General features: G+C 39.5%; 4 protein-coding genes across 6 annotated transcripts; 2 read left to right on the top strand and 2 right to left on the bottom strand.

The window, feature by feature from the left end:
• Positions 1–2252: 2252 nt before the first annotated feature.
• LOC127575229 (uncharacterized) lies at positions 2253–38400 on the bottom strand. 2 transcript variants are annotated; one of them, XM_052024941.1, is made up of 15 exons: positions 38272–38400; positions 37879–38132; positions 36392–36511; positions 33892–34011; positions 28215–28334; positions 25908–26030; positions 24500–24582; positions 22327–22452; positions 21161–21206; positions 15653–15786; positions 12994–13122; positions 9380–9494; positions 5331–5465; positions 4546–4671; positions 2253–2699 (listed from the first exon to the last, which is right to left on the bottom strand). In XM_052024941.1, the coding sequence occupies exons 2-15, from the start codon at positions 38102–38104 to the stop codon at positions 2560–2562; spliced, it is 1743 nt and encodes a 580-aa protein (XP_051880901.1). In that variant the 5' UTR covers positions 38105–38132; positions 38272–38400; the 3' UTR covers positions 2253–2559. The 2 variants fall into 2 exon arrangements, with proteins under 2 accessions (XP_051880901.1, XP_051880900.1); XM_052024940.1 differs by having other exon boundaries at positions 37879–38139; positions 38272–38395.
• A 7321-nt stretch (positions 38401–45721) lies between these two features.
• Positions 45722–81415, top strand: LOC127575275 (bcl-2-associated transcription factor 1-like). The gene is given in 14 exon segments (XM_052025019.1): positions 45722–45800; positions 54353–54496; positions 54933–55081; positions 56359–57279; positions 58163–58903; positions 62095–62267; positions 68415–68441; positions 68444–68519; positions 68814–68898; positions 73358–73539; positions 74003–74183; positions 76830–76985; positions 77854–78066; positions 80998–81415. Coding segments are annotated over 12 exon segments (2880 nt in total). The 5' UTR covers positions 45722–45800; positions 54353–54496; positions 54933–54971; the 3' UTR covers positions 81013–81415.
• A 6022-nt stretch (positions 81416–87437) lies between these two features.
• On the top strand, positions 87438–106228 carry mtfr2 (mitochondrial fission regulator 2). The gene is made up of 8 exons (XM_052024969.1): positions 87438–87567; positions 92736–92880; positions 93329–93433; positions 98180–98298; positions 98781–99010; positions 99408–99768; positions 99848–100028; positions 105696–106228. The coding sequence occupies exons 2-8, from the start codon at positions 92818–92820 to the stop codon at positions 105756–105758; spliced, it is 1122 nt and encodes a 373-aa protein (XP_051880929.1). The 5' UTR covers positions 87438–87567; positions 92736–92817; the 3' UTR covers positions 105759–106228.
• A 10861-nt stretch (positions 106229–117089) lies between these two features.
• On the bottom strand, positions 117090–258918 carry LOC127574994 (cAMP-specific 3',5'-cyclic phosphodiesterase 7B-like). 2 transcript variants are annotated; one of them, XM_052024571.1, is made up of 13 exons: positions 258530–258918; positions 233671–233728; positions 159539–159622; positions 152094–152245; positions 146745–146808; positions 142961–143056; positions 139333–139433; positions 136220–136351; positions 134570–134661; positions 131775–131919; positions 128774–128870; positions 127469–127549; positions 117090–122249 (listed from the first exon to the last, which is right to left on the bottom strand). In XM_052024571.1, the coding sequence occupies exons 1-13, from the start codon at positions 258548–258550 to the stop codon at positions 122041–122043; spliced, it is 1332 nt and encodes a 443-aa protein (XP_051880531.1). In that variant the 5' UTR covers positions 258551–258918; the 3' UTR covers positions 117090–122040. The 2 variants fall into 2 exon arrangements, with proteins under 2 accessions (XP_051880531.1, XP_051880532.1); XM_052024572.1 differs by lacking the exon at positions 117090–122249 and adding an exon at positions 122897–122982.
• Positions 258919–288358: the final 29440 nt, after the last annotated feature.

Below are 288358 nucleotides of genomic sequence, written 5' to 3'. Positions count from 1 at the left end.
TCTGTTTGGCAATCCTCCGAGTACAGTCTTGTTTTATTCCGCGGTAGCAACCGCTACAGGAAGTATGTTTTCAGATTATTGTGGTGAAACTAATATAACTGTATGAATTACTACCATTTGACAGATGATATCTCCGGCAAAGCTGTCCCAAAGACTTGCAATGTCAGCTTTTAGCCAATGTCATTCTCATTGGTAATATCAACTCACCAACAATGGTATAAGTCTCTGGAGCCCTCATTGATTCTAAGCACACTGAAATATTATTGCCACAGGTTCAGTAAGGCCACTGAGACTTCTCACTGATCACTTGCTACCCACCCCACCCTACCCTTTCCAACTGATAGATCAGTAATCTTCTATAGCATCTTGCTTCAGGAAATCCTGATGGGAAAAGCACTATCATAGAATGTACTTTGGGAATATTTTAATTTCTACATTGTAAGTAAATGAATTGCCCAAGTTATAAATTTGCTAGTGTAGGTCTAATATGGCAAGGAAACTACCATAAGGAAGTTGTACTTGATTTGGTAATGAGATATCGTTATTAGTCACATGTACATTGAAACACACAATGAAATGCATCTTTTGTGTAGTGTGTTCTGGGGGCAGCCCACAAGTATCGCCATGCTTCCGGCGCCAACATAGTATGCCCACAACTTCCTTACCCACACATCTTTGGAATGTGGGAGGAAAGCAGAGCACCCGGAGGAAATCCAGGCAGACAGGGAGAACATAAAAACTCCTTACAGATGGTGGCACTGTAAAGCATTATGCTAACTGCTACACTACTGTGCCTGCCATCAACCTGATATAGATACTTCTGTCCATAATATTTGTAGGACCAACTACAATGTAGTTGAGATGTGTACAGAAACGCTCCCTTTCTGTTACCTCACAAATTTTGTGTTGGATCGTGCCTCATTCTAGTTCCTGCAATTTATTACTTAACATTTCATCGTTGAACTGGAAGAACCGAAGAGATCTGAATTTTATTCCACCGTGTTCAACTTACAGTCAATGAAACATTGCACATTCAGAGCAAGCAACCAAAGGCTACTGTTTCTTTCTCAGTGTATAAAGCCCAAGAGCCTAGCTTTGTTAACTTGATTCGTTAAAAGATATGTGTATGCTTGAATGAATGAAACCTAATTATGACACCATGCTACCTGCATCCCAAGAAACAAATTCTGTATGCTATGAATAGATCAATGGAGTAAAAGATCAATGTAAAACTCTGTCTACCTAAGACATCAGTCAAGAATGCTGGTGGACAACTTGCCCACTAATTAGCAGTAGAGATTCATTTCTGTCAAGCATAGAGTCTAATGTACATACTATATGCAGGAAACTTGTGTTTCCAGCATTCAACTAAATGGGGTCATTGGATTGGCCTCTTGCTAAGGTCCCAACATCGCACATTTAGTTAACTCCAATTCCCATTATTAAGTAGCTCAGTGTTATTAGATACTTCTACATTGTGACAATCTCTGCATTGGTGTTAATACCTGTGTATCAGAGCTGGCTGCTTTCCTAAACAAGATTTTTCCAATATGCTAGTATCTGTGGTGGGATTCTGCTGATTCAATGATTTGCTTGGAACAGGCATGGAAAGTCTTATTCATGGTCTTAAAAAATGTCATTGCTGCATTAGCTGATCTCAGTCTGGAAATGTGGTAAGGGCATAACATTACACTCTACCCCTGAGCCAAAAAGCAGTAAAATAAACCAATGTTCTCATCCCTGTGCAGTCTACACAAGGCTGCACTGGAAGTGCAAATAGTGAGTACAGAATCTGGATTCAGCTTTAAGCTTAAGTTCACAACCCAACACAGTGGATGCATAAAAGAATTGTGCTGTCAATGCTTTGAGAAACTATACCATTGTCATTTTCTGAAAGGCAAAAATAATCTTTGCTTTTAAGAACTTCAAAATTTACAAGTAAAAGGCTAGAGGCCCAAGAATTTGTAGTTTTTAAAACATGGCAGTTTAAAAAAGAACTTTCCAAAAATAAAAATGAAAAGCTTAATTTTAGGAAATAGTTTTGGATCAACTTTATGTTTATAATATTAGCTTTATTGTACACTAATGCTGCCATGCAGTTCAGCAACTTTGTGCAAACTATTTAATACTAAACTCAGTAAATAGTAAAATCTAAGCCATGGATAATGGCGGTCAGTAATATGGTAAATAGTAGAAGTGAAATGTCGTGTCGATTCACACTACTATTATGAAACAATGATCAGTTCATGATCCAAGTGCTTGTTTTAATTTATTCCATTTGTACTATTTGCAAGTAAATAAATTATCTCTTGCAACTTACTATTAAATATTAAAGTCTGAGAGGGAAAAAAACAACTGTTTGTCAGCCCATACATTTTATTTAAAAATTGCTTAATTAATGGGACCAACTTTTAAAATTTACCAATAATTATGTTTAAAGCATGCAAACTTGTCAATACATATTGGACCTCGATAAAACTTGTGTTATAAAATGTTCCTTTGCTTTTTCCTGAGCTCTTCAGGTTCTAGCTGACCTTAAGATTGATAAACTCTTAAGTGTTATCGTTTGTGTTTTTGGTGCTCCTTGCTGTGGGATAAAACAGCTTGGAGCAGTTCCTGTGTTTCAGCCGTTTGCTGACAGACCCTTCTGAGTTGCACCGTCAGTTCAGTTTCATCAAACACTGCTATAAAATAGGAATCTGGGAAAAGAGCAAATATGAATTAACTGAAGGCCATTCCAAGGTAACATAAGTTTAATTGCTTGATTTACTATCTATTTTACATACTCTAGAATCTGTGAGTAAAGGTATAACATCACGTAAATGTATGCTCAGATTGTTCTAAGTAGATGGTAAACTACCTTAAACTATTGAAGCTGATTTGAAATAAGTTTGATATAGCTAATTAACTTATAAGCAACTCCATAGTTAACCATGTTGGTGCTGGCTGGAGATAAATAAACAAAATACAGTAAAACTCTGACAATTTGCTAGCTGATTTAAGAAATCCCAATAGTTTAGCTTCTGGGATTCAAGATTATGCTTACAGCACTCCCTTTCCACTTGTCAGGGCCCTGGTTCCAATACTCCCTTTCTATTCACCAGAGGCCTGATTCCCACATTCCCTTGCCACTCACCAGGATCCCAGTTCCTACACTCCCATTCTACACACCCAGCACCCTGGTTCCCATGCACCATTTTCACTTATCTGATTCATTGGAAAATGTAACATCTTACTCTGCAACATCTAAGAAATGTGAGTTTAAAAAAAAATAACATCCAATAGCCCAGAAAATCTGCCAATCCAGCACCACCAAAGTCCTGAGCATGCTAGACTATCAGAGTTTTACCATATATCAGATTAGATTATGGATGGCAGCATTAGCATTTTTACTGACTTTAAAATTGAATTAAAAGTTTCAACATTGTCAGAGTGGGATTTAAGCTTGCATTTTCTAGATTATTGATCCAATAGCAACCATTATACTGCCTTAACCTGCAAATGAGAAAAAGTAGTGCGATTCAGTTACACTCCATATACCTGTGATTCAGGGATGGAAACAAATCAAGCTTTATGCTCTTGACTGAGAGCTGGAAGTAACTGGAATATACCCATCTACACAGCAAATTAAGCAGTTTGGTTTCAGAAGCCAATTTACAAGAGGATGGATACAGATCATGGGCACAAATTGGCTGCCCTGATTTCCTGCTTTACCACAGAGACTACACTCACATTATTGGCTACAATATGCTTTGGGATTTCCTAAGATCATAAAAGATGCAAGGATTTTTTTCTCGGAAACGCACTACAGGAAAAAATATAAGGCCTTAGAAAGGGTACAGAGGATGGGGACATTTAATGTTCATCCCTAAACTCATGAGAATCAATCACTTTGTTGACTCTGGATTACATGTACTTCAAATGGTAGAAGGAAGGTATATATTTTCCTTGAAGGACTTTAGAGAATTAGATGGATCTTACAACAATTTGGTATTTTGATGGTATCTAGTGATGGTACTAGCTTTTTATTCTACATTCAATTGAAATAAGATTAACAGATTGCCTAATAGAAGTTTCCAAAATAAGTTTTGACAAATGCAGATATAAAAAACAATGCAGAATTTCCCTTTTTCAATTGAGTCTCAATTTAAAATCTTTGTCAAAGGTTCGAGAAGACAGATGAGAAAATTTTTATTGATTTGCTCAGTCTATCTGGATTTTCTACCTGAAAAGATGGGGAAAACTCATTTGATAAATGACTTTAAAAGCAAGGTAGAGTTCTCACTTGAGCACATGGACCAAAAGTGAGTGTAAAGCCTCAGCATACCTCTTCTTTCAAAGAGCCTGTGCAGACAGAGTGAGCTGAAGACTTATGTTACTTGCTGTGAATCTGAGAAATCTTACTTTCCATGTAATGATAAAAGTACCACATAATGAATAAGGTAACATAAATATCCTCAATATCCTGTAAGAATTCAATCAACTGACAAATCAAATAAAAATCTAGAAATCAACTTGAGGAAGATGAAAGTTGCTCATTTTCACCTTTACTTAGATTCCGTAAGGTTAAAAGGCCCAGATGCTGAAATCTAATTTCCTGATGTTTGAGGAAATGTAAGATGTAATCAACAACCTCCTTCGTATGTGGTCTCAACAACAAGGTAAACCTTTCTGTATTGGAGACAAATTACATTAATTATTATTCACAGCTGATGAATTCTCTTCCAAAATGCATTCATGACATTGAAATGATATACCTATTTCAAAGCATGACCTTTGAAGTCTGGGATATTATTGACTAATATCCCAGACTTCAAAGATGTATTATTTACATCTCCTTTCTAAATGAAAGATGTGAATTTTATAAACAGTATTCTCGAAAGGCTCATGTAGCTCTTCCTTGAATAAGTTTGGTGCTATGCATTTGAGGCACAGTTCTCAACGGAAACCTAGTAAAAGGTGTTTGCAATTCCAAACGTTAGAGGAAAAGGGTTCTTTACTGATGTATCAATCTAACAAAAGTTTTGGAATTTTCTGTAATAGAAGTGTTTGAATTATAATAGTATTCAAGGACTTCCTTGAACCTGTTCAGCATTCCATTTGCCTTAATTTTCTGGCAATGATTAAACATTATATGCCTCTAGATCCTAGACGAAAATAGTCTAGTTATTACTCACTCAACTCCTCAACTCAGAATACATTTTTGATGTTTCTGGGGGGGGGGGGGGGATGTTTCTGTCAGGTATTTTCCACAAAAAAAAGACTTGAGTGACAGTCTAAATTCATATTTGCCTTTAACTATTAAAAGTTCTTGTTATTTTGCACTTTACCATCTACTCCAAGGCGGTAGATTATACAAGCAGCTTGGAAGGAGAGATCATTATTTTCATACTGGTTTGTGAGCATTAGTAGATGGGCTATTTTGTTCACATCCAATTCTTGTATTATTTGTGTTCTTATTGTCTCTGCAAAAACAAGAAGAATCTATTTAACAAACCATTGTCTGTCACTTGGTTCCATAGAACCATAGAACCATACAGCACAAAACAGCCCACCATGTTGTGCCATCCATCAAACCACCCTCACACTACCTAACCCCTTCCTCCCACATATCCCCCCATCCCACACTCCTCCATATGCCTATCCAACAAGCTCTTGAACCTGTCCAATGTATCTGCCTCCACCACCACCCCAGGCAGTGCATTCCATGCACCAACCACTCTCTGGGTGAAAAACCTCCCCCTGACATCTCCCCTGAACCTCCCACCCATAACCTTAAAGCCATTCCCTCTCATCTTGCGCATTGGTGCCCTGGGAAGGAGGCGCTGACTGTCTACTCTATCTATTCCTCTCAGTATTTTATATACCTCTATCATGTCTCCTCTCATCCTCCTCCTTTCCAGTGAATAAAGACCTAGCACCTTAAGCCTCTCCTCATATTCAATACTCTCTAATCCAGGCAGCATCCTGGTAAATCTCCTCTGCACCCTCCCCAACGCCTCCACATCCTTCCTATAATGAGGCGACCAGAACTGAACACAGTATTCTAAGTGTGGCCTAACTAGAGTTTTGTAAAGCTGCATCATCACCTCACGGCTCTTAAACTCAATCCCGCGATTTATGAAAGCCAACATCCCATTGGCCTTCTTAACTGCTCTTTCCACTTTCAATGAACTGTGAATATGAACCCCCAGATCCCTCTGCTCCTCCACACTGCCAAGTACCTTGCCATTTACCCAGTACTCTGCCCTGGAGTTTGTCCTTCCAAAGTGTACCACCTCACACTTCTCCGGATTGAACTCCATCTGCCACTTGTCAGCCCAGCTCTGCGTCCTATCGATATCCCTCTGTAAGCTCCGACAGCCCTCTACACTATCCACAACACCGCCTATCTTAGTGTCGTCTGCAAACTTACTAACCCAGCCCTCCACCCCCTCATCTAAGTCATCTATAAATATCACAAAAAAGTAGAGGTCCCAGAACCGATCCCTGCGGGACACCACTAGTCACTGCCTTCCAATCCGAGGGCACTCCTTCCACCACAACCCTCTGCTTTCTACATGTAAGCCAATTCCTAATCCACACAGCCAAGCTTCCTTGGATCCCTTGGCCTCTGACCTTCTGAAGAAGCCTACCATGAGGAACCTTATCAAACGCCTTACTAAAATCCATGTAAACCACATCCACCACACTGCCCTCATCAATCTTCCTAGTCACCTCCTCAAAGAACTCTATCAGGCTTGTGAGGCAAGATCTTCCCTTCACAAAGCCATGCTGGCTGTCCCTAGTCAGTCCATGATTCTCTAGGTGTTCATAAATCCTATCCCTTAGAATCCTTTCTAACAGCTTACCCACCACTGACGTGAGACTCACCTGTCTATAATTCCCTGGCCTATCCCTATTACCTTTTTTGAACAAGGGGACAACATTCGCAACCCTCCAATCCTCTGGCACCATCCCCGTGGACAACGAGGACTCAAAGATCCTTACCAGCGGTTTAACAATCTCCTCCCTAGCCTCTCGAAGCAGCCTGGGGAAAATCCCGTCAGGCCCCGGAGATTTATCTGTCTTAATATTATTTAACGACTTCAACACATCCTCTCTCTTGATATCTACAACCTCGAGAACATTACCCCTACCAGCACTCCCTTCTGCGTCATCAAGACCCCTCTCCTTGGTGAATACCGAAGAGAAGTATTCATTGAGAAATTCTCCCACTTCCGCCGCCTCCAGGCAAATTCTCCCACCTTTGTCCTTAATCGGACCTACCTTTACCCTAGCCATCCTCCTACCCTTCACGTACTTGAAAAAGGCCTTGGGATTTTCCTTAACCCTACTAGCCAATGCCTTTTCATGTCCCCTTCTAGCTCTCCTCAGCCCTTTCTTAAGTTCCTTCCTCGCTACCCTATATTCCTCACGGACCCTGTCTGAACCTTGCTGCTTATACCTCACGTACGCTACCTTCTTCTCCCTAACAAGTCGTTCCACCTCTCTCGTCACCCACAGTTCCTTCACCCTGCCATTCCTTCTCTGCCTCACTGGGACATATTTATCCCTAACATCCTGCATAAGATCCCTGAACATCGACCACATCTCCATGGTACATTTTCCTTCAAAAAGGACATCCCACTTTACACTCCCAAGTTCTCTCCTTATAGTCTCATAGTTCGCCCTTCCCCAATTAAAAATCCTCTTGTCCTCTCTGCACCTGTCCCTGTCCATGACAATTTTAAAGGTTATGGAGCAATGGTCACTGTCCCCCAAATGCTCACCCACCAAATGATCCTTCACCTGTCCCAGTTCATTTCCTAAAACTTGATCTAACATGGCATTCCCTCTAGTCAGCCTGTCAACATACTGCGTCAGGAATCCCTCCTGGACACATTTAACAAATTCCGTGCCATCTAAACCTTTGGCACTAAGCAGGTTCCAGTCTATATTTGGGAAGTTGAAGTCTCCCATTATAACAACCCTGTTATTTTTGCTTCTCTCCAAACACTGCCTGCCAATCTGCTCCTCTATATCTCTACTGCTACCGGGGGGCCTATTAGAATACTCCTAGTGGAGTAACTGCTCCTTTCTTGTTCCTTACTTCCACCCATACGGACTCTAGAGATGATCCTTCTACAACATCCATCTTTTCCACAGCCGTAACAGTGTCCCTGACCAGTATCGCCACCCCTCCTCCTCTTCTCCCCCCCTCCCTATCCCTCTCAAAACACCGAAAACCAGGAATATTCAATATCCACTCCTCTCCTGATGTCAGCCACGTCTCAGTAATAGCCACGATATCATAGTCCCCCATACTTATCCAAGCCCTCAGTTCATCCCCCTTATTCCTGACACTTCTTGCATTTAAGTAAACACACTTCAGTCCATCTACCTTACTACTTTTATAGGCTGTATTCTGCTTCTCCTTCCCCAAAGCCTCTCTACCTGTTTGATCTAACTTTTCCCCATCCCCTTCTTCCTCTGACCTACTCCTCCGGTTCCCTTTGGTTCCCTTCCCACTCACAAACTAATTTAAACCCTCCCGAACCACCCTAGCAAATCTCTAGTTCAATATCTATTACATCCAGATTGTTTACAATCACATCTCACCTCATACTGTGCATTGAAAGAATGCAGTTTAGCTCAAAGCTTAAAGCAAGAGATGACAATTCAGCTGAGTTATATGGTTAGTTTGCTACCTTCACTGAGCCTAGCAGTGCTTTTTTAATGCTGGAGTTCTCCCATTAACAGAAGTCATTTGGGAACCAACCAGTTCCGTGAAATACACACTTATTGATCAGCTAATGTACCTTTTGCACTTTGTTGCAAATATAAATAAGAACAAAAGGATAACATTTAAAATAATTTTATCTTCATTCTAAACGCCCTTAGTTTAAGGATAAGATTCAATTTCATTGTTGTGTTTTCATATACATATTGGAATATAAATAGGTATTCAAATAGCTCAAGGTCCTCAGTATGAATCACAGTTGTATAGTGCAGAAAGAGGACACTATGTACAGATGCTGCCAACAATTTTGTTTTCATTTATTTGTCCCTTTAGTGTTGCTGCACATTGCACTGACTATTTCAGCTATGTAACCACTTGTATGCACTTCTCCTATGAGGTTAAATGTAGTTTATATCACTACTGTTCCTTATCCTTTTCCTAATTTCATAATAAAGGAAAAGACTTACAGCACTTCTACAGCACTTTACATGGTAAAGTTCACTTTATTCTAAAAGACGGCATTAACAATTTTGCTACAAATAGTAGCTAGGAAGTTTTATCCTTACAATATTAAATGCTTAGCTTTCCAAAAAGAAATATTACAACCACCTTTTGATTCAATTGCCGCACAATAACAAGATGAAATAATATCCTCACCATACTTTGTGAGCTCAGCCATGCAAGCTGTCACATGTAGCGAGGACCCAGACTCAACTGTGAAGCAACCGAGGGCCTGAAGCAGAGCTACAGCACATCGACTGTCAGTGATGGCCTGAAACAGATAAGAATGACTTCCTCTTATGAATCAAAATCCAAAGTCATGCTCAAGGACTGTCATGTCCCTTAGTGTAGTTTTCCATGAGCTGCTTGAACTGAAGGAATAAGTAGGTAGCAGAGGAAAGGAGGCTGAGTTTGTCTTTGTATTGGGTTGTGACTCTGAACCAACCGGCAAAACCCTAATCACTACAGTTTAGCATCACTATGACCACTTTGATTGCTTTGCACTAAAACTGACTTTGTTTTTTTTTTGTTCTAATTGTGTTCTTTCTTGTAAAAAATTGTGTTTAATTTGTTTTTCTTGTGAATGCTGCTTATCTGATGCTAGGTGCCTGTGATGCTGCTGCAAGTAAGTTTTTCATTGCACCTGTGCATTCAGGTACTTGTGCATATGACAATAAACTCAACTTTCACCTTTGACATTTAGTATAATCAAAGAGCCCACCCACCCCAGACATTCTCTCTTCTCCCCCCTCCCATAAGGCAGAAGATACAAAAGCCTGACAGCATGTACCACCAGGCTCAAGGACAGCTTCTATCCCACTGTTATAAGAGGTCAAGAGTCCATCTTATCGTAATAGGGGGATTGAATGGTCCCCCTAGTACGATAAGATAGACTCTTGACCTCACAATCTACCTCATTGTGGCCTTGCACCTTATTGTCTACCTGCACTGCACTTTCTCTGTAACTGTAACCTTTTATTCTGCATTCTGTTATTGTTTTCCCTTGTACTGCCTCAATACACTGTTGTAATGAAATGATCTGTATGGATGGCATGTATAACAAAGTTTTTCACTGTACCTCGGTACATGTGACAATAATAAACCAAATTATTTTATGTGGCTGCAGAATATAAGAACATAAAAAACAGAAGCAGGAGTAAGCCATTCAGCCTCTTGAGCCTGCTCTCCCATACTATAAGATTATGACTGATCTTCAATCTCAGTGTCACACACTGAGACAACATCTTACTGCTTAAAGATTATCAGGTCACTGGTAATCCTGCTGGTCTTCCAGTCCAAGTAACTGTCCAAGGTTGACTGCTTAGGACTGGCATATTTCCAAGTCTATGTGCTGGGCGATGCACTGGACTCAGGCGCAGCTATGACAAAAGACCACAGTTTAAGGCTCTTCCCCAATGCAAGCTGAGAGAGTGGAACCTATGTAAAGTCTCCTAAGACATCATTCCTGGAATGTACGTAAATGCAAAATTTGATAGCATGCTGATAAATGGAATATATCTGTGAATGGTGAGATATGAATTATTGTACCATATATCTGCAAATTTTATGGGTAAAGTATACATTTGAGAGAAAAAAAAAATCGGTGCAGGACATCAATATGATCATCCAAAGTGATAATGTAACTGGCTTGCTCTTTGTTCATGAGAGAAGAAACATTTTGGAAGGATGGACAAAAGAAATGATACAGTCTATTAAAAATGAACATGAATGTTCCAAATCTACTGAAATCAGGAAGATGGCTAGCATGATGGCCCTTCCAAATAATTATTGGGAATAGTTCGAGTATAAATGTGTATATAAAATGCATCAGTTAATGTGCTCCTCTACAAGTAAGCAAATGTAATCCCAGTGCACATCTCCAGCTAGAGCCTATCAAATCATTCTTAGGTTGTACTAAGATCCTCCCACTAAATAAAGCATTACCACTATGATATTTCAATGCACAGTATGTCTAGAGTCTATTACTACCACTGAGGAGAATTGGCTTTTAATTAAGATAATACTTATTAGCAGCTTATCTCAAAAACAATGTTCAAAATGTAATACATCACCAATTAGATGGGAACATATGAAATCTGAGTTTCTTGTTCTTGCTATTTGTAACTAAGTGAATCGACCGCTTCTGATGCCTCCAAGTATTAGCCATGGTAGAAAAGAAGTCCACAATTTCCCACCTGATTTTCCCCACTACTTTCCAACACCACCACCCCCAACAATCCCCATGCATGCGTCCCACAAACAAAACTATGAAGTTTCCAGAGTGAAGGACTGCTCAGAAAGTTAGAGTCATATATCACAGGAACAGACCACTGGGCACGCTACATCCATGTCACAATTAAAGTACTTATCTATATTAATCTCATTTACCAATACTTGGTCTGTAGCCTTCTATTTCTTAGCAATTCAATGCTCATCCAAATACTTCTTAAATGTTGTGAGACTGCCTGCCTCCACTCACTCAGACAGTGCATTCTGGATTCCAAATTCCCTCTGGGTGAAAAAGTTCTTCCTCAGATCCTCTCTCAACCTCTTACCCCTTACCCTAAACTTATGCCCTCTAGTTTTAGACATCTCTGCTGGGGGAAATGTTTCCTATCTACCATATCTATGCCTCTTATAATTTTGTATACCTCTATCGGGCTGCCCCCTTCCCCCACAGCCTCCTCCATTCCAAGGAAAACACCAGCCTTTTTAGTCCCTTCTCATAACTGAAATGGTTCATCAAAGGCAACATCTTGGTGTATCTCTTCTGCAGCTTCTCCAGTGCAATCACAACTTTCCCATCGTGCAGCAACCGGGATTGCATGCATTACTCCAGCTAAGACTTAACCAATATCATAACCTCCCTGCTCTTATATTCTATGCTTTGCTAATGAAGGCACTTTCACCTTCAGGAATGCTTGGACATACACCAAAGTTCCTCTCTTTCTTAATACTCCTTAGGGTCCTACCATTGATTGTGCATTCCATCCTTATTAGTCCTCCCAAAGTGCATCATGTAAATTTCATCTGCCTTGCTCTATCCATCTTACCAACTGACCAATATCATTCTGTAGGCTATGACCCTTCTCCTCAAGCTTCCACACCACCACCTATTTTCATGCTATCTGCAAACTTACAAATTATACCTCCTACAATCACATCCAAATAGTTAATATGTAAAGCAAACTGTAAGGGCTCCAGCACCAATCCATGTGGAACACCACTGGTCACATACTTCCAATCTCAAAAACAACCTCCCGCCATCACCCTCTGCTTCCTATTACCAGGCCAATCTTGGATCCAATTTGCCAACTTGCTTTGGATTCCATGGGCTCTAACCTGTCCAACCAATTTCACATCTGGGACTTTAAAGGGCTTTGTTGAAGTCACGTAGATTACATCAACCGCAAGGCCCTCATCAATACATTTTGTTATTTGTTACTGCTCTCTGACAACATTCATTGTCAGAGAATAGTAACAAGTAACAAAATGTATTGATGAGGGCATGAGGGTGCTCCAATACACTCTGTAATGGATGCTCAATTTATTTAAGGGAATTTATTTGTTTACATTGTGCAACATTTTCTAACCTGCGCAGTGTTGGGACCTTTCCTCCTTCAGGACAGTGCATAAGTTGGTGAATTTAACATCAAGGTTCAATATATGGACTGTTTCTTGATTTTCCACTATTACTCCTTCAATCACAATTCTGAAATTGTACTGTGCTCCCAGGAAAAGTGCTGTCCTTTTAAACTGCAGAAACTTACCTGTTGAGTCTCACTTGTAGCTAATTTGTGGATAATGGTTGAAGCAAGAAAACTGATTCCAGGGTTTGTTTTGTGAACAAACAGTAACTTTCCTAAGGTGTTCAAGATATTTTCTGACACAATGGCATCCTGTAAATAAAATAAAATTCTAAATCAATTGAACCAATGATAGCCTTCACAATTTTTTTGTTTTAAATTTATTGGTAAATCTTCCAAATGTTTCTGACAATTAATAAGACTGCATCAGCTGGACAACAAGCTCTTGCTATTCACAAGAGCAATTTGGCCCATCTTTGTTGTGCCCATGCTTTCAAGTTGCCATCCAATTAATCCCATTCCCTGTTGTAATTATTTTCTCCTAACAAACAATTATTCAACTCCTTTTTGAGCCCAAATCTTTTATGTTTATTGATATAAATAATATTTTATTAATTGATTTATAATGAAGCTCAAAATATAGTAAGAGACATCCATGAACACTGATTAAAATATCAATATCAACAAGTGTGCTTCAGAAATTAAACAGATGTTCTATTTGATCCTGAATGGGATCTTTCCTTGTCATATTCCAAGACTATAGAAGAAAAGCTTCCTGTATGATTTTAGCATTACTCAATCTTGACCAACCTACTTTTGTTTGTTATGGGGATAAAGTGAATTGAATTGATGCATTGGATAGTGATTGGAAGTTCTGCAAATGGGATTTGCCAAAGGTGACAGTTCTGCCTCAGTCATCCCTGTTATAAGATGGTTCATCCAAAATCTTGTAAAGTTGCAGAAATTCCGAAGTACTCATCGTCAAGACAGAAGGAGCAGGCACTGAGCAGAGGCAAGACAATTTTCCTGGGCTTTAGGGGAAATCCAATGTTTGAGTCACCCAGGATAGCTGCCACTGGCAGAAGAAACAAGGGGAAAAAAATATGATCTATCGGTTGATGGAAACAGAATTTATACCTACTTTCAAAGTGATTTCATTAGATATTTGATGGACGAAGGCAATGATGAACAAACGGGAATTAATTGGATGATTCCTTGATAGGAAGGGCTCAACTATGATAAGCCAAATAGTCTCTTGTGTTATCATTATTCTATGAATATGAAGGGCTTGTTATTCAGCTGACAGAGGCAATTTTCTTTTGAAATCAAGCCAATTATTTTTCAACAATTCATGTTAAAACTTCAGGTTTGTCTATAAAGACAGACAGGAACATAGGACCAGGAGTAGAACATTCAGCCCCTTGATATTGCTCATTCATTTTTACTGGTCTATGCTCTAACTCTAGTCATTTTGTGTCAGTATCCCTTAACACCCTTGATTAACAAAAATCTATTGAATAGTTAATGCCTTGTCATTGTGGGGCACTATTAGCCATTTTGTTCTATCTGAGTACATACAGTAAAACTCCAATAATTCGGTACAGTCTGGACCTTGGTGGTGCTGAATTAGCAATTTTTTTCCAGACTATTGGACATTACTCACATTGATGCCTCAACACAATTTTAATTCACACAGTGTTATAATAAATTACCTCGTGAACCAGGTAGGTTTAAACGCTGTGCAGGAAACAGGACCCTTGGCAATTGAAAAAGACAGTGGGAACTGGAGCCCTGGTGAGTTGAATAGAGTGTGAAAACTTGGGCCCCAGCAAGTTGGAAGGAGGTGTGAAAACTTGGGCCCCAGCAAGTTGGAAGGAGGTGTGTGCCCCCGGGTGTCAGAAGGGAGAGCGACATACATTATCTGATGAACCAGAAACCGAACCATTGAGATTTCCAACTGGTCCAATAGCGGATTATAGGAGTTTTATTTGCCATAATTCATAGGAGTTTTGTCACTACTCTCCCTTTTAGCACCTAACAAATTTCCTAAACAGATCAATTATTTTTTCTTCAGTTACAAAGCCTTTAATTTTATCTAACAGTATCCTGTGTAAAACTTTATGGAAGTGCTCATCAACTACATCCATAGACACCTCAATATTCACTACTTCATGTCTTCCTCAAAAGAAAATCATTTATGTTCATTAGATATTATCTACTCTTTACAAATCTACTTTGGTTTTATCTAATAGTACAGCTTTCTTTAAATGCTCAGTTATGGTTGAGGATAGTTGGAATACGTTTCATGCTCAACACCTTAAAGATAAGAATGGTTATTAGTCAGAACAGTCAATGTTATGTATTTCCAATCATGTTTTAACTTACAGAATCATCTTGCATTGCTATCAGCTTCACCAATATTCCTAAACCCCAAATCCAGAAAATCCGATATAGCTTCCATTCCCCTTGTCGTGCAATTATGAGCATTTTCCAGGAGAGATTTACATTCGCTCCTAATTATGGATGATTTTGGGCTCTGCCTATTCACAACTTGAAGCAATTGAATTTTTTTTGTGGATTTACATAGCAAAAGTTACACTTCAGCTTGGATGAAGAAGATCTACTAATCCACAATTGTACCAATTAATCTCTAAAATAAATTTTATTTTTTTATTGTCTCTGATAATTCCCTATGATTTCTAGCAGTCCAAATGAAATGCTTCCAAAAAGTTATAAAGGTAGTCAAAGTAGTTTCTTTTTGTTTACACTGAAATCATAGAACTATAACTGGTCATTATTTTCCCTGAACCTTTCAACATCTTCAAAAGGAAGCATCTCCTACCATGTTGGAATGATTCTCTGACAGAGTGCCGAGTAAGGTCAGTGCTGCTTCATTTACATTTTCACTGGAGAATTTCAGCAATTCATGCAGTTGAGCCAAACAGTTCATAGTCACAATGTCTGCTTGAATGTCTTCTGTGGTGAGGAAAAGCATAATCAGTTCATTTGGATGTGGAATCTGCTAATATGTTGCCTTCAGTCATTGGTTGGGGCCACATTCTCCATGAAAATACTAGGTTTGATTCTAGTAGCAACCTTATACTGGAAGAATATCTACTAGGATAAGATACCAAAGAGCTATGGTACTTGTACAACATACATTGATACAAGCCATACCCTTAGTACAGGGAAAAATGGAGAGGAAAAGTTAAAGTGCTTTTCTTTGATGAATGTTTCTTTTCCTTAATGGGTTAACCGATAAATTTAAAAAAAGATTAAAAATTGTTGGAAAAACTCACCAAGTCAGGCAGCATCTGTGGAAGGGGAAGCAGAGTTAACATTTCAGGCCAATGGCCCTTCAACTAAACACCTTTTATCAACCATGAAATTCTCTGTATATATAACAGATTTAGTTCAATTCAATTTAATCACCAGGAAACTTGCAGGTTATTAAGAATAACTTCAAATAATGTGTGTGGGATATAAGGGTGGGTGTGGGGGTATCTTCCTATAACTAAATGCCAGGATAACATGTTAACATTAGCTGGCTCTTAGCAATCCAATTTACAGAGTTGGTGATTAACTGTCCTTGCAAAATGATTGACATCAGAAAATGCAACACGTGCTACCCTCCCATACAATTTACCAAGTAGAGTGAATCTCACTAAAAATGAGTGCTTGTGATTTGCAAACAAAAAGTTGGAAGTAAATCAATATGTGTCTGGAGAAAAAAGTCTGGAGAATACATTACTTTACAGGTCAATGTCATGGCCTACATCTCCATATGCTTTTTTTTAAAGTCCATAAAGCTAGATGCAGCAATGATACACTCTTGTAACATATACCTTTTTATAACATCCATTCAATTTATTCAGCAACATAGCAAATTTATACATAATAATTAGGCTCTCTTTTTTTAGAATATGGCAAGACATTTAATTAAATAGGAAAGGCAGCTGGTACATTTCCTAGAAACTATTCCTCAATTTCTAGATCCTGTTTGACCTGAAAGTCAAGTTGTTCCTTTCAATAGTTCTCAATATGCTGCAGAGAGTTTGGGATTACTAACCAACATTTTAAATCAAACATTCCTGAAAATATGAAGTTACAATGCATAAGACTGTGGTTGATTTGATTGCAACTTCAACTCCATATTCCTGCTACCCACGGTAAACTTTCATCCCTTTGCTTATTAAGAATTTATTCACCATATTCAAAGGGCTGTTAAAAATATTCAAAGAGCTTTTGAGGAATAGAGTTCTAAAGATCCAAAACCCTCTGAGAGAATGAAAAAAAATTGCCTCATCTCTGTTTAGGACTTTGTCCCGTGACTACCTGTTTTCTGGACTTCAACAACATGCATGAGAAGTTCAAGAGCAGTTATACTTTGTTTGAGATGTATCAGTCCAAACAATCTGCTATGGACTTCATTCGACATTAAAAACTCAGTGAACATACGTGCATTACAATGACCTCTTATCTTTAAACAGTGATCCATTGTTGTAGATTCTCCCATGAGAGAATAACATATTCCCCACCCACACCCTGTCATTACCCTTTAAGATCTTGTACATTTCAATCAAGTCACTTCTCACACTTCCAATGCAGCAGATACAAGCCCGTTGCATCTTTCCTCACAAGACAACCCACCCAGTCCAGTAAACCTCTTCTGAACTGCTTCCAACATGTTTACATCCTTCCTTAAAGAGACCAATACAGATCACAATATTTCAGATGTTGTCTCATCAAATGCCATATATAACTGAAATGTAACCACCCTACTGTTGTATTCAGTCACCCTTACAATAAGTGTTCTCAGTATGTTGGCTTTCCTAACTACTTGCTGTAACCGCATGCTAGATTTTGGCGAATCACGCACTCGGACATCCAGCTCCTTCTGCATCTCAGAGTTCTGCAATCTCTCACTATTTAGATAATATGATTCTCTTTTTCCCCCTGCCAAAATGCCAAAAGGTCCCACATTTGACTTTTTTGTTTCCCCATTTGAAGCTGGATGGCAAGAAGAAGTGAAATGCTGCTCTATTTTACTGTTCTTTACAAATTGTTCAAACTGCAATGAGCTAAACTGTGGACCATTATCTGATATGATTTCATCTAGAAGCCACTACCTGCTGCACACTGCCTTCCCAAGTGTTTTGCATGGAGTTCTTCTATAATCTTGTTTTGTGATTCCTTTGGTATCAAGATTCTGAGTCCCCATTTTATGCAACCTTGATTACATAATTTAAAAAGTCTGCAATGAAATTACTTCATGTTTTCATTGGTCTAACTCAATCCATTCACATAAAGTCTGGTCATATGCTTGTCTCAAAATCAGTTTTTTTTGGCATAGCTTTACTTCCACAGCTGCACCAGGGAGGTTGTCCTCTACCATCTCCAGAGTATAATTTTTCTTTCCAATGTTCACTGTGGCTTCTTTATAAAGTAATCTTGTCAAGACATATGCCATAGAGTTCTGTTTGGATGCTCTGTACTCTTGCACAGATCATGTGCCTTCCTCCAGTTTCTGGTCCAGATGAAGGGTCTCGACCTGAAACGTTGACTGTCCATTTCCCGCCATAGATGCTGCCTGACCCGCTGAGATCCTCCAGCATTTTATGTATTGCTCCAGATTCCAGCATCTGCAGTTTCTTGTGTCTCTAGTTTCTGGTAACCTGCTCCCCCTCTGTCCCTGTTCCTGATCATCTCACACACACCCTTTTTTCCAGAACCACCCCCCCCCCCAGCCTCTTAACACCCTGTTTCTTTCCTCTGCGCCACCTACTCCATCTGCCCATCACCTGCACACTCCTCCCACTGGGTCCCCTCCCCCCATTCCTCTCCCCCCTCTGTTCCTATCTGCCCATCTTCACTTCCTCATTTGGTTCCACTCTTCACCTTCCTTTCTTTTTAGATTCCATAATCTGCAGTCCTTTGTTGCCTCCACTTATTATCACCTCCCAGCCTCTGTCGCTAGCTCCACCCTTCCCTCCCCAACCTGACTCCATCTGCCAATCAACCCCTCCTCATCTGGATCTCCCAATCACTTGCCAGTTCTTGCCCCACCCCTTCCCTTCACCTCTATCTCCACTTTACTCTTTCAGTCCAGATGAAGGGGTTGATCTGAAGCATCCACCATCCATTTTCCTCCAAGGATGCTGCCTAACCTGCTGAGTTCCTGCAGCAGCTCATTTTATTGCTCCAGATTCCAGTGTCTGCAGTCTCTTGTGTCTCAATGCACCTTTAGTTGATCGTTCTCCCGCCACCATAGTTTGTCTTTCTTTCATAGTTCGTCAGCACTGTGAGAGGATCGAATAGAATGTGCCATAATCTTGGACTTTACCTAGAAGTGATTTTTTTTGTAGCTCTGATGATAGACTAATAAGAAACCAAGAATCAGAAGGAGTAGGCCACATGGTCCCTTGTGCCTGCCCTGCTATTCACTGAGATCATGTCTGATCTTCTACCTCAGCACCACTTTTCTACACTGATCTCGTATTCCTCAATTCCCTTAATACCTAAAATTTTATCAAGCTCCGTCATTATTAAACTCAGTGGCCAAGCTCCACAGTCCTCTTGCATAGAAGATTCCAGATATTCATTACCCATTGGGTAAAGAAATTTCTTCTCACCTCTGTCCTGAATGGTTAACCCCTTATTTTTGAGACTGTGATCTCTGGAATTAGACAACCCAATTTTCTCCTTAACAGCCCATTTTCATCAACTCACAGAAATGTATCACTCCCTTCTGCACAAAGGTATGGCTGTTTATTTAAGCATGGCATTATGCTGATGAAATGTTCAGAATGCTTCCTCAAATATGCAAAGGTTTCTCCTCTGTGGTGATTCAGTTCAGTTGCCAAAGTGATTGCACAAACAATGCTGGACGTCTTGCAGCAACTTATCCATTGTCTCCTAAAATATCTTTGCTAATGATTTTATCCATTAGGTAACTTTTGTGGTAATATTTTTTAGAATTACTATTACATATACCATAATCATATTAGAACTGAACCACAGAAGAATCTGATAGAGGACCAATTAATCCCTGGCAATGGCCATCAATTGATAACAAACAAGTTTTGTCAGATTCACTGACTTTTACTTCAGCTTGGTTAATGAGATCAAAATAGACATATACTGATCAGTATTTATTTTTCAGCTAAACTTGAGGAATGTCTGTGCTTTTGACATTTTTAACCGATAAGCTGCTTCACAATTTGTTCTTTTGTATGTTTTGAACTAAAATGTTATCTGAGAATTATCCTGGTCAATTCAAACAGAAGCACAAGTCACTACTGATCCAATAAAACCACAGGAACTTTATTGATTTTCCAGAATGAATGCCTGGCAAAGAGATGAGGCTGATCAGCAGATTGGGTAAGGTAATTTTTTCCAGCAGGTACCTTACCTTCTCAAACTGAAAATGCTGTCTTGTTTTACTGAATTTCAATTCTGCTATTGCATTTTATATATCGGTGAACATTATGTTTTGCTGCTCAGTGCCTCTCATTTCATCCCATACCTTACACTTATACACTAAGTCAAACTTGCTGGTGATGATTTTATACTGATGGGGAAATATATTTTGTTAACAATTTTTTGAAAAATATAGCTTAAAATAATAGCCAGCAGAACCTTAAGAATGGCTGAGAAAAGATTTTTTTTTACTGATCTTCCTGGCATCCAGCCAGAGCAAATATGACAAATTTACTCTGGAGTTGCTGTCTAGTGCAGGAAGTTACTGTATTTGGAGCTAGCTGTTCTGGAAATCCACCAAGCACGTAGCTATCAGATTATTTAAAATATGTACACACTACTAACATACAAGCAGAAAATCTGTTGTAAAAGATCATCAACCTGAAACACTAACTGTTTTTCTCCACTGAGCTGCCTGGTTTGATGAGTACTTCCATCATTTTCTGTTTTCATGTCAGATTTCCAGCATCTGCAGTGCTTTGCTTTTGTTTACAGTACAGTCTTAGGAACTCAAACTATATGACAATATCATGCTAATGATATTGACAATCGAAGTTCAACCTCCTAAATGTTCCAACTAAGTTTTTCACAAAACTTTCCTTTGGTTGAGGCAGGAAATATGAGAATAGGTTCAAAACACCAATTTGATAACAGCTAGAGCACTTCATACAGGACACACTTGGAAGGAAAAATATTTTGCCCATATTATCAGAAATTAATGTTTGAACAATCATCTCTCCATGTACAATTGGGTCAAATGGGTAAGATCAAGTCATGCTCTAAAAAAGTTAAGTATAAAAATATTCCTACAACAGGATTTATAGATACTAAATTATAATTATTTATCTCTAATGTAAAATTGAATTCTTACCATTTAGAGACAAGTTCCTAAGACAGTAGCATGCTTGACAGCAAACCTATTGAAAATTACAAAGTTTGATTAAAAATACCCAATTACTGACTGATCAAGATAGTTCTGTAAAACTTGACAGCGCTTCTATATTTTAAGGAATCCTGTCCTTACAACCCACCCTTTTAACACATGTGTTGGCCTTCTTCACTAGTATCTCCTTACATGGCTTGGACTCAGAAAGAGGCCATGAAGGCATTTACTTTAGGATGGCTTGGAATAAACAATGGACTAACAGAAAAAAATATAAAGGCAAAGTCTATGAATAGACCAATGTGCATAGCTTTGGGAACTAGATGGACTAATAATAATGGAGGGATATACATTTGTAGAATAGTACAGCAGAAAAGGAGACTACTTGCCCTATCAAGTCAATTTTGGTTCCTTTTGAACAATGCACTCCACCACCAACCCATGATACCTTGGCTTTGACATTGACTTAGTCTGAGCTAAAGTAAGACGGAAAACTAAGTACCTTAGGCATCATTTTTTAAAAGGTGATTAAGAAGTAAATAGAGCATTAAATAGACTAAAGAAAAAAAATTCTATTGATGGTGATACTCAGTGGAATCTGACTAGATCGAATTAGGAAATATTAAGGGTTTGGTGAGCAATTTTGGAGAATGTTGCAAATAATGTAAAATAAATCAAAGCAATCTAAAGAGGTTTGCAGCATTAACTATGATGTAAAAATAGGGGATACTATTCCTAAAGTACCATGGGATAAGGCACGTTTGTGGTCAAATTAGAGGAGGGTTGATGTTGAGTGATGATAACATTAGAGTTTGCTATAGTGCAGTCTACAATATCTCATTGATAAAATTTACACATAAGTAATGCCCACTAGTTCAAAGTACCAAAGGCTGCTCTAAATTGGAGATAAACCTTTGCAAGAAGCCAGTAAAGTAGAAAAATTAAGGCGGCAAGGGAACTTAGTGTTTCATCAGAAGTTCATTTCTTTGCATGAATATTCAATAAAATTTTTGCACGGTATTATAAGCTGGGAAAACCCAACTAGAATATCAAATAAATCATTACTCTCTCTTTGATATTGTTTTGACATAATTATAAACATTTCATTTTGTTCTTAGCAACCATAACAATAATGGATTGTACTAATATCTTACCTTTTCCACAGAGGAAGACATAAGAGACAGTAGCATCTTGAGAAGAATGCCATCACCTATTTGAAGCATGGACTGATGGTGACGTGGGTCGGATGCTATGTTGCTCAATGCAGCACAACTGTAGTACTTTGAGTGAAAATAACATATGATAAGAATAGTGCAATAGTGATTTCACAGTTGGACTTATTGCACATGGTATCTAGTATATCAAATTAGCTACTTGCAGTGGCTTTGAAATGACATTTGTAAATACTGATCAGCTTTCTATCCCTTTCAGTTGATAATGATAGACTGGGGAGTAACATAAAGAGAAAACCAGAAAACCCAATTAAATGGGGTGAATATGCCTACTATATACATATGGGTGCTTGACAGTTGTAATTCCTTCAAACTATTGTTGTAATAAGTACAGTGGTCAATTTTTACTCAAACAAGCTGCTGGTTCCACACACTGCATTCACAATTCCTGCTGAGAGTGGAATTTAAATAGACGTATTATATACACTATCCCATATCATGTCTCAGATTAAAGCTTCAGTCATGGCATACCACAGTGGTAGCCCATTTCCTATGGGTCAGCACATGGATCCCGTTGCCAGGGCCTGCCAAACAAACAACAGTCTGTGTAAGGTTGAGGGTTTTCATGTCTCATAATGCACGAAAATCACACAACACTTTCTTAAAGCAAGGATGTCCCATTTTCACATTCCTGTCTTAGTCATGGAGCTATACAACACGGAATCAGGCCCTTTGGCCCAACTCATCCATGCTGATCAAGATGTTTGTCCAAGCTAGTCCCATTTGCCTGCATTTGGCCCATTATCCCTCCAACCATTTTCTATCCAGGTCTAAATATATTTTAAATGTTGTAATTGTACCTGCCTCAACAGCTTCCTCTGGCAGCTCGTTCCACATAATCACCACCATCTGTGTGAAAAAGTTTCCCTTCGGGTCCCTTTTAAATCTATCTCCTCTAGTTTTAGACTCCCCAGTAAAATGATAAGAAATGCCGACAATTTTGGCTTATTAGGCTATTGGCATATTAAATAGTAATCTTGAACTGAAAAAAGACGATAATGAAGGAAATGGGGATTTTCAAGTTATGAGTGACTTATTACTGGATCAAACTTGGAGAGACTGTTGACTTTGTGCAATTATAATTTTCAAAAAAACTTTTCAAAATTCAGTTCAATTTTCTGTTTCCTCTATTAATGACTCATATAGAATATAGTTTAATGGTAATATCATCATGACTTCCACAGCGAATCCCAATAATTGACTTAAATTTCACATTGTAGGTTTGTCAATGTTATACAACCAATAATGGAGCTCTGAATCTTAGAAATGTAAACAAACAAGCTCACCAGCTGTCAGAGATCATCTGGAAAATAGTAGTTGAAGGCAAGTGGGAACCTGTTCAGGTTGATTCCAGACAGTTTTTTTGAAGCAGATTACTCATTATGTTATTTCAGACAATTGAGAGTTGACTAAACTGCTGTGTATCTAGAATCACATAAAGCCAGTCTAGGTAAGGAAGGCAACTTCCATTTCCTTAGTGGACCTAATCTAACAATAATGGATTTTAATGACTATCACATCGATTTATGATCACTGTATGATTACTGGTTATTTGTACCAGATTTAGTTAATTTGCTGAATTAATTTATGTCACTGGATTATTAGTGCAGCAGCACTTCAACTACCCTTCCATACCCATGATTGCTGAGACTCAATCAGCTTCACCTGAAGTCTCAATCTAAACAAAATCTTAAAGATTCTAGGGCATATTTCTGTGACATTCCAAAGTCACCAGAAGATCTTATAATGGGCTCCAGCAGAATTGACATCAGGTTCTAACTCATTTCAGGAACAGCAAATGTAAAATGCTTTGTCATGTGTGATCACCATATTTTTTTGGCCAGCAACACAGCAGCAGTTTTAACATTACTCGTTTGTTTAAGGACATCCAGCGCCACTGTAAATGACTGACCTCTATTTAAATATTGGATGCTATTAGCAATAGCCTAGTTTGGAAAATTGCTTCAAAAATCTGGCCTTCCACAATGTGCAGGATTTAAAAGAAGCATTTATTCATTTTTTTGGAACACATTATCCTGCCTTTTCTCTTATTTCGATACTTGGGTACAGAATGAGATCATCGGTAATAATTTACCTGAACCTCTGAGTCAGGAGATTGTAAGTGAAGGATCAGGACAGGCAGTGCTCCCTCTTTGCATAGGAAAAGTTGAATCTTTTCTATAAAATAACAGATTAATTTATTTAAAACTAGTCAGAATGAACATTTGACAATTTGTCTAAAATTCAGTCCTAAATAATTTCCTTCCTCTAAACAAAGGGAAGATTGAAGCCATCATCTTCTTCCCTATCACAAACATTCCATCCTTCCATCAATCCCCACGATCATACCTCACTCTGATCCATTGACTGAAACTGACTATTCAAAACCTCAATGTTCTACTTGATTACGATCTGAACCTACGAACATATAACAGGACCACAAGACCCCTCAAGGGTGTTCTACTAGTCAATAAAATCAAAGTTAGTCCTCTACCTCATCCACTTCCCTGAACAAACCCCAAATACCTTGATTCTCTGTGTCCAATAATCCTCTGACTATTTTGACTGCTTTTCCCTCTCTATTATGAAGCCTGCCTACTCCTTTCTTCACCACTGTCTTAGCTTATCCTTTACAGACACCCTTAATCATGCCTTTGTCAAAGATTCCAATACCCTCCTGGCTGGTCTCCCCTTCTGTGTCACGTCATAAATGTGAGCTCATCTAAAATGTCCATGACCTAACTTGCACCATTTATCCATCACATCTTGTTTTTTGATTTAATATGGCATCCTGTCCCTCATTGCCTTGGAGTTAAAACTGTCATCCCTGCACTCAAGTATCTCCATACCACCATCTAACCCTGTTATCTGCTCCAGCTCAACAAACCTCCAAACGCTCTGTATTTTTGCAACTCCAGGTTCTTGAGCATAGCTCACTCCTTTTACCCTTCCATTTGTGGGTGTGCCTTCAGTCATCTAGGGTGTAAGTTTTGGCAGAAGGTTTAAGTAGGAATTCTAAACTTGTCAAATTTTGGAAAGCACAGTAACGCACACATTTTAGGCACACAGATACATATATACTGTTTGTATCCTTTACATGCCTATTGATGGCCTGTTCCCCTGAGGCCATGTTATTGTGCATACTCCTGAGCTCTTGTATAACATTCTTCACTTCACTCTCTCCCTTTAAAATCCTCCTTAAAAGCTACATTTAATATTTCAATCTTAGCTCAGTGTCAGTTTTTATTTTATTAGGTTCTGTGAATTACATTGGGAGGTTAAATATGTGAAAGGAGCTTTATTGTTGACAAAGAAATGATAAAAGGCAGAAGCAGGAAAGTAATCACTGCTGACCTACAAGCTGATGGATTGCTTATGTGTTATTTTTAAGAGCTAAGGTTCAGCAGACTGCTTAATCATTTGGATAAAATCTACATTTTCTATACCAAAAGGGTGAATGCAATGCCATTCAATGTTAAAGCAAGGCTTGTCATTCTGTTTACCTGATCTTGAAAGGTTGAGGATGGCACCCACTGCATTCTGTTGAACTCTAGGGTCATATGACTTTGAAAGAACCAGCAGAGGATTAATTCCTCCTTCAGAGGCAATAGCTTCCCTGTTTAATGCTGGCAGGTAGACAGCAAAAAGGAATGACAGTCAGTAAAATATACAAAACAAATGTCAAAAGTCAATAAAACATGAAATGTTAATATTTTAACATCATGGAGCATTGCATAGAATTTCTAAGTGGGGACTCTATTTAATTTACAAATTGAATGTCTGATATTTTATCATGTACAGGAATTAGCCTGGTAATAGGAATGTCATTGAACTGATACAGGATATTCAAAACAACTATCAACATTCCACATTGACATAACATTTTAGCCACTGAAAAAATTTGCTAATTAATCACTAAATGAAAATTATAATTAAAAATCCAAATTACAATATCTACAATCCTGATTACTCTAGGACGGTGATGGATGTCATTATGGTCCCATTTTGTCTTATGAATGTACTTTTGGTTGGATTAATATAAATTAGCTTACAAAAGGTCTTAGTTCACATATTAATACAAAAAAATTGGACCTACGAAGTTATATAGAAAGAATTACAATGACTTTTAGTATATTTAAGATATCTGAACAGTGGAGAAATTATAACAGGAGCGAAAGTAATGGTTTCAGTGGGCTCCAGTAGTTAAAATGTATGAGAGAGAAATTATAAAAACTCAATGTATTCAAGCAAGCTTGGTATACCCCAGAGCTATTAGAAAACAAGAACATACAAACATGCCCAAAAACAAATGAGTAGACAAATTAGGAACAGGAGAACACCCCTCAACCCTGGGGCTTGCTCCACCATTTTATAAAATCATGGTTGATCTTATTGTAACCTCTATTCCACATTCCTCTTCACCTTGAATAAACTTCCACCCCCTTGCTTATTGAGAATATATCTACGTCTGCCTTAAGATTATTCAAAGAATCTGTTGCCATTGCCCTTTGAGGAAGGACAACATGGTGGGTCAGCAATTTGTGCTGCTGCTTCACAACTCAAGTAACCCAGGTTCAATCCTGATCTTAGGTGATGTCTGTATGGAGTTCACATGTTCCGTGATTGCATGGATTTCTGCTGGGTTCTCCAGTTTCCTCTCGCATCTTAAAGATGTGCTGGCAGGTTAATTGGCTACTGTAAATTACCCCTCATATAGGTGCATGGCAGGAGAGTCCGGAGGAGTTGATGGGCATGTGAGGGAGAACAGGTTACAGGGAAATAAGTGGGAGTGGGACTGATAGGAATGCACTTCAAGCTGGCATAGATTTTATGGGCTGAGTAACCTCCTTCTTTGTCATAACAAAGTATGATAAATAAGGCATATGACTCATAACCCTCTGAAAGAAAATATTTTGCTTGAACTTTGCCCTATTTTTCAATGGTGACTCCTAGTTCTAGATTGTTATAGCACAAGAGCCATAGAGTCCCAGAGTTATGTAGCATAGAAACACGCCCTTTGGCCCATTGTGTCCATGCTGATCATTAAGCACCCATTTACACTAATCCTACCCTAATCCTATTTTATTCTCTCCACAGTCTCATCAGCTCTCACCTACACACTAGAGGCAATTTACAGTAACCAATTAACCTACCGGCATGCACATCTTTAGGTTGTGGAAGGAAAATGGAGCATCCAGGGAATCCATACGTGGTCACTCAGAGAATATGCAAATTCCACACTGAAGGTCACTGGAGCTATGAGGCAGTAGCTCTACTAGCTGCACCACTGTGCCACCCCAAAAAGAGATCACATCCACTCCACATCCACACTGTCAAGATTCCTCAGAACCTTTACTTTCAAATACTTGCTCTCACTCTTCTAAACTCTGGCGAAGACAAGCCTGTCCAACCTTTCTTCATTAGGTAACAGTCTAGTGAACACTCTCCAAATTCCTTCCCACTCATTACTCACTAACATCTTTGTTTAATTATGGAGATGAATAGTATACAATATACTTCAGATGTGATTGCACTGATGCCCCATATAACTGAAGCATAACCACCCTACTTTTGTATTCAATTCTCCTAGCAATAAGCAATCACATTCGTTTAGCTATCCTAATTACTTTTTATCCCTTCAGAGGCACATCCTCTCCTTTAGCAGTCCTGATACAAAACTTTGTGCAGATGTAGTACATGTTAGAAATTTGGGCACATGCTGTCTTTTTCCATTTAGCAATTCTGGCATGATTATTATTGAGGCAGTGCAAAGGTGTCCTTTATTTGGTTGAATGTTTCTATAAACATACCTGAGGTGGCTAAAGTTGCTATGCCTGCACACGAATTGCACTGCACAGTGGCATCTCCAGAGCCGAGCAGTTCCAGTATAGGTTCCAGCAGCCCAATCTGTACTACTTTCTCTTTGTTCACTTAAGAAATGAAGTGGGGAAAAAAAAACAGGTGTAGAGAGGTAAAAGAGATCACAAATAGAACTGGCTCTCAAAACTGTACTGGTGTTGAAGAATGATAGGAAAGCATTTTGTGTATTATTACTATAAACCAGTGCTTAAAATAAAAAAGACAGTTTGCATACATTCAATAATAAATTGCAGTTAACAGAACTGATATGAGAATTACTTAAACACTGAAACTAGAGATTAAATGAAAACGGTTGCCTCACCCAATTCTTTATGCATGAACAAAAGCAAGTAATGTTGGGAGGAAGCACAACCTATTTAGAAAGCCAGACAGCTGGGCCCTTGTCACCTGAGCTTTGATAAATGGAAAGTCACTGAGTGCAGATTATGTAGTTGATTTTGGTCTGGTAGCTGCCAGTAATAATCCATTTTTGGCAGCAACATAGGGAAAAATAAGAGATGGGAAGCCAGAATGCTGAGTCTAACCCTTGTGTGAACTGTTTGTACTGATGATTCCAGATCAGTATAGCTGCTCTGTTGCAACTTTTAAAAAAGGCATTAATATTTAATTCATTTTAAATGTAAGGTTCAGATGATATGATTTGTGCCTTATGACCAGGATTTCCTCTATTTTAATTGGTCCCAAGCCTGGTGCAAACTGCCTCCAACTTGGTGCTCAGTTTCACAACAACACCTTTTAAATGGCTGCAAGTTTTATACAGATGGCAGAAAGTAAGAGAGTACAGGCAGAGTAATTAGCAGAAGACAAGAAAGAACAGACAGGTAGCTCAGGAGATTCTTGAGGGCACTTCATTCTCTAGCCAAAATACCAGCAGACTCGGTGGAGGGGGGGGGGGGGGGGGGGGGGTCAGGGGGGAAGGGATTCTCCTGTGGAGCTTGCTCAGAGCCAAAACCATAGCATCGCAGCTCACTTTGAACAGGGAGGGAGGAGAAGGGCCAAAAGAGCAATAGCTATAAAGGATTCTGTCGTTAGGGTGCAGCTCCAGACATGATTCTAGCATAGTATGTTGCCTCTGTGGTGCCAGGATCAAGGATGTCACAGCAGCTGTAGAATATCAGAGTTACAGGAACAGGCCCTTTGGCTCATTGAGCCCATACTAACCACCAAGCACTCACTTAAACTAATTCCATTTTATTCTCCCCATATTTCCATCAATTCCCCCCAAATTCTACTCTCACCTAAACATAAAGGGCAATTTACAGTGGCCAAATAACCTACCAACCCTTAGGATGAAACCAGAGTACCTGGAGGAAACCCACGTGGTCACAGGGAAAATGTGCAAACTCCAGAAAGACAGCACCCGTGGTCAGAATTGAACTTGGGTCGCTGGAGCTGTGAGGCAGCAGTTCTACTAGCTGTGCCACTCTGAACAGGCAGATATTCTGGAAGGGGTGGATGAATAACCAGAGGTTGTGATCTAAATCAGTACCAATGAAATAGTCAACAAAAGGGATGAGATCCTGCAGGCAGATTTTAAAGAATCTGTAAAGATATTAAGAAGCATACCTCAAAGGTAGTAATCTCTGGATTATAGCTGGTTGCATGCCCCAGACTGTATAGGAGGCCATTTAAGTTTAATGCGTTGCTAAAAAGATGATTCGGGAGAAGGCTTTAGATGTTGGAGACATTAGGACCAGTTCTGGAAAAGGTGGGACCTGTTTGCAGGTCAAATGAGCTGCACATTTACCAGCCTGGGACTAATATCCTTGTGGCTTAGGGAGGGTGAGGTGGATTGGATAGGAGCTTCCTGGGACTTTTGGGAAGGTTTTAAATAGCTTGGCAAGGAATGGAAAGCAGCTGGGATTCAAGTAACAAAGAGTTTGCAAAGCAGAGAAAACCACATTTGAAAACAGAATAAAAAGGAATCAAACTGTGTTTAACATTATAAAGCCAAAGATAAGGATTTTGCAGTTAAGGCAGATAAGCTGAGGGCACAAATAGATATGTGGAAGTTTAATACTTTTTAGCAATAACTGAAACATAGCTTAAAGGGACCGAAATGGTAGCTTAATGTTCTGCTGTTGCAGGGTCTTGACCCGAAACGTTGACAACATTTCCACCCACAGATGCTACTTGACCCGCTGAGCTCCCACAGCAGTTTGTATTTTGCTCCAGATTCCATTCTCTGCAGTCTCCTGTGTCTCCAGCTTAATGCTGTTGGTTATATGTTTTAAGATATCTTTATTAGTCACATGTACATCGAAACACACAGTGAAAAGCATCTTTTGCGTAGAGTGTTCTGTGGGCAGCCCACAAGTGTCGCCACGCTTCCGGCGCCAACATAGCAAGCCCGCAGCTCCTAACCCGTACGTCTTCGGAATGTGGGAGGAAACCGGAGCACCCAGAGGAAACCCATGCAGACACGGGGAGAACGTACAAACTCCTAACAGACAGCAGCCAGAACTGAACCCGGGTCACTGGCGCTGTAATAGCATTACGCTAACCGCTATACTACCGTGCTGCCCCATTTGTCTTTATCAATCATGGTAGGTGCTGCAGATTAAACAGCAGAGATCTTTACTCAGGAATACTCTTAGAAAGCTTCATACTGGTTGCATTTCTCAAGCATACAGATGCCTTCGAACTCCTGTTTTCATACAAGATAAGAGGGGGTATTAAAAAGAATGGGAGGGTTGGAAATATTGCCTAAGGAAACAAGTGCTGCTGTGAGAAAGGACAAAATGTTAGAAAAATCATCAAGTGATCTTCATGCATTGAACTAAAAAACAAAAGTGCCGGGAGTATACTACAGGCAGCTCAACACTCCATATGAGAGAGCAAACTTGTAGGCAAAAAAATGAGGGGAGATATTAATTTTCCTATTATTAAAAGGAATACAATTAGTATGAAAGATATAAGGGGCACAGAATTCCTAAACTGCATTCAGGGAAAGTGTTATAGCCAGTATGTAGGAAGTCCAACAAGAAGGGTGTCTAATACTGGATTTGGTATTCAGGAATGAGGCTGAGCTGGTGGAAGGAGTACCAGTGTGAGAACACGCTGTGGTTGTGATCATAATTCTGTTAGATTTAACACAATTATGGAAAAGGACGAAGGCAAAATAGTAGTAGATGTTCTGTAATGAAGTAATGCTAATGCATTAAGAAGAGACTTAGTGAAAGCAGACTGGAAACAGTTACATAAAGGTAAGTCATTATCAGAGCAGTGGGAAGCAGTCAAGGAGATTCTTATTTTCACTAAAAACAATGGTAGGACTGTCAAGACTATAGCTGCCTGGGTGACAAGGTGCCCAGTGAGTAATATAAAGCAAAAATAGGAAGCTTATGTCAGACATCAAAAGCTCAATAATACATGAGAGTATAAAAAATGTAGGGGTGAAATTAAAAGGAAAATTAGGATGGCAATGAGAGGATATGAAAGAATATTAACAATTAAATCAAAGAAATATGTTTTATGAGTACATGAAGAGCAAGAAAATAACTAAGAATAGGGCTTCTGAAGGACCACTATAACATATATTTCATATATATATTTTATATATTATAAACATTATGTTCTTGTATAAACATATATAATAACAATATATAACAAAATAATAAAAATACTGTAATAAAGCGTATTCTGTACATGGAAGCAGAGGATGTGGGCAAGGTTCTAAATTAATACTTTGCAGCTGTCTTCACAAAAGAGGGGGATGATGTTGGTGTTTTGTTAAGGAAGAGAAGTATTAGGAGGTGTTGTTGATAGTGAAGAAGGTTATTGTAGACTACAGGGGGATCTTGATCAGTAAGGGAAGTGGACCAAGGAGTGGCAAATGGATTTCAATATAGAGAAGTGTGAGGTGATGTATATTGGAAAGTCCAACCAGCATAGGACTTATACTATGAATGGTAAGGCACTAAGGAGTTTAATGGAACAGAGGCACCTAGGAGTACAAGTGCATGTTTTGTTGAAAGCGGCATCACAGGTAGACAGGATGGTGAGAAAGATGTTTACCACGCTGGCCTTCATTAGTCAGGGCAGAGAGTATAGGAGTTGGAACATTATGTTCTTGTATAAGTCATTGGTGAGGCCGCACTTGGAGTACTGTGTACAGTTTTGGTCACCCTGTTATAGAAAAGACGTGGTTAAACTGGAAAGAGAACAGAGAGGATTTATGAGGATGTTGCCAGGACTAGAGGCCCTGAGTTATAGGGTGAGGTTGACCAGGCTAGGTCTTTATTCCTTGGAATGTAGGAGAATGAGGGGAAAGCTTATAGAGGTGTTTAAAATTATGAGAGGCATAGATAAGGTGGATGGTAACAGTCTTTTCCCCAGGGTAGGGAAGTCTAACTAGGGGGATAGATTTAGGGTGAGAGGGGAAAGATTTAAAAGGGACCTGAGGGGCAACTTTATCACGCAGAGGGTGGTGAGTATATGGAATGAGCTGCCAGAGGAAGTGGTTGGGGCAGGTACAATTGTAACATTTAAGCAGCACTTGGATAGGTACTTGGAGGGGAGGGGTTTAGAGGGACATGGGCTGAACACAGGAAATTGGGACTGGCTGGGTGGGCACCATGGTCAGCATGGACTGGTTGGACCAATGGGCCTGTATCCGTGCTCTATGGCTCTAAACTAAAAAAAAAATTAGGACATTTAGAACACTCATAAATAATTAAAACATTTAAAGTCATCATAAATAATTTAAGTAAAAACATAGTTCTCCTTTCTTCCCAGCATAAACACATGGAGAATTCAGCAAGTTCCTACTCTGCTGCTGAACTTCAGTGGAGTCCAGCACTGGAGTATAGTCAGGAATTCACTGGCAAAACTCAGCCGGCAAGATCGGGGCTTCAGGATTCACTCAGGAGACCCAAACATGCCAGCAGTTAGGAGGCTGGTGGGTGGCAGGGTGAGGAACACCACCTGGTAAAGGCAAAAACCCCCATCAAATTTAAGAAATACTTGGATATGGAGTTCAACCTGTGCCATGGACCTAGTGCCGGAAGGTGAGATAAGTGTGCTAATCTTTTTAAACCTGCACGGATGTGATGGGCTGAATGGCTTCATTCTTTTCTTAAATATCTTATTCTGTATGTCTAAAATTGGTAAGATATGTATTAAATCAATTTTGCCCATTGTGTTTGCCCACTGCTAAATGCTTATGAAGCAGGCATGTCCTATGGATTGAAAGATAGTCAGAATAAAATGAGGGTTAGGGAAAAGAGGTAAAGGAGATCAAAGATTAAATTCTTCAATGCTAGGTTAGCACTAATGACATCTACTATAGTGACAATAACTTATATTACTTCTCTTTGATAATTGGTTTATTATTGTCACATGCACTGAGATACAGTGAAACCTCCTCTGTATTGCCTTTCATGGGTCATATGTTCCATTGCCCCTGCAGTCAACCTCTGCAATTGATTTTTGTGGAAAAATTCTTTTCTGGCTTTCTTTTGCACCCTAGACTCCTTTCAAGAATAAATTGCAGAACTTGCTAATACTTCCATCCAATGCTTTTAAAACCGTCAAGATCAATTGAGAAGCATATATATTGCAGTTTGAACAGGCACAAACATATTTTCCCTCCATTGGCTTACTCACCATTACCCTCTACTAAGAGATTGACCAGTGATAGAGATGCCTTCCTTTGCACGTCCAAATCATTGGATTGTAACAAGTTATGATATGGTTCCAAGTATTCTTCAGGCAACTCACTCTTCACTAGTAAAAAGAAACAATTAATTAATAAAGATTATTTGTAAACATTACTCAACACATAAAATCTGGACAGATTTCACCTTCTTCCTAGCAATTTTATTATTAACTTATTATTCAGGATCTGGGCATCACTGGCAACACCAACATATATTGACTATCATTAATTGCCCTTGCTAGACCATCTGAAATTCAGCTGCACTAGTTGGTCTGGAGTTACATATAGGCCGGATCAGGTAAGGATGGCAGATTTTCTCCCCTGCAGGACATTAGTGATTTTTTTTACAACCCATTAGCTTTTATTCTGTAGTAGTCATGACTAATTCCACAATTCCGTACCCTTGACTTCAATAGAAACAAATTTTGTTCGCAAAGTACAATGTGCTGAAGGTATTATATAGCAGGTTTATCAAAAGCAGCTGAATATGAATTCCTCCACACTCCACTCACATAATTCCCTATCTCATCCTAACTCCTTTTTCACAGAGAGATTGCACTAATCTGAGTTGCAAAGCTTCCTTGAAAATGTGTAACATCTTCACCAGCTTGTAGGAATTCCTGGCCCATGACCACTCAAAATGAAGGATTATCAGGGATGGCACTGAGGACCTTGAGTCTCTTCATTGGGACCATGCAGTAGCCTGGCAAAAAGCAGTAGAAGGAAGACCTCACCTCCCAAACTACTCACTTGCCTGTCCTGCTCAGCATCTTTTGGCAGATTCTACAGATCCCACATTGACCTCCAGCCATTTCAGAACCCATTGAAATGGAATAGAGGCAAGCCATCATTGAAACTGGGGGACTGCTGAAGAAGAAAAAGAAGAGCCATAAATAGGCCACAATTTCTGTGCACAGTTCCTTCAGTACCCGTTTCAGATCTGACAGTTCGTCAGAAGTGCTTAATCTAAGGAATCAGCTGTTTGCAGCTTTTTTAACTTTCCGTTTGTATCTCTGTTATGGCTGGTTAATTGATTATATACTTTTTTTTAAAACTCTTTTATAATTCTATCCTCTGGATCCTTTAACCATTCTTTGGCTGGTAGAGGTATATACAGTGCTGCTAGTAAGAATGCAAGAGCACGGCAATAATTTGCTACCCAGTGCTCTTTCACTACTTGGCTCTGTATAAGGGGCATGGTTTCTTGGGGTTTGATAAATTCTGAAACATCTCCCATTCTCCCACAGTGACACCAGTAGGAGAAATGGAAAATGGCACAAGCAGACATTTTTAGCCTTAAATACTGTTTCCATAGCATTTCTATTTGCCTTGTACCAGATTATAGAATATTAGAACCATAATCTTCAGTTTTTATACTGAATTACATATATTTACAGCATGGAAACTTATCATTTGGACTGCTCACTGGATGCTTGAAGTTGTGAGAGCAATACAGAAATACTTCAAAGTGGGAAAATATGCCTTGAATAGTCATTGTGCAAGAAGCCCACAAGAGACCAAGTGGGACAAATATTTTAAACACATGACATGCAATGCTTCATTAGAATCACAAATCCCTGGCTTTGTTCAAGTAATCACACAAAACACATAGTAAGCACAAAGACAGTCATCATGGCGGGGCTTTTAAAACAGCAGTTCCAAAAACAGAACTGCTCTTTGAGCTATTGGGCCCATTTTGGCACAAATTATAGTTGGGAATTATGGGCATAAGCATCATGTGCCTCCGACAGCCAATGGAATATCAGCGATCAAAGGTAGGAAATCCCAGGATATTGCTGACCAGGGTCCCCAGGCAAAAAGAAGAGAGAAAGTGGAATTTGCCTTCATAAAAGACAATCTTGGCACTAAAAAGGTGTGAGCTTAACTGCCCCTCTGCTTGGCTATGCTCCAAGTAGGGAGAAGGCCTCCTCCTTCTGGATGTTTGCATTAGTTAAATTGAAAGAATGATATCAAATATGCCTCAAAGTTTATCTGCATAAGCACATCATACACATGAAGGACCATGATTGAATTTCTAGAACTTCTAGTCCCCTTCTCTGCAGGACATATAAGGGCCATCAAATCTCATCCAACAGCAATGACGTTTAGCCTCCACGAAAATCAGATGAGCTTTACAACGTGTGAACTGTGTAAAAAAGGTCTTTCTCTTGTGTGCTTTAATGAGGTGGCAATCATTTTGGTCTTTTTGATCACAAAACCAGCTCCAATGTTAATCCCACTAAGCCTATCCTTATTGATGCCGTGTCTTCCACTTTGTGTGTTCCATAGTCAAATCATAGCTCAGAAAATTGAATGCAAATGTTACACTTCAATTTGTGTTGATCTAAGACTATTGCTAACTATCTGGGCCTAAAATGCAATTATTGCAACATTTTGAGTAAACTCCTGTAGGATATCTCTATTTTTTTTTCTGAATACCATACTCACACTGTTCGCTGATATGTAAATAGTAGAGAGCAGCTGATTGCTGTAGACTTGGATTTTCAGAAGCAGCTAGTGTCTGCAAGGCCTTCAAGCTTTCCATGTCGATCACTTTATTTTCCGAAGCTGCAGGGACAAACAGATAACCAATCTGATTACTTTGCACATGAATCATGGAGATTGAAATGGTGCCTTGAGTTATAAATGTCCAAACGATTAATGTTTTTGTGAAAACACCATGATCGCTGTTTTATCAAAGTATTATTCTTCCTTTATGAGCATGATTCTACCCAATACAGTTTTCTTGAGGAGAATGTTCCCCAGTTTCTAAACTTGCCAAACATTTTCAGAGCAATATTAAATTAAAGGAGCAGTACTAAATTTAAAGTGCAAAATAAATGTGATAGGAGGGGGCATTAATTTTATTCTTACGTTCACTATAATTAACTAAAAAAGATTGTCAGGTCCACTAAATACAGAACACAGCCTCTAGTGACTTATCTCTTCTTTTCACCTTCAAAGGGATTTCATGATTCAGTACCAACCTTTTCAACAAAAGCAGTCAGAAGAGGCATATTGTTCTTCTTCACAATATTTTTCTAGTGACTCTTAAAGACTAATAAATGAACCTTGTGATTTCTAAACTAGGTCTAAATTCAATGTATTGGAATAATGTAGCATTTCTTCTAAATTTTTAGAACATAGAACATTTTATTAATAAATGTCCTACAATTAGGAAGGGATCCAGATTCAGGAGTTGTTGATCACCTTCAGGCTCTTGTGGTGTTTTGACATTGATCTTCTCTATGGACACACAAGAGAATGCAGAAGCTGGAATCTGGAACAAAACACTACAGAAGAACTCAGCGGGTCAAGCCGCATCTGTGGGGGTAAAGGAATTGTTGACATTTTGGGTCGAAACCCTGCATTAGGACTGCCAAATGTGGTTAAAGAGTAGGACTTCGATCCATGATCTCATAATTCACAAAAATACAAGAATCCTTCTCCTGGATGAATAACTTAACCTTGGCCAAAGACAATTAATGTACGACTTAGTTAATAAATATGACCTAAGAAATTATTTATATCTGAAGCCACACTAAAAGGCAATTTTCTATAGGTTAATATCAAGACTTTTCTTCCATTTAAAGTGACTTCAAGATAATAATTTCTTGTACAAAGATAACATTAATGCATATCATGTTGAAACTACATTGATAGTCAAAATTTATTAAATTGAACAAATTGAATATTTAAAATCCCTCATAATTATGCACAGTAATTACACTGGAAAAACAAAGCATGAAATAGTAAAACTATCTGGAGAATTCTACAATGTTTCCGCAAAGCATAAAAATATTTTAGAAATCCCTGTTGGGAATTAGGCCTCAATGCCTAGCTAGCACAAATTTAAAGTAGAAAATCAAACCTATTGTAAAGCAAATGTAATTAATTTAAAAGAAAGGTTGCCAGATAATTGGTTTCAAGTTTACCTTCCTCAATGTGCTGTAGAAACTCCTGAGCAGCCTCTTTTTCATGTTGTCGTAGAACCGGCTTATAAAGATGGTCTGACTCAGTTCTTTTCCGCTTCAGGCAGGAACAGCACTGTATTTTCTTGAAGAACTCCTTTATTTTGTCCAGGAGGTCTTCTGCAGCCCTCGCTATCATTTCCATAAAATCCTTCAGGTGCTGCCTACATGAGTCACAGATTGTTGCCATGGCTCAACTTTGTCTTCGTTCCACACGGCTGTAACCTCAATTTTCAAATTATTGTACTAAGCAAACATGCCACTTTGTTTGCCTTACCAAATGTGCAAAGTTTTCAAAATTAATACATTTACATTAATACATATATCACAGAGGTAGAGAATCATGAAGTTCCTAACCTGCTGGCAAAATACAGCTTCTAGTGGTTTGAATTTCATTTGCTTCTTTTGTTTCACTGCCACACACTCACCATGTTTCCATAATAGAGAGTACATCTGTACTGCAAATATAACAAAAGCCAACCTGAGCTCCCCTGTTAATAATATGGGCGTGGTCTGAACTAGTCTTATGTCACAGGGAGGTACAAACTGTCAAGCAAATCCAGCCCACCCACAGGAAGTAAAAATGTTTAACACATTCGGTTGAAAGGCTGGCAATCTGTGCTTGAATAAATCTTGCTCTCCTTTTTAGTCCCATTTTAGAACATTGAACAAAAGTTAAAAAGGAATGTAATATAAAATCATGAGCTCTATTGGTATGTTTTCTACCAAAACTTATCTTATATGTCAGTTAGTTGATTGACAGTAGGCTGAAAGTTGTCTTTTGGGAAAGGAGCCCCAAGTGGATATTGCCTCACTGACACAGTTTCTTCTTTGAAACGAAATTCCACCAACATTAGTTGAATGCTGTTCAAGGTCAGGGATGGGTAAACTATTTGCTCTGACACCTGTTTTGTTGTGTCTCACTCCAGAGATGTAAGAATAAATATCTAGATTCCAATGCTGTAGTGATGGAGTTTTGCACTGATGGTAACCCAGTGCCTTGACTAATAATTATCACTCAACCAACATTACTACTAACAATTATCTGATTACTATCACATTTCTGTTGTGAAAGCTAACTGGGTGATAAATTAGCTGCTGTTTCCCCACATTGCAACTCTTCAAAATTACTTTATTGGCCATAAAGTGCTTTAGGATAGGCAGATAATTGTGAAAGGTGCTAAATAACTAGAAACTCTTTTTAACTGAGAACTTAAGTAGTTTCTGGAGATTGTGGACTCATAATAGCAGGCTGGTTTTAAAGAACCTGCACTGCTAACTTGCTGAATTTTTGCTGCTGGAACTGCTAGTGCCCACAGGTAACTTTCTAACTTCTTACTGCCTGTGAGAGCCCAGGACGCGATGGGGTTAAACTGCTGCGCTCTTCCACAAAGTTTGGCACCCCTGCTGGTAACACAAAATAGCATGTCTGTGCTGAGCTCAGGTGATCAACAATTGCCCAGGAAAATAGAATTGCAGGGACAAAGAAGGCTACTGATATCAATCTAATTCCCCTTCTATCTGGTTTTACATACCATGATTTACATTCTCTCACTTAGATGTTGCTCCAAACTTCAATGAAGTAATATTAAAACTTCCTTTAATGGAAACCAAAATATGAACCCAATGACTTTAGTAATTTTTTTTGTTCATTGCTTCCATGTTCCAATTATAAGTGAGATTCCTGCACTTTTCTAACTATCTCTATTCTGGGAACTAATACTTTTAAACATTCTGCAAGAGCATTGCTAAAAGTAACTTCATTAATTGGAAACCTTCTCTCACCTTCTTTTGCCAAAGTTCCTCTGCCCACCTCCTCCCACCACCCCCCCAACTCCCCCACTCCCCCCAACCCCATACTCCTCCCCCTCCAAGACAAAAGATCTGAAGACAGCCATTATTTCTGACTTAACTTTGCCTCTTTAATTACAGCTATTTGAAATCGGTTGCTGTAGATAAATCAACATTTTCTCCTGTTGTTTTCTCCCCAGTGCATCATGTATTTGCTGAAAATGCCTTGATTGCATGTAAATGATTGGGTCTTTCATTAAAGTGTGAATTCAGCTATATGACTGGAAGAACTAAATATGCTCTGTAGCCACTAATGTCAGTTTTGGACAAATCATTCCTTATAAACCTCCTATTATTTCCTACATAATGTAATCCTTAATCCATCATTAGATTAATGTTTGCATATGATGGAATGGCTATTCAAATCTTATAAACATAAGGCTGGTGATGGTGTAACATAAAACCAGATTAATGAATGTCAATATAAGCATTGCTGATGTTACTGCCATGATTTCAAAGTAGCACTCATTTCTTCCACTTGGCCTGGACACAGGTTCATTTTTTGTGGTTTGGAAATTTGCCCATCATCCCTTCCTGCTTTTTTGGTCTAACCATAACCAAATTACAATCTAAAGGCCTATGGCAGGGTCACAGAACAAAAGATCTTTTTGTTCCAAAACAGGAAGAATGCTTATTGGAGAACGCCAGTGATATCAATGAGAGGAACATAGAACATTACAGCACAGTACAGGCCCTTCAGCCCACAATGTTGTGCCGACATTTTATCCTGCTCTAAGATCTATCTAACCCTTCCCTCCCACATAGCCTCCCATTTCTCTATCATTCATGTGTCTATCTCAGCGTCTCTTAAATGTCCCTAATGTATCTGCCCCCACAACCTCTGCTGGCAGTGTGTTCCATCACCCACCACTCTGTGTAAAAAATTTACTCCTGACATCCCCCTTATACCTTCCTCCAATCACCTTAAAATTATGTCCTCTCATGTCAGCCATTTTCACCCTGGGAAAAAGTCTCTGACTGTCCACTCGATCTACGCCTCATCATCTTGTACACCTCTACCAAATCACCTCTCATCCTCCTTCTCTCCAAAGAGAAAAGCCCTAGTTCACTCAACCTATCCTCATAAGATATGCTCTCCAATCCAGGCAACATCATGGTAAATCTCCTCTGCACCCTCTCTAAAGCTTCCACATCCTTTCTATAATGAGGCAACCAGAACTGAACACAATACTCCAAGTGTGGTCTAACCTGAGTTCTATAGAGCTGCCACATCACCTTGTGGCTCTTGAACTCAATACCCCAACTAATGAAGGCCAACACACATACGCCTTCTTAACAACCCCATCGACCTGTGCGGCAACCTTGAGGGATCTATGGACGTGGACCCTGAGATCCCTCTGTTCCTTCACACTGCTAAGAGTCCTGCCATTAACCTTGTATTCTGCCTTCAAATTCGATCTTCCGAAGTGTATCACTTCATACTTATCCGGGTTGAACTCCATCTGCCACTTCTCAGCTCAGGTCTGCATTCTGTCAATATCCTGTTGTAATCTACAGTAACAGGAATACAGAACATTCAGGTACATATCAGAAACAATCCAATTTTTTCTCCATTAATACCTAGCAAAGAATGATGATACTTTCCAGCACAGATGAACTAAGGCTTTGCAAGTAGGAGTTGGCCACAGGATTCAGCACAAACTATAAATGCTAAATATAATGTGGCACATATAGCACTTAGCAGAAATTAGGAATAGACCCCTTCTCAGGAAACTCTCAATTCACTTCCGTGATAAAAGCATGAGAACACTGTTTTTAAGCGAATTACTTGCATCTTTATTTCTCCACTGGATGTGTCTGAAGGAGGACAAATCAGTCATTAAATTGCGTCCAAGCAACAGCCTGGGTTTTTGTTCTGTGGAGAAGGAAGTTCAGTGATAAATAGATGAAGTGAGACACAGGAGAATTTGGAATGATGCATGAGCAGGAGCCATTAGACTTATTTCAGAGATTATGCTTCTTAAAAGAGGATGCTCACCAAGAATTGTGATTTAGAAAATCAGCCTTGAAAGGAAGATGATAGCAATGGTTGTTGGGAAGAGAGTCAGGACAGGACAGTAGCAATGATTGAAGCAATCAGAGGATGATTGAAACCAAGGTTATCAATGAGTGCCCAGGTGATAGAAGTGGGAGAACATGTGGGCCATTTCCATTTATTGTGGGGTAAGGACAAACATTTCTGCTCCTTCTGGTTCCAATTCAGTTGAGCGTATTATGATATCTCGCCTCAACAGTTCAAATCTTGAACAGTACACATACTGATCATAACCATATAAAACTGGTAATACTGAATCCATACTGCCAAACAAATCTTCATGGAAGCTTCAAATGGGAATTAAACTGCTTACTGTGTATGCAAAGGGTTCAAAGTCTACGTTTATTGGACTCTATAATGAGGGGCACAGATAGGCGTTTCTGTGGCCACGAGCAGGATTCCATTGTGGTGGTTTGCCTCCTTACCAGAGGTTGTGGTCCATCTTTGTATTAACAACACAGGCAAGAAGTGAGATGAGGTCCTGTATAGAGAATTTTGGGAGTTGGGTAGAAAGTTAAAAGGACCTCTAGCGTTGTAATCTCAGGATTACTCCCTGTGCCACATGCTAGTGAGGCCAGAAATAGGAAGATTGCACAGTTGAATGTGTGTCTGAAGAGTTGGTGTAGGAGGGAGGGTTTCAGATATCTGGATCATTGGGATCTCTTCCACGGCAGGGGGAACCTGTACAAGAAGGATGGGTTGCATCTAAACTGGAGGGGCTCCCTTACTGTTTAGGGATAATGTCACAGGTGCACTAAGAGGAGACATCCTGGAGAGCTCATCCAGTGAGGCCATATGGGTAAAATTCAGGAATAAAAAAGGGTACAATCACAATGATGAGGTTATACTGTATTCTTCCCATTATCAAATGGAAGCTAGAGGAACAGATATGCAGTTCCATCATGGAAGGATGTGAAAACAACAGGGTTATTGTAGTGATTGATTTTAACTTCCTCAGTATTAACTAGGTCTCCCTTAGTACCAGGGGCTTAGATGGGACAGAATATGTTAGGTGCATTCAGGAGGGTTTCTTGAAACAATGTATAGATTGTCCATCTAGGGATAGGGCTGTATTAGACCTTATATTGGGAAATGAGCCTGGCCAGGTGTTTAAGTGGTGGAGCATTTTGGGAACAGTGACCATAATTCCATACCTGTTAACATAGTTATAGATAAGGATAACACCGAACCTTGGGTGAAAGTGCTAAATTGGGAGAAGGCTAACTGCATCAGTAATAGGAAGAGAAGAATGTAGGAGTGGTTGTTTGAGGGCAAATCCACTCCTGACATGACTTTTATAGTCAGTTGATTAAAGTTCAGGACTGCAATGTTCCTGTGAGGAAGAAAGATAAGGATGGCAAGGTTTGGGAAACTTGGATGATAAGAGATATTGCTTTTAAGTTTAGTTCAAAGATAATAAGGAAGCACATGAATGCTTTAGGAAGCTGAAATCAGACAAGGCCCTTGAGGAATATACAGGAAGTAGAAAAGAATTTAAACAAGAAACTCAGAGGGCTAAAATGGACCATTAAATGTCCTTTGCAAGTAGGATTAAGGAAAATCTCAAGGCATTTTATTCATATATTAGGAGCAGAAGGGCAGTTAGGGAAATGGTAGGTCCACTCAAAGACAAAGGAGGGAATATATGTGTGGAGCCAGAGAAGTGGGTTAGGTCGTTAATGAATACTTTGCATTGTATTCATCAAGGAGAAGGACATGGATGGTGGTGAGATCAGGGAGGGGTATGTTGCTATTCTAGGTCATGTTGATATTAAGAAGGTGGAGGTGTTGGGTATTTTGGAAAATATTAGCAAGAGTAGGTCCCAGGTCTATCCCACGATATTGAGGGAAACAAGGGAGGAGATTGCTGGGGCCTTGACAGAGATCTTTGTATCCACTTTAGCCATGGGCGAGGTGTCAGAAGACTGGAGAATAAGCAATGATTTCCTTTGTTTAAGCAGGGCAACAGGGACAAACCAGGACATTATAAGCCAGTGAGCCTTATATCAGTGGTAGGGAAATTATTGGAGGAGATTCTTAGGAACAGGATTTATTTTCATTTGGAAAAGCGTGGACTTACTAGGGATAGTCAACATGGCTTTGTGCAGGGGAGCTCCTGTCTCAAAAATTTGATTCAGTTTATTGAGGAAGTGATGAAGCTGATTGATGAGGATAGGGCAGTGGGTGTTGTCTACATGGACTTTGGTACAGCATTTGACAAGGTCCCTCACGGTGGGGTGGTCCAGAAGATTAAGTCACATGGAATCCACAGTGAGTTGGTAAATTAGCTCCAAAACTGGCTTGGTCATGGAAGACAGAGTAGTAGGAGAGGTGTGTTTTTCTGACTGGAGGTCTGTGACCAATGGTGCCTACAACCTCTGTTGTTTGTAATATATATTAATGATTTGGATGAAAATGTAGATGGTCAGATTAGTAAATTTGCAGATGACATAAAAATTGGTGGAGCTGTTGACAAGGAAGGTTGTCAAAGGATATAGCAGGACATAGAAATGGCAGATGGAGTTTAATCCAGACACGTGTGAGGTGATTCCTTTTTGGAGGTCAAATGCAAGAGGAAAGTATACAGTAAATGGCAGAACACTTAGGGGCATTGATGTGCAGAGGAATCTTAGGGTGCAAGTCCATAACTTCCTGAAAGTGGCAACACCATTGGACAGGGCGGTAAAGAAGATATACAGCAGTTTGCCTTCATCAGTTAGGGTAGTAAGTATAAAAGTTGGGAAGTCATGTTGCAACTGTATAAGTTTGGTTAAGCCATAGTTGCAGTATTGTGTGCTGTTCTGGTTGCCTCACTATAGGAAAGATGTGGAGGCTTTGGAGAGGATGCAGAAGAGGTTTATCAGGATGTTGTCTGTTTTGCATTGTATTAGCTACAAAGAGAGGTTGGACGAATTTGAATTGTTTTCTCTGGAGCATTAAAGGCTGAGGAGCAATCTCATAGAAGTATATAAAATTATGAGAGGCATAAATTGGGTAGATAGTCAAGGGTCTTTTTCATAGAATGGAAATATCAAATGCTTGAGGACACAGGTTTAAGGTGAGAGGGACAAAGTTTAAGGGAGATTTTCAAGGCAAGTTTATTTACACAGAGTGACATATGCCTGGAAGGCACTGCTAGGGGAGGAGGTAGATATGACAGCAACGTTTAAGAGTCATTGAGGCAGGCACATGAACAAGCAGGTAATGGAGGGATATAGACCATGTGCAGACAGATGGGATTAGTTTAGATTAGCATCATGGCTGGCACAGACATAATGGGCTGAAGGGCCTGTTGTAGTGTTCCGTGTTTAACTTTTGTCTGATCCTGACATTTCTCAGGCCACAGACTCCAACCAGGTGATGTGAAACAGTTTGTGCATGCTTACCGATGCACAGCCATAAAGAGCAGCAGAAAGAATTGCCTATACCAGCAATCAAGTGGTTGCGCTTTTACTTTTACTACTGGTACATCCAATTGTAGCATTTGTGGGCTCTCCATTGGATGCACAGTCTGCACTGAGACTGCATCGCTGTGGGCCCATGGGTTTAGGATCAAAGCTTGCACGCCTTCATGAACATGGACTGCAGATGAATTTTTGCAGGTCAACAACAGCCTTACTGAGGACGAGCCAAGGCCCGAATAGTGGTTGGTGCTGCTCCCGGCATTTCTCTCGGAGTTTGTTGATCTTTCCACAAGACAACTGTGCAGAACTTAGTCGTGAGTAGGGGATGGGAGGGGGAACCGGGGAGTGGGAGGGGGAACCGGGGAGTGGAGGGACTGGTGTGAGGTGAGACTCCGCGCAGAGCGCCCCTCCCCTGGCAGGAGGGGGAAGTGCCCCGGCTTGGCGAGGAGAAACGCTGCCCTTTCACCCCTGTTGCTCGGGAATTAAGATGGCGTGCAGTTGCGTTTGATGGATGTCAGGAATCGGCAGGTTTGTGCCCAGACGTGAGCGGGGAAGTGGTTCTACAAGCCCCACAGGTCAGCGGTAGAGTGACCCGGCGGTTGGGTGAAATGAGTCGGTTTAAATGGTGGGTTGCAGGTAAAAGCCGCTCTGGTCCCTCCGAGGCGCGAAGTCGTGCGGAGCGGACCGTTCAAAATGGCTTTTCTGCGCCTGGAGCCGATTTTATGCCGAAATAAATGTCGGTCTCCGCCGGCTCCGGGCGTTGCCTGGGCATTGGAGGAGGAGAGGGGGAGGGGAGGGGAGGGGAGGGGAGGGGGGAGAGAACTGAAATGCTCTTTGTAAACAACATGCGGTTTTCCCCTGACAAACACAAGCTTGTGTCGTTGCCGGGCTCTGTTGCTGCAATTGGTTTGTATTTGCAGCTGCGAGGGCTCGACTCAAGGGCTTGCTGTCAGTTTTGCAACTGGTCATGAATCACCCGAGTTTACTGCAATCCAGCAGTGCAACTTTCTTTAGCAGGCGGTTAGTTTAAAAATAACGTTTCATCTGTTTTTAATATATATATATATATATTATAAATCTACTTTTATTAGTCCCCCATGAATCGACAGGGCAGAAAGCAATATCTATGTCGATTTGGTATGTTTGCCCACCAGTTAATTTTAAGTTTAAAAATGATTTTGATCAATGGCGGCATTAATAGTTTATGGTTTTCATGTGAAATGGTAGACGTGAATTCGTGATTGAGAAGTTACTAGGTCAGACAAGTGTGCAGGAAGCTATCCTATTCAAAATACGCTCTATTTTGAGTACCTTTTTTTCTTAAAAATTAAGTTGTGATTTGTATTACCTTCATCGAAAAACTTCATTGCATTGAAAATGTTTGAGCCAGGATGTTTATTGGTGAAATATTAAGGATAATAAGAAATACTTTATCCATTTCATATTCTATTTTTCCATCCTGGGGGCATATTCTCTATTCTGCACTGTTGTCCAGTACATCAGTCAGTAGTTCAAGGGTACTATAACTCTTTATTTGCTGGTGAAATGATAAAAGGCAGATTGAGTGTTTTCTTGAACATTTTGTGTGCTTTAGTGGTTTGGTTATTATATGTTGGTTGTCTGCTTGAATGTTGTATAATGTGAAATCATTGGACTTCAGCACCATGGAAACACAAGCAACATTCCATGGAGTGGGAAGCTGTCATCATTCTCAATTAGTCCAATAGGAATGATTGCTTAGGCCTGAAATAGTGAGTCAGTCCAAAAAGTAAAGAGCAGTTTCTGATGTGTCATGGTTTAGGGACAGTAGCGCCAAATTCTTATCTAAGGAAAGCAGGGGTGAATCTTAGTAAGAGCTTAATGAAATCTACTGTGGGATAAAACATAGTGCCTGGATTAATCTGTACATATTAATGTACGTGTGGATGGTCACAGTCTTTTTCCCTGGGTAGGGAAGTCTAAAACTAGAGGACATAGGTTTAAGGTGAGAGAGTTATGACGTAAAGGGGACCTGAGAGGCATTTTTTTTCACATAGCTGGTAGTGGATATATGGAATGAGCTGCCAGAGGAAGTGGTAGAGGTAGGTATAGTTACAGTTTTTAAAAGATATTTGGATAGGTTTATGGACAGGAAAGGTTTAGAAAGATATGTGTCAAATGCAGGCAAATAGGTCTAGCTCAAGAAGGCATCTTGGTTGGCATGGATGTTGGGCCAAAGGGCCTGTTTCTGTGCTGTATAACTGCTGATTCTATGCATTTCCCTTCATTTTACTTGTATATAATAGGACAATATACGTAAGACATTATCAGTGGGGATTACAGAAGTGTCATGTCTAATAACATTTTAGTAATTTAAACCTTAAAAAGAAAAAAATTCAAATGTTTTGCACTGTGGTGGTAGATATTTAAGAGAAAATGTATATGAAGTACATGTGTAACATGTTTTCTCCTAAAATTTGTGAATGTAGATAAAATTGTAATGCCAGAGCCACACCATGGCCAGTTAGTGATGACCAGGTTTGGATCTATACATGACAATCACCATATGGTGGTACTTTTCTCAGGTGGCTGTTATGTGTGATTGGGACAGACTGTTCTGTTCTGGATGCCTGCAAATCTTAATTCTGGCTTCACTCAATATCTAAATGTGGGCATTGTATGTGCATTAAAGGTTGGTCATGAATGAAAACCTGGTTGACTTTCCTTTAACTCTGCTCTCATCTCCAAGTGAAACAAACTATTTCAGCACAATCTAAGAACTAAACCTGTGATTCTCAGGGTTTGCATGATGCAGCTTCTCACAAAATAAACACTGAGCCACTAAGAGAAGGCTTGCACTTTCTTTGAGCTATTCTATTTAAAATGGAATGATTTTTTTATCTGAAGTTTCCAGTTTGTGAGAGTGGTGTTTGTTAACAGATGAAATGATGTGAAACATTCTTTGTAGTTATTACTTACGTACTTTTATTAATAATCCACATTGAACAGGAATTAAGGTTATATTCTCTGAAAAGAGGTGTGTGTCAATTAACTTTCAGGCTCCTGCATTGCACCATGTTGAGTTTAATTTCAAACATTGCATTCAGGACAGTTACACATTGCACTGTTTTAAGTTTTGACTTAAAAATTATATCCTCTTCCAGTTTGAAAGTTTATTGTCAAATTTTTTTTAAACTTAGACAATCCATTTATTGGATAAACTGTTGAGCTAGTAAATAGTTTTCTTGGTTATCCCCAAACATGCCATTTCACTGAACTGAAAGCCAACAAACTGCAGATTCTGGAAATTTGAAGTTAGAACAAAATGCATGAGCCATTTAGCAGGTCAGGCACCATCTGTGGAAAGAGAAATAGAGTTAACGTTTCAGGGAGAGGGAAAACTTGTTTAATAGAAGATTGGTTTGGACACTATTTAATTTTGTCCCTTTTGTTTGAAATCTACAAAGGACACAAATGATTTCAGGAAGTGTATTATCATACCATTTGTTCAATCTGACCTTGAAGATAAGGGGCGACAGATTCATTTCAATTCTGCGAGAACTGTAGAATAATACTGTTATGCCCTCAGTGTAGATTTATTTTTCAAATGTGAAGTGTGACGCTGTATAAATTTGTCTTGGATTGCAGGGGTGACGAAAGATTCTGAGCAGAGTTAAAATCCTGCTTAGAATCTTAAATCTAGCACCAGAACAACTAAAATATCAGGAATGGATGTAAAACAGAGCTGGTCTTCTCCGGTTCAAAATTCCACTGATAGCTCCCTTTTCAGGTCTTTGTTCTTCCCAGTTAATTGAGCTGCACAGCACCAAGTTTGCAGTGGTTGTGGTAGTTTAAATTTTTGAGTAGTTGAGAATGGACGCATTGATTTTTAATGATGGAAGGTCACATAGCAGATGGAATATGTTTAAGATGCAAATCACACTTCAGATTGTTAAGTCATGTAGAAAGCTTGTGATCAAGTTTCAAAGTCCAGCACAGTGGTCCAAATTTATTTCTGAGATAAGCTGTAAAGTTTAATTAAAATTGTACAATTCATTGGGGTAGGAAAAGTTCAGATATCAGGCATAAAAATTGGGTGGTAATAAGTATTATGGGAATCATCTATCGTATGCAGTGTTAGAAATTGAAGTGACATTTCTCAATTAAGTAGCATGTTATTTCCTCCTGAGTTTCTTTTATTTCAAAACTTATTTGTTCTCTGAACCATTAAGAATAACGAGTACATGAATGTCATTATTGTTGCTTTTTGTAAAGAGTTTAATGTGCTTTGAAATTAATAATGCTCATTAAAATAATTGGCTCTTTCAAAAATTAGAATTACTTGGACTAAAAATTGAAAACCACATGGAAAACATTTCCCAGATTGTTGCACATACTTCAACTTGACCACACAGTTCATTATAATTCATTTTGGTGAATTGAAACATTGTTTTGTTTTGCAAATAAAAAGAATACTGTTTAAACTGACTTTCACATTTTAAGTAAACTGGAATCTGTTGAATTTCCAATTCTCCATACACGCAACCATGCGTGCACATAAATGCAATTTATGATTTTGTTTGAAAGTTGCCTGAAGACATGCAAATATTAATATCATATATATTTAAAAAAAAGTCTTTATTACCTTAATTAGTCAGTTGAAGGTGGTGGAAAGGTTTTGTTGAGTAATACTTTATCTCGTGTGCATTTCTGGCTATTCTAAAAATGGTTCAGAACTGGGAGAAGGTACCTGTTGTAGATCATTGCATCTGTGTCATAGGTGTAATTTTGGATGTTCAGTTTAAAATTTATTTTTACATTCTTTTTACTTCTGTGATCAGACTACATTGAACAAAATGATAATTTAAAGGACAGGCCAATTTCAACGACTATAAGTTAGTTTTGGTCAGTTGGGTTTCTGTTTACAATATTAGTTTTGTTTTTAGCTACAGGTATTGATCAAGTAGGTGTAACACTTTGAAAAATCAATCATGTTATGAAAGTATATTGGTAATGGTAGTGAAATAATGTGTAAAACTAAAATAGACTTTTGATATATTGAACGGGTAAATTATCTAGAATGTTAGTGTTTAAGTCTTTAGTCTAGACTTTAGAATAACAGCAAAACATATCTTTCATCTGCAGAAGTAAAACCTTGGGTGACTATTAAAAAGAAAACCAACCTAAATTTTCTTAATTGGTAGGTAACTTTTAGTGCAGACCTCCAACAATAAACTGAAAACGAGGAGTGTTGGCAAAAGGTCTTTGTTAGTGATTAGGAATTAACCTGTTTAGTAAATGCATCCCTTAGTTGAGAACGTTCTAAGATTTCGTTCCAGGCATATAATCCGATAGTGTATTGAGTAGAGATGCCTTAGTACAATTGTATAGGACTCTGGTGAGACTGCATTTAGAGTATTGTGTATAGGTCTGATCTTCCTACTTAAGGAAGGAATAACTTAATAGGGAATGTGTAGTGAAGGTTCATTGGAGTCATTCCTCGTGGGTTGGTTGCAAGAGGAGAAATATTAAGCAGACTGGGCCAATTTTCTCTTTAGATGAATGAGATGATTTCATTGAAGCATACAATTTTTCTTTTATGGGGCTTGACATGTTTGTGGGGTTGATGGGTCCCCTGGTTGGGGTGTCTAGATCCAGGATTCATGGTATCAATGTAAGGGGATGCCATACAAGTCAGATAAGAAGAAATTGCTTCAACAAGAGGAGAGCTCAACCAATGTGTATAATCAAAACAGAGTTTGATGGACTTTTAGATACTAAGAGAATCAAGGGATATGTGGTTAGTGCAGCAAAGTGTGCTGAGGTGAATGATCAACCATGACTGATACTGCCTGATCTGAGTGTTTCTAACATTTTTCTGCTTTTAGATTTCCAGCATCTGTAGTTTTTTTTTACTTTGGAAAAGATCACTGTGATCTTACTGAAAAGTGGAGAAAACACAAAGGGCCAAATGGGCTGCTACTTTTTATGTTCTTGTATTTTCATTGCATTTTCAAAATTATTCTATTAAGGATTATTAAATGTGATGACTTCCAAGGTTTGAACAGAACTAACTTGCAAATTAGTATAATCAACATTTGGTATATCATTCATTATCACTGAAATAATTTACCTTTTTAGTATTGGAGCAATTCCACTCTTACAGGTGGGTTACATTCATTTTTATTCTTGTATTCTGAAACTCATGTTGAGACAGTGTGCCTTTTTTATTGAACAACTTGAAATCATGAGAGGAGTCAAATGGTGTAAAACCTTCCTGAATTGTGAAGCGTGATGAGAGACTATTTGGATTAGTGGACCTCATTTTCAGGCAAACATACTTTGGCAATAGTAGTGGAAAAGTAAAGTAATTATGTTTTACTAAAATTTGGGAAGCAAAAATACACTTTGTTAAATACAGGAAGTCCCTGACTTACGAACCGACCTTCGTGGTCAGTTCGTAAGTGGGCCTGGCCCCCGATCCTACTACGGTGGCAGTACCCCTTCTTTGGCCCAACCCCAGGCCAAGTGCAGATGTGCGGCTGGGGCCATGCGCGGCTGCGATCCCTGGCCCAAGTGCGCACACGCGGTCGCAATCCCTGGCCTGAGTGCTCAGGCGCGGTCACTGTTCCAAGTTACATACAAAATCGGGTTACGAACAGTCTCAAAAATGGAACTTGTTCGTAACCCAGGGACTTCCTGTACTATTCTTGTGCAGTAGTCTTATTTATTGGAGTAAATTCATCAATTCATGTGTTAGTTTGGCTGTTGAATTACTTTTAATTATCACTGCAGATGAATGTTAAGAGTTGTGTTGCCAAATTTTAAATTCTCATTTTAGCCTTTTCTTATGTCAATCTCAAATTCACTTGAATTTTCTGCATCTGACATCTACTTAGGATTTCAAACAATGCTTATTTCCCATACTATTTATTTTTACACTTATCAACCTTACAGACAAGCTAAACAACTGAGATTGAAAACATGTATATATTTGCAGTATAAAGCTCAACACAGTTTGAATGGGGCTGCAGTAATTGGGAGAAATGACAGGTGTATTTTTCTCTTCCCCTGTCAGTATAATTGTTTTAAAATTATTTTACTGCATTTGACATATTAAGTGGATTTCTATGTATTTTCACCCGTGGTTTTGCATTGTTGATGTAATTAAAACAGGAATTTCCTTTGTTTCACTTTCATTAAGACTATCATTAATTAACTTTTACTCAGTTTTATTAGTTATATATAACAATATAAGCAAAACTGCAGGTTAAACGGTAGATGCTGAAATAATGAGAAGGAGCACTGAATGCAACTAATCCACTATTTAGGTCCATCATTCTAACACTGATCATAAACCAGTTGAATAATTTTGTAAGTGTAAAGAACTAGATTTTCTTTTAATATGGACAAACACATTTGTACTAATTAGATCATTGCTGCATCTTTTTCCAGTTATACTTTCTATGCCTAAACTGTTGTGCTTCAGAGAATAAATTCAGTCTGAAGCAAGGATAAGAAAGGGTTGGGATTTCAAACATAAAGAGTTAAGTTGTTATTTGCACCACTTTGTGTCCTTTGGTTCAGCTGATGTATGCTATCTGATACAAACTTCTATTTTTAAAAAAAGAAACAAAAGTAGCCATTTGCAATCTGCAGGGAAAAATCATCTAAGAACAAAGTATCATCTCAATGCCTATTTATCTCAACACAAATAAACCCAAGGACTGATCTCAAGCTGAATAGCAAAACACTTTGAATGAACTCATCCATTTTCCACATTGCCACTATTTTGTCATTGTCACTGTCACCTGTCCATGTTTATATCACCTTTAGTTGCAACTTATCTGGCAACTTTTTTTTGCATGAAGTTACAAATTGTTCAGACTTCAACAACATGCACTCATACTCTGAATGCTTATTAACCCTGCTGATTTAAAATAGTTTTCTCTCCTCTTATGCATTCAGTTTAAAGCACTGATCTTTAAGAATTTTACCTTAACTAACTTGGGCAGCCTCATTCAGGCTTGCAATCCCTTTAATTGTTCAGTCCTCCAACTTTGGCATTTGCATCCATTCCTCGGCTCCAGTGTTCATAGCAACAATGACAACCTTTCTTAAAAAAAATCATTTGGCTCCTCCCCCAGCTTTGAAAACCTTAAAAAAAACCATGTCTTTCATCAATGCTTGAGTTCCCTCTGTATTCCAACATGAAGACTAAAAATAATTTCTTCCTCAGAAGTACCTCAGCTTATTTTTCCACTCAAAATGGTGTCTTATTACTTTGAAATCCTAAAGGGAGATGTAAGACTTTTGGCAGCTGTAACATATTGTATGTTCTACATTGTAACATTCCTAATCTTGTAAAACATAGTATTCATGTCCAGCTAGCTGAATTGATAAGCTTTGTTTCTTGACTAAATATTGCCAAGTCCCATTTTGAGAATTAAGTGCTGTGTGAAGAGAAGCTGAGATATAATTTGCCTATTCAAGGTCCCATGGATTATTTGAAGTACAGTAATGAATTTTTCCAGTGTCCCGGTCAGAATTCTTCCTCAACCAGTACCTACCCAAAATTACAATAATTAATCATTCTGTTCATTGCTGTTTATCGGTGTATGCAAATTAACTGTCATCTTGTCTATTTAATAATAGTATGTTCGCCTCACATTAAACCAGTTTGTAAAGAATGTCTCCACAAATCTGAAAATGATTCAAAGAAGTTGTAAAATCATTTTGTTGTTGAGTCTGAGCACCATACTCTGTGTTAAACTTGCTGATGCAAAATAAAAATTAATACACTGCATTTTTGATCTGCAAGTTAAAATTAATGGACCCTTTCCAGCCTAGAGTATTCTGCAACCAAGGAATGGTTAGATTCTGTGAGACTTTGTGGGTGCTTGTATCTGTCAGACTTTCTGGGCTTAAGGGAATGGATGTTTAAACATTCTTTACAGATTTCCCCTTTAATATATGTCACCAAAAAAACTGCATAATGATAGGGAGAAGAATGATATTTGCATGGTACTTTGAACTTGTACTCCCAGTGCTGTGAGCATATTGAAAATTGAAAAGAAGTGTGAGATGAAGTGGCTTTTCTATGCTGCTAATACCATTCTGTCAGCTATCTCCTCTGCAACTTTTCTAGAATATACTTCCTGGTTACTTGGAATGGTTCCCTTTATGGTGACCCATTTTGGATTTGATGTTCTTTATCTGATAACCTCGCTGAGAGCAATGCCTGTACTCTTTACAAAATCAAAAGGACAGAAGAAAGATTGGTGCAGAGAAGGTATTTCAGCTCATCAAAATTAATCCTCTAGCAATGTAAACCTGTCAATATCTATTTGTAACTGTACAGTCCATATTTCTGTTCATTCCTCCACAACGATTTAGTACAACTTGAAGATTTTCTGTGATATACTGATGCATAGAGGGATCAAGTACTAATGAGATTTTAGCCACATTGCACATGTATAATATCAGCAACAAATTATTTTCACCTGTAACGACCACTGCCTTGACCAAAAAAGTACAATGGCAAACTTGTGACAAGAAGAAGCATGGGTATGTATGGATGGGAAGTGCACGATATGCACAAGACAGTTAGCATCATCCTTAAATGAGTGTAGCTTTAAAATTTGAGCTGTATTTAATGCGATTATCATAGTAAGTGCAATGGATGTTTTAACATGTGATATATAATAACATTCTTTTTCCTTTTGTAGGTGAGCAGTTTCTTTTGAAAGTGAAACCAGAAGATCAGAATGGTTCGATCTAATTCTAGATCTCATTCATCGAGATCAAGGTCTCGCTCTTGCTCCAGTTCTAGATCAAGATCTCATTCTAGATCCCGTTCCAGGAAAAAGAGATACAGGTAATTGTTGTAGATGTTGTTTACTTCTAAATTGATGCTTATGGTAGTTGTTTAGTATGGTGAATTATGAGCTTCAAAATTCTGCTTTGTGGGACAATTGTATATTTGTACCCATTAATACTCTATCCTAAATTCTTAAGGTATAAGTATGAATGATTAGAACTATAGGTCCCAAAGATTTGTGGAACTTTATTTTTAATAAAAGTAGAATTTAGGAGAATGAAGCTAGGAATAGAATGGCTCTGTCCTTTCATTGCCCAGGGTCAGGATGTAGTATTCCAACATCAGATGCAGATTTCTGCCTACTATGTTGTATAAAGCACAGTGTCCCTAGAAGGGTACTTCCTACTGGATAATTTTGTTCTCAGTACGATGGTGGGATCATTATCAACAATTACGGTGAAAAGAAAAGTTGATAAATATTTGCCATTTATGAAAAGATATGGGGAAAATACAAGGTCATGGACTAAACAGATTACCATTGGCAAGATGGAACAATTTTTAAAAAAGTTTCAGCTTAACTGATGACAGCAGTAGAAAATACTGGAAATTTGCAGCAGGTCAGGCAGCATCTGTGTGGAGATGTATGCCTAACCTATGTTTATTTTTCAATAGATTAAACATAACCTTCCTGCTTCTGGTCTTTATACATGTACAGTATATTTGAAGCCCAGGATGCCATATGCTCCACTAACTGCTCTTTGAACATGTCCAGTCGCCTTAAGTTTTATACACAGTTCCCACTGCTTTTGCACACTTTTCAGGACTCTGCCATTTAATCTATATTATCCCTTCTTGTTTTCTGCCAAAATCCACCACTTGACACTTTTCTATATTAAACTTGATCTGCACATTCTGCCAGCTCTTGTACCCTTCTGTCTGTTACTATATGCCTCATTATTTCAGTTTTTTTCTCATTCAGCTCATCTGTGTTGACAAAAAATGAATGTAAACTTTGGGTATTTCTGCTGTGCTATATTTAATGCATTGGACAGTTGCTTACTAAACTTTTTATTGCAGTTTAGCTGCTGTTCTTCCTATGGCTCTAAAGCACAAGAAGTAAAACTATTCTTGTGCATCCCATGATGCTCTCCTATGATGTTAAGCCCTCCTGCTGCAAGTAAAAGTGGAAAAAATTCCAAAAATGTGCTTAAATTTGAGCCCAGAAAGATAGTGTAATGAAAAGCATTGTATTATAATTAAATATTTTGTATTCTGGACTGTTCCTTGGATTAAATAATGTTATTTGTTGCGACATCTTTTCTGTGAATTCTCAGCTCTAGATCTCGTTCTAGATCCTACTCCCGATCTCGCAGTAGGGATCGTAACTATTCCAGAGACTTTCGAGATTTTCGTGGTAACAGAGGAATGAGACGTCCCTATGGTCATCGTGGAAGAGGGAGAGGCTATTATCAAGGAGGACCTCGATATTATCGTGGTGGTTATAGGCTTAACTGGCAGTATAGAAGACAGTCTCGTAGTCCACGACGAGGCCGTTCAAGGTCAAGAACGCCAAAACGTAGATCAATATCGCAACGATCCAGAAGTCGATCTCGACAATCACGCAGATCCTCCTCTGCAAGGTCACCTGCTTCATCATCTTCCCGTTCTTCTTCACGTCACAGCAGATCTCCAGTGACCTCAAAACATCGCAGGTCAACAGACAAGCGTACAAAGAAAATTGATGGTACTGTTCCACAAGAGGAATCTGGAAAGAACAAGCAAATAGAAAAACTTGCAACAGATGTCAAATGTGATTCTGATTCTACTAAGGTGCACAGTGAGTTTCGTAAAACTCCTCCCATTCGAAGTGAAAGCTGGGCAGGGCTTTCAACCTACAATGACAATAGTCCAAGATCCCATCACAGTTTATCTTCGTTTCCTAGCCCATCTAGCCTTAGTCCTACACGTTCTGTTCCTTCCCATCAAAGTTTCTCACAGGTTGGGCCACCTAGGCTGAGTTCATCTAAGACCAGTCCACCGTCCTCAAGTTTGCAGCACAGCCCAGAACAGCGTAGCTCCTCAGGCCACAGTGCATCACAATACAGCCCTTCTCAGTGCAGTCCAATACGGAAAAGCCCTACTAAAGTTGTTTCAACTCAACACAGTGTTCCAAGAGAAGAAGCTCGACTGAAACAGTCTGCTTTTTCTGGTGATACTGTGGACCTGGAATTGACTAAATCCAAGTACCTGAAAAGGTAACTGATTATTTTTGTTTACATTGCTTTTTGGAGGCAATATTTGCTTTCAAGAGAAGCTAGTATAAATATTCAAAAATTGTTGTAGAAGTGAAATGGGTAAAAGCTGATGTTATCAAAACAATTATGGAATTTGGTGATTTCCATCTGGCTAAAAAATAATTTTACTTGTGAACTAGATTTTTAGTGCTTGCAATGCTTCCTCTAATCTATCTTGTCTGGAATCAAAAAATAGTAATTTGTACATGAACAATATCAGTAATAGAGACCATGAAACTACTGGATTGTCATACAAGCCAATTAGTTCATTAATGTCCTTTAGGGAAGGAATCTGCTACTCATCTGGGCTTTAAGTGACTCCAAACTCACCAATATGGCCAATTAAGAATTGGCCTCTGGGGCAGTTGGGGATGGACAATAAATCCTGGTTTTGCCAGTAGTGTCCACATCCCGTGCATGAATAAATAATAAAAAATAAACTTGTATTTGTGCAACTCTAACTACTTGTTGGGCCTGCTGGAATTCATTGGTTAACATTGATCAAGTTATTTTGCATAATAAGTATAAGAAGTATAATAATTGGTTTGTGTAAATTGGAGGAGCTAGGAAATCATCAAATTAGCTGTGCAGAAGTTGTTCCAAAGAGGCTTTAAAATTTTCCGGTGATAATTAAAAGGGAATCAGTTATATCAATTAAATAGTTCTATATGTGGGTAAAAAGATTTTATAGAAGTGATGGAAATTTTATAAGCTACTAGAACATGTCATTCTATTATGTACTTTAATTCCAATTTCAATCACATTCAAACTTTTTGAAATCTTGCATATACTATTGCAGAAGAATATGTTTTGCATTTCACGTTGTTTTTTTTCCTCTATATAGGTATGTCGAGAAAGAGGAGAGTAGAACCTTTGTGCTGGATAGAGGAGATGGAAGAGAGAAAGATGCTCAAAAGGAAAAAGGCTTGGAGAAAGACAGGGCAAAGGGAAGGGAATGGGGGGATAAAGGAGGAGTAGATTATGGTAGCTCTAAAGGTGAGTATATGAGGAAGGAAGCTGAAAAACTGTTGTATTTAACTGAGTCTCCAGAAAGGCGCAGACAGTTTATTTTGGTTGGGTTATCTGATGAAATGGCTGAATTAGATAGTTATAGACCTAAATTTCAGTATACTGTGACCAATCAGAAGGAAAAAGGCTATGAATCTCTTTGGGATATTGGCTATGAGGACGATAAATATAAAACAAAAATTGTAATCAAAGGAGCAAAAGACCACGAAAGGTTTGAAGATGAAAGATCTTTCAAATTTAATGTGGCTAGCTTTTCATCTAGTGCAATTAAAGAGAAGCTTAGGGAAGAAGACAAGTATGCAGAGAAAAAATATGAGGAAAGAACAGCACCAAAGAAAGAATCTATCTCACCTGAGCCAGTGAAAGGTGAAAAGTTTAAAGAGCTATATGATCCATGCTCTTCATTGCCACAATCAAAAAACATGGATGTCAGAGAAAGGGATAAAATGTCTTTCACAGAGGAAAGTCCACCCAGAATGAAAACCTTGCCTGCTCCATCCTGTCAACCTGAAGTGAAATGGAAAATGTCTGCCTCCCAGCTTGAAGATTCTGTTCTGTAAGTCGGTGCTCACTACATTTGTGTTGTTTTTTTTTTGCAAAAGATTGTTGTTGAATTGTTAAATGCATGCTTACAAAATGCATCTTATCTAAAAAAAATCTTTTGTAATTTTATTTACTAATTCATAGTAATGAAAACATGCTATTATCTCCATATTCCTTTTAGTTAAGATTAGAATTTAAATAGGTAATTGTTTATTAATAACACAGAAGTGATTAGCAGTATTTAATGGACAATTAGTCTATTTAAACAAAAAAGTTGGCCTTTCAGCTAACTGAGAAAATTATTAATTATATTGTTATTTACCATGTGATTTCAATAGAAAGGTAGGTTGGGCTATTGATTTCATGTGAAATGTCCTATATCTGCTGCTCTTGTCATTCAGTGTATAAACAGAAATGGATATATCTCCAACAATGTGTATAATTAATGGATATTTATGGCAGATATTTAAGTAATTCCACAACATTCAGCAGAAACTTATCCTAATTAGAAAGAGGGATTGCAGGAGAAAGGCAAACCATGAGGTCAAGGAAAATAGTAAATCAAAACCTATGGTGTACAAGGTGGCAAAAGTTGGTGGTGGACCAGAAAACTTGAAATTTTTCAGGAACCAGCAGCAAGATGTGAAAAAGCTAATATGGAGGGAGAAGATTGATTGTGAGAGAAAATTACAAGCAATATCAAAACAAACGGAAAGAGATTCTAAGGATGTATAAAAAGGAAGAGGGGTTGTTAAGACGATTGTGTAAACCCTAGAGGGTGAGACTAGAGAATCAATGAGAAAACAAGTGGCAGATAATTTAAGCCAATACTTTGCATCATTTTTCACAAAAGAGGACACTACAGATATCACAAAGATAAAAGATGGGCTAGATTTACATAGAGTGGAAGAACTTATAAGAATGCTTATCACGGGACAAGGTATTGGAAAACCTAATGAGACTATAGACAGACAAGTTGCCAGGACCTGATCGTTTTAAGGAAAATGGCTTTAGAAACAGGTGGAGTCATTAGTTGATATTTTTTCAATTTTTTTGAATTCCAAGAGGGTGCCAGTGGGTTAGAAAACCACAAATATGATCCCTTGCCCAAGTAGGGAGGGAGACAAAAAGCAGGAAACTAAAGGCAGTGTGCTTAACATCTGTTGATGGTAAGATGCTGGTGTCTATAATCAAGGAAGAAATGGATTGTCGTTTAGAGAAGCTTAATGCAAACAAACAAAGTCAATATGATTTTATGAAAGGCAAACCATGTTTGACAAACTTTCTAGAGTTCTTAGAGGATGTAACTAGCAGGTTCGATAGAGTGCAACCTGTAGGTAAAGTGTATTTACATTCCCAGAAGGCATTTGACTGGGTGTCACATAAAATGCTGGTGCACAAAATAAGAGCTCGTGTTTATTGGGGGGAGGGCATTAACATGGGTTGAAGACTGGTTATCATGTAAAAGGCAGAGAATTGGAATAAATGGTTGGAGGGATGTAAGTTGTAGTGTTCCCCAAGGATTGTTTCTTGCTGCTCAATTATTTACTATTTGTATTAATGACTTGGAGAGGGAATGTAGTGTAAGGTATCTGATTTTGCAATAACATGGAAATAGCTGGGAGTGAATGATGCGATAAAAATAATTGGACTTTGCAACAGGATATTAATAAGTTGAATGAGTAGGTATTAATAAGTTGAATGAATAGGTGAAAACTTGGCAAATGAAACTTAATGTGGGAAAATATGAGGTCAAGCACTTGCCTCAATATGGAGGCTAGCAACAATCTCAAGGATAGCAATAGATGAAGGAAGTGGTGGAGGTCAGAATCAACAGCTCTGAACTGCCAGTCCCTTCTTGGGTAGAGAGCAGTGACAAAGAGAGCCCCTTGGACTGGCTGTTGGCTGAGGATTTGTTCTCGGGCCCCAAGGATGGGGGAGGAGATAGGCAGTGGTGGGGATCCCCATGGCCTGGGACTCCTGCAGGACCTGCTGGTGATAGTCACCGTATCAGGCACTGTCAAACATTTCTGTGCTGTAAGATTGTGTTTCTACAAAATGAAAACACATATTGATTTTGATAACAAAGCAATGAAAAATTATAAGCGTGATTTTGGAGAATAGAAGTAAGGGATGGTTGAGCTGTCTGGCAACACAGGTTTCTTTATCCCATTCAAAACTGTGAATAAAGTGTTAGAAGAGCCTTTCCAGATATGGGCATAAAAGTTGAGGACAGCTTGGGCATTATAGAGTTGTTTACTTGGCTTAAACAACAAAATAAGATTTTGGAAGTAACTGTAGCAATGTATAAGAAGCATGACAGAAAATGTTTAATATACTCAGTAGATCAGATAGCATTTGTGAAGAGAGAAACCGAATCAACATTTCAGGTCAATATTTTTTTTAATGAACGATCAATGACTTCCAGAAGTTTTTGCTTCATTTATAAGAAGTAAGTTCAGGTCAGAGATGGTGGGGGCAAGAATATCAATAGGACTATGGATGCAGCAAAGAAAAGTTTCATAGTGAACATAGAAATACAAGTACAGCAGTTACTTTGTTGAATCTTACTAAGGTTTTTGTCTTCCACTATGAAAATAGTCTAGTTTACAAATTTAAGACCTAAGTTGTTACTTATTTCTCAATTAATTTCTATTTGATTTTCATTGTCATCTTCCCCCCACCCACCCACCCCACCCCCATCCAAAGATCTCCACAGTGAATGGCAGTATTCTCCAGTTACTTTTTTTTTGTGAGGAAGTACAGTGGATGATTTTAATCATTCCCATAATCATTGTGGGAAAGGAAAGTTTTTTTTGTTCCTGGAATGTGAGAATGATTTTACAGTCTTTGCCTCCAGTAAAAGTCATCTTTCATGGCATCACTGAAGTCTTGAATAGACCATGTTAGCTTAGAGGTAGTTGGCTTACTTACTGAAGGACATAAGTGAAAAGTTGTTTTTATAACAATTTAAGTGCTTTCTCCTAAATTACCATATTTATTGAATTGAATTTTGCAACTTTCCTTGCTGGAATTTGAACTTGTGACCTGTGATTACTAGACCAGTAGACCAGTGCTGAAAATGCAAACTTCTGTGCCTGCTAAGAAACTGTTTCAGTGAACAGGAGCATGTATTTGTATACTTGCACATCCAAATACAGCACACAACAACTTCATTAGAATATAGTTTTTCTTACTTTGCAGACCTGGAAGTTCTTTGACAACTGAAAGACTGCTATCCAGTGCTCTTGTCCATTCCAACACGAAAGAGCAAGGATTCCGTTCTATCTTTGATCACCTTAAGTTTCCTCAGTTTTACAGAAGTTCTTCAGAGTCATTTATTCACCATATTGTGACCCTGGTTCATCACGTTAAAGGTATGTTGGTACCTGGATAGAAGCATCTTTGTAAACAGCATGCTAAAAGCATTTTAATATTTTTAATATCTCTTGCATCAGCTTAAAAGTAATGTAACTAGATTTGGATTGCTAAACTTGTTTTTTTTTAAATCCCTGATACTGTTCAGTTTTTAAAAAGGCATATGTGCAAATTTATTTCCTGAAAGAGGCAATTTTAGCTCTTAATGTTGACATCATATGTAGAGTCATTTATCTTGTTCTGAAACATTATTTTCCTCGAAGGTAGGAGGAATGGAAACAAAATTGTAATCTATTGTTTGCAGTATTGAGTGCAATGACTTGGTCTTCAATAAAATACAAGCTTTCACTATTGTTCAGAATTTTAGAGTTACCTCTTTGCATTTCACATTTGCTCGGTCACAAATCCTTTCTTCATTTTTCAAAAGCAATATACTCGAGATACTAGAATCTGAAATAAACATAGAAAATGCTGGAAATACTTGTGTTAAACAGAATCTATGGTGTGTAAAACAAAAAATAATGTTTCAGGTCAGCAGCCTTTCATCAGAACTGGGACAAATCCTTTTTTGCACATTTAATGCTTTAAGAAATAATCCTTGAGTCTGGATATTGTCCTTAACTCTAGCTAAATACTCTTTCATGATATATAATGATGCACAGTAAATGCTGGTAGGCTACTCTGTATGTGGATTGTCATCATACCCAAGTGTAATACCACCTGATTGAATAATACTGCAGATAAGGAATCTTAGATCCATCTTCCTGTCAAGGAATGTTGAGATAGCTGTGGCAAAATACAGATCCTATAGCCATTAGCTACATATTGTTTTAAGCTGCTGGACCATCAGGCAATCTCGACCATTTGCACATTTTGAATAAAGTTTTCACATTTTAAATTTGGAAAAAGTAGTATAGCTGTCATTCACTGCATTGGCCTCACAAAAGGCAAGCAGGAATTCTTTTTTGTATTTTTAATCATTTGTCAAAGCTGATTTTCTTCAGTATAACTATTTTGAGGTGATAATGTTTTGCAAATTTCTCTGTGTAAAGAACTGGGGTAGTAGCATTTAATGATTTGTTCATAAATAACTTCTAATAGTAATCTTTGAATTGTAAAATGTTGGAATAACAATATTGGAATTTTAAAATTGTGATCTCTAATTTGAACATTAGACTTTCAAGTAGATAGACAATTTCTCATTTCTTTTAAATTAGGATAAAGATTGAATCAGATGAGAAGAACATCTGAACAGTTAGCCCACTGTTGAAGTAGAATGGGGCTCAAATACTTCCATGGTTATTTATGTGTAATAGCTGACATTTTGAGGAGCCGGTTGTTACTGCCTTGATATTTTAATCAAATGAATAGAGAATTTTATGTTCTGATTATTGATTAAAGGAGAAATGTGGTCAGAAGTCTGGTGGAACTCGTATTAATTTGAAAAATAGTTCTACCATTTTCCTCAGCAACCTTTATCCTTCAGTTTTGCAAAAGAAATTCTGTTCGTTTATTTGATTATTGTTTCTGAGATCCTGCTATGTACATTTGCTGCATTACACCATTTGCTGGGAAATGCTTTCAGGCATCCAGAGGCTACACTGAGTTCCATGTAAATCATAGGTTCTTCATTTCTCTTCACATTTTATCATTATTGATGCAAAACAAAGCAGTCATGTTGTCTGTAGTGATACTTGTAAACAAGGGTTGACAACTTATACCAAACAAATGTAACAATGGTGTCATTTTATACGTGCATCTGTACTATCACATATATCGTTTAGTAACGTTAACAAAAAGCCCAAAACTCTTTTTGCAGTGACATACTTTCAGAAATGAATTTTAACAATCTTATGGCAATACAGTTTTGAAATAGTTTGATTTTTTTTCTCTTAATTGGAATAAATGTTTTTTTAATTGATCTCTAATTAGCTATACTTATAGGCTGCACTTTTTCAGTTTCCTCTTTTTTTTCTAGGGAAGTGACTTATGTTGGAAATGTGTACTTTATGTGAAAGTGAAACTATTGATTTGAAGTTCCCTGATGTGCCAGACAAAATTTGGAAGAAAACATTTCAAATTATTTCAAATTATATAACTGCTAAATACAATATTTGGTGTATGTATGTTATTACAATAACTAATTTCATTGAGACTGTCTATTTATATCAGATAAACTGCTTTTAACAATTATTATGTTTTCTGTTTAATCCAAATAACTGAAGGATGATGATTAGTTGGGAAAAATCTCAAACTTTCAGAAGGTACATAGATTATGGAAGATGTTTGATTACTTGGATCATTCTAATATGACTTGGATGCTGTTGGAACTGCAGAAAGCACATTACTCTGCATCAAAGTTAGTTTGCTGCTGGCAGAAGTTGGTTAGAAATTTTATCATTCAGGCATAGATTACAAGGAAGTATAAGGAATTCTTAAAGAAAAAATGTTAAGTGTATTGTGCTTCATTGAAATTGAAATATAAGATTTCAGCCTTGGATCCTTGCCATTTAGCCTTTATAATGAACACTACTGTTTATGGGTTAGTGTCTTTTGGAGGGGAGAGTAGGGATGAGGTGTGTGCTGGTAGTTGAGGATGGTGGGTTGTGGAAATGATGCTGATCCTTTATTTGTCAGCAACCAGTGAGTCATTGTGATTGACATACTATGTCTGCCCTTGGTGATTAGTGTTCCGTTACAAAAGTACTGCAAGTTCTGGATGTTGCTTATTTCATTGCTTTGAACCATATCAACATGTCATGCAAATGTTATATCTTGAAGCAGACTACTAGTTAACTATTTGGAACCTGGCACTGGAGATTCAGAATTGTTAGTTATTGTTGTTGTTGTTCCTCCTCTTCTACCATGACACAACTGGGGCTATTTTCCAAGGTCTATCTAAATGAAGGAGATTAAATTTCCAGCTGATTGAGTAAAGGAGTATTCCCATTTGTAGGTGCACGTTATAATATATTTCTGATGTATAAAAGGCTGTTATTAGTGGTGAAATATTTTCAGTAGATTTTGTCTCTGGTTTTATTATAACTGACAATTTCTTAATTGCACTGCCTTTGATTCCCTACCACTGGTTAAAAAGATTGAGTATTCAAGTTCATAGATTTAGCTGCATACAGAGCCAATTGCTATTTTCACTTGCATTTTTCTTACAATTGTAGGACAAAATTCATATTTGTAAAATTCATTCACATTGTTTTTGAGAGTGTTGTATAATAGATCATAAGATCAGGATTTAACAGTACACCTCATGCTTTTTGCAGAATATGGTAAGTTCTACTTTGCATTGAACACAATATGGACTTTAAAATATTTATTATAACTGTAAACCATGTGATTCTTTTTGAAAAGTCAACTGTCATAATGCTGTTTGGTTTATTTGTCACTGAGTATGTATTGAATCAATTTTTAATTATCAGTCTGGAATGTATCTGTGAAACTTCAATATAATTTGATCTACTCTGTTGTACTTAACATTCTCCATGATCCAGAACTAAGCTGTGAAATGAAATGCCCAAACCATGCTTAAGCCCTTGAATTTCTTCATAGATTGAACATGGTACTTCATAAATTTCTGAGAATACTGAGCTTTTTTAAAATAAGAATGTATAAATGCTCACCTCACTTGCTGATGTCCAAACAATTGTCTATTATCATTGGTGACACCAATTTGAATCACTACCCAACATTTCATGATTCAGCATTGACATGGACAGTGTTAGGTGGAATGATGTAGGCATTCAGTGTTTAAACTCAAATCATTTTATTGACTCCTAATATAGAATAAGTAACAAACAATTTGTTTTTAAATGCAATAGCTTTCAATCAAGAATCTTGGGACAGTCCTCTAATTTATTTTTCCATTTTGCCAGTGTAAAAATGTCACAGTGAATTGACAGTGGCTTCATTATTTAAGTTTTATTTTAATCATTATTTGTGGTTTGTAGATTTTTAGTTGGTACTTCATGCAAATGTAATTGGAATGCTAAGGAATTGATGACATACATATCTCAACATCAAAGTAAACAAAAGCAATGATGGATTTCAATATAATTACATTTGATTCTTTTAAAAGTTAGCTTTAAGGTAAAGTACAACAAATAATTTGAGAATTCATTACTATTGAGTAGATTTTTGTATATGCTGAGACAGCAAAATATTACTCAAGAAACTGAAAATGTGAATAGAAAAACATCAAGATATTGATTTTTGTATATTGAAATTTTCTTTATCAAATGGAATGTTGTTCATGGAAGTCAAATAATTGCAATGGTATACCATAAAGCAGTTAATTAGCTTTAGCTAGTATTGCAGTTTTAATGAGAACTGCCAATCCTGAAGAGAGAGAGAAAGTTTCCTGCCCACAGTAAATGAAATGTATGCTTCCAGGTAGATTAAGCAAGAACGTGCATTGTCCTAGCCTGCATGGCTAAAATGTTATTATTTCTAAGCCTCCTTGATATGAGAGTCTAATTTTGCCATGGTTGAAACTGTTTTTAGATAGCCAGAATATAGCATTTTTCTTTTGGAATGTACTTTCTATGAGCATTTAGGAACATCCCTAATTTTGACACTCACACAAGTGCTCATAAAGATCTTGTAAAGGTTAGTTAAACAATAATACCAACTTTGGAAATGGAGGGGAAAAAGTATTGCTTCATCTTTCCCTCTCCAGCCACCATTTATTAAATCTGTTCATTAGACTCTGTAAATGTCTCTGACTGTTGGAATTTTTTTGTTTTTTTTTCCTGCTTTGTATGTAATTAACTGCAAGTTGTGATTCAGTTAGAAAAAAATTATATACAATTGCTATTATTTTGAGAAAGCATTAACATCACTGCTTTGAAACAAATGTAAGTTGATTTACCCCTCCCCCTGCATGTACAATGTAATAGTACATAATCTTATGCTTTTTATCATTTTGCTGTTTTTGAACATCATGCTTGACATAAACCTACAGAAATGCAGAGAAAACGCAAAGCCCCCTAACTTTACCAATATTATTGATCACAGATGTACATGAAATTGATCCTTTAGCACTTTATAAGTCCACCAGTCTTTAGTCACCTTGATCATTTTCTCGTGAAACAGTTATGAAAATCAAATACATAATAATGTTAGTACACCAGTACGCTGTTACAGGTACAATTTTTGTGCTGAGCTAAAAGCCCAGTGATGTTTTCTTTTTCATTGCAAATAGGTCATGGCAATCCTGGGATGTGTTCATATATTGAAATGCCAAGTCCCATGTTAAAAAATATAATAACGGTTGAAAGATACAGATGCAAAAAACACAGGCAAAGTTGAAGCTTCTGTCTTCCTGGAAAAAAGGCTTATAACTGAATTGCTAACAACAAAATTCCTCTGCACTCCTTGTTGGGTTTCATGGAATTATGATCGAGGCACTACTGTTGTAGTGACCCATTGAAGTGTTTATGGTTGGTTGTGAGGCAGTTTCTGGATTTCAGGCGGTAAGTTTTCCCATAGATATTGTACTTGTGATTTTATTAACCAGTTTATTCCATAGCCAAATTTGAAACAGTTGATTATTTTTTTTTGTCATGTTGAGAATGGGATATATTGTTCAAAATAAAAGGTCTTATTGGCATTGCTAAGTTGAAAAGTCATCCATGAGTGGGAAGTATTTTTTTTTGTTTTTGAAGAGTTAGTACACATGATAATTCGTCCAGATCCAGGATAAGTTTTCAGCACAGTGTTTGGTTATCAATCTCTACTCAGTTCTCAAACTAGCATACAATATGGGTCAGGCAATAAAAATCTTGCATTGTAACTAACTGGTCTGTTCACTGTAAAATCAAAATGCTGCATTGTTACTTTCATGTAATGCAGCAATTGAGATAAAGGCAGTTTGAACCATTTTTGCTGTTATGCATTATATTATGAAAATTGTATTGTCTGATGTGTATGTACATGGTTCAGATTATTACGATGAGTCTAACATATACAGCTAAGAAAGTTAACTTGCAGCCATTATATTTACTGCATGATTTCACTTATCTTTTACGTCTGCCAGGTTTCTTGTGTGTGTATAGATACTAACACATCTCAAAAAATATCGTGTCTAATATGAAATTGAAACTAATTGAAAAATATTTCTTTAAAATCAACAGAGCACTATTTCAAGTCAACAGGAATGACCTAAATGAACGCTTTACAATTTATCAGAAGACAGCAGAAGATCATGGAACCAGGCAGAAGAGTCCTGAAATCCATAGGTATAACATTTCAAACTTCATACAGTTCATGGTATCGGAAAGTCGTGGACAGTAGGCAGCTAGTTATTGTTATGTACTCTTTGAGTATAATTTCAAGAAGGATTTATATGTAAAAAGCAATTTACTGATAATATTAATAACCGCTGTTTATTCTGATTGGAAGCGTCGCCCTAACAAGCTATTGACTATATCGCATAAAGGGTTGGTGAGGGTGGATGTGGCATGAAGGAAAGGTCAGAGCTCAGTTTTTGCTCTGACACTGAGGATTCACCCAATGTTGTTGTTGACTTTCAGGAGAATTGATATTTCTCCCAACTCTCTACGAAAACATACTTGCATCACAGAGGAAGACATAAGCTCCAAGGAAGAGAACAGAAAGGTGAACATTTCATTTACAGGCTTTTGATTTTATTATCAGGTCTCTTTTTTTTGCACATTTTTCATGGTAATATATTCTGGTTAAGTATTGTTTAAAAAGGAAATGGTTATTAAACTCAAGAAGCTTGTCCCAACAGGTCAAACTGTTTACACATTATGGTTTAGTGGGGTTTCCATTTAGTTTATTTCGGTGTAACTCACAGTTTAATGAAAAGGATGGGTCTGACTTTCCTTAAAACTCCAGGTAAATGGGAATGGACAACACTGGCCATGTGAGATTTGTCCAAAATTCCCTAGTCCGTAACTCCGTATCCCTCAATTTCCTTAACATCTAAAAAATCTATTGATGCCTTTCCTGAATGTACTGAGTGACTGATCCTCCAGAGCTCTGTAACAAATTCCAACGATTCGCTATACTCTGGGTCAAGAAATTTCTCATTTTGTCCTAAATGGTTGACTCTTTAAATTGATACTCTGACCTCTGAATCAACACACCCAAGTCCAAGGAAAATAGATTGGTAAATTGGTTTATTATTGTCACATGTACTGAGGTACAGTGAAATACTTTGTTTTGCATGCCATCCATACAGATCATTTCACTATAACAGTGCATTGAGAGAGTACAAGGGAAAACAATACAGAATGCAGAATAAATGGTTACAGTTGCAGAGAAAGTGCAGTGCAAGCAGACAGTAAGGTGCAAAGCCATAATGGGGTAGATCATGAGGTCTTATTGTACTAGGGGACCTAGTCTTGTAATGGTGGGATAGAAACTGGAGGTATGTGCTTTCAGGCTTTTGTATCTTCTGCCTGATGGGAGGGGGAAGAATGGAGAATGTCTGGGGTGAGTGGGGTCTTTGATTATGTTGGCTGCTTTACTAGGGCAGTGAGTTCATGGTGGGGAGGCGGTTTCCATGCTGTACTGAGCTAGATCCACAACTCTCTGCGGTTTCGGGCAGATCAGTTGCCATATCAAGCTCTGATGCATCCAGACACAATGCTTCTTTCTGGTGCATCGATTAAAAGTTAGTGAGTGTCAAGGGGGACGTGCCAAATTTCTTTAGCCTCCTGAGGAAGTAGAGGCACTGGTGAGCTTTCTTGGCCGTGGTATCCACGTAGTTGGACCAGGACAGGCTATTGGTGATGTTCACGCCGAGGAACTTGAAGCTGTTGACCTCGGCACCAGTGTGTGGACCACCGCCCTTCCTGAAGTCAATGATCAGCTCTTGTTTTGCTGCCATTGAGGGAAAGGTTGTTGTCATGACACCGTGCCACTAGGCTCTCTACCTCCTTCCTGTACTCCGACTCATCGTTATTTGAGATACAGCCCACTATGCTGGTGTCATCTGCAAACTTGTAGATGGAGGTTACAGCAGAATTTGACCATACAGTCATGAATGTATAGGGAGTAGCATAGGGAGCTGAGGACGCAGCCTTGTGGGGCACCAGTGTTGAGGAGAATCGTGGCAGAGGTGTTGCTGCCTATCCTTATTGCAGTCTGTTGGTCAGGAAGTCAAGCATCTAGTTGCAAGGGTAAGTGTTGAATCCCAGGTCTAGGTGTTTGGAGATGAGTTTGCTTGGAGTTATAGTATTGAAGGCAGAAGTGTAGTTCAATAAACAGTAGTCTAACATATGTGTCTTTATTGTCCGGATGCTCCAGAGATGAGTGTAGGGCCAGGGAGATGGTGTCTGCCATGTCCCTGTTTCAATGGCAGGCAAATTGCAGTGGGTCGAGGTTGTCTTGGAGGGGCTGAATTGATGTGCCTGCTGACCAGCCTCTCGAAGCACTTAATTATGGTAGACGTCAGAGCCACTGGGCGGTAGTCATTAAGGCACATTATGTTATTTTTCTTGGGTACTGAGATGATAGTGGTCTTAAAGCAGGTGGAAACCTCAGATTGAAGTAGGGGGAGGTTTAAATTGTCTGCGAATACCCCCGCTAGCTGATCTGCGCAGGATCTGAGGACACGGCTGTGGACACCATCTGGGCCAGATGCTTTCCGCAGGTTCACTCTCTGGAAGACTGATCTGACGTCTGCAATGGTGACTGTGGGTTCAGGTGCATTGGAGGCTGTTGAGGAGGGTGGTGACATTCTAATCCCCTTCTGTTCAAAACGTGCATAGAATGCATTAAGTCTTTAGGAAGGGATGCGCTGTATTTGCATCATCCTGCATCTGTACATTTCGTTGACATCGCTCATTCATTACTCTGAACTCAAGAAGGTATGGACCCAATCTGCTTAATCCCTCTTCAGATGACAAACCTGCAATCCCAAGAATCAGTCTGATGAACTTCTACTGCATTTCCTCTGTTGCAAGTATACCTTAACTAAGGTAGGGAATAGAAATCTGTGCACAACACGCCATGTACAGCCTGTATGTGCGAGTGAAGATTTGGGAGACTGGCAGGATGGATTTGCAGGCTGCTGTGGGGCTGCAGGCATCTTCTGCCATGTGAGAACTTTGTTTGTGGCTGCATTTCAGACTTGTGAACAGTTTGGAACCTTGTTGTAATCTGGGGAGGACCTGTACAGAACCATCTTGCAATAAAGCCAACATACCACTTGACTTCCTAATTGCTGCTGCACCTGGATGTTAGGTTGAAGTGATTTGTACACTGGGACACCCAGGTCCTTCTGAACGCCAACACTTTTCAACTCCTCTTTATTAAAAATATATTCTGTTTTTCTATTTCTCCTACCAAAGTGGATGACCTGACATTGAACTATCCACATCTGGCATGTCTATGTCCCTATTCTCTGAAGCTTCTTTGTATCTTCTTCACAGGCCACACTACCTCTGATTTCATACCATTAGCAAACTTGGATATATTCTGTTTGCATCCCTCATCTAACTCAATTATATAGATTGACGCTGGGGCCCCAGCTGTGTTCAATCCCTGAGGTGACCCACCAGTCACAGACTGCCAGTCCAATAATGGCTTGTTTATTTCTCCTCTGTTTTCTATTCATTAACCAATCTTCAATCCACATTAATAGTTTAACTGTGCACCCTAATTTGCTTTAATGATCTATTTTGTAGTACCTTGTCAAAGACTTTCTGAAAGTTAAAATTTCTCCCATTATTAGAACTTAGAACTTTTTTAGAGTTTGGAAAATGGCTGTAGTAAAGCTGTTTAAAAACTAATTTCAAGTTTTATTTGAATAACTTGTATTTGAGTAACTGTTTTGGATCATTTACCTTTTGGGGTTTCAACACCCTCCTCGATGATGTCCACTTGAGATTACAGGAGCTAGGCTTGTTGGTGATTTACCTGGTTTCCAGAGACACTGTTATTCAAATATGTTAAGGAGATAGCATGCCTTAAATACTAATAGCCTTCCAGATTTAACAGTTGTGTGCCAAATTTCTTTGGTTTGGGAAACAGGACAGCTGAAGGGACGTGAGAAGGGTCGATAGATGAGTGTGTTGTGAGTACAGCCTTGTGGGTTAGGAAGAAAAGAAATTTTCTTACCTGCTTCCACTATTTCCCCACCCCTGCCCCTCATGCCTCCTTGTGCTGATCCATCAAGCAAGTCACTGTTCTGAACTACCCATCCATTGATTGCACTGTATGCTGCCACTTCTGGGCAGCAGTTTATGTCAACAGACCTTCCTGCCTCTCAGTCTGGTTGGATACTGGTTGGCAGACATTTGCTATGATCCCTTGTGCATTTGGTTAGGTATTAGGATTTCAGTCTTTTCTAAAGCATCTAGGCTTATAATTTTTTTTGTATAATCTAGCAATCATTTTGGAAATTTGTTAATAGTCTTAAGCAGTTTTTTCCTATAAGTGAGGTGAATGTGAAGTAATTAATGTAATTTCTCTGTCCTGATTTCTAGTTTCAGAATATAATTTTCTAGTGGTTATCATTTGCTTCCTTTCACCCTACATTTACTGTTTAAAATTCTTATATAAAATTTCCTTTTAGTATCCTGCACTTATGTTGCATTTTTCTTAGTTTCTCTATTTTAATGCACTTGCTTTTTGCATAAATCTGTATCAGGGACTGGTTCATGAATTCATATTTGCTTTTGAACTACAGGAATGTGCATCCTTGATGTGATAGGGCCAATATGTGCACACATTTGTGTGTCCTTTAACCTTTTTTTTGGAGTCCATCAAACCACCCGCCCCCCCCACCACCAGTCTTGGGGACATCTTTGATAACTCACTTGATTGTTGAATAAATTTGTGTGGTTTAATAGCACTTTGCATGTTCATATTTTGGTGCAGATAGCCATAGTAAGTTGGGTTGAGAAAACCGATAGAATTCTTTATTTACCTTATGGATACCATAATAAAATTAAGCTACATGTGGTGTTTGTAATATCCTTTATTTATAAAGTCTCAATTTTAAAGAATGTAACTGCTTAAGTGTCATTCTAATTCCAGGTATATGAAAGATTTCTATTTTGTATTGCTTATGGCATCAGTGTTTTCTTTCAAAAATAAATAGGCAGAAAAAAAATTGAAATGTGATGCAGCCGATTTGCGCCATGATATTGATCGACGTAGAAAAGAGAAAAGTAAAGAACGTGAAGGTTCGCGAGAATCCAGTATATCAAAGAAACTTACCATAGAAAAATCAGGGAAAGACCAAAAAGAGTACAAAGATGTCAAATTCTGCAAGGAGGGAAGGTGAGATTGTCTTTTTAAACTTTTTCTTTTAAGTTACACATGACTTGTTTAAGCCTGCAGTTTGACATTTGCCAGTGGTAGGGATATCTGACATAATAATAAGCATCTCTTTTTCAAATGCAGGCCTTTCAGTACAAACAGAGTCAGAGAATAGACCGTCAACTTTGACAATGGCAAATTAACTCAAATGTTCATAGAGGTTATTCACCCGAAAGCATGATTGTCCTGAATTTAATTGTCTGAATGGTTTATATGGTACTGTACTCAATGTCAGAATTCCTTGACCTCCCTTGCCAAGTTGCATTTATTCAGAGAAGAGGGTGGTAGGAAAATGGGATTATCAATTGTCTATCTTGAATAGTTGTTTTCGTTGGTTTATTGGTGGTAACAAAATGTAGATTGTCTGATAATGAGTTTGTGGTCTTTGTGCATTAGTGATTTTAATAAATATTCTTTCCTTCAGCAAGTATAGAAATAAAGATCGGGATCATTCCAGTTGCTCATCATCTTCACCTTCACCTGAACCCCATGAGGATAGAGAAGTCAGAAAAGAAAGGGATGATGGACCAAGTGGTTTTAAGTCGTTCCAAGGACATACAGATAGTACAGTTTTTCAAGGGCGAGGAAGATCCAGAGGAAATTTTGTAAGTGCAACATGATGTTGAATAGGTTCATTAATCAGCACTTAATACTTTAATATTTTTAACTTACTAAATGATTAAGCATTTCCACCTAGTTTAATTTGGCAACTGAACAACATGGTTTAAATTTTCTTTCAATTTCAAAACTCCTTTTGGGCTAATCACTGAATTTGGCCATTATTAGCCTTTGCAAATTTAAAATCAAGTTCAGACTGATTTTTTTTGGTTTCCTTTGAACCAGGAGATATTTATTGACTTAATTTGAACCAGAAAATGAAGGAAAACAGTACCAAATAAAATTAAAAATCATTTAACACAGCACTTTTAATGTAGATACATGCCAAAGTGGTTAACAAAACTATTATAAATACAAATGGTTGCTGAGTCAATTGATAATAGTAGGAATGTCTGATTGCATCATCAGGGAGGTAGGCTTTAAAGACTCTCTTGAGAAGAAATGAGAGTTCAGGATGGCAATTCTAGAATATAGGGCTTGGATAGGAACAGAAATTTATTTAATTGCTGTTCCATTTTGGTAAACTGACAAAGGGTGAGGAGCTATTTGCATTTGTCGTCTCGCTGAAGATGTTTGAGTTCCTGGAGATATGTTTTTTTAAAATCTAGAAATCCTTACTCCCCACCTTCCACTCTGCTAGACGCCTCACCCTTTGTCATTTCAACCAGCTGCAATGTGATCCCACCATTAGCCACATCTTCTATTCCCCACCCCTTTCCGCCTTCTGCAGGGACCACTCCGTCTATGATTCCCCAGCCCTTGGCACTTCCCCTGCAACCGCAGGAAGTGTAACACTTGTTCTTGCACCTCCTCCCTCACCACGATCCAAAGGCCTAAACAGCCCTTCCAGGGGAGGAAAAGATTCACGGGCACCTCCTCCAGCCTTGTCTACTACATTCAGTGCTCCCAATGTGGCCTACTCTATACTGGTGAGACCAAGCGCAGACCAGGAGACTGATTTGCAGAACACCTGTACTCTGTCTGCAATGGCCACCCAAGCTCCCATACCATTTCAACTCTCCTTCCCATTCCCACACTGACCTGTCTGTCCTCGACCTTTTCCACTGTCAGGGTGAGGTCCAACACAAACTAGAGGAATAATGCCTCATGTTCTGCCTGGTAGGAACATTGAATTTCAGGTAACCCTTCCTTCCTGTGCTCACCCCTCCCCTCCCCTCCCCCCCCCCCCCCCCCCCTCCTCCTCCTCCTGGTTCTATCCACTCACCTACACATTGTGCCCATTGGATCTTCCCCCTCCCCCATCTGGTTTCATCTATCCCTTCACCCCACCCCTAATGGTTCCCATTTATCACCTTCCTTACTTACCAGATTTCAGCAGTAGCAGCATTTATGGACCCACTTTTCACCACCTATCTGTTGCCACCTTTACCCTCCCCTCCCCCACGTGGCTCCATCTGGCTTTATTTTTTGGTCTGCCTCCACTTACCGTCTACCTGCCTCTGTCTCCCAACTCCACACCCTCCCCCTCCCCTACCTGGCTACATCTGCTTGTCATCCTTCACCCTATCTCACCAATGACCTACTGGCCCCTGTCTCACTACTCCCCTCTCCTTTTGTACTGGCTATCTTCCCTTTGCACTCTCAGTTCTGATGCAGGGTTTTGACCCAAAACATGAACAATCCCCTCCCCACCCACCCATCCCCCCCCCACTACAGGTGGTGCTCAACCTACTGAGTTCCTCCAGCAGATTGGTTGTTGCTCCAGATTCTGGCATCTGCAGTCTGGTGTGTCTTCGTGCAAGATAAGTGATTGCTAGATGGATGTAAAATTGCTTAAATGTGCAGTAATCTTATAATCTTTAAGTTTCTTTGTGGTAACTGCCAGGGACCTTATATATTCCTTGTAATGGGCAATTTACCACCTTCAATTAGAAGGGGACTTTGTGCAAACCATTTGTTTAAAACCATCTTTCCTCAAAAACACCTCCACTCAAATGAACTTTTTTCCACAATAACCAAAATTGAAGTGAGTAAGTTGTAAATTTCACTATTTCCTTGTGTTTGGTTTCAAGGTATCTGTGGTTCCTTTGGTTAGGAACTGAAACAACAATATTTAAGTTATTGACATGTATATAAATTCAGAATCTTTTTTTTCAGTTATGACAGTATGCAATATTGCAGGAAATGATAACTGAGAACATTTTGTTAATATATTTGGGCCATGTTGCACTCGCAGGCATTACCTCTAAAAGAAATTATTTATTTTCAGTGTTAGGATTAAGAAACCATCAAACTAACATATAAATTAAATAGTCATCGTAGTATATTTCTGTTGTATATTTTGAATCTGAAGATCTCGATGAATGATTCAAGAAGTACGCAAGGATGTTGAACTTAGAAGTAGAAGCTGGGTGCTAATTTAAATAAATGAATAAAAAAATTAGAACACTTAAAGTAGAGCAATGTAAATAGTCTCGTTTCAATAAAGTAACATAGGTAGCTGATCAGCATGGTTTATATTCTCTCATACTACCTTCAAGCTTCCTTGGCTTTGTTTTTCATCGTTATCCGTGCACCCCCACCACCCCTCACTTTATTTCTCACCTTCTGAAATATTTGCAGGAAATGCTATTCAGAAAATATCTAACAGATTCTCTGCTTTGAACATTTAGCAGTTTCGAATAAAAGGTGGCAGAGGGAGAGCCAGAGCAGCTTTCTCTGGTTTGAGTACTGTTTCCACGAGTACTATAAATCCAAATTTTCAGAAACGATCCAAGGAGGAGGAGTGGGATCCTGAATATACTCCAAAGAGCAAGAAATACTTCTTGGTGGGTATTGGCATTGCCTGCTCTTCAGAATTTGCTGTTTCTTCTTTTTTCCCCCTCCTACACACACACACTACACACGCACACGCACACACTCCTATTTGGTTGATAATGGTTTATTGGGTAAGTTGGGATTTTATTATTGTAATATTGTAAATCAGTTTTCAGCTTCTCTCGCCTATCTCTATTATAACTTTTATTCAGTCATTGAGAGACACTGCACATTACTATGATCAAAAAGACTTAATACCAGTTCAGAATTATTAGTATATTGAGGCAGATTTTGAAAAAATGCAAAAGTTCTAAAATATGCAATGCAAACATTTAAGAAAACTATTTTACCAGCATCAATGTTGCTGCTATAATGCATGGATCATCAAATAAGGCATGTTTCCAGGATGGCTAAAATTCTTCAGATCTTTCTGGTGAGACCATATTCTTGGCTTTAGTTACAGCAGTTCTGAAATATTCTAATCATGTAAAGTAGAAAGTAACTTCCATTCTAATACTTGAATTTACTGATGGTTGCTGAATTTTCAATGCTTCGTTCATTCATTTAGGTTCCAAGAAGTTTCTTCATATATTTATGGCTACCCTGATTTTATCCTGAACTTTCCTAAGATTGCTCATGTGCAACATTCTGCTTAGTGTATCCATATGACTATTCAGATGCATATTTACTAAAAGTAGCAGGAACTTGTTCATATTTTAAAAAGTAGTTTAGATTGTTTTTGGTACACTTTTTAATGGTGGCTTGCATGTGCCTGTTCTTACCTGTCTGAGTATATTATAATTTTGGGGAATTCCAGAAGAAAAGACATAACCTGATAAAATGGTGAAGTATTTCCTCTCTTTTCTCTCTTCATGGTAGCATGATGACAGAGATGATGGGGTGGATTACTGGGCCAAAAGGGGAAGGGGGCGAGGTACTTTTCCAAGAGGACGTGGGCGATTTATTTTCAAAAAATCGAGCAGCAGTCCAAAGTGGACACATGACAAATATCAGGGAAGCGATGAAAAGGAGGAAGAAAATGGAGGAATAGAAGATGAAGAGGAGAGAAAAGACAGACACAAAGAGGAAAAGGTATACCTTTTGATGAGAGCTGGATTAATGCTTGGATTTTCTAAGATTTGTGTTTAAGGATGTTTAGACAAGCATTGTTTTTGCACATTCTCTTTGCATATTCACCTACAGTTAGGAGGAAAGGTAGTCCAACCCACTGACCTATCCAGATAATAACCTTAGTTGCCATTTATGATCAGTGTCAAAGGTCTATCCATCAAAGGGAGAGCAAGCTGGTAGCTAGGCCAAGAATTGAATATTTCACTTTGATAAATAGTTTTGAGTGATTAATAGCTGTATTTATCAAAAATTATTACATATATAAAGGTAGCGGTGTACCATCTTTTGTTGGTTAGTTTCATTATGTATACTAGTGTAATTCAGCAGTTAGATCCTTAATTGATTTCAGGTATCTATGAGAGCAGTAGTTTTAAGGCTGTGAGTAACACTATGATCTGTTCATGCCTTGTCAGCAGAAACATGATTGTATTCACATCCTTTGGACAAATGTTTGCATGAACTCTGGAAAACTGGTAACGATTGGTTTCTAAAAACAATAGCACGATTTCAAAAAATCAATTCATAAGAATCCAATTGTCATCAATTTTTGACTTTTTGCCCAGAGCTTAAAATATTCCATGCTTATGTTGTTTCAAAGATGTCAGATGCTCACTTAACGTCAATTTGAGTTTGTGCAGAGTATCACAATGATCTGATAGTTATACCACATGGTTCACAGCTCTGTCAGATACTGGCTGATGTGGCATGTATCACATTCTGAAGCAGCAAAACACTAGCAGACCTTTAATTGAGTAACCTTGGGAAATATCATTTTTCAGGGATGTCATGTAAATGATCTAAAAGTAAATGGGAACCTTAAGTGTGGAAGTGAGGATTATCAACTTGTTGACCTATCTACCATATCTAATCATACAAGGAATGAAGTTAATATGATAGGTATCATTTGTATCAGTTTCTATTAATGTAAACAAAGTTATTATGAGTTTATTTTTGATGTTATCTAGGCTGGGGGTGTCAAATTCGCAGTTAGATAGCCTTTCCAATACAAAACCCTGACACATGCTATGGGTCAAAACCATCAATATTATTTATACATAATGGTAAAAATTGATATGCATTTTACCCTCTTATACCAATTATTGCTTGAGATTCTAGTGTCATATTGATCCTAATTATTTTTAGATGTGCTGGATGGATGCCTTAAATAATAGTGGATCAATTGAAATATGCAAAGAAGAACCCAGTATCAGCTCAGAATCTATTTGTAGAACATGTGGAAAAACTAGGTAGACCATGTGCTTTGTCAAAATTTAATGGTTTTCCCATTTACACAGCAGCCTCAATATACTTAAAGGGTCTGTTGAGGAAATAGGGATATTTTGGCAGCTCCATAGAAAGTAGAGTTACAAGGTGGCTCCTCCTACCTCCACAGTACAACTTGATCCTTCAGCATCTTGCTGTTCAATGTATTGAAGCATATGATGCATCCCAAACATAAATTATTTGTCTTTATCCTCGTTTGTCATTTGTCCATCAGTGAAAACAATCCATTGTTATTTATCTACAGTACTAGCCCCGATTCATTAACTCATTTACTGTTGCCCATATTTTTAGTCTCAGTCTCTCAGTTAACCTCTTTCACTTACCTCTTATCTTCACCTAGAGCCTAGTTTTGGAATCGCCTCAGTGGAGGGATAGGAAGCTACTGCTGTATCACAAAGTTTAAAAGCTTGTTAGTTTTCTTGGTCTTTTAGGAAAAAACTCTCACTTTGAGGGCATGTAGTACAGAACATGTGCAGCACTACATTTGACACCCTGGATTTAGACATTGTCATGCAGAGTTTTAATATGTGCTCCACTATTGAAAGTTTAGGAATCTGCTTCTTTAGAGTTTAGAAGATATTTCTAAAACAAAAATTAGATTTGCAAAATGGGGATTAAAAAGTGTTAAAGGCAGGTAGATTCGTAAGGTTACATTAAAGTGTCTCCTTTTGTTCAGAATAATAATGGCTAGTAGCAGAATTAAAATACACTATCATTGCAGCTGTATTTTAAGCACTGGTAATACTGTCCAAGTACGTAAAGTTACGGCTGTGTAACAACAAACAATAGTGTTGAATTGTTAACTCTATAAATAGTGGCAATTCAGTACTTTTTTTGCACTAGCTATCCAATATTTTCTCAAGAATTAAGTTTTTACTTAAATATCTTTCCTGCAGTGTTGCACGGTTTTATTTTACTAATTTTGTTTTTATATTAGTGTGCTATTGATGAGAGTGGCACATTTGCCATAATTTGTACTTGACTTTTATAACTGCTATTTGCCATTATTTTAATCAGTCATGTACCTAGTTATTAATCATTAGCCATAAAGTTTACTTTAAAACTATAAACAGGGCTGTTTCAATTCAAATTGTTGTTCTGATATTCATTTCAATAATTAACTACACAGTCATGACAATGACAAAGTGTTGAATAATATGCAATAACTCTTGAGTTCATAGCAATTGAATTAGCATGATAACTGAGAATCATGCTCAAATTTCTGTGGTAATGGTTTAAAACCACTGTTTGAAGAAAATGTCATGGTAAGCATTGCAGTACTAAACTGCAGTAATGATGAAAAAACATTTAAAATATGTTCATATTATTCCATGAAGTATATTGGAAGACAGAGCAGTAGACGGTTTGAGTGTGTGAGTTCCATTGATACGTAAATTATCGGGTTTGTACATTGTTGAACAATAAATTTCTATAGATTAACACTGGAAGGTTTAAGTGTTGAGAATAAAATCCAAGAAAATAATGAATCCAACTATTGCAATGGAAAACTTCCAATTCAACAGCAACTTAAGTGTCATAATTTTTTTTTTTGGTAGATGGTTTCAATACAATACTGTATGCATTCATTTTTCTTCTTTCATTTCACAGGAACACCACATTTAAATCTGTTTCGCCACAGGAAATGAAATGAGCCCCTTGCTTGAAATTATATGAGTGGATTTTCCATCTACAGTTCTTTACTCACCTTTTGATTTATTGTCAGATGTTAGCCTTTAATTAAATTCTAATGTTGATTGTAAAGTCTTGGTAAACCAGAATTCAAAATCTAGTTTTGAAGGGTACATATGTGTGAACTGTCTGCCTTAATTGTCGGCTATTATCTATCGAGTATATAGCAGTATTTTTTAGATACTGATAACTGCATGGCTAGTTGGTGTATGACATAAAAGCACACTTTAGAAAATGAACATCTTGTATTTGGAGAAAAACATGGATTTTTTTTTTAATGTGAGTGGCTGTATTTAGTCTTTTTGTTCTCTGCTTCTCAAATAATATTTGCTTAATGAAACAATTGTCTTGTCTTGTCTCTTATATACTGTTTTGGGTTCAGTCCAGCCAATGAATGTTTGGTGCTCTTGTATAACTTGTCACGAGTTAAAGACAGACTGATTTGCCTGTTTCTGTCCAGTGAGGCAATTATTTGTTTGCATACATGCAAAATAAGTAGGGTTCGAAAACAAGAGGTATGTAAGTCGATTGATAGCACTCAGGGATTCAAACATATTGTGTGGATTCTCATCTGGTATTGCAGATACTGTAATTTGACAGATATCAGACTGAAGTTTCATCTGTCCAAATGACCACATTTTATAAAGTATGCTTGGACACAGTGCAAGATTCTTTAAAATGCTAAGGGAAATGAGGGCTTGCATAATAAAATGAGGTCTGGAACCATTTTTTGTGGTTATAGATAAGTTACTCAGAAGAATTATTAGTTGTAGACTTTGGGGCACAGTGGCACATCAAATAGAACTACTGCCTCACAGCACCAGGGACCTGGGTTCAGTCCTGACTGGCTCCTGCCTGTGGAGTTTGCATGTTCTCTCTGTGACTGTATGGATTTCCTCATGGGAATCTGGGTGCTCTGGTTTCCTCTCACATCCTGGAGACATAGGTTGGTAGGTTAATTGGCTACTGTAAATTGTCCCTACTGTGCAGGTGAGTGCTAGGATCTGAGGAGAGTTGATAATGTATGGAGAATGAATGGGATTAATGTAGGATTAGTGTAAATGGGTGTTTGATGGTCAGCATGGATTTTTAAATCAAGTCCAAACATACAAGGAAGTTATTGCTTTAAGGATCCAGAGCAGAAGAGGAAGTGAGGAAGAGAAGTGCTATTTTAGGAAACCATGCAGTTAAACCATGGGGGGAAAAATACTTAAATGTATAGCTAACAGTGTTAGAAATGCAGTAACTATTGTAGCCACATCTGTAATGTTGCTATTGATAGCCATTCTGCTGCACATTTCCACCCCCCCCCCCAAAAAGAAAAATCATCAGTGGAAGCACAGATATTATGCACTTTATTAGGACAGGATTGGGGGGATAAAGATGGTAACTTTGCTGGTGTCAAACTTAAGGAGAATGTCATGGAGGTCTTGATATGCTCCTCAAAGCTGATGGGCTACTTAAGGGGAATATGTAAATAAATATTGTTTACATTAATTTTTTAAATGGAAGTGAACAAGTTTCTGCAAGTGGAAACCTTTAAGATATTGGTATATTTATGATTTCACTCTTCCATCGCTAACCTTCCCTGGCTTATGGGAGTCTAGAACCATGGTCATATTTACATTTTAGAAAAGAATCATTCATGTTGATATATTAAATGCAAATCCTGGAGGCTGTTGCTGGGAACACACAGAAGCTCCAGAAAACAGCAACAGGAGCTCATCACATCACAAACTGCATGGGGATGGGTACTTGCATGCCCACAACATCACCCCCATCTGTAGAAGCATCTGCAATCCTCATGTTGGCCTCAGTGGCCACCTCAGGACCCACAAAACTTAAGTTGAAGCAAGTCATTCTTGATCCTAATTCCTTTTCACCGGTTTGTGAAATAGCTCGTTCTATGGGCTTATCATTAGGAAGATCATCAGGCAGATTCAAGATTCCTGCTACTTCAGTACCACAATTAAGGGAAATCATGACCTATAAAATGAAGTACATGGTTTAACTTTTAAAACTGATTATTCCATCTTTACCCATAGTACTCTTATCTACTCATGTCTTGGGTAAGTGTTGCCATTTTCATTCTGTACCATGCATGTTAACTAATTTTGCATGGTTCTTAAGAGCCTAGTAGGACATGGTTTAGTGTTTTCATTTTGCATTCCAATCACCCCCATGATAAACAGGACTTTACTCATGCTCATACCAGGTGATGCCCAACCATGGATTACAATTATTTTAAAAAGATAACTAGAGTATTTATTTCTCCAGGGTTTTGTAATTCGTAGTGGCTTTTTGCTACAGTAGCTTAAATTTTTTTTACATATGAGATTTCAGTTTTCATCAACCTCAGCTGAAACAATTCACAAGGATATTTAATTCAAAATATTTTCATGGCAAACACATACAATTATCATAAGCACACTTTGCTCATTAGAATCTGTCTTTATTATGAAATTGCAAGCTAGTTATGCAGAAAACTAAAATGAATTCAAACATCACAAAACTATTGCTGCAGACTCATTCAGAATGTTGGCCAAAGTTCCCATACACCAACAATGCCTACTGCAATTTTATCACTGCAGTAGCCAAGGTCCCAATACTGATCCAGCCAGGATGTTTCTGTTAGGCTCCTTTACTCAAATAATTCAAAATAACCAGTCAAAACATTAGCTTTGGAATCATTTTTTATATACATTATCTGTATAGTTAAATATTTGAATTCACAAAGATGCAGGTTTTGCATACATTTAATTCTGTTTTCAAGGTTCAATTTCAAATATTTGCCTAAAAGACAGCTTTTAAAATCAAAACAAGATAACATTCATCCCTGGGTTCTGCAGAAAGCAGATATTTGGTTCAGATCATACTCCATCTGGAGTAGTTCCACTGTATTGGAAATTAACAAGTATAAACACTGCTAATTAAAGCAGGAAGTGGAAAAAAACTGGGAAGTGCAGTCATTCAGCCATAACATTTGTTGGGAAACTGCTGGAATCTGTAACTAAAGTGATAGGAAGACTTGGCAATGTGTAGTAGGTTTTATGAAAGGGAAATTGTTTGATAAATTTATTGGTTTTGAGGATGTAACTGATAATAGAAGCAAAAGCGAGCCTGTGGATGTATTGCATTTGAATTTTCAAAAGGCAATCAGGAAGTCATTTTAGTGGTGGATCAATTGGCTAACATACAGAAAATGAAGATTGGGAATAAAAAGGCCATTTTCAAAAATGGCAATGTGTAACTAGAGAGGTGTCTTGGGATAAGTGTTGGGATCTCAGCTATTTACAATATATATTAATGACCTTGAAAGCACTAAGCATAATGTTTTTAATTTGCTGATAAAGATCAGAAAATAAGAGGGCACATTCTGGAAGGGCAAGTGAATGGGTTAAAAGATGGCAGATATACACCTTTGGTAGGAAGAATAAACTTTAGCATCCAGTAATTAAGGTGGCAAACAATGTTGAATTTAATAGTAAGAGTAATAGAGTACAAGAGCGAGGATGCGGGCAGTGGATGTTGTCTATATGGACTTTAGCAAGGCCTTTAACAAGGTCCCTCATGGCAGGTATGTCTGGAAGATTAGATTGCATGGGATCTAGGGGGATATAGCGGTTTGGATTCCTTATTGGCTCAGTAGTAGAAAGAAGAGGGTGATTGTTGAGGGTTGTTTCTCAGACTGGAGGCCTGTGTTTAGTGGTGAGCCACAGGGGTTAGTGCCGGGACTTCTTGTTTGTAATTTATATAAATGATTTGGATGTAAATGTACAAGGCATGGTTAGTAAGTTTGTGGATGATACTAAAATAGCTAGTGTTATAGATAGTGTAGAAGGGTATGAAAAATTACAGGGGGATCTTGATTAGCTAGTTCTGTGGGCTGAGGATTGGCAAATGGCTTTCAATCCAGATAAATGTGAGGTATTGCATTTTGGGCGATCAAACCAGGGTAGGACTTGTAATGAATGTATGACAGTGAATGGTAAGGCCCTGGGGAGTGTTATGGAACAGGGGGACCTTGGAGTGCAAGTGCATAGTTTGCTGAAAACACTGTCATGGGTAGATAGGGTGGTGAAGAAGGCGTTTGGCATGGTAGCCCTAATCAGTCAGAGCATTAAGTATAGGAGTTGGGAAGTTATGTTGCAGTTATATAAGACGTTGGTGAGGCTGCACTTGGAGTATTGTGTACAGTTTTGGTCACCCTTTTATAGGAAAGATGTCATTAAACTAGAAAGATTGCAGAAAAGATTTACAAGGACATTGCCTGGACTTGGGGGCCTGAGTTGCGAGGAGAGGTTGTGTAGACTAGGACTTTATTTCCTGGAAATGTAGGAGATTGAGGGTTGACCTGATAGAGGTATACAAGATCATGAGGGGCATAGACAGGGTGAAAGCACATAATCTTTTTTCCTGGGGAGGGGGTGCTAAAAACAAGAGGGCATAGGTTTAAAATTAGAGGCAAGAACTTTAAAAGGGACATCAGGGGCAGCTTCTTTATGCAAAGGGTGGTGTGTATTTGGAATGAGCTGCCAGAAATAGTGGTTGATGTGGGCATATTAGCAACATTTAAAAGCCATCTAGATAAGTACATGGATAGAAGTTTAGAGGGCTATGGGGAAAACTTAGGCAGATGGGTCTAGCTCGCTGGGCAACACAGTTGGCAGAGACAAGTTGGGCCAAGGGGCTTGTTTCCGTGCTCTATGACGTAACAGCAGCACTTTGGTGAAACCTAGAGTGCCACAGTTTTGTCTCCTTATTTGAGAAATCATATACTTGCCTTAAGCACTATGTTGCCTTCTATACTAACCCTACATTAGGGTAATTTACAGTAGTTATTTAACCTGCCTGTATGTCTTTGGTTTGTTGGTGGAAACCAGAGCACCTGGAGGAATCTTGAGCTGTCACAGAGAGTCAAAATTGAATCTGGGTCTCTTGAATTGCCATGCAGCAGCAGCACTAACTTGTGTGCCTCATGCTGCCCTAGCAATGACAGAGCAGGTTCAAAGGGCCAGATGGGCTACTCCTAGTTCTTTTCATTATGTTCTTGACTCACCACGTTTGAACCAAGACTGTGCTGAGGTCTGGAGCTAAGTGGTCCTAGTTAAACCCAAATTATGCTCTCCTGTCAGATCCCATCTTCTTCAGCCCTTTGCCCCTTCCATCTCTCACCTCCCAGCTTCTCACATTATTCCCACTCCCCCCCCCCCACCCCACTGCCACATACCTATCTTCCCTCTCTCACCTGGATTCACTAATCACCTGCCAGCTGGTGCTTCTCCCCCACCCTTTTATTCTGGAAACAGATTCTGCAGATGCTATCACAATAACAACCTCGCATTCAACATCAGCATGACTAAGGAATTGATTGTGGACTTCAGGAAGGGGAAGTTGGGAGAACACACACCAGTCTTCATTTGATGGGTCAGCAGTGGAAAGGGTGAGCAGCTTTAGGTTCCTGGGCATCAACATTTCAGAGGATCTATCTTGGGCCCAACACATTGATGCAATCACAAAGAAGGCATGCCAGCGGCTCTACTTCATTGGGAGTTAGAGGAGATTTTGTACGTCACCGAAGACTCTTGCAAATTTCTATAGATGTACAGTGGAGAGGATTCTGACTGGTACGGAGGCTCCAATGTGCAGGATCAAAAGAGGCCGCAGAGAGATGTAGAATCAGCCAGCTCCATCACGGGCACAACCCTCTCTGCCATCAAGGACGTCTTCAAGAGGCTGTGCCTCAACAAGGTGGCATCCATCATTAAGGACTCTCACCACCCAGGACATGCCCTCTTCACGTTACTACCATCAGGGAGGCGGTATAGGAGCCTGAAGACCCACACAACATTTCAGGAACAGCTTCTTCCCCTCTGCCATCAGATTTCCAAACGGTCCATGAATCCATGAACACCACCTCATTATTCCTCTTTTACACTATTTATTTACTTTTGTAAGTTAGTAATTTTTATGTCTTGCACTGTACTGCTGCCACAAAACAACAAATTTCATGGCATATGTCAGTGATAATAAACCTGATTCTGAGATGCTGGAATCTGGAGCAACACACATAAAATGCTGGAGGGGGAGGAGAGGGGGAGGGGAGAAGAGGAGGGGGTGGAGGGGAGGGGGGAGGAGGAGGGGGGAGGGGAGAAGAGGAGGGGGAGGGGAGAGGAGAAGAGGAGGGGGAGGGGAGAGAAGAAGAGGAGGGGGGAGGGGAGGAGAAGGATGGGGAGGGGAGGGGGAGGGGAGGGGGAGGGGGAGGAAGAGGGGGTTGATATTCCCAGCCGACGGGCCGGTAACTACTCGGGGCCCCGTTCCCCATCCCTCTACAAAAACACCCGCAACAACCGACCCTCCCATTGGTCCGCTTCAGACCTCAGTTTTAGGTGACCAATCACGCGAGGTTTTACTGCAAGATCCGTCTTTTACGGTTACTGGCTCTAAATTTGAATTTCCGTTGGAGGAAGAGTTGAGGCGTCCCTGGAGGTGAGTGGAGTGGAAGTGAGGGTGAGGGAGAGGGACCCCCAAGTGTGCAAGAAAATTGGAGCAGGCTACGCGGCCCCTCTCCTCTGCCTGTTCCCCAAAGCCCTCCGTTCCAGGGTCTTTCCAAAACGTACCCACCTTCTCTCTAAATACCTGCAGCGTCCACTGGGGTAGAGAATTTCAGAGCTTCGCCAGCCTCTTTGAGAACTTCCAACGTACGCACTGGAGACACAAGAGACTGCAGGTGCTGGGAACCTGGAGCAACACAGGAAGGCACTGGAGGAGCTCAGCGGGTCAGGCAGCATCTATGGAGGGGGAAATGGACGAGTCCTGATGAAGGGCCTCGACCCAAAATGTCGACTGTCCATTTCCCTCCATAGATGCTGTCTGACTCGTTGAGTTCCTCCAGTTCCTTTGTGTGTAATTCCAATGTACTCCAGTTTTAAATGATTGCCTCCTTGTAACAAGTGAAAAATTCTGATAATCTGCTACCAGACTTTTGGGAAATCTGAAAATCAAAAAAAAATCCTTGCAGATGCTCAAAATTTAAAATAAAATAAAAAATGGAAACCAAATATTCAGCAGGTCAGGCCACATCTCTCGACAAAACATTAGCTCTGTTTTTTCCTCACAGACGTGGACTGACTGCTTAGTATTTCCAGCATTTCTGTCTTTTAATTGGGAAATCTGCATGTATTTTAGTAAGGCATTTGACAAAGTCCTGCATTGCTAGGCTGGTCCAGAAGATTAAGGCACATGGGATCCAAGGCAAGCTGGCTAATTGGATCCAAAATTGGTTTGGTGGGAGGATGCTTTTCTGATTAGAAGTCTGCGACTAGTGTTGTATTGCAGGGTTTGGTGCTGGATCTTTTGTTGTGTGTGACTTGGATGTGATTGTAAGAGGTATGATTAGCAAGTTTGGAGATGACAAGAAAATTGGTGTTGGTGGATAACGTGGAATGTGGTCTGAGCCTACAGCAAAATATAAATAAGATGGAAACCTAGATGGAGTGTTGGAAGGTGGAATTTAATCCTGAGAAGTGTGAGGTGATGCATTTTGGGAAGTCAAATAGGGGTAGGACATATACAGTAAATGGTTGGGTTTGAAGGAAGGTTGGTGAACAGAGGTACCTTGGGTTTCAAATCTTCACTTCCCTCAAAGTGGCAACACAGGTGGATAGAGTGGTGAAGAAAGCATCTGGCATTCTTGCTTTCATAGGTTAGGGCATAGAATATAAAAGTTAATATATTATATTGCAACTTCACAAAACACAGGTTATACAGCACTTGGAGTATTGTGTGCAGGAAGAATGTTATTGTGCTGTAGACAATGCAGAGGAGATTCACCAGGATGTTGCCTGAATTGGAGGACTTTCAACAGGCTGGGCCTGTTTTCCCTGGAGCAAAGGACACTGATGGGTGACCTGATAGAGTTGTATAAAATTATGAAGTGCATATAGTCATGATCTTTTTTCCTCGTGATAGGAGTATCAAAAACAAGAAGGCATGGGTTTAACATCCAAGGAAGAAGTTTTAGATAGGATCTGAGGGGAAGCTTTTTACAGAGAGTGGTTGATTCCTGGAACATGGGTTAATAATGTACATCTGTTATTGCTTCAACCATGGCGTGAGTATAGTTGTGACTGCAAGATGTGCAGGTGCTTGGGTGGAACAAAGAAGTGCTTAAGGCATGTCTTGCTTTGCTAAAAGTTTGCTGTAAGCAACTGCCCAAATACATGCAACTCCGCACGTAGGCATCTTTAGATTAAGCATAAAAGGAGGGACACAAACATGTAAATCTCTGTGTGGGGATCAGTACAGAGCTTGGGTTACACTGTTTACTCTTTCTCTGTATCCCTCACTCCCGCTAGCATTAAAGTAATAAAGTGCTTATTGTACGCTCCTTGGTTCTGTTGTCTGCTTTATTACAGACTTTCACACATGCTGCCAGAGGAGATGGCAATCAGATACAATCACTATGTTTAAGAGCATTGAGATAGGCATTTGAATAGGCAAAGTATGGAAGGACCTACTGCAGACAAATGGGATTAGTGTAGATAGGTAAAAAGGTTGCCGTGGATGTGTTGGGCAGAAGGGTCTGTTTCTATTCTGTACAACTCTGATTCAACTATGTTTGGCATCTGGCTCCTCAAATGCTGATTTCTCTGCTTGTTTCACTCATTGGTTCCTGCCCCTCTATCACATACCAGGGCCCTTGTTCATGTGTCCCCTTTCGCTTATTGGGGCACCTGTTCCTGTACCCCCTTTCACACACCGGGACCTCTGCTCCCATATCACTTTTCACATGCTGGCTTCAGTAAGATCACCCGTCATTCTTCTGAAGTCTCAAGAATACAGATCTAACTTTTTTCGCTGCTATTGTAGGATAACTCATTACAGGAATTAGCTGAGCTTATTCCTTTTGTACAGTCTCATTGCTGGTACATCTTTCCTTAAATATAGTAACCAAATCAAAACACAGTAGTCCAAGTGTGGCCTCACCAAACCCTGTACATATGTAATAATATTTCTAAACTCCACCCACATTGTGATAAAAGCAGATATGGCATTTGCCTTCCTAATGACTTGTTGCATGCTAACTTTTTGTGTGTTGTGCATAAAGACGGATAGATCCATCTATATTCCTTCATTTGCCATCTCTCTTCATTTGGATAATAGTTTGCCTTTGATCCCTTCTACCAAAGTGCAAGATATCATGTCTTCCTACATTAAATTCTATCTGCCAAATTTTTGCCACTCACTCAACCTATCTATCCTGTTGCAGAGTCCAAATATTCTCATCGCAGCATTTCCTCTCACTTATTTTTGTGTCATCAGGATACCTTGCACTTTCCCCCTCCAAGTCATTACTATAGATGGTAAGTAATTGAGGGCCAAGCTTCTCAAAGTGAACAAGTTATTTCTTCCTTGATTATAGACTCCAGCATCTTGCCAACAACTGCTTGTAGTTTCCCACATTTTGTCTCTTCCTTTTTAAACAAGACAGTGGGGATTATGGGGAGGGATTGGGATGCTGGGAAGGGGTTGTGCGGGGAGAGAAAGGGTGGAGAGGGAAAGGTGGAAGTGAGGGGAGTTGGGAATGTGGGGAGAGAAGGGTGGAAACTAAAACAACAAGAATTGGGAACAGGGGTAAGCTATTTAGTCCTTGAGCCTAATTTGCCATTCAATGTGACGATGGTTGATTTCAGCATTGCTCAAGTCCACCTTCCTGCCCTTTTCTCATATTGATTAGAAATCCATCAATCTCACCCTTAAGTATAACCCCACAGCTCTCTGTGGCAAAGAGTTGCAAAGAAGAATTTCTTGAGAGAAGAGTTTCTTTCCCTATCGCTCTTAAGTAACTATCCCTTTATTCTGAGACTGTGTCCTGTGGTTCTAGCCGCCTCTCAGCATTTACCCTGTTTAGCTCCATAGGTATCCAATGTGTTTCAATGAGATGTAAAGAGGGAAGGAAGAGGGCAGAAAATAGAGGTGGATAAGTGGGATAAAGTGGAGGTTGCCTGGGATGGAGCATTTCATTTATGAGGAGAGAATGGTATTGGTTTATTATTGTCACTTGTACCGAGATACAGTGAAAAGCTTGTCAATCCATTACACAGTGCAGATACATTGAGTTAGTACAGAGTGCATTGATGTAGTACAGGTAGAAACAATAACAGTACAGAGTAAAGTGTCACAGCTATAGAGAAAGTGCAGTGCAATAAGGTGCAAGGTCACAAGAAGATAGGTCGTGAGGTCATAGCCCATCTCATCGTATAAGGGAACCATTCAATAGTCTTATCACAGTCGGGTAGATGCTGTCCTTAAGTCTGGTGGTACATGCCTTCAGGTTCCTGTATCTTCTACCCGATGGAAGAGGAGAGAAGAGAGAATGTCCCGGGTGGGTGGGGTCTTTGATTATGCTGACTACTTCATCAAGACAACGAGAGGTAAAGACAGAGTCCAAGGAGGGGAGGCTGGTGTCTGTGAAGTGCTGGGCTGTGTCCACAACTCTCTGCAGTTTCTTGCGGTCCTGGGCAGAGCAGTTGCCGTACCAAGCCGTGATACATCCAGATAGGATGCGATAGGGTGGGTTTGTTTTCTTTGGAGCAGAGGAGGCTGAGGGGACCTGATTGTGGTATACAAAATCTGGTAAGGTAGCACGAAAGAGATTGGTTGGAGTCTGGAATGCATTGCCTGAGGAGGTGGTGGAAGCAGAGACTTGCACAATATTTTAGAAGTAGATAGATGAGCAGTTGAACTACAAAAGCGTGGAAGATTACTGGACAAGTGCTGGAGATTGAGATGACTTTAAATGGATGCTTGATGGTCAGCATGGACATGGTTGTGCTGTAGTGTCTGTGCTGAATGACTTGATGAGAGGGTTGTGTGTGAGGAAATTAGCAGAGTAGTGGGATGGTGAGGACTGGGAGGAGAAAAAATTTCTTCCCCAAAAGGGTAGTGAATCTGGAATTCTCTATCTAAGGAGACTGCAGAGGCATAGTCACTGAGTTTATTCAAGACCTAGGTCAATGATTTTTTTTGATATTAAGAGAATTGAGAGATACAGGATTAGTGCAAGAAAAATGGTCCTGAGGTAAAAACCATGATCTAATTGAACGGCAGAGCAGACTCAAGGAGCTGAATGGCATACCATTTATTTTGTTCTCATGTTCAATAGTTGCCACTGCTAGAATCAAACTTCAAGGAGAGACACTCACTGTATTTTCTTTGCTATAAAATGTGGATATGTAATAAAAAGAACTTTTGATTATCCTTGCTCTCTTGTTATGCATTTTATGCATTGTACTGAAGAGCACCTTCTCATTGTGTTTGACTATATAGAAACATTTTGATGCAGAGTGTTTTTAGTTGTATTTCAATAGCGTGCTTAGAAGTGGGTTGTTATAAAGTGGTGGATGCTGTTTGCTCATTCCTTGGACTTAGATCTGCAAGTCTCAATTAATTTTCATTGCTTTTTCAAGGTTTGTCCAAAGAAGTTTCATCATAACTTAAATCTCTTTTTAAAAAAAAACAAAATTGGAATTGAATTCTACCAGTTATTAATTTGAGATTTTTCATTAGCAGGGAAATAATGCCATGGATGACTTGTTGCAATTTGGTTGTGTCTTAAAATTTTGCTTACAAATTATTTTCTTCCTCTTTCATAGAGTTTTCTCCTGAATCAGTCCTACTGAGTCAATATGAACAGAGCTATGTTCTTCTCCTGTGCTGAATGCTTTTAATCATGTCATGTCTCGCCTAGTAAACTTTATTTGTGAAGTTCTTGAGTACTTTGGAATATCATCTGACATAGTAAGTTCACAAAGTTTAATTGTTGTTTCTTGATTAAATGTTATTTTCCACACATTTTAAAACATTTGCCTTTACTTTTATTGTTCATGTGTATTTTACCATAGGCGACTCTGTTTCCCATCAAAGAAGTACACCTAAAACTCAGTTCTCTGAAATGCTCTGCATGCTCTGAAATGTTGTTAAGTATGAGTGAAAAGAATTGATGTTGACACCATCAGTGTGAAAAGGCACTACAATGCAACCAATTTAAGTCTGAATGTACATTGTAGTCCCCAGTTAAAATCTATCCTTAAGATATAATAATTTTAGAATGGGGAGGTAAAAGAAAATAGTTTTTTGATAAAAGAGAAGGTCATTGCATTTAAAATTTGAAATATCATTTATATTGTGCTGTTAAGACAAAAATGTTTTACAACTACACATGCCAACACCTGTGATTTCTAAACAGCTCGTATCACTATGGCAAAGCAAACCGTATGGCCAGTCTCGGAGCATTGTACGAAGGATAGGTTCAGCTCTTCCGTTAAATCGTTGGCCCAGAATCTGCTTTCAGGTCAGAAAACATGTATTAATGTCTGGAAATAAAATTACTTGTATTAATGTTCTTTCCCTCATATTTTACTACTAAATTTACAGGTTTACTTACTTTACCCACTATTCTCTTGAATCAAAATTTTGACAGTCCTGCCAATTTCTTAGTCTTTCAAAGTCTTGAAATTACTTTGAGTCTTTCAGTTGTATCTGTTGTGGGTTGTGACACTATTGAATTATAGAACTGTCACTGCTCAGGATGAGCCATTCAGTTCTTAAGTCCAGAAAAATCCAATGAATACTGTTACCTTGCTCATTCTATGTAGACCTGCAAATTATTTTCCTTCATGTGCCTTTCCATTCCTTTAGAAGAGCCAGATTTACTCTGTTTCCACCATGCTTACCGGTAGTGAATTCCAGATCATAACCACCCATTGTGTCCATATTTAAAAGAAGTTTCTCTTTGCATTCTCCAGTATCTTTTGCCCATTAGTTTGAATCTGTGACCAATGATTTTTGAACTGGTAATGGGGAACAGATACTCCATGTTTACCGTATTTAAATCTGTCATGACATCGTACACCTCTGCGACATCTTCATTCAGCCTTCTTGACTCCAAGAAGGAAAGAGCCTTGTTTCTCCAGTCTAATATTGAAGCTGTAAACCCTCATCACTGGAACTATTCTAATAAATTTCTGGGGTCTTCATTTACATCTTTTTTGAAGTGTGTTGACCAGAAATGGATGTAATAATCCAGTTGTGCCTAACCTGTTTTCGTATTCTGTGTCTCTGTTTATGAAACCTAGGAATGCACTTGCTTTACTAACCACTCTCCCTACATGACCTGTCACTTTCAAAGATCCATGCACATACTACCCGGATCTTCTATTCCTGTGCATTCTTTAGAAGTGTGCCCTTTAACTCATATTGTCTCTCCTCATTCTTTCTGCCAAAGTATATCGCTTTGCAATCTCTGTATTAAATCTTGTCTGCCGTTTACTGCCACTTCCCATTCTGCCAGCTTCTGTCCTTTTGGAGTCAAGTAACATCTTCCAAGTTTGTTACACCTCCAACTTTGTTGGCATTTGCAAGTATTGAAATTTGAGCCTGCATGCCCATAAGCAATTCATTAATGTGTATCAGATCCCAGGACTGGCCCTGGGGAATATCACTGCTTCTCATTCACCAGAATAAAGAACAATTACTAACCTGGTCTTGCTGTTTTCTGTCCTTGAATCAATTCTTCATCCATGTTGCCACTGATTATTGTATTACGTGTGTCTCTACCTTGGTAAACAGGCTTTTATGCAGGCCTTCTGGAAATTGACATGGACAACATCCTCTGCAACTTTGTCATTAGCCTTCTCTGTTACCTCATCAAAGAAAGAGAGTATTCAAACAAGATTTGCCTTTAACAAATCTATCTGGCTCTTTATTAAAGAAGCTTCTACAAATGTCTCCCATTTTCCCCTTAACTATTATTTCTGAAAACTTCTCCAGCCTGGAGGTTAGATTTACAGGCCTATAGTTATCACCTATATCCTTGTCCCAATTTTATCTATTTTCTAGTCCTTGGGCATCTCGTCTTCCCTTTGGAAACTCTGATGCATCCTTCTGGGTCAGTGACTTTGTTTACTTTAAGTATAACCAGCCTTTCTAGTACTTATCAACTTTCACCCCATCCATTCTCCTACTACCTCTCCTTCTGATGAGATTTTAGTAGACCAAACAAGTGTTAGTGATGATTGTCTTTGTTCCTTTTCCTATCTTGATAATATCAATGAATGCATCTATGGTTCATGTTCATATAGTTCATTGTTGATTGCTCCCCTTCTGGATTTTGTTTTTAATTATGGGGTTCTCCATTTTCATCTAATACAGTTCCATTTACTTTCACAACTCCCGGTGTATGCTTCTTTCTGTCTACCTTCTTAAAAAAGCATTCCATTTTCTCTGTTCTTCCACTTCTGAATTTGGTCTGATGATTAAAGTTCCTAAAATACTTTCATTTTACTTTAGTTGAGGAATCCCATATGGAATTGAATTTGGGAGCCGAGAGGTAATGTTGCAGCTGTATAGGACCCTGGTCAGACCCCACTTAGAGTACTGTGCTCAGTTCTGGTTGCCTCACTACAGGAAAGATGTGGAAGCCATAGAGAGGGTGCAGAGGAGATTTACAAGGATGTTGCCTGGATTGGGGAGCATGCCTTATGAAAACCGGTTGAGTGAACTCGGCCTTTTCTCCTTGGAGTGACGGAGGATCAAGGGTGACCTGATAGAGGTGTATAAGATGATGGGAGGAATTGATTGTGTGGATAGTCAGAGGCTTTTTCCCAGGGCTGAAATTGTTGCCACAAGAGGACACACGTTTAAGGTGCTGGGGAGTAGATATAGAGGAGATGTCAGGGGTAAGTTTTTTACTCAGAGAGTGGTGAGTGTGTGGAATGGGCTGCCAGAAACGGTGGTGGAGGTGGATACGATAGGGTCTTTTAAGAGACTTTTGGATAGGTACATGGAGCTTAGAAAAATAGAGGGCTATGGGTAAGCCTAGTAATTTCTAAGGTAGGGACATGTTTGGCACAGCTTTGTGGGTTGAAGGGCCTGAATTGTGCTGTAGGTTTTCTATGTTCTATATACAATGATCTTTGATCAGGCCCATTTCATTCCCTGTGTTTCTACTGCAACCTCTTCTCTTTTTTAATTACAGCCATGACAGAGTACGCTGGTATTCACTTCCACCTCACCAGCATTAATGAGAGCATTTTCCACTATTTCCATCAGATTATCCAAGTACAAAAGTGTCTATCACACTGGAGATGGCATGAATGGAGAGGAAATCTGGGGGTTGGACGTCAAAGACAAGTGGAACCCTATTACATTTCTGGGAGGAAGGGAAAAGAGTGACAGCAAAATTACGAGAAATGGAAGGGAACCATTTGAGGGCCTTGTTAACTATGATGCTGGAGAATTCTCAGTCGAGGCTAGTGAAAGCACTGATAAAGAAGGTGATATTGACAGAATAGTTGTGACAGATGAGCAATCCAAGAAATTGGAATGGTGTGTGAGAGTCTCTGTATGTGGTAAATGATCTGTTGTGCTTTTCCAGAAAATGATCACTTGAAGGCATATCTAACATTACAACCACTGAGCGCCTGGTCTTCAATTAGTATTCCTGAAACTCTCTTTGTGGAGTCTCATTTTTATTCCTTCCTATGTGACGTGAGTCAGGCAAGATTTCTGCTTCTTCCCCTTCTTCACAATGTAATGTGTCAATTCTGATAGGAAGCAACTGGTTTCCTTAGCTGGGATCCCAAAAGTATCCGTCTGTTTATCTGACTATAGAATTCCTTACTCTCTTATCTCTACATTTTCATGTTTTGCTTTGCTACTTTCTTGGGAAACCCCCTAGCAATATTGAGGTGGCATTGGTTGCGGTTGATCCCTTGCTACATGCAATCATTTTAACAAGTCTTTGATGGAAAACAGAACAGTACAGAACAAGAACATGCCCTTCAGCCCATGATATCTGTGTTAACTATGATGCCAATTTAAATTGCACAGTTGCCTGCATGTGGTCTATATCTCTCAATTCCCAGCCTGTTCATGTGCTTGTCTAAATGCTTCTTAAATGTTCCTATCATATCTGCTTCCACCATCTCCCCTGGCAGTACGTTCCAGGCACCCCTACAACTCTGTGAAAAAAAATCTTGCCACGTAAATAACCTTTAAACTTTATCCCTTTCGCCTTAAAGCTATGCTTTCTAGTATTTGATATTTCCACCCTGGGAACCTACCATGTCTCTGCCTCTCATAATTTTATATACTTTGATCAGGTTGCCACTCAGCCTCCAAAGCTCCAGAGAAAACAATCCAAGTTTGTCCAACTTCTTGTAGCTCATACTCTCTAATCCAGGCAATATCCTGGTAAACCTCTGTTTAAAAGTTGCCCATTGCTTAATTTTTTTTCTAGCAACCTTTAGATGACAGATTATCTCCCACTGCACTAAACTCAGAAGCTTTGAACTCGATCACAAACAAGTTGTATTTTTTTTCCCTGCATTGTGAATAATCTTGGAGTTGCAAGGTGTTTTGCCCCACCGAGGCACACATTGGAGGAGTGGGCTGTTACCTTTTTTTTGTGGCATTGTATTTTCCACAAAATTAAAATAATACATCAACATTGATGTAATAACATAATCTTTTAAATATTAGGTCAATTGCATCGCAAGCTCATGTTCCTTCAGAAACCAAACTCTATGTTTCACTAGACATTTGCTGCTTAAAGGTAAAGCAGTAAGTGAGAGCTACCTTAGTTTTCTCAGTAAAGTTGCTCCTCCTAAAAGCTAGGGAGGGCATCTAAAGTTTAGAGGCTTTAATTTGTGGTGAAAAATTCTTTTGTATAAAAAGAAATATTAGTATAAACCTCTCAACTATTTCATGGTGTATAATTTTTTTTGAAATTGTTTTGAAATGATTTTTGTTCCTAAAGCTCCACCTAAATAGAACACCAAAAAATGCATCCTTTATAGTTGAATAAATTATATATTAAATTGTGAATACATCAACACAGATCAACAGGTAGTCAACATTTACAGATCAATTTCTCATTTTAATTCTTTTTGTCAAATCTACTGAATTTGGTTCCAGTTAGTGTGCTATGTTTGTTGTTTACTCACATTTAGAATTTTATCTTAAGTTCCCTTTGTATATTTTGTTTACAAATATTTATGTATAGATTTATAAATATAATTAAGTTTTTTTTTTGTAGCTTTTAGAAGGAATAAGTGTGCCTGACTTGTGTAAATACACCCCTGAACCTATGGTTCCATCTCTGGCTGATGTAGCATGGATCGCTGATGATGAAGGTGACATATTCACTCGATTTAGGTATGTATGTGTACTTGAGCTTAAGAAATGTAGGTATATTAGCACATTGCAGATATTTTTCCATTATTTTCATTTGATAAGTTAATAATAAATAAATCAATAATTGGAAATAGAAGCATGTTTGCAGTTTTTGTGGATTTTTGGGATTTATTTTACCTGTGGAAATCCATATAATAGACATTTTAAAAAATACTTTTTTGCCATTGCAAAACATGCTTTGAATTTAAACAATTATTCAGAAATAAGCTCAGTATTAAGAAATTTATGGTTCAATTACATAAAAATTGGAATGATTATACAATTCTGTTGTACATTTGATTTAGTGAATAGTTAAAGATTGTAAACAATATCATTAAACTAATTACTGAAGAAGATTATGAATGAAAGTATTGGAGTAAAATAATTTATAAAATGAAAATTTTGGAAATCTGATTTTCTTTAATGAAAAATTGAAATTGAATTATTTGCTTTGTCTCACCCAGGAATGAAGTGCGCCCAGCCAAAGTTCAATGTATGATTAGCTCAATGCAAGAACATTACAAGTTGACAACTTCTGTAAATCATTTAAAAAGAAAGAACAATACTTGGAACCATGGTGTATCAAATGAAAATGCCTTAAATAAAATCTCTCAACTTGAAGATGAATTATCTCGTTTGAGGTCACAAATTGCCATGATTATTTCAGGACAGGATCAAAGACCAGGTTCTGCTTGTAAGTTATGTAGATGATTATGTATTTGTTGACAAGCAATCAACATTTTTTTTATTGATAACTAAGTGTTCATTAGAAATGATAGGGCTATGCAAAGTACAGCAGCATAATTGATGAAAATTTTGTTCTTTAAGTATGTCGTGTTTGAAATTTGCAGGATCCTTACAAGAAAATGTTTTGATCACACTGAACCTTGAGTACTGTGATCAGTTCTGGTCACTGAAACGCAAGAAATACCCAACACATCTTTAATATACTAGAGAAGTCACCAGGCTGATCCTACCATTAGTCTTTGAGCCTCAAAATAAAATGATTAAATATACACATTCATTATGATTTGTATTACCATATTGAAACATTTACTGCCCTTTTGAAATAGTTTTTTTTTTGCTCCTAGGTTTAACTCAGCTGGAATCAAATGGTTCGGAATCAAATGGCTTTTCCATTCCTGGTACTCCTGCCTTCGTTCCTCTTCCAAAATTAGCATCAACGCCGCTTGGTGCTATGAGTCATCCATCTATGGCTGCTACTGAACAAGTGCCGCCACCACCACCACCACCACCACCACCACCACCGTCATCAACTACTGAGAGCAATGTTGTAGCAACTAAAGATTTCAACCAAGACTGCCAGGCTTTGAAGATAAATTCTAGTCATGTGACCATCAAACCAAAGCTAATTGAAAAATCCTCAAAGTCCTTTAGCATGATGGATGTATTGAAGGACATGCAGAATGTCAAATTAAGAGTAGTAGAAAGGTAATTTTTTTTTGTAATTTAAGGAACTAGAGCACTTCAGAGATTTGGCATGTTTAAAAAAAAATTCATATTTTCAAAGGTCACCAGGAGGAACACCTATAGGGAAGAAACCTGCAATGAAAGCACACATTTCTGACCCAGCAGCACTTATTGCTGAAGCTTTAAAACAGAAGTTTGCACACAGATACCTTAATGATTCTTCTGATAAGGAAAATGAGTCCTTTGAATTTTCTCCTCTATCAAGTCCAGAGACTTCAAGGGTAAGTTGATTCACGTAAATCACAAACCATGCAAAGTGAAAATGCTCAGCAGATCTGGCAGCATTTGTTTACGGTTTCCACAGATGGTGCCTGACTTGCTGAATATTTCCATTATTTTCTCTGCATATTTTAGATTTCCAGCAACTGCTGTGATTTTTTTTACCATATAAGTTCTTTAGCATGATCGTCAAAGTTTTGTGTCACTATTTGTAACAAAATACTTATTTAAAGAAAGGAAATTTGAACAGTTTGTCTGCCAACTAGTTGATCATTCCAAAACATTTTGTTAAACCCTGTTAGAAGTTCTCTGATAGCAATACAAGTTGTGAAATATGGTCATCTCACTTGGCATCTTTGTGTAATTATTTTTTGGTTTGGTTAGATAATGGTAAGAAAGAGTGGCTTCTGGACAAATCGATTATGGAGATGACCCCTCATGATGAGCCCTTTATTTGTATTTGCCAAAGGCCATACCCCTGCTTTAGTCATAGATACAGGTGCCCATTTCCTCTTTACCGTAGAGGAAGTGCCGGAATAGCATCTGAAAAGTAGGCCCAATGCAAGTATTTTCTAGACGGTTGTGTCATCTGGAAGATGTACTTGCTGAACTCTTTGAAAGAATTTATAGATGGGCTTGAAAGTGTTTTCTAAATTTTACAGTGTTTTTATCTTTTGTACTTTATGGAATCTCCAAACCTGGAGAAATCTGACGAGTAAAATGGGGATGATCATCCTATGTTTTGTTCATACTGCAGCTATGTTACAAAATGTAATAATACTTAGGAGGTTTATATTTCAATTTGATTTTTGTGTCTTTTTGGAAATTCTGCTGCAATAGTATCAACAATAAAGAAAAGCAATGTCAGTTTCCAGGACTCCCAAATATAAATGAAAATATTGTCAATTTCCACATGTACTCTGATGATATTCCAATGAACCTTGCTAACTGGAGGGGTTAATATTCCATAGAGCAGACAGAGTAGCTTCGCTATCTGGTAAGCTCAGGGGAGGCAGCCTGGCTGTTTATATCAATAAATTATGGTGCCAAGATGCCGAGGTGGTTCCTATGCTCTGTTCACCACATGTAGAGCTCTTGACTGTGAAATGCCGACCCTTCTACTTGCTGCGGGAGTTAACGGTGATTATTATAGTGGCAGTTTATGTATCACTGAGTGCTAACGTGAAGGAGGCTATGAATGAGCTCTACAACAATATCAGCGTGCAGCAGATGGCTCACCCTGATGCTTTCTTTATAGTAGCTGGAGATTTCAACCAGGCAAGCCTTAAGTCTGTTTTGCCAAAATTTTATCAGCATGTGAACTTTGCAACTAGGGGCAATAATACATTAGACCTGGTGTATATAAACATCAAAAACTCATATAGAGTAGCCCCTCTTCCCCATATTGGTAACTCTGACCACCTAGCTGTCATGCTCACACCTGCATATAGACCTAGGGTGAAACAAGACAAGCCAGTGGTCAGAGAAGTTAAAATATGGCCACAGGAAGCAATTCCGGCATTGCAAGACTGTTTTGAAAATACACAGTGGGATATCTTTAAAGAGGCAGCAACATACGACAATGTCATTGACTTGCAGGAATACACAGAGACCATCATTGGCTACATCAGTAAATGCATAGATGATGTGACTGTGGTCAAAACCATCAAGATGCGTGCCAATCAGAAACCTTGGTTGATTGGGGAAGTCTGTTCACTGCTGAGAGCCCGTAATGCTGCATTTGAATCTGGGGACATTGCTGCATATAGATTGGCAAGGAAAAACTTGTCCTGGGGGATCAGGGAAGCGAAGAGGCTGTATGGACAGAAACTTAACAGCCACTTCACGAACAATAAAGACACCCGTCGTTTGTGGCAGGGACTTCAAACAATCACTGACTACAAGCAAGCCCCCCCCCCCCCCCCCCCCCCCCGCGGATATGTCACAATGATCCCTTTTTACCAGATAAACTTAATGTCTTTTATGCATGTTTTGAGGCAAATAACACCGTTCAGGCACAGATGATTCCACCATCAGCAAGAGACCAGGTACTTAAGCTGCCTACAGCTGGAGTGAAAAAGGCCTTCACCAGCGTCAATCCACGTAAAGCTGTGGGGCCAGACAACATTCCTGGACGTGTTTTAAAGGATTGTGCAGAGCAGTTGAAGGATGTCTTTGCAGACATCTTTAATATCTCGCTCAGCCAGGCAGTAGTGCCCACCTGCCTCAAAAGTGCCATCATTATTCCTGTCCCTAAAAAGTCAAATCCAGCCTGCCTGAATGACTTCCGCCCTGTGGCCCTTACACCAATAATAATGAAATGCTTTGAGCGATTGGTCATGCAGCATGTTAAGACCTGTTTACCTGCAAACTTAGATCCCCTACAGTTTGCATATAGAGTCAATCGATCCACAAAGGATGCAATCTCCGCTTTGCTCCACCTCACACTGTCACATCTGGAGGGGAAGAATACATACGCCAGGATCCTTTTCATCGACTTCTGCTCAGCATTTAACACGATCATTCCACAACAGCTGGTAGAAAAGCTGAGGCTGTTAGAGGTGGACACTGGCATTTGCAATTGGGTCCTCAATTTCCTGACGCAGCGGCAGCAGATAGTTAGAGTTGGCAGTCATACATCAGGAACCATCTCAGTGAGCACAGGCTCACCTCAAGGCTGCGTCCTGAGCCCTTTACTGTTTAGCCTGCTCACACACGACTGCATTGCTAGATTCAGCACCAACTACATCATTAAGTTCGTTGATGACACAGCAGTGGTGGGTCTCGTCAGTGACGATGATGAGTCTGCATATAGGATGGAGGTGGAGCAGCTAACAGCGTGGTGCAGATTCCACAATCTCGCCCTCAATGTTGACAAAACAAAGGAGATGGTGATTGATTTCAGGAGGGCTGGCAAGCATGATCATACACAGCTGACTATTGATGGTGCTGCTGTGGAGAGGGTCAGCAAGATTAAGTTCCTGGGGGTTTACCTAGCGGATGATCTGACCTCCACTATTAACACTGCAGCCATCGTTAAAAAAGTCCAGCAGCAGCTTTACCCCCTCCGGAGACTCAGAAAGGCAGGCCTCCCTATTCCACACCTCATCACTTTTTACAGGGGCACCATTGAAAGCACCCTGACCTACTGCCTCACCTCCTGGTTTGGTAGCTGCAAGGCCTACGAACAACAGCAGCTCAATAGGATGTGAAGGCAGCTCGCAGGATCATTGGTGCCCCTCTCCCCTTTTTGATGGCAATCTATCAGCAACGCTGTGTTCACAGAGCTACGACCATCATTAAGGACTTTCATCACCCTTCTCATGACCTGTTTTCCCTCCTGCCGTTGGGGAAGACGTTTAGGAGCATCTGCTCTAGATCTAGTAGGATGCTGAACAGTTTTTTCCCCACAAGCAGTCAGGATCATAAATGGACTGTGTCCCCTTCCGCTTCCACCAACAAGCTCTCCCTCCACACACACATACGTACTCACATCAATACAGAAACAGTTTGATAGTTAGTTACCTGATACGTTGAACTTCATCTCGAACTAAATAAGCACTTATTAATACATAAATGCACTTTTACAGATATGAATATGTGGTGTTGATATGTTTTTAGTTTTGTTTTAGAGATGTTTTTATAGACTATTTTAGATATTTATCACCGTTCTTTTTGTTGCACTGATATGAGCTGGTGAGAAACAGTATTTCGTTTTTTTTGTGTATGTAAATACTCAGAGAAATGACAATAAAGTAAATCTTGAATCTAGCAACATCAGTTTTGACCACTCCATTGCATGGATACACAGTACTGGATGAGCAAAAAAATTCTTCCAACCAAGTATTTGGAAGATTGAAACCATTGTCAAGTACAATTCACAATGTGCATTCCCCAGTCATAGATTCATGCTCTTCCTAGTATCTTCCTGAATTTGAACCAGGCAGTTCACAACGGGTATGTCAATTGTGACCTCATGATGAGCTTTAGACTACTTATGCTTGCGATCAACAAGACTGCTTATTCCATTCTGAAACATCACTTGACTCTATCAGCTTCAGCCCATGTGCTGGTGAAGTCCTCATCTTTGCCTTAATTACCCCCTGGACTTGCTTATTCTAATGTACTTCAAACCAGTCTTGCATGTTATCGAGGCTATCGAAAATTTAGCTGCCATGTCTTAATTCGCAATAGTCACGTTTGGTAATGACCTCAGTGCTTGCTAACCTAAATTGGCTTGTATTTAAACAACAACTCAATTTTAAAATTATCCTTTAAGTACACAGGCATTCCCCTACATTTCCAGTTGGTTATCATTTTAATTTTTCTTTGTATTCCCATTCTAACCTCTTTGTTCTTGGCTTCCTACATTGTTCCATCAAAGCTTATAACCTTGTCTTTTGAACAAAACACTGAGTTCAACTTTCAGACAAATCATTTCCTACATTCAGTTTATTAATTCAGATAATTCTGCCTCACCCATATAGGGTTAATCTTTTGATATTCATATACCCCCTTACTGTCCTCTTTCAGTTTGCAGTGTAATTTCTTTAGTTATTTAATCATTCCAGTCTTCTATCCTGTAACAGACCTCCTTTTGTGTCCTTTCCTCCCCACCCTCTTCTCTACACCTTGAACTTTTATCTCTGACTTTTGCCACTTCTGATGAAATGCATTGATCTGAAACATTCAATGAAAACAAATAAAAAAACTGCAGGTGTTAAAAAATTTGAAACAAAAAGAGAAAATGTTGGAAACACTCAGCATGTTGGACAGCATCTATGGAAAGAGAAACAGAGTTAATGTTTCTAGCTGAAGACCTTTTGTCAGTTCTGATGAAGGTCCTTCAGCCTGAAATGGCTCTGTTTCTTTCTTTACAAAATGCTCACTGACCTGCTGAGCCACTTGTTTTATCTTTTTTAATTCTTATCCTTATTTATCAACCCCTCTGTGATCTTGCCTCTCTCTCCAGTGTATGAGTTTCCAAGATGCCTGTGCTTCTTCTTTCTATGTCATTCCCAAATGTAATTATTTTTCCATTAATGGCTATGTTTTCAACTGCCGAAGCTCTAAGCTCTGAATTTTTTTCCATAAGGCTTTCTTCCTCTCAACTTCTCTTTCTACCTTTAAAATGCACTTAAAAGCTACCTCTTTGACCAAGCGTCTGGTCATTGTCCTAATATCTCCACGTTTTAGAGTTGGTTTTTGAATGTTACACTTCTGTAAAGTGTCTTTTAATGCTAATATTAAAGCCATTGTCATTAAAATTAAAATGAATAGAAGTAGTGCTGTTTACGTTAGGTACTCGCACTTAAACATTTATAGCATATAATATATAGATAGTTGAACAAGAGGGAGGGGTCAGTTAGATAATGACTTACAGAATTATGTTTTAGTGTGTACCATTCCTTCAGTTTTACTTTCCTTGTTCATATTTCCAGCTTAGAGGTGAATCCTCAATTTTTCAATTGACTTTGGAAAGTATAGTAATATAATTTAACTAAATTGTATGCTGAAAGTTTGCAGCAGTCATACTGAACAGATTACTCACACATACAATCCACACTATTTTTTAACTGTAATCAGTAGAGAAACTGATCATGAGTATTTTGCATAATTAAGTGTATCAAAATCTTTGTGACTAATTTTTATTTTTTTCTCCCCTCCAGTTTGGGAAACACCTCCCAAGACATGGCAACCCAAATACTTTGAAGACTGGTAAAATATTGTAACCAGGAATGTAAATGTTGGTAAATATTAATCATTAATCAGGGGAAAGAACTGGGGCAATATTAAAGCTGGTTCTTTGTAAAATGGGTACAAGTAACAGGAGAGATGCTTTACCATAAATCCTATTTAAGTCATGCACTGAGGATAAGTTGCTGTTATTTAAGAAGGCTAGCACAAGACATTGTAAATGTTATAAGTTTTATAACTTATAAAAACATTTTATAAGTTAGGTAGAATTCGTTAAACTACTTTTTTAAGAATTTATTTTTCTTTCAAAGAGGCTTCATTAAACACAAAAAGTGCATGTCTGGTAGATTTGAACTAATGCTGTGCCAGTACCAAATAATCTTTTTAATTAATATCTCTTTTATCTTCGGATTGTGCTTGTAAATTTTGAAAAAATTGAGTCTTCAGCAGTGTTCAGAGTTAAACGGGATAAAGTCATGTAAATGTGTGATTCATCAATTAAACTGTGAGTAAGAAGTTCACTTACTGTTTGCTTTAGTTTTTGCAAAGTGATATTGAATGTGAAAGCTATCTCCCACATAAAGCAAATTGGGTATTTAATGTATTTTAAATATCTTGCTTCATATCAGATGCATTTTTTGGACGTGTAGAAATTGGTTCCTTTCAGTAATTCTGATTTCCTTGGGAAGCTATTGGATGATGGGCACATACTTATTTTCAATTTCATTATTTTGGAAGAGACAGAATACTTTGGTTTGATGGTGACAGAAAATAGAGTTTCTTAAAAAAAAAACTGAGCCAAGGTGAATTATACTTATTAAGGTGCATTTAGAGTGGCCTGCAATGCCTAGATGAGATATATTAAGTGCCAATATGATCTCCAACATTTATGATTTATCGTGTTATATCTAACTCCAAAGTACAAGTGCTGTGGTAATAAGCATGAATAAGACTGCCACCTATTTATTTTGCATCTGATTTTATTTAGCCCCCTCACTCTCCCAAAAATTAGCTTTCTGAAGCCATGTAGTAAACTGCAATATTCCTATATTGCAGAACTACCTGTTTTAAAACAAGTAGTGCGCAGAAGGATTTTTTTAATATAATATTGTACTCATTTTCCAGGCTGATCCTTTCTTAACAGCATCAGACGGCATTTTAAATGTATGGATTGGGTGATCTGGGTAGATCAACTACTTAGGAAAATAAAATCCCAACCATTCCATTGCTTCACAGTTTCAAGCCGATCCACGCACTGCTTATTTCCATGGATGTAAGTCGCACAAGTATTTCATTCACAGATTTATTGTGGAAAAGACTGAATTTTCAAATGTCCCCTGTGGTCCTTTTTCTCCCTATCTGAATGCAATTCAAAAATCCATTGGTTCTTTACGTATTTGCACAGGCCAATAACCTTGAGTAAATTTTACCTGAAGTTATTTTTGTCCTGAGTAATTTCAAGTGGAATCCCAAAAATAGGAATGGAATGATTCCTGGACAAGTAATACGACCTTTGTTTTAGAATCGGTAAAATTACAGGCTGTGAGTTGGTATTGCAATTAATTTTAAAACACAGTATGGAAATTATCTGCAGATCAGGCAGCATCTGTAGAGAGAACATTTGCATCAGAACTAGTTAAAAGGAAAATTATTAATATGGCATCTTTAAAGCATATGCAAAGTGCCGAATGAAGTGGAAGTTACATCCATGAGTCCATCAGGGCATTTTCCTGATCACATTCAAAATTATTGAGGTTTGTTTCCAATTTTCATCCTATCTCTGATTCTCTCTCCTTGATTTTACTTCTGAGGATGTATCTTTGGCAATAAGCCTGCTAACTTCCACAAATATCCTCACTGGACCTCCTCCCATCCTGCCTCCTAAAAGAATGCTATTCTACCAGTTGTTCATCTCATTGGTCTGGCCAATGCTATTTTCATACTAATGCTTCAGATCTTTCTTCTCTGTCAATAAAGGATTTCCCTCCATTGTGGTTGAAGGGAGCCCAATCTGTGTCCTCGCCATTTTCGCATTTCTACTCTCACCCTTTCCCTTCACAATGTCCCTACATTCAACAGCCAATTGTTTGTCAGCTAACTGATTCCACCATCAAACACATCTAACTACAATCACAAACTGTGCCTGCTTTCAGCATTCAGAAGGAACTCTTCCCTTTATTACTGCCTGGTCCAAACACCACCCAGATTCCCTCTCTTTATTTCAGCACCTTTCTGTGCAAGTGCAGAAAGTACTACACCTCTTCTTTGCCTCTTCTCACAACGTCTTGGCCTACAAACTGTTCTTCCAGATGGAATATTTGCATTTTTCTTTGCTGCTCATGTTGTGATCTCCTCTACACTGAGTAGACGAAATGTGTATTGAGTGGCTGCCTTTTGGATCATCATTATACATTCCACAAGCACTAACCAAAACTACTGCTTCACCTGCATCTTACTCCTATTCTGATCTCTGCACTCAGCCACCTATACAATTCCAGGGAAACTCGATGCAAGCTTGAGGACCTCATCTTGACATTGAGTTCAACAATATCAGGTAATAGTTTTGCCATTCCTGCTCTAGACTTATTTTTGGTGTGTATCATCTGTTTTGTCACAGTATTTTCCACTTCTCTCCATCATTTTTATCTGTTCTTTCTATCTATCCCTAAATACTTTTGCTAATATCCAGCATTCTGTGTTTTTATTTCAGATTTTTGACTTCTGCAGTTTTTTACTTTTGTAATACTTGAGAGGTCTTTTCTTAAGATAGTGAGTTTACCCTGCATCAACATTATATCATTCAGCCTTTCTCTGGATGTTTGAGTTTATTGTGTACTTGATCCCAATGTAAGGAGGAGAGGGGTCAGATCACCCTGTCTTTGAAGTGAGAAATCTGGAGAGCAGGATGGAAAGGAGAGAGAACTGGATTTTAACGCAATCCCAGGATATTATTTAAATGCAGATGGAAGGTTCCCTATCCACCCATTTGAATGCCCTTTATGCCCATATGAGCATTATTCTACAAGGGCTCCCCTGTCTATCAACGAGCTTACTTACGCAAATCCCACTTTATGCAAATTCTCCCATATATTTTAAAAGCATTTTTCAAATTAATAATAATAATAAAATGTTTCATGGTATTCATTGATGACAGGATACAGTATATATTCCATTAGTTTAATTGTTGATAGTGCTAGGGTGATAATTCAATGAAATGAAACAGTTACAGCAAGTGTATGTAGAGTGATGCGATGTTGCTAGCTTTAGAAAATGGATGTGTCTGACTCACTGAAAAACCGCCTTGCAGATAGTTCTCAGGAATGGAACCCTTGCATAACCCAGGGACTGTCCATATTCGGAAAATGAGGCTTCACCACTGGAAGTATACATCAAAAAATAAAGTGAGCAGCACACAATTCACTTGCCAGGACTGACTAGGATCAATGATACCAACAACCAAGCAGGAAGTTAATCTCTCTTTTCATAAAGGTTTTTTGAACTTGAGGCTTTTATTTAAAAAAAGCAATCTGTAATTTCATTTCCTACCACTAGAGTGTGATCATTGATTGAAAGAAAAGCTTGTGGAATTTTTGTCCCACATGACAAAGTATCACTCTCTTCAAAAGTGTGTGTAACGACTAATTTATGGATTTAAATGTACCAATGTAGGATCGTCATTTGAGATATGAATAGTAAAACTATGCTTTAAGAAATGAGATAGAGAAGTAGTAGGTCACACAGTCCCTCAAAACTCTGCCATAAAAAAAGATTACAGGTGATCTGATCTTTGTCCTCAGTTTCCTGCTCATCCCCCATAATCCTTGATTCCCTTGTAGTCCAAAAACTCAGCATCCCCTTGGACAAAGAATAGGATAAAGAATTGCAAAGATTGTCAGCCATTTGAGAGAAATTCCTTAACTTGATATTAAGTGGTCAATCCTTAACCTAGATCATGTCCTGCTAATTCCAGGCTCCCCTGCCAGAAGAAACATCCTCATAAAATCTGTTACAAATTTTTTTCTATTTAACATTCTTTTAGGGCCTGGATTTCATTGACAAGGCTAGCATTTCTTGCCTTTGAGAAGGTAGTGGGGAACTGCCTTCTGATGAAGGTGCTTTCGGGTAAGGAGTTCAGGATTTAGAGCCAGTGATGAAGAAAAATGGGCAATATATTTCCATGTCAGGATGGTGTGAGATTTGGAGTGGAACTTGCAGGTGGTGGTACTCTTGTGTATCTGCTACCATTGTCCTTGGCAATGGAGGCTGTAGGTTTGGAGATGCAGCAGGAGTAGCCTGGGTGAATAACTGCACTGCATTTTTGTAGGTGATGCATACTGAAACAACTGTGCACTAATTTTGGAGGAATGATTTTACTTGGGGCAATTGATGGAGTATGGATCAAGTGGACTGCTTTGTACTTAATGTTAGACAATAAGACATAGGAGCATAATTAGGCCATTCAGCCCATTGAGTCTGCTCCGCCATTCGATCATGGCTGATTTATTTTTCTCTCTCAACCCTATTTTCCTGCCTTCTCCCCATAGCCTTTGACACCCTTACTAATCAAGAACCTATCAACCTCTGCTTTAAATATACCCAATGACTTGGCCTCCACAGCCATCTGTGGCAATGAATTCCACACATTCACCACACTTGGGTTAAAGAAATTCCTCCTCATCTCTGTTCTAAAGGGATATCCTTCTATTCTGAGGCTGTGCCCTCTGGTCCTAGACTCTCCCACTACTGGAAACGTCCTCTCCACCTCCACTCTATCCTGGCCTTTCAATATTCGGTAGGTTTCAATGAGATCCCGCCTCATCCTTCTAACCTCCAGCGAGTACAGGCCCAGATCCATCAAATGCTCCTCATACTTTAACCCTTTCATTCCTGGGATAATTCTTGTAAACTTCCTCTGGACCCGCTCCAACGCCAGCACATCCTTCCTTGGATATGGGGTCCAAAACTGCTCACAATACTTCAAATGTGGTCCGAACAACGCCTTATAAAGCCTCAGCATTACATTCTTGCTTTTATATTCTAGTCCTCTCAAAATGAATGCTAACATTGCAAATCCTCTCGAAATGAATGCTAACATTGCATGTTACTGAGCTTCTTGAGAGTTGTTGGAGGTACACTCATCCAGCCAAGAGGTGAATATTCCTGTAGACTAAAAGCTTTGGGGGGCCAGGAGGTGAGTCACTTGCTGCAGATTACCCAGCCTGTATGCAGCTGTTGTAGCCAATGTTATTTGTGTTGCTGGTTCCTCAGAATCTTACATGTTTTGATGAAATCATCCCTCCTAAACTTCTGGGAATATTGGCACATTTTGCTCAATCTTTTCATGTATGACTGACCCTCATCCCAGGAGTCAATCTAGTGAACTTGCTGCACTGCCACCAAGTTTATCCTTCCCAGAAAAAAGGACACTAAAACTATATAGTGAACTCGAGCTGTGGTGTAACTAATCTTTTTACAGTTATAGCTAGACTTCCTACTCCCTCCTCTTTGCAATGTAGGAGAACATTCTATTTACCTTCCTAATTAGATGCTGTACCACATATTTCTCTTGGATGAGGACACCCAAGACCCCTGAACACAATACTCGCATACTGAAATAGGATTCTGCTTTTCCATTTTTCCTACCCAAGTGAATAACCTTATTTCCCCAGAATCTAGTGTACCTGCTATCTTTTTGCTAATTTGCTTAACCAGCCCGTATCTTTTTGCAGACACTTGTGATCTCTCAACTTATTTTCCCAGCCAACTTTGCACCATCAGGAAACTTAGACACATCACAGCATTTTGTGTCATGGGTACATTATGATTGGAAGATCTTTCCAGCCTGACTCGAGTGTTTACTTGTGCAGTGTTGGTGTAAGATGTTTGATTTTAGCCAGTTAAAGCTGTAGAACCTGTATACAGTGTTTGTTAGGCTGCAACTAAGTACTGCATTCAGTTCTGCTAATCTCACTAGGAAGGGTATGAAGGTATTAACCCCACCAGTATTATAACCAGGATTGGACAAACTTGTTCACATCATATGCAACTTAAATGTTGATGGTCTCTCATCAAGGTTAGTAGCTTAGATGTGATAACAATATTTTTATAAATTACATTAGAGATGGTGTCCTTTTACAGAAGTACTTACCACAGTGATTTTGATTGGATAGCACTGTGTTCCACTACTTTTTTTGGTCACTTTCAAAATAGTCCTGCTCTTCCAACTCATTTTGTTGTACGAAAGGGTGTTTTGGCAATGAGTTCCCTTTGCACCAGTGGATGCTTTCATTTTCCTATAACGTTACTGATTATTTTTCATTATTTTTCATTATTTCTGTATTTCACTTAATAGTACTTACCAATTTGTGGCTCGTTGAATGTGGATTCATTTGGCAAGTAATTGCACTGTGTCCAAAAAAGCACATTAAACAATGCTGCATTGAGGAGGGAGGGGGCAGGACTGCCCCTTTTTTTGCAAGACCGCCTAACAGCAATGTTTCATTGTTCATGAGGCCCAGTAATCCAGGCTGTGCACACATTGAGAACACAAGTAGGTTTTTTGTCACCCAGTTCCTTTTGTCGTGGACTTAGTGGAGAAGGTCATTTGGACTGTGGTTTGAGGAAGAGTGGTGGTGTTTTAGATAGAGGATTGGTTGGTTAAAGAAGATTGGGCCAGCTTGAGAGTGAAAATTGGGCAGAGTGGATTGGGATGTGCTTGATAGAGAGATAACTGAATAGCTGAAATGTGGGGTAAAGGGCACTGAGGACTCTGTTACCACCACCCTCTAGTTTTCTACCACTCACTAAAGCCACTTCAATGTGAAAGATGACAGATATCTTCGTCTCACCAGCAGGTAGCGTCAGGCCTCAACCTCATCTGTCAGCCAGATATGTGTGAATACTTCAAACCGTACATTATCTTCCCATTTGAAGTTGCTGTGATTGCTGTATGTTTGTGCACCATAAATTTTAACAAAAGCTCCATCATTAACTGCATATGGATGCTTAAGAATTCTTGTGCCATGTCCTCTGTACGTTTTCATTGCATAGTGCAAAAATATTGTGGCATTTATACAGCATTCTTAAGATACTTAAAAAGGAAAATAACTAACAAAGTGAGTGTTGTGAATCTGGAGGATTCATAATGGGAAATATGAAGAGGACAGATAAATTAAACAGGTATTTTGCATTAGGTCACTATAAAGGATACATCCCAGAAATGGTTGTTAATTGGAAGAGAGGGAAGAACTCGGGAAGGTTGCACATCAGAGAAGTGGTACTGAACAAATTGTTGGAGTTTCAGGTTGTTAAGTTTCCAGGTCCTCATGGACTTCATTCCTGGGCTCTTAAAAAAAAAGTGGCTAGTGAGATGATTGATACTTTGGTTTTAATTTTCCAAATTTGGTTAGGGTACCATTAGATCGGAAAACAGCAAAGGTAACTCCTTTATTCAAAAATGGAGAGAGATGGGGAAAAAGTCAACATCAGGCCTGTCAATGGGAAAACCTTGGGAGCTATTATTAAATAGAAGACTTAGAAAAATTCAAGGTAATCTGGCAAAGTCAGAATTGTTTTGTGACAGAAAAATCATTTGACCAATTTATTGGAGTTCTTTGAAAAAGTAACGTGGTGAGTGAAATGGATGTACCACACTAAATTCCCAGGAGGCATTTGGTAAAGCACTGCATCAAAGCTTATGTGAAAAATAAAAGCTCATGCTGTAGGTCATAACATATAAGCATAGACTACTCCTATCTGGAAAAGCATAAGCCTTACTAAGCATGGTCAGTATGTCTTTGTGTGGTGTAGGTCAAGTCATACAAACTTGATTGAGTTTTTTGAGAAGATGACAAAAATGATTCATGAGGGTAGGGCATTTGATGTTGTCTACATGGACTTCAGTAAAGCTTTCGACAAGGTCCCTTGTGGTAGCTTATCCAGAAGATCAAGGTACCATGGGATCCATGGAGACTTGGTAAATTGGATTAAAAATTGGCTTGGCCATAGAAGACAGGGTAGTAGTGGAGGGGTGTTACCAGAGGTGTTCTGCAAGGATTAGTGCTGGGATCTCTGTTGTTTGTGTTACACTTGGGAGGTCAAGTGTTGAGAGGAAAGTATACAGTATTTAGTAGGATGCTTAGGAGCACTGATGTACAAAGGGATCTTGGGGTGCATAACTCCATGAAAGTAGCAACATAAGTAGATAGGGTGGTAAAGAAGGCATACAGTATATTTGCCTTCATTGGTTGGAGTGTTGAGTATAAAAGTCGGGAAGTCATTTTGCAGCAGTGTAAAACTTTGGTTTTGCCACATTTGGAGTACTGTGAGCAGTTCTGGTTGCTGCTATACAGGAAAGATATGGAGGCTTTGGAGAGGGTGCCAAAGTGCTCACCAAGATGGATTTGAGAATATTAGCTATGGGAAGAGGTTGGATAAACCTGGATCGTTTTCTCTGGAGTGTCAGAGGTTGGGGATTGACGCCATTTTCCTAGGGTGGAAATGTCAAATACTCAAAGCATAGGATTAAGGTGAGAGGAGCAAAGTTTAAAGGAGATTTTGAGGTGTTTTGTTTTTACACAGAGTAGGTGCCTGGAATTTGCCACTAGAGGAAGTGGTGAAAATAGATATGATAACAATGTTTAAGAGGCATTTAGACAGGCATGTGAACAGGCAGGGAATGGACGGATATAGACAGATGGGATTAGTTTGAATTGACATCACAGTTGGCGCAGGCATCGTGGGCTGAAGGGCCTGTTCTTTACTGTACTGTTCTATGATCTTTAATACGAATGCATAGGAAGAAGCTCTGAAAATGTTTTCTGGACTTTAAAGTACAGTTGTCTTATGAGGAAGGGTTGGACAGGCTATGCATGTATCTGCTGGAATTTAGAAAAGCGAGATGGGACTTGATTAAAACCAATAAGGTACCTGTTTAAAAATTAGGGGTCGCCCACTTTAGATAGAAATGAGGTGAATATTTTCCTTTGAGGATCAAGTGTTGGAACTTGCTTCCTCAGTGTTTGAATATTTTGAAAGCAGAGATTAATAGATTCTTAATAAGCAGGGGACAGGCCATGGCAAGCATTTGAAGAAATAATACATGATCTGGACATGTATACATTACAAACACAGCAGGAAAAGTGATCCAATCATGGATTACAGTAAAAGTTAAAGATAGTAATCAAAGGAAAAAGCTTATAAGGTTGCCAGAAAAAAACAAAGTCTAAGAATTGAGACATTTTAAAAATTAACAAAGGAAGGCCAAGAAATTGATAAAGGGAAGATGGAATATGGGAGTAGTTTAGCAAGAAATATAAAAACAGACTGCAAGACCTTCTAGAGGTATATAGAAAGGAAAAGATAAGCAATGGTAAATGTGGGTCTCTTATAGGTAGACGGGAAAATTTATAATGGAGAATAAGGAAATAACACAGGAATTAAATACTTTGTCTCTCTAACAGAAAAAAGAATAAATTTTCCAGATATAGTGGAGAATTATATAGGTGAGACCACACCTGGAGTGTTATTTATGTATGATTCTGCTCTCCTTCCCCAAAAAAAGGCTATAATGGGAGAGCAACGAAGATTCACCAGATTGGTTCCTGGTAGAGCCGGCCTCTCCTCCAAGGAAAGATGGAGGAAGCTTGGCCACTCTTCTCTCAATTTAAGAATGAAAGGTGCCCTCGTTGAATTTTACAAAATTCTTAGATACCGCAACAGGATGGACATGGGATATTTCCCCAGCTCAGGATTTTAGAATTGGGCATCACAGTCTCAAAATGCAGGGTAGGCCATTTAGAACTGAGATCAGGAAGTGATCTTTGCAATTCTCTCTTCTAGAAGGCTGTGGAGGCTAAGTCATTGATTGCGTTCCAACTAGAGATTTGTACATTTCTGGATATTAAAGGAACTGAGGGACATGGAGACAGGGTGGGAAAAATGTTGTTTGAGATAGATAACCCAATATCTTGTTGATTGACAAAGCAAGTCAAAGGAGCTGAAAGGTCTACTTGTATTTCTTCTGGGTAGGCAATGCAGCTAAACTCTAACAGAAAGTCATAGAGCTAGCTATACAGCACAGAAACCAGCCCTTCGGCCCAGTTCCTCCATGCTGATCATGTCTAAATGAACTAGTCCCACTTGCCTGCGTTTGGCTCATAACTTTCCTAATGCCTTTTGAATGTATCCACCTCTGCCACTTCCTCTGATAGTTCATTACATATACTCACCACCCTTTGTGTCGAAAAAGCTGCCCTTCAGGACCCTTTTAAATCTTTCCCCGCTCGCTTTAATCCTAGTTTTGGACACCCCTCCCCTAGGGAAAAGACTTTGGCTATTCATCTTATCTATGCTTCTTATGATTTTATAAACTTCTATAAGATTGCACCTATGCTCCGGGGGGGAGGGGGGAGGAGAAAAAGCCCCAGTTTACGCAGACTCTTCTCATACCCAATCCCTCCAATCCCTGTAACATCTTCATAAATTTTTTTTTGCACCCTCTCCAGTTTAATGACATCTTTCCTATAGTAGAGCAACCAAAACTGTACACAGTACTCCAAATGTGGCTTTACCAATATCTTGTACAGCTGTAACGTGATGTCCCAACTCCCGTACTCAATATTCTGACCGATGACTGGATTGGAATCGTGCTTCAGAGTTGAAATTGCTAGATTACAATTAGAGGTCTCGGTTGGTTTGATTTCTCCTGGGTCTCATAATCTAATGAAAAGGGTGGGCAAAACCTTAGTTAAAGATGTAGGTTTAAAGGAGGACCTTAATGGAAGGGGTAAGCAATTTAAGGAGGCCAAGTTCAAAACAGCTGAGTGTCATTGGACAAATGGAGATTTCACAAGAGGCCGGACCTGAGGAATGGAGAGATCTGTTCAGGAATTTATAACACTGATTAAGGCTAATAACATTCACTGGAGGGAACTGTGCCTCATTCTGGATTAATGCTGGATAAGCAGTCTGACAGTAGAGACCATTGCCTTTTCTTCTATCAGCAAAAAAGACTAATGTCTATGCGCTTGTAATAATAGGTAGGCTGTAGCAGGAATAAATATCATTCATGAGTTGCTATCTCAATTAGCACCCCATGGATGAAAGTATTAATTGACAAACTGAAATTTTCACTTTTGCTGTCAAAAGTGGGATGCTAGTAGCCAACACTGATCACATTAAGTTTAAAGTAACTTCGTTTACCCTTAAGTTAGTTAGTTAATCAAGATATTTCCCAAAATTGAATAAAATGAATAAAGGTTAGTAACACTTAATTCTATACGATAACAGTTAGCACTCCTATTTGCAAAATTTATTTTCTAAGTACACACATCAGAAACCAGAAGATAGTTACACCTTTAATTTTTTTCAAAAGGTATTTCTAACCCTTGCACCTCACCCACAATAAGGCTGATTTTTTTTTTAACTATAGCAGGCCTGACGGACACTTAACTGTTGCTACTTCTGGCTTGGTTAAAAGAAAATTAATTGGAATGTTTCGATCAGTTTTAAATGTGGACAATAGAGGCAGCACAGTGGGACAGCTGGTTGTGTCGCTGCATCCCAGCTCCAGAGATCCTGAGCTCAGGTGCTGTCTGTGTGGAGTTTGCACGTTCTCCATGACCTCGTGCATTTCCTCCCACATCCCAAAGATGTGCAGGCTGGTGTGTTAATTGGCCACTGTAAACTGCCTGTGGTGTGTTGGTGATCATCCATATCAAGGGGTGTTGATATGGATGTGGGGAGGATAAAAAGTAGGATTGACAGACAGACTAGAAAGGTGTTTAGTTGGAGTAAAGGGAATTATGAGGCTCTTAGGCAGGAAATTGGAAGCTTAAATTGGGAACAGATGTTCTCAGGGAAAAGTATGGAAGAAATGTGGCAAATATTCAGGGGATATTTGTGTGGAGTTCTGCATAGGCATGTTCCAATGAGATGGGAATCACGAGAGGATACAGGAACCGTGGTGTACAAAGGCTATAATAAATCTAGTCAAAAGGAAAAGAAAAGCTTTGCAGAAGGTACAGAGAGCTAGGTAATGTTAGAGATCGGGAAGAGTATAAGACCAACAGGAAGGAGCTTAAGAAGGAAATTAGGAGAGCCAGAAGGGGACATGAGAAGGCCTTGGCGGGCAGGATTAAGTAAAACCCCAAGGCATTCTACAAGTATGTGAAGAGCAAGGGGATAAGATGCGAAAGAATAGGGCCTATCAAGTGCAGCAGTGGGAAAGTGTGTATGGATCCGGAAGAAATAGTGGAGGTACTTAATGAATACTTTACATCAGTATTCACTAGGGAAAAAAGATCTGGGTGATTGTAGTGAGGACTTGCAGCAGGCTGAAAAGCTTGAGCATGTAGATATTAAGAAAGAGGAGGTGCTGAAACCTTTGGAAAGTATCAAGTTTGTTAAGTCACTGGGACCAGATGAGATGGTACCCCAGGCTGCTGTGGGAGGCGAGGGAGGAGATTGCGGAGCCTCTGGCAATGATCTTTGCGTCATCGATGGAGACGGGAGAGGTTCCAGAAGATTGGAGGGTTGCGGGTGTTGCTCCCTTATTCAAGAAAGGGAGTAGAGATAGCCCAGAAAATTATAGACCAGTGAGTCTTACCTCGGTGGTTGGTAAGCTGATGGAGAAGATCCTGAGAGGCAGGATTTATGAACATTTGGAGAGGTATAATATGATTAAGAATAGTCAGCATAGCTTTGTCAAGGGCAGGTCCTGCCTTACGAGCCTGATTGAATTTTTTGAGGATGTGACTAAACACATCGATGAAGGGAGAGTAGTAGATGTAGTGTATATGGATTTCAGCAAGGCATTTGATAAGATACCCCATGCAAAGCTTATTGAGAAAGTAAGGAGGCATGGAATCCAAGGGGACATTGCAATGTAGATCCAGAACTGGCTGGCCCACAGAGGGCAAAGAGTAGTTGTTGAAGGGTTGTATTCTGCATGGAGGTCGGTGACCAGTGGTGTACCTCAGGGATCTGTTCTGGGGCCCTTACTCTTTGTGATTTTTATAAACGACCTGGATGAGGAAGTGGAGGGATGGGTTAGTAAGTTTGCAGATGACACAAAGGTTGGAGGTGTTGTGGATAGTATAGAGGGCTGCCAGAGGTTACAGCGGGACATAGATAGGATGCAAAGTTGGGCTGAGAAGTGGCAGGTGCAGTTCAACCCAGATAAGTGTGAAGTGGTTCATCTTGGTAGGACTCTTGGCAGTGTGGAGAATCAGAGGGATCTTGGGGTCTGTCTCCATAGGACGCTCAAAGCAGCTGCACAGGTTGACTCTGTGGTTAAGAAGGCATATGGTGTATTGTCCTTCATCAATCGTGGAATAGAATTTAGGAGCCGAGAGGTATTGTTGCAGCTATATAGGACCCTGGTCAGACCCCACTTGGAGAACTGTGCTCAGTTCTGGTCAGCTCACTACAGGAAGGATGTGGAAGCCATAGAAAGGGTGCAGAGGAGATTTACAAGGATGCTGCCTGGAATGCAGAGCATGCCTTATGAAAGCAGGTTGAGGAAACTCGGCCTTTTCTCCTTGGAGCGACGGAGGATGAGGGGGGACCTGATCGAGGTATACAAGTTGATGAGAGGCATTGATCGGGTAGATAGTCAGAGGCTTTTCCCCAGGGCTGAAATGGTGGCCACAAGAGGACATAGGTTTAAGGTGCTGGGGAGTAGACATAGAGGAGATGTCAGGGGTAAGTTTTTTTACTCAGAGAGTGGTGAGTGCGTGGAATGGGCTGCCGGCAACGGTGGTGGAAGCAGATACGATAGGGTCTTTTAAGAGACTTTTGGATAGGTACATGGAGCTGAGAAAAATAGAGGGCTGTGGGTAAGCCTATTAATTTCTAAGGTAGGGACAAGTTCGGCACAGCTTTGTGGGCTGAAGGGCCTGAATTGTGCTGTAGGTTTTCTATATTTCTATGATGTGAATGATTGTTTAGTGGTTGACAAAGACTTACTCATAAGGACCATGATGTACATCTACAGAGGCCTCAAATACAAAATTTTCATTGTCTGTTTGACAAATAGTTTGACCAATCAAATCACTCAATATCAATTAACATTTTTGACTAAATCTTGAATAAACCTGCATGACACAACCTAATTTTGGGAAACTGCATACTACGATAAAATTAGGCCACGACAGAGGAATATGTAGATTACTCTCTTGTGGATGTTACACTTCTGTAAACCGTATATTAAAGTCACCATCAGTCCAATTAGATTGATATACCATTTTGTTTTAGATGTTTATATTTTTCATAAGTGGAAACAGTAACATTTACAAAAATCTATTTATGATTAATTGTTGCAGTCCAAAATTTTGAACTGAAATTATACATTGCATTCTTGATTAAAATTTAGGTTTTTTTAAAGAAATAATGATTCTTGGCAACACTGCATAGCAGTCACAGCAAATTTCACAGGATATGCATCACAAATTTTCAACATTAGACGAAGTTTACATTAAAATGATACTATCATACAGCTGTAAGGCTTGTTTACATAGATTACAGGAATGTACTTTAAGAACCTAACCTTTAAATCAAAACAGTGCCCACTGGGTTTTGATTGAAGTTTAGGTGTACATATATCTGTAAGAGGAAAGTTATTTATACATAACATAGGGAGGTTTATCTTTATGTATAGCAAATCCAAGGTTACAGAGAAATAGGAACTGGCTGTTCATCCTTCGTAATAGATTATGGCACAACTGTACACTTCATTTCCTTACCTCTGAACAGAAATACATACAAACCTGAAAGTGTTTTATCGTTCATTTTAAAAAACACAGAAGACTTTATGACAAAGCATTTCTGCAAATGGTTTGTAAAAGATTTTCTTTCACAGTTATAACATAACAAATACTTCCAACACCTTTGATTTTCTGTTTCTGGGATATTGCCACATGCTATTCAAGCCTGATCTGTTCACTTATCACGTGTACATTTATTTTACAAAAGACATTTGCCTTCTCAAACCTTGTTGGTGACCTGGGAATTCAGGAAAATGGCAACTTGGTTCAAAACTGTCGAATGGTTTACAATTTGACAAAGATTCAAATAAATTTGCTTCCTTATCCTCGAGGCAAAGGGAAATAATCCTCAATCACTACAGTGAACAATTAAAAACAAATTTAAATAATAAGAAAAATGTGGAATGTTTTCATTATGTTATTGAATGTGTTACGTTTTTTAACCAGAAAATAGAAATGAAACAGCTTGCTGTAATTAGTAATTACAATTAGTTTAATACAAAGAATGTCTGTGCTTAATTATCAAAACAGTAAAAATATGGCAATGGGTGCAATGTTAAGGCTTTCTAGTTTTAAAATTTTTAGTGTAATATAACTATTTACATTTGTTCTACAGTTCTAATTTTTGGCTTTTGTTTTAATACCAATGGTATTTATTCTTCACAGTGAAACATTCTCAATGCAGAATTATAAATGTACCGATCTTTCTTTTGTTCTTTGTTGTCCCTACTATGCAATGTTTACTCCTAGAAAAGCAGGGACTGAGACAGACACACTGGAACAGAATAAAACCTGGAATTGTGTATGCCTTGTAACTTATCATATTTACATCTCTCCATCTTAAATTTTATTGTTATCATAACTATACAAGAATGAATTTAAACATGTACTCAGTAGGTATGCAATCCAGTTCTGAATGCCACATCTGCTTTCTGATGTAAAAGGTACAAAAATGAAAAAGTTTGGTTGTCATTCCCAAAAAAGGATTATTCTCAGTGCACACTCAAAATCCAAGGGATTGAGAGTTCATTCGAAGCTGGTGTTTAGCAATGGTGCAGCCCAGCTGCAGAACAGTTGAATACTGTGTTCTTCAACAGTCGCCACTTATAGTCAAAGCCACATTGCTGAACAAGTTTTGTTACTGCACCACAAAGAAGTTCTTTCAGAGGCTCTCCCATCTCTATTCAGACTCATTTTCAGCCCAGGCTGCCTCTAATGAATAGTATAAACCTAGGTAAAAGCTTTGAGCCTTAAGCTTGATAACTTGGGAGTGGAATTTTGCTTTTGCTGCAATTCAAATACCAAGTCTTCTTTATTATTCAATCGGAAGGCTGCTGAGGTAATAATATATGGAGCATGTTTACAAATTTAAAGATGGATCAAGAAACTTGGAAAAGACAAATTATCTCTTAGTGTCAATTTGTCACTTCCTATTTTTCCGCTGGAGGCATTTTTCCAGTCCTCATGATTTCTTCACCTCACTCAAAAGAAAATTTTGGGAAAGTGTTTGTGAAGAATCCATGGCATTTTTTGACTGGACCAGTTAACTGAATTATTGGTGTTCAACTTCCTGAGAAGTTCTGCTTTTGTCTTCATTCACTTGGGCTGAATTTTCCTCACTGTTATGTCGTTTGAGAACCAGTCCTCGCCACCTTGCCTTGTTCTTTCGCAGATGGCTCATCATTGTTATGGTCAAACGCGTGTCTTCAGTAAAACGGGACCATTCCACAAACAGAGGCTCAACAATGTAGCTCATAAAACCTAAAAAAAGAGTACAAAATTAATTAGCCTAATGAATCATGCTAATATGTCCTTTCCTAAATAAGACAATCAAATCTATATACACCACTACAGGTGTGGCTTTAGAACATGTTCTAAAATTATAACACTTCTGTTTTTAAACTCTAACCCTCTCCTGCAATAAGGGGCAATATGCTGTTTGCCTTCTGAATTAGTTGCTAATTAACTTTTTCTGTTTAATGCACTAGAGCACCTACATTGCTCTACACTCAATTGCTGTCTCCTTCCATTTAGATAATAGTTTGTCTTTTAATTCAGTGCTATGCTGCATGCATTGTAAAAGATGCTTACGAAATGTCTGATCTAGGAATTTCAGACAGAATCAAGAGGTTCCTCTTTCAGATAGTATTGAAAAGTTGGTCATGTTTAAGATTCAACTGTACCCTATTTATTACTTTTCATAATATATTTGACATTAAATAGCTGGGGTGGGAGGGAATCAATTGAAATGTGATTGTTTTTCATACACAGAAAATATACCCCTAAATTGGAGCTATTTGCAAACATTTTTATGCATAAAATGTAAATCAATTTTTAGATGCATGTTTTAATGAGATTGTGGCCATTTCTAATGGAAATCCTACTTACCAGGAATTGTAGGGGTGAAAAAAAAATCAAAAATAAATTGCAGATACATTGGAAATTCGAAACAGAAGACATAAAAGGTTGGAAACACTCAGGTCAGACAGTATCTCTGGAAATAGAAACACAGTTAAGGTTTCAGGTCAAAAACGCTTCTTCCATTTGAAACATTGATCTGCTGAGTATTTTCAATATTTTCTAATCTTACTTCCAGCAGTGATTTCCCCTATGGCGGTTGTCATTTCCATGGTGTAATTCACACCAGTGATATGATCAATATACACAAAGCTCCTTTCTCCTTTTTGGACAGAATGGGTAGCTAAATTGTGCAACCTCCAACTACCTTTTATGCTCTTGTAAGTATATTAGAAGCAAGAGGGTAGTTAAGGAAGGAAAAGGTCCCCAGGGATCAAAGGAGTAAACTACGCATAGAGCCAGGGGACATGAGTGATAGAAATATTGGAGCACATTAGGGTGAATAAATCCCCAGGGCCTGAAAGGATCTATACAAGGATGCAAAGGGAAACAAGGGAGGAGATTGCTGGGGCTCTGACGGAGATTTTTACATCTTTGTTAGCCATGGGTGAGGTACCAGAAGACTGGATGATAACTAATGTTGTCCCCACGTTCAAAAAGGGCGGTCGGGATAAGCTTGGAAACTAACGCTGGTGAGCCTTACGTCAGTGGAAGGGAAGTTGTTGGAGAAGATTTATGTTCATTTGCAAAGGCAGGGACTGATTAGGAGGACTCAGTTTGGTTTTGTGCAAGGGGGAGCATGTCTCACAAACCTGAATGAATTTATTTTTTATTTTTTTTTAAAAGAGTTAACTAAGAAAATTGATAAGTTATTAGCAGAGCAGTAGACTTGGTTTACATGGACTTTAGTAAGGCTTTTGTCAAAGTCCTCCAGGGTAGGCTAGTCCAGAAGGATAAGGCACAAGGGATCAGAGGCATGTTGGCCAACTGGATCCAAAACTGGCTTGGTAATAGGAGGCTGAGGGTGGTGTTGGATGGATATTTTTCTGACTGCAAGTTTGTAACAAGTGGTTACAGCAGGAATCGATGCTGAGATTTTGTTGTTAGTATTATACACAAATGACTTGGATGAGAACGTAGATGGTATGATTAGTAAATTTGCAGATGACACAAAAACTGGTGAAGTTATAGGGAGCGAAGAATGTTGTCTAACTATACAGAGGGGCATAGATCAGCTGGAAAGTTGGACAGAGTGATATCTGATGGAATTTAACCCAAACAAGTGTGAGTTAATGCAGTTTGGGAAGTTAAATTCTGGTAGGACATAGACAAATGGTAGGGACCTTAGGAGCATTGAGAAAGACCTTGGGGTGCAAGTCCATTGCTCTCTGAAAATGGCAACACTGGCAGATAACAGCAGTCAAAAAGATATTTGGTATGACTGCTTTCGTAGACCAAGGTATTGTGTATAAGAGTTGGGACATCATGTTACAGATAAACAAAACGTTGGTTAGACCACATTTGGAGTATTGTGTACAATTCTGGTCAACACACCTCAGGTAGAATGTGGTAATAACAGAGAGAGTACAGAAGGGATGCACCTCAATGTTGCCTGGAATGGAGAGCTGTAGTCTTAGGAGAGATTGGATAGGCTGGGTTTATTCTCACTGAAATGTAGGAGGCTGAAGGGTGACCTTAAAGGTTTATAAAGTTATAAAGGGTATGGATAGAGTCCTTTTTTTCAGGGTCAGGGAAGTCTAGAACTAGATAACACAGGTTTAAGGTAAGAGGGTAGAAATTTAAAGGAGATCTGAGAGGCAAAATTTTCCACCCAGAGGGTGGTGAACATCTGGAATGAGCTGCCAGAGGAGGTGGTGGGGGACGATCCAATTACAACATTTAAAATGCATTTGGACAGGAAATAGGGTGATATGAACCTAATGTGGGCAAATGAGATTAGCGTAGATAGGCATCAAAATTGGCTTGGATGAGTGGGCCGTAAGGGCCGATTTCTGTGCTGTATGATTCTGTGATTCTTTTTAAAATCCTAGTAAAACAAGAAGCTAACAAGACAAAAAGATGGCAAGTTATTAGGGACACCATGGATTGTATCTATACTTGTGCCTGAGAAGTTGAAACTTCACCATACACGGGAAATAAAAAGTCTTTGGTGAGTCTTATTGTGGTGAATGCCCATAATCTTAGTATGCAATGTTGGCAAGCATGAAGGCTGGGCACACTGTGGATACATGCGTTGCCCCCTCTGCTGCATTGTTTCAAATCTCCACTGGAGCCTTTTCTACAGCTACTGTAGCTGCAATGGAGATACATTTTTTAAGGTTCTGACCCACTTCTCATGAGTCCAACAACATAGCAGGTGTGACTTTTTGCAGGCAGCTGGTTCTGGGAATCACACTGGTTGGTGTTTCAGCCCACAAAAATGGGCTGAAACTTCCCTAATGATTTGTTAATGATAAATTTCCAAAATTTAGCTATTTTTAGCAGGTTCTCTGATTGCATGTCAAGGTTAAATGCAGCACACTTTTATCACACCAAAAATGGACGAAATTCAATTTCTAGGCAAGAGGTCACAGGAAGTACAGATTGGAAGGTACAAGAGGCATCAGTTCCAATTGGCAGTACTGTTTAATGTTAGTACCTGGGCATTCTTTCACATTACTACCATCAGGGAGGAGGTACAGGAGCCTGAAGACCCAGTCTCAACGTTTCAGGAACAGCTTCTTCCCCTCCGCCATTAGATTTCTGAATGGTCCATGAACCCAACCTCGTTATTCCTCTTTTGAACTATTATTTATTTTTGTAACTTAGTCATTTTTATTTCTTCATGCCTTGCACTGTACTGCTGCCACAAGACAGCAAATTTCACGACATATGTCAATGATAACAAATCTGATTCTGATCCTGTAAATTTCAATTATTGCCCTCAGGACAATGGCAAGAGGTTGCAAGGAACATCTTGGCCTCTCTTTATCTCTACTTAATAAAGGTAAATTCTGCTTAACCCTGTGGCATAGCAATATACTATTCCTCACTGGAAATCCAAAGCATCATTTGGTTCACTTGTCAGTTTCAGAATCAAGCTTTGAGGTGGACTTTGTCACTCCCACTTTTAGGTATTTTTGACATAAGTGCATTAACCTTCATGGAATTACTCTGATAACCTCCGTACCAAGACCTGGATTAGCATTTCCAATGGACTTTGATGATCAAACATTAATTATCAAGATAGATGACAAATTGTGCAAGGCAAGTTTTTACATACTGCTCAAGGGAAATATCCATTACAAGATGATGAACTTGGGAGAGTAGCTCAGAGTTTTTGTTCCTAATATTCTGTCCAAGCTCAGTTTCTGCACCAAGAGTATGGTCAACCTGTGGAATTCTCTACCACAAAAGACAGTGAAGGCCAGGTCATTAAATATATTCAAGAAGGAGTTAGAGATATTTCTTAATGCTGAAGGCACCAAGGGATCTGGGAAAGGCAGGAATAGGCTACTTGATGTTCAGCCAGGATCGTGTCAAATGGTACAGCAGACCTGAAGAGCTGAATTGCCTCTTCCTGATCCTGCTTACGATGTTTCTATTTGTTGTCCTGTTTTGTTCTGCAACAGAATAGTGTATTCCAGCTCTTATCACATTCTTGCTCTATTCTACCACTATCTTTGGTCTATATGTACAAGTATGTGGCCTTCCTTTGCTTCAGACTGCATATCCAATACAACATGCCCATTGCCTCTCTAAGCAATTTATCACTTAACCCAAAATGAAAATTTTTAAAAAACCTGCAGATGCCAGAAGTGTGAAATAAAAACAGAAAACATTGGAAACACTGAGCAGGTCGGGCAGCATTTGTAGAAAGAGAAACAGAGTTAATGTTTCAGGTCAATAAACCTTCACCAGAACTGGGGAGAAGATAGTTCTTAAATTGCAGAGAGGATGGGGAGGGATGAATTGGACAAAAGAAATATCTCTGATAGGGTGGAATCAAGGTTGTCATGGGGATAATCTGGTTAATAAATTAATGAGAAGAGTCAGAGAGAAAATACAAACAAAGGGAGATAAAAGCTGTGAAAATGTAGAGCTCTAGGGAATGTCCAAGCAGGTCAGGCCATGCTCATGGAGAGAGAAAAACTGAGTCAATATTACAGATGGATGACTTAAGACAGAACTGGTCAATTCCAATATAAACACCTGAAATTGTTGAATTCAATATCAAGCCTGGAAGGCTGCAATGTGCCAAGAGGGAAGATGAGGTGCTGACACTGAGCCTTCTGTTGCCTTCCACTTTAAATTCACTGTACCACTCCCACTCTGACTCCCTCTCTGTCTGTGGCTCCTGCACTGTTATAATGAGGTCTAACATAAGCTTGAGAAACAGCACCTCACCTTTTGTCTGGGAGGAGAAATATTATCCCCGTTTCTTTTTCCACAGATGCTGTCTGACTGCTGAGTGTTTCAGTAAGCCCATTTACTTCAGGGCCTTAATCATTGTTTACAGGCCAAAAACTCACCTGCAATCTTAACCACACAAACCATTTCTTTCTCTACAATTTTCAATGCAAATTAAAATGTCTGTAAAAATAGTGTCAGTTTTGTTTTACCTATTTGTATGCTGGGTATGGTATCTTTCTGCTGATTGCACAGTGGACTAACTTCAAGCTGCAAACGTTCCTCTAAGTCACCTGCAAACCAAGTAAATAAACAGAAATAAATGAATAAAAATTCTTCACATGATACAATCTTTTTATACTCTATACAATAATTGTGTAGCTTTAAATTAATCAGGGTACTACTGTGGATCAACAATGGACATTGGCTTGTCCACTAATACCGAGGTCCCCCGTATGTATGATGACTTACGCGCTCAGGCCTCTGAGCATGGAGCACGACGTCACCTTTTGAAATTGTTGTCAAATACAGGCTTCAGAAATTTCATCGAGCTTGAGAGGATAAGCAGGCCTACACTGGAGGCTAAAGTTTGTTCCAGTGTGAGGTTAAACGCTCGAGGTTTGGGGGTTGGGGTAAGGGTACTCAACAATTATTCCAGGAGCCTACCTCAATGTCCCTGCTCCCATCACCCATTTGCCCTGATATATCAAAGCGGCCTGCCAAGAGATACATTAATTTTTTTAATTCATACTTCATAACCAGTTGTATGCGTATGAGAGTAAGAGAGGTCATGAAGACCAGTTCTTGTGCACGAGCGTGACATGGAAGAATATCACTTCTCTGCAGCCCGTGAACAAAAATGGTATTGGTCTCCCATACAGCCCACATTTTCATGTGATTAAATTTTCTTAAGACAGTGAATTCTAACTAAATTTCTAAAGGTGAATACTTTTTTTTGAAGGAATCTGGAAATGACCATCCTGACATAATGCAATGCTAACAATCACTTATTTATTAATAAGGTCATTTTATTGGGATTGAGTTATCTTACCCAACTAGAAAAGATTTAACAATACCACTGATGAAATAAGTTGCCCAGCAGGAGGATTTCTTCAAATCAGAAATCAGTATCTTCAATTTTGTTTTACTCTCAAATAGAAATTTTAAAACACCATTCTCAGATACAGTATGTGTCAAAGACTGATCTGTTCCATTTGATAGTACAGAAAATGATCAGAGGAAAAAAATCTGACTTGCTGATAAATTATTTATTGACTTACCTAATTCCTAATAATGTTGATATCATTTTTGGAAAATTAGTAATTAGTGATTAAATGTTTCAAAGTATATAGAAATCCAGGATCTTGAAATAATCAAGCTGAAAGACTCATTCCTTTATACCATTGTGCAATTTTCCATGCAAGTATCTGGATTTTGAATTTTTGTCTCCTCCAGAAGAAAAAATAAATATATTCTGTAAATGATGTATCCATCATAGCTTGTGTAGTGCCACTAACCTTGTCTGTAAAATTCCTCACAGACTTTCTCACTCCATTGCTTGCTCATATCCCAGACCCGACAAGGATTACAGATATCTGCACACTTAAGTGCTATCTGAATAAAAATCCAAAAACAAAGAAAAATTACTTAATCAAATACCAACTGTAAGATTGAGTAATTTTGAAAACAACTTGTTAATGAATTATACAGATAATCTTGTAAACTGCCAATTATCTAGATTCATGAAACAGATTACTGTTTGTAAATGTCAGAAATCATATTTTCAATTAAAATCTGATCTAAATATCGCATAATATGCATCTGCACTATGAAACTTGCATGGAAGGTCATTCTAAAGAAATCATAATTCTTAATTGATCTTTGCAGTAGCTCAGCAAAACTGCATAGAACATCCATTTCAGGTAACAAGGTATGGAGAGGATGCGACAGGGTGATCCTCTTCATTTCAGTTCATCTGTTTCTACAGAAAAGAGATTCCTTTATTCCCTTCTCTCAGATCAGTCACAGATGTGATCTTCATTTTCAAAATCTCCAATGAGGAACTAATATTCTGGAGACTATAGAAAGGAACAAGGAAAACTAAATTGCAATTCATCGCAGAGCTGCTAAAGCAACAACCCTTTGATGTTGCTTGGTGGGTGATATCCTGTTCTGGCGAATACACCAGATGCCCAAAATAGATAACTGCATGGAATAGCCTTTAATTAGAAAATAAGAGCTAATGTATCTAAGAGACCATTAATAATGGAATTTATTCACAGGAAAATGGGGTTGGCAATAAAGAATTCAAGGAAGCCAAAATGATTAATCTTTTCACACTGAAGAATCTGAGGTACAGAGATTTCATACATTCTTACTTTTATCAAATGTTTCATAACTAAAACACCACAAACAAGGGTTTATTCAAAAGTCCAGATTCACCGACTAATTGATGTGCTGTGTCATTGCATAGATAATTAATAATTTAAGATCTTCAGCCGAGGTTGGTGGACCCATTGGAAAAGAACCACCATGTGGAAAGGGTGCATTAGGTTGAATGTCTCAGCACCTGTTTAGCAACTTAGCCATAATGAACATGAATGTAACACTGCATTTTCTGCTGTACTGAATTCTTGGTCATAAAATCTAATGATATGATAACTGCCATATTAGAGTCAAGTTTTCATTTCAAGACCTCCAGAAAAATAGGCATAGGCTGTTGTCTATCAGCATGTGCAGAATCTCAAGAATGATTGCAGTTGTCATTGTCATGGCTCCACTTTTAGGCAGGCATCTTCCAACAATTAATGTTTTGCACTACACAACCTACTGGGTTCAGGAGTTGTGGTCACCAATGGGCATACTCTGGCTCTTACGTTCCCCCATCTGTTCTGCAATTCCTTATTTTAAATCAACTTAATGGGCTGGAACTTACTGGGTAATGTGAGCTCCCACTCCTAAAGGAATCAGGAAGTTAGAGTGTTTGGTGTGATTGTGGAAGTCCCAAACTTGCTGTTGCACTCTCTACCAGTGCTTTCTAGGTATAGGTTCCAACACTGGAACATAAACTTGCTGAGTTCTCCAGCACTTGCGTTTCTGAATCTACCTGCTGAACAAATGCCAGATTAGACCTTGCAGAAAGTGTGAACCCACCCATTTTAATGGAGAGGAATGGCTGTAAAGGAGGTAGGTATAAAGTAATTTACATATTTGAATTGATTGTGTTTGCTTTAAACATTTTAAATTGTTTAATGTTATTAAGAAATTTAAATCTTTGTTTAATAGATTTTGAATGCTACTGAATGATTCCAACATTCAAGTCCTTAAACAGTATAAACGTTAGCCTAGCCTGAGAGCATGATTTTGTCAGCTGTAAGGTTTTTATTTTAATTAAGCTGTTTAATGGCAGGGCATTTTACAGCCCACTCACATAACAACTTAATGTTTTGCAAGAGGAGGCCTAACAACATTTTGCACTTGGACCCTATTTACCAGGGGATCTACAAATATTGAAATAGTTTGCTTTATGTCACTGACGTACAGGGGCAGCTCACTGCCTCATGGTCATCTGGTATCTCCATATACAGAGAATAACCCAGTTCCTCTCCAGAGCCAAGTAGCACTACCACAATATGTTGTAATTCTGATTCACTGGAGGAAATACATTTTTATTGAATGAGATCTGGGCCCTCAGTATGCTCAATTATTGAATTCTGGAAAAGTAAAATTAAAAAAAAGGAAAAATAAATAATTGAGGTAAAAAATATATTATGAATTTTTAAGTGGCTTTTGGGGCAGGTGGGCCAAAGTGCAAGTTTTCAATCCAAGAAAATGAGAGAGAGCAGGGTCAAGATGGCATGTAATAAAGGTTTAATACTGCAGAGACCATCACAATGTAACTGATTTGAGTGCAGTGCTAATAAAAGGCAGTCGTCCTTTACAGACATTCAGATGTGAACATGTGTTTAAGAGATAATGGTCTGGACCTTCCGCTGACTGGTGAGTCATCCAAGTTTATTGGTCATGTCCCTACTAAAATCACTAATGTGGAGCAAAGCGAGGGCTGTGAATTGCAGCTAAGTTAGCACTCAACTGACTGGCAAGGCCCAGCACAACACATGTCTCACTTAGTGATAACTGGCAAGCCTTGTCCACAGAATAGCTTTGATAGAATATCTTGGACATTCACAAACATTCCATGTAAATATTTAAATTTTTAAAAAATTTAAACATTCTGAACGATGTAAAAAGTAAAAATGAAGCACTTATAAACATTATGAAAGAATTAAATATTTTTTAATCAACTTGATGAAATAAATAAAGAAAATGAGCTTATACTTGCTCCCCACTTTTCAAAAAAACAGACCAGCTGGACTGTGTCTGGTCAAACCCGAGCTTATTTGACAGCCCACAAAAAAACAGAATTCCTGCACTCTTATGCAGGTAAGTCCACACAGTTATGATGTTCTAACAGAGATTTCAGGCTAGCTAATTTATTACGTCTTTGCCATGACCTACCTGCAATATGAAGTGTTTATGATCTGCATCCTCCAATGATAAATCTCTGTTATCTGAATGAGCTTTCATTCTTCTAAGAAACTCATTTTGTCGGCTAATATCTGTGGCCAGAATGAGAGATCCTAACTGTTGTTCAATGTCTTGTCTGTAACAAAAATAGATGTTATTGTCTCAAAATTGATGTTTCAATGATTGTATCAAAACAATGGTGTAGCATTTAATGCTGCTGCCTCACAGCTCCAGCGACCCAGATACAAAAGATTTTGCAGATGCTGGAATCTGGAGCAACACCCACAAAATGCTGGAGGAACTCAGCAGGTCAGTGTTGCTCCAGCAAACCAGATTTGATTCTGACCTTGGGTCTTGTGTATGTAAAGTTTGCAATGTTCTCTGCATACCCACATGGGTTTCTGCCAACTGCTCAGGTTTCCTTCTCAAAGATGTGCTGCTAGGTTAACTGGCTATGTAAATTACTCCTTGCTGTCAGAATAATGGCAAATGGATCAAAGCTTGATGGATACATGAGAGAGAATAAGTTGTAGGGCTACAAGGAAATAGGAGAGGGAATTAGACTGATGAGATGCCCTGCTGGAAGCAAGAATGGACCTGTTGGTCAGAACTGCCTCCTTCGATGTGGTTAGTAAGTAAAATTAAAAAATGGGAATCTCAGTTGCATGGCACCTTGAGGATTAGGATGGTTGGAGTGCTCACTCTGCAGCACAGTGTCACAGCTAGCAGAGCTCCTGTCTCACAGCTCTAGCTCAGTCGTGACTTCCAATGTTTTATGTGTGAAGTTTGCATGTTCTCTGGGTTTACTTTAGGTGCTCCAGTTTCATCCCACATCCCAAAGATACGGGGGTTGCTAGGTTAACTTATCACTGTAAATTACCCTGAGTGTGTAGGTGAGGGGGTGAAACTGAGAAAATGTGGGGAGAACAAAATGGGATAATATAGGATTAGCGTAAATGGTGCTTGGCAGACTCGGTGGGCCAAACAGCCTGTTTCCATGCCAAAAGTCTCCATGACCTACAAATCCCCACATACTGAGCTTCTGATTTTATTTGTGATGAGGAGGTGTCTTAGAAGTCAGTGCTTCCCCACAAAGAAGTGGAATCGAAGGGAAAGCTTCAGTGACTTCAAGTTGCTTATATTTATATGGACTGATTAGGGACAGCCAGCACAGCTTTGTGAAGGGAAGATCTTGCCTCACAAGCCTGATAGAGTTCTTTGAGGAGGTGACCAGGAAGATTGATGAGGGCAGTGCGGTGGATGTGGTTTACATGGATTTTAGTAAGGCGTTTGATAAGGTTCCTCATGGTAGGCTTCTTCAGAAGGTCAGAGGCCAAGGGATCCAAGGAAGCTTGGCTGTGTGGATTAGGAATTGGCTTGCATGTAGAAAGCAGAGGGTTGTGGTGGAAGGAGTGCCCTCGGATTGGAAGGCAGTGACTAGTGGTGTCCCGCAGGGATCGGTTCTGGGACCTCTACTTTTCGTGATATTTATAGATGACTTAGATGAGGGGGTGGAGGGCTGGGTTAGTAAGTTTGCAGACGACACTAAGATAGGCGGTGTTGTGGATAGTGTGGAGGGCTGTCGGAGCTTACAGAGGGATATTGATAGGATGCAGAGCTGGGCTGACAAGTGGCAGATGGAGTTCAATCCGGAGAAGTGTGAGGTGGTACACTTTGGAAGGACAAACTCCAGGGCAGAGTACTGGGTAAATGGCAAGGTACTTGGCAGTGTGGAGGAGCAGAGGGATCTGGGGGTTCATATTCACAGTTCATTGAAAGTGGAAAGAGCAGTTAAGAAGGCCAATGGGATGTTGGCTTTCATAAGTCGCGGGATTGAGTTTAAGAGCTGCAAGGTGATGATGCAGCTTTACAAAACTCTAGTTAGGCCACACTTGGAGTACTGTGTTCAGTCCTGGTCGCCTCATTATAGGAAGGATGTGGAGGCGTTGGAGAGGGTGCAGAGGAGATTTACCAGGATGCTGCCTGGATTAGAGAGTATTGAATATGAGGAGAGGCTTAAGGTGCTAGGGCTTTATTCACTGGAAAGGAGGAGGATGAGAGGAGACATGATAAGAGGTGTATAAAATATTGAGAGGAATAGATAGAGTAGACAGTCAGCGCCTCCTTCCCAGGGCACCAATGCGCAAGACGAGAGGGAATGGCTTTAAGGTTATGGGTGGGAGGTTCAGGGGAGATGTCAGGGGGAGGTTTTTCACCCAGAGAGTGGTTGGTGCATGGAATGCACTGCCTGGGGTGGTGGTGGAGGCAGATACATTGGACAGGTTCGAGAGCTTGTTGGATAGGCATATGGAGGAATGTGAGATGGAGGGATATGCGGGAGGAGAGGGTTAGGTAGTGTGAGGGTGGTTTGATGGACGGCACAACATGGTGGGCTGAAGGGCCTGCTTTGTGCTGTATGGTTCTGTGGTTTAACTGTCTTTGCAGTGGGTGCACCTTTTCCAATTCAGGTGAACTATACACTTGAATAATAAATTATTGAGACTTTATCTGCCTTTACTGATATTCTGTCCACATTCATATATTTTGCTATTGAATCAAAACATATGCAACTGTATCCCACTAAATTGCAAAAAGTAAAATCACTCACAATTTTCAATGTGGCTTCCATGTCACATTTTACGATCACAAATTTGAACAGCAATTGAATATTTGGTTCACTCTCTGCATCATGCTTAATATACAATTAAGTGTAACTTAATCAGTAGACTTTAGTAAACAATTTTTTAGTGGAGGCTATCAAATTATTACAGATAAGCATTACTCACATCATTTCCACAGGCAGATGAGCCACCAGCCCTGATTCTCGGAGCATTCCCACTGTAGATCTCCAGTGGTGATTCTCCAGTACAGAGATATTCTTTAAAGAGAGAAAATAAAAATAAATGAAACCCATTCTTTATTGCCTTGATGGCTTACTGAGCAAATTGTACTACAAAATCTCCAAGACTATTTTGCACTAAGTTAGTGGATCTTAAGAGGGAGAGTAGGAGAGGCCTCAGCCAAGAAGTGGGCAGGAGAAAGGAATAATGCCGGTCTTTGTTCTAATATACTCTATAGTTTGTAAAAGATATCCATCTTTCTTCAACAATTCTTCACATGGCCCAACTGATAATGGGAATTCATTATGTGACAAGCTATTTGAGGAGCATATACATCAAGATGATGTTAAAGGATAAGTTAGCATGATACTATTTGTTACATTTTAAGCACAAGCACTTGTTCTAATAATTTTTGTCCATATTAAAGTTGAAGGACCTTGAGTACGGAGGAATAGTTACTTCCAGTTTGACAACTAATGATGGGCTCTGACCATGTGTGATACATGATTCCTTTGTGTCACCTCTGATCCATTAAGGTGGCACTGCTACCATTCAGAAATGTAGAATTACATCAGGGCTTGGTATCACGTAAGAAACAGGAGCAGAAATAGTCCATATGGGGGCCTGAATCTGCCATGTCATGCAGGTGGGACAGGTTTGAAACTAAAGCACTACCCTTCTATTTAGTCCCGATATTTCTCGATTCCCTTACGGCCTCAAATCAGTCTATCTCAGCAAGGTTCCAGCAATGCCATCTGTGTACCAGAATGGGATTCCCAGGGATCTGGAATTTTTGATGTGGTTTGCCTCTTTGCTGCAAAAGGATGGATGTTGGACTGAAATATTCACTGGACTGAGTCATTCTCAGTGAAGTGCGCCATCCTAGTAATAACAAGTCACCAATCTGAAAATGACTAATTTATTCCTGGATACATTATTTTTTGTCCTTTAACCAATTCTCTCTATCAATGTATTATCCCAACCCCATGTCCTTAATTTTGTCGCAACCTTTCATGTGGGAACTTATGAATATTAGTCACAAAGCAAATAACATAAACACGACCTCTCAATGTGCCAGTTCAGATTTATTTTTCTCTTCAATTCAATTGTTTGTATATTTATAAATCACAAAGTCTTTAAATCATTAGAATCTAACCATAATCACAACAATATCAAACAATCACAACAGTAAAAAAAACTGCTCGTATAATAATTAAAGCAATGATAACAAAGAATTTGACACATTTGTGACATCATTGAAAATTAGGGCGGCACGGTAGCATAGCGGTTAGCATTATGCTATTACAGCGCCAGCAATCCGGGTTCAATTCCCACTGCTGTCTGTAAGGATTTTGTACGTTCTCCCCGTGTCTGCATGGGTTTCCTCTGGGTGCTTCGGTTTCCTCCCACATTCCAAAGACGTACAGGTTAGGAGCTGTGGGCATGCTATGTTGGTTGCGGAAGAGTGGCACACTTGTGAGCTGCCCCCAGAACATTCTTAGTAATGCAAAAAGACGCATTTTACTGGGTGTTTTGATGTACATGTGACTAATAAATATCTTAACTGGCAAAAACACAATTAGATATAATTTTCACCTGGTATAAGCTGGCTAAATGATGTTTGGTTTTAATTAAAAAAGGCTGGTTGACTCCTGGATGATCAACATCGTGGGCTGCAGCTGCCATCAAACCAAGCATGATATCAAGTGGCGTCAAAAACCGGGCAAGCTTTAATACATGTAAAATAAAATGGAAAATTATTATAAAATATTTAGAATTCTTTTAACACTGATAAATGTCATGATATAAAAGTTCTGAGAATATAATCACACTTACACATAAAGTCATTTTGAGAAGAAGTTGGGGTTTCTGCTGAGTTGGGAGGATGGCATTGTACATTTAGTAAAGTTTTTTTCAATGTTTATGTAGTGATTATATAACATCTCTCGATGCTATACATTTGGGCTCTAGCCTAATTTGACATACTCATGTATCTAGCTAGAGGTAGATAATTGGATAACAAGAGCCCTTCTGTACCATCACATTAAAAGCTGATAACATTCAGAACCCTAGCAGGTTTTGCTGATGCAGAAAAATGTTCTTAATTAATCATGTGCTCAACCATGGATTTGGTTGCAAGATAGTGCATAATAAGGAACATTTGGGAGTTAAGTTAGGAGTTGCTAGACCAGTTCATTTAAATTCAGTTTTTTGACCATGTACTAATACTTGGCGGCAGCCAGTAATAGAAAATTCTACTACCTTAATACTACTGGATATTTTTTAGTTCGCAAATTGAGATTGAAATTGAAATTTAAATGATGAACCGAGAGCAAATTACATTAATTGGTTACCGACTGTCTCGATTTGTAATGATAAAAAAATCTTGAAAACATCATTAGTTCCTCAGCCAAGCACATGGTTTATGCACCAGTATCTCAGATTTACCCACCTGAGATCTTTACCTGTCAAATTTACAAGTCAGAAGGAGGGCTTTTATTTAACACCACAAATGCAAAGTGCATGTGTTATATACATCTACACACATTAGTTCTTAGACAGAAAGTGATGAAAATATTTAGAGGTTTATAGTTTTATTAGGTGGAAAACATTAGTCAGAGCAAATGGCATAGTGGTGCAACTGGTAGAACTGCTGCTTAACAGCTCCATTGACTCGGGTTCAATTCTGACCTTCAGTGCTATTTGTGTGGAGTTTATACATTCTTCCTGTGACCCTGTGGGTTTCCTCTGGGTACTTCAGTTTCTCAAAGACAGGCAGGTTGGTTGGTTAATCAGCCATTATAAATGGTCCCTAATGTGTAAGGAAGTGGTAGAATCTGGGGTAGTTGATGGGAATGTGGGGAGAATAAAATGGGATCAGTGAAGGATTAGTAGAAATGGGTGCTTGATGGTTGGCACAGGCTTGGTGGGCCAAAGGGCCCATTTCTGTGCTGTATGACTCAACATCCAAAACTTGTCTATGCTCTTTTCAGGTTCTGCTGGATAGTGTATAGTAATTTGTTTTTATTTCTGAATTTTAGCTTTTGCAGTTTATTTTTTTTCCAAATGCAGTGTCTAGATGTGAATAATATCCATCACCTGATCCTGCCCTTTAACTTAACTGATATTAAAACAAAACTCTCCTGATGGAAAAGGGTAATTAAAGTGTGGGGAGTCCTTTTGAACTGCTTTATGAAAATAATGGTATTGACAGATTTAAAGGCAAGCTTTACTCCAGAACTTTAGGTCAATAAGTATGAGCCCTTGGGCTTTATTTTTCAGATACCATGAAATACAATGGTTTGAATGGATTAATTGTCAGCTTCTGGCTTCATTGTTTGGGTGTTTGGGTGCGTGTGCGTGTGTGTGTGTGCCCAACAAGTGATCTAATCCTGTGATTTAACACTTCAGTTAAATTAGACTGTAAACCAAAGTGTATAACTGCACGCAACCTTAACCAATATTTGTACCCACACAGCAACCACATCTAGGCATATTTAAATGAAGCCATACGATTATGGGAAATGCAGGGAACAAGTTCCAGCTATTAAGCTGATCATTATCTCATCTATATTTTCCAGTTGGAGTGACACTGGGCCTGATGCAGGATTTCGAACCAAAAAACATTGAAAATTCCTTTCCTCCCACAGATGTTACTCGACCTGCTTGAGTCCCTCTAGCAGATTGTTTGTTGCTCTTTCTACTTCTGCACTCCCCTTCCCTGGGAAAAAAAAGACTGACTATCCAATCTATGCCCCTCATAATTTTATAAGCCTTGATAAAGTTACCCCTCAGCCTCCTAGTCCAGTAAGAATAAACCCAGCCTAATCAATCCCTCTTTATAACTACAGCCCTCCATTCCAGGCAACATCTTAATGAATCTCTCCTACATTTTCTACTGCTACCACATCCTTCCTGTAGTGGCGGCCAGATCTGTACACAAGTAATTTTCATCATTTGATTTGATACAAATCCATTTTAATCAAGTAAACAAACTTAACTCGAAATAACATTTCATTGTATGTTAATATCATAATATCTGATTCTAATCATCAGTGAGGTAAAAAAAATCTTGCAGAAGTAAATTAATTTTTGGCAGTGTTTGTTCCTTATGAAAAAAGCAAATTGTTTTAAATTTATTATAATGGTTAAGAAAATTGTTTCATTTGCTTTATACTTCATGAGATAAAACTTTCATGCTGAAGTCAATAAAGTTGCAACAGTTTACTGTAAAGTATTTGAACAGTGTTTTAACTGGGGAAATCTGGTATTTTTATAATTCTTGTAAAATATTTTTCATTTCAAATTTCAGATTTCAGTTACCAACTGCCTTTTGACACAAAAAGGTCACAAAAAACATTGTTCTATTTTAGTTTGATAAACCCATCAGTTGATCAGTTGATACAAACCTCAATTTTAGAAATAAATGAAGCCAATTTAGTCATTCTTTAAGTGCAAGCTTGCATGGTGAATATCAGCAGGATACTTAGTGTCATCAATATTAGAGCTTAAGCTAATCCCACCTTCCACCAATGTCTGCAAATATAGTTCACTGCTCGCAGAGTAGAAACCCTGGCAGATTTTCCTCATGTTAATTTAACACCAAGTAAAGGACTTTGTTTCCAGGCTTGTGTTACATTGCAACAGATATTTTTTTGCAATAAATGTTAATTACAAACAAAAAAGTTTTAAAGAACATTTATTCATACCTTTGGTTCTTTCAGGTAGCAATGCATTGCCTGAGTCACATCAGCAGCATGAACTGCATTATGATATGGGTTCTGGCTGTGGTAATCCTCTTGAATCATAACTGATAGAGGAAAAATAAATATGTCCATGTTTGTCACCAAGTTCCCAACAATTATTTGAAGCAACTGCATGACTTTCACAAGTGTAATTTTTGTTTGGAACAGGTGACTGAATATAGATCATAGATACATTGCATATTATGTCATAAGAAAATGTAAACCAACTTAAAATGAGGGGCTAACCTTCTTCAGTCCCCAACCACACTGTTCATGCTGCAACCAATACCACCGTAAACCAGCTAAAAATACAGGAGAAGACTCCCCAACCTTTCTGTCCAAGTGAGGAAATGGCCCACTGTATGTGCTCATCTGTGTTAATGTGGTTGAGGATAACAATTCAATAGTTAAGGATATGAACTGACTTATTTTTTTATTACTTGTTGCCCTTTTGTTTCAAAAAAGTGTGACTATTCTGAATTTTGCAGTTGTAATGATGGCAAAACTCTCAATGCTTGCAATTATTACTCTGGCAAACAAAGTAATTTCTGGCATCTGGTGAGGTTTTAATTGCAGAAATTCAGATATTCTTATCAGCCATACCCTGATCCTCCACAAGTTTGTGCTTTTGCAGTCTTTGCAGCTGTAAACAATGCAGAAATAGCATTGTCATTTTATTTTACAAAACACTCTATTCTAACTGTAAAAATTGTTGGAAGAGTAAAGTCTTGTTAAATGAGCTTCCAACAGTTCATTAATCCACTATGACAGTGAACAATCTTCTAGATATGAAAAAAAAATGCATTAAGAGGCATTTAAACAGGCAGGGAATAGAGGGATATAGACCATATGCAGGCTGATGGGATTAGTTAGATTGGCATCATGGTTGGTGCAGAAATGGTGGACTGAAGGGCCCGTTCCTGTGCTGTACTTTTCTGTGCTATCAGCTGGAAACTCAATATATTAATGTGACAGGATGTTCAGAGTATTCATGCAACCAAACTTGCAGGCTGACCTCTATTGGCTATTTCCCAGCTGTGCACTGATGTTGGAGAGTCTGCCTGAGGAACCTAACACCAGTTTAGTCCCAAGACAAAGACAGTAAGCCCATTCATCGAAAAGGGGAATAGTACAAGTTAAAATTAATTTTAAAAATGTAAATTATTTTAATATTTCTTATTGTTCTTACACTTTTTCCTATTTTAATCATTTTTTATTGCTTTATTGATTTTTAAGTTACCTTCTTTAAAAAAAGATGCATTGAACTTGACAGCTGAAAAAGTTCTTTAGATAGGGCTTGTTCCAAATTATCCCTGACCACTGGCAGCAAGTTCTAGTTCATTAATCTCTCCATAATCTACCTCCAATGGTAACATCAGTATAACTTTGCCATAGTTTTTTTAATAATTGACAGCCCAAAATTGCAAACAATATATTGTATACGTTTGTCACCTCCATCCAGGATGATCCTGCAATATTGTTTAATGCAGGCCACATCTGAGCTCTGACAAGACCGACTTTTTGTGTAGCACCTCCCAAAACTCAAAAGCAACATCTACAAAGTGCTATTCGAACTCCACAGCTTATTCAGCCATTATGGATAACTAGTGAGGCTTGAAGAGCCATGGATGTCATATGTTAGAGCCATAGAATTAGAGTTATACAGCATGGAAACAGGCCCTTCAGCCCAACTTGTCCATGCCAACCAAGGTACCTGCCTATGCTAGTCCCACTTGCATACATTTGACCCATATCCCTCTAAACTTTTCTATTCCATGCACCTGTCCAAATATCTTTTAAACATTGCTTCTGTCACTACATCTGGCAGCTCATTCCATATACCCACCATGTTCTGTGTGCGAAAACTTGCTCCTCATCCCCTTTAAATTTCTCCCTTCTTACCTTAAGCCTGTGCGCTCTAGTTTTAGACTCCCCTACGCTTGGAAGAAGACTGCGACAATCTATCCCATTTGTGCCTCTCATGATTTTATATACCTCGACAAGGTCTCCCCTCAGCCTTCTTCGCTACAGGGAATAATAGTCCCAGCCTATCCAGTCTCTCCATATACCTCAAGCCCCCCAATCCAGACAACTTCCTTGTGAATCTTTTCTGCACCCTCTAGTTTAATTGCATCCTTCCTATAACTAGGCAACCAGAACTGCACACAAGTGCAGTCTGACCAGTGCTTTGTACAGCAGTAACATGACATTCCAACTCTTGTACTCAATGTCCTGGCCTGGTTTAACTTCACTAAATGCACTTGTCCAAGTTAAATTCCATCTTCCCATTTTCCTAGTTGATCAATATCCCATTATAACCTTAGACAATCTTCTTTACTGTCTACTGTGCCACCAATTTTGGTGTCATCTGCAAACTTACTAATTGTGCCACCTACATTCTCATCCAAATCATTGATATATACATAACAAACAACAGGGGACCCAACGATCCCTGAGACACACCACTGGTAACAGGCCTCCACTCTGAAAATCAACCGTGCACTACCCCCCTCTGCCTCCTACGACCAAGCTAATTCTGTATCTAGTTAACTAAGTCACCCTGGATCCCATGTATTCTAACCTGCTGGACTAGCCTACCCTGTGGGACCTTGTCAAAGGCCTTGTTAAAGTCTCGTCCCACTTTACTCATCCCTTTAAAAGTACACTTATCCCTGTATTCCCCAGTAGAGCAAGTCCCAGTGTTCCTGGTATCTTGTACCTTGGAATAAATTACCACTTTTGCTATGTTATTTCTTGTTAAAAAAAATACATTAACGCTTATTCAACAATAGTCTTCTTGGGCTGCCCCTCGAGATTGATAACGACTTGCTTTCACTCTGGTTTTGTGGATTCTGAGCTGGCTAACAGGGCCATTGTGGGAACTACAGACTCTTCCTCAGGTGAGGCAGAAGGTGCATTGGTGGTTTGTGAGGCGGTGTTCTCCTTCTGCCACTTATGCAGGACTTCTGTATACTCCTGATGCATGACCTCAAGATTCTCAATACTAACCCAAAATTTACTTCTCCACTTTGAGTTCCCATGGGCCAGAGATTCTCAGGAGTCAGTGAGAACACTGCATTTTTTAAAGAAGGTTTGACCACTTCCTTGATTCTTTTCCTGTCAGCCTGCTATTCACTACTCATGACTTTGGCTCCATCAATCACACCTTCCTCTAACTTGGCTGCAACTGAAATTACATTTGCTCCCTTACAGTATGCAAACCATGAAAGAGCTAATCTCAGTGATGACTTTCATCAAACAAGGCTGCATCATTACCACAACACTGTACTCAATCTTCCCCTGTGACACACCACACTGCTGTCCAACAATAATGCTTCCCAGAACTTGAGAGCCACCTCTTGGCAAAGACAGAGATCAATGATGAAGTTCATAAACACCTTCAATGTACCTGCACAGTCTTTGGTCAATTAAGGAAAGTAGTATTTTAAGATCAAGACCTCAGACCAAGTACAAAGCTTATTGCCTGCTGCGTAGCAGCAATCCCTACCCCCCTCCCCCCCCCCATATTCTTATTCATTCCAATACAAATGATATTCAAAAACATTAATACCATCGTTCCTTGCTGGCTTACCTAAAAATCTGTGCAATTTTACCATATCCAACTGAAAGTGCTGAATGAGACCATGGAGGTTAAACAGGTGACATAACAAGGTGACAAGACTATTCCCTGAAACAAAGAGGAGGTAGTTAGCAACTAGTTGATAATAACAGCATTCTAGCACTGAAATTTAATAAAGCAGTAAAAGCACCAATGAGCTTTGATCATGGATGTTTATATTATTCTGGAAAGGAATGTCTGGTGATGTTTCTGAACCGTACGGAGAACGCGGCAAATGCACACACGCGCACCTGTGCGGATGCCAGTCAGTCGCTTGCCCAGCGGATCGATGGGGCAACTGTGGCAGTACACATGCGCGCACTGGCCGGCCGGTTGCTCAGCGGATCGATGGGGCAACTGTGGCAGTACACGTGTGCACTGGCTGGCCGATTGCTCGGCGGATCGATGAGGTGACTGTGGTAGTATACATGCGCGCACTGGCCGGCCGATTGCTCGGCAGATCGATGGGGGCGACAGTGGCAATACACGTGCGCATTGGCCAACCGATTGCTTGGCGGAGCAATGATGCCCTCTGATGCACACAACTTCACTTTTGGTGTGGGACTTCAGGGACTCGTGTGCTTTTAGGTCTCCGCAGACCTTCTTGTGGATCTACAATGTAGGTTGCTCAGATTCATATTTTGATTAATATGAATCAGTAAAGACGTTTATTCTACAGCACAGTTGTCATTCTTGCTCTGTGCAAATGTAACAATTTGGCAATGAGGATCAAAACAAGAATGTCCTCTCTGCTTCAAGCACCCAACCCATTTTGGGCTGCAACAATGGCAAAACCAACACCAGAAACCTGGGGGGGAAACCTTCCAGGACTACGTCAAACTTCTACCAGTTTTTAACACCAGTGGTGGAGCTGGATGAAGCTACCAAACTCAAGCTGCCTCGCAGGCACTTGGGAGAACTCGGGCAGAAATACTTCGACGCTCTGCACTTACAGAGCAAAGCTGAATTGGCCAGCGCGTTTGAGGCTTTAGACAACATTTGGGGGACACAGGACAATGTCTTTACGGCACGCTTCAGGTTCTCGCAGCTGCGACAGACCCCCGATGAGAACATAGATGATTTCATCACAAGATTAACTCTGGCTGTGCAGGAATGCAAGCACAAAGACATCCTACCAAACAAATTCGAAGAAGCGATGCTCACCCAAGCGTTGATTATCAGAGTCTATGATGAGAAGAGACGTGAGAACCTCCTGTCCGAAAAGCACGACTTGTCCTGGGACAAAGCGTGCTCCACAGCTCGTCACAGGGAGGCAGTCAAGAGAGGCCTTACGCAGATTCAACCGACCTCAGCACCACTTATTCAAGCAGTACTAGCACGAGAGACCCCCTCCCGAAAAAGTTGATGTTTGCCAGCATTTGCAGACATGCAGCTTCCAGTCAAAGTTATATCAGCTTTCACAAAGATGCCATTGCTGTGGTGAAAGTCATGTCCAGTGGTCTAACTGCAGGTATCAAAAGACTGTCTGCCGGTTCTGTCAGAAGGTAGGGCACCTCGAGAACGTGTGCTTTCGCAAAGCAACACGCAGCGGAAAAGCGACAGAATTAAACCATCAACTCCACGCAAGGAGACAGCTGCTGCGAAGAAGTGGACACTATCTTCCAAACCCATGAACTGGGCAATCAGAACCAGTTTCATACTTGGTCATGCTTACAGTGGACAACCAGCCCTCTGACGCGCGCTACTCCACTTTTGGCGTGGGACTTCGGGGACTCGTGCGCTTTTAGGTCTCCGCAGACCTTTTCGTGGATCTACAATTGTAAGTTGCTCAGTTTCTGTATTTTGATTAACATGAATCAATAAAGACATTTATTCTACCGCACAGTTGTCATTTTTTCTCCCTGCATACGTAATAGTTTCGATTTTGTTGAAAGTGGAAAGAAAAGAATCTAAATTTGCCTGGAACAAAATTAAATTCTCTATGAAGAATTCAAAATATTGAAGTTTAATGACATCTTTTTCTCTGCTGTTCTGTGTAATCTCTCTAAATATCAACCCTTTTTCTCCCCAATTTTGCAGCAGGTAATTCTAAATGCTTATACTCATGTAATTCTAAATGTTTGTGCTAATATAGTATGCTGGATTAATGTGGGTTTAATGCTTTAAAAATGCCATAAAGGGACATACTTCCTGTCCCTGAAATATAAACAGAAAATGCTGGAAACACTCAGCAGCTCAGGCAGCATCAGAGCAAAGAGAAACAGAGTTAATGTTTTAGGTCAAAGACCTTTCAGCAGAACTGGCAAGGAAAAATGTGGCTGTGGCGCTGTCCCTGAAACTTATAAAAATAAAATATGTTCATTCAAAGTACGTCTATCCCAAACTGCATCCCTGAACTAAGCGGCTATCCAGATAATTTCAGACAGCAGTTGAGAATCAACCACACAGCTGGGGTCTAGAGTAACATGTAGGTCAGATTTCCTAAAGGAAGTTAGAGAGCCAGATGTGTTTTTATGATATTCCAGTTAGCATTACTAATGTTAGCTTTCTATCGCAGACTTCTACCACATTACATGAATTTAAATTTCTTAGCTATCATGGTGGAATTCACACCAATGTCCCTGGTTACATTTTCCAGGTTTCTGGATAATAACCATTATTCTACTGTACCTAGTATCATAATTTTTCAGTAAGACCTTTTTCAGTACTTATAATGGGAAACCTCAGAAGGGCACATTTGGTCTAGAAGTTCAAAAATGTCCAATATCTGGCTTCATTTTATTGCGAGCAATGAGACTTCAAGTACAGATTCAATAGCCTGCTGATATGAAGAAATACAATAGGGACTTTTCCCCCATTAAAACAAAAATTGGAGATGATGTAATAGAAATGTTTAGAATTATGATTAATTGGAGATAAAAAATAAGCTGTTTTCAGTAATAGAGGGATTAAGTTGGAGGGGTCATGGGTACAAGATTAAATACAAAATACTTAGATTGGTGGGTGGGACAATTTTTTTAAAATCAGAGTTAAAGGGAAGCAAAATTTACTCCGATTTGCTGGTTGCAGCAGCATTAGATTAGACAGATGGAAGAAAGGATATGGACAGAATGCATATGGTACAGGGCAAGTAAGTCTGATGAGAACCAATAGTCACGTGGAGCATAAACATACAACTTCAATAGACTTTGTTCATTCTATTGTCGGCTGGTCTGAATCCAAAATCTGTGAACACAGCATCAGTAAACCCAATTTCTGTGCAGACAGTACAAAAAAGATAAATTAATTTTTGTCTTTTATTTCCTTGATACTTCCTTGATGTTAAAAATAAAGACTTTGATGCTTCAGAACTTTTTATAGAAAATGGGGATATTGTGTAAAGATTAAATTTGCCAGTTTTTAGTTTTGCTTATGGCGATTTATGTTATTAGAAACAATCTGAGGGATTTTTTTTAAACTAAGTGTGACATCGAGTGAAACAGTCATTATTTTGGTAATCAATTAACATAATCAGATAAATCCCTAAAAATCTTGTTACAAGTCAAAATTTATTTCAAATTGCTATGCATAAGCATACAGTTCAGTGCTAATTTAGATCCCTGCATCTCTCAAAGCTTGTCCATTTGATACATGGCACCTTCACTTTACAAGGATCAAGATCTTGCAGCTAAGGTTGTTTCTTATAACATTAAGGTAGCGTGTATCAAACATGGGGAAAAGTGCACTTTGACAGACAAAGCAAACTCCTTTTTCAGCTGCACATATCAACTTACTGAAAGTTTACTGATCAACTTACCATTAGTCAGACGGTCAAACAAGAAGATGTCAAAGTTCCACATTCCAACTTTTGATAACATATGCTAGAAAGAAACCAAAAAAAGGGGAAAAGTGTCAATAAAACATGCAGATATATACCATCCTTAACACAGTAATAATGTTTCTGTGAATCTCCACAGACATTTTAAAAATATTTTGACACAACCATTACAAGATTTCAGGGGATTTGCTCGAAAGTTCAGTCAAAAAGGTGGGTTTCAAGTAGCATCCTAAAGGAGGAAAATGTTATAATTAAATGGAAACATTTCTCTTCACTGGTCTTTGAGTGATTGCTCCCATATCCATCCTCTCTCACTGATAATCTCTGCGCCCAGGCATTCTCTTTCACCAATCGATTCCCCTTACAAGTTTCTCCCTAATCTTACCACTTGCCTCCTCAACCGCTCTGCCCCCACTTCCCTTTCTACATCCAATTACACTCCGTCAGCTCCCATGGTCTGTTGTCCATTGCTAATGGTGAAATTTGTAAAGGAAAGGTCTTTGTACCCCTTTAAATGTGCAATGCCTTGTGCCTTTAGAATGTTAATTAGTATAAGAAAGTGAGTAAGATATCCAATAGGGAATTCAGAATTTTTTTAAACCTGAAGCATGGTGAAAATGTGTCACTCACTACTACAGGGAGTGCTCGAAGTGAATAGTATAGACAAATTTGGTGAGGCTCTGCAAAGACATGTTGGGATGGGAATATGCTGATATCCTTAGATACAGAAAGTCTGAAGGAGACTTGAGCAGAGAATAAAACCCGGCATAGACAGAGCTTGGGTCAAAAAGCCCATTTGCATGCCGTACGGCTGCCATTTGGCGGCACGGTAGCATAGTGATTAGCGCGACACTATTACAGCGCCAGCAATTGGGGTTCGATTCTCGTCGCTGTCTGTAAGGAGTTTGTACATTCTCCCCTGTCTGCGTGGGTTTCCTCCGGGTGCTCCAGTTTCCTCCCACATTCCAAAGACGTACGGGTAAGTTAATATGGGTTTAAAATGGGCGGCGTGGACTCGTTGGGCCAGAAGGGCCTGTTACCACGCTGTAAATAAAATTTAATTTAATTAAAAATATCCTAAGTAATTTTTCAGGAAAGTGCTGTTGTGAATACTTTTGAGATTCTCTGCTTTGAATCTCAAAAGTATTCGCAACAGCACTTTCCTGAAAAATTTACCTCCAAGTGAAGAGTATGCAAGGGTTTGCTGGTTTATTAACAAGCAACAATGGACTCTTTTTGTGATCCTAGCCATCATTAAACCAACCAATAAAACAGTTTGTTCAGCACTTGGGAAGCCGTTATGGGCTCTCACAACTCAAAATCTTGTGAGGTGGTAGGTGCTCGGAATGGGCTTCCAGGGGTAGTAGTGGAAGCAGATATGATAGTGGTGTTTAAGAAGCTTTTAGATAAGCACATGAATATGCAGGGAATGGAGGGATATGGACCACGTGCAGGCAGAAGAGATTTATTTTAATTTGGCATCGAGTTTGGCATAGTCGTCGTGGGCTGAAGGGCTTGTTCCTGTGCTGTACTGTTCTACGTTCTAATGTTCTGTGGGGGAATGTACTCTATGTATGTATCCTGTGAGCTCCTGTCTCATGTGACCGTGAAGGCTTTGAGCTGTCCCTCTCAACAAAGTGGTAAGAATGCTACCACAAAAAAAATTCATAAACTTGTTCCATCTGTAGAGCTAAATAAAATCAAAACACAATCATCACAGCTGGCTTAAAATTGAGATTAAAAGTTTATTAAAAGGGACTCTGGCTCAAAATTTGGATTCCCAAAATATTCAATGTTTATCTTAAATAATCTGTCTTAACTTTACTGTGGCTAAGTGGTTTAATTAAACTATAAACAACCATTCACTATTTGTTTATGATTTTCAGGAAGCTTTACAGAATTCACAAATGAGAGCAAGTTCCAAAGCATTTTCAGAAGAGTTGTAATATTCTAAATTTTTTTTTGCAACTAAATGCCAATTCCAATGTTCTCACACTGAAACTATGTCAACTGAACCAAACAGATTGAACGCAAAGACTAAAATAATTCACAAAATCATTTAGGGAAGGCAATGAAGACTCACCAGAATGGTTTGTAGAATGGCAGGTCTACCATAGGAACAGAGATTGAGTAGACCAGACAATGTTCACAGATTTTTGAAAAATAAGAGATCTCATTGAAACTTAAAATTTTTTTTACAGGGCTCAGCAGGCTGGATGCATGATGGGATGCTTCCCCTGGTTAAGAAGTCTAGAAGTGGGGTCACAGTCTCAGAATAAGGAGTAGGCCATCTAGTACCGAGATGAGAGTAAGTTGTTCATGCAGATGGCAGCGAATCTTTGGAATTCTCTATCTGGAGTGGCTGTGAAGGCTCACTCATTGAAGCTGAGGAAGATCAGCTGACATCTTGATGAATAGCGAATCAGACACAAAGGGCCAAATGGCCTATTCCTGCTCATTATTCTTTTGTTACTTCTGCTATTATGGTTTAGTAGCAGAAATATAGCTCAATTGGAAAAAAAAAGATGTGTCAAATGGCAACTCATTAGGCTTTACGCATTGGCATCAAATAGAAGTCTGCTTCATAACTCCATGCAACTTTAGTTTAATAGTACCGGGAGGACTGCCTTAGACTTTGAACATCAAAAAACAACAGAATAGATGTCCGTCTTTCCTACTCACACTCCATTATTTCTTGTTCCATCTTTCCTGTTCCACTTATGCTTCAATTTCCTCATCCATGGAATGCAACTGAAAGTTGTTGTGGGCTCTTTGGCCCTTGCAGATTTCACTTGCACCTTCCTGTGCTATCACTGACTGCCACGGTGGTGTTAGCCCCACAAAGTCAAGGCAACATTCAGGTCCCTCAATGGAAGCAGACTTAGCAGCAACTTTTTCTGCAGCATCACAGGGAACTGCAGCTGGGCACTGGCAAACTCCCTTGTGGTGCTGAGAATCCCACTGGACGAATGCAATAGAGTGATGCTGGAGTGAGAGCAGTGAGCCTTGATGGAATGCTGCCAGGAGGAGGAGAATGTGCCAAGGGAATTAACAACATTAGCATTTATTTAAGCAAATATCAAGAGCCCAGGGAGTTATTTGACTTTGAATGGCTTTCATATTAAGCAACATCTGCCAATAACCTAGTTGTTCCCCTCCAAACCCCCTTAGGCCTTTATTTCAGCAGTAGGATGGGAGCTGTTTTCTCAGTGTAGTTCTAGCACAAGTGCAGGGAATCACTTCATAGAAACCATTCTCCCAGAATTTGAACTACATCAGCAGTGTCCAAAATGTTTTAATTGTATGTTTTCAGAACAATTTGTGGGCACAGCCCAGCCCATTACGGACACCAGCCTCCCCTCCTTGGACTCTGTCTTTACCTCTCGCTGTCTTGGTGTAGCAGCCAATATAATCAAAGACCCCACCCACCCGGGACATTCTCTCTTCTCTCCTCTTCCATCGGGTAGAAGATACAGGAGCCTGAAGGCACGTACCACCAGACTTAAGGACAGCTTCTACCCCACTGTGATAAGACTATTGAACAGTTCCCTTATACAATGAGATGGACTATGACCTCACAATCTACCTTGTCGTGACCTTGCACCTTACTGCACTGCACTTTCTCTGTAGCTGTGACACTTTACTCTGTACTGTTATTGTTTTTACCTGTACTACATCAATGCACTCTGTACTGACTCAATGTAACTGCACTGTGTAATGAATTGACCTGTACGATCGGTTTGTAAGACAAGCTTTTCACTGTACCTCATACAAGTGATAATAATAAACCAATACCAGAGTACAGCTACTGTAGAGATTATGCCGATTTAAAAAGTGTAAAGGTAACAGTAGTTTGATAATATGTTGAATGATTGACAATCTGCACCATTTACAGTATACTGCAGGATAGATTCCACTGCTTTCAGTCGAAAAAAAAAGAATGCTGCTGGATTTTACTTCATGGTTTTTCTCCAGCCAATGAGCATTCACAATTGATTATCTGGCCATTTAATGCGACTGAGAGTTACTGCTATGTACAAATTAACCCAATAATACAAGACTAACTACATTTCAGAAGTTCTTCACCAGCTGTGAAATCTTTGGAAATGAAAATTAGCAAGAGTTTTATAATGAACAGCATATTGGTATTTATTATTCAATATTGATAAACAGGATGCAACCAGCCATTTGAAATATCGTTTTAACTGGGGAAGCATTGTTAAAATAAATCAGCATAATGTGGCTTTATCAGTCATAGTAAAGCTGTATTGGCGCTTCTTTGGGGTAGATTTGCCCTCAAGTGGCAAGTGGGCAACTTGACAGCAATACACATGTCCAACAGTCAATGTGTAATTATGTCATCAGAGGCAGGTACCCAGGACTGGGATCATTGTCATCAAGGCCCACCAAAATAGAAAAACTGACCCGGAGGCTGAAGATGTGGTGACCATCCCTGTAAACCAATGAACTCAAAGACCAGGGCAGGTCAGTACTGCACACCAGTTGAAACAATACAGCACATGTAGCATGTCTATTAATGTCTAAGTGCATCTTAAGCATGGAGGACACACTGCAATGAAGCCAGCCTTCAGTTTTCACATAAAAGCATTGTGCTGCCTGTCAGAATTTCTAGCCCACCAGAATATTATTTTTATAAACATTATTTTTGATTTAGTTGTGCAAAATCTCTATTATACCCAGAAGAGCACAAAAACTTGGAAAACTGGACCTATTTGTTGAAATGAAAGCATTTCAATATTCCCCTTGAGGCTGTATTGCAAAATTTGACAACTTAGAATTTTATAATACCGTGTTTATGTATAAATATTTCTAATAACATTATATAGCTGCTGTCACATACTGAGAATGTCTCTATGCATTTCACTGAGAAGCAATTACATTAAAGCATAAATACTTTGGGTTTTATAGGCAATTGCAGCAGGACAGCAAGGTCAATGAACAGAAAAGAGCAACAATAAGACAACTGACTGGGTTTCATGCTCTAAACTGAGGCATTCCTGGAGATCATTACCAAGGATCTCATACAACCATCTGAAAAGGCAGAAAGGGAGTTGTTTTAATATTCAATCTCAAAGTGTAAGCCTATATTATGTGCTCAATTCCTGCAGTGGACCTTAAGCTCACAATCTTCTGACTTGGAGAGAATGCCACCATTGAGCCAAACTATTTTGCCAGTTTAAAATAGCAATGTAAAGATCTTACAACTACTTTAAAATCAATTTGTTAGCGCGTCTTGGAACTTTTTAACCTTTATTTCCAGTTTCAATAAAAGCAGCTTAGAATCACATCAATTCAAATTTCACATACCCTGGCTTGCCCAAGGTAGTCTTCATCCAATAAGTGTAGACATGTCTGTGGGACAATGCCACGTAGCAGTCGAGAAGCATGAAAATACCTCTGAAAGCTCAATAGTCTTTTCACTCTTTTCTTTGAGCCAATTTCACCTGAATGTGCAGTTGCTAAAAACCAAAAGAGAAAGATTAATATAGAAATGTAAAAATTAAACGAACACACTAAAAGTTAAACTAATACATCCCACGGCAAAAAGTTTGATATATTATGTCTGAATTACTCTTTCTTAGTTCTAACCAAACAACAGACTACTCTCTGACTGGCAAACAGCCATAAAATGTCTTTGAATCGAAAAATAGCATTGCACTAGCTAAGTTATAACAGATATAACTGTTTACATTAACTACTTTTTCCATGGCACATCTTCCAATAATTTGCAGAGAATATTGTTCCACAATTAGAAAACATTGACCCATGTAATACACAAGAATAATATAACAAAGGAGGGTAAAAGCAACAAAATACTGTAAATAATTAATTAGCGATAGCCCTTGCTGTTGAATAAAGTTTGGGAATAAAATTGGTCTCAAATGGTCATGCGAAGTCGATGATTACCAAAAAGCAGCACATTTTACATCCAATTTTCTTTTACATTCTTTCTTCTCCAGCATAGCAATTGTTTGTAAATCTTCATACAGGAAAGGCTAAATTATAACAAGAAGAAACCAGCAAAGCAGCAAAGACTCACTTGCTATTTTAAAAAATTTATGTTACAAGCACTATTTGTGGTTCAGTAGCTATACTCGCGCCTCAGAATTAGGTTGTTGATTCAAACCTCACTTGAGTTTGAGCATATCGAGAATAAAACTCTGAAGCACAAAGGCCCTGTTAGAGATGCAATGCTTCATAAGAGATATTAAACTGAACTGCTATCTGCTCTCTCAGCAGATATAAAATATCCCATAATACTACTTAAAAATAGAGGTTAATAATCCTTTGTATTTGGCTCCTATTTATCCATCAATCAACCTCACTATAAAGGAGATTCTGTCTCTGCTGTCAGTGCTACCTTGCTGTGCACAAATTGACTTCTATATTCCATAAACTGTAGAACAAGTAAACTATGTGGCTCCTTGTGCCAGCACTACCATCCAATATGGCCATGCCTGATTTGACATTTGGCCACATGTCCTGCCTGATCCTTATACCCATTTATTCTATTGTCCAAAATCTCTCTCAGGCTTGATGACTCAGCATCCGCAGCTGTCTGGGGTACAGAATTCCAAACATTCACAATAATTAGAGAAGAAATTCCTCCTTTTCTCAGTCTTAGGTGGTTAACCCATAATTCTGGGACTATTCTCCACAGCTTGAGGCTCCCTAGGTCATGAAAACATCTTCACAGCATTAACCCTGCCAAACCCTCAGGATCTCATGATCACCTCTCATTCTTCAAAGTCCATTTTACTCAATCCTTCCTTATAGTACAACCCCCATATTCCAGAAATCAATCTAGAGAACCTTTGCTGCACCACCTCTCAGGCAAATGTGTTATTTCTTAAATATGGAGACCAAATCTATATGCAAACCTGCAAGTGTGGTCTGCTTCAAGATCATCTTACTCCTGTACTTTCTCCTTTGCAATGAAGGCCAACATTCCTTTTGTCTTCTTAATTACTTGCTGGACCTGCATGCTAAATTTGTAATTTCCTGTAGGGCCCAGATTCCTCTGAACCCTAATATTTAATAGTCTCACCAAAGCCAATAACCTCTGACTATTTTACACCATCTGCCATCAATCTGCCCTCACTTAACCTGTTTGCATCTCTCTGCAGACTCTGTGTGCTAGCAACTCACTTTCCAACCTATCTTTGTGACCTCAATAAACTGGGATACATTGCACTGTCACTACATCTGTCGACAAGGTACACAGCAAATAACTGAGGGTCCAGCAATGATACCCAAGGCATCTTACTGGTTATGGCTTACCAACTGTCTCCAACATCAGAACAGCAATCGACTTTCATTAACTACGGGATTACTTGGGGCTGTGATGGTACTACATACTTATTCACCAAGGTTTTCTGGAAAATTACAATCTGTAATGTCATTCCTGATCATTTTAACAATATGAATCAATCAAGTGCAACTGCGGGTGTAACTGAGATACAATGGGTATTAAATCTGTCATATGTATACATTTGATCTGAACGGACAACCACCACCATAGACATCTACGTGTAAAATGCTCACATTTCTTGGCCCCTTCCTCTTTCTAAAAATAGAGATTGCCTTTCCTTTCTCTTTCCTTGTCAGCTATACTAACTTGATGAATTTCTCATAGTTGTTTATCAAACCTTTGATACCACTTCCATCTTCCCAGCACTGTCAGGATCTAAAGTTCTGTCAGAAAGTTGGGGCTGCACACACCAAGTTTGACGTGTCAAAAGAAACCTTTTAATTTCAGGAAAAAACAGAATATGCATAAAAAACTTTTTAAACTGTACATTCTGTCTAATTCAATGGCAGCTAAATTCCTTTATAAATCCTTTAGCTTTTTTGAGGATATTTGTAGACCTTTAATAAGACTGGTCCTTCCCAATGTCACAATTTAACCTATTTTATGACTGTCACATACTTAATTTATATTTAAGATTAATTAGGAAAGTTATTGGTTAGTGACTGATGTGTTTCCATAGTGGTGATGCACAGGGAGTTCAGAGACTTAGATTCAGGAGTGGTAATATATTAACAAGTCAGGATGATAGATTATTTATAGAACTGCAGGTGATGGTGTCCTGTGCATCCACAACCTTTCTTCTTTTTCTTTGCAGGGACTGAGAGTTTGGAACATGCTGTTGGAATAGCCTAAGCAGGTATCTGCAATGCATTTTACATATGGTACACACTGCAGCCACGATGTGCTAGTAATGGAGGGAGTGAATGCTTAGGGTGATGAATGGGTTGATGATCAGTAGGCTGTTTTTTCCCTGGATTGTCCTAAGATTTGAACGCTTTTGGAGCTGCACTTGTCCAGGCAGGCTTTCCAACAGACCCCAACTTGTGCTTTGCAGGTGACTGAAAAGATCTCGAGGGAACGGCAGCTGAGTCACTTCCTGGAGGAACTCATGACAAGGTTCTATTCCCTATTACTTCATTGCTTTTCTTTTAACAGGATGAATGTTGTTCATGTCTTTTAATGGCCTTTCATTTTTTCCTTCAACATCAAGCAGCTTCTCTCTCAGAATTTCCCTCCCCTTAAATATTCTCTCTTTCCACCAATTTTGTAATTGCTGCTTTAACTCACTAATTACAATGGAGGGATGGGAGAAAAGGCATAAAGAAAGAAATGGAAGAGAAATGGAATAAGTAATGAAAGATGGAGGAATGGAAGCAGACAATTTTATAAAAAGTGAGAAGGAAAACAAATTTTTAAAAATGAGGAAAGGGGACATGGGAAAGCAGTGGGAGGCTTTTACAAGGGAGACAGGAAGAGTTCAGGGCCATCATGTTCCTGTTAGAGTGAAGGGCAAGGCTGTTAGGATTAGGGAATCCTGATTGCCAAGGGATATTGAGGTTCTAGTCAGGAAAAATGAGGCATGTGTCAGGTTTAAGCAACTGGGATCAAGCAAGTCCTTTGAGGAGTACAAGGGAAGTAGGAGTACAGTTAAGAAGGAAATCGTAAGAGCAAAAGGAGACACAAGATATCCCTGGCAGATAAAGTAAAAGATTCTATAAGTATATTAAGAGCAAAAGGGTAACTAGGGAGAGAGTATGTCCCCTTAAGGATCAGTGTGGTAATCTATGTGTGGGGGATCTATGGAAGATGGGCAAGGACTTAAATGAATACTTTTCATTGGTATTTACCATGGAGGAGGACATGGAAGCTAGTGAGTTCAGGGAAGAGTACAGCCCTGAAATATATTGACATTATGAAAGAGGTGCTGTCGGCAGTCTTTAAGTGCACAACAGTGGATAAATCCATGGGACCTGATCAGATGCATCCTAGGATGTTGTGGGAAGCAAGGAAAGGAATTGCTGGGACCCTAGCAAAGATTTTGGGTCTTTGTTAGCCACAGGTGAGGTACCGGGAGACTGGAAGATGGCTATTTTGGTGCCTTTATATAAGAAGAACTGCAAAGCCAAGCCACTGGCCACTGAGCCTTGCATCAGTGGTGGTAAAGCTACTGGAAGGGATTCTGAGGGGCAGGATTTATTCTCATTTGGAGAATAAATCCTGCCCCTTAGGCAAGGACTAATTATGGATAGTCAGCATGGCTTTGTTCATGGGAGATAAGGTCTCACAAATTTAATTGTGTTTTTGAAAGTGATCAAAGAATTGACAAGGGCAAGGCGTAGTAGTAGGCCACAGGGACTTTAAGCAAGGCCTTTGACAAGGTCTGCATGGTAGACTGGTCAGGAAGCTTAGAACACTTGCGATCCAGGGTGAACTAGCCAATTTGATACAAAAGACAGAAGTATTGGGGCTGGGTCCCCTATTGTTTGTCATATATATTAATGAATTGGATGAGAATGTAGGTAGCATAATTAAGTTTGTGGATGACACCAAAATTGGTGGTATAGTGGAGAGTGAAGAAGGAATCAGGCATGATCATATTGGGAGCCATATAGTTTACTTGTTCTACAGTTTATGGAATATAGAAGTCAATTTGTGCACAGCAAGGTAGCACTGACAGCAGAGACAGAATCTCCTTTATAGTGAGGTTGATTGATGGATAAATAGGAGCCAAATACAAAGGATTATTAACCTCTATTTTTAAGTAGTATTATGGGATATTTTATATCTGCTGAGAGAGCAGATAGCAGTTCAGTTTAATATCTCTTATGAAGCATTGCATCTCTAACAGGGCCTTTGTGCTTCAGAGTTTTATTCTCGATATGCTCAAACTCAAGTGAGGTTTGAATCAACAACCTAATTCTGAGGCGCGAGTATAGCTACTGAACCACAAATAGTGCTTGTAACATAAATTTTTTAAAATAGCAAGTGAGTCTTTGCTGCTTTGCTGGTTTCTTCTTGTTATAATTTAGCCTTTCCTGTATGAAGATTTACAAACAATTGCTATGCTGGAGAAGAAAGAATGTAAAAGAAAATTGGATGTAAAATGTGCTGCTATAGGAAGGATGTGATTAAGCGAGAAAGGGTGCAGAAAAGATTCACAAGGATGTTGCCTGGACTGGAGGATTTGAGTTACAAGGAGAGATTTAGATAGATACATGGACAGTAAAGGTTGAGAGGGATACGAGCCAAATGCAGGTAAATAGGATTAATTTAGATAGGCACTCATGACCTAGGGCCCAAGGGCTTTTTTCCATGCCACTCCATGAATCTAAATGAAAGCGGGAAAAAAAAAGGAAACAGTCAAAGATTGTAACAAAGCTGAAAGAATGGAACTGTTAATTGGGAAACAATTCCTGTATGTAAACCTAAAGGTAGACTGTGTTTCTGTGAAAAATACACTTTGCAAATGCTGAAGCTCCAGGCAGGTGATGGGTCTTGGTAATGGAAGCCTAGACTTCCTCATGGATTTGAACTTACTGACAAACTGAAGTGAAATTTTATTTTTATATATCAATTTACTCCAAATTAATCTTTCCTGATTAGTTCTTACTAACGTAAAAAAAGTCATTTTCATATTTTGAGATAAAATATGGGAAGATATCTTCCATTTGATATGTGCATCAACACTCTAAAATAAACACTTCAAGATTTCAGGATATACTAGCAAAGGAATTCCTGTGAAGAAAGAATTTTGATAATTAATATTTTATATAGAAATGAAGATTAAATACAATATCAACATCGGCAATGTCAGAAAAAATTGCTATTATTGCAAATAATTGCTTAAGTGTTCTTTTGTTATTATTTAATTTTAAAAAATCATTGAAAAAATTCTGCTATTTAAATTAGACATGGAAAATCTGAAGTTTAGCAATCTAAAACATCCCAAAAGCATTCCAGCAATTTAATTAAGTCAATGTGTATGCTCCATTCCCTTTGAAGGCTTCCTATTTGAAGCTTACTCTACATAAAGCAGGAAGCAGGTGCTACAATGCTGTGTGTATACGAATGCTATAAAGTCAGTGTAGGAAATGGACTTTAATCATTTGGATGCTTTAATTTTGTACTTATGCCAATAGCAGGGACTATTTGACATGAAAATTTTCCAAGATATTTGGAAAGATTCAGAATTACACTTCAAAGCATGTAAGCCAGGAATTGCATATAGCTGAAAATTAATTAGATACAGGAACCGTTACACCCAACTGACTGCTATCATTGAGCTCGTTAACACATGGCTTATATGAACATAAGCGATAAAGAAACTCAACAACATCACAGTGATTTTATTTTTAAAGAATGTACTTTTCATTCAATAGCATCCTATCAATGAAAATAATACAAGTAACCATTAGTAGTAATATAAAGTGGACTTCGCAGATCATGGAGTGTTCTTCAGGTATATCTGAAGTCATCATTGGTTCCCTATTAAATTTCCATCTAATATTCCTACAGTTAGGTATTAGCTGGCTTGCTTTCATTTCCTTCTCTCTCTCTCTAAACCAAAAACATTGACTGTATTCTATGTGAGGAGTATTTTCAGAAGTTGATAAACTTTGGAATGGCCAAACCAAATTTTAGTTAGTAAATGTATCCAATGTGATGAATTGCAGCCAACCCTTTTCCAAATGTGCTTCTTTTAAAGAGGCAATCCCCTGCTTTTGAGGTAATAGAAGCTAAACCTGTGAGTAATCTTACAGATATGTATTGACCCACAGCCCTGAGGTTTTTCTTCTGAACATTCATAATTATTACTTTATTTACAGGATACATCCTTAGAATCATAGGATCCTAACAGCATAGAAGCAGACTATTTGGTCTTTTGAACTTATGCCAATCTTTGTAAGTCAGTTCCAATTCCTGGCTCTTTCACTAAAGCCATACAATTTGTTTTTCTTCGAGTACTTATCAAATTCCTTTTTGAAAGCCACAATTGAACCTGCTTCTACCATCCTTTCAGCCAATGAATTCCAGAGCATAACTACTCATTACTTGAGAGAGCCTTTCCTTACATCACCTTTTTTTTTCTGCCAATCACCTTAACACTGTATATTCTGGTTCTGAACTCATGGCCAATGTTCATTTTTTTCTGTCAAGCAGCTTTCGATCTTCTAACAACCTCTCAATATTCCTACTTCTTTGAATTTATACTTTCAACTCCCTTGACATAAATGGTACATGTGGTCAAAGTGTGAAATATTTTGCTGAAGGGCAATTTTTATTTCAAAAGGAAAACTGAAGACAAATTCCCAGAGAGTAAACTTCTTTAAAGCAAACTCAAAATCGAAGCTACTTTCAAGAGTTCAACAAAGCAGCTTCCACTGCTATGAATAATGACTCTGGTTTCTGGGTTTTGGTCTCAAGTTTTGATAGTACTTACAATTGAGAAGACGAAAGTCAATGACTGGATATGATCCGCGGCGCTCAGAGAGAAGCCCTGCTTGCCCTCTCACTCGTGCATTTCCTGGAAGAAAAGGGATAAAACATTAGGAAACAGCAGCTTTATTGTTTAGCATTTATACACTCTGCTATTAAAGGTGGTCCTTCCTCTTTTGCACATTTTAAAAATCTTTACCTTTCGTAAGCACAATTGGATAAATATTTCATCTTTTGAAAATAGAAAAAATATTGAATGTGGCACCTACAAGATCACTGGTTTGGAGTTGTTGGATTGCATACACAATCAAGTGTCGAGTAAAAATATTCTCAAAGATCCAGGCCTAGGCTTCTGTGCTGGTGGAACTATAGCTACTGAGAAATTCCACCTAATCTCGTTGATTGCTCTTAAGCTAATGTGCGTTCAAAGAGGTAGGTAACCAGTTTCCACCCATGGAAAATGCTGGATGAGAGGCAACTATAAAAGTGCAGGATGATTTAATGCCCAATAAGAAAATACAGAAAACTGCTGGTGCGAAAACTAAAAATACAGAAAATCCTGGAAGTATCTTGGTAGGGCTGGCCACCATCTATATTTTAGTAGGCTGTGATTATCTGTGAAACTTTGTTTTGAAATCTTGGCATAACAGGAGGAGGAAGAGGAAAAGGTCTTTCTAGCTGTGATGCTGAGGAGGGTCTTGATTTTAGGAAAAGGTTTCCTTGTTGGAAAGCTCTTAATTTTTCCACCAAGGGCAATCCACGATGGGCCCTTTCCCTTATGTCCCATTGCTCGTGAACTTCATCAGACTGATATTGCGAGGATTGGAACACCGCTATACTACCATGCCATGGTAGATATTATCTTTTCATAGTAGGCATGGTAGTATAGTGGTTAGCGTAACGCTATTACAGTGCCAGCAACCTGGGTTCAATTCCGGCCGCTGTCTGTAAGGAGTTTGTACGTTCTTCCCACGTCTGTGTGGATTTCCTTCGGGTGCTCCAGTTTCCTCCCATATTCCAATGATGTACAGGTTAGGAAGTTGTGATCATGCTATGTTGGCGCTAGAAGCGTGGCGACACTTGCAGGCTGCCCCCAGAACACTCTATGCAAAAGATGCATTTCACCGTGTGTTTCGATGTACATGTGACTAATAAAGATATCTTATAATTATCTTATCTTTTCAAGGGCAATTAGAGATGAGTATGGCAAAGACAGGTAGGATGCCACTATCAATATATATGAGAATTTTGGATAAACCTGCATCTTTCCTATTGAAATATCTGGCTACTCCTTAAATACAGTACATTCTGGCCTCAACCATTTTATTTCACTAGGTAGTCAATGACTTTGTTCAACATTCTGTCTGCTATGCTTTATGGAACCAAAGGAAAACAAGGAAATAGATATGATAGAATCTTTAACTGAGTTATGAATAGTAAAACCATATCTATTTTAGAGAAAATATATTTAAAGTATATATAAAAATATATTAAAATAAATACAAAGACAGAGGTTACCTTAGAATATTGTACAGGATGACTAAATCATAAATAAAACAATTCAATTCATTCTGCATAATATCAAGAAATGGCTAAGTTCATTGGATCGGCAAAGGTCTTGCATCCTATCAACACCCCAGCTGTTGTGCTGAAAATACTGGCATCTACCAACAATATGGAAAACTGCCCAGATGAGTCCTATCCACAAGGAGATTAATTCCAATCCAGACAATTTCATGCTAATCATGCTAATTATCAAAGTGATAGAAGGTTTCACCAGCGGTTTTGTTTAGTGGCACTTACTTACCAATAACCTGTTTCCCAGTCTGGGTTCTGCCAAGACCACTCTGCTCCAAACCTCATGCAGCCTTAGTCTTAACATGGACAAAAGAGCTGAAATTTAGAGGTGGGAAGAGAGCAACTGTCCTTGACAGTGTGCTTTTTCAACAGCACCTCCAACCACTAAGAAGAGCAAGACACAGGGGACATGGAAACACTGTCATCTGCACGATCCCCTCTAAAACACATGATCCTGACTTCGAAATAGTCAATCCTTCTGTGTCTTTTAATCTTGGAATCCTTTTCATAGGATCAAGGGAGTAAATTCAGCACAAGGACAGGGATAAGTTAAGGTAGCAACTCACCTCCACACTCTCAAGATCAAGTAGAGTTGGGCAATAAATGCACAAATACTTTGCCAGCAATGGCACATGCTGACGTTAGTGCTGTACAATACTTAACACCCACCCAAGGGGACCCTAGTGTAATAATGTGAATAATGTCAACAATGAGAAAATAAAGACACAGATTCAACAACTTCAATAATATTGTAGTTTAACACAAAAAAGGTTCAGGGGTCTTCATAGGAGCTTAATTGAAGAAAAAAACACAATGCCATGTAAGGAGCTAGCAAGGCAAGCATTAGTTTAAAAAGCTAGTTTTAAAGAATGCCTTATAGGAAGAAAATGAGGCAAGGGCACAGAGAGCTTTGGGAGGAAATTCCAGTGGTTAGGAACCTAAGAGGTGAAGCACAGCTGTGAATGACAGAACTATCAGATTCAGAGATGAGCGAAAGGCCACAACATGAGGAATGCAGATATCTCAGAGTTATAGGGCTAGACAATGAATAGGAGGCCAGCCAGGAATACTTAAGAATAGTCAAAGGTAACAAAGGCTTAGGCAAGCATTTCAGCAGATGAGCCAAAGCAGAATGAAATCAGGTGATGTTACAGAGGCGAAAACAGGTGGTCTTAACTACTGCATAGACACGATGTTCAAAGCTGAATTCTGGTTCGATCTTGGACAACCGTCAGGGAGAAGGATGGAGTCAGTGGCAAGGAAATAGAGTACGTAAAGAGAACCAAGATAGCAGTTTTGTCCTTCAGAGTCAATTTCTGCTTGTCCAATTCCAGGTTTAAGAGGCAGTAACGTGAAATGTTGACCTTATTTCTCTTTCCTCAGATGCTGCCTGACATGCTGCATGTTTCTAGCATTTTCCATTTTTAGTGCTGGCTAATGTTTAACATTCACTTGAGAGGGCCTTGGAGTAATAATCTGGAATATGCATTTACATCAAGGGCAATCCTATAGGTAGGTAATCACCATCACTACTCTGGCTGAAGATGCTGTCAGTGATACTCTGCTTTTTTGCCTTTGCAGATTGAATCAGCACTGAATCAGAGAGAATGTGAATTTCAACCTTTTTTTCCAAATAACATGGATTCTCAGTGTAAACATTTTCACTGGTGTTAAGCCTTGTTTAATCAGGACTAAACATTTGGCAATGTCGAGTATATTATTAAACACTCTCTTTGGCCCTGATAAACTTATTTTGCATGTGAACAGTCCTATTTCCTCAGAAGACCATGTAAAGAGACTATGTAAAAATAATGAAAACTATATTCATTTTTTTATGATCCTTTTGCACCAGAAGGACAATTCAAGAAGGTGGCTCACCACTACCTTCTGATGTGCGGTAAATGTTGCTCTTGCCAATGATGATCTCATCTTGTAAAATGAATAACAAATTAAGCTTCTCCCTTAATTCCACATGCATATCTCGATCTTTATTTTAGCCTCCACACAACATATTAAATGTGATTATAGTCCTTGCTTCGCTATCTGAGGATTCTCAGCTGATTTCTGTTCAGCCTCCTTGCCTTGCAGCTGGTTGTCATGGATTACCTACAGATGGCACCAAATTCAAAGCTATGACAGCATAAGCAAATCCGTTTTAGGGAGTCTTTGAGAACAACTTATTTTAAGACTTGTAGCAAGGAGGAATATCTCGCCTGAAATCTCCTCAAACAGTGTAGCACTCCAATGAGATGTCAGCCAAAATTACACAAACAACTTATTTTGAAGGCTTGGAGCAAGCACTAATATCTCATCTGAAAGCTCTTCCAACAGTGCGGCACTCCCACAGCACTCCAATGAAATGTCAGTCAAAATTAGGTACACAAGTCTCCTGTGAGTGACTTGAATTTATAACCTTCTGACTCAGAGGGAAGAGCACTATCATTGAACCAAAGCTTAAGTTTTCTTCAATGTAGTCTCCCAGTCACCATGTCTATCCATCTTAGACAAAAAAAAGGAATAACTTAACCGTAAACAAGCATTACTGCTTCAACTATGGCCTAGGTCTACAGACATCATCTGAGCCTCCCAAAAGCGACATTTCCTGAACGGATGTTTGGCTACTTGGCATATCCCAGTGGTGTCTGTATATAAACATAGTTCCTGTTCGATGACAAAGTTCACCCTGAATCACGTCTAACTGTCATTAAGGGTGGAGTACATGCGGCAGACAGCTCAAAGATAGTGAAACATCACACACATCAGTGGCCCCAGTCAAATGGCAATTAATGTCAAGGTCAGTGTGTGTGCCTGTAACATCGGAATTTTGCCTTTAAACAGCAGCTGTGCTTGGGATGAAGAGAGCAGTCAAAACATTTTTTTGTAATCCATGCTGTTAATTTATTTTAGAATATGAAAGTTTACATTGTAAAAAGGTTTGTATCTGGTTGTCTGATAAGTGGTTAGAACCAGGAACAAAATGTTTGCACTGTATTTTAAGCTACAAAATTCTAAACACGTAGTCCTTGTGGCCATAGAAGTGGTACAGAAACAGACACACAAGCACAAAAGGTCCTTTAAACAAAGACCAGCACCCCCTCTCCTTTATCTTATTATCTTTTTCTTCCATTCAGGCAGTTCTTCAGGATCAAAGAGTTGGAAGTATGATTTTTTTTTAATATGTATTAGCTGTTGCACACCAGTTGGTCCAATGGCAATGTGGTCCAAGACAAAGCTCTGCTGGATAGATCATAGACATAGTGTGCTCATGCACACACACACTAATGTACTCTGACTGCCACTAACTCTGAACACAAACACAATCTTATGCACACTTTTTTCCAAGCTCCTCTCCTTTACTCACCTGCCACTGACCCTGAACTCTTCCTCTGTCTCCCCACTCCCTTAGATCCTGTCCCTCAGAGTTCCCTCCGCCTTCATTCATCTGCTTCCTGGTTAACTCATTCCCAAGCACCCAACCTGCCGCCACTGCTCCCCAATCTTCAGCTAACAGCTGCTTGCCCCCCTTTCTCTACAACGATATTAAACATCCACTTTATGCAATATTCACAGAGAATAACAGTTTCTGGCAACATTTCATTTTTGACACTTGGATGCAAAAGTTCTGCTAATGCACATGATAAAATTTTAAATCTCTGCCTCAAGCTATTGCTGTCAGTTGAAAACAAAGTAGGCATTTATGAGTCCCCTGTGGCAATTTTACATACAAAACAATGTGCAGTTTTTTTTGACCATTTTAATTCTCCATTTCAAATTACTTTCAACACTCTCATAAATGAGGTGAGTGAAGTTTAATGAAAGCTTTGAAGTTTTCAGATTTATGGAGTTAGAGTCATTGAACAGAAACAGGCCCTTCAGCCCACTATGTTATACTGACAATCAGGTACCAATCTATACTAATTCCATTTACCAGCACTAGGTCTGTAGCTACTATGCCTTGGCAATTCAAGTGCCTGTCTAGATGCTTCTTAAATGTTATGGGAGTACCTGCCTCCTTCTCAGGCGGTGTGTTCCAGATTGTAACCATCTGCCGGGTGAAAAAAAATTCTTCCTCAGATCCCACTTTACTCCTCACCTTAAACTGATCCTTCTGGTCTTAGACACCTCTGCCATGGGAAAAAGTTTCTTACTACCCACTACATCTATACCTCTCATTACTCATAATTCTGTCTAACTCTAATCATCATCCCTCTTCTAACCTCCCCCCCCCCACCCCCACACCCAGTCTCCTCTGCTCCAAGGAAAACAAACCCAGCCTATACAGTCTCTCCTCATAAATGAAATGCTCCATCCCAGACAACATCCTGGTGAATCTCCTTTGCATCCTCTCCAGTGGAATCACATCCTTCCTATAGTCCTGACCAGAACTGCACGCAATACTCTAGCTGTGGCCGAGCCAATATTTTATAAGATTGTACCAAGTCCTCCCTGCACTTGTATTCTATGCCCTGGCTAATGAAGGCAAATAACCTGAAGCCTACTTCTCCACCTTCATTACCTGTGCTGCCACCTTCAGGGATATTTGGACGTAAACCAAGGTCCCTTTGTTCCTCAATACTCTCCAAAGCCCTCCCTAATGGCATCTTCTACCCTTATTAAAACCTTCCCCACTCCACAAAACCCGAGAAATACATCATTTCACTCTTAATCAGGATTAAACTCCATCTGCCATTGCCCTGCCTGATTTACCTGCTCATTAATAACATTCTGCAGCCTAAGACTACCAACAGCACCACAAACTTATTAATTATACCTCTTGCATTCACATCTAATCTGTTAAAGTATATAACAATAAGGACCCCAGCACTGATCCCTATGATACAACACTGGTGATAAGCTTCAATAGGCCAGGGAAGCCAGCTTTTGAATTGTAATGTCCAATTCTCATAGGGAAGTGTGACTGCAGTAATTCCAGTTGAAGTGCCTGTACTGGATTATCTGTGATGAACTAAATTTTTTTTTCTTTTCAATCTTTTTATTAGTTTCCAAATTAATACAGATTAATATATAACATCAATGTTTGTACATGTAATACAAAGAGATCAGGAGAACAATCATGGCATAGATAATCATAAAGAACAATGACATATACACAAATCTGTAGATCCCTCGATCTCTTAGTAAATGAATATAATATAAAAGAAAGGAAAAAAGATTTTTGAGAGAGAGAGAGAGATATATGTGTGTGTGTGTGTTTAATATATTTATATATATATATATATATATATATATAAATATATTAAACACACACACACATATATATATATATATATATATATGAAAAAAAGAAAAGAAAAAAAAATCCCCAAATCAATAAGAAAAATTATAAACAATATATCAAACCAAACTAAACAGAAAAATTTCAAAAAGAACAGAAAAGAAGAAAAAAAAGACTGGACTGAAATTTCTCAGTAGAAACAGAGCAATATTATGTCGTCAACTCCATTCCTCTAAATTGGAGAATTATTGAAAGGGGATTTATATCATGTGAAAATATTGAATAAATGGACTCCAAGTATCTTCAAATTTAAGCGAAGGATCAACAGTACCACTCCTAATTTTTTCCAAGTTTAAACATGATATAGTTTGAGAGAACCATTGAAAAGTAGTAGGGGGTATTGGTTCCTTCCATTTAAGCAAAATGGATCGTTTGGCCATTAATGTAACAAAGGCAATCATACGGTAAGCGGAAGCAGATAAATGGCCAGAGTCTATCCTTGGTAATCCAAAAATTGCAGTGATAGGGCGAGGTTGTAAATCAATATTCAATACAGTTGAGATAATGTTAAAAATGTCTTTCCAATATTTTTCCAAAAGAGGACAGGACTAAAACATATGTGTCAAAGAAGCCACATTCAATTTACATCTGTCACATATAGGATTTATATGGTGATAAAAACGGGCTAGCTTATCTATGGGTCCTGTGGACTACCTTAAACTGTATCAAAGAGTATCTGGCACACATTGAAGATGTATTAACTAAATGAAGAATTTTCTTCCATGTCTCTGCAGGTACAGATGTCTGGAATTCACTTTCCCATTCATTCTTAATTTTGTCCAGTGATTCTGGATGTATTTCCATAATTAAATCATAGATTATTGCTATCAAGCCCTTCTGATAAGGATTAAAACCTAAAATTGTTTCCATAATTTCAGTTTTGTAAGGTGTCCGAAAAGAGGGTATAGTAGCTTTAAAAAAATTTCTTATCTGCAAATATCAAAAAAAGTGTGATCAAGACAAATTGTATTTGTTAGACAGTTGTTCAAAAGATGAGAAACAGTTATCAATGAATAAATCACGAAAACATATTATTCCCTTCCTTTTCCATATGGAAAAAGCTGAGTCAACTCTGGATGGATGAAAGAAAAAGTTAGATTGAATGGGACTTGACAAGTTAAATTTATTCAATCCAAAAAATTTATGAAATTGAAACCATATTCGTATTGTATGTTTAACAATTGGGTTAATCATATGTTTACTTAATTTGGTAGGTGCAAAGGGGAGTGAAGCTCCTAAAATAGAAACTAATGAAAATCCAAGTACTGATTGGTGCTCAAGGTGTACCCATTTGGGGCACTGAATTACATCTGAATCTTGTATCCAAAAAATTAAATATCTGATATTAATTGCCCAATAATATAATCTAAAGTTAGGCAAGGCCATACCACCATCCTTTTTTAGTTTTTGTAAATATTTCTTACTTAACCTTGGGCTTTTATTCTGCCAAATATATGAAAGAATTTTGGAATCAATAGTGTCAAAAAAAGATTTCGGGACGAAAGTTGGAATCGCTTGAAATAAATATAAAAATTTTGGTAAAATATTCATCTTAACCGCATTAATTTGGCCTATCAATGATAAAGACAGTGGGGACCATTTAGTAAATAATTGTTTAACATGGTCAATTAAAGACAATAGATTAACTTTAAATAAGTCCTTATGTTTCTTGGTAATTTTAACACCTAAGTACATAAAATAGTCAGTTACCAATCTAAAAGGTAATTGCCTGTAAATTGGGGTTTGCATATTTAATGGAAAAAATTCGCTCTTATTAAGATTTAATCTATAGCCAGAAAAAACACTAAACTGATCTAGTAGTGATAGTACTGCGGGGATAGATTCCTCTGGATTAGAGGAATGAACTAACAGGTCATCTGTGTAGAGAGATATCTTATGAATCTTCTGTCCGTGAGTAATGCCACATATATTTGAAGAATCCCGGAGTACAGTAACCAAGGGTTCCAAAACAATATCAAATAATAAAGGGCTTAAAGGGCAACCTCGTCTATTACCTCGAAAAAGCCTAAACAAAGGAGATCTTTGATTATTAGTAAGTATTGAAGCCATAGGTGTATAATAAATCAGTTTAATCACAGATATAAATTTAGGGCTTTGGGGATGTCCTACCCCAGGGCTACCCTTATATAAAGGACATAAATTTCTTACCTCTTGTCCTTTAATCTCTGTGGGTGAATATTTACTTTGCACACCATGCATGAGCAAATTGTCACCCCTTTTCTCATCAAGCCCAATTTTTCTTTCCCCCACTTTAGTTCAATCACTCTGCCCACTTTCCACTCAAAATTAAACTGAACAATCACTAGAAACTCAACTACGTACATCAGAAGTTTGATTGGATGTTTGCCAGCATGGGTCACACTTGTGCTTCTGACACACAACTAATTGCATTATTAATTCTCTTCTTGGAACATTGATGGAGAGTTCGTCCACGTTGTCTAAAGAGTTCTTGACATAGGGCTCTTCAAGGATCTTTTAACAGAACACTACAGCACAGTACAGGCCCTTCAGCCGACAATGTTGTGCCAACATGTTATCCTGCTCTAAGATCTATCTAACCCTTCCCTCCCACATAGCCCCCTATTTTTCTATCATTCATGTGTCTATCTAAGAGTCTCTTAAATGTCCCTAACATATCTGCCCCCACAACCTCTGCAGGCAGTGAGGTCCACACACCCACCACTCACTGTGTAAAAAAAACTTACCCCTGACATCCCCCTTATACCATCCTCTAATCACATTAAAATTATGTCCCTTCATGTTAGCCATTGTTGCACTGGGAAAAAGGCTCTGACTGTCCATTTGATCTATGCCTCTTATCATCTTGTACACCTCTATCAAGTCACCTCTCATCCTCCTCTCCAAAGTGAAAAGCACTAGCTTGCTCAAACTATCCTCATAAGACATACTCTCCAATCCAGGCAACATCCTGGTAAATCTCCTCTGCACCCTCTCTAAAGCTTCCACATCCTTCCTATAATGAGGCAACCAGAACTGAACACAATACTCCAAGTGTGGTCTAACCAGAGTTCTATAAAACTACAACATCACCTCATGGCTCTTGAACTCAATACCCCGACTAATGAAGGCCAACACTCCATATGCCTTCTTAACAACCCTATTGACCTGCGTGGCAACCTTGAGGGATCGATGGACGTGGACCCTGAGATCCTTCTGTTCCTCCACACTGCTAAGAGTCCTGCCATTAACCTTGTATTCTGCCTTCAATCTCCCAAAGTGTATCACTTCACACTTATCCGGGCTGAACTCCATCTGCCACTTCTCAGCCCAGCTCTGCATTCTATCAGTATCCTGTTGTAATCTACAGCAACCTTCTACACTATCCACAACACCACCAACCTTTGCATCATCAGCAAACTTACTACTTAGTACTACTAAAGGCCAAGACCTAAGGTATTCCCGCTACTTGCCTTCTATGCTGATCAGCCCAAGCCCAACCACATCATTTACAGACTCCTCAACAGTAACTTCAGTCTTCACTGCCCCTTATTTCTTGCAGGCCAAACCAAACCCCATTGTACCTCTAATGCTTACAAATGGTTTAATCTCTGCTCAAGTGCTGGCACATCTTCAAAGTCTGAATCCTACACAATCCTCCACCATGTGAACTGCTTCCCCCAAACCCCCTAGTCCCGATTACATCCCCAATGTCCAACTTCCACCGAAGAGTGAATATCACCAATAGCCTGTCCTGGTCCAACCACGTAGACGCCATGGCCAAGAAAGCTCACAGTGTCTCTACTTCCTCAAAAGGCTAAAGAAATTTGGCATGTCCCCTTTGACCCTCACTAATTTTTATCGATGCACCATAAAAAGCATCCTATCTGGATGCATCATGGCTTGGTATGGAAACTGCTCTGCCCATGACCGCAATAAACCACAGAGACTTGTGGACACAGCTCAGTCCATCACGAAAACCAGCCTCCCCTCCATGGATTCTGTCCACACTTCTCGCTGACTCGGTAAAGCAGCAAGCATAATCCCACCCTGGACATTCTCTCTTCTCCCCCCTCCTATCAGGCAGAAGATACAAAAGCCTGAAAGCACATACCACCAGGCTCAAGGACAGCTTCTATCCCACTGTTATAAGACTATTGTACGGTTCCCTAGCATGACAAGATGGACTCTTGACCTCACAATCTACCTCATTATGACCTTTTGTCTACCTGCACTGCACTTTCTCTGTAATTGTAACACTTTATTCTGCACTTGGTTATTGTTTTACCTTATACTACCTGAGTGCACTGCTGTAATGAATTCATCTGTATGAATGGTATGCAAGACAAGTTTTTCACTATACCTCAGTACATATGACAATAATGAACCAATTTACCAATTTAAAAAATGAGGCCTTCAACAGCCAACTGCCTCCTGACTACTAGGTGGTGTATTTTCCTTTGCATGCTCTAGTGCAAAAAAGAATGCAAGTAGTGCCCAAGGCCTCAGTGCTGCTGAAGTTTTCTGCAGCAGGCCAACTAATGAAACCATTCTCTGTGCAGCTTGCAATGACCAAACAGTACGCCTTTGACAGTGCAAGTTAAATTTGGCTGCAGCACTGCAAACTTTGTGGCTCCTAGCCAATATATTTGGCTTTGTTGCATTGAAACAGATAAAATAATTTACATCTGTAATCCAATAATACACTTCGCAAAATAAATCTCGCACACCTTCTGAGTGTTTACACAAGCGTTCAAATAACAGACTTTTTGCACGAGTTTTCTTTTGCACCACATTGTTGCCAATGTCAAGCTGGCACTGCATATATTAACCTGTTTCTTTTGTAGAATATTAAGAATTCAGTGAGATTAATTACAATATAGATTATAAATCAATACAGCCCTAGGCAATCTGGTTTTAGAACATAGCTAAACTTTTTCCCCTTGTACACTGAGTGAAACTTCCACTGCTCCAAATTCTTCCACGTTTTCCTTATGACATAGGAGGTCATCATTCTGGCCAGCAAGTCTATGCTGGCTCTTAGAACTATTCCATTCCCCTCGTATTTCCCTGCAACCCATTCTCTCTTGCATGCCTATTAGCTCTCCCCACTATCCTCCCTGCCCCTCCTCCCCCAATTCTCCTACCTTCCATCTGCACTCAGGGTAATTTATAGTAGCTAATTAACCCACTAGCACGTCTTTGGGATGTGAAATGAAGCTGCAGCACCAGCGAATACCCACCCAGGCACGTGCAGACAACTATAGAGGACAGGATTGAACCTGGAACACTGGGGCTACAAGGCAGCAGCTCTAAGTGCCATGTCACTATGCTGCCCTCCATATCAATAATAATAAATAGAAATTGCAAAGCTTGGCAGCAGAAGGCTTTCCAACCAGTGCTGCATGGATTAAATTTAAACTAATGAAGCAGCCAGAACTGGAGGAGCACAGATTTTTTGAGGATGTGACTAAACACATCGACGAAGGGAGAGCAGTAGATGTAGTGTATATGGATTTCAGCAAAGCGTTTGATAAGGTACTCCATGCAAGGCTTATTGAGAAAGTAAGGAGGCATGGGATCGAAGGGGACATTGCAATGTGGATTCAGAACTGGCTGGCCCATAGAAGGCAAAGAGTGGTTATTGAAGGGTCGTATTCTGCGTGGAGGTCGGTAACCAGTGGTGTACCTCAGGAATCTGTACTGGGACCCTTGGTCTTTGTGATTTTTATAAACGACCTGGAGGAGGAAGTGGAGGGGTGGGTTAGTAAGTTTGCGGATGACACAAAGGTTGGGGGTGTTGTGGATAGTATAGAGGGCTGTCAGAGGTTACAGTGGGACATAGATAGGATGCAAAGTTGAGCTGAGAAGTGGCAGATGCAGTTCAACCCAGATAAGTGTGAAGTGGTTCATTTTGGTAGGTCAAATATGATGGCAGAATATAGTCTTAATAGTAGGACTCTTGGCAGTGTGGAGGATCAGAGGGATCTTGGGGTCCGAGTACATAGGACACTCAAAGCGGCTGCGCAGGTTGACTCTGTGGTTAAGAAGGCATATGGTGTATTGTCCTTCATCAATCGGGGAACTGAATGGTATTGTTGCAGCTATATAGGTCCTGGTCAGATCCCACTTGGAGTACTGTGCTCAGTTCTGGTCGCCTCACTACAGGAAGGATGAGGAAGCCATAGAAAGGGTGCAGAGGAGATTTACAAGGATGCTGCCTGGAATGCGGAGCATGCCTTACAAAAGTAGGTTGAGGGAACTTGGCCTTTTGTCCTTGGAGCGACGGAGGATGAGGGGGGACCTGATAGAGGTATATAAGATGATGAGAGGTATTGATCAGGTAGATAGTTAGAGGCTTTTCCCCAGGGCTGAAATGGTGGCCACAAGAGGACATAGGTTTAAGATTCTGGGGAGTAGGTAAAGGGGAGATGTCAGGGGTAAGTTTTTTACTCAGAGAGTGGTGAGTGCGTGGAATGGGCTGCCGGCAATGGTGGTGGAGGCTGATACGATAGGGTCTTTTAAGAGACTGTTGGATAGGTACATGGAGCTGAGAAAAATAGAGGGCTATGGGTAAGCCTAGTAATTTCTAGGATAGGGACATGTTCGGCACAGCTTTGTGGGCTGAAGGGCCTGAATTGTGCTGTAGTTTTTTCTATGTTTCTAGATTTATTTGGGGAGCGAGGTGGTGGGAGCTGTAAGGAGAGAAGGGAGCATCCAGACCATGGAAAGATCTGAAAACAAAGTGAGAATTTCAATACAAATGCTTTGCTTAACTGAGAACTAATGCAAATGCAAAGATAAGCACAGGGTTGATGGGTTAAATGGATGGTGGTCACCTTATCTGAAAGAAAATAATTCTCAGCAAGTTTCAAGCCCAGTCATATCAATCATTCCAGTCATGGACCAGAAAGCAAACTCAGAATTTGCACATCACTTTAAATAACCCCATTATTCCCCATTTCACCCCAATCCATTTTGGAAGCCTGCTTCCCAGATAATCTGACAAAAAATGGCACAAATTATAAGCCTTTTTTTAAATGACTGATGAAGTTTTTAAATCTCGGAGGAGAAAAAAAGGAAAGGTTTGGGTCTTCAGTAGATCTTTAATTTCTCAGAAGCTACTGCAAGCCATTTTCCCCCTTTTGAACATAGATGGAATAAAGTGGATATGTCTCTGAATGTAACCAGACATCTTTTCAACAGAAAGTTAGATGACATTTCCTTGTGAAATAGATTCCCAGAGGCTCAATCGGAGCTGGTGGTAATAAGCTTCACATTAAGTTAGGATCTGAGCTACCTGCAATAGCTGTGGTTCACCAACACCATTAGGGCCTCCTCCAGACCACTGCTTTCCAGTTGCCAGTATGGGATCACTTTGAGGAGCCATGTTTGATACTGAGTTAGGGGTAGAGATGGCACAAGGAAAATGGATCAGATTGGTCAACTGTGGAGAATTGAAAAGAACACTGAAAAAAATGAGAGAACTGATCAACATTGCTCTGGTAGAGAACCAGCATGAACACAATGGACTGACAGGCCACCTTCTGTGCTGTAACATTCTATGATCCCCATGTAAATCATTGAGAACAAGAATACTTCCTGCCACATAGTCATAAAAAACATTCAGCAGGAAAGACGATTTCACATGACAACTATTTTGCATCATGCCTCCAAGTAACAGGACAGTTATGTACAATGGGGATTATATAAACATACCAAATGCAAATCTGAATGCTGCTTTCACAAGGTCAGAGTTTGTCAGTTATGTCTGCCATAATGCTCTAAAATAACACTTAAGATACTCCATAAAAGTATGGAATTGGATTTGTTCTGAAGAAGATTAATAGTTTGTGTAAAGCCACTTTTGTTGCATTTTCTCAGCATCCAGTTGTTTTATAATGGCTACAACCTTTTACCTACGGAAATGAGATTTTCAGTGGACTAAGTTCAGTCTGGGACTGAACTTCAGAGAAATCCGAGCTTTTGAGTAATTGAATTTTAAAATAAACTCTCCTAGATTTATACTCAGTTTATTGGTCGGAAGAACCAAAGCAACAAACTCTGCTTGGCAATTATCTGGAGTTTTCATAGAAAAGTTAAGTATTGAGAAAGGAGAAATCTTTTAGTTTATCTGCCCAAATCTCTGTCAATGAAACTAATCTGTACAAATAGATGACAGGTCATCCTCCCATCTTCCCAAAGTACATTGAATTACAAGGTTTTAGAAATGACCACTTAGTAAACTAATCTCTCTGTCACTTGAAAAACACTATGCTCCAGCATCATAGTGTTTTTCATCGAGATTCCAACATCTGCAGTCCTTTGTTTCTCTCTGTCACTTATTGCATGCACTTTCTGAATGGAGGATCTTGGTTCAATTGTTACTCTGCTTTGACTCAGGATGATATTCTGCAGCTTCACAACACCAATTTTGTTATCAAAGTCACCCTGGCAGTGAAGCTGATCAGGAACTGTCAAGGTATCAATACTGGCCTGATTTCTCATAAAATCTTAAGAATATCTCAAGTAGCCTTCTCAATTTTCTCTTCATGCTGCTGATAACTACTGCAGATTTTAAAATAATTTGTAGACCCCCCCACATGCACACACATATAGCTCTGCATAGCATGGCATGGCACCAATCCAGATGAAATAATGCAATTCCTGATTTTGGCCATTAATTCAGTCACCCGTCCCCTAGGGCCATAAGAGGAAACATATACAAACACAATAAAAAATGTGTCTATCTCTCCAAAGATGCTGCTTAACCTAGTGAATAATCTGAGTGACTCCAGCATTGCCAGACCCTTTGATTCTCAGGGGAAATTGGTATTTTGATCTGCCTAGCAAGCAATAGTAGACGTGCATTTAAAGTATCTTTTCAAAGACTTATTGCGATGTTCCCATTCAATTCCAGGCCATTACCATTTTAAATTGGGATTTTCAGACCAGTGATTTTCAAAGCAGGCTTTGTAACATGTTAAAAAATGGGTCGCCAAAATTGATTTTGCTCATGGCTTGACCCAAACAGAAGACAGAGTGTTACTGCCTGCTTTAACATCCTTTTTTGAAATTTCAAAAATAATCTTTATTCATAATGAAAATATATACAAAAGAATAAACATGGCACAAAACGTTTTACATTCTTAGTGTCATTTGGTCAATATATTCAGTGGTGTTAACTCTTTTTTTAAACCATAGCATCATCACAATTCAGGTGGCCCCCTGTGGTGATACACCCTTTCAGTGTTTGAGGGCCTTCCCCACACGACTCAGCCCCTCCATGTCCAGTAGCAGAAGCAGCTTAGACTGTGGTCCTTCCCCACAGAGCCTTTGTGTTGGCTGCACCACAGTGCATCCCTCAGCATGTACTCCTGCAGCCTAGACTGTGCCAGTCGGCAGCATTCCCTTACGGATATCTCACTGAGTTGGAAGACCAATAACTTCTGGGCAGACTAAAGAGCGTCCTTCACTGAGTTGATGATCTTCCAGCAGCACTTGACATCCGTCTGTGTGTGTGTCCCTGAGAACAGCCCATAGATGAGAGAGCCTCTGTTATGCAGCTGCTTGGGATGAACCAAGACAAGGACCCTTGCATCCTTCTCCACACCCTCTTAGCAAATCAACAGTCTGCAAAGAGGTGGCTGCCAGCTTTATCATCTCAGTTGCTCTTCCAATAGACAGCAGTCTGTTTATACAGCTGTACTTTGTGAGTTCAAAAGTAATCACTGCTTTTAAGTATCAATCAGTTCATTCAATAGAAGTATTTTGAAGGTTTGAAGAAATAGTTCTCACTTATGTCAATGGTTTGATTGCACCTACAATTAGATTTAATCTGACTTTTAAGTGGCTTCCAGGGCTTCCAGTTATGTAACAAGGAAATTTAAATTAGAATTTAATTAAGGTTACGATGCAGATTTCATAAAGTTGCTTGGAACAGAACTTAAAAATTAGTCATCATTTTTGGCCACGATTGTTTCTTAATTTGACCTTAACTCAGAACAGTTAGTAGCCTGAGCTTGGCTGCACAACCTGAACTGTGGTTGTGAAAATTTTCTGGAAACAACTCTTGCACACAGTTCTACTATAGATCACTATTTTAATTATATGTTGATATATCATGTGGTTTGGCACAGTACCATTTGACCAATACGGATAAAATACTTGACAAGTATGCTTTCCTTAATGCAGTTTTGAAGTTTCAAAATCCTTGGAGACTGAGCTTTGTAAACCCAGTTGATTTAATTTTTGCATAAACCCAAAACAAATAAAACTATTGGGGATTCTTCCTTACGTGCCTGTGATGCTGCTGCAAACAAGCTTTTCATAGTACCTGTACCTCACCGTACTTGTGCACATGACAATAACCTTGATTTGACTTGATAGTACAAACTGGGAGATTTCAATAACAACAAGGGAAATAAATGAGGTGCAAAAGGTCATGTTAGGATATCAAGCTTACCCCAAATCGATGAGATGACAGCCTAGTGAAACTACAAGTCAGGACTACATGCATGCCAAATAGGAAAAACAGCATGCAGACAGACAGACCTTGGCGTTCTCACAACCATCAGATCAGACTGATGCTCCTATCACATTTAGTTGTGCATTGTGATGAACAATTAAACTGCTAAAGGGAGGAGGTTCCAAGAATATCCACTTCCTCAGTGATGGCACAAACCCATCATGTGAATGCTAAGCAGAAGGCTGAAACATTCACAACCATGTTCAGCCATAAGTGCTGAATAAATGATCCACCCCAGCTTTGTGCCAAGATCCCCATCACCACAGAAACCAGTCTCCAGGCAATTCGATTCACTCCATATGATGTTAAGAAATGGCTGAGAGAACTGCATACAGAAACTGTTATGGGAGCAGACAATATACCAGCTGTTGCACTGAACACCCACACTCCAAAATCAGCAGTGCCTCTAGCTAAGCTGTTCTAGTCTAGATACAACATTGGCACCTACCCAACAAGGTGAAAAATTGGCCAAACGAGTCCTGTTCACAAGAGGAGAACAAATTAATCAGGCTAGTTACTGCCCATTCAATTTACTCTCAAGCAGCAGCAAAGTGGTGGAGGCTGCCATCGACAAACAGCTAAATTCCAGAGGTGATGCCCTCGACGCCAAGCAGTATTTGACCAAGTGTGGCATCAATGCAGCCTGCTAAAACTGAGTCAATGGGCAGCGAAGGGAAAATATTCTAATGTTAGAGTCATACAACTCACAAAGGAAGGTGGTTGTTGGAAGTCAATTATTCCAGCCACAGATGTCACTGCAGGAGCTCTTCAGTAAAATGCCCCAAGAGCAGCATAGTGACACAGCCAGTGGAGCTGCTGCCTCACAGTTCCAAAGGCCAATCTTGAACTCGGGTCTGTCTGTGTGGAGTTCAAATGTTCTCCTTGTCACTGTGTGGGTTTCCTCTGGGTTCTCCAGTTTCTTCCCACATTCCAAAGACGTGCAGGTGGTTAGGTTAATCGCCCACTGTAAATTGACCCACATGTAAGTGAGTGGTGGAATGTGTCTGCGTGCGTGCAGTGGGGGTGGGGTGGGGGCAAGAGTATTAATGGGAAGATGGGGAAAATTAAAAAAGGGATTAGTGTAAACAAAAGGTGATGGATGATTGGCCTGGACTTGGTGGTCTGGGGGGCCTGTTTCCGTGCCATACGACTCTATGACCTTCAGCTGTTTTATCCATGATCTCCTTCCACCACAAGGTTAGAAGTGGGGTGATAATCACACAATCCCATTTGCAACTCCTCAGCAAACGAAGCAGTCAGCGCCAGCATGCAGCGAAACCTAAACAGCATTCAGACAAGAGCTGATAAGTGGCAAGTGACATCTGTGCAAAAGTGCCAGGCACCAAGCCAAGACACCAGTGGTAGAGAAGTTGTTGGAGAAGATTCTGAGGGACAAGATTTATGCTCACTTGGAAAGGCAGGGACCAATTAGAAAGAGTCAGCATAGTTTTGTGCAGGAGAGATTCTGTCACAGAAATCTGAACGAGTTTTTTTTTTGAGGAGGTAACTGAGCAAATTGATGAAGGCAGAGCGGTAAGCGTGGTTGTCATGGACTTTAGTAAAGTTTTTGACAAGATCCTGCATGACAGGATGGTCCAGAGGGTTTTGGCACAAGGGATACGAGGTGTGTTTGCAAACTGGATCCAAAATTGTCCTAGTGATAGGAGACAGAGGGTAGTGGTGGATGGGTGTTTTTCTGGCTAGAAGTCAGTTACAAATGAAGTACCTTGGGTATCACTGCTGCAACCTTTATTGTTTGCAATATACACAAATGACTTGAATGAGAATTAGTAAGTTGGTGGAGTAGTAGGTGGAAAAGAAGGTTGTCTAAGGATACAGCAGGACATAGATCAGCTAGAAAGCTAGACAGAGCAGTAGCAGATGGAGTTTAATTCAGACAAGTGTGAGGTAATGTACCTTGGAAAGTTAAATTCTGGTACAATATATAGAGTAATGGCAAGGACCTTAGGAACACTGGATATACAGAGAGACATTGGGCTGCAAGTCCATAGCTCCCTGAAAGTGGCAACACAGGTGGAAATGGTAGAGAAAAATGCATTCGGTATGCTTGCCTTCATAGGCCGAGGCATTGAGTATAAAAGTTGAGACATCATGTTGTAGTTGTACGAAACATGAGTTAGACTGCACTGGAGCGTACAGTTCTGGTCATCATGCTACAGGAAGGATGTGGCATTAACAGAGTGCAGAAGAGATTTACCAGCTTATTGCCTGGAATGGAGAGTTGTAGTTATGAGGAGAGATTGGATAGGCTGGGTTTAAACTCACCGGAATGCAGAAAGCTGAGGGGTGACCATATAGAGGGGCACATATAGGATAGACAATCAGTGCCTTTTTCCAGGACAGGGCACAGGTTTAGGGTGAAAGGGGAGAAATTTATAGGAAATATGAGAGTTGGGTTTTTCCCACAAAGAGTGGCGAACATCCAGAACAAGCTGCCAGAAGAGGTGGGAATTGATACATTTACAATGTTTACAAGGAACTGGGACAGGTACTTGGATAAGAAAGGTGTAGAGGGATACAGGCCTAATGCAGGCAAATAGGATTAACAATAGATCGGCATCATGGACGAGGTGGGTGAAAAGGCCATTTCTGTGCTGTATGATTTGATGAAAGGTTGTACAGGTTGGGTCTACACATACTGGAGTTTAAAGAAATGAAAGCAGATCATTTTAAAACTTGTTAGATCTTTAGGGGGTACAACAGGGTAAATGTTGGGAGCATGTTTTCCCTCATAGGAGAATCTCAGAATAAGGGGACAACCCTTAAGATGAGGAAGAATTTATTCTCATAAAGGATTGTTTTTTTTAATAATTCCCTTGCCGCAGAAAGCTGTGCAGGCTAAATCTTTGAATATATTCAAAGACGAGATACATAGAATTTCAATCAGCAAGGGAATCAAGGGTTATGGGGATAGGGCAGGAAGGTGGACTCCAGGAAAGTTGGATCAGCCATTAACCTACTGAATGGTGGAGCGGGATCAAAAGGCTGAATGGCCTACTCCTGTTTCTATTTCTTGTGCTCTTATCATTGGTGTACATTGGCCGTGTGTATTACCTACAAAGTACACTGTAGTTATTTGTCCAGGTTATTCTGACAGCACATCCCAAACCAACAGCCTCTACTATTAAGGACAAGGGTAGCAGGTGCTTGGGAATACCACCACATGCAGGTTACCTTTCACACCATCCTGATTTGGAAATATATTGCTGGTCCTACACTGTAAATCCTAGAACTCTCTATCCAACACCATTATGAAATTACTTCACCAGATGGACTGCAGCAGTTGTAAGAAACACCTTCTCCAGGGCAATTGAGGATGGTCAATACATGCTGGCCTTGCCAGTGAGGCTCAGACCACAGAAAATGGATAAATAAAAAATTAACCTTGGCAAGTGAGCAAAAATTTGAAGCACACTGTTGAGTTGTAAACTGATCTTAATTGAGTTAACATGAAAATAGTGTCCTGCTGAACTTGGCTGAAGTTTTCTGGTAACCACACTCTGCAATAAAAATTGACCTTTATAAAATTAAGTATCCCAGCAATAGTTCCAGGAAAACTTCAGTAAAACACAAAACCTCACTAAAAGGATACTCATGCACTATTATAATTTGGCAGGCTTTAGTGCTACTCATCTGTGACACATTACATTCCGTTATAACATATTCAACAAAAAAAATACAAATGCAACGGTGTAATAAAACAACGTTCAATTATTAGAGCATTAACAGATCCACAACTTTCAAACAAAATTATAGCTTTTCAGTCAATACTTATTCTAGCAAACTGTTTCAGTCTGATAAGTGTCTGCTGTGCTATCTTACTACAAAGGTATCCTGTTGCCATGGTTCAGTAACCAATCATTCCTTTTCCTGCCCCTCCTCTTTCCTCCTGACATTAGCAGCACATTATCTTTGGTAAATAGGACCACTGCCTTCAACTCTTTGATAGTACCATTCAGCTTTGGGAAGATTTTGTAAAGGATAGTCGATCCATCCAAGAAACTTGTTTCTATTAATAAAACAAAGTTGTTTTAAACGATCACTTAGCTAAACATCTGCATAAGGAAGCATGATAGGTTTTGTCCTAATGGATATTCATGACAACTTAGTGTACTGAAAACCACTTTGAGAAAATGGAAGAAATAAATATTCTAAAATTATGAAACTTTCTACTGCATTAACATAACTTGTTAATGCTAGTGCACCACACACAAAAACTGCTGAAAGAACTCAGCAGGTCAGGCAGCATCTATGGAGAGAAATAAACAGTAGGCGTTTTGGACTGAGACCCTTCATCGGGACTGGAAAGGAAGAGGGCAGAAGCTGGAATAAGAGGTCGGGGGAGGGGGAGGAGCAGGAGCACACGCAGGCAGGTGATAGGTGAGTTCAGCTGAGAGCGGGAAGGTAGGTGGGTGGGGAAGGGGGGTAGATGCAAGAAGCTGAGAGGTGATAGATAGAAGAGGTAAAGGGCTGAAGAAGGAATCCAGCAGGAGAGGGCGGTGGACCATGGAATAATGGGAAGGAGGTGGGGAGTAGATGAGCAAGTCATGAGGTTGGGAGAAGGGGAAGAGTAGGGGGGAGGGGGTCACAGGAATGAGGGAAGACAAAGGAGGGGGAAAAAAGGGAGGGAGAAGAGGGGAGGGGTTACCAGGAGTTAGAGAGTTGATGTTGAGGCCGTCAGGTTGGAGACTACCAAGGCAGAATATTAGTGTGTGTTGCCCCAGATTCCAGCATCTGCAGAATCTCTTGTGCCTTGTTAATGCTATTATCTGATGTTAAGATTATAGGAGAACATTAATGGTGAAGAGACAAGCCAATAAACAACATTTTAAGTCACCCTAGACCACTGTACCTCACTGACCTAAAGAAATAATTTTATATTAAAGATATTCAAAGAAACATCACTTATTTTAGCAAGGAATTGAAAAAAATAAATTCATTCAGCAATTGTAAAGGGATTAGAATAAAAATCTATAGAACCATACAGCACAAAACAGGCCCTTCGGCCCACCATGTAAAGATATAACATTTCCAAAAGATATAACATTTTCATTACACTGAATGCTTCAACATCAAGGAAATACTTTTGCAGGCATCATTGTTGCAATGCTGGGAAATATACAGTCAGCTTGTTTACAGCGAAGTCTCATAAACATCAATGGGATAAATGAGCCGTGAATTGTTTTAGTCATGCTGTTTGAGATAGAAATATTGAGCAGGGCGCAGGCAAAACCCTCTTGGTGTTCTTCGATACAGTGCCATAAGTTTTCATAAGTTTGCCTCAGAGAGTGGATGAGGGCCCAGTTTAATGTCTCATCTAAAAGACAACACTTCTGGCAGTGCTGCACTCACTTGGAGAGTGCTGCACTCACTTGGAACTGCACCAAAGCCTCAGCCCAGATTACATGTTTAAGTTTCTGGTGTGAGACTTGAATGTACACATTCTAACTAAGAGGTAGGAATCTGGTATTTTGAATGACTGACTTTTCACTGGACCAGCAGAATGGGTGTTTTAGTAATTTAGCATATTATTTTTGGAGCAGTGAGATACAGGATTAGATACTGATTTTGGGCACCATGAGTAATGTTGTTGTTCCTAAATCGCTTTCAGGATGCATACATACACAAACAGATGTACGAGGTAAATTGTTTTGCACACCATATTGGCGAGGGTATGTTAGGAGTGTGATGAAACAACTCCAACAATAGCCAAGAAACACAACACCATCAGACAACATAGCCTACTTGATTGGTATCCTGCATTGAGTAATTTACCTCTTAATCCAGCTACAACACACAGGAATCATGTTGGAATACTTGCCTGAATGAGTGCAACTCTAAAAACACTCAAAGCTCATGACCATCTCAGAAAAACCGCGTACTTGATTGTTACTTCGATCCACAATCCTAAACATTTATTCCCTCCACTACTGGCACACTGTGGATGCAGTGCATATGATCTACATGCACTGCTTCTTCTTGCCTAGAATATCCCAGCAGCACCTCCCAAACCCGTGAACTCTACTACCAAGGAAGATAAGAGCAGCAGTTGTCTGGGACCCTCTGCACCTGCAGGCTTTCCCCAACTCACACAATATTAAGGCTTGGATTATCATTGCTTGTCCTACACTGTTGCTGGATTTAAACCCTAGAACTTCCTACCCAACAGAATTCAGGAACTACTTTCACTAGAAGGAATGCATCAATCTAAGGCAGCAGCTCTCCGCCACTTTCTCAAAGACAAGTGGGTATGTACAATAAATGCTTTCCTTTCCAGCAGCGCTCAGATCTCAAAAAATGAACAAAAACAAACACATGCACGGCAGCTTAAAGAACATGAAATCAATGCTCAATGTCAGTTCGATACCTAAAGCCACTTTGGAACCCAAAAAACTCTTGTTGATGTCCTCTCATAACACTTAGCAGAAAAAGTGCTCCACCATCCTCTCACCTGTTTCTACCAGTGCTGTTTAAAGGAATCATCTACCACTTACATGATGGTTAGCGGTAATTTTATAGGTTTTGGTGTGATACCCACAAAAAGCATCAAATACTTGTAGTATTTCAACCTGCAACAGTATGCAGTGAGTGGGTGGCAGGTGCTGAAGGTCTTTTATTACTGATTTCAAGTCTTTAGTATGAACCAGTTGTTCTGTGTCAAGAGCACACAATAGGCAATGCCCTTTCAATACACTAGGATTGGGAGAACGAACAGAGGGCACATGGAGCAGAATACACTGCTGGGATAGGAAGACGTGGCATGCAACAGGAAGCAATTCTTCAATCTATTTGAGAAGAAACCCAAGTTCCAGTAAGGGCATTTTTCTCTGAAATCTGTCACCTGCTGCGGACAAAACTGCAACCTTAGAGCAGGGCTTGGGTTGCCATGCCACTGGCTGCCAAGGTGACTGTGGTAACGTCCTTGTCTATCTTACATTGGAAGCAAAAGGGATTGCATTTCCTCAACCTCTGGATTACCCAGTTTCTTCATAATAGGTATGATTCCCTCATTCTGTGACTCTGCACTGGGTTATCAGCAGCTGAGTGATCATGACAAACCAAAGGCCGGCAACTAGGACCAATCACCGACAAACTTACCCTTGACTATAAAGCTAATCCAAACACGCAGTGTATGCAAAACAAAAATGAATTGCTTGCTACCACATGAAATAGAGCAGAATAATTGATTAGAGCAGAATACTGGTGTGGTGAAATAATACTCCCGTTACCTGGACTACTCTGGAAAAGCACTGCAGTATTTGCGAGAATAGCAGTCAAGATATGTGGTGGCATACCACATTATACACAATTTACCATTATGCAGGAGAAGCACATTCTAACTAACCATTCACTGTATAAATAATAGAATGATGAGGAAGAGGAAGGAGGGAAAGCAGGGCAAGTGTAGGAGGAAGGGAGCAGGTAACCTAGATTGCTTTCTTCTACTTGGAGTGCTTATGAAGAGCTCATCCAAAGATGATACAATACCCACAAAGGTAAATGGATCAAGTTCGCCATTCACCAAATCTCTCATCACCAATTATTTGGGACAGATACAGAAATAAAAGCAAATGTTACAGGTAAAATTTATGAATAAGATCATGCCATATTGCATGCAGATAACACATCATCCTATGCATGCCCTTGGTGCCAGTCATACATGTGCCTTATCTTTTCTAGTGCACTTACGCATGGCTCAGTGACTGCAGTTTGGTTGCCTCCTCTGACTTTCAGAGGAGATGGCAGATTGCTATTGAGGTTGACCTCAAACAGCTCACGACCTAGAAAGACTGGATATAAATTGAACAATCTCAGCATGTGCTGCAAAAATCTGACCTGACTGGTGTCAGGCAAACGTAAGATAATCCTGTCACTTGGCAGAGCCAAAGACTAATGTTCTCTTCCTAAAAGTAGACAACAGATCTTTGCTGGCCTGTCGGCCCTGTAAATCCCTTGGCAGATGATAATTCACACCCATGTTGGAAGCAGTCTGAGGGTGCAGAAAGCTGACTGTATATGAAAACACTCAGACACTGAATGATCATCATTTGAAAGTTGTGAAATCAGCTTTCAGGCACTGGATCATGATTGGGTCTGCAGCATGTGAAAGGAGTTGTACAATATTTCCTCACTAGAAAGCACTGGCTCCCAGCTGGACACAAATCTCTGAACCAAGCTGATGCTAGTTTCCTCTAAACTCAAATCCTGCGATCAGTGTTAATTTGTCAGGCTTCCCAATGTACTAAAAAAATTCATCATGCATACCTATCAGTCTTCATCTGCAAGCTGTCCATCCAAATTTTCATTTAACATTCCTGCAGTTAAACTTGTGTACAAACTTGCCTGCTAATGAACTGGCACCTGCATTTTGTTTCAGCTGCATGTCAGGGACAAATTCTGCCTCTGTGGTACCCTCTAAATTACACAGTCAGTAACTGTGGCTACTGTGGTCTTGTGAGTGTGAAATCAAATGTGGCTACATTTGCATCATCACTGTTTTCTTCCTGTTCTTCTGCCGCCTAGCCATTTTGGACTTGTTTGTACATCTGAGAAGAAAGATGGATTTACCAAGTTTGACCACTTTGACATTTATGATAACTTTGTGGTTTATATCATCACTTGCCCACTTTTAATTGGTGCCCTCTGCATTTTTCTTGAATTGTTTAGTGACTTGGCATAGTGGGTTGATGGGAACTAAACCTACCAACTGTGGAGTCAAGACTAATACTGTAGCTATGGTGTAACAATACATGTTAAAGTCAGAGAATTATAGAAATGTTCAGGAAACTATTCTTCCCTCAGAGTTTATGTCAGCTTCCAGTAGAACAATTCTGGCAGTCACATTCCCCAGAGCCCAGCAGATTTTTCTCTCAAATGCTTATCCAATTTCTTTTCAAAGGCTATGATTTATTCTGTTTCAACCACCCTTCAGACAGTGAATTCTAGATCATAATTACTCTCTCCATAAAACAAAGACTTTCCTCACATAACCTTGTATCTCTTGCCCAAATATCTAAATTTGTGTCCTTCAGTCCTTGAACCACCCACCAATGGAATCAGCTTTCTTCTATTTATCCTAACTGTATACCTCCATCAACTCTGCTCTCAAATTTCATTGTTCCAAGGAGAACAACCTCAGTTTCTCCAGTCTAATCTCATAGCCAAAATTCTTCATCGCCAAAATCATTCTGGTAATTCTTTTCTGTACTCTCTTTCTTCACATCCTTCCTAAAGTTAGGGGATCAGAATTGAATGCAATACTCTTGTGGACTCCTGTTTTGATTACCAATGTTTTATACAGGTTCAATTCAAGAACATTAGCAGGAGAAACAGGAATAGGGCATTCAGCCCCTCGGGTCTACTCAGCCAGTATGATCATGGCTGATCGTTTTCCTCAGCACTACTTTCCTGCATTATCATATTCCTTGATTCTTTAATAACCACAAACCTTCTCTACTTTTGAACTCTGTTTCTATTTAAGAATCTCAGGATTACACATGCTCTACCAGCCATGCTCAATATGACCCAACATTTTTGAGGATTTATACATGCACCAAAGTGTCTCGGAAACCTGCATACTCTTTAGAATTGTGTCATAGTTTTCACGTAATCTTTCTGCCAAAGTGTATTGTTTCATACTTCATTGTATTAAATTTCATCTGTAACTTGTCTGTCCATTTAGACAACCTATATCTTCCTGTGGCCTGTTATAATTCTCCTCACCAACCACACTTTTCACCAATACACAAATTTGGATATATGTTTCCCTGTACACCATGTCAAGTCATTAATATCTAGCAGAAAAAAAGCAGCTCCAACACTGATCTCTGTGAAAAATCAACCATTTACCACTAATCTCTGCTTTCCAACCTTGTCAATTTTCTGTTGTATGTTAGTTTTCTGGTGTTTTGACTGTTAAGTACCCCAGATCTCATAAACTGTCTTCATATATTTTAAGCAATCACTTTGTTTTATTTTACAAAACAAATCATTTTCCTCTCAAAAACACATGTAAACAGTCAAATCGGTTAAAGCCAGATTATTCCGATGAATCTGGAGTAATGTTTCTGAGGCAGTGCAGAGAAGCAAATAAATAGCTTAGTTCAGGTAAATGTGCACATGTAGCTTTTGTAAGGCTTCAAGCCATGAACAAAATAATTACTCAACTAAAAAAAAATCATACAAATAAAGAATAAAAATATTTCAGAAACAGTTAAACATTCACATTGAAAAAGGAAAACTACTTGTAAAAGAAAATAGCTCAAAATATCCAAATCTTGCTGAATTATCTCCATTCTTTATAAATGTAATAAAGATTACATTTTAAGTTGCTCAACACCATCCAAGACTGCTTTTTAAAGCCTGTTTCTTCTAACTTGCTGCATTGTCTGTAAGTTCAGCAACACAGCTGGAGTAACTGCAATTCTCTACTTTGTCTGCTGCTTTAATAATAACCAGTAACACCTTAAAAAGAAATAATTTTACTCATCTTTAATGGAACTCAACTTGTTGGCTTTCAAGACCATGTGAACAGGTTACTCTGTTCTTATTTTTGATTTAGATGCAAGATATTGACATCTTAACACATGGGGTGGTGCTAGCAGAAATCCTCCACAATGTCAACAGTATGACACCCAGAAAATTTAACACTTAGCCTTCATTTTAATGTTTGATGAGCTGCCGACCTAATTGCCTCAGGAACTAACAGACGTCCATTCCTTTGCACACTTATTTTGCGGGCCTCCCTCCAAAGTGGGAATGCATTGCTTACAGTCAAGTTGGGACTCCCTTCTGCAAATTTTTACCAGAAGACTGAGGCAATAATAACAGATACTGCAGTAAAGCACAACACATTCCGTCATTCATTTCCTAAAACAGAATAAACCAATCAAATCATCATTGAATCAATCAAAAAGTAGCATTCTGGAGATAAACAAAATCTGGAATAAAAATAGAAATGCTAGAAATGCTTGGCTAGTTGGGTAGCATCAATGGAGAAAGAAACAGGGTAAATATTTCAGGTCAATGACCTTTCAATCATTTCAAATGAATTGCTTTTCTTACAAGTGATGCAAGTTCAAGTTAACACCTTATTCTTGGACATTGGACTCTTCATAAAATTTCTTAAAGCAGAATTTGAAAAGAAGTAAAGAACATACAAAAGTCTTTGACTCAAATATATTAATCAGAGTGATGAGGCCACTGGAGCCTAAAAAGATGCAAGGGTTTATTGATCAAGAGCGGGAATCTTCGTTGATATCTCATCCCCCGGTCAAGGGATATGGAAGCAAATTCTAGTTACTCAACTATTTGGGTGAAATGAACAGACTCCACAGAGTGAAAAATGCAACAGAACTGAAAATGTTCTATAGTTTTACCATCTACTTGAACAGCTGATTCCAAATGGCACAGACCAATTTAGTTTTCATTAAATGCTCAACTGCTACAATAACACAGCAAAATGATTGACTTTATCCAAAGCACTTCCGTCTGAACTCTCATCCCAGCACTGCCTAGCCTGATCCAACTTTTTTGGGAGAGCTGACAAGAAAAAATATAGCAAGATACCAAACTAATGAGAGTTATTTTGAGTATTTCATTCTCAGGCACCTGGACTATAAAACATATTTCAAAAAAGTTCCTAAATACAGAAGGAAGCACTTATTATCACAGGCTACTATTTAGGGACATAGGAGAGAGGAGCCCAAATTATCCAGTCCAGACAGCAATTTCTGTTTGCAGAATTATTGCCATGTTAATTCTAAAGATGCATCTACATGATAGTCAATATGTACTTGGATTTAGATAATCAAATTTTGCTACACCCAGTTGATAATTTTGTCATTTCCATTTGCAAACTCTATTGTTCTGTGTTTGCCCTTTCTTCCTCCTTCACTGGCAATTTAATCTTAGAATGTTCTAATAGTACACTACTCATGGGTAAACTAAGTATCACACAAAATTCCTGGCAGCATTCCACTCTAATCTACAGACCGTGGACAAAACTGTGCGATTTATTACCAATGTAGGAACCTTGGCTGATATCTTTCCTCCCTGGCGCAACAAGAGAGATGAAAAACTGAGATCCGCAATTAATAGTCAGTTAACCAAAGAACATCCCAAAGTGTGTTAGCAGAAATGAATTTCTTAAGTTTTGTCACTGTTATAACATACAAAATATTACAACCAATATCTAATAGAAAGTTCCTACAAACAGCTTTTTCATATTATGACCAATGATGCATTACCAATGTTGAGGGATAAGTATTGGCCATGACACTGGGGAGACCTCAGATGCTCTTTTTTCATTCTGGTACATTCACCTGAGGGCATAAAGGGACTAGGTTTAATATTACATCTGAAAGATCCACTGCCAAAGTGCAGATCTTCAGAACTTCATTGCAATGTCAGCATAGCTTATAGGCTCAAAAATTTGGAATGGGACTTGAATCTGCAAGCTCCGTCTCAGAGCCAAGAGTGCTACCCACTGAGCTATGACCAGTGGTTGTGTGCTATATGTGTGCCAATAGTGTGCTATAGCACACTATTTCCAGTGTGAGTATGGCTGATGAACTTTTTAGATCTGCGAAAGCCAACAAGTCTGCAGGGTACTACTCTCCTCTCACATTATCCATGTAGGTCAAGTTGTGTTTCCAGCCTTCCAGTAGTCTTCTGGAATCAATTATTTTAGGCATAGCTGCTAAAAAAAAAAGCTGGGCTAAACTAAAGTAGGATTTATAGTTTTTACATGTAGGATTTCTTGCCATGACAGCTTCAAGTTCTGGCACCAAGCCTGTTTTGACCTTATTCATGAAGGAGCACTCACAAGAAGTTCATGGGCAGCACAAGGCGGACTGCCAAATTTGGATGAAATCCAAAAGCAGACAAAGGACAAGATAAATCCAAAAGAAAATCTTAAACTACCAATAGAGGGCTAGTTTAAGCAAACTTTAACAGCAGATGCAACAGAAAGTATATTTCTTTATAAATATGTATTGTGCAAATAGATTTATTTTAAAAAGACTTACATAACCACTGGGCTAAACTACTTTATTCTCCATTCAAAATATTTGCTAAAATTCACAATTAAGTATTTGTTTATCTTAAAGGAGTTAAGTTTGGAGAAAGCAATTTCAGATGAATTTAGGCATGTTACTTTTGCATCTGATTAAAATATCCACATGGATAATAGTGAGTCAAAGTTCAAGCAAAATAAAATAGAAGATTTCTGACTTTTCTGTTCATCCACCAGGGGCCCTAACACCCTTGACCATTGCTATAGAACCATCAAAAATGCCTTCTGAGCCACCCCTCTCCCTCACTTTGGTAAATCAGACCACCAGGCTGTACTCCTTCTCCCTGCATACAAATAGAAGCTGAAACGGGAGGATCCAGTACAGAAAGTCACGCAGAGCTGGTCTGAGGAAATAGATGAGCTTCTACGTGACTGCTTTGAGTCAGTGGACTGGTCCATGTTCAAAGACTCAGGTGCAAGCCTTGATGAGTATGTCACCACCATCACGGACTTTATCAGCAAGTGTGTTGAGGACTGTGTACCAAAGAGGACAATACGGGTGTTCCCAAACCGGAAACCATGGATGAACCGGGAGATCCACTCCCTACTGAAGTCGAGGACTGCTACATTCCAATCAGGTGACCCTGATCTTTACAAGAAATCGAGATATGACCTCCGTAAAGCTATCAGAGCTGCCAAGAGAGAATACCAGTTCAAAATAGAGTACCAGACCAGCTGTCAGTTGTGGCAGGGCCTACATGGGCTACAAAACAAAGTCGGGCAGCATGGTCAACAACAGCGCATCCCTTCCTGATGAGTATAACGCATTGTATGCACATTTTGAACAGAAGGGGATTGGTTTGTCACCACCCACCCTGACAGCCTCCAATGTAACTGAACCTGTGGTCATCATTGAGGACGTAAGATCAGTCTTCCGGAGAGTGAACCCAAGGAAAGCATCCGGCCCAGATGGTGTCCCTGGCTGTGTGCTCAGATATTGTGCTGATCAGCTGGCGAGGGTACTTGCAGACACATTTAACCTCTCCCTGCTTCAATCTGAGGTTCCCAGCTGTTTTAACAAGACCACTATCATCCCGGTACCTAAGACAAATAAAGTAACGTGCCTTAATTGCTACCGCCCAGTGACTCTAACATCCACCAGCATGAAGTGCTTTGAGAGGCTGGTTATGGCATGCATTAACTCCAGCCTTTCAGAAAACCTCAACCCATTGTAATTCGCCTACTGCCAAAACAGGTCTACAGTGGACGCTATCTCCCTGGCCCTACACTCATCTCTGGAGCATCTGGAAAGTAAAGACACTTACATTAGACTATTGTTTACTGACTACAACTCCGCCTTCAATAGTATAATTCCAAGCAAACTCATCACCAAACTCTAAGACCTGGGACTCAACAACTCCCTCTACAAATGGATCCTTGACTTCCTGACCAATCGACCGCAATCAGTGAGGATAGGCAGCAACACCTCCAGCACAATTATTCTCAACACTGGTGCCCCACGAGGCTGCATCCTCAGCCCTCTACTCTACTCCCTATACACCCATGACTGCATGGCCAGATTCTGCTCTAACTCCATCTACAAGTTTGCAGGTAGAGAGGTGTACCTTCACCTGTCTACATCAACGGTGCTGAGGTTGAGAGGGTTGAGAGCTTCAAGTTCCTAGGACTGAACATCATCAATAGCCTGTCCTGGTCCAACCACGTAGACGCCATGACCAAGAAAGCTCACCAACACCTCTACTTCCTCAGGACGCTAAAGAAATTTGGCATGTCCCATTTGACACCACCAACTTTTATTGATGTACCACAGAAAGCATCCTATCTGGATGTATCACAGCTTGGTATAGCAACTGCTCTGCCTGGGACCGCAAGAAACTGCAGAGAGTTGTGGACACAGCTCAGCACATCACGGGAACCACCCTCCCCTCCATGGACTCTGTCTATACCCCTCGCTGCCTTGCTGAAGCAGCCAGCATGATCAAAGCCCCCACCCACCCAGGTCATTCTCTCTTTTGCCCTCTCCCATCAGGCAGAAGATACAGGAACCTGAGGGCACATACCACCAGGTTCAAGGACAGCTTCTATACCGCTGTTATAAGACTATTAAGCGGTTCCCTTATACGATGAGATGGACTCTTGACCTCACAATCTACCTTGTTATGACCTTGCACGTTATTGCCTACCTCCACTGCACTTCCTCTGTAGCTGTGATACTTTACTCTGCATTCTGTTATGGTTTTAACCCTGTACTACCTCAATGCATTGTGTAATGAATTGATCTGTACGAACAGTATGCAAGACAAGTTTTTCCACTGTACTTCGGTACAAGTGACAATAATAAACCAATGCCAATGCTTTTCAATCTAGCATTTAACTCTTATTTCCTAAATTTAAAAGTAACGCCTGCCGATGGAAATTCATCCAGAAGTATAAACTTAAAAATGTTGGTGAAATAGATTAAATATTTACAAAAATACACCCAAGTCTGCTTTCATACAGGTATATTTAAATTAGCCTTGTATTTATTTTTAAATACTATTACGCAAAAGCAAGCACTCAACTACAGGCAGCTAAGTTAATTAAATATTTATAAAGAGTGGGGAAATATTACCAAATCAAATGCATCAAAAATCAAAATTTATAGATATTTCAATGGTCGACATGCTAGATTAAATCATCCCCAATGATACTTATAAAACGTCTTTCTGAATTCATGAATTACAGAATTGCAAAATTTACAGATAAAGACAAACTTAAAAACAAATAAAGACAAGGTCAGCAGCACACCACAAACAAGATAGGGGTATTGTGAAAATTTAGAACAGAAAGACCAAATTTGCAGTAGACACACAAAATAAAGATTAGTTAAATCAACAGCAATGCCTTAGTCATAGGACAATGATGAGTGTCTGAAGATGGGCTAAAACTGGACAAATTATAATTCAACTTAATAAAGATTACCACCATTGTGGTGGCCATTAATGTTTAGCATAGCCTCTAGAAGGAATAACAAAGTGGCAGAGTTTCACTATTAAGTACAAGCTGTACGTATTAAAATTATCTAGGTAATGGTATATAGAAGCCAACAATTTATAATCTTCAGATGTAAAAATTAACCATGGGACCTCAAATGTCCCCATTTCTCTTTCTTAAAACCACCCAGCAATGTACTTTACAAACAACAAATGACTGAATTCATGGTCACCATTTATCACTCGTTAGATGTTGCACCAAGAAGATTAGAGCTTTGCACCCAGTGGCCTAAACTGAATTCATTAGAAAGCTTTGCATCCTGTTTAAAAATAGTGTTAGAGCCTGAAGCCAAAATTAAATTCACACACAAGCAGTACTGTAAATTTTCAGCCTTAAGAATGCTATGTTCTTGAATTCTTGAAATTATTTATCTACAGTGAGATTAATTGACTTTCTTGTCCCAATTCCAAGAGCACAATTAAGCAATAACATTTGTATGAGCTGTAACCCTCTATTGCCAGCAGTTTTAGTGTCAGATTCAAATAGAGGTAATACTTCAACAGAGAAAAAAAACTAATGGCTCCATTTCTCACAAGACCTTTTGTTGCTGTAATGTGGAAGGTGTTGGTAATCCAGGATTTACTGGGCTCTGTGCTCACAGCATTTCAAGTCACCAGTACCACATTACTTGGTAATTACACGTACTGCATACTAGATAGACTGACATGATCCCTTCCCTGACGTACATTAAGGAACCAGTTAAATATGGTATTTTACATTGTAAGATAGTAAAGCACAAAGTCAAGTAGGATAGCCAAAATGTGGCAAACAGCTATGAACAATCTGTAATTTTCATACAATAATTAAATTGTAATCTTCCAAGGATTCCCCATGTTGAGTTAGGAGGATATACTGTTTTAGAACAATAATGCCATTCAAACCATAATGATTATTGAAGTTATTAATTTATAGTGACTGAGTCACTGTACGATCTACAGTACTAAATGAGTCAAACTACATTTTTATTACATGATATTGCATAATTTTTAACCAATGCTTTGAATAGTTACTTATTATTCTATAAAACAATAAATTCATAATTTATTCCAGTGTGCATCCTACAGAAGTAATTAATGTACGATATGAACAAATAGATTGTTAATATATTTTTATTTGATTTGATTCCTTTCACTGGCAAGTTTTAGTTCTATTTCAAATCTAAGGGTGCGCATGATATCAAGAGTGGTTTCATTCATCTGAATATCTATGCAAAGTTTTGAGACGGAACCTGAAAACCACATTTTTGGAATTTTTTTTACCACTTGGTTCCATCAACATTAGTCCAGTTCTATTTGATAATCTACAAACCATCAACACTTCTGACATCTTCTGAACCCCCAGTATAAGAAGTGGGCTGCACAAAACCCCTAAGTTTACTTAAAAAGAATTAGTCACATATAATAATGAGACAGATAATGGTACAGAAAGCAACCTGTTCAAAACTAAGGGGAAACATCACGACAGTGAGCACTCCATGAAATGGTAACTCATTCAAATGTCAACTTTCCATGTCTTACACTTTTTTAAAACACTAAGAAGAGCAGGATATTGGGGGGTGGGGGGTGGGGGAAGGAGGAAGTCAACACAAACAAATTGGGAACAGAACAAATGAAATAAACTCAAAAAAGCACTCCAAGAGCAGGGTATTTAATTTCAGTAAAATAATTCAGACATGGCTTTCTTGAATTATATATAGCGAAATTCAACTGTCAAATTGGGAAAAAAAAGCACAAGAGTAGAATGGGGAAATATGCAAAGGGAAATGACAGGGAAAATAATTGTGATAAAGCAATTCAAAATTGTAAAAAACCCAATAAGCATGCAGCAAAATGGATCAAAAGCAATTTGAAAAGGAAAGCAATAGAACCAAAAACAATTAATTACTGAAATTGAAAAGGCAATTTCCAAATAACAGACTTGCAAAATACATTTGAATAAATATTAAAATTTTGGTAAAAATATATGATAGAGCTTTGAAGGACATTGTGGATTGGATTAAAAAAGGTAACTTATGTCAGTTTTAGGGAATTAAAAACAGTTGAGCCCACACAGTATAGAATGTGTAACTTGATATTTAAAGGGAAAAGAGGGGTTATGAAATATCACTGATGGGTAAGATCAAGTCAAGTCTCAAGGCACCTTATAAGAACTTTAAGATCAAGGGGGTAACCAGGGAAAGAGTAGGACCATTAGGGACTAAAGAAGCAATGTGCATGGGGACTTAGGACAAAGATGAGATCTTAAATAAATACCTATCATTTGTATTCACTGTAAAAAGAATATTATAGTTGTGTAGCGGTTGCTACCGCAGAATAAAACAAGACTCACTCGGAGGATTGCCAAACAGAACTGGTTTATTTTCCCGCCTTGCGCGGGCCCTTTAAGGGAGAAAACTCCCGCCCAAAAAACCGGCAATGACGTAAGTCCTACGTCATCAGGACTTTCCCGCGCGCGGGTTCTCCCCGTCGCTCGGAAAGACGAGGCCCGCTGCCATCTTGGGCCTCGTCGCTCCGACACCGCGCGACCCGACTGCCGAGCCGGTTCGCCCGACTAGACGGTGAGTCGCCACAGTTGCAGAATTCCGGGGGGGGGGGGGGGGGGGGGGGGGGGGGGGGGGGGAGAAGGGTGGGGACAATGGAAATGCAAATGAGATTAGTGGACTGAGGAGGGGTGAAGGATGATGGGCAGATTGAGCCAGGTAGAGATGGAGGGGCTTGAAGTTGGGAGATAGCGGCAGGTGCATGATAGATAAAGGCAGACAAAAAAGGGAGGCAGATGGGGCCAGCTTTGGGGTGTGGGTGGGGAGAGGGGGTGGTGGGGGAATGTTCGTAAAGGTGGAGACAGCGAGGTGGTGATAAGCAGGAACACAAAGGCTACCAGAGCTGGTATCTGATAAGTAAGATGATAATGAGAACCACTGGGGGAAGTGGTGAAGGGCAGATGGAACCAAAACCAAATGGGAGGTGGGGGTGAGGAGTGAGTGAAATGTGTGGGTAGTAAGTAGATGGAACCAGGAGGGGAAGCGGGAGGGGTGAAAATGGGTGATGGGAGCTGGAGGGGGGTATGATAAAGGGGCCAAATATGGGAAGACCAGAGGAGGATTGGCAGGGGGGTGGGGAGGGGGAGTGGAGAAACACATCGAAGGTGAGGGTTACCCAAAATTAGAAAATTCAGATGTTCGTACCATTGGGTTGTAGACTACCCATGATGTGGAATAGAAGGTGTGGTTCATATTCTGCTTGTGTGGTCTACAACCTAAAATGGTAGGAATATTGTATTTTCCAATTTCAGGTAACCCTCACCTCCGGTGTGTTTTCCCCGCTACTCCCTCTCTCTATCCTTCCAATCCTCCTATTTTTGACCCCTTTTCCATAACCCCCTCCAGCACCCCCCACCACCCATTTTCATCCCCCTCCTGGTTCCATCTACTTACTACTCTCACATTTCACCCACTGGCTCCTCCCCCACCCTCCCCCATCTGCCTTCACCTCTTCCCACTTATCACCCTCCTAGCTTCTTCAACTTCACTCTCCCCATCCCTCACTTGGCTCCATCTGCCTCTCTCTTTTTTGCCACCTCTATCCATCATCTGCCTGCCTCTGTCTCCCAACTCCACCCCTCTCACTCCCCTACCTGGCTTGATCTGCCCATTATCCTTCACCCCTCCTCAGTCCACCAATCATCTTGGGCCTCAGTCTCACCATTATACTGGCTATCTTCCCCCTCACGCCTGACATAGCATTTCGACCTGAAACGTCAGCAATTCCTTCTCCTTCCCCCCCCACCCCCTCCCCCCAACAGATGCTTCTTGACCTGCTGAGTTGCTCCAGCAGATTATTTGTTGCATAGAGAGAAAGAGCACAGAAATAGGCCCCTCAGCCTAGCGAGTCTGTGCCAACCACCAACTACCCATTTACACTAATCCTACATTAATTCCATTTTGTATTCTCACCACAATCACATCAACTCCCCACAGATTCTACCACTCATCTGCATACCAGGCGCAACTTACAATGGCCAATTTAGCTACCAAACTACACACTTTTGGGATGTGGGAGGAAACCAGAGCAACCGGAAGAAACCAATGCTATCACAAGAAGAACATGCAAACTCCACGTAGACAGCACCCAAGGTCAGGATTGAACCCGGTCTCTGGCACTGCAAAGCAGCAACTCTACTAGCTGTGCCTCTGTGCCACCCAAATGTTGTGAGAGTATCTACCTCCACCATTTCCTCAGCAGCAAGTTTCAGATAGCAAGCACCCTTGGGGCAAAAAAAAATCTTCCTCAAATTCCCTCAAAATCTCCTACTCCTTATCTTAACCTCTGCCCTCTGGCTACAGACACATCTACTAAGGAGAAATATTTTTCATTATCAACTCCCCTCATAATTTTGCAATCCCAATTGGTTCGCCCCCTTTAGCCCGCAAAGAAAGCAAACCCAGTCGATCCAGTTTCTCCTCATAGTTGAAACACCCATCCCAACAACATCCTGGTGAATATCCCCTGACCCCTCCCAATGCAATGACATCCTTCTTATGGTGTGATACACAGTACACCAGTGGTGGCCTAATTAATGTTTTATAAAGTTGTACTATAACCTCCCTTTTATTATATTCTACACCCCAGCTAATGAAGCCAAGTATCCCACATGCCTTTTTAGGCACCTTAACTACTTCTGTTGCTCTATTCAGGGATCTTTAAGCTTGTACACTACAGTCCTATTCCTCAGTACTTCCCTGGGCCCTACTATTCATTACGTATACCCATTTGTTCTCCCAAAACGTAACACCTCATGTTTTCCAAGATTAAATTTTATCTACCATTTCTCTATCTGTCTTACTAACAGATCAATATTGTTCTATAGCTGAAGACGAACCTCTTCACCGTCAACAATACTACCTACCTTCTCATCATCTGCAAACTTCCCAATCATATCTCCAACACTCCCAAGGAGCTTGTTACCATGCGGTATGACTATGACATAATGCTGCACAAAATTATAACAAGCATGACCTCCGGTGAATGTCCATTTGGAATTTTCATATGCTGCCATGGCTGTGTGGGTTTCCCAGTCTCCTCCCACATCCCAAAAATGTGGTTTTTGATAGGTTAATTGACTGCTGTATATCACCCCTAATATATAGATGAGTGGTAGAAGCTGGCAGGTCCTAATGGGAATGCAGGGAGAATAAAATGGGTTAGTATAAGATTAATGTAAAACTGGGTGCTCGATGGTTAGCATAGACTCAGTGGGCCATTTGGGGGCTGCAAATGATTGCCAACCAACCAACCTACTTTGTTTTCTAAACATGGAGCATTATTTCCATTTGGCTTCAGATGATCCTGTAAACCAATGTCCAGCAATGCCCCCTATGCACAACACGAGGTGTTCAAAACCACTTGAACTTGAGCAAAAAATAATGGAAACACTCAGCAGGTCAGACAGCACCTGTGGAAAGAGAAACAAAGTTAATGTTTTAGGTCAATGATCTTTTATCAGAACTGTTCTGAAGAAAGAAGGATCTTTGACTTGAAACATTAATGCTATTTCTCTTTCCACAGATACTGCCTGACCTGCTGAGTGTTTCTAGCATTTTCTGTTTCTGTTTCAATATCTCCAGTTTTGTTTATAAATTTCAAACTCAAGTTCTCTGGATTCAGGATAAGTGGGCTTGCCTTCAGGAAGACAGCATGCAATCTTTGTCAGGAAACACAGAATTACAGATGATTGCAAATTTTTCATGGCACTGATGTGGAGAAACCCAGCTGACTACTAAAAGGGAGTTCAATATTTTCAATACTGTGCTGTTGGGTAATGAGAATTACAAATCTAAAGCAAGATAGGTGGCTTTAGCTAAGGGAATTAAGTCTGAAAACGATCTATACTACAAATGGAATCCAACACTGAAAGAATAATTACAAATCAGTCACACATGACCGAAACCCTGAATATGGAATTCACATATAGGAAGAATATCAGAGGTTGAAACTGATCTTCCCATTCCATTAACAATAGCAGACCCCCATTTGGGATTTCCAGCTTATAATACCTTGAATTTAGACTTAAGTCAGCCTGCAAGCAGCAAAATTAAATAGGCTGAAATTGCTGTCCAAAGATGGTGCAAAAAGCAGGAAGAAGTGGAAAGTTGCTTGTAACTTTCAGAAAAATAGTTTCCTTCACAATGAACTTATCAATTGTTGGCCTACTTAACTGATGAAACTGCTTCAATAAAATCATTTTTGCTCTAACTTCAACAAATTATAAGTCACTTCATGAAGTATGCAGTAACATTGAACAGTACAGCACAGCACAGGAACAGGCCCTTCGGCCTATGATGTCTGTGCCGACCATGATGCCAAATGAAATTGCCTGCACATGATCCATATCCCTCCATTTCCTGCATGTCCATTTGTCTGTCTAAATGCCTCTTAAATACCACTATCGTGTCTGCTTCCACTACCACCCCTGGCAGCATGTTCCAGAAACCTACCACTCTGTGTAAAAACTTGCCTTGCACATCTTCCTTAAACTTTCCCCCTCTCACTTTAAAGCTATACCCTCTAGTATTTGACATTTCTACCCTAAGAGACTCTACCTACCCTATCTATGCCTTACAAAATTTTATAAACTTCTATCCGATCTCCCTTCAGCCTCCGACACTCCAGAGAAAATAATCCAAGTCTGTCCAGCCTCTCCTTATAGTTAATATTCTCTAATCCTGGTGAACCTCCTCTTCACCCTCTCTAAAGCTTCCACATCCTTCTTGTAATGGGGAGATCAGAACGGAACACAATACTCCAAAATGAGGCCCAACCAAAGTTTTATACAGCTGCAACATGATTTCCTGACTTTTATACTTAATGCCCCAACCAATGAAGGCCATGTGCCTTCTCTACTACCTTATCTACAGTACTTGTGTTGCCACTTTCAGGGAGCAATGAACTTGGACCCCAAGACATATTGTACATCAATATTCTTAAGGGTCCAGCCATTTACCGTGTACGTTCTCCTTACATTTGACCTCCCAAAGTGCAACACCTCACATTTGCCCAGATTAAAGTTCATATGCCATTTATCCACCCAAATCTCTAACTGATCTATATCCTGCTGTATCCTTTGACAACCTTCTCCACCAATTTTTGTGCCATCTGCAAACTTACTAATATTATATATATCTATAATAATAAACACACACACACCCCTCCACCATTACGCTCTGTCTTCTACAGCCAGGCCAATTTTGAATCCAAACTACCACGTCACCATGGATCTCATGCATCTTAATCTCTGGATCAGCCTACCATGTGGGACCTTATCAAATGTCATATTAAAATCCACGTAGACAACATCCACTGGCCTACCTTCATCAATCATCTTTGTCATCTCCTCAAATAAAAATTCATTCAAGTTTGTATGACACAACCTTCCCTGCACAAAGTCATGCTGACTATCCCTAATAAGGACATGCTTTTCCAAATGTGAGTAAATCCTATCCTGAATAATCCTCTCCAATAGCTTCCCTGCAACTGATGTGAGGCTCATTGGCCTATATATTCCTGGATTATTCCTTTTGCCCTTCTTAAACAAAGGAACAACACAGACTGCTCTCCAGTCCTCTGGGACCTTGCCTGTAGCTAGACAGGATACAAGGATCTTTGTCCCCAGCTATCTCCCCTCTTGGCTCTCTTCAATAATGACCCAGACATTTTGCAGCTTAAATTTTCACACTGAAAATCTGTCAGAAAATTCTTATTTTGAAACAGGTTTTGTTTTTCTGCTTGCATGCTGTTTCTGTTCTTTAACTTTTTGAGTGTCTGTTCATTTCTGAAGGGTCCAAAGACTGCACCCTGGAAATAAGCAACCACATTCCAGTAACTTAGCAACAGCACTTTGCTTTCTTTTGATCCTTTACCCAGCTCTGAATTTTAAAACCTATTCAAGATTGGCATTTTGCAAGTCACTTTTGTAATAGGTTAAGTACTGCAATAGAAATTTTCAATTTAGAGGTATCTTTGTTCCAACTTGATGATAATGGCTGCATCCAGATCTCAAGGTCTTTGATGCCTTGGTGCTGAAGAAGACAGCAGTAAGTGCCTTTGCTACTTTAAAGACAAACCATCAAGGTTAAGACATAAACAATCAATCAGTAGATAAAGCACTTCTTTGGTGTCAATAAAACATAACTTGCTAAGAACAAAACTATGAACTTTTAAAAAAATTGTGATCCCATTATCTTCTAAAATGATTGCTTATATTAAACTACAACAAATCCAGCCCCTATCCCCACTATCCAAAATAAAAATCAACAAATCATGTGTTATATCAAATGTGCAGCACAAAGAAAGTCACCAGCCCACCTAATTCAAGACAGTATTTATGCTCCACATAAGCCTCCTCGCATTCACTGAATAAATGAGCCCTCTACAGCAATCTACCAGATTCAACTCACAGCTGCCTTTCACTCAGAAGATTGGCATCATGCCATGTCTTGTTCTAACGACTACATCATGATGCAGATTTTAAGATTCCTGTTGAATTTATCCACTGTTACACAATTAAATAAGCTTTTAGCTTTCCTTTCTGTTCTTAGCAAATGTGAAAGGTTTGGCCCAGTTAGTCAAATCCTTTTGTAACCTCAAATGCCCTTATGTGGTTGAGCAGCCATGTCACATTCCAAAATGAACTGCAAATAATGCAAGAGAGGCACAATATAGAATGAATTTGAGGAAATCAAATGATTCCATGTCAGAAAGCAAAGTTATAATTAATTCATTTCCTATCAATCACTGTTCTACTGAAGGGGAACAGGTGGGTTAAACTGCACTAGTAAAAGTTAACGGTGGAAAAATAAATGTACAGGTAGTCCCCAGATTTTGACAGGGTTCTGTTCCTGGGAACTGTTCATAATCTGAACTGATCGCAAATTGGAAATGAACAAAAATAGTGTGTGGAAGAGGATCACAGAAACAGCTGAGACAGGCGTGGGAAGAGTGGTCTCACTGACTCAGTGGAGTGAGCAAGCAAGTCTGATCAGTGGTCCCAGCTATGCCCAGCTCAATCAATTGTTGTGGCTTGGGGTGGGGGAGGAGATGTTGGGGAGAGAAGGTATACGGTTACACCGTTCTGTTCCCAACTGGCAGAAGATGCTTGCAGCCCCACAGCAGCCATCAAATCCATCCCCTCCATCCCACCAGTCTTGCAAACCTTCATTCATATGCACAGCGTGTCCATACGTCAGGCATTCACAACCTGGGTAGGGTCTGTATTAAGCACACTGTATTAGGCCCCATCCTTTGGCTTTTAATCTTTCATCAAATTCTAAGCACTGAATTAAAGAACCTAAAAGACTTTGAATAATTGCTTTAACCATAACACAGGTCACAACATTAAAACATTAAACTTAATATAGATCTTAATTACCTGTAGGAACCTCTCTGGATCTATTATAAGTGGACGTATCTTTGACTGGAACAGCTGTAACTGACCATTAATATTTAAAACTTGCATCAAATGAAAAAAAACAAAGCCCATAAAATGCATTGCCTACACAAAGTATGTTAAAGGCTTTACTCATTTTTTTTCTTTCAGAAACTTTCCTTAGATACTTAAAAAAGGTAAATTATTAACATTCAAACATGTTGGTTGAACTCTTATTCAATCCTCACCCTTCTGGACTGCTGATCCAGTTTCTGACTGAGGCAGACATCATCTCTAACAATGATTCAGGGAACTCAGAATCAGAGTGGTTTCCTGAACATCGTTCAATCGCCAAGATGGATAAGAAAGAAGATTCACTAACTTGTTTTAAAAAAATTGGACCAGGTTTTGAACTTCTTTTCCTCCAAAGATCACATGGTTGTGGTATGGTGCACATTTTATAGTACACGATTTCACATGTGAGATACTGATCGAATAGGCCTTAGAGTCTTTATTTGCCTACCAAAGTTTGCTTGCATGTCTCTTAATACTTCAGTTCCAGGCGGCACAGAAGCCATCATGCCAATGGAATGCTTTTAGTTTATACTCAACATCACTAGGCAATCTCTAACATCATTTCTAATTGGATAGTCATCCAATTCATTTTTGAAATATTTGATCAATACATCACCAATTAAATTCAATGAAAATCTATGTTCCATCTAGAATCCTCAAGGGAATAAAACAACCTATTCATCCAATAGGGAATAAAACAACCTATTCATCCAATCTCACCACAAGCTCAGCAATTCCATGCTTGTATCTACGAATTTTGGACTCAGTATTTCCTCAACTCTACAAGTAGTCTAAAGTCATGGAAATGGTGCAGGTTCAGGAAAAGAAACTGGAGAAACTCCGGCTATGATTAGATAAATAGGAGTGTAACAAAACAAGGGCAGTCCTATTCACGTAGATAAGTGAGTATAGCCATTAGAGGCAAAGAGTATAGTTGTCTGTCTAAGGCTGCAGAAAGGTCAAGGACAATGAGCAAGAATAATATGCCGACACAGAAAATTAGTTCTCACCTCGATTCTGGTCATTTCAGCATTGTAGCAAGAACAGAAATCTAATAGGTGAGATTGACTCTAATTGGAGAGATTCAAAGTTAGAATTGTTGGAAGAGAGCCAGTTCTAGGAGAAGACAACAAGAGTGTTGGATGGGAACAAGAGAATGAAACCAATTTGATAGTGTGTGAGAAGGTGAAGACTGGGTACTTTCAGAGCGGCAAAGGTTTTAGAAGGGAAAAGGCAAGTTAGTAAACCACTCAACTAACAAAATAATTAAACATTTGCCACATGTTTGTAAATTTAAATACATGCTGAATTTAAAGGAGTTGCTAACCAAAGGCTTGAACAAATTATGCAAAATATTTGTACTTTGACTGAATTACAAAGTCCCTCCTTCACAGATAATGTAAAGTAATATTCAAATTTTCCCCAAATCACAACACAGCTAAGGAAAACATACTAAGCCATCTTAGCATGCCAATCTCACCACTGATAATTTACTCCACATTTTCCTGCCTTTTTAATTACATCATAGCAAAAAGTGGAGCAGCCATTGATCCTTCTGTTTTCTGTCACTCCAAAGACAAGTCCCATTTTGGACCATGTCAGATAACTGCAGCTACTGATAAAAGCTTATGTGCACTTTTGCTGACATTTATATTGTTGCTAGGTGTTATTGACACTGATTAATTTACTTATTGTGGCTGCAATATTCAGTCTATCACTTTCTTACAGGCTGTCACCATTGAAGGAGTAACACAAGTGGCCAAAATTAAAAGAAGATCTCTACAGGATGCTGCAAGCTGCTGCCCATTAATTGGAAGATTATTTTACATGGGTCTGTGGTGCCTTTCCATGCTCTTAATTTTTTCACCCACAACATCTTACACAGTTAGAATTCCCCCAAAGATTGTTTTTCTCGGGCTGCATGGTGCTCAAATTTGTCAAATCTTGTTCACTTTTAAGAAAATTGGCATTGCAATTTATAAATTACTATTTTTTGTGTATTGTGGTGATGAAATATGCATTCAATATTTCTAACATAATCTATACCATGGAATATATTGAGTGAAAATGTTTTAGTGTGTCATTTGAATGCTCAGAAGTTACATACCTTATTAATGGTCTGGGTTGCATAGGCTAATACTGGAGGGATTTCAGTCATTGTATCCATGCCAGCCAGCAGGTCCCTCTCTATAATAATCCCATTTCCTAGCACTTGACCCATTATCTTCAATGCCTTGGCATTTCAGGTGCTTCTTAAATGTATTTGCAAGAAAAATAAGGTTGTGATTGTAGGTGATTTTAACTTTCAACATATTGACTGGAACTCCCATACTGTAAAAGGATTGGATGGGATAGAGTTTGTCAAATGTGTTCAGGAAAGTTTCCTTAATCAATATGTAGAGGTCCCAACCAGACAGAGTGTGATACTGGATCTCCTCTTTGGGAACAAGACAGGGTAGGTGACAAAAGTGTGTGTAGGGAAACACTTTGGATCTAGTGATCATAATTCTATTAACTTCAAGATAATTACGGAGAAGAATAGGACTGGCCCTCGGGTTGAGGCAAGGCTAACAGGTTTAGGGAACCTTGGTTATTGAGGGATATTAATGCCCTGGTAAAGAAAAAGGAGGCGTATATCAGGCATAGGCAGTTAGGATCAAATGAGGCGCTTGAGTATAAGAAATGCAAGAGAAGACTTAAGAGAGAAATCAGGAGGGCAAAAAGAGGACATGAGGTTGCTCTGGCAGACAAGGTGAAAGAGAACCCCAAGGGTTTCTAGAGCTATAGTAGGAGCAAAAGAGTAGCAAGGGACAAAATTGGTGCTTCTGAAGATCAGCGTGGTCATCTACGCATGGAGCCAAAAGAGCTGGGGGAGATCATAAATGAAATCTTTTGCATCCGTATTTACTCTGGAGACAGACACGGAGACTATAGAACTGAGGCAAAAGAGTAGTGAGGTCGAGGACCATATCTGGATTACAGAAGAGGAGGTGCTGGCTGTCTTGAGGTGAATGAAGGTGGATAAATCCCCAAGGCCTGAAGAGATGTCCCCTTGGACCTTGTGGAAGGCTAATGCAGAAATTGCAGGGGCCCTGACAGAGATAAGTCCTTGGCCACGGGTGAGGTGCTTGAGGACTAGAGGATAGCTAATGTTATTCTGTTGTTCGAGAAAGGCTCTAAGAACAAGTTGGGAAATTATAAGCCGGTGAGCATGACATCAGTCATGAGTAAATTATTGGAAGGTATTCTAAGGGACAGGATATACTGTATAAGTATTTGGATAGACAGGGCCTGATTAGGGATAGTCAACATGGCTTTCTGCATGGTAGGTCACGTCTAATCAATCTTAAAGAGTTTTTCGAGGAGGTTATCAAGAAGGTCGATGAGGGAAAGGTGGTGGACGTTGTCTATGTGGACTTTAGCAAGGCCTTTGACAAAGTCCCGCATCGGAGGCTGGTCCAGAAGATTAATTCACTTAGCATTCAGGATGAAGCAGCCAATTAGATTCAACATTGGCTTAGCAAGTGAAGCCAGAGAGTAGTAGTAGATGGTCATCTCTCTGACTGGAGGCTTGTGACTAGTGGTGTGCCACAGGAATTGGTGCTGGATCTGTTGTTGTTTATCATCTATATTGATGATTTGGATGATAATATGGTAAACTGGATCAGCAAATTTGCAGATGACACCAGGATTGGGGGTATAGTGGACAGCGAGGAAGGCTATCAAAGCTTGCAGCATGATCTTGACCAGCTGGGAAAATGGCCTGAAAAATGGCTGATGAAATTTAATGCAGACAAGAGTGAGGTGTTGCACTTTAGGAGGACAAACCAGGATAAGACTTGCACAGTGAATGGTAAGGTTCTGAGATGTGCGGTAGAACAAAGGGACCTGGGAATACAGATCCACAGTTCCTTGAAAGTGGCATCACAAGTAGATAGAGTCGTAAAGAGAGCTTTTGGCACTTTGGCCTTCATAAACCAGGGCATTGAGTACATGAGTTGGGAAGTTATGTTGAAGTTGTACAAGATGTTGGTGAGGCCAAATTTAGAGTATTGTGTACAGTTCTGATTACCTACCTACAGGAAAGATATCAATAAACTTGAAAGCATGCAAAGAAACTTTTCAAGGATGTTACGGGATTTGCGGACCTGAGCTATAGGAAAAAGTTAAACAGGCTAGGACTTTATTCACTGGAGTGCAGGAGAATGAGGGGAGATCTTATGGAGGTATACAAAATTATGAATGCATGCAGGCTTTTTCCCCCAAGGTTGAGTGAGACTAGAACTAGAGGACATAGGTTTAGGATGAAAGTTGAAATATACAAGGGGAATCTGAGGGGAAATTTCTTCACTCAGAGCGTGGTGCGAGTGTAGAATGAGCTGCCAGCGGAAGTGGTAGGTGTGGGTTTAATTGTAACATTTAAGAGAAGTTTGGATAGGTACGTGGATGGGAGGGGTTTGGAGGGATATGGTCTGGGTGCAGGTAGATGGGACAAGGCAGAAGATCAGGTCAGCATGGACTAGATGGGCTGAAGGGCCTGTTTCTGTGCCGTAGTACTCTATGACTCTAGAGAGAGTACCTGTCGCCTTCAGCCCTCAGACTATGTATTCCAGATTCCAATCACCCTCTGGGTTAAAAAATCTTCCTCAAATCCCTTCTAAATCTCCTAACTTTTAACTTAAAATCATACCATCTGGTGATAGACACCTCTGCTAAAGTGAAAAGTTTCTATCTATGCCACTCATCATTTTGTATACCTTTTGGTCCCTCTTCAAACTCATCTGCTCCAAGGAATACAAATCCAACCTATCCAGTCTCTCATTAGTTGAAATGCTCTATCCCTGGCAACATCCTGATAAGGCTCCCCTCCAGCCTCTCCAGTTCATTCTTACAGTGTTGGGACCAGAAGTACAACACAATACTCCAGCTGTGGCCTAACATTTTATCCAGTTACACCATAACCTCCTTGCTTTTGTATTCTATGAACTGGCTAATGAAGACAAGCATACCATATGCCTTCTTAAACACCTCATTACCTTATGCTGTGGCCTTCACGGATCCTTCGACATGTACCCTCTATTCCTTAAGTCCAACCATTCATTGGGCATACCATTCACTGACCCTAATATAATACCTTATATTTTTTCAGGATTAAATTTTATCTGTCATTTTTCTGCTCATCTTATCAACTCATCAATATCATTCAATAGTCGAAGCACAACATGGATCAGATGGAAAGTTGGGTGGAGCACTGGCAGATAGAATTTAGTCCTAACAAGTGAGAGGGAAGTCAAATAGGGCTGGACATATGCAGTAAATGGTAGGGCACTAAGGAATATTGATGAACAGAGGGCCTGAGGAGTCCAAGTCAATTGTTCCCTGAAAGTGGCAACACAGGTCGATAGGGAGGTAATGAAGGCATATAGCATGCTTGTCTTCACAGGTTGGTGCACAGAATATAAGAGTTGCAACGCTGTGTTCTAAATTTACAAAACACTGGTTAGACCATATTTGGAACACTATATGCAGTTCTGGCCAGCACACTACAGGAAAGTGCATAGAGGAGATTCAGCAGGATGTTGCCTGTATTGGAGGACTTCAGTTATACGAGGGGAGATTGGAAAGGCTGGGCTTGTTTTCGTTGGAGTGCGGGAGGCTGAGGGCTAACCTGATAGAAGTATATAAGATACAAGAGGCATAGATAGGACATATAGAATCTTTTCCTCATGATAGGGGTATCAAAAACAAGAGGGCACAGGTTTAAGGTAAGGGGAAAGATTTAAAGGGGATCTGAAGGGCAGGTTTTTCTACACAGAGGGTGGTGGGCCAAGATGGCCTACTCCTGCTCCTATTATATTCTTGTTATGATAGTTGACCCTGAGAAACTGCTTCAATGACGTCCTGAAGCTGGGATGACTGACCTACAACAACCACAACCATCTTCTATTGTGCAAGATACGATTCCAACCATGGCATGTTTTGCATTTGATGTCCATTAACTTCAGGTGTTATCAGGGCTCCTTGATGCCACACTTGATCAAATGCTGCCCCAATGTTAAGGGCAGTTACCCTTGCTTCCTATTGAGATCAGTTTTTGGTCTATGTTTGGATAGCACTGTCAATGGCACTTTCCCTCACTTTTCTGGTGACTGAGAGGAGACTGATAGGGTGGAAGTTAGTCCTTTGGATTTGTCCTGTTTTTGGTGAACAAGAGATGCCTAAAGCTAAGTGATTACAAATACAAACTACAAATCTATTCATCCAAATAAATACTTCAAAGGAATTCTGAACATTAGTGCACAACATTCCATGCTGATAAAAGTTGGTTGCTTATGCACCACTCAGATCTATCCCTGAAAAAGACCTAGTCCACAACCTGCAAGATAAATTTCTGACATCAATTCACTGAGTATTGGTGGGTAGGGAAATAAGATTTTTTCAGGATGATCTTCCTGGATTTAAGCTGTATTTTGCCAATGTGGTGCCCCCATTCAAACGAGAAGAGGACAAACTACAGACTGTGTGTGAAAACAGGGACTTTGTGCTTTCTACTTCTCATGTAGGAAGCCCTTCCAAAAAGAACCTAGTCCTGGACAATACAATGAAAAATGAAGCAAACAGCAAAATGCCTGGATGTCAAATGCTATCAGCCACCAACTTTTGACTTAATTGTTGCCATGGATAATCATCTATCCTGCAAACAAATAATACAGCTGGTCACAAATGTGCATCCTGCAGAGCGCAAGAATGGGGTACAATGATCCAGCTGCCGACTTCCTGGACTCAGTGTCTCTCCACCCCTTCTCTGGCAGTATTCAATTTGCTGTTACAGAAATATTAGTTTGCAGCACTTCCTTACTTGATTGCTGGATGGCAAGATACTTTTTAAGGCTTGCTTGATGATGAATGGAAAGGCATGGCGTTGCACCAACAGGAAGAGTGCCCACTGCACATGGTTCTTGCATCACTTCTCCAGTGTTACCACAGTTAACCTTAAAATGATAAGGGCATCCCACCCAGTCATGCCAGAACCTGGCGCTGTTTTGGCCTTCTTACTTTCCTCCTCATCATCTTCCTTGCCAATCTGCAGAGCATCTACACCCTACAATTTGTTTCTCCTACAGGTCCAAATCTTGCTGCCAAGCAAAGTTATGCAGACTGTAACATGCCACAACATTCTGGAGACCCTGACTTATATATTAAAGAGGAGTTGTTCATCTGTCTAGGCATCCAAAGCACACCTTCAAGCATGCCAATGGCTTGTATGATCATATATTTGGTGGTCACATGGCATTCAATGTAGTACAACTGGGCTTCATCAGTATGATTTCTGACTGTACTATTGGTCATGTTTGAAATGGGTATTGTTTATCCCCCTAAGAGCCAATCCTATGCCTGTTGACACATGCAAAGAACTCAGGGTGCTTAGACAAATGTAGACAAGAGCATTACGACAGTTCCCTGGTAATACTGCGATCACATGAAGAAACGCTTTTCTGCATTTACAAACAGTTGAACATTGATTAAATGTGAAGCACTTGCAATGCACATTTAAGCTAGGACACATGGGATCCAAGGTGTTTTGGCAAACTGGATCCAAAATTGGCTTGGTGATAGTAGGCAGAGGGTGGTGTTGGAAGGTTATTTTTCTGACTGGAAGTCTATAATCAGTGGTGTACTTTAGGGATTGGTGCTGGGACCTTTGTTGTATGTCCTATATATAAATGATATGGATGAAAATGTCTGATTTGATAAGCAAGTTTGCTGATGATATAAAAATTGGTGGAGTTGTAGATAGCGAGGCTGGTTGCTTAAGAAGATCGAGGGACATAGATCAGCTGGAAGGTTTGGCAGAGCAGTGACAGATGGAATTTAATACAAGTGTGAAGTAATGTATTTTGGGTTATCTAATGCTGGAAGGACATATACAGTAAAACAGCAGGAACCTTAGAAGCACTGATGTACAGAAGGACCTTGGGTGCAAGTTCGTAGCTCCCTGAAAAGGACAACACAGGTGGATAGGATAGTGAAGGAGGTGTTTAGCTTACTTGCCTTTATAGGAAAGGGTACTGAGTATAAGAGTTGGGACATCATGTTGCAGCTGTAAAGCTCATTGGTTAGGCCATACTTGGAATATTGTGTGCAGTTTTGTTCACCACACTTTAGAAAGGATGTGGTAGTGCTGGAAAGAATAATGCAGAAGACATTCACCAGAGTTACCTGAAATGGAGGGATTTAGTTACAAGGAGAGATTGGATAGGCTGGGATTGTTCTCACTGGAGCACAGGAGGTTAAGGGGGCGGGGGCCTTAGAGATTTTTATTAAAATTATGAGGGGCTAGATTGGGTAAATAGTAACTGTATAGACACAAGAAACTGCAGATGCTGGAATCTGGAGCAACAAACAATCTGCTGGAGGAACTCAGAGGGTCAAGCAGCATCTGTGGGGGGGCGGTGTGTGTGGAGGAACTGTCGACATTTTGGGTCGAGACATTCTTCCACACAGAGGGTGGTGAGTATTTGGAACAAGCTATCAAAGGAGATGGTAAAAACAGGGACAATCATAGAGTTTAAAAAGCATTTGCCCAGGCACATGGACAAAAAAGGAATAGAAGAATATAGGCCAGATGCAGGAAAATGGGATTAACACAGTTCGGCACCTCAGTCTGCCTGGATGAGTTAGGCCCATTTCTACATTGTGCAGCTCTAAGCTTGGCTGATCTAGGGCAGAGTGGACTGCATCATGAGTGCAGTTATCCAGTACCTTCATGAAACTAGACAGAGTCAGGAACATGAGTACTTGCGCATTCCAACTGTTGACAAAACAGGCATGTTCATACATTTGCAAACCCTGGCTAACAAGCCATTAGTCACCTAACATTCGTTTGTGGGCTGCCTGGAAGATCCTCAATAAATGTCCATAAGAGCCCCAGAAGGATACAGAAGAAAAGTAATGGGGTAGGGAGAGGTATGTCTGTGTGTTATCACTTTTAAACTAAAATGAATACATAGCCACAAGTCCCACAGCAAGCAGTTGTGCTTCTCAAAGGCTGCAAATAACTACCATCATCTGCCATGTCAACCTGAGCCACCCGAAGCCAAAATGTTCCAACGCGTCAAGGGAACTTGCAGATACACCTACATCACATATGGTCAGAACTAGGTGACACCATGAGGCAACTCCCTTCTCTGCAGGTCTCTCTGGTAGGTGTTGATGTGGGTGGCCCCCAGTCTGCTGTTTAGCTCCCATCTCTCAGAGCAGGCTGCTGCTGTAGTGTTGCTCATCCACGTTCCAAGTCAAGGCAACCTTGGCACTGTACATCCTAGTGTGATTCAGAAAGCCTCCAAAAGTTGTAAAAGATAAACTGTCAGCAAAAATCTTGTGAATAAACTCTTTCCCCACAGATTGTGAAGCTGATGTGAATGTTGAGTTTTTTTTTTGAAAAGTATTTCCATAGGTTTTAACCACTGCTCTTAATTTTGCTACGTCTCCAGCTTGCTTTTAACGGTGATTTACAGGGGGCTCAAGAAATCCCTGGAACTTAAAAATGTGTTTATATCTCCCTCCACAGACTGATTACCACATGTAAACAAGAATCCGACTTTCCCAAGAGCTCTGCAAACAACTAACACGATCTGCCCAAGTTAAAAGCAGAAGTAGGCAAGTTGGAAACAGCTTCCCATAACTCCTTCACTCACACCAAAACCTATGTGCCCTATCAGATTAAAATTCCCTCCATGGTCTCAAAACCAGTCATAATTCATTACTCAGCCCTTTGATGTTTCTAAAATTATTTTAAGCTAACAGCATATCCTGCTTTCTTAAGACTTGGCTTGAAGAATATTAACAAATCTAATATAAACCATATGCTAGCTCCTATAACTGAATGTACTAATGTATTAGAGACTTCTGTATTGTCAAGCTATTTTCCATTGATTTGCATCAGATGTTTTAGCTTCCTTTCAAACCAGGTCCAATATATGTATGATACCAGAGCCCTCCATGCCAACTATTGCAATGGTACCCTTTATCCATGCCAGGCTGTTGACTTGTAACACTATCTACTTCCCATAGATGGAAAAGAGGATTCAAGTAATCTAGTACTAGAGGCTTTCAAGCAGGGGCATTTGGTAGAAGCAGATTTCCTAAGTAGCAGAGAGATCATTTTGGGGCAAGCATGCTTGTTGCAGTACTTAGGACGAATTACAATTTAAAGGAAGGCTGCAATCAATCTCAACTGGACAAAAAGAAGAATACTGGATTACTATTTCATTGACAAAAGAATAGAAATAGGGGCTAAGGCACGTGATATTTCAGAGTTAAAAGGAGGCAGCGCATATTATTATGAGCTAAAATATCCCTGCTCCCTCCAGTACCTAACGGAGACTTAAGGCTTCAAATTATCAGAATAAATATTCATCTTATCCGCAGAGTGGTTAGTAACTAGCTGTTTGATAGAGCACAAGGATGTGTCTAAAAAAAAATACGGGTGCAGAAACCTAATTTGGGATTAAGCACTACGCATCACAACTTGGATCAAGGCATTTTGCTTGAGCAACTGATGGGATGCAGACCAGAGATGGACAGAAATTTGCAGAATCTGGCATGTGAGTTGAGTTCCTATCCAAATCTCATTGTTGGAATGTATTTAAAGTCCTGGGACTTGTAAACAAAGCGGGAATCCAAAGCCAAATATCAGAATCGAAAGGGGACACAGCCTCATCTTTTTGTCACTGAGCACAGCATAAAAGTGATAAAGGGGAGGAATAGAGCATTAGGAAACACCAGTGATGCCTGAATGGGTACTAGCAGGATAACTGTTGGAGATAATGTATTATCTACAATGCATCAGATCAGAGTGGAGCTATGAGAAAGCTGTAACATGGAGTTGGACATGAAGTGAGAAGGATGGATAGTCAATGGTATCCAAGGCCAAGAGGCCAAAAATGGATATCAGGCAGTGACTTCAATCTGACGTTGGCAAGAATGGTATTGACATTGCGGGTATACCTCCAACAAGAAAGCACAAGTGCAAACAACAAATGCTCCAGGACTTTAAAAAGCCACAAGGTTAAAGAGGGGAACTGTTTGAAGGAAAGGTAAAGTGAGGAATAGGTTTCTCAAGGAAAGCTTGATCAGAGTAAGCTGAAGCACAAGCCCTCAGTCATTAAGCAAATTGCATGCATGCAAAGGTGTGCATCATTAAAGTATGTAATGTGTTCCTTCAAAACAGTGAAATTTAAAATCCTTCTGATGCCCCTGGATTAGATGATTATGGCTTGTAAAGGTACTGAGAAAATGGTGGTGAATGAGAGGAAATTGTGAGGGAAGGGGTTATGACAGCATGCTTTGAAAAAGTTTTAAGAGTTTATCAGTGACAAGGGAGAAGGGGCAAATGCAGTAGAGTTGGCACAGATGGAACACAAATGAAGCATGCAGTGAAACAAAACAGACAAGGACATAGGAATGGAAAAGAGGTAATTTAAGATATTTGGCTGCAAAGGTGCGCAGTTTGCAATTATTCCTACTGTTCAGGGTAATCTCACAGCATCAGTATCACTTTTCTCAATGTAGAGACATCTTCAAACATTTCACATCTTTACTTCCAAAATACATCAACCACCCAAAATAAAAAGGAAGCTATTCCAAAACTGCAGAATACAATTTCTTGGAAGACAAATACTAACAGATGTCCACCTGAATCATTAAATTAAGTATAGAAAACAAGGGTAAAAATCAGGAATGTGATTATATGTACTGTACTATGATTCGTTCTGGAATACCTTGGAACTCACATTTGAAAAACCAGAGATGGGAACATTCTCAGAGATGCTAATGCTCCACCAGTCCACTCTCAGAGGATAGCGGTTCTTGTTGATAGTGAAGCAGGTTACAATGAATTTCAAAGAGATCTTGATCAGTTAGGGAGATGGGGCTGGGGAATGGCAAATGGTTTTCAACTTAGATAAGTGAGGTGATGCATTTCAGACATTCAAACCAAGGTAGGACCTATAATAGTGAATGGCAGGGCACTGATGAGTGTTGTGGAACAGAGGTACCTGGGAGTACAAGTGCACAGTTTGGTGAAAGTGGCCACGCAAAGTAGATGGGTGGTAGAGAAGGCGTTTAGCATGCTGGCCTTCATCAGTCAGGGCATCAAATTTAGGAGTAGGGACATTATATTTCAGTCATACAAGTCATTGGTGAGGCTGCACTTGTGTACAGTTTTGGTCCCCTGTTATAGGAAAGACATTTTCAAGCTGGGGGGGGGGTGCAGAAGAGATTTACAAGGATGCTGGGTTGGAAGGTCTGAGTTATAGGGAGAGGTTGGCCATGCTGAATCGTTATTCCTTGGAGCTTAGAAGAATGAGGGGTCCTTATAGAAGTTTATAAAATCAGTGGTCCTTTCCCCCAGGGCTGGGGAGTCCAAAACTAGAGGGCACAGACACAAGATAAGAGGGGAGAGATTTAAAAGAAACCCAAGAGGCAACTGCTTTACACAGAGGGTAGTGAGTACCTGAAATGAGCTGCCAGAGGAAGTGGTCAAGGTGGGTGCAATTGCAACATTTAAGAGGCATTCGGATGGATAAATGGAGGGGATGGGCTTGGAGGGTTATGGGCCGAACATGGGCAACTGGGACTAGAAGGGAGGATGCTGTGGTTGGCGTGGACCAGTTGGGCTGAAGGGCCTGTTTCTGTGCTGTACTATTCTATGAAATGTGACAAATTCACCATTTGCACATGTAACTCGCATTTCAGCACACTTCCAGTGCCGCTAGGGTGGTTGAGCAACACAACTCTGAAGAAATGCCTGGCACAATGTTTTAAGAAATGCAGTTGGAGAGAAGATGCAGCCTGAAGCAATCCGATAGTGATGAACACCATTTACACTCACTCACTAACAGTAGCAAGTTCTTGAATCCAGATTTAAAGCCGCAGAAGTACTGGGAGACCGAAGCAAACAAGATAAAGATTGTCAAAAAAAGAAGTCATTATGGAGATAGTGACAAAAACATATTTAGTTGGATGGTGAGAATTAGGGATTAAAATGTCAGAAGCCCCATGGGACGGGGTTGAGGAATGGGTTGTTGTGTGCGAATAATTATATATGGAGGAAGAATTGATCTGATTAATTCATTATTAAACATTATTTTATTTGATCATTTTTATCCTTTTTTTTGGAAATTTCACTCTTGGCTTCACTGTTTAATTTTTAGTCTTTCTTCCCCTAATTATCTGCTTTTACTTGCTTTAGCAATGGTTATTTTGGAACAGCACCATCTACAGTCCTGGAAGATGCCAGACTCTAATATATAGTCTGCAAGATAAAATAAGAAAAAATATAAATAATTGAATTAAAAGCAGAAAATGCTGCAAATGAGAATATTTGAGATTCCTTTGAATTCTGCAGTGCAGCTTTGCAAATTTTTTCTACCTTCAGATGCTGTTTCAACCAAGGAACTGTCGCAAACTTTACAATCTTTCTTCCGGGATGCCACATCCCTTTGACTATTGATTTCAGCATCAGTGACATCTTTCTCATTCTCCTTTTATTCACTGTGTAATTTTTTTGTGTGTTACCTTTAGAACAATGTAATATTTTCAGATGCTGAAACACTCAGTGTGCATAAACAGCTTAAACATGTAAGTAGTTTAAGAGTGCAAAATAAACCATTAACTCTTCGGAGATTGTAACAAATATTGCTGCATCTCAATACATTCAAAAAGATGTTATAAACTTGCAATGATAGTTTTTCTTTGGGATTGTTGGGGCCAAGTTTGGAAAGTTTCACTGAGTTCAGAGAATCAAGATCAATTTTTTTTATGGGGAATTTCATTTGCCCTAGGCCTCAGGTGTGTACTGACAAAAGAGGTTAGCATAGTAGCAAGGAACAGCAGTGTTGACTTGTTACTGGACTATCACTTGAGCAAGTTCAGCCATGTCACTGTTGAATAGTAGTGAAACAACCTGTGGGATCTATAATCAAAAGCCTTGGTATGTGGAACCAAGCTTCTGAACCATCAAGCATAGAGTCATACAGCATGGAAACAGACACTTCAGCCCAACTGGTCGACCAAGATGCCCATTTGCCAGCAATTGGCCCATAACCTTCTAAACCTTTCCAATCCATGTACCTGTCCAATTGTCTTTCAAAAGTTGTTATTGTACCTGCCTCAACCACTTCCTTTAGCAGCTGATTCCACATAGATAACACCCTTTGTGTAAAAAAAGTTGCCCAAATTCCTCTTAAATCTTTCCCCTCTCACCTTAAACCTATGCCCTCTAGTTCTTGAAACCCCAACTCTGGGAAAAAGACTGAGTGCATTCACCCTATTCTACACCCCTCATGATTTTATACACCTCTACAAGATCACCTCTGTCTCATACACTCTAAGGAATAAAGTCCCAGACTGTCCAACCTCTCCCTATAACTTAGTACCACAAGTCCTGGCAGCATCCTTGTAAATCTTTTCTGCATTCTTTCCAGTTTAATAATTTCTTTACTCCATCAGGGCGACCAAAACTGAACACAATATTCCAGGTGCGGCCTCACCAGCGTCCTGCACAACCACACCATGACCTCCCAACTTTTATACTCAATACCCTGACTTATGAAGGCCTGTGTGCCAAAAGCCTTCTTCACCACCCTGTCTACTTTTGACTCCACTTTCAGTGAACCATGTACTTGTACTCCAAGGTCCCTCTGTTCTACAATACTCCAGGCCATTGAGAACAAAGTTGATGAACTAAGGACAAGGACAACTACCAAAGAGAACTGAGGGACTGCTGTGTGTTGTGTCTCACCGAAACATGGCTTACATCTGCTTCACCTGACTGTGCCATACAACCTGACGGCCTCTCAATTCACCAAATGGACCGTACAGCATCCTCGGGAAAAATGAGAGACGGAGGGGTTTGTTTCTTAATCAACAACTCATGGTGCTTTGATGTGACGGTCCTGGCGAGTTCCTGCTCACCCAGCCAGGAATATCTAATGGTGAAGTGCCGCCCATACTACCTGCCATGGGAGTTCACTTCAGCTATCCTGACAGCAATCTACATCCCACCCCAGACAGATGTGAAGCCTGCACTCAATGAATTATACTCTGTGGTCAACAGCCTTGAAACAGGATACCCTAGGGCCCTCTTCATCATTGCAGGTGACTTCAACCAGGCCAATTCAAGAATGTGCTACCAAAATACTACCAGCACGCCTCGTGTCCCACCAGGGGCCAAAATACCCTTGACTATTGCTATACAACCATCAAAGATGCCTACTAAGCCACTCCCCCACCCTCACTTTGGTAAATCAGGCCACCAGGCTGTGCTCCTTCTCCCTGCATACAAACAGAAGCTGAAACGGGAGGATCCAGTACAGAAAGTCATGCAGTGCTGGCCTGAGGAAATAGATGAGCTTCTACGTAACTGCTTTGAGACAGTGGACTGGTCCATGTTCAAAGACTCAGCTGCCAGCCTTGAATAGTATGTCACCACTATCACAGACTTTATCAGCAAGTGTGTTGATAATTGTGTACCAAAGAGGACAACAAGAGTATTCCCAAAGCAGAAACTATGGATGAACCAGGAGATCCACTCCCTACTGAAGTCGAGGACTGCAGCATTTAAATCAGGTGACCCTGACCTTTACAAGAAATCGCGATACGATCTCTGTAAAGCTATCAGAGATGCCAAGAGACAATATCAGTTCAAAATCAAGTCCCAAATCAGCTGTCAGTTGTGGCAGGGTTTATATGAGTGGGGCAGCATCGTTGACAACAGTGCATCCCTTCCTGATGAACTTAATGCATTCTATACATGTTTTGAACAGAAGGGGATTGGTTTGTCACCAGCCACTCTGGCAGCCTCCAATGAACCTGAACCCATGGTTAATGTTGAGGATGCAAGATCAGTCTTCCAGCGAGTGAACCCACGAAAGCATTTGGCCCAGATGGTGTCCCTGGCCGTGTACTCAGATCCTGTGCAGATCTGGTGGGGGTAAGTGCAGACATTTTTAACTTCAATCTGATGTTCCCACCTGCTTGAAAAAAAACACTATCATCCTGGTACCTAAGAAAAACAAGGTAACATGCCTTAATGACTACCACCCAGTGGCTCTGACATCCACCATCATGAAGTGCTTTGAGAGGTTGGTCATGGCACGCATTAACTCTAGCCTGTCAGAAAACCTCGATCCATTGCAATTCACCTACCACCAAAACAGGTCTACAGTGGATGCCATTTCCCCGGCCCTACACTCATCTGTGGAGCATCTAGACAGTAAAGACACCTACATTAGACTATTGTTTATGACTACAGCTCCTCTTTCAATACTATAATTCCAAGCAAACTCATCACCAAACTCTGAGACCTGGGACTCAACACCTCCCTCTGCAACTAGATCCTTGACTTCCTGACCAACAGACCACAAGAAAATGCAGAGAGTTGTGGACGCAGGTCAGCATATCACAGAAACCAGCCTCCCCCCCATGGACTCTGTCTATACTTCTCACTATCCTGGTAAAGCAGCCAGCATAATCAAAGACCCCACCCACCCAGGACATGCTCTCTTCTCCCCTCTCCCATCAGGCAGAAAATACAAAGCCTGAAAGCACGTACCACCAGGCTCAAGGACAGCTTCTATCTCACTGTTATAAGACTATTGAACGGTTCCCTAATACAATAAAATGGACTCCTGACCTCACAATCTACCCTATTATGACCTTGCACCTTATTGTCAACTTGCACTGCACTTTCTCTGTAGGTGTGACACTTTACTCTGCATTCTGTATTGTTTTACCTTGTACCATCTCAATGCACTGTATAATGAATTGATTTGTATGAACGGTGGGCAAGACAAGTTTTTCACTGTACCTCGGAACTACTGACTGTCCAGGGCCCTGCCTTTCACTGTGAAAGTCCTCCCTGGATTTGACTTTCCAAAATGTTGTACCTTACACTTATCTGAATTAAACTCCATTTACCACTCCTTAGTCCACTTACTCAGGTGGTCAAGATCCCCTTGTAATTTTTGACAACCTTCTTCATTGTCCAGTATACCACCTATTTTAGTGTCATTTGCAAACTTACTAACCATGTCTTGCACATTCTTATCCAAATCATTGATATAGATAACAAACAATAATGAGCCCAGCACTGACCCGAGGCACACCACTAGTTACGGTCCTCCAGTCTGAGAAACAACCTTCTACCATCACCCTCTGCTTTCTACCATCAAGCTAATTGTGCATCCAATTAGCCAGCTCCCTGGATTCCATGCAATCTAACCTTCCAGAGCAGCCTACCATGTGAAACCTTAAAGGCCTTAATGAAGTCCACATAAACTACGTCTACTGCCCTGCCCTAATCAACTTTCTTGGTCACCTCATCAAAAAACTCAATCAAGTTTGTAAGACGTAATCTCCCATGCACAAAGCTATGTTGACTACCCCTAATCAATCCCTGCCTTTCCAGATGATGTACATCTTATCCCTCAGAATCCTCTCCAGCAACTTATCTACCACAGATGTTAGACTTACTAGCCTACAGTTCCCAGGTTTTTCTTTGCAGCCCTTTTTAAATAAAGGCACAACGTTCACTACACTCCAGCCTACCGGCACTTCACCCGTGGCTAACAATGATGCAAATATCTCAGCCAGGGCTCCTGCAATTTCATCACTAGCACCCCACGTGCCCTTGCATAAACCTGGTCAGGCCCTGGAGATTTGTCTACCTTCATACCTTTTAAGACATTCAGCACCTCCACTACTGTAATGCAGACTATCCCCAAGGCCTCCCCATTTACTTTTCCTGGTTCCAAAGTCTTCATGTCTTTGTCCACAGTAAAAACAGAGGAGAAATATTCATTAAGGACCTTGCCCATCCTCTGCAGCTCCACACAAAGGTGTGCCCTTTGGTCTTTGAGGGACCCTATTCGCTCTCTAGTTAGTCTTTTTCCCTGAATATACTTATAAAATCTCTTTGGATTTTCTTTAATCTCATGTCCCTTTTCTGCCCTCCTGATTTCCTTCTTCAGTACACTCCTGCATCTTCGATATTCCTCCAGGGATTCGCTTGATCCCAGCTGCCCATACATGACCCAGGTCTCCTCCTTTTTCCTGGACAGGACCTCAAAATCCCTCATCATCCAGAGCTCCCTATTCCTACCAGCCTTACCTTTCACTCTAACACGAACATGGAGACCTTGAGCTCCCACAATCTCACCTTTAAAAGCTTCTCACTTGCCTGTGGTCCCTTTGCCCGCAAACAACCTACTCCACTCAACCTTTACAAGCTCCTGTCTCATACCATCAAAATTTGCCTTGCCCCAATTTAGAACTTGAACCTGTGGACCAGTTCCGTCCCTTTCCATACCTTTTTTAAACTAATAGAACTATGGTCATTGTCACCTCAGTCACTTGCCCTGTCCTATTACCCGAGAGTAGGTCGAGCATTGCCCTCTCCCTAGTAGAGCCCTTTATCTATTGCCCAAGGAAACTTTCCTGAATGCACTTAACAAATTCCACCCCATCCAAGCCATTAACAGTTGTGCAGTCCCCATCTATGTTAGGAAAGTTAAAATCCCCTACTATGACAACTCTATTCTTCTTACAACTCTGCACAATCTTCCTGCATATTTGTTCTTCTAATTCCCATTGACTATTTGGGGGCCTACGGTACAATCCCAACAATGCCATCATCCCCTTCTTATTTCTCATCTCCACCGATAAAGCTTCGCTGGATGATCCTTTAGCAATTTCATCTCTGACTACTGCTGTGACATTGCCTTAATCAAGAATGCAACTCCCCCTCTTTTTTTCTCTGCCTCTATCCTGCCTAAAGCACCTGTACCCCGTAACATTAAGCTGCCAGTCCTGTCCCTCCCTTAGCCATGTTTCAGTAATGGCTATAATATCCCTGTCCCATGTAGCTATCCAAGCCCTAAATTCATCCACCTTACCTGTCAGACCTCTTGTATTAAAATAAATGCAATTTAATCCAACAGGCTTTCCTTGCTCCTGGCTATTTTCCTGCCTGTCATGCCTATTCAATTTGCTGTCACTGACTTCTGCATCACTTTCTAGCCTCTCATTTGCCTTGCTGAAGCTTGGGATCCAACCCCCCTGCCGATCTAGTTTAAACCCACTCTAGCAGCACTAGCAAAGCTGCTCGCCAGGATATTGGTTCCCCCTCTAGTTCAGGTGTAACTGGTCCCTCTCGTACATGGCACCTCTGCCCCAGAAAACATCCTAATGGTCCAAAAACCTGAATCCCCACCCCCTACAACAATTTTGCAGCCACACATTCATTTGCCACATCCTCCTATTCTTACCCTTGTGTAGATGGAATGTAGATGACATGTGGATGGAATAAAACGACATTAAAGAATAAATGCAATTTAAAGCAAACAGTGGTATGGCAGTTGAAAGAGAAAGTGATATCACAAAAGCCCAACACAATGTGATATTCAAGTGTAAAAAATCTCCTGAAACAGACGGTACCCTGACAAAACTTCTCACAAGATGAAAAAATGTTGGTTAAGGATGTGGTGCAGAAAATTCAAAGCCATCAGGAATAGCTGAAAGCTAAAAGTTTGGGACAAGAAGCCTGAACCATGGTGAAGCAAGTAGTGAGAACATTCTTTCATTAAACAGCTTATCCTTGCATTATAATGTTGGTGCCTTTACATGATAGGTCTGTGTCTCAACTGACAGAAACAGTCAAAGCTGTTCAGCACACAAAACCTGACCTACAAACTTGCTCCAGTAATTGCTGCATCAACAGAAATGGCAAAAATGCTCATGTACTTCATCCACAACAATTGACTATAATAACCTCAGTCTACAATCAGAAAACCATAGCAAAGAAATAGAGCCCAAAGCATACTGGTGAGTCCAGTTCAGTCAGCTACTTTCATTTCAACGGCCTTCACTTACATTATTGTCAGTTTCGAACAGTTCTTCAGTTGCCAACAAAAAGTGACCTTTCTGACAGCCTGCAGATCCAAGGCTAAGATCAGCAACAAAAACAATTTCAGTGGCAATTCGACATGAGAACAAAAAGGAGATCATAATAATTTGGCAGTACATTCAGTCAATGAGGAACAGGGATTGTGCAGTATCCATGTCATAACCAGTAACAATAACAAACAGACTTTCAAATCAGGCATTGATTAACAATCAGTGTATTGACATGTTATCAGACAGTCTGCAGCAGCATAATTTACATACCAAAACACACACACAAGTAATCTCAGTTGGATGCTATTGACAGAAAGCAACGTCATACTGAATACAGAAATACTCTGGCAAAGTTCTCCAAACATTAGGGTAAATGCAGTGCAAAGTGCAACACAATTGACAAGAAGTTACCCATCATTGTGATGAACTGGGAAAACACTAGAAGGTATGAGCAGGAGTAGTCCACTCGGCCCTCAAGCTTAGCCCATCATTCAATATAATTATGGCTAATCTATGCTGGCCTCAACTCCTCTTCTGTGCCAGTTCCCCATTACCCTTAATTCTTCGAACTTTCAAATATTTAACTATCTCCACCTTAAATATTTCTAATGATCTGGCCTTCATCACCCACAAGGGCAGAAAATTGCAGAGATTCGCTACCATCAGAAGAATTATTTATTTCGCACACCTCAGTTTTAAATGACTGCCCTTTTATATTGTAGCTCTGTCCCCTTGTTCGTGACTCCCCCACTAGTGGAAACATCTCAATATCTTCCCTACCAAGCCCCCTTCAGATCTTGTAATATTTGAATAAGGTCACCCCATCATTCTTCTAATCTCCAAGGAATACAAATCCAAACTGTTCAGCCTCTCTTGATAGAAATTTCTCATCCCAAGAATTAGTCTGGTGAATCTCCTTTGGACCACCTCCAATGCTACATTAGCCTTTTTTTAAAAAGAAAGTAGACCAAAACTGTGCACCATATTCCAGGTATGACCATACCAGCACCATGTACAACTGTAATAAAACTTCCCGATCCTTAAACTCCAACCCCTTTGCAATAAAGGCAAACATGTTGTTTCCCTTCTTAACTAATTGTTGGACCTGCCTGCCTATTTCAATTCATGCACTAGAACACCCAATTCCCTTTGAGCTTTACTCATTTGCAGTCTCTCTCCATTTAGATAATAATCTGCCTTTTGATTCCTTTTAATGAAGTGCATGACCTCACACTTCCCCTCATTAAACTCCATTTACAAGGTTTTCACCCAATCACTCAATCTTTCTATACACCGTTGCAGAATCACAATGTTCTCATTATGACATGCCCTTCCACCTATTTCATATCATTGGCAAACTTGAAAACCTTTTTATTCATTCCCCCCTCCAGATCATTAGTAAATAGTAAACTGAGGGCCAAGAGCTGATTCCTGAGATACTCCACTAGTTACACCCTTCCAGCTGATAAGGACCCATTTATTATAACTCTGTTTTCTATGTGACAGCCTATTTTCAGTCCATACTAACACACTTCCTCAATATCCTGGACTCTTAATGTATGCACCAGCCTCTTATGTGGCATTGTTTGAAGTGTCCTTTGGAATATTAAATACACTACATCTATCAACTATCCACTACATCCTCAAAAGATTCATGCAAATTTGTCAAACATGATTTACCTTTCAGAAAACTGTATAGACTAGGTTTGATTATATTCACCTTTCCTAAATGATTACTTACTTCCACTTTGTTTTTTGACTCCAGCATCTTGCGAAAAATAGATGTTAAACTAAGTGGTCGAAAGTTCTCTGCCTTCAGTTTTCCTCCACTTTTGAACAAGGGAGTCACACTGACTGTTTTCCAAATCTTCTGATATTTTCCATCTTCTGAAAAATATCAACCAATGGATCCAGTATCTTTGCAGTCTCTTCCTTTATAAACCTTGGATGCAAGTCATTGGGTTCCAGCAATTTGCTAACCTTTAGCCCCACAAATTTCTCTAATACTTTATCCTTAGTAATTGGGATTTTTACAAGTTCCTCCCTGTTTTTTGAATTTACCCCATTTGTTGTCATTGGAACATTTGCAGTGTCCTCCATGGTGAAGGCTGAAGCAAAATTGATTTAACATATCTGCCACTTCTTTGTTTCTCTTTATTAATTCACCAGTATCATTCTCTAGAGGTCCCACACCTGCCTTAGCACTTTCTTCCTGTTTACATAGCCTGTTTCTCCCTTCTTATGAGCATTTTAGTCTTTAGCTACTGGATCCAAAAAAATTCCTCCCATTCTACGTACTTCGCCAGCCCAGAAGAGATGTCCATAACCCTAGCACCAGGTAAGCAACACAGTCTTCAGGACCCTGACTTTGCAGCAGATAACAGTGTCTGTTCCCCGAAATATGTTATCCCTATGACTACTATATTTCTCTTTTCTCCTCTTGCAACCCCTCCCTACTTGAATGGCTCGCTGTGCTATGGTGCTACAGACAGTTTGCACATCCTCCCTGCAGTCCCCACCTTCCTCCACACAAGGAGCAAGAACCTTGTACTTATTAGACAAGGGAAAGGGCTGAGGTTCCTCTGGAACAATCCTTTCGATACTTTTATCTGCCTCTTTTGGAGTCACACTGTCCTGTCTCTGACCATTTGCTAGTTTAGAAATAGTTAATCCAAGAGATGTGACTGCCTCCTGGAATACCGTGTCCAGGTAATTCTTCCCCTCCCCAATGTGTCAGTGTTTGGAGCTCAGTCTCCAGCTCATCAAACCTGAGCCAAAGTTCCTCGAGCAGCCAACACTTGCTGCAGATATGATCACTGTTTACCACGATAGAGTCCACCAGTTCCCACATGTTGCAACTACAACACATCACCTGCCCAGCCATCTGGTCAAGGTAGGCAACTTTGGTGACAGGCTAAAACAATTCAAGCTGGATTGGGAAAAATACTTTTAACATTTGACTGTTCAAAGCCATACTTTGACACAATGGAAAGGTACATTCTGAGATTACTTAGGCTACAAATGCACATATTCACGTTAAATAAGAACCATAAAACATTGGAGCAGAATCAGGCCATTCGGTCATGGCTGATTTATTTTTCCCTCTCAATCCCATTCTCCTGCCTTCTCCCCGTAACCTTTGATGCCCTTACTAATCAAAAACTCATCAATCTCCGCTTTAAATATACCCAATGACTTCGGCTCCACAGCCATCTGTGGCAATGAATTCCACACATTCACCACCCTCTGGTGAAAGAAATTCCACCTCATCTCTGTTCTAAAGGGACGTCCTTCTATTCTGAGGCTGTGCCCTCTGGTCCTAGACCCTCCCACTACTGGAAACATCCTCTCCACATCCACTCTATCCTGGCCTTTCAATATTTGGTAGGTTTCAATGAGATCCTCCCCATCCTTCCAAACTCCAGTGAATACAGGCCCAGAGCCATCAAATGCTCCACATATGTTAACCTTTTCATTCCTAGGATCATTATTGTAAACCTCCTCTGGACCCTCTCCAATACCAGCACATCCTTCCTTAGATATGGGGCCCAAAACTGCTCACAATACTCCAAATGTGGTCTGACCAACACCTTATAAAGCCTCAACATTACACCCTTGCTTTTATATTCTAGTCCTCTCGCTATGAATGCTAACATTGGAGCAGATGAAAAGCTGATCCATTATATGGCCTGCAGAATTGTATGCGCTCCGAAGAGTCACGTTGAGAAGGAACTGGATAGGCTAGAATAAAAAGCATGCTTGTGAAAACTAACTAGAGTGAATGCGCAATACCAATAGTGAATGGAGACACAGGCAAGTGCAGATGCTGGAATATGGAGCAGGTTCAGGTGCCAAGCATGTGTGTTACACCAGTAGTGAATGGGCCCAAGACAGAAAAAATAGTGCTGCTGTGCAGCAACAATAAAATCACACTAAACCAAACCATAAACAACAAACAATATCCATATCCACACTGCAAAAGTCATGTTGAGTTAGAAGGGTTGAGGCAGAAGTCAACAGTACCCGACCATTCACACATACAAAATATCTGCTCTATGTGACATTATTGATGGAGTTAAGTCTCTCCCCAGCATTTCCCAGGTCACCGTGGATAAGAGGAGCAGACTGGAGCTTGTGTAGTCAAAATGATCTGTTAATTGCCATGACTGATAACACAGCTAGTAGAGCTGCTGCCACAGTAATGCAGTCCAAATCAATGGGTGGGAAACAGACACCTTCCCCATTAAGTCTGGAGTCAGGCAGGGCTGCCCTCTCTCTCCTGTCTTGTTCATGTGCTGCATAGAACCTTTTGCCGAAGTCATCAGGAAGGACGAGAGCATCAGAGGGGTGGCACTGTGGATTCTCTGTCACAGCTACTACACGAGAAAGGGCAATCTACGTATGAAATGCAGCTGATGACGACGTTCTACAAACTGCATCCAAACTTGCAATGAACAGACATTGACTAGCCAGTGTAGAGAAGAACTGAAACTGTTCCACAGTTGTCAGAATAAATTATCACGTGAGCAGGGTGGTATCAAGCGAGGTCACAGAATGGAGACACAAGAGACTGCACATGCTGGAATTTGGAGCAACACACAAAGCGCTGGGTCAGGCAGCATCTATGGAGGGAAATGGACAGTCAATGTTTTGGATCGATACCCTTCATCTGGACTTTCTCAGTGCAGAGGGTGACGAGTATATGGAATGAGCTGCCAGAGGAAGTGGTTGAGGCAGGTACAATAGTATCATTTAGGAAACACTTGGATAGGTACATTCAGTGGTGGGGTTGGAAGGATATAGGCCAAACACAGGAAATTGGGACTAACTGGATGGGCACTGTAGTCGGCATGGACTCGCTGGACGGAAGGGCCTGTATCCACACTGTATTGTTATATGCTCTATGAAAGATTGAGCAGAGATAGGCAGTCTGAAAAGGTGGAGGGAAGGGATGAGGCAAGAGTAGACTGGGCAACTGCTCTGCTGAGCATCTTCGCTCTGTCCACCGTGGCTGCCTGGATCTCCCGGTGGCCAGCTATTTTAATTCTCCTTCCCACTCCCACACTGACATGTCTGTCCTTGGCCTCCCCTACTGCAAAGTCAAGGCTAAATGCTAAAAAGAACAACACCCCCATGTTCTGCTTGAGCAGTTTCCAACCTGGTGGCATGAATGTTGAATTCTCAGACTTCCGGTAAACCACTCCCCCTCTGTCCCTTTTCACTCTTTTCCTAATCCACCTGACTTCCATCGCCCTCTGTTTTCCATCCCCATCACCCACACACTTTTCCCACTGATTCCCCTCCCCACCACCCCCCCCTTTAATTCCATGCTCCACCTTCCTCTGCTGTCAGATTCCATCTTCAGCCTTTTGTCACTTCCACCTAAAACCTCACAGCTTCTGACACCATTCCCACTCTCTCCCCTCCTGCATCTGCCTATCAGCCCCCTCACCTTGATCCAGCTGTCACCTGCCAGCTCTTGCTCCACCCCTTCCCTCCACCTTTTTATACTGGCCATCTCCCTTTTAAGTCCAAATGAAGGGTCTTGACCCAAAACATCGACTGTCCATTTTACTCCAAAGATGCTGCCTGACCTGCTGAGTTCCTCCAGCATTTTGCGTGTTGCTGAGGTCACAGAATGGCAAGACCCACTGCTTTTAGAGAAAAAGGACACAGGAATTATCAGTGTGGGAGCAATTGCAACAAGTTTTGTTTATTGGTCCTGCTTGCATAATATTTGTCAAAGCCACCAAAATCTTCTTAGTCTTGGTCATGGACTTGACCTTCTAGACTTTCTTTCAAAAAGAGCATGTTGAGTTTTATGAAAGAGGGGATGACAATTTCCTGATACTAATCAATTTTCAGTTAAGGTGGACTGAAGTGAAACTCATGGGTTCATGTGAACACAATGTAGATGAGGCCCCCCCCCCCCCACATAATGGCCATTTGGGTAAAGGAAATTTGCCCTTATAGAGTTCACAAATCACTACCCAAAAATGAGAGATGGAATAAAATTACATGAAAGAAATTCTGTGTTTATTAATATATTTTTTTTTAAACTTGCAATACAGACCATTTTCTAGGACCGCAACCCCACCCCTCCATAACATGGGGGCCGCCTCTAATGACAAGCACCTCATGGCTTACCTGTTCTGACGATGCCTGTTTTAATAAGTTACACCTCATACTGCTTCAACCAAAGATGAACATGTACTTTATCTTTAGGTAGAAGTATTCCACTCTCTGTGCTACTGTTTTTGTGTTCATACAGTGCTCCTTTTTGGATAAGAGAGTTATATGGCGTGCCTGCTTTGCAATCATGTAACATTGTCACAAACAATCTGGAACATTAAATTTTCCTTAAACATTCTGCCTGTGAACAGCTACGGGCACTACCTCAGTTCTGAGCCAGTTGGAATCCACTCCGTTCACAAGAGTAAATTGGAATGATATCAAACGTGTTCTCGTTCCTTCATCTGACTTCAAAGAGTGGCCAAGAAATCAGTCAGAATACTTAACAAAGCTCTCAAGAAGCAGATGTTGCAAGGATAGTCGAAACCCTGCATGAAGTACTGATTCACCACTTTCTTGATTGAATACAGAACTGTGTGCTCTACCACGAGCTATGCACTTGACAAGGTAAGGTGATAAGAACTCATGTGAGCTTTGTTCATTATATTTGGCTTTAAAGTTGAACAAGAACATCACTGTGACACTAAGAACGTTTCAAGCAAAACGAGCATGACAGTGTTGTTCGGCCACCCAGTAAATCGAACTCGCATAAGTGATTTGTAGAACCAAAAGGAAAGTTGGTTGAAATTTACAACAATATCTTAAGTGTTCACGTACATCTGGGATGCCTGGTAGAGATGAACCAAGTCTGGATGGTGAAAGCATGTTGGATCCATTGTAGACTTCAGTATCTAATCCAAACAAGTCTGACAAAGAAACAAAATCTTCTGAGTTCAGATGAAGAATCAAACAAGGCAACAAGGGATTCACACTAACCTCTGTTAGGAGATCAGGAGTACTCTGAAAACCAGATGCTGGACTAAATCTGTAGCTGCTTATTAAATGTCCACATTATTAAGTTACTTGTATCTCACTGTTTGTTAAAAAAGGGAAAGCTAACATTCTAAGCAAGGATATTCTGTTCTCTGTCTATTTTAGTGTGTGATCCTGTTTGATAGAAGAGTACATGCTTTACAATCATGTAGCATTGCCACAGACAGTTTAGAACATTTGGTTTGCACCAACAGCTTAAAGATTTGGCATGCAAATTATTTTTAAGGGTGTAGCTTTGCAAACTAACCCAATCCCATGTTGGATATGAGCTGCATCTCAATGCATCCATGAAGATATTACACTATTCTTCAATTTTGATTCCCTTTGCCTAGCATTAACCAGCTGGAAGCATCCTCAAAATGGGATCAGTAGTCTTTGATTCTCCATCCACGAGTGATGCGACTGGAACCACCTTGAAGGACCTAGCACTAGTTGTCCCAAGTGTTAGTGAGTCTTAAGTGAGGCCTCCTTTACTTTGAAAGTCAGGGTGCTACAATGTAAATAGACTCCAGTTTATCATTTTGCACGAAAATGGTTATAGATTCAGAGTCATTTCTGACAAAGGTTTTTTTTAAAAATGTACAGAGAGGACAGAATAATAACCAGGGAAAGAGTCGGGCCTATTAGGGAAAACAGGGACAATCTGTACATGGAGTCAGAAGGTATAGGCAAGGTCTTAAATAAACACTTTTCTCATCAGTATTTAAAAAGGAAATAAACTGTGTTTGGGAAACTCAGTGGGGGGTGGGGTGGGGTGGGGTGGGGTGGGGTGGGGTGGGGTGGGAAGGGAAGGGGTGGGAAGGGAAGGGGTGGGAAGGGAAGGGGTGGGAAGGGAAGGGAAGGGTCAAATTGTAGTGCAAGTCTCCATAAATAAAGAGAAGGTACTCGATGTCTTGGTGGGTTTGAAGGTGGATAAATCCCCAGGGCCAGATGAGATTTATCCTAGGCAGTTATGGGAGACAAGAGAAGAGATTGCTATGGCTCTGGCTGAGATTTTGGCTAACATCTTCACTGGCCACAAGTGAGGTATTAAATGACAAGAAGATGGCAAATTTGGTCCCCCTTTTCAAGAAGGTCAGCAGGGCAGAACCTGGTAATTACAGACCCATGAACCTAACATTAGTTGTAGGGAAGTTAGTGGAAAGAAAATTGTGAGGCATGGGATTGATGATTATTTGAAAAGGCGGTGTCTACTCAGAGAAAGCCAGCATGGCTTGGTCAAGGACAGATCTTGTCTGACCAATCTGATTGAACTTGTTTTTGAGACGGTAACAAAACATATTTTCAAAGGAAATGCAGTAGATGTGATTTACATGGTCTTCAGTAAGGCCTTTGGCAAGGTCATACATTGTTTAAAAGGTTAGAGCCCATGGGATCAAGGGCAACTGGCAAACTAGATCCAAAACTGGTTTTGGAATAGGAGATGGAGGGCAATGGTTAAGGGTTGGTTTTGTGACTGGATGACTGTGATTAGTGGTATTCCACAGGGATCAGTGCTGACACCATTGCTGTTTGCAATATTTGTGAATGATTTGGATGTGAATGCAGGTGGCATGATCAGTAAGTTTGCAGATGACACAAAAAGATTTGTGGAGTTGTTGACAGAGTGGAGGGTAGTCTAAAGCCACAGGGTGGTATTGACATAATGGTGAAATAGACTGAGAAATGGAAAATGGAGTTTTTTCCCAATAAAAGTGATGTGCTTGCATTTTGGGAGTGCTAAGGAAGCTAGGACATATATTGAAATTGGTTTATTATTGTCACACATACCGAGGTACAGTGAAAAACTTGATCTGCATGAATGGCATGCAAGACAATTCATCTCACAGTGCAGTGAGGAAGTAAAAACAATAACAGAATGCAGAATAAGGTGTTACAGTTACAGGTGGACAATATGGTGCAAGGTCATTGAATGGCAAGTCCTAGGGAGTATTGAGGAACAGAGGGACCTTGGCGTGCCAATCCCAAGATCATTGAAGGTGGCAACCCAGGTAAATAACATGGTTAAGGAGGCATATGGGATGCTGGCCTTCTTTAGTTGAAGCATTGAATACAAGAGCTGGGAAGTTATGGTCCAACTTTAAAAAACATTAGTCAGATCTCAGCTGGAGTAATGCATGTAGTTCCGGTCACTACACAATAGGAAAGACATCATATTGCTAGATAGCGTGCAAAGGGGATTCACCAGGATGTTGCTGGGGATGGAGCATTTTACATATGAGGAGAGAACAGAGAAGCTAGGTCTGTTTTCCCTGAAGGAGAGGAGATTAAGAGGGGATGTGATTGAGGTATATAAAATTGAGGGGTATAGATAGGTAGACTGCAAGAATCTTTTCCTCTTATTAGAGGTGAACAAAACAAGAGGACACAGATTTAAGGTAAGGGGTAATAGATATAGAGGGGATCTGAGGGGGACTTAGGGAGTGGCGAGCTCCTGGGATGCACTGCTGTAAGGAATGGTGGAAGCAGAGTCACTGACCGCAATTAAGTGTTTAGAAAAGCACTTAAGTCACCTAGGGATTGAAAGCTATGGGCTAAGTGCTGGAAGATGGGATTAACAAGGATTTGTGCCCACTGGTTAGCATGGATGTGGTGGACCAAATGGCCTGTTTCCATGCCGTATGACTCTATGAAAATATGAACTCAATCACTATGGCAACATAAAAATTTACATCCAAATTTGTAAAATGTCAACAATTGCATTTTCTTATACACACTCTACCCAAATGATTGATGGATTCAAATTATAACTTTCATGTTGAAGAATTAAACAAGGGTCATAACACAATTAGGTACTGTCTTTGAATTCTGTTGCATTGAGAAATTTGTGTGTAGATTTACAGCCTGTGCAGAATTTGAACAAATTTGGGAAATTTACTTGAGCTTTGCATTGTGGTGGAAATTCGTTAATAAATGGTATAGAATTAGGCAAAAGATTCAAAGAACTGGAGTAAACAAAAATTTTGGCACAATGTGAAAACAGACTATTCCGTATTTCCTTATGACAAAGGAGGCCATTTCAGCCCATCATGTCTCTGCTGGCAATACAGCAATCCCATTCCCCACAAATTTCCTTGTAAGCTAATTCTCTTCACCTTCATATAGACACTGATTCAGGCATTGCATGTCAATTGCTCATTGACAGGGGAAAGCCTTTATAATGGGATTGATTCCCTCTAGGTTCTGCCTAACATTGAAGAAACAAGGAATGACATGAAATAACTGTATCCGCTCTTCTTTTGATTGTGCCTTTCACAATTTTCTGCCTAAGTGTTTCAGAAGAGTGCATCATTCATCTTTTCAAAACAGATAAAGATGGTAACTTATCTAAAACCAGAGAAGTCCTCTGTGGCAAGACTAACCAAGTTGTAATGTTTCAAGCATTTAACAATAACCTTTCTTGTGTGAACGTCTAGATGACAGATGGTTTCAAATAAATGTGGACCACCTTTTACATATTAGAACTTCCATCTTTTTCTGCTGAAATAAGCAGCTACTGTAGGACTATCCTATCTTCTGTGGTGAATAATACATACCTGTGGTGCTGTGATGAATGCAAAATAACAAGCTTGTATTTCAAATTTCCTTTATTTCTAGAAATCTAGTTGGATTTCATGAATGTCAACAAATCTCTGGTATCTAAACAAATTAATATTCTTCAATGATGAGCAATGACAAAGAAACCATTGGATTCTCTACCTTGACTCATTTTTTAATCTAAAACTCAAATCATGGATTATATACAACAATGGCAAGGCAGCACTTACTGCTCATCTGCAGGAGCTTTGCAGACTTTAAAGACCAACAATTCTGTGGAAACTGCCAAATGCAAAGCATCCAAGTAAGGGTGGCAGATTCCCTTCCCTGTAGGATTAGAAGTTCATGGGATTTTTCAACCACAGAAATTCCTGATAGATTTTCACGTAGCATCTACAAAGTTCTTTGAAATGCAGCTTCAGAACATATCATGATGCAACTTGAAGTTCTAACATCACAGACAAGTTCAAATCTATCCTTAATGCATACTCACTCTTCCTCCAAAAATGACACTAGATGGCAATTAACTGCAGAAACAATGACTAGTTTTTGGGAAAGGAATATTGCGACCAATATTAGAAATGTTCTTTCAAAATGTATAGGTCTTACCTAGCATGCGAAATAGGGCATTCTGATCAGGACCATCAAATGAGATACCTCCACACCTCTGAAAGAAAAAGAAAGTCTGTTAAGTGCAATAATTTTACTCAATAACATTGATCTTTAACTTAGTTTGTAGGTAGATAGGTGAGAGAAAACTCTGGTTGTTAGAAACAGGAGTGCTGGGACAGGAGCAGACACTTCAGTGTTTACTTGTTACACTCCTATATTTAGAACACAAAATACTTAACTTTTTGTGGTCATGTCTGCTTTTCGGAAAATGTGCCACTTTTGCCTGTAGATATATTCATTGGGCACAAAACTGATCTTCACAAACTAACCAATGAAGCAATGCTCATGATAAAAACAATTTGACAAGATTTAAAAAATTAATCTTTTTGAAATTATATTTTACTTAATAAGACTGAACATTTGAATTGTTATCAACAGCCATTGTGGAAATACAACAAACCTATAACCCCTCTTCGAAAACAATCCTCTCATAACACTTTTTCTTATTAGAAACATTTGAAAAAATATACACACACAAAAATCAGGCCAAGTTCAGAAATAAAAAGAATGGATTGGTAAAAAAAACTTGAAGCAGACATTGTGATAGGACAAGAGTATAAGCATGCAGCTTATAAGCTTTTGGTGATACCACAATAAGCTTGAATAAATTTCAGGTCACATTGCAATAAACTGAACCCAATATGATCATTTTATATAAGGGATTAAGAGACCATTTGATCACACTGCCCGGGCTACTGACCATTTTATCATAGTGTGAGGGCCATTGATCAAGAACTGAGGGGCAAGATTATGATCTTAAATCAATTCTGAAAGCAAGTCTGAATGTTAAAAAGGTTTCATATGCAAAGTGACCAATGCAATAAAGTTCAATGACAGGGTGGTGAAAAAGGCATTAAGCATGCTTGCCTTCATCAATCAGTCAGTGCATTTAGTACAGGAGTCGGGATGCCATGTTACAACTGTACAAGTCATTGCTGAGACCACACTTGGAATATTGTATGCAGTTCTGGTTGCCCAGCTATAGGAACAATCATTAAGCTGGAAAGGGTGCATAAAAAATTCATAAGGATGCTACCGGGACTGGAGGATAGAGCTACAAGGAGAGGCTGGACAGGCTGGGACCTTTCTCCCCTGAAGTATTGGAGACTGAGGAGTGACCTTATAAAATTATGTAAAATCATGAGGGGCATAGATAAGGTGAATGGCCACAGTCTTTTTCCCAGGGTAGGGAAGTCTAAAACCAAAGGGCACAAGTTTAATGTGAAAGGGGTAAAATTTAAAAGGGACCCGAGGTGCAACTTTTTCACCATAGGGGTAGTGGGTATATGGAATGAGCTGCCAGAGGAAGCTGTCAAGGTGAGTACAATTACAAATGTTTAAAAGACATTTGGATAGGTTCATGGATAAAAAGGGTTTAAAAGGATATGGGCCAAACACAAGCAAATGGGACGAACTCAAATCCCATTTGCCTGCTTGGTTGGTGTGGACAAGTTGGGCTGAAGGGCCTACCTCCATGCTCTGTGACAAAGCCACCAACATGGCAGAAATGGAGGCAGGTTATAAACAGAGAAACAACATAACTTGAGATCGGAAGCAAGAATACCAGAGTTAGCAGATATGACTCAAACACACTTAAACACAGAGAAACATTTTGCTTATTCTTAGGTACTGTTGCTGGAGTATCTGCTTTACTGATTTCATAACAATGAAGTTGTCACACAGTATGGAGCTTTCCAAGAATTCTGACAATGCCACATGTCCCACAAATGTACTCAAGCAGGTTAAAAATGCATTGCAGCCCATGTTCCTGTGCAAGCACATTCAATATTGGCATTCTTGTCATTTCCAGTTGGGAAGGAATTATTTTGAGCCTAAACAAATCTACATGATTGGCTTTAGTTGGACATAATCTTTTAAAATTCAGGCAGCAAGACATCAGAAATCTAGGAAGTTACAGCTGCTCTTTTTAATCAGGTAAGGTTGTCTTTTTTTAAGAAAATATAAAAGAGAGATTAAACCTAATCTGGAACTCCTTAAAAAGAAAGCAAGCAAAAACCATTTGAAACTTTCAAGCCACTGCTTAACAACAATGTGTGATATCGGGCATTTCTCTAAAGTACTGCTTAAGTTACAATGATAAACTGTAGCATCCAGGCTGAAATTCAAGCCTTTTTAAACACTTCAAAGCTATCCTTCAAGAGTTTTTTTTCTAAAAATGCATCCAAAATGACAAATCAGAAAATTGTGTCAAGAACTTATTGTCTTCAATTGGTAGGTATGTAATGTGTAAGACTTGGTTGTTTGTGGTACTCATTAGAGTGCACTTGATTCCATTAACCTCAACCAGAATTCAAGAGAAACCAATATTCTCCCATGTGTTTAGCACTGGCAACCAAAGGTGCATTTTTTCCCTATGTGACATCATTGATTACTTCTAGCTACTGGACAACATGTGCCTTCTGGTTTCCTCCCACATTCCAAAGACATACAGGTTAGGAAGTTGTAGGCATGCTATGTTGGCGCCAGAAACGTGGCGACACTTGCTGGCTGCCCCCAGAATACTCTACGCAAAAGACACATTTCACTGTGTGTTTTGATGTACGTGACCTTATTATTTTATCTTACAATATCCCAGGGCACTTCATATAAGTTTTATTTGGCCTGAATGCAAATTATGAAGAAAATATATATACATAATGTAGATGAGATAAGGGGTTGGAGAAAGTGAAATCACAAAGCAATAATGGGGATCAGAAGATCGATGCAGATCTACATACAGGATGGAGTGAGAACAGAGTTGTGGTCTCAAGGCAATGGAGAAATAGTACCAATATTGACTCTGCAAAATCCTCTATATTCACTGGAAGGATAAGCAAACCAATGTTAGTATCTTCTTTGAGGCCAACATCCCTCATACTGAAGTCCTAGTTACATTCAGTTTTATACATTGGGCAGGCCACGTTGCTCACATGCTCAACACCGGAATCTCAAAATGGATATCCATTCCAAACTGGTGGACAAACAAAGAGGTTCAAAGCCTCCTTCAAGTGCAACATCCCAATTAATTGATGGGAAGTTCTTGCCCATAATCACTCAAAATGAATGAGCAGCATTCAGATGTCATTGAGAATTTTGAGGCCACACATCAGAAACTTAGAAGCTTTGCATAAATAGTGGAAAGAGTGCACCACTTCACAAACTACGCACCCCATCGGCCATCATCTGCCCCATCTGTGGTTCTCAGATTAGTCTCATTAGCTACCTCAGAACCCACAAAATCAGACGGTAAGGCAACCATCCTCAATCTCAAGGGGCTGCTGAAGACAAAAGGATAGAGGAAACAAACCACCCAAAAATCAGTGTAGCTTGGTTTCAAAGTCATAGTCAAGTTTATTGTCATATGCACAAGTACATGTATGCACAGGTGCAATCAAAATCTTACTTGCAGCAAGTAGGCACATAGAATCATATAAGCACCATTCACAAGAAAGACAAAATTAAACATAAATTATACACAATTTTTTAACAAGGAAGAACACAATTAGAGCCAAAAAAACGGTCCATAATGGAGGCAGAAAATAGGCCATGTAAAGACAACACTTAATCTGCCATCTGACTTTTATTTGAAAAAACACACAAAGCTTTAAGTTAACTTAAAAATAAACAACATTGCTTTGTTTAGCCCATGGCTGTAGCTTTGTTGGTGCACAAAGAAACCAGAGGACACTGTCTTTTAGTGTAAAGATGAATATCCTTTCACCCATTTGACTGTGTATAGCATTTTGATTCCACCAACTCTTGGGAAGTAATTGCTGAAAATGAGTGCGAAAAATCACAGATCAGTCAACCAGACCTGTGCTCAACTTGATTTGAATTCTTGTATCAGGCCTTCAAAGTACACACAAATTTTAATTAAATCAAAATTCTAACAGAAATTGCAGCTGCTTTCTGCATTGTGAATTATATTCACACTATTTGTTTCAGTTAAAAGTTGATGCAAAACTCTTTTTAGACGATACCATTGAAATTATTCATGACTCCAAGTTTGTTCAATTACATCGTAATAAACAATAGAAATTTGCAAGCAGTTTAAAATATGCATTAATAATTCATGCTCTTCACTATTGTTCTAATATAGGCACTTTTCCATAAGTGAGTTTGCTCTCCTCAAAAAGATTCAACATTATAATTGTTTTTGTTAAGTGACAAAAATATTTGAAGACCTATTCAAACTTTCGCATTTCTAGAGAAGGTTAATTGTTCATTAATTTTAAAGCACACAGCAAAGGTTGTTGCTTGGTGGGTGAGGGAGAAGATTTAAGGTGCAAATTACTCTTAAATTGTTAAGAACTTTAGAATTGGAACTCCTGAAATGCAATTCCATGAATTTCAATCAATCATCACTGATATTTTTTAAAATCAGCAAGCATGAAGTTAAGATTTTGTTCTTAAATCACTCCCATTTAAGTGACATATAGTGTGCAGCATGAAACATACAGAGCAGACTTTTTTTTAAGAAAGCCTAGAAAACATCATCTTCACCCAGTCTGCCAGTCTTGCTTCAATGTGGTTGACACTTATCTGAATTTAGTCTGTGGATCACTCATTTTCACAAAACCACTACAAAAGTGTTTCAGAGTTTCAAGAAAAAGACCAATCACCTTCTCAAAATGTTTTTGGTTAGAAGCTGGTAGGTGATAGGTGGAACCAGATGGGGAGGCAATGATGGGCAGATGGAACTAGGTGGGGGGGGGAGGGAGAGAGAATGGGACCTAGTAGGTAATAGGTGGAACTAGATGGAGGATGATGGGAAAAGCAAACAAATGGAGAAGAAAACTATATGGACAGGTGAGTCTGTGTGGGAGGAGAACACCAGGGATGTGGATTACCTGAAAATGGGAAATTCAATGTGCATACCAGTAAGCTACTCAAGCTGAACATGAGATATTCTTCTCCCAAATTTGTATTTGGCCTCTCCATGGCAATAGAGAAGGCAGGGAGTAGATGAGTCAGCACGGGAGTGGGAAGGAGAGTTAAAACGATATATAACTCAAAGTTCGAGGAAGCCATTGTGGACGGAATGCAGGTGCTTTGCAAAATGGTCGTCTTTTTTCACTAAAGTGGAGGAGGCCATATTGCGAGCACCTCATGTAGTAGACCAAGTTGGAAGAGGTGCAGGTGAACAAATGCCTCACTTGGAAGGGCCGCTTAGATCACTGGTGGTGGTGAGGGGAAAATGCCAGGAGACATGGAGAGGTGGGTGGTGAGGGATGAGCAGACCAGGGAGTCACAAAGAAAGTGGTCCCTGTGAAAAGCAGGGGGGGGGGGGGAAGAATATGACATGGTGGGATCACATTGGAACTGGTGGAAATGGCAGAGGCTGATGTGCTGGATGTAGAGCTGGTGGGGTGAAAGGCAAGGACCAGGTGAACTCTATTGAACTCTACTGCTGTTCTGTCCAGGGGGGGGGGGGGTGGAGGAAATGTTGGAAAAGTTATGCAAGTTAGGGTTACATTTATCAGTAGCATCGAACTTCCCAAGGCCTCTCTTTTTAAAAAAAAAGCACATATCAAGTGTCAACAATGCTAGAGGAGAAGACTCAATGGGCCAAATGACTTACTTCTGCTCCTTTGTCTTGTGATCTTGTGAAAAAATCTGGCCTAATGTTCCGTCTCTAGACAGGTAGACATTTAATTATCTATAGAAATCAGTTCTCTTATACCAGTTTAGGATTCCTTTAGCAATTTTCAAAATTAATGGACAAAGCATGCTTAATCCAATGCTCCAGCTTGAGGGATCCAAGCAGTGGTTCTTAAGAGGGACTGTTAATGGCCATTAAAAAGGCAGGAATATTTTAAGTGTAAAGTTGCATCAATGCTTCCACTGCCTGTTCAGATGTTGTTTCCTCCCCACTGTCTGATCCTCTGCAATATCCACCCATCACTGTTCCACTTCAAATCAACTTCCAAATTATCTTTATTATTCTTACTAGTCTGCATGATATAACCACTAAAATTTCAACACTCAAAATGTACGAGTAGCTCGCAGATGGTATGAAAATTAGCCTTGGCTCTAAAACTGGATGGACTTCACAATGCAGATATAGACAGCTGGTTGTAGCTGGACTTTACAGAACAAGTCAGTACTTTGCCTTTCATATATCAAATTAGACCTCAGGAAGACTGTAAGGTACAGTGCCCAGGCCATTCCTACTGAAAATACATGCCCTGGCATTTACATTATAATTAATTTAATCCCAAACTTCCCCTATAACAACAAAGCTACAAGGGAGACATTGATAACTTTGAGCTCTGTACCATTTTTACAGGTAGTCTATGAACGCTACCAAAATCCTCTTATAAATATGCACATTATGATGGTCCAATACACATTGAATGAATGTAGAATATAGTAAACAAGTAGCTTCAGGTAGCAGAGTGAATTGAAGAATGGACACATGGTACACTTGGAATAAGCTTCATGGTTAAACTTTGATGATCTGGCATGTACTGGACTTTGGTGACAACAGAGCAGCATTTCCCCCCATGGATCATTCCCTCCTCCCCCAGACTCACCTAACACACTTTAAGATGTTACACAGTATGATAATTAATTTTCCAGTGAAGCCGGTGAGTTTCAGGGAAAGTGTGGGAAACATCATCTGTGAGCCAGATACCAAACTATTGAGATTTCCTAATAGTTGGACAGCAGATTATTGGACTTCTACTGAACAAGCTATATTGTTTACAGAGAAAAAACTCAGAGGCAGAGCAACTGCACCTACACAATTCTAGCACATTTAACAACCTTTGCTCATTCAAAGAAATATGAAGATATGGTCCTCAAATTATGGTATTAGTTTCCATTGAGGGAAAAGCAGGAAGACCATTGAAGTTAGGCAGGTTGCAAGAATTTATCATCAATGCAGAATTTTTCATTCAAACGTTTGATGTTATGCACATCATCACAGCAGAAGGTTGGCAACTTCAATCTAACCCACTGGCCGGGCTCACCCTGCCTCCCCACATGATCACAGGGAAAATTAGTTTTCAACTCCCACATAATTAAACTCCAGTGTGTCAGAAAACAAAATCGAGTACTTTTTAAAAGCAAGAACTCCACCCCATTGTGTCAGTTTGTTGTTGTGCAAAGACTCAGCATAGTAATTATATCAAATATCTATTAATACTGCAACCACAGTATCACATTTCTCATCTTCTACATCTTAGAAGCTTCTCTCTACAAGTTCCAAATGAGGCTATTGAGTCTGCAGGCTCAAATCCATAGGATTGTCTCAGGAAAAAGAAAATTCAATTTCCTATGGAATTTCCCCCCCTTTATATCATTGAGTGCAGGCCTCACATTTTTCAGTAGTGACACCTATTCCCAAGCACAGCAAAGTACAACAGAGACAGATGTCTTTCAGGATGATACCATATCTGAACAAACCAGTCTGTCCTCCTGGGGCCTGTGAATTGACAAACTGGAGAAACAGAAGCAGGCAGTCACCATACTATGTTCCTGAGCCATTTAATAATCCAGCACTGGAAGGTATGTGATCTCATGCCGCTTGATAATCAGAAATATGCCTCCACACTTAGAAGATGCCATCATTTAAGAGACACCTTGGATGAGATACCATAAGAGACTATGCAATACCACAAACACATTAGCTACATTTACATAATTCACAGGGAAATTGAAAAAAATGCAATATGTAGAGAGTTTAATTGAGAACGGCAGACAGGCAACTTTGTTGAAACAGACTGAAATGTTGGTCAAAGCATTAATCCACTGATTTTTCCACAGACTTATTTATGCAAGAAGTAATCTCATCAGTAGAGTAACAAACGCACATGTCTTCAGGCTCCAAGTTTCCTTCTTTCTCTATTGCCGAAGGTTATGCCTGGACGGCCAGCTGCATAACATCTGCCCAATTTACCCTACAGATCCTGGCAAGGTTAATAATAGGGGACTAGTGTACTTACCCACACTCATCAACGGCCAATTTAAACATTTTGATGATGTATTCTACAGAACACTAATGGACACAGAAACTTCAAAGTATTGATGTTCAACAGCTACTTGTGGTCATAAAAGGATATTCTTCATCTGCATACTGCTTTCTTTGCAAGTCACTATGGGTTACAGTATCAGGCACTTGAATGCCCAATCTATTTCCTGCAGTAAGTGAGCAATGAAGAAATGGAATATTTTAAGTTTGTCTGCCACTTTGTCTTGGAATAAGGGAATGATGGGTATGTACAGCAATTATGATGCCCTGCAATTTTGAAAACCGTGGAACAAGGTTGGAGTGTTGTGCTCTCCAATTCTGCTGGCTTCTCTATACGGGAAAAGTGCTGAAAGTATTTGAATAAGGACACTGCTTCAGTCTGTTGGATGCATTGGTACAAAGCCAGTTACTTTCCTAATATATGCAAGTCTCATTTGGTAGGTGCACCTAAACTCACAGACATAGCTCCTATAGCAAGGTCGTCTGCTCCAAACACATCCAGTCTGACTGCAAGCTCCTCTTTCCCTAATCAAATAGTACCACTGGAGTTCAAATGCACGGCCACAACAAGTGAAGGACTGGCTTGCTACAACTAAATATCAGAAGACATCAAGACAATTCCAAGGGCACTCAAGTTGCAATGCAAGTAAACAGGAACTATACAGCAACTGGAACTATGAAACAAACCACAAACAAATTGTGAGACTTATATACATAATCTATGAAGCAAGAAAGAAACAAGATGAGATTATCTAAAAACCAAGAATTCAAACACAAATTTAAGCAGCCATTTCAGAGGCTAGGTCATTAAAACAGCCACTTGCCAGTGATATGGTGGAGCCGTGCTTCAGAGGAAACAATGAATTTCACAAAATTTAACACAAAATAAAACAAAGCATAAAAGATTTAACACATCAAAACTCTTTAAAACCTCTGAAAACAATTATTTTTTTGACTACAGACAAGGCAAGCTATTCACCAGTTTGTATTACAGTTTTTAGGCTTAAGATTTTAATGAAAACTGATTAAAATATATAAAGAACATTCAGTCATAGGAAAATAACTCCACTGCTATTAGAAACTTCACATACATCTGTAAACACATCACTTTAAAGGCATCCATTCATAAGTATGGAAACTACTGCTAAAAGGTAAGCCCTACTTTGAGGGTTATGGTGTGGAAAATTGAGTGGAGCACTTGGTTACACTAGTTCCATAATTTAAATTGTGAAACCACCAATGTCATCTACTTCCAAGATGTGTTTTAGTAATACAATGTTTTATGATATGATGGCACTAAAATCCCTGAAAACTTGTGCTGAAAGACAAAAGTTTGGCTTAGCTGTGTTGCCTTGACCATACCAAAGTTGCAACAATACTCCCTTAATGGAATTTGTAGCACTCATTCTTTAAGTATTTAAAAGGATCACAAATTTAAGTACATACACATCCCTGAGTGTACACTACCAAAGCCTTCAGTGCAAGTAAAAAGGAAAATGACAGCAGCAGTATCATTTTTTTCTGGCCTATGAGGCATCGTATTATATCCAGAATCAAATTCCTGGTTACACTTACAGCCTTGTATCAAACACAAAAAAATTAATCAAAGAACAGCATTAATTCCATTACAATTGAGTTAGGTATACAAATTTGGGTATTTAAATGAAAATTTAAGGCCACAGTTAATGCCATGAGAAAGAAAGGTTTGTTTTCTATTTGTCCAGTTATATGAAAAAGTACCCAAAAAGTGGATTTACTCATTCACAAATTCACATCTGTGCAATTCCACCACCCTCCTTTTGATCTCAAGATCTGATAAATTGCCCATATTAAATTGCCATCAAGAAAGGCAGAAGTGTCATGGAACAGGGGCATCTTGATATACAAGTCTTAGGATCCTTTAAGGTGGCAGCACAGGTAGACAAATTGGTTAAGGAATTACATGGGATACTTTCCTTCATTAGCCAGGGCACAGAATATAAAAACAGGGAGGTTATGGTGCAACCATATAAAACATTGAGGCCTAAGCTAATGGATGGATGGGCATGATTGCACTGGAGAGAATGCAGAGGAGATTCACGATGATGTTGTCTGGAATGGAGTGTTTCAGTCATCTGGAGAGACTGGACAGCTGGGTTTATTTTCCTTTGAGCAGAGGAAGCCAAAGAGGGGACCTCATCTGATTATGAAAGGCAGAAATTGGGTAGATAATGGGAAATGTTTTCCCATAGCAGGCGTGTCTCCTAAACCAGAAGACATTGGTATAAATGAAAGCAGTAGGAGGTTTAAGAGTTGATCAGAGGAAAAATTTTTTGTTCACCCAGATGATGGTTGGAATCTGGAACATGCTGTCTGTGGCGGAGGCACAGATTCTCATAGGACCTATGTATCTAGATAAGCACATCAATCTCCAACACCCTGAAAGAATTGCAAGAGCGAATGTTACACAAGTATCAGTCCAAAAATTTCTTTATAACACTAACATTATAAGGCAGCTTAGCATAAGAGCATACTTATTTAAAGGAACATTTCATTAAAAAATCCTTTTTATTTAAGAAATATCAATGCAAGGTTGAGCGATGTGTGTTTTAAAGAATTTCTTTTGCCAAAATGCAATAACCCCAATTAATTATTCTATAAAGTATGCATTTTGATTAGTAATCTACATATTAATTCAGAACTTAAATGAAACTCATCTGTCCTATGTAGCTGCAAAGGCTCACAATTAAAATCAGTTTTAGTACAATTAACAATTTCCAACAGTTTTGACTTTCCTAATTGAGAATCAATTGCGAGTCCTACTGGGGGTTGGAGTTGGAGTGGGGGGAGGGGGGCGGTTGGCAGGGAGATGGTGTCCACATTGATAGTTGCGGTAGGAATCAAGATAACATATTGGTGTGAATATTGCAAGTTTTTGTTTTAAAACTTAATTTTCCATATCCTAATTCACTCCTCATCCTGTTCCCATTTTCTCATCATGCATGCCGACTTACATTAGTTCCACTTTAACTTTCTCATCCTCATTTTCAAATCCCATTACAGCTTCATTTTTCTTCGCCTCTGCACCTTCCTACAGCACCACACTATTACATCCTCCAATTCTGTACTTTGCATTTTTCACCTGTGGCTGAGCCTTTACCTGTTAAAGGCCCCAGGAACTAAATATCCTTTCCTAAACCTCATTGATTCTCTGCCGGTCTCTCTTTTAATGTGCTCCCAAAATCCTGCTTTACAGACCATCCATTCTAAAAATTCCATATATACACTGATGTTCAATTTTTTTGCCTACAAAATGCTTTTGGATTTTCTACTATATATAGAAGGGGTCATGAAAAGCCCTTGATGAGTAGGATTAAAGAGAATTCCAAGGCATTCTACATATACATCAAGAGCAAGAGGAAAACTAAGGAGAGGGTAGGACTGCTCAAGGATAAAAGAGGTAACTTGTGCTTAGAGGCGGAGGACAGAAGCGAGATCCTAAATGAGTCCTTTGTGTCAGTACTTATCAAGGAGAAGGATGTAGAGGATAGTGAGATCAGAGTGGAACATGCTAAGATGCTGGGGCATTTTGAGATGAGGAAAGAGGTAGATTTCGGTCTCTTGAAAAACATTAAGGTGGATAAGTCCCTAGGGCCCAATGGGATATACCCCAGGTTATTGAGAGAGGTGAGAGATGAGATTGCTGGGGCTTTGACTAAGTTCTTTGTATCTTTGTGTGGTGCTGGAGGACTGGCAGGTTGCTAATGCTGTTCTTATGTTCAAGAAGGGAAATAGGGATAATCCTGGAATTAGACCGGTGAGTCTCATGTCAATGGTAGGGAAATCAATGGAGAGGATCCTTAGGGATAGGATTTATGAACATTTGGAGAAGCACGGTCTAGTTAGGGACAGTCAGCATGGTTTTGTACAGGGCAGGTCATGTCAGACTAATCTGATTGAATTTTGAGGAGGTGACGAAGATGATTGATGAAGTTAGGGCAGTGGAAGTTGTTTACATGCTGTAAAGCATTCAACAAGGTCTCACGTGGTAGGCTCAGCCAGAAAAATTGGTATGTATGGGACCTACGGTCACTTGGCTGATTGGATCCAAAACTGGCATGCTCAAAGAAGAGTAGTGGTGGATGGCTCTTATTCTGGATGGAGGTCTGTGACTAGTAGTGTTTTGTGGGGATCTGTACTGGGACCTCATTTGTCATTATATACACAGTGGCATGCAAAAGTTTGGGCACCCCTGGTCAAAATTTCTGTTACTGTGAATAGCTAAGCGAGTAAAAGACGGCCTGATTTCCAAAAGGCATCAAGTTAAAGATGACACATTTCTTTAACATTTTAAGCAAGATTACTTTTTTATTTCTATCTTTTACAGTTTCAAAATAACAAAAAAGGAAAAGGGCCTGAAGCAAAAGTTTGGGCACCCTGCATGGTCAGTACTTAGTGACACCCTGTTTGGCAAGTATCACAGCTTGTAAACGCTTTCTGTAGCCAGCTGATAGTCTTTCAATTTCTTGTTTGGGGGATTTTCGCCCATTCTTCTTTGCAAAAGGCTTCTAGTTCTGTGAGATTCTTGGGTCTTCTTGCATGCACTGCTCTTTTGAGGTCTATCCACAGATTTTTGATGTTTTTTAGGTCGTGGGACTGTGAGGGCCATGGCAAAACCTTCAGCTTGTGCCTCTTGAGGTAGTCCATTGTGGATTTTGAGGTGTGTTTAGGATCATTAATCCTGTTGTAGAAGCCATCCTCTTTTCATCTTCAGCTTTTTTTTTAAAAACAGATGGTGTGATGTTTGCTTCCAGAATTTGCTGGTATTTAATTGAATTCATTCTTCCCTTGACCAGTGAAATGTTCCCCGTGCCACTGGCTGCCACACAAGCCCAAAGCATGATTGATCCACCCCCGTGCTTAACAGTTGGAGAGGTGTTCTTTTCATGAAATTCTGCACACTTTTTCCTCCAAACATACCTTTGCTCACTGTGGCCAAAAAGTTCTATTTTAACTTCATCAGTCCACAGGACTTGTTTCCAAAATGCATCAGGCTTGTTTAGATGTTCCTTTGCAAACTTCTGACGCTGAATTTTGTGGTGAGGACGCAGGAAAGTTTGAAGAAAAAAGGGTGCAGAATTTTTCTATATATATATATATACACACACACACATATATATATATAAAATATATAGACACATACACACACACGTGGGCAAGTTTGCAGGTGACAAAGATTGGTAGTGTGGATATAGAAGATTGAATTTTAGAAGTTATAGAAGATCACCAAAGGATACAGTGGGATATAGCTCAGTTGCAGATATGGGCAGAAAGTGGCAGATGGAGTTTAATCCAGGCAAGTGTGAGGAACTGTACTTTGGGAGATCCAACACAAAAGGGAAAGTACATAGGTAATGGCAGGATCCTTAACAACGTTGATGAACATGGATCCCTAATAGTGGCCGCACAGGTTGATAGGGTGGTAAAGAAGGCATATGGCATGCTTGCCTTCATTAGTCAAGAGCCATGAAGTTATGTCACAGCTTTAGAAAACTCTGGTTAGACCACATTTTGAATATTGCATTTAATTCTGGTCACTTCATTATAGGAAGGATGTGGAGTCTTTAAGAAAGGGTGCAGATGAGGTTTACCAAGATGCTGCCTTGTTTGGAGGATGTGCTATGAGGAGAGGTCGGACAAGCTGGGGCTGTCTTCTTTAGAGTGGCGGAGGCCAAGGGGAGGTTTGATAAAAGTTTATAAAATTATGCAAGGCATAGATAGACAGCCAGAATTTTTTTCCCAGGATTGAAATGTCTAGTACTAGAGGGCATGTATTTTAGGAGAGATGGGGAAAAGTACAAAGATATGTGAGGCAAGTTTTGAATGCACTACCAGGGTGGTGATCGAGGCAGATAGCATAGGAGCATTTAAGAGACCCTTAGATAGGCACATGAATATGCAGAGAAGGGAGGGATATGGTCAGTGTGGGGAAGAGGGATTAGATTAATTAGGAGTCATTGGTTTAATTAGTTAGGCACAATGTCATGGGCCAAAGGGCCTGTCCTGTGCTGTACTGTTCTATATTAAAGGCACTAAATGCACAAAACATTTTTGTTGTCTGCAGGAGTTCTTAAACAACACTGAATTCAAAAAGTAATAACAGCTGGAGCACATGCATTTTTCACCTTGATGAATACAAAACCTTCAATAAACCAAAAGCTTTTATGTTCTTTTATGTTTTTCCAAAACCAAGACTCCAAAGTGTTTTTTCCCCCCATTTATCACATTTGCCTCTTGCAAATTTAGAATTAGGTCAAAGCAGTGGACTGGAAGGAAAAAATATCTAATAACATTCCAAGCCTTTTTGTTTTGCAGATTAAAGAGAAAGCAGAATGCTCTGGAGTCCAAAGGTGTAGCAACATCATTGGATTTGTTTCACTCGAGCAAAGTTCCAAAGTATTATAGGATAACTGAAGTTAATTTTTTTTTCCAATCCCTGGAGCTTTTACTCCAACAATCCCTCACTGAAATCATGCAAAACTGTTTTATTTATGTCTCTGCTTGCCCATAAATAAACAGTGATGGCATAAACAGTGATGGAATAAGTAAATTATGTAAATTCACAATTACAAAATGTGATTAATTCTTTCTTGCTACTTTTAATACTTGTTCAAACATTAAAATAAACTACTTCTCATCACATTTGGTATGTATTACATGCATCGAACAAGGTACCAAGGTGCCTGCATATACCACCAATGAAAGTATAGACAGTGGAAGAAATACACTTCGCAATGTCAGGGCTGGAACAGTTGCACTGCTGCAAGTACCAGAAGCCAGATGCCCAAGGCTTCTTTGAAGTTATGCATCAGATTTCACCTGACTATAATTGGTGTGCTGCAGCACCTGTAGGGTTGCCTGAGGCAGCTAGCTGGCTTCCTTTGAAACAACTTGTGCTGACAGTGTGTTGCTGACAGCAGCTGCTACAGGTCCCGAGAGGTGAAAGGGATGTACAAGGACAGAGAGAGATCTTCCATAGTACTCAATCCATCAATAAGAAATAGGAAAACCTGGAACTCTCTCTCATTTTTAAACACCAAATAGCTCGACAAAATTAGCTTCATTTCTCTCCTCCTCTAATCTTTTAATTAACGTGTTTGAGATTACATACATATTTCTTCCCCCCCACCCCCCCCTCAAAGTAAATGGTTAAAGAACTGCAAATCTGAATGCCCCAAAATCTGAAAACAATTATTAAGAGTGTACATAACTCAAAAAGTTCACCAGGATGCACAGATTTGAAAGTTGGAATACCTTAATAGATCATTCTAATATTCAGCTGCTTTAATGCTTCTGAGGTTCCTGGGTTTGCCATTATTCTCGTTGCAATGTATTCAAATTATTATTTTAAAAAATTAGCAAATTCACTTGAGAAAGATCAGGCCACAAAAAATGATTTATTGCACTTGTCACTAATCAATGCACTTCCAGAAAATTGTGATCGACTTTTAAATGCAAAATGTATACTGTGAATATTAAATGTATATTCATATCAGTAAAGTTTGCACATTTTGGGTGGTGGAATGAAAAAGATAATTATTTTCGGCACTTGAGCCAGCTAGATCACACTCACGTATAATAAAGGAGGAACAGAACTAGGTCACTTGGCCCCTCAAGCCTGCCCTGCTGTTCAATATAATCGTGGCTGATCTACCCTAGGCCTCATCTCCAACCCTGTGCCAGTTCCCCATAGCTCACAATTCTCTGATCTTTCAAAACTTTATCTACTTCCTCTTTAAATACTCCCAATGATCTATCTTTCACAGCCCCTGGGATAAAATAAGTTATAGGGATTCAACACACTCTACAGGAAGTTCCTATGCACCTCAGTTTTAAATAACTATCCCCTAATCTTGTAACAACATCCACTCTTTCCAGATTCTCCCACTAGTGAAAATATCTCAACATCTAACTCTGTCCTGCTCCCTAAACATCTTGGCTCTTTCTATAAGATAAACTCTCATTCATCTAAACTGATAATAGTCAATAAGCCATTTACTGCACCTGCTAACTTTTTGTGATTCATGCACAAGAACACCTACATCCATCTGTAGTTCATTCATCTGCAATCTTCATTTGGATAACATTCTGCCTCTAGATTCCTCTTACCAAAATGTATAACCTCATACCTTCTCACATTAAAAACCACTTGCCAAGTTTTCACCCACTCACCCAAACCATCTAGAAATAGTTGCATAGTCCAAATGTGCTCAATGCAACATGCCCTCCCACCTATTTTCAGATCGCCATACCTTATATTAATGACCTTGCGGCAAGGGCAGAGCATAAGTTATTAAAGGGCCATGCACTGGTCCTTAAGGCCCTCTACTACTTACATTGTTGAAGCCAGAAAAATGACGCATTTATTCCAACTCTGTCTTCTATGCATTAACCAGTCCACAATCTACGCTGGTACACATCTCCTAATACCACATGTTCTTGTCTTGTGCACCAGCCTTTAATGTGGTAGCTTGTCAAATGCCTTCTAAAAATCCAAATATGTACCATGTACAGGCTCCCCTTTATCAACTCTGCTTGAAACATCCTCAAAAGAACTCGAGCAAATTAATGGAACAGGATTTAGCCATAATAAAACCATGTTGATTACATTAAGCTTCTTTAAATGGTGAGCTGATGAGATATTTTAATGATTATAGACTCCAGCATCCTGCCAACAGGCTTTAAGCTAACAGGTCAATGCTGCTTTTTTCCCCTTTCTCCCTTCTTGAACAATGGATTCACATTTGCAGTTTAACAATCCACTGATACCTTCCCAGAATTCAGTGAAAAAACCTCAGCCAATGGGTCCACAATCTCTGCAGCCACTTTCTTTGAGATCCTCGGGTGCAGGTCATTGGGATCTGGCAATTTGTCTGTCTTTAGTCCCATTAATTTTTCTAATGACTTGTCCCTCAAACCTATAAATCTGTTCTCTCAATACTTAGGGGGAAAAAATGCCATTTAACTAAAAATAGCTTTAACCTGGAGCAGAGGTAAATCTGGGCCTCCAAGCACCTGTTGTGAAATTTGACCTCTGACAGTCCATTGGAATTTTCATTAGCTGTAGAAACAGTTCTGTGTATGAAATTCACCCCAATGACATCAGCAAGAGTGCAATACTGGACTTTTTTTCCCCTTCCAAACTGATATTCAGCTTCAAAGGACTAGAAAAAGGCAGTCGTTGCTTACTCAAAGACGAACTAGGTTTTACGTGTTTTTCCCTGAAACCACGCAATTGACAGAGGCCAATCACCCTGACTACTTTCTTTGCCAAGTTGCCCCAAAGACCACATTACCTGCTATTCACAATGATCATATTCCTTACACCTTCAATTACTTTTTTACAATCAAGATTGACTTCCAATGGTACTCGTCTACACCTACCAGTTCACTTGCTGGATGGCATGGAAATAAAACATGGAAGTGGCACCCTGGAAACCATGCAAGAGGAAGTACCTAAGGGTTCATCATCCAGGACCTCATCCGCTTTGGGATTAAAATGATGCACGCTCATCCACACTTCTGAGGAGCACTGTTTACACTGTTAATGCTTCACCAGGGCCATTCTTACTATGAAGCCTCACACACACAACTGGACTGTTGCTGCAGTCAATGTCAAGGTCACCAGCACTTTCAACTTCCAAGCTTCAGGGTCATTCCAGGCCATGGATCTATGTTAGAACTCACAGTTTGTTACTCACTGCTGCATTAGGGAGATCAGGGAGGGAATATATCATTGACTATTGCTTCAGCCCAAAGCACATTAAGCACAAGGATTTACTGGCATTGCAGACTTCCCCACAGTAAAGACACTCAGATGGAGGAGTTTCAATCCTAGCAGTGATCTCCCACGCAATCTCCTGACAACATCAAGTAGCTGTTGCCTAGGTGAGCTTTTGTGCCTGCCCTTACCCCCAAAAACACACAGGGCCTCTCTCCCAAAGTTGCTTTGAGAGCCCTCAGATACTCTTACTATTTAGACATTGAGTACATCATCACCTTCAAGCTCCCCACAGAAGTCACACTCCAGCCAGACTTGGAAACATATTACCATCCTTTCTCACCTGATCAAGATTGTGGAAATCCCAATCTAACAGTGCTGTGAAACTACTTTTTCAAGAGATTTGCTAACAACCAGCTTTTCAAAAAGGTAAGCAGGGATGGATAAGAGATCCTGGCCTTATCTGCTGCATTAAAAAAGTCAGAAAATGTAAGCAAGACTCCTTATGAAATTGTACAGAAGCATGTGGAATAAATTTATATCAGCAAATTGTTTGATATAAAGAAAAAAGACTTTGACAGGAGTAATTTTCAGTTATCCCAATATACCTGAAAGTGGTTCATTCATTTTCAATGTCAAAATAACACATACAAGACTATGATATTCTGAGAATCCATCCATCGGTTCATAGAATAAAAAGATTATTTTTGCGTTTCCAATTGTGCTGAATATTGAGGTAGCCCATATGTATTATAACACATTGTGGTTAAATCATAATGTGCAAAGTGGATAAATGAACATGTGCAACACAATCCTCAAAAGGCACATTCTTTGAACAATTACTTTACAAAGCAGTCATTCACCTCATGATGTAATTTATGCTTTTTTGAGACTATTTTTGGCCTACCACTGAGTTATCTTGTTTTGTAATATTTTCCAGCACTTGGTCTTCAAATCTGCATCGTACTTTTTGATGCTTCACTGTTTTGGTCACATTTCAGTGAGTCAGACAGCACAGAAACAGGCCCTTTGGCCCTCCATGTCTACATTGACCATCAAGTAACTATTTACAACAATCCAATTTACCAGCATTTGGTCTGCAGCCAACTATACATTGGCAATTCAAGTGCACATCTGGATGCTTCTTAAATGTTGTGGGAGTATCTCACTCTGCCACCTTTTCACTTAGGCTTCTTTCTATTTCTGGAAAGATGGATTTTGAGGAATATCATCCAATGAATAGCTTGAAATCACCGATAATGTAATCCATTCCATAATGTAAACAATGTGGAAAATGAAAGATGTGGTACAGTGATGGCAACAACAATGGAGATTTAGGAGATTATCTGAGGGTTTGTGTGTGTCGGGGGGGGGGGGGGAGGGAATGAAGAAAACAAGCAGAAAATGCTGGAAACGCACAGCAGGTCAGATTGCATCTGTGGGAAGAGAAAGAGTCAAAGTTTCAGATCAGAGACCCTTCAACAGAACCGAAGAAGAGACAAAAGAAGCTCATTAAGCTGCAGGGAGGATATGTCTCAGATAGGTTAAAACAGGGGTGACCATGGGGATAAGAAGTAAACAAGGTTATCTGACCAAAGAGTGAATGGAAGCGAGAGACAGCGAGAACATAAACAAAAGACTGACGGAGTTGTGAAATGCAGAGCACAAAGACATGCCTGGCAGATCATATCCTCCACTCCCAGAGAAAAGAGACAAAAAAAAAGTGGGGGAAAGAAAAACAAATGAACTGAGCCAATATCACAGATGGGCCACTGATGCAGACAAAGAAGTTGTTACCCGAAATTGTAGAATTCAATGTTAAGTCCAGAAAGCTGCAACGTGCCCAGATAGAAGATGAGGTGCCGTTCCTCAAGCTTGTGTCGGGCCTCATTGTAACAGTACAGGAGGCCACAGACCAATAGGTCAGAGTGGGGAACTGAGATGGAGAATCAAAATGGCAGGCAACAGGAAGCTCAAGGTCACCCCACAGACTGAATGCAGGTGCTCCATAAAGCAGTCATCTAATCTGCATTTGGCTTCTCCAGCGAAGAGGAGACCACATTGTAACCATCAAATTCAGTACATTGGACTAGAGGAAATGCAAGTGAATCATTGCTTCATTTGGAAAAATTGTTTGGGTGCCTGAACGGTGGGGAGGGAACTGGTGAAAGGTCAAGTGTTGCATCGTCTGTGATTGCAAGGGAAAGTGCTGCAAGAAGGTGGTTGGTTGGTATGGATGAGTGGACCAGAGAGTTGTGAAGGGAAGGGTCCCTGTGAAATGCCAAAAGGGGAGGGGGAAGACGTGTCTGGTGATGGAATCATACAGTCATGCAGTATTGAAATGGGACTGTCAGCCCAACTTGTCCATGCCAACCAAGCTGCCTATCTAAGATAGTCACATTTCCCTCTAGATCACAAAACAGCACAGGAGTAGCTCTCCAGCCCATGATGTCTGCACTGAGCGTAATACCAAATCAAACCAATCCCCTCTGTTCGCAGACGATTCACACCCCTCGACACCTCGCACACCCACCCAAAAGCTTCCCAAATGCCACCACCACATCTACCTCCATGGTGGAAATTGCAAAGAATGATCTGTTGAATGCAAAGACTGATAGGATAGAAATTGAGGACCAGGGAACTCTACCCTTGTTCTGTCCTGGAGGAAAGGGGGCAATAACAGAGGCATGGCAAATAGATAAGATGTGATCAAGGGCTTTTGTTAACATGGTAGAGAGGAAGCCAAGATTCAGGAAGGAGGAAAACATCTCAGAGCCACCTGTATGGAACAAATATGGCAGAAACAGACCAACTGGGAGAATGGAACCGAGTCCTTACAGGAGGCAGGGTGGGACGAAAAGCAGTCAAGTTAGCTGTGGGAGTCTGTAGGCTTGTAATGAATGTTAGTAGCAAGCCTGTCTCCCGAGATGGAGATGGATATACAGAAGATGGAAGAGTCGGTGATTAACCACATGAAAGTGAGTACAAGGTGGAAATTGGCAGCAAAAGCAATGAACTTGTTGAGTTCTGCATGCGTACAGAAGGCAGCACCACTGCAGTCATCCCCCCTGCAGAAACAATTACATTTACTTTTCAACTCAATTAACTCAAGTCATTTTTTTTTCTGCTTGCACCTTTGAAATATAAATAATTTTTATTATTTCATTCTGGTTTATGTTGACTTTTAAAAATATAAATTAGCACTGTTTCTTTTATATACTTCAACATTAAATCAACCATGCCTTTACATAGTCCAGTTTGAGAAAGAGAATCTTGTGGACACACAACTCCTGCTACTGTGCCAAAAGCCACCTGCTGTTGCCTTTGCATTTATGTAACTCAGTAAGGTTTTCCACTCTTAATCCCCCCAAGCCTAGAATTAGTTTAAATTTAGCCAAGACTGACTTTCCTGACGATCAGTGATGTGGTAAAAAGACCATTAATCATGGAAAGCAAGCTAATGGTTTGAGGATTTTCATGTCAAACTTAAATATTTAATTAACTGTTTATTAGACACAAACCTTGCGTTTACATAGGATGTGAAAGTTCTTTAATTAGTTAACAGATTATATAGAAATTGCTGCTGAACAAAATCTTCCTCGACTTCATACAGGTAATAAAAAGAAATACTGTGCCAAAATGATTTGTTTTTTGTGTGTCCCAATACAGTACATTTTTGGACAGTGAGGCAGTTGCCAAAATAGTGCGTCATGATGTCAGGAAGTACGCATGTGAAGGGGGGAGGGAAAGGAACTAGCTGTAGCTTCCTTTTTTGCATAAACAAGATTTCTAGTGTTTTCAACCTGTAATCTATTAAAAACATTTGAAGACTACATAATAATTTTTTTTTTAGTGATATAAAGCATCTGATTTTTCAAAACAAAGTGTCATCGGAACAGAAAGGTTGTGGCAAATTATTTATTCTACCTCACGGTAAAGGTTATTAGGCTCAGTGGTCACAAGACTTGCATGTAAAATGTATAACATTTAAAAATTGATAATTCATGGATTGCGGAAAGCTTAAAAGCAGAACCCCATGCAACAATGATCAGCATGAACTTCCCAGTAACTTTGTTAGGTTCTTTGCAGATTCAAAAAAATAAGTCAGTGAATGCCATGAAGATGGCAGAATGAATCCTTGCATGTTAGAGATCTGGATCTAAATCCCACACAGATTAATGAACAAAAGCAGCTTCCTGACTCTTAAGAAACTAATGTGAAATGAGTTTGGTCAGGCTCATTCCAACTCTCAGTGGGGCCAGGTGTAGAATAGAAATGCGTACAACTCAACACAAAGTGGCACCTTTACTCAGAGGTCACAGGGAATGCCAGTATGAGAAATTATGAAATAAATTATACTGGTGCAATAGGAAGGGATCTGACTTTAAAATAGTACGATGCTGAAACATGGTTTAGGAATTCTTTTACTACATCTAATTATACTATACCTGACTTGGATGGATAACAAAATGTATTGATTTTCTATTGTTTCTTGAGAAATTAAATTTATTGCCCAACCTTAAACGACTGGCTTGGCGATTGTTTGAGGCACCAGTTAAGAGTAATCTGTGTAACTTCAGGCATAATTGGACCAGGTTGAATAAAAATACCATCTTCTTCCCAAAAGGACTTTTGTGAACCAGATGGGATTCTCAAACTTGTTAATTCTTCATTATCTTTTTTTGTATTTCCAATGCTTCATCCAAAAAATAAAGACTTCAAATTCTCAAACTGACAGAGGAAGACCAATAATATTTATCATTCATCCACACCAGGTCTTTGGATTATTATGCAAAATAAATGTTCCACAACCATATCAGTTCCCTTAACCAAAAGCTAACAGTTTCACAGTTACTTTTTAACACGTCTAGTTTCCTCAGCAGAGCTCAAAATGTTCTATTTGCCGCTAGCTCAATGAATTGTAGGAGAACAGAAGCCCTCAAGTGATGTAATACCACAAAACTGTAATTTTTATACCATCATCCCAGTAATCAAGTTTGCCATCAGCATTTAATATTCAACTTGGCCAGTAATTAAACATCTAATTCTTTAAGTGATTAATTGTCTTAATAAAATGAGCAAGAAACACAACCACTTTATACCATTTTCTTTTACCTCCTTGTAGGCTTGGATCAACTATAGAAAGAAAAACCATTCCTTCTCCTCTAAATATGGTTAATTCTCTAATTCTTCTCCTCTAATTCAGGTTAAAGTTTTGATGCGTTTCCACAGAATGCAACGGGTTACAAGATTTTAAAAAAAGATAGCTGTAAAGTTATTGTTTTTAAATGAACGATACAGAACTCAAACACTACAGGCACAAGTTAAAAATACTTTTGCATAATGAGAATCAATATAGTGCTCCATTAAGTGCTACAAAATTGAATGGACATAGGGGTTAGGATTTCCAGATCACTCTAACAGAAAACAAGCCGATAGATCTTTGGAGATTTAGTATTCTTTTTCTTTCCCCCAGCTATCTACTTGGTCACAAGTGACCAGTCAGTCTCTGTCAATTACATTCTTCATCTGGCACTAGAAGTCAAAAGAACAGCTCACAGCTAGCAATCCCATCCATTGCTCGTCCTCTGAAACTGTGCGTGGCCTTTCTTGGCACATCCCCAGAGCAGTGTGGTTGACATTAGCAATGGTGAGATGACAGCAAATCTGCATCTCATTTTTCTCCCAACACCATGTCACTTTTACCAAAATGTGAAGCAGTGGACATTTTTGTGTTCCCTTTTCATCCACATGGCATGACCTCAAACCTAGTGCTGACAGGGATGCTTAAACAACAACAAAAAAAGAAATTATCAGACTACAATCGCAATAACATCATGCACACATGAAACAATACTGCACCCGATACCTTAGATGTTTGAACTACTGCAGTATTCAAAAGCAACATCATGACCTTTGGGTTAAAGTCCAAATCCAACTGCAGAGAGCAATGGTGCAAGACCTCTAAAGACTCACTCTCACAGCACCAGGAGTTTGAGACTCCATAAGTCACAGCTACGGTAGAGTATAAAAAGCTGGATTTTAAAATGGATAAAGGATCCCTTGAGTACCCTGTCCCTTGAGTACCCTAGCATATTCTAAATGTATCAAGAACTTATTAGATGTTTAGAGTGCAGACACTCTGCACGTGTTATCAAAGCCCGCCTGAGCTGAGTTTCTCATGTTAGATCATTCGAATTTGGTGTCAGGTAGTACAAATAAAATACTGCCCGGAGGGAACCTGCGCAGTGGTCTGACACCAGTGGTTGCTGAAAGCACACCCTTGTTTCTGTTTCATCCATAGCACCAAATGACAGCATTCACGACAAAAACAGTTGAAACCGGTATTTTTTTAAAAAAATCTCGAAACATTAACAGCTTAGAAATAATTCATGAAGTTATCATGCCATGGTGACTTCATTCTATTTATGGCATTGGTGAAAAGGCTCTCGTGACACTCACTTTCGCAGGATAAAATCCTGCCCAGTGTATCATATTCACAAAATATCTCACAAGCAAGAATCAGAATCATGTATTTTCGTGCTGGAAATATGAGTATCTTCTGCAGAGGAGTGCGCCGACATAAACCAAACGCCCTGAGTAAACCTTCACTCCGGTACCTAACACCCAACTAAACACGCGAAAAATTTCGCATGCATGTGAGGTTAAAATGATAGGAAGATGCAATCTTTTTTTAAAAAAAAGACTGTGCTCCAACTTATTTGGCATTATCGTGTTCAGCGACACCACAATCAGAAGCTTGGGAAGCCGGGCAATTGCCAGCACATTATATGACTTTAAAAGTCCCAGCATACTCGTCACCACTGGGTCAGGTCACTCACATACACTGTTCATGCATTTACAGTCATCTGTTGATCTTGTTAACGGGGAAATGCATTCCTTTAGAAACCTGGCAAATGCACAAATTTCAATAGCAACCTATTCACACGTCACTTCAAAAGCACCAGCAGCAACCTCTGGCAAACACCCCCGAAAAAAAATACAAGGACAAATATATATTTACTGCCTCCTCCTCACCTTGAGGCGTCCACCATACGTACCTCAACCATTAAACAAGACATTTAACCATAGTGACAGGCTGGTGACCCCCGTATGCCTTGAAACCTCTGATTGGTGCGGGTTGCTCATGAAGACTCGCGCTGCAGAATCCAGCAGCTGCATCCAGGATGGCAAAAAACGCAAGACACACACTGAACACGCGCAAAAAAAATAAAATAAAAATAAAAAGACACGCCAAATTGCTCAGAGAAGCCCCAACGCAATGTTTCGTTGAAGCTTCCTTTGCTGCCAATCAGGCTTTTCTGTCAAAAAGCAAGCGCGGCGCTGAAATAGCGAAGCCCTGTCTAGGCGGACAGGACACACACACACACAAACCATGTGAGGTAGGTGTGGATGAACAGCGAGAAGGGCGGGACTACTGCAAGCCCCGGCTCCCTGTCGCTCAAATGAGGAGGAGCGCGCGCCCGCTCGCGCGAGCGAGCACCCGCCGCTGGGGCGCGCGCGCCGTGCGCGGCCACTTGCAAGGCGGCCGAGGCCTCGAGCGCAAGGGCAAGCGCGCGCGCACGCGCTCAGCGATCGGAGCTCCCGGGGCGGCCGAACTTCGTGCCTCGCCTTCCGTCCCCTGTTGCTGTTTCCGTCTGTCGCCGCTGCTCCGGCCCCTCCTCACCCCACCCCCCCCCCACTTTTTATTCGCCACCCTCTCTTTCCTGCAACTTTTAATTTTACTTAAGGATGTGGGATCCATTTAAAGGTTAGTGGTTCTGCAGCTTCCCAGCCTTCATTATATACACTCCACCCCCTCCCCACTCCCTCCCTATTTTGCTCGGAAGAGGACGGTTCCCACTTCGTTTTATTCCACTGTTCCCTCCTGTGGGGGCTGTATGGTTGCTTATTTGTTTAGGCTTTGAGCATTTTTTCTCAAATGTTTACGAATAAACGTGTCAGTATTTTTCAGCAACCAGCAAAGTAACTTGATTGTTTCTGAGTGCAACAGATATTACAAGTGTGCAAGTACCATCTCATTTTTGTGACTAAGTATCTCATCAAATACCACATCTTTCTCAATTTTGTCCAGTTTTGAGAAACCCCCTTCCCCCCCCCCACACACACACAAAATCCCATCATTCTAATTTGAAAGGAAAAAAAACTTATTAGCATTTAACTTGCATAAGAAGTAGGAGCAGCAGTTGGCCATCCGACCCTTCAAGCATGTTTCATCATACAAGATCTTGGCTGATCTCCCACCCTAGCATCATTTTCCAGCACTATATTCATATCCCTTAATTTCTTTAATATCCAGACATCCATTGGTCTCTGTTTTGAACAGGACCCATGGCACTTATGGTAGAAAATTCCCTCAGTTCGCCATCATCTGAGGGAAGAAATTTTGCCTCATCTCAGTCGTAAATTACCTACTCCTTATTTTTGAAACCGTGAACTGTTGTTCTGGACTCTTCAACCGGGGGAAACATTTCTTGCCTCCAGCCTATCAAGCCCTGAAAGAATTTTTATAAGTTTCAGTCAGAATTTCTCTATACTTCAGAGAATCCTGACTTTGGATGTTGTCTGTTGTGGAGTTTGCATATTCTCTCTATGACTACTTGGGCTTCATCTGGGTGCTACAGTTCACTGCCATCTCCCAATGATGTGCTGGTAGATTAATGTGTGAGAGAGAATAAATTGAAGGGGTATACTGAAATAAGGATTGGACTAATGTGATTGCTCCCTTAGGAGCTGGTGTGGACCTGATAAGCTGAATAGCTTCCTTTTGTGTTGTTGTAAGTGTGAGATTAGATAAAATATCAGATGTAGACCTGGTTTTCTCAACCACTTCTTGAAGACAAACCACTATTTCTAGAACCAGACTGTTTATTTCCTCGTTTTGTTTTCTGATCAATAACCAATTCTCATTAATGTAAGGATATAATCTTCTTAAGCTCTCCACTTCAGAGGTGGCTGTAGGGTCCTGTGCAGAATATGCAGACCCTGCCACAGCAGGGGAACGTGATTCTTGATGGAGCATGTGTGTGGGTTGTTTGGGAACATTTCACGCCCATTTCAGAACATTCTAAAGAGCTTTGGATTCAGTTAAGTAATTTTAAAAAGTAGGAAGTACAGCAAGATCCCAAAAAATAGCATTCTAATTTTTTAAAGAAGTATTGAAAGGGGAATCCATGTTAATCAGAATTTTGAGCCTGACAAATCTGTTCTTTAAAATAGTCCTATGGGATCTTTTACATTCATCTGACAGCAGAAAGGGCTTTGGTTTAATGTGTCATGCAAGAGAGCATATTTCTCTGAGTATTGCATTACTGTGAATTTTTGTGCTCAGTTTGTTAGAGTGAATGTGAACCCATAACCTTCCGATGGGTGACAATGCTACCAGTAGACGCACAAGCTACATCTGTACACATCCTTTGTTTTCTGTTTTCATGACTTACAGCTTTTGTGAGTGAGATGGTAAGGAAGATTGGCTGCTCCCTTCCTAAACCATACTCATTTAACAGACAATCATGAAATACACAACAGCAACGCATTTTCAGATTCTGCCACTGAAAACACTAGCCTCTACAGAGCATACTCCTGCAAAGTATGACTGAAGACTGGGGTTCAAAGTATTGTCTTACAAATTGTGTTCCACTTTAAGAGAATTGTTCTTTGTAGAAAGCCCGAAAATAACTATATTATTTATGCAATATTTTTGTTCCTTGTATCATATATAATTGATAAATAAGGGATAAAGAAAAAGGATTCAGTTTTAGTAGTTTTAGTTTAGCCAGAAAGATGACAGTTAACACAAGGATTTAGAGAACAGTATCAAGAATAGATAGTCACAATTCACTTTGTGGCACATTTGCACATTTAACTTAAGTTGTGTGATTATTGTTTTATATTGGAAGTGGGTACGTCGTTGCTGTGGCAGAGACTGAGAAAATATATGGAGGGTAATTTTCAACTAGGATCTAGGCAATAATATGTCAAAGCAGATTAGCATGATTTTCATCTTATTAATTTTAAGTACATGGAAATCAGGCAAGGGATCCATACCACCAGATCACTGCCCAGGTGGTGAGTATAGAAATTAATCCCATGCTATTTTCTTATGAAATAAATAGTGCACTAAATATTAAGAGGGGACTTATTATGATTGAATAAGTGAAATGCTGCAGTGCTTTTATTTCACTGTATTCTGCGATTGTCATTGGTGCAACTGTCACCAGGTTTGATAATACTGGGGTGGAGGTATTTGAGGAGGAGAAATGAAATAGCGGGAATTATGATGATTAGAAGTACTGGGCGAGTAAGATCACATGTTGTACAAGTACCAGGAGCTGCTGGAATCTAGAAACAAAGGAAAGGGAAGGTTATGGATTTGGCATGATGTTGTGCTCAGGTAGGATAGATGAGTTTTAGAATCTGGAGGACATCTGGAATAAAGGATGGAACTTGTGGGACACTGGGGCATTGGGAAGGGCGTGTCCAGTGTTTGAATAAAGGGGCATATCATTGGGGAAGGAGTCCCTAGATCTTATGTCTGCCTTATGGAAGAAATGAAAGGGATTAACGGGGACTGGAACAATCAGAAATGTGACTAGGATCTGGCAGTAGTGGGTTGTGTGTCTGTTTTTATGAAAGCACTTCTAAAGTAATTCATGAATTTGTTTTACATTAATTTTTGGGATCTGGGCATTGCTGGGAAGAATAGCGTTTATTCTACATCCTTAATTGCCCTCGAGAAAGTGACAGTGAGCCACCTCCTTGAACTTCTGAGGTTGGAGTACAGTGGTGGCACAGCAGTTATGTTGTGTGGACTTCATGAAAGCCTTTGACAAGGTTCCACATGGAAGAGTGGTCCAAAAGGCAAGAACCCATGGAATCCAGGGAAATTTGGTAAATGAGTTCCATAACCGGCTTGGTGATAGGAAACAGAGGGTAATGGTTGAGGGTTTTTGTGATTGGATGGCCGTAACCAATGATGTACCACAGGATTGGTGCTGGGACCCTTGATGTTTATCATATACATTAACAATCTGGGTATGAATATAGGAAGGTTCACACATGACGCAAAAAGTGATGATGTTATTGTTAGTGTTGAGGGTAGCCAATTGGCTACATGACAATATTGATTAAAAATAACATGCTGGAAACATTCTGCAGGTCAGGCAGCATCTGTGGAAAGCAAAACAGAGTTAACAGTTCAGGTCAAAGAACCTTTGTCAGAACTAAGAAAAAGAGAAAACAAATTGGTTTTAAGTTGCAAAGAAGGTATGGGAAGGATGGATGGGTTAAAGGAAATATCTCTGATCGGGCAAGACCAAGGTTACTGCAGGGATATGTTATAGATTTCCCCAGTTAAATGAGTTAATGGGGCAAGAAGAGGATGATAACTCAAATAAAGTTGTGTAATGTATTGCAATAGCAGGGCTGTGAAACATGCCCAGCAGGCCAGCTTGTATTCATGCAGAGAGAAAAGCTGAGTAGATATCACAAGTGGTTTTGTGGTGTGTGACTACATGCCTCTATTTTGTATTCCTAAGTTTTTGATGACTAGGGAAGATGCATTCACAAGTGGGAAAAGATATGGAATGTGCAGACTTTACAATGGAGGTCCCACACTCTGAATGAATTAGAGAAAGTATTCCTAGTGCCTTTGGGCCTTTTTGAAGGATACAGAATCTGATATCTTTGAAGGAGCAAGATAAGTGCATTTAAGTGTAACATATCTCATGGGAAGAGCACATAGTTGAAAAGTAATTCAGATAGATGGAAAACTGGAAGGATTTCATTACAAGTATATAACACCCAAGATAACTTTATTCAGTGAACACCATATGGACAGTTATAAATGCCAAAATGAAAAGATGAAATTCTGCATTAACTTCTCTTTCATTGGGTGAAAATTAAATAAAATAACGTCTAGAATTCAAGCGAAAGCCAAAGGTAGGACATTTGTTTAATAGCAAAATTGTGCTTGAATTCTTTACATGTTAATTCTGTTTGTTTCTCCAATCCACATATACACAGACACAGAGTCTCTTTATTTCATTGAAAAACATATAATTGCAATTTGAACCTAACCTGTTTCAGTCATTGATGGAGTGTAAAATCCTCCGGAGTATAAACTGCACATCCAACTTGAACACACTATTCTGCATGATAAATGTTGCCTAAATAAAGCTTTTGAAATTGACTCTCTGGCTCTTCATATTATTTTTGTTATACAACTCAGCAGATGGTATTTGAATATGTAGAGGAATATATTGACTAATGTATCCAAAGAAAAGATTACACATTGTATACACTCAAACTTTAAAATCTTCACAGTCAATTAAGTTTTATTTTAAATACAATTCCTGGTTTTAACTTAATTCACCAGACAGAAGAGATTCAGATTGGGTGTTACTTTTATATAGGCCTGATCTTCATATGCATTGTCTTCACTGCCAGAGTTAGGTTAAAATTGAGTGTTCTAGTCTTAGGCAGCATCTCATTATAATTTTATTTTTTACTCAAGTCTTCGATGAAATACTCCATATACCTTGAAAAGCAAAAGAACTGCAGATGCTGCCAGTGTTAAGCATTTTCTATTTTTACTTCAGCATACCTTAGTGTCTTTGAAGTTGGTCTTTACATTTTTAAGTATAGATACTATGGTTGCACAAGTCACTTAGCAAAAACAAAGTGCATATAAGATCAACAAATTAAAACATGATATTATGTTCATGATATAATGCAATTGCATTGAAAAGTTTTCCTTTTAATTTTACAAACTGTACTAATAACCTAAACAGGTTGGTATCATATCTGGAAGCTGCAAAATTTGCAAAAAAGTTTTAACATTTAAGAAAAGTTAACAAGAATCATCCATCTATATAGTTCATTATTTTTATAGGGAAGATCAAAATATTTGCTTTTAGATTATTCAGAAAACTTTCATTCCCTACACAGTGATCCCATCTTTATCTGCAACTTCACTGAGATTGAACTGAACATTATGTAACTTCATCATCCCCTATTAGATTTAGAGCTGATCTACAATTTCAAATCCTATTAACTACCATGCTCATCTATTTTCATTATCTTATACCTCTAGTCTTATTTTAACCTCACTTCTATGGAAACCCTCATTCACATGTTCATCATCTTTAATATTGGTTCTGCTGAAACCCTTTCCATTAGTTCCAGTAGAGCCTTACTCCATCTTACACTCTTTATCATTGAATTCAAAAGTTTCTTCTTGCATAATAAATTGTTCTATGGCTTCTTCCACCTTACATTTGCATTCTCGTCCATTCCTATCTTGTCTTCTCACTCAAAATCCATATTTCTTCAGTATTTTTCTTATATCATAATGATTTAATATAAGATAATTAAAAGTAGGCCATTTTTCTTTTCAGGCCCATTTCACCATTTAGTAAGATCACAGTTTACCTTCTATCTCAATATCTTCTCAAACTACTCCCATATTTTATTCCCTTAATATCCAATATCTGTGTTGAATATACTCAGCAACTGATCTATCCCAGCCTTCTGAAATAGAAAGTTCTAAGAGAAGAAATTCTTTTCACCTTTGCCTGAACTTATAAAATAAAAAGATTCATGGGATGTGGTTTCTACAACAAAAGCAATATCTATTATCTGTCTGAACTGACCTTGCATTGAGTACCAAGTTTAGCCATTTCAAAGAAAGTTAAGTCATTCATATTGCTCTGTGTCTGGAATCAAAATATAGACCAGGCTGAGTAAAGACAACAGGTTTTCTTCCCTAAAAGACCACAGGTGAACCAGGTAGATGTTTACCACCATCCAGTCAGCATTGTCACTGTTAATTCCAAAATGTATTTAATTAGTAGAATTTAAATCCCACAGCTGCTCTGGTGGGATTTGAACTTATGTTTCTGGATCATCTATCCATGGCAGGTTGACCGAAAAGACTAAGACATATGGGATCCATGGTGACTTGATAGATTGCATTAAAAATTGACTTGACCATAGAAGAAAAAGGGTAGTGGTGGAGGCGTGTTTCTCTCACTGGAGGTCTGTGACCACTTGAGTTCTGCAAGGATCAGTACTGGGACCTCTTTTACATACACATATATACAGTATATAATTTGGGCAAAACTACAGATGGGCTAATTAGTAACTTTTCAACCAACACAAAAATTGGTGGGTGGATTTGTGGATAGTGAAGAAGGTTGTCAAAGGATTCAGCAAGATATAGCTCAGTTGGACAAAGCAGTGGAGTAATGACAGATGGAGTTTAATCTGGACAAGTGTGAAGTGTTGTACTTTGGAAGGACAAATGTGAGGGGAAAGTATACAGTAAATGGCAGGATCCTTAGGGGCATTGATGTACAGAGGCATCTTGGGGTGCAAGACCATAGCTCCCGGAAAGTGGCAACACAAGTAGATAGGATGGTAAAGATGGCACATGGCATGCTTGCCTTCATTGGTCTGGGTGTTGAGTATAAAAATCAGGAAGTCATGTTACAGTTGTATAAAACTTTGGTTAGGCCACATTTGGAGTATTGTGTGCACTTCTGGTCTCTGCATTACAGGAAGGATGTGGAGGCTTTAGACATGGTGCAAAAGAGGTTCACCAGGCTGTTGCATGGATTGTAGAGTATTAGCTACAAGGAGATGTTGGACTAACTTGGATTGTTTTCTCTGGAGCGTCGGAAGCTGAGGGAGTGACCTAATAGAAGTATATAAAATTGTGAGAGGCATAGATTAAGTAGATAGAGTCTTCTTCTCGGAGTGGAAATCTCAAATACTAGAGGGCATCGGTTTAAGGGAGATGTGAGAGGCAAGTTTTTTACACAGAGGGTGGTAGGTGCCTAGATGGGCTATCGGGGACATTGTGGAAGCAGATATGATAGTGACATTTAAGAGCTATTTAGACAGGCACATGAACATGCAGGGAATGGAGGGATTATGTGCAGGCAGATAGGATTAGTTTAATTTGGCATCATGGTCGGCACAGATATGGTGGGCTGAAGAGCCTGTTTGTTGTGCTGTATTGTTCTATGTTCCGGATTGTTAGTCCAGTATGATCAATGGATTTTAATACTGACTCCAGAACACAGCTTCATGTAACTGTTCTGTTTCAACTTATCTTTTGTAACTTGGTACACACATATGGATACAGGATTCCAAGTTTAGACTGGCCCGATCAATGCAACTACAGTGTGATATTCCACCAATCTGTTTTCTTGTTTGTTGCTTGTTAGTTACTGAATACCAAGTTTACTAATTCAATTACATCATTAGTTCAACACCATTCACAGAGTCAATATTTCTCTTATCTCTATTTCACTGTGGAGTATTGTATGTGACTTATAATTATATCATATTGAATATGTTTAGAGTATGATTGTTAACTGCTTTGAAGTTACTGGTTTTTAGTTCAGTTCTTTGTTATTATTTTTGGCTACTTCTTTCCCCCAACTAATTTTGACTAATTTGCATTGAGTTTCTGAACCCAGAACTTTGATGTGAAGTCAGCATAAGTTCAATATAAAAAGGTGTCCATCAATTAACAGAAAACTTCATAGATTCCTCCCTCCCTCTTTATCCCAATATCCTAACAAGTCTCACTACTTTTTACTTAATCTGTGTCAATTTACCTAGAAGTCAGACATTGACACTGAATAATATTATACATTTATTCCAGAACTATAACATTCCAGCTTTGTAGCAATGAAAAAGTAAGTGCAATTCTGTCATTATCTGTCACCCCACTGCAAAAAGGCAAAATATGAGACCTTTCTTCACTGGGGATTGACTGTGCTGGAAGATAATTACAGAGTATTGTCCAGCTAATTCAAACTAGTTGTAAGAAGATTTCAAGGAAGTCAGTTGAACCTTCTGAGTATTTTCTACACGCATTCAAAATGTAGATGGATCTATTGGGAGTGCAGACTGTGCTGCCTGCATTGGAAAAATATTTAAAATTTAATGACAGGGATGAATCCATCTGCCTCTGTACTATTGTGAATGCACAGAGCTCTCATCCAGTCAGGAGATTCTGAATTACAACAAGCAGAAACTGCTCTATATAAATCAGATATTGCGTGGTTGAAACCCATACTGTAGCTTACTAGTCCTCAGCCTAATTTTTAATTTACACCTTTCAAGCAAAAAATGATGCTCTACTGGTGATGTTGGCACAAAATTGTTCGACCGCAATAAATAGTTGCTTTAGTTGGAAGAGAATGTAGGTGGCATGATTAATAAGTTTGTAGATGACATCAAAATTGATGGTGTAGTGGGCAGTGAAGAAGGTCTTCTCAGGTTACAACGGGATCTAGGTCAACTGGGAAAGTGAACAAGGGAATGGCTGATGGAATTTAACTCAGGGAAGAGCAAAGTGATGCATTTTGGGAAGTTAAACCAGGCCAGGACATACACAGTGAATGACAGGGCCCTGGGGGAGTGTTATTGAACAACATGACCTTGGGGTATGAGTATATAGTTCCCTGATAGTGACAACAAAGGTAGATAGAGTCGTAAAAAAGGCATATGAAATGCTTGCCTTCATCGGCTGAGGCATTGGATATAGGAGTTGGGGCATTATGTTGCAGTTGTACAAGTCATTGGTTAGGGTGCACCTAGAGGATTGTGCGCAGTACTGGTTATCGCACTATAGGAAAGATGTGACTAAGCTACAGAAGGTGCAGAAAAGATACAGAAGAATGTTGCCTGGACTGGAGGGCTTAAGTTATAAGGAATTGGATAGGCTGGGACTGTTTTCTCTAGAGCGAAGAAGGCTGAGGGGAGACCTTATAGTGTCTTTTTCAAGGGACACGTTTCTCACAGGGAGGGTAGTAGGTTTATGGAACAATCTGCCAGAGGATGTTGTAGAGGCGGGTACAATTACTACATTAAAGACATTTGGAAAGACACATGGATAGGAAAGGTTTATAGGGATATAAGCCAAATGTAGGCAAATGGAATTACCGCAAGTAGGCATCTTGGTTGGCATGGATATGTTGGGCTGAAGGACCTGTTTAACCCGATGAATCTATGAATTAATTAATTCAATGTTTCCTGAAGTTGAAAGGACAATTATCTGTCAAAACTAATGTATATCTCTTATTTGGCAGGACTTATCTCTTTCAGGGATCCCTTTCTAAGTATTGGCAAGATGATAATAGTTAATTGCAGAGTGAAGACTCATTTACCCACAGAAGAAACTTATTACTGCATCAATTTAGACCCAATAATGCGGTGACAATGTTGCAAACTATTGATTGGAAAATAAATTCTGATGTTATATTATGTTGTATATTTATAAATTAATCCTCAAAAACACATAGAAAACATGTTTCATGAAATGATACCTCTTTAAAGTCTGTGCCTCAAACTGGAGCTTCAACTATTTGCAGCCCTTAATAATGACTATGGAGCAGGGAGGTGTGCATAGTGACTTTAATGGCACACTTTTCCAATTATTTAGAAAATCTAGTAATTTACAGAATTATTCAAATCCACTTGATCAGCTGTCCTCTATCAAAGGTAAAAATTGGACTCATTCAGAACAGATTATTTTTAAAAGGCACACAAAGACAGTCCAAACATTAAATAATCTGAAACCTTTTTTTAAAGAATTTTATATATGTACATACTTTATGTCATCATAACTTTTGATAATAATATGTCAAAACCTGTGTCAACATTTCAATCCAATTTTTGTGATGGACTCGGATACCTTTTTAATAAATGATGTAATAACAGCTTTTCTACTTGTCATCTATCAACTTGGATCTCTGAAACAACATAATCTCACAGAGGTCTCCTCTTAAAATTCCTGTAAATTCTCAGTCTTTGGAAGGCTGTCCCAAAATTACTAATTTTAGATCACATCTAAATTTGTTACCAATTGCTATCATTAACCTTCCAATGCTTTTTTAAAGGAATCCATTTATCTCTCATCAAGCACCCTGTGCAATACCATGAGTGATGTATTTAGTATTGAAGATATGTTTATATCTTCTGTGAAATAAAATGAACTGAGCAGTTCCCTCAATAGTTTAGTCTGCTGAGTAGGAATCCACACACTACTTGCTAGGAAAGTTCTATGTTTGACTCTATATAACTCATGTTGTTGCTCCTGGATTTGGAAAGAAGAAACTGGGCAGGATGTCTATGACTGATTACTATCCATCTGGTGCAAATGTGGTTATGTAGATATCAAGTGGTAACAACATATGACTGGGCTGTGACATCAAGGCAATTAAGTAGCCATTCTGTATACTAAGGCTTCTAGGCATGTTGAGTATAGGACTGTACCTCAGCAAGGATTCCTTGTCTTCTGACAAATGGAAAAGAAACTTTGAAGAATCTACGTATTATGAAATGCGTTAAAACAATAACTTGTGTAACTTTATCATGTATGACATGTTCCTGTTGAAATATCTCAAAAATTAACTAAAGCCTTTGTGAAATGTGCTTGTGAAAATTTATAGTTTTAGAAAATCAATTATTACATGCATTGAAATATAATGTAGCAATCAACTATATTAAAATCAAAATGAAGGCGAGACCTACAACATTAAGGAGGGGTACACCACAGGTTATACTAGTAGATAAAGACTCATAACAATTCTAACTGAAGTTAGATTGATAAGAAAAAGACATGGCACAATGAGAAGTTCATTTTTTTTTTGCTATAATCTTCTTGGCTTTGCGAGTGACACCATGGCCAGTGAGATCCTCACATCCAAAGATGTCAGGATCTTCTCCAGAAACATTAGGACCCAAGTCTTTCTTAATAGAAACAAGAATAAGTCTTTCAACCCCTTGAGTCTGTTCCACTAGATTATGATTGAGTTACACATTAACCAGACTTTCCCCCTGTTGTCCCACAACCCTTATGAAAATCTGCCATTCTCAGTTTTAAAAGCTTAAAGAGCAACCACTGTCATTGGAGCATATTGCAAATTGGCATTGTATTTTAAATCAGAACTTACTGGTCAATTTCACAAGCACTTGGGCTAACTATTTATATCATTATGCTCCCTTCTTGAAGAGTAAACTCAGTGGACTGAGAGGTCAAAAATGCCGGAAATATTCTGCAGGTCAGGTAGTGTCTGTGGAGGGAGAAACAGGGTTGACCTTTCATCAAAACTTATTATTCTGCCTGTAGCAAGAAGAGAGAAAATGTCTTTTATTCTCAAACTATTAGATTTATTGAAATAGAAACATTATGCATGCATTCACATGATCATTAAAATGCATTGCCATATAAAATGTCCATCAAACAACTTTTCTTTGGAGTCAATTTAATGGCACATTAAATAAAAATAATGCAAACACACATATAATAATGGCAGTTACAACCATCATTACCTTAGCAGATAGCTTGTTAGGAAAAGCACACAATTGAGATGTAGGTGGTATAGATCGAGGTTAAAAAGAACTATAAAAACTGCTAAGAAGCATTGGCAGTTATTTTAAGCTTTCATGGGATGACAGCTTATTTGTTTTAAGTGAACTTATTAGTTTTTAACCATTTTTAAAATTAATTATATCTATTTCAATGGTAAATAAATTCATTTCAAATATCTCTGGTTATCAGTGAAAAAATAGAGCTTTGATACTATTTGATCCAATGGGAGCAGAATACGAAAGCAAGATTCATGGCTTTTTGTTTTTGGCTTAATCTTCTGTGCTAGATTCTAGTCAGGTCAGTGTCCACAAACATGTTAAGACTTTGGATTAATCCGGGCCAGCTCGTTATAAATAAATGTTTAAAAAATCATTAACCTTTGACTTGCTTGCTGAGTGGCCGTCTATATGGTGTATCTAAGTTAGGGGTCTCCAGGCACTGGGAGGAACCCAAAGGAACTAGGATAAGGAGGCAGCCCTGGGCCAGGTGCAGAGTCAATGGAAGCAGCCTAGTGGTGGAGACCTGAGGGCAAAGCCCACACTGATGTCCAGTGACAACTGCTGAACAGGTGGAGCTCCTTGCTGTAGCTGCTCTTCCCTCTAAAACCTGACTTCTCAATCTGAGCCTAACAATGTATATGTAATAATTCATATTTGTTGGATTTGGATATGGTTGGTTATTACGAATATTATCAGTTCTTGTGCTTGGGCAGAGTTTTAATTATATGCATAAGCAAACCCCTACTAAAAAGGCCCTTTGACGGCAGTGAGAAAGCTAAAACTGTACATGGTACTCCATATGACATTTATAACAGCATCAAGATGTTCTAACTCTCATATTCCATTCCCTAGCTATAAAGGCTAACATATCACATGGCTTCAACGCAGGTCTGGAGCTTGATTGAACCTTCCATCCACAGAAGATGTGTGCAGTCATGGAGATAGTAAAGGCAGGAAATGCAAGCCCGATCAAACATAATCCAGTCCAATGTATCCAAGCCTGATATTGTTCCAAAATGAACTGGGAAAATAAGCTGCAAGGAGGGTGCAAAGAGCCTTGTCACGAACCAGCAACAAAAGAAACACACTGAGCATGATTCAGTGTTAAAAACTATTTTATTAATCACTACTTATGATAATACGTAAAATAAAAGTAAAAATGTTAGTATGTTAGAATTCAAAAATGTTAAACCTCGAACGTTAACCCCAAAACTAAACTCATCGTGTGTGTGTGTGGCAAAGTCCAAAACTCCCAGTTCCGGAATGGTTCTTAAAGTTCAGTTCCGCAAGCCATAAAGTGAAACATGAGCAAGGGCTTCTTCAACAACCACCGTTGTCTGAAGATAAGATGTAGATGTGGAGAAACAGAGAGAGAGTACATACGAAATCCAAATGTTCCACGATGGAAGCCCAAACGACACTTCAGTGTTTACTCGGTAGTGACTTCCTCACCCCGAAAAGCATCCGAATCGTGGTCGTCCACACACAAATACCTGTTTCCTTCTACAGGTCAGCAACAAAGTGAACTCCTCCGGATTACTTCCAACTTCCATACATGGATTTCAGTGGCAGACACAGTTATTGTTTCTCATCCATCGATAGAGAAAACTAGCAGGCTGGTGTCTCTCTCCCTTCTCTCTCTCTCTCATTCTTCTTCTTCTTCTTCTTCAACGTCATTACGTCCTTTATCTTCTATTGACGTAAGCACACCCCACACACACATACACACACATTCTCTACCTTAAAGGGACTTTCACTGAGTCCGTAACAGCCTGCAAAGGGATGTAAGCCTATGAAGTTATTGGAGAGCTGGAGAGGTGAGCAATGTTTTGCAGGAAGAATGTTAAAGAAGAATATTTTTAAATAGCTGCAGCAAGCAGTTGGTACTTAAATGTTGTTCTACATAAATCACCAAATTTTAAATGTAGGTAAACTAAGAATTTGAAAAACAGATGAGCCTTTATGGAAAGGAATTGAAATATGGGGGTAAGAAAGTCTTTATAGAGGTCTTTGTTGAAGCCATATATGGAGTACCATGTACAGTTTTGGTCTTCTTACCCAAGGAAAGATTTGCTTGCTGTAGAAGGAGAACAACGAAGATTCACCAGATTGATTACTGAGGGGAGACTGAGTAGAATAGTCTACGTTTCTGGAATTAAGAAGAATGGAAACATTTAACATTCTGTAAGGACTTGACTAATTAGATCCTGAGAAGTTGTTTCCTTTACTGGAGAGTCTATTAATGGGGTCATTGTCTAAGAATGAAGGGTCGGCTATTTAGGCCTGAGATGAGAGAAATTTCATTGCTCAGAGAGTTGTAAATCTTACCAATTCTCTATCCCAGAGAACTGTGGCTGTTCGGCAGTTGAATGCACTCAAGATTGAAATATGAAATTGGTCGATTCTTGGGCACTATGTGAATCAGGGATATGGGGATGTGGCAGGAGTTGATGTATAAGTTCAGCCACTGCATAATCCAGCTGGCTCAAGGGACTGAGTGAAGTAGTTTTTGTACAATTTCTGACCATCTCATGTTTTGTGAGCATCCAATTGACTAATTTCACAATTGATTTTGTTGCTTTTATGGATCTGAAAGCTTTAACATTTAATAAAATATTGATATTTATAGTCTCAGGAAAATTAGACAAATATCCACCAGGTAGAAATGTATCCCTCTGTGGTTCACAGGTTAGTTCAAGGAGGGAACATAGTTCTGTAATAGACTCCCCTGTGAAGTGGAGAAAGCAAAAACTAGTTTTCAAAATGGAAAAGCAGGGAATTCTTTAATTGTTAATGTATTCCTGAGATAAGAATGAATGCCTGCTATAACTCAGTCTTCATCTCCCAAATATGACTGCACCTTTGTGATCATCCATGATATTCAAAACCTGTTCAATTTGTTTGTTCCAAGTGAAATAGCAACTGTAACTATATGAGTAGACAAGTGAAGTAGGGTAAGAAAATGCAAATAAGAGTATTAAACTGCAACAAAAGTAATGCACAATGATAATGTAGATACAGCTTGGTAATGCCAAACATGTAAGAAAAGTGATGCAGACCTTGGGGGGAGAAAAAGCAATTCCTTGATGTCAGACCATTCAAGAGTTTATTTGATGTTACCAAATAATGTGGGTGGGAAAGCTGACAAGATGTCAAATCACAAGTAATGGCATAGAAGCAATTACTAATCTGTGTCCTCAGAAAAATAGCAAAAACACATTTCTTACAGAATTTGCTGTGAACCATGCATGGGCTTCCAAGCCAAATTTTACAATCTGTGCTGTTGACCAAGGCTTGCAAATAGATTCCTTGACAATGTTATTCACACACCAGCTGTGATGCATTGACAAATGCAATTACAATTTCCCACATAACTATACTTTACTGTGTTAGGAGTTAATGGCAACACTATGTAATTAAATTTAACATTACACAGCCATTCTACACCAAGGAACAAAATAAACATTGCAATTTAACTGCAATAGAAGAAAAAAAATCCATACTTAGAAATTTACCAACTTTAAAGTGAAAAAAAAATTATATCAAAATATCATACATTATATTTGTGTTGTGATAAGCTATCAGCATTTGATATAAAAGTAAATCAGTGTGAATATTGCAAATGTGAAATAAATACAGAAAATGCTGGAAATGCTTCACTTGGTCAAGCAACATTTGTAAAATGCACATCGAGATTCTATGGGGAAATACAGTTTCCCAGTGTAAAGTACCACCAAATTCAAGATTTCCTGTGGAAAGCAGAAATCCTGAACTTGCTGACTGCCCTTTGCCAGGCTACTTCCCAGTGCTGGGTCCTTCATAGAGTCCAGCAATGGGCATAGTCACCTGCCGTAGGAACAGAAGACCTCTTCATTTGAATGGAAAGAAATGGCTGTAATTTTGTAAAGTATTAAAAATACTTTTATTAAAATTAGTTGAGTTTAGTTAAACACCTTTAAAGGTTTTTTTTAACTGATCTCCATGAAGGTCTCAAAATTCTGGCGATCTTGTTGAAACTCACAAAACTCTTACAGGATTTGACATGTTGGATGCAGGGTATGATGTTTCCCCTGGCTGAGGAGCCAGGAGGAAGAGTCTCTAAATAGGGGATAGACCGTTTGCGATTGAGATGAGGAGAAACTTATTCACTGAGAATGTGGTGAATCTTTGGAATTATCTATCCTGGATGGCCATGAATGGTCAATCAAAACAGGGATTGACTGAATTTTTGGATATTAAGGGAATCAGGGATATGGAGCAAGTTCAGCAAAAAGGAGCTGAGGTAGAAGTTCAGCCATGAACTTCTTGAACGGTGGAGAAGGCTTGCTCCTGCTCTTAATTCTTATGTTCAACTAGGTGATTGGGTGTGTTAGTGAAGGGGAACTGTTTGGACCCCCATTCATGGAAGAAGCAGAAGGCCCTCAGACCACCCTGGAAAGGAGATGTAGAAGGATTGGGCATCAGTGGTAAGGATGAGCCTGTTGTGGCTAAGAAAATGGAAATTGTCAAAGTGGTGAGGACATCCCAAGTGTCGTACAGTATATGTGAACCGAAAGCCACTGGATCAGGGAGAAAGGTTCGAGTCAACAATGAAGACCCCAACAATGAAGTGAAAAGGTCAAACGCAGATTGGGAGTTTGCTTTGTGGAACACCTGCATTAAGTCCGTGGGGGTGACCCTGAGTTTTCTGTTGCCTGCCATTTTAATTCCCAGGACTAGTGCAAACTTAAAGAACAGCACATCCTCTTCCATGTGGACACATTGCAGCCTTCTGGACTCCATATTGAATTCTACAACTTCAGGTAACTTGATATCTCAGTCTGTATCAGTTATCTAGCTGTGATATTAGCTCAACTTGTTCTTTTTTCCTTTGTTTTCTTTTTCTCTCTCTGCGAGTGGAGGACATGCCCATCTTGACCTGCTGGGGATGTCCACCTGCTCAGTATTTCGCAAATCCTACATTCTTTTGTCCAGAGACACAAGAGACTGCAGATACTGGAAATTTGGAGCAACACACAAAGGAGCTGGAGGAACTCAACGGGTCAGGCAGCATCTATTGGAGGGAAATAAACAGTCGACATTCTGGGTTGAGACCCTTCATCAGGACTGGAAAGAAAGTCTATGTTTTGTCTACGTTCTTTTGTCTATGTTCTCACTTTCTACCTGCTTCCGTTCACTCCTTGACCAGATAATGTGTTTAAAGCTTATCCCCTTTATCACACCAGTTTCACTCTGTCAGAGAAATCCTCCACCCCCTCCCACCTTTCAGCTTAAAAAGCTTCTTTTGTCTCCTTGTTGGTTCTGATGAAGAATCTCTGACCTGAAAAGTTAGCTCTGCTTTTCTTCCCACAAGTGAGGCCTGACCTGCTGAGTATTTCCAGCATTTTCTGTTTCTGTCGAGCTGCCCAGACTGTCCTGCTTGGGGAGGAGTTAGAAGTGGGCTTTGAAGGACTAGAAAACTTCAAGGCTAGCATCTATGGAAGGAAGATATCCTGAGGAAATGACGTTCCTAACTGTCTGGGAGCCAATGGCCAGATGTTCAGTGGTGGGACCATGGTCCTAAGGGAAGGATGGAGAGGTGTCTGAGAGCAGATTGTTGACCTCTGTGAGATAGGGGTCAGTTTTCCAGACTACAACCTTTGTGGAGACACAAGAGACTACAGATGCTAGAATCTGGAGCAAAAAGTGATTTGTTGGAGGAACCCTTGGAAGGGTCTGGACTTGAAATGTCGTCTATCCATTTCCCTCTGCCTGACCCGCTGAGTTCCTCCAGCAGCTTGTTTTTTATAGCCCTTGAGGCAATGTTGGGTGTTGCAAGCTCAGAAGTTAGAGCAGACAGAGTGTGTAAGGAGAGTGGAAAATCAAGGCGCTCATTGTTTTTTTGGCAGCCAGTAGGAGGGTCCAAGTGGATCAGGAATTCTTTTTTAAATGCTTTGTTTGTGGAGTTTGTATTGGTTTCCTCCATAAGCTCGCATTTATGATGAAAGGCCTTGATAAAGTTGTGGATCAGGCCTGCACTTAGCAGTGATATGATGTAGGGGGATCTGCAAAAAGTAAGTACAGATTTTTTCCTAGGTTAGCAGTGAACACCAGCTACCCATTACCTTAGTTTTTCTCTCCACACTTGCAGTCTGAATTGTTGAGTATTTCCAGCACTTTCTGTTTTATATCTGCATTTGATGTTTAATATACATAGCTTTAGAGTTTTTCTTTTTCATTGGTTTAGCTTGATCATCTGGGGATACAGTGTATCCAGAAGATCCTGAATTCACTTTATCTTCTACAGTATGCACAATGCACTTTATCAATGAGGTATTATTTTGTATTTGCATACACGTTTACCAACACCTGGAATCGAGTGTAATTGTTTACAAATTCACAATATGAATCATCACATGTCAATAGTGATTACTTTTTATTCTATCTCACAGAGAACGGCAATGCCTTAAATTTCTGGTTTATATCCATGATTTCTTTAAAAGATTGCTTTTGCAACTTGCAGGGTGTGATTTTGGCTGAAGGATATAGTGTATATGTGCATGGTACCATTAATTACTGATGAACTACATTATATGACTCTGACATGTTGTTGTATCCAGACACTGAGACTCAGTTGAGAATTCCTGCCTTCAGTAAAGGATATTTTGTTCTAGCTCTGTCTGTGTGTTTGCCCCTTTGTAATAGAAAAGAAGCTCACTGATATTACATTGACATTAAGAATGGGATGCTGCTGCTTGTGAGAGTAGCAGGACCCTGAATAATAAAGAAGACATTGGCAAAAAGGAGATCTCTAAGGTGGAGCAGCTGGAGGATGGCAGACAATGTTAGATACATCGGGGAATTTGAAAGGTATGAGCAGGCTCAGCTATTCTCCCTGTATATGGAATGAGTGGGATGTTCTTTGAACCCAATGACATTGTCAGGGTCCTGGGAGAGATCACAGAGTAGAGAGTATGGTGACCTGTGAGAAGAGGAAGGCCTTACATTGCTGTGGGAGTAGGGTAGGAGAAATATGAAATATTATTCAATCTATTGACATACAAAATTACTGTTGAGTTATTGCATAGTATGCATAGCCTAGGAAATGTCCTTTTAAAGTCTGTAACCCACCAGAAAAGCATGCCTCCTCTAGAAAGGTGTAATCTCTTCATTCACTCCCATTTCACGTTTACCTTTTAGCCTATATGTTTATTCTGATCACAAATACACCTGGAATTGTCAATGGAGAGCTGGTGAAGTCAGGACGGAGTAACTCATGCTCAAACATGGAAGTGGCTGGCTGATTCCTTCCAAAGAATGTGCATTAATTTCCTTTCATTTGGGAGTGGAGAGCTTTCTTCTTTTGGCTGATAGATGCTCAAAGTAGTTGGAGGTGTTATCAATTGGGTCATGCCCCTTGCAGTGCGGACCAGAGAGGGTTTACAGTTTGTGATTTTCCTCTGCTCAAATGGGATCCTGACACAGCTTGGTGTCCCATACCATCCAGCAATTAAGGGAGAGGCTGAATGATCAATGTAAAGACAGCTATTGGATGAGGAGATCAAGTTTGTGCCATTTCTCCTTATGTACAGGAAAACTGCTCACTCTACCAAAGGATATGCCCTGTCTGAGATGCTGGTGCATTGAGTGTTGTGTGCATGGGCTAAGTTTAGTGCAGCCTAATTTGGAAGGATAAACAGAGGAAAATAAGAGGAGTCAGAAGGGGAGGCACATCACAAGGTCAGAAGAAGCCCTTTTGAAAGGGAAACATGGTGAGGTTACTGCAACCACCAGTTCATGCAGTGTTGCTGAGGTGTAACCACAGAGAGACTGGGGAGGTACTGGGAGCCAGGAGCTGAGCAGTGAAAATGGGTGACAGATGTCAAAAGGTTCATGTACATCAATTAAGCCATGCATGTGGCATGTAGGAAGATGGTGATTAAGGACATGCAGCACAGGATGAGCAAAGAATTGAGGTGCAAGGTAGTTATTACAATATAACCATCAATGGACAGGATATGGTGAGGAAGTAAAAGAGATCCATATCATATAGAACCTGGAGGAAGAGGTGATCAATGAAAATTATGGGTGCCTTCATTGGATACTTCAGGGATGACAAATGCCCCTTTGCTCTTGAGGAGATTTCACCAGGCAAAAGGCCAGCAAATTGATTAAATGTATGACTTCGGTTAAACTTTTGTGTAACTTAATGTAAAAGTTCAATTGTCTGTACAGGGTTATCCCTTTTTAAAGAGGGAGCTGTGTAGTGTATCTGGATTAGGTGTAGTGTATACTTATTGGTACCCTTAAGGATTGGTGAACCACATGGTATGACTCTAATACATTGTTGAACCCAGATACTGGGTTCCATTGAAAGTTAATACCTTCAATAAAGGTTATTGCGTTCCAGCTCCAGCTCAGTCCAATTTCCTATGTTTGCAGCAACCTAAAATAAATCTACCGACACTACAAAAGCCAAGTACTATTTGCATCTGTATCCTCTCCATGATGCTTATGGGGATTGAGCCCAGGAATAGAAGCCTTTCAGTATTTGAGGGCACAATTACAAAATTCTCACAATGAGGATGTTCAAAATGCTAATGGATATTTGCTCGTGCTAGGCATGCAAAGGCTACATACTTGCAATCTCATTTCTAAAGGGGAAGTTTCAAAATAATAAAGATTATTTTTCTTCTTGTCATCTTTAAGGGTTGAGGCTCTGATCTGATCTCAATGGATTCCTGGAATCTGGTTGATTCCCCTAAGGACACCTAGTTTGGCACCAGGCATAGTCACATTCCCCCAGGAGTGAATCCTGATTAAGGAGTGAAGTGCGGGAGCTTCTACATTTGGAGTCTTGGCCACTGATCTAAGCAGCCAATGAAGGATTCACCTCTCACAAAGCTAGTTGGACATTCCACTGCACACTTAGAACGTTGCATTTCAGGGTTCCTGCCAAACAAAGGCATTTGGACGATTCCTGCTGAGGCTTTGGTGGGAGTCCACTGGAACAGCTGCTGGTTTTAGGGGCCTGCATAATTTGGCACTATAAGTAATAGAAAATACTAATGAAGCATGAAATATTACTGCTGTTGAATGGAATGTAGTTAAAATAAGTGTTCCCAGTGAAGGCATTAGAATCTGTGTGGAAGACAAAATTAAAAATTATCATAAAGTAAGTCTTCAGTTTGATATTGTATATCGGGCATGATTAATCTGCCTGGTCTTTCATTCATCTGTGCATCGATATCTTTGCATAGTTGCAATACAAAACATGGCATGAAGCTATGAATGGATTTATTTCATATCTAAAACTCACTTCAGGAATGTTCAGTTTGGCTACTTTCCATAAATAGATATTCTTTCAACATAACTGAGCACAAAAATGGTAGGAGATCACTACTGGCAACTTCTTTCTTCAAAGACAGAGATAACTAGATTTTTGTTTGGTAAAGATATTAAGTATGTATCAATGGCAGATAATTGGACTTCAGCTATTATCTAATTTGAGGGGCTAAATACCTTGCACACGTTCCAATATTCCTAAACTAATTTTATTTTCATTTTTACTGATGGTGGGTCATCTATTATGTTTAACCAACATCTTCAGTTTTTATTTCATATTTCCAGCATTGATATTTTTTCTCTATTTACACATCCTACTGTCTATAATGTATTAGAAGTTGTTACACAAATGAAAATTGATTTTGCAATGTCACACTGACTAGCTATAAACTGAATTCTTAGCAGTATAGTAAACTTAAAATTAAGTGTTGTAGCATCCAGTTTGGTTTTAATGATGTTTTGTGAAAATTATTTCAGTAGCAGTTTCAGAATATGCATAATATAGAACAGAACAGTTCAGCACTGGACAGGCCATTCAGCCCATGATGTTGTGCCGATCTTGATGCCAATTTATACTAAATGTCCTCTTCCTGTGTATCATCCATATCCCTCAATTCTTCTCATTTTCACATGTCTATCTAAAAGCCTCTTAAACTCCAGCAAACTACCTGCTTCCACTACTAGCCTGGTAACCCATTCCAGGAACCTACCACTCACTGCAAAAAAAAAACTTGCCCCTCACGTCGCATTTAAACTTCCCCCTCTAACCTTAAAAGCATGTCCTCTGGAATTTGACATTTCTACTCTGGGGAAAAGATTCTGACTGTCTACCTTATCTATTCCTCTCATAATTTTATAAACCTCTATCAGGTCTCCTCTCAGCTTCTGATGTTCTAGGGAGAACAACCCAAGTTTGTCCAACCTTTTCTTATAGCTCATACCCTCTAATCCAGGTAACATCCAGGTAAACCTCTTCTGCACCCTTTCCACAGTCTCCACATCCTTCCTATAATGGGGCAACCAGAATTGCACGCAATACTCCAAGTACAGTCTGACTAAAGTTTTATATAGGTGCAGCATGACTTCCTTACTCTTATATTCAACACCCCTACTAATTAAGGCAAGCATGCCTTCTTTACCAATTTATCTACTTACGTAGCCACTTTCAGTGAACTATGGACCTGAACCCCAAGATTCCTCTGTACCTCAATGCTATTTAGGGGACCACCATTAAATGTATACTTTCTCCTTTTGTCTGACCTCCCAAAGTTCAACACCTCATAATTTTCCAGATTAAACTCCATTTGCCACTTCTCTGCCCCTATCTGTAACTGATCTATATCCCGCTGTACTCTTTGATACTCCTTTGCACTGTCCACAACTCCACCAATCTTGGTGTCATCCGCAAACTTGCTAATCCGCCCACCTACATTTTCATCCAAATCATTGATATATATCACAAACAACAGAGGTCCCATCACCGATCCTTGCGGATCACGGATATTGCGGATATTCTGGCATGGACCTCCAGTCAGAATAACAGCCTTCCACCCCTACTCTCTGTCTTCTATGGGCAAGCCAGTTCTGAATGCAAACTTGCAATTCACCCTGGATCCCATGCATCTTTATCTTCTGAATCAATCTACCACCTTATCAAATGCCTTACTACAGTCTATATAGATAATGTCCACTGTCTTGCCCTCATCAAGCACCTTTGTCACCTGCTCAAAAGACTCAATTAAGTTTGTAAGGCATGACCTGCCCTACACAAAGACTTGCTGACTGTCCCTAAGCAGGCCATGCCTTTCCAAATGCACATAAATCCTATCCCTAAGTATCCTCTCCAATAGTTTACCTACCACTGACGTGAGGCTCACTGTCATATAATTACTTGGACTATCCCTATTTCCCTTCTTGAACAAAGGCACAACATTTGCCACTCTCCAGTCCTCTGGGACCTCGCCTGTTGCTAGTGAAGACACAAAGATCTTTGTCAAAGCCCCAACAATCTCCTCCCTCGCTTCTTTCAATATTCTGGGATATATGCCATCAATCCCTAAATTGGTTTGCTTTCTATTGTGAATCTATTCATAACATTAAGTTCGTTTACTTTCTATTGTGACTATTCTGAAATTTCCTGGATAAGTAGCAAGTTAGGGGCCTCACAAGAGACCAAAGCAATGGGACATACAAAATCTTTCTTGTGTCATGCATATTGCTTCAGCAAATGTTTCTCTGCTGTCATTTGTTGACATTCTTTGTTGGATAAAAATGTAACTAAAGCTCTTTCTGAGCATATTGTTACTGACAGAGCTTGTTGACTAGAATTCCTTCAGTCCACTGACCATTTGGATGTACTCACAGATGGTTATTTGTTGCTTCCTGATGTCACTTGGTTTGATAAGATGAACGTGGATGATGGAAGTGGGGTTCAGCTAATGAGCCGTGTAGGTATCATTGTCTGAACAACTATGCTTTCAACAGATCTGTGACTGTCTTGTATTTAGTTGACTATATGGAGATCCTTGTTTGTATTCAGTGGGAGCACTAGCACCGAAGGGCATCCACACATGTAGTGTATTTTCAGAAATTAAGAAGCTGCAATAATCTATGGAATCCTCAGTTTCAGGGACAATAATATTGTCTACTCCCTCAATTTGTGGTGGACACTCTGCTATAATTGCTTGCTCTGTTTCTGTGCTATATGACCTGTGACACAATAACGCAATGAGAATGTTGGTATTGGTATTGGTTTATTATTGTCACTTGTACCGAGGTACAGTGAAAAGCTTGTCTTACAAACTGATCGTACAGGTCAATTCATTACACAGTGCAGTTATATTGAGTCAGTACAGAGTGCATTGATGTAGTACAGGTAAAAACAATAACAGTACAGAGTAAAGTGTCACAGCTACAGAGAAAGTGCAGTGCAATAAGGTGCAAGGTCACAACAAGGTAGATCGTGAGGTCATAGTCCATCTCATTATATAAGGGAACCATTCAATAATCTTATTACAGTGGGGTAGAAGCTGTCCTTAAGTCTGGTGGTACGTGTCCTCAGGCTCCTGTATCTTCTACCCGATGGAAGAGGAGAGAAGAGAGAATATCCCAGGTGGGTGGGGTCTTTAATTATGCTGGCTGCTTCACCAAGACAATGAGAGGTAAAGACAGAGACCAAGGAGGGGAGGCTGGTGTCTGTAATGCGCTTGGCTGTGTTCACAACTCTCTGCAGTTTCTTGTGGTCCTGGGCAGAGCAGTTGCCATACCAAGCTGTGATATATCCAGGTAGGATGCTTTCTATGGTGCATCTGTAAAAGTTGGTGAGAGTCAAAGGGGACAAACCAAACTTCTTTAACCTCCTGAGGAAGTAGAGGCGCTGGTGAGCTTTCTTGGCCGTGGCTTCTACATGATTTGACCAGGACAGGCTGTTGGTGATGTTCTCCCCCAGAAACTTGAAGCTCGACCTCAGCACCATTGATGTAGACAGGTGCATGTACACCGCCCCCTTCCCTGAAGTCACTGACCAGCTCTTTAGTTTTGTTGACATTGAGGGCAAGGTTGTTGTCATGACACCATTCCACTAAGCTCTCTATCTCCTTCCTGTACTCCGACTCATCGCTGTTTGAGATACAGCCTACAATGGTGGTATCATCTGCAAACTTGTAGATGGAGTTAGAGCAGAATCTGGCCACACAGTCATGGGTGTATAGGGAGTAGAGTAGAGGGCTGAGGGGGCAGCCTTGTGGGGCACCAGTGTTGAGAATAATCGTGCCAGAGGTATTGCTGCCTATCCTCACTGATTGCGGTCTGTTTGTTAGAAAGTCAAGGATCCAGTTACAGAGGGAGGTGTTGAGTCCTAGGTCTCGGAGTTTGGTGAAAAGCTTACTTGGGAATATTGTATTGAAGGCAGAGCCGTAGTCAATAAACAATAGTTTAACGTAGGCGTTTTTAGTGTCCAGATGCACTAGAGCTGAGTGTAGGGCCAGGGAGATGGCATCCGCTGTAGACATGTTTCGGCGATAGCCGAATTGCAATGGGTCCAGGTTGTCTGGTAGGCTGGAGTTGATGCGTGCCATGACCAACCTCTCAAAGCACTTCACGATGGTGGATGTCAGAGCCACTGATCGGTAGACATTGAGGCATGTTACCTTGCTTTTCTTCAGTACCGGGATGCGGGTGGTCTTCTTAAAACAGGTGGGAACCTGAGCTTGAAGCAGGGAGAGGTTAATTATGTCCGCAAATACTTCTGCCAGCTGACAAGCACAAGATCTGAGCACACAGCCAGGAACACCATCTGGGCCAGGTGCTTTCCTTGTGTTCACTCTCCGGAAGACTGATCTTAACATCCTCCACTGTGATCACAGGTTCAGCTGCATTGGTGGATAGTGACAATCCACTTCTCTTCTGTTCAAAACGTGCATAGAATGCGTTAAGTTCATCCGGAAGGGATGCACTGTTGTTAGCTATGCAGCCCGACTTAGTCTTGTAGCCCGTTATGGCACGTAAGCCCTGCCATAATTGACGGCTGGTCAGGGACTCTATTTTGAGTTGTTATTGACTATTGGCATCCCTGATAGCTTTCCGAAGGTCGTACCTCGATTTCTTGTACAGATCAGGGTCACCAGATTTGTGTGCAGCAGTCCTCTCCTTCAGTAGGGAGTGGATCTCTCGGTTCATCCATGGTTTCCTGTTTGGGAACACCCAGATTGTCTTCTTTGGTACATAGTCCTCCACACACTTGCTGATAAAGTCTGTTGTAATGCATCTAGTTATATCATTAGGTAAATATTATGTAAAATATAAAATGTGGCAAACATATAAAAGTATTCTAATTATTTATTATCAGGAATTCTAATTTGGCCTTAATATCATCATTCATTTGTTCTAAGAACGCCATAAAAGACATTTCACCCATTATTCCTTTGACTCCACGTGACAGTTTCCTTGAGATCTGAAGTCCTCATCTGGTAGCTACTGTGCACAGTTATTTGGTGATTTCCTATTAAAACATTTTTGTGTATTACACAGGGTTTGGGAAAATCTTATTTCCAAATATAGTATGTTTTCTTTTTAGAACTTTAACCTCTGTTAATTTCACCTCATATTGATTTCACCTCAAATATTTCACAAGTGAACATTTTACAATAAATGTAATAGTTTGTTAGTTTCATATAGTACTTTATAGGCCCAACAGAATGTCTGACAGTCATAACATTCCAGTTAAGGGCAATAAATTTCCAAGTTTAGTTAGAATAAGTGGTGTTCTAATATTTTGACAGTAAACTTGTGCCATTACTGGTCATTTATCAGCGAAGAAACCGAGACAATGCAGGACGATACACCCAAACTTTTCATCATACCACAGCGACAAGATTATTAAATCATGTGACCTCTTGCTATTTCTCTAATTACTTATGGGTGTATTGTTTTACTATTGCCTTTCATTGTCAACATCTCATACATGAAATATTGAGTATATCTGCTTTCAGATCACAAGGGTCAGAATCCACAAATGTTTATTTCAGCAGTAGACTACCCTCCAGTGTTTTTATTTTTCACATGATCCTTTGCTAGAACTATTTTAAGTTTTTTCCTCTCATATGGCCTGTTTGCTCCAGGCATGTAATTCCATTCTTTGGACATTTTACTGTCATTTGACCTGACATATCCATCTTTCTCTGTCCTGACTTTTTCTTTTTGGATTTTGTTTCTTATGCTATTACCATATCTCCTTTTTGACAATGGTGCAAGAAAGCAAAGCCCAAAACTTAGCATAATTTTAATTGATCATTTTGTCAATATTGTACTGTGCAGCAGTCCCACTTCAACCAAATTGGTTGTTCTTGATAAAAAAGTACTCTCAAATGTAAGGGAGTGTTTTCTTGGTCTGCAATCCATTGTCTTTGCAGTGAATATTGCAATTCACACCCAAAAAATCTCAACCGAGTTTTCTTGCAGATATATGTTGCCTTATATTTATCTCAATATTGTTTAAGAACCTAAACACATAAGAAATAGAAGCAGGAGTGGGCTATCTGGCCCGTTGAGGCTGCCCTACCATTCAATAAGATCATGGCTGATCTGGCCATGGTCTCAGATCCACCTACCTGCCTTTTCCCCATAACCCTTAATTCCCCTACTATGAAAAAGTCTATCTAACTGTACCTTAAATATATTTAATGAAGTAGTCTCTACTGCTTCCCTGGGTAGAGAATTCCACAGATTCACTACTCTCTGGGAAAAGCAGTTTCTCCTCATCTCCATCCTAAATCTATTCCCCCGAATTTTGAGGCTATGTCCCCTAGTTCTGGACTCTAGAACCTGATTATTATAGTGTCATGAATCAGAATATATCAGTTCAAATCCCTGTTGTGCATAACGTAAATCAAGGTTTTGATTAGATACTATTCAGCTATCTCAGTGAAGGGAGATGGAGAGTTGAGGAAAAATTGATCAATTAATCAATTGAGAAGAGTGCTCATTAGGTTCTACTTTTGAACCTACTGAGTGCCTCTCTCAGTTCATTAATTTTAGGGGCCGATGTCTCTCATTGAACCTTGATTTGCATAAATAAATGAAAATCCCAGTTGATTCAATTGAAACCTTAGTGTCCTATGAAAAATAATTAGTCTCTCTCATTTCCTGAGGAGTTAAAATTGCCTTTGTGTCTCTCCAATATTTCCATATTTTTCAGGTTGATAATATGATTTTAGTTCTAATGGAAGAACATTGACCAGAAACACAAACTTGGTTCCTCTCTTCATAGATCTAATAAATGTTTCCATCATTTTCTGATTTAATCCATACCCACTTGTGATGGGACTCCCAGCTGTCAGGGAGACAATAGTTCTAACATTAGCACTGGTGTTGAAATTTATTCTAAACTTCTGATGTATGGGTGCAGGGAAGATGGGGTTTTTGGTAAATGAATATGGTTGGTGCAAATGTCACTAGGGATTATCCTCACCCTCAGCTTCCCTGAAGAATGTCCAGTGCTTGAATGTTTCCTCTGCATCTCCATGACTTTCTCTACTATTTTGGTAATGTGGTTCAAGATTCTGCTTCATTTGTTGAATAATGCTTAGGCTGAACATACTCAGCAATGAGTTGACTAAACTCTTGGATTTATTAGTAAAAAATAAACTGCTGGAAGAACTCAGCGGGTCAAGCAGCATCTGTGGAGGCAAAGTGATGGCCAATGTTTCAGGTTGAGACCCTGGATCAAGACTCAAATTCCTGGATTTTTTACAATTTTATCCTTTCCTTTGCAACCCTGTTTAAGAATACTTATGCCATGCATTTTTGCCGAACATACAACTATGAACTTTCACCAGTCGTTATTTCTGAATATTAAATGTTTTCAAAGTTATGTGGTCTGATATTAACACATTGAGTTTATACGTAATATGAAAATTTTATGAGATATTATTACCTAAGTGATTATGACCTGTGCTTTCCCACAAAATGTTCAGTGATTTAAGTAGTGACAACTGATGTATGAACCTATCAACTTGTACAACATCAAAATAATGCAGATACAGAAAATCAGAAATAAAAATAGAAAACACTGGAAATACTCAGTAGGCCCAGCAGAATCTGTAAAGATTTTTACAGATTTAACATTTCAGGTTGCTGACGTGTTTTCAGTTCCGATAGAAAAACATTGCCTGGAAACATTAACTCTGTTACTCTCGCCACAGATCTGCTAAATGTTTCTAGCATTTTCTGTTTTTATTCCTGCCAACTTCAGCTATCAGAGAGATCACTATGCTAAGCATTAGCATTGGTGCTGAAAGTTATTCTAAACTTCCTTTTATTCCCAAGGCAACCAAAAATGTAGGGGTGCAGGGGTAAATTTTTGTTGCAAAGAAGAGGCAGGAATTTGTGCTTTATATTGAATCTAAACTCTATCATCAATCTATCTTTTGAATTCTGTTTTGAATTTAAATGAATATGTCCTTGACCAAACAATATATCAGTGGGAGACATTCCTATAATTGACAACAGATCAATTGTTTTTTTACAAGGGGCTGTTTTTGTAACTAATGTAAGTAGGTTAGGACTGGTGCTGTAGCTGCAACAGAACTCTAGTATTTGGGCTCCTATCCAGCTTCTGAACAGAGATCCTTATTCACTGTGTCCCTCAATATGTCAAT

Source organism: Pristis pectinata, chromosome 10, assembly GCF_009764475.1.
Source record: "Pristis pectinata isolate sPriPec2 chromosome 10, sPriPec2.1.pri, whole genome shotgun sequence".
NCBI classification, from domain to species: domain Eukaryota; kingdom Metazoa; phylum Chordata; class Chondrichthyes; order Rhinopristiformes; family Pristidae; genus Pristis; species Pristis pectinata.
Note: the sequence above shows the minus strand (reverse complement) of the source record. Positions and strands in the feature narration are given on the sequence as shown.

Coding starts and splice junctions, on each gene's coding strand:
- LOC127575229 (XM_052024941.1), bottom strand. CDS start 38,104: ATGGCAACAATCTGTGACTCATGTAGGCAGCACCTGAAGGATTTTATG. Junction 36,512..37,878: donor TCTACAGCACATTGAGGAAG/GTAAACTTGAAA, acceptor TTGTCCCTGCAG/CTTCGGAAAATAAAGTGATC. Junction 22,453..24,499: donor CTCCTGACTCAGAGGTTCAG/GTAAATTATTAC, acceptor TTTCACTCAAAG/TACTACAGTTGTGCTGCATT.
- mtfr2 (XM_052024969.1), top strand. CDS start 92,818: ATGTCTCGCCTAGTAAACTTTATTTGTGAAGTTCTTGAGTACTTTGGA. Junction 93,434..98,179: donor GGCCCAGAATCTGCTTTCAG/GTCAGAAAACAT, acceptor TTTTTTTTGTAG/CTTTTAGAAGGAATAAGTGT. Junction 99,769..99,847: donor AAATTAAGAGTAGTAGAAAG/GTAATTTTTTTT, acceptor ATATTTTCAAAG/GTCACCAGGAGGAACACCTA.
- LOC127574994 (XM_052024571.1), bottom strand. CDS start 258,550: ATGTCTTGTTTAATGGTTGAG. Junction 159,623..233,670: donor TGCCCTATTTCGCATGCTAG/GTAAGACCTATA, acceptor CTTTTCTTCCAG/GAAATGCACGAGTGAGAGGG. Junction 136,352..139,332: donor GCTACCTGAAAGAACCAAAG/GTATGAATAAAT, acceptor CATGTATTAAAG/CTTGCCCGGTTTTTGACGCC.